The following is a 236,362-nucleotide window of genomic DNA, read 5'->3' as shown; positions in this document are numbered from 1 at the left end:
GAGGCACACAAGAGTACGCTTTAGCAAGGAGCGTCGGAGCGCTAGCAGGTATCTGCAAAGAGGAACCAGCGACTGCGGCTGCAAGCGGTGGCTTTAAATAGGATGAAGTGTGATGAGCTTCAGGTGTGCCCAGTCTTCCCGTCTCCAGCCCAGCATTCCTAGGTTGGCATCTACGTATATAAAATACATATAAACTCACTTTGGGAAAATTCCTGAATGGATTTCTTTGAATTCTGCTTTGACGTCACTTTTAATTTGTTCATTTTTTTTGGGGGGGGCTGTTACCATTTCGACATTAACCAAGTATTTTTTTTAGATCAGGTTCAAGAACATGACTGACATTCGAACAGGTGACCAAAGAGAAGGAAATGAATAAGCAGGAAAATATTTCAACCTCCCCCAATGGTAAACCCAAAGTTACATCATTGTGTTCATGACTCCACCATAAGAAAGACACCGGGCAAAAACAGCCTGCATGGCAGAGTTCCATGACCAAAACCACTGCTGAACAAAAAGAACATTAGCGTTTGTCTCCATTTTGCCGGAAAACATCCTGATGATCCACAAGACCTTTGGGAAAATTCTCTGTGGTCTGACCAGACAAAAGTTGAACTTTTTGGATGGTGTGTGTCCTATTACATCTGGCGTACCAACTTACCATCATAGCAACAGTAAAATATGGTGGTGGTAGTGTGATGGTCTGGGGCTGTTTTGCTGCTTCAGGGCCTGGACGACTCATCCAAGAGGTCACAAAAGACCCCACAACAACGTCTAAAGAAAAGACTGGACTGGTCTCCATTCTGCCAGAAACCATCTTGATGATCCAGAAGACCTTTGGGAACTTGGGAACTTTTTTGAAAGTGTGTGTCCCAGTGTGTGTCCCATTACATCTGGTGTAAAAAGCATTTCATAAAAAAAACGTCATAGCAACAGTAAAATATGGTGGTGGTAGTGTGATGGGCTTGGGCTGTTTCGCTGCTTCAGGACCTGGAAGACTTGCTGTGATAAACGGAAGCATGAATTCTGCTGAAGGAGAATATCCGGTCAACCAACTGGTCCACCCCATGTTTTTTAGGATATGAACCCCCCCACCCCCCGTACCGTACCATCACGGTGCAGTTTCGGGAGGCAGGTGTGTGTCCAATTACATCTGGCGGCAAGGTAATGCCGCAGTTCAGAAAAAGAACATCATAGCAACAGTAAAATACGGTGGTGGTAGTGTGATGGTCTGAGGGTGTTTTGCTGCTTCAGGACCTGGAAGACTTGGAACCATGAACTCTCCCAAAGGAGAATATCCTCCCATCTGTTGGTGACCTCAAGCTGAAAGCAACTTGGGTTGTGCAGCAGGACAATGATCCAAAACACACCAGCAAGTCCACCTCTGATTGGCTGAAGAAAAACCAAATGAAGACTTTGGAGTGGCCTAGTCCAAGTCCTGACCTGAATCCTATTGAGATGCTGTGGCATGACCTTAAAAAAAGCCTCCAGTGTGGCTGAATGACAACAATTGTGCAAAGATGAGTGGGCCAACATTCCTCCACAGCGCTGGAAGAGACTCATTGCAAGTTATAACAAACGCTTGATTGCAGTTGTTGCAGCTAATGAGTCAGCTGTCCAGCCAATGGCCAAATTACCAATCTGCTACATTACCAAAGATTTGACTTGACTTTGAAATTAACGCGCTGGATCCCCGCTCTTAAAGCAAGAAACTGAAAGTCCAGAAACTCAAAAGAGCTTACTCTGATATGCTGTCCTTGAGTCCCGCCCACGCAGGGTCCTTACTCTCTCCTCAGTGGATCAGCGTGTCAGACTGTGTTAGCAGTTAACTGGCTCAAGCTTGTGTCAATTAATGGTGTGTGTGTGTGTGCACGCACTAGTGTGCACGCAGAAGCAAATTTGATAAGGTTGCCAGGCAACCCGTCTGTGCAAAATTCAAGTAAGAGTGCAACCATTGTCCAAATCTTCAGTACTTTTGGGCATTTCAGTCATGTGAACTTTTTTAGGTGAAATTATACATACTGAAAGTGTAAATGAATCAACATTCACAAGCAATACGCATCTGTATTTTTAAAAGATAACTCACAAAAAAACAAAATAGAAAAAATTAAAAACAAACAAAAGCCGAAAGAAATATATTTTTAAAAACTACATAAAACACACAAATAAAAATTCTATAAAACACGCAAAATAATAAAGTACTTAACACATACACGCACACACAAACTACATGAAACACAAAAATAACACTACACAAAAAACAATACCCAAAAAAACTACATCTGCAAAACACACAAATAATGAAAATTGCAGAATTTAAGAATGATAGACGAAAAAACCTACATAAAACACACACAAAAATATTTGTAAAACCTAATTAAAACACAAAATTATTAAAACTACATATTACACACAAAAAGAAATAAAAAATAATACATAAAACACACAAAAAAATATTTTTTAAACCAAATCAAAACACAAAATTATTAAAACTACATATTACACACAAAAAGAAATAAAAATAATACATAAAACATACACAAAAACTGCTGCCCCCACGACCCAGATAAGCGGAGGAAAATGGATGGATGGATGGATGGATGGATTACACACAAAAAGAAATAAAAATAATACATAAAACACACACAAAAAATACTTAAAACACAAAAATATTTTAAAAACCTCATTAAAACACAAAATTATTAAAACTACATTACACACAAAAAGAAATAAAAATAATACATAAAACACACAAAAAAATACTTAAAACACAAATATATTTTAAAAACCTAATTAAAATACAAAATTATTAAAACTACATATTACACACAAAAAGAAATAAAAATAATACATAAAACACACACACAAAAAACTTAAACCAGAAAAAAGAATAAAAAGTACACGGTGGTGAGACACGTGTGCGCCCCTAGCGGTGACGTGCCCAGAAAACATGAAGGAATTTCCGCTGACGTCACTGCGTAAGTCCTAGCAGGCTGCAGCTGTCTGAGAGCAACAATAACAAGCCTCATCCAGCAGCTACTTCAACACGACCGAAGCGCGACATGACAGCGCCAAATACTACCACATTTAGCAAGATGTGGCGGTCTAAGTAAGCCTCGCCTTCGTCTCCTCTTCCTCTGAGTCGAATTCCGCGTTTTCGTCGCAGCAAGCGCCGCGAATCAAACAGCAGACTCGGCCGCTAGGGAACAAGACAGTTCGGGGCTGCATCTGGGTCAGTGGGCCTATCGGCAGCTGTACCGGTGCTTGATCATCCGTTCCGTGTCATCTTCTGCATCCAAACCGTGCTAGCATGCAGGCTAACGGGGACGCACAAGACAGAGACCCGGAATTGTCCTGTCGAAACGGCACCCAGAACTGCGAGTCGTCCGCCACCGGGGCAGCTCGCTCCAACGGACTTGTGTCAGTCAACAATGGAAACACGGTGAGTACAAACAACGGAGTGTCAGCACAGCCTGCGTCCAACAACAACAACAACAACCCAACCGACAGCAACTGTGGCAGCAAGAAGAAGAAGCGCTTGTCTCAGTCCGAGGAAGACGTCATCAGGCTCATCGGACAACATTTACACGATTTAGGTCTCAAGTAAGTGTCATCCTCCAACTCTGGCCGTCATTTACTCCCCATGACATGTTTACACAAACATACTGAAATGCAAACCTTAACACAAAAATGGAAGTACGGTCTTTTATGACGTCACTTACGATGAATGCTTATGTTATTTGGCTAATGACTTAATGACCACTTTTGCCAAAATAACCTCATTTGACCTCATACTATATTCAGTGTCGGGCACTACTACACCTTCATAAACGGACTTATTTACCAGAGAGTAATTATTGGGATCATTTTTTGTGAAAAAACATTAAAATATGTGGCGTGTGTCTCATGGAACCACCTGCTTGTGGTCTGTGTTTGACGTTGGGAGTTCCGATGTTGGTGAATGTACCTTGCGTGTGATTGGTGGAGAATGAAATGTGGGCGTGGAGAAGACACAGAGACGAGTGATGGGCATAGATAAATAGCACATTTCTTATTTCGATACAATACAGTTTAGTTATTAGCATTGAAAAAATAAACAAATGCGCGTAAGCCTTATTAGTTTGTGTTTGTTTTCTCCCCGAAGTGTACGCGTGTGTGGTTAGTGACGTGAGCGGACATTTACGTCATTAGTGTGGTTCATCGTAGAAATTACGCACACACCTGTGTGGCGGGGACAAACTTTTTGTTGGCAGGCAGATTATTGTACTTTACAAGGCACGTGAAGTGGTAAAACACCGGAAGAGATGCAATGCTTCGGTGCGTGACGCGTCATCAATGTTATCCTCATGTCTGAGGTGGGGTTTTTGATTAGTTTATTTGTCTCACCAATACCGATACTGGTTACAGTAAAGACGTTATTCTTGACGTTACTAAAAACATGAAGGTGGTGGTGGTTAATCTCGCTGCCAAATCGTGTCTGCGAGCGAACACACCTTCACTGAAGGTAAATATAACCTTAATTCATTCATTCCGTTCATTCATTCATCTGTATGGATTTAGAATAGTTTTTGCATGTAAACTATATTTGAGAAACCAGGAAAACTAGTTTTGTGTCAAAGTGATGATGACATCATAGACGCGCGACGTCACGTAGGGACTTCCGGTTCCAGTTGCCATTTTGTTTAGCCAGCAAATTGGATAATACATTATGAATACCAATTATGATACCAAGTAAATACAAGGCCAGTATCGCAGATGCCAATGAAAAATCTGAAAAAAATAAATTTTAATTCAGGAAATAATTATTTTATTATTTGTTTGTTTTTTTCAAGTGTTTTCCTGATATTAGTTATATTAATTATATTAATGAAGTAAATCTAAAACACAAACGTTTTTATTTGGAAACAACACAAAGCACAAAATCACGTTCTTCTTAAATAAACAAAGCTCACAAAATTGTCATTCCACAACAAATATTATAAAATTATAATAAAATTCAATAATGCAACTAATTCTGTTTTCAAGTTGCATTGATGTTTTATCTTTTTAGGAAATATAATACAGTGGGGAAAAAACATTTCAGCCCTTGATTGCACTTCTTTCCCTTCAAAGTCAACATTTTCACTCAAGAACAAATTTTCAAAGAGATTTAAAGCAAATTATTTGCGCAAGTACCAACAATTTTTTGAGCTGACGGTAATAAATATACATAAAAATGGAAATATTGTGGTATTGTAAGCAGAAAACTGAAATTGGTTGAAAATTAAACAAAAGTGCAGAAATGGAAAAAAAATACATATTACAGAACTAAAGCCAAAATATGAAGAGAAAAAAATAAAATATAATAATTTTAAAACAAATTTGTAAAGAAACTCATCGCCAACACGGAACAAACCATGGACACGGGAGGAGATGATTGGCTGTCGGATGTGGAGGGAATCTCGGGACATCAGAGCAGTTCAGGGGAGGAAAATCGGCCTGTGTTGATCAAGTAGCAGATCTTGCTAGTATTGAAGATAAACTTACATAAATGTCCGTATAAATGAATGTACCTACCCCATATGTTTACTCTGGCGCCAACGCATTCCCAAGCCGCTGCTGCTTTTCTAGATTCCTTTTTAGAAAATGTCACATAGCTCCGGAAAAGTATTACTTGCGAGAGTGTACTGATTAGAATCCTGTCCGTTTACTTTTTCACTATGTGGCCGAATCCAAAACAGCTCACCTGGTGGGCATCCAACTTTGTGGATGTCTCCAAATGAGGCTACACACCCATTGTGTGTGTGTGTGTGTATGATACGCATGCTGCATATCCATTTCGCGTCTTATTTTCAACTCTTTGTTTGTAGTCAGACGGTGGACCTCCTGATGCAAGAATCGGGCTGCAGGCTGGAGCATCCTTCTGCCACCAAGTTTCGTAATCATGTCATGGAAGGAGAATGGGACAAGGTTGAAACCCATTCTTTTCTGAATGACCGTATTCTCAGGATGCAAGAAATCCCATTGTTTTATTTGCCATGTGAAATTCATTAATCACTTTGGATGTACCTCCCTCATTTAGGCTGAAAGTGATCTAAATGAGCTGAAGGCACTGATGCATTCTCCTACTGCTATAGTGGTGAGTCACTCTCAACACAAAAACAACACATTTCTAACCCACTTAAGCACTACAGCTATTTCTATTATTTGAAGTAGCAGTGTTATTTCAAGTCTGCTGCCGTTCTAATGGTGGACGGGTTGAACTAATGAGACTTGGCAACGACATATGTACACTAGAGGTGTGAATCTCAGCACTGAGGACGATTCGATACGATACTTTAACGATACATAGAATTTTCTGGCGATACCATTCACCCTCTTTGCGATACGATGAATTCAGTATGGTCCTACATAAAGGATATGGCTTTATTCCTTATTGGCATCTGGCAGTAAATTCAACTAAAGTGCTGTTTGTCTTTTTTACTATGCACCACTTCTTCACCATTCTTTTTCCATCTTAAAACAGCAACCACTTTTCCTCACAATGTCACATCTTTATGCAATTACAATAGCAGTGGTTCAGTGGTGGAGTACAACAATTAAACAATAATTACTGCTGTAAAAAATACAGTATACAGTAACAGCAAAGTGAAAGTGACACTTTCAACAGTGCAATCAATGTTTGTTTATATTCCTGTCTGCTTAGCATACTGCTCCTGTCTGCTAAACATACTGCTAATATGAATGCACTAGGAGCTAGGCTAATACAGTAGTGAGGAGCAGAAAGTGTAAAACAACTTATAACCTTTTAAAATTGTTTCCAAATTGAGGAAATTGCTGTTCTAATGTCACCTGCTGTGCTGAATACTCCTTCAGTGGGGGGGGCAAATAGCTCCTGGACAATTTGGAAAGCAGTGGAAGATCCACTGACCTGATTTGCTTGTTTTTTCCCCGGTGTCCGATGAGGAACTAGACGGGGAGGTGGCGGTAGACTTGTCCGTGTTGTGGTGTTCACTTTTTAAGGGGGGGTCAGTTTGCATTGTTGCCGTTGTCTTAACACGACATTCTTTGCAAATGACGGACATTTTGTTGAGCTTTCCGCCTTTCTTTGAGAATCTGTAGTGTTTCCAAACATACCATTTAAACCAGGGGTCTCAAACTCAATTTACTTGGGGGCCACTGGAGCTCGGGTCTGGGTGAGACTGGGCCGCATCAGGTTTTCCAAAAAAACGCTTTTATTAAAAACAATTTTTTTTTAAAAACTTCGCTTTGGTTCAAATTTTCTACAAGAAAAGCTCTGATAAAACATTCCACTGTTCTCAAATATCTTACGTTTTATTTTTCGACACAAAATAAGATGAAAAATAAACAAATCAAGAATAAAGAAAATCAGTAATAAATAAATATAATAATAATAATAATAAAACAGCAAATAATAAAAACTTAAGAAACCACATATAGTTGGTGGGTAGACAAATGATTTTTTTCAGATTAAAATGAACAAAGCATGATTAGAGCCCTGTAGACATGACAAAACACGACTATAGTCACATTTATACTCTTTTTATTTACAACATATTGCGCAACTGCAGGGTCTTGAGACACATGCTAACTCGCAAACTAGAGAGCTAGCGACCTAAACGGTAGCCTTCAAGTTATTTCCTTTAAACTTAAATAGCCAAAAACTTACCACTTCCACACGGATAGGGAGGATAACTATTAGCAGTTATTTAACCTTTAACATGAACATGAATCAAACATAATAATTTTTTCCAGGTACATGATACCATACAGCATCCATATCAAACTTGCGCAAGCCGCACTAACATTAAACTTTCATATCAAGGCGGGGGCCTCAAACTAGTGTCCTGCGGGCCACATTTGGCCCGCGGGCCGCGTGTTTGAGACCCCTGATTTAAACATTGCGGGGGGTTAAATATAGAAACTTCCTCTCTGCTGCTTGCATGCGAACGTCCATGCTGTTGTACTAGTAGTTGTATGTGCCCCACTACTTCCGTCCGTATTCGATACAAAATGCGAAATAATGATGGGGAACAGCATATGGGGTGAAGTTGAACATTAATAAAACGGCGCTTGCATCGGATTTTACCGATACCCCCAAACGCATCATGATGAATCTAGATTTCACCCGTCAATTGCATCCATAACGAGTGAATGAGCTGATGCACTCGCGAATCGATGTATCGATAAATAACGATTATTTTCCACACCCTTAATGTACGCATGAGCAATTCACATTTTTTAACTTCCCATCCTGATACTTGAATTTGTGTATCTGCAGCTACTGATACAATTCAAATACCAGAATAGAAGTCACAGGACTTAGCACAAATGCTCAGTGAGGGATAAGTCTGACTTGTGCGCTAACGTCATGTCATCATTTGTTATGGTTGAGCCATGCAGAATACCAAACATGTCTGATGCCTTTTTCTTCTTTGTCATCTTGCCTTTCGGATGGTGCAGCGTATGAAGTTCCTGCTGCTGCAGCAAAAGTACCTGGAGTACTTGGAGGACAGTAAAGTGTTGGAAGCTCTGCAGGTTCTCAGGGCCGAACTCACTCCTCTCAAGTACAACACGGAGCGCATCCACATTCTGAGCGGGTCAGTTCCCCTACTGTTGCTATCAATAATCATCATGTTTTGCTTTTTTTTTTTTTATCAAACAACTCATTTACCTTAAGTGTGTCACTGTTCATAATGCAATATGTCTAAATAGGTGGATTTAAATGTATTTTATTTGTAGCGACCCGACTGCACATGAACAACAAACAGGCGAACATAAACTGGTATTTTTTTGCAAAATAGCGGCAAGGTATGCCAATCCCCTTTATGCTACGACGTGTATGTTATTTTTAAAATCAGCCCACTCTTACATGGGGCGCAGGAAGCTCCCTTTTAATCAGTCCTGATGCAAATGAGTGACGTGCATGAAAAGAATCACATAAAATTTGTTTATTGCATCAAGGCTTTTTGACTTTGTCAGGAAACTCTATTTCAACAAAATAAAACCCAAAAAATAGTTTTTACTACATTTTAAAATGGTCTGGTTGAAATTATGACCACCGTATTGTTAGGGTCGTTTTGGACCCGGTTATAATAATATGACTATAAAGCAATATTTTGAGCCAGAACTGAAATCATAAGTGTACAATTAGCCAACACAATAACAACCAGCTCCTCTTCCCATCATGTAAGCTTCAGGGGATTCTCATTTTGACCGCTTTTCCAGTATACCAGCAGAAAAACAAGGTCCAGACATGTGAGGTGAATTCACTCATTTGACTGATGTCAATCACATTTACAATTTGGATCATGGAAAGAATGGCAAGAAGTACAGTGAAGATCTGGACCTGTTCTGCTTTTTCATTTCACTTTATACTAAAGTTCTGTTGCTGAAAACAATCACTTTTTCTACATTTTCTTGACATGAATATATATGGGTCAAAATTCACCCCAACACCATAGATGTTTCTTTAGCGATTAATACTCAAATGAGAAAATAAATACAACTAATTGATTTAAGAGATATGTTCTATATCCCTCAGTAATAGCCAGGTAACAAAAGAACCTTCAATTTATGAATATGATTCTTTTGAGGTTCATTTGGCCATTTTTGGAAATAGAAATGGAGGGGTATAGTGACAAAAAAAGGCCTACATGCCCACACCAAAAGTATTAAAAGCAACATTTTCATGGATGAGGAAGCCTAAGAAGGTAACCAAGACATGAGAAGCAAATTTGATGGTAACTTATTGTTTTTAGTGTGTTTTATAGCTGATTTAACACACGGGTCAAAACCGAAAGAGATGATACCCGAAAGCTAACACAAGAGGAAGGTTAAGGACGTTCTAAGTAGTTTCAAAATGCAAAATGAAGAAATGGGAGTGAGATAAAAAAAAGAGTAAGCAGTTTATTGCAAACAGGCATTCAAGTGAAATAGGCTGTTCATCAGCTGATCAAAAGTTTAAGAGCACAGGCTTTAAAAGGGAAAATCTTGGCAGAAATGTGGATTCAATGTCGTTTTCTGGTATTGACACTCATGAACTCTTGGTGGGATTGTTGAGCTGCATCAGCAAGGCCTCTGGCAGCGCACCATTGCTGCTGAGGGTGGACGCAGTAAGACAGTCATTGCGAACTTCTTCCAAGATCCTGAGCCAGAGGATCCCATTGGCTGTCCGTCAAGACACAGGACCATGCTCGACCCAAATGAAAGTCGTTACTGGTGCTAAGTGCAGTCCAATAACCATCAGGTGCCCTTTGCCAGAGAAGGCTTCTGCCAGAGGACATCTCATCTCCTTCAAGGGCACAAAATTGTCCGTTTGTAATTTGCAGAACACCGAACATGGGACATTGAAAGTGGAAGTAAGTTTTATTCTCTGATAAAAATGTAACCCCACGGCAAAGTGGAGCGGGGAGCCATCATGATCCTTCAATGGAACAATGGAACTTCAGGTTGTGCAGGGCCGTCAAACGGCAGGCATCTACGTATGTGGAGATGTTGCAGGGGGCATCCTTCATGACGGAAGAACCCTCGTCTGTGTGGTAATGACAGTCTTTTTCAACAGGACAACGCTGCACTTCACAAAGGACTTCTTCCAGAGGAATAAGCTCACAATTTTGGACTGTTCCCCTCATCTAAATCCAATGGAGAACATTTGAGGATGGATGGCAAGGAAAGTTAACAGAAATGAACAGTAGATGCCCTCCGTGAAGCCATCTTCACCACCTGGAGCGACATTCCCACTAGCCACCTAGAGACTGGCATCAAGCATACTTTTTCTATATTTGGATTATATGGAATGGATTGAGTAAGGACCTCAAACAATGCACAACGATGAGCCAATTAAAGAAACAATACAAGCAGTTGATGTTTGCTAAATACAAGGATGAAGAGTCTTGAACCAGTCATGGTGTGCTATATATATCACTATATTGACACTTACTATGGTACACATTATGGCATTGGATGCTCATATCACCTCCTACTTTGGTACGAGGTGCATTATTTAAAAAAAAAACAACAACCTTAAACTGTATTATGGAAAGCAGGAAGTGAACAAATGAAACAGTTAGTGATTGTAAAAGTACCAGATGGAGGGGTAGGATTTAATAAGCTTTGCTTCTTCCTACTCCTTTTGGACATGTGGAACTGGGAACTGATTATAGGATGCACTCAATTGTAATCTGATGCATGTTCAAATGAAATAAAAACATTACCATTACCATATTTTAGGAGGGTTGCAGGGTTTTTATGAGTTATGGTCTTAAAACTTATGAACAGCAAATTTCACTTGTTTGCAATCGATTGCTCACTCAAATGCTCCTATTTCTGCATTTTGAATCTATACTTAATATACATCCTTAAAATCCAACAGTGCAAATTGTCAAACCTTGCAGTTGTAATATAATTAATGCGCTTGCATCAGCCACAACACAACAGAGTCACAGAGAGTTTGGTGCTCTTCTATAACTTCTACACTATTCCGCCCTGAACACATCAAGAGCAGTACCATTCCAAGGTCATATATTTATCTATGATTTTTTGATTTTTGTAATGTAATCATGAGCACTGGTTACTTCAACGTGTATGACTTCAAGTATTTTCAAGATTTACTTTCATTTTTTTGCAGCCTAGAACAATACAATGACATGTGTTTGTGCTAAGAAAGTTGATCGTGTGCTGTGAAGGTACCTGATGTGCAGTCATGCAGAGGACCTACGAGCCAAATCTGACTGGGAAGGCAAAGGCACTGCGTCCCGAACGAAGCTGCTGGACAAACTCCAGAGTGAGTGCGGTCTGACTCACACACAGCCAACTGTATATGGCGTACACGCTGTCTCTTACATCGTTTTACCATGTGGGATGTAATAGTACATTTATTCATAATCTGATTTGTTTGGGATGGTACACATTGAGTCAAGTACATGAAGTGTTGATTTCATTGTTGCTGTGTTTTTTTTTTCATTTTTCTTAAATTACATTTTTCTAATGTGCTGCAGCCCAATAAAAACAACAGCTGCACATTGGACACCCCTGATAGACCATTTTCAAGGGTTGGGGTTAGTGGGCTTCTATACAGTATGTGCTATATAATGTGTGTGTGTGTGTGCTCGTGTACAGCTTACCTGCCACCATCGGTGATGCTGCCTCCCCGCCGACTGCAGACTCTGTTAAAGCAGGCGGTGGAGCTACAGAGGGAGCGTTGCCTCTACCACAACACAAAGCTGGACAGTGGACTGGACTCTGTGTCTTTGCTGCTGGACCACGGCTGCAGCCGGTAAGAACCCATTATAACCCTACTACTGTACTTGGATTTTTTTCCAATATAAATTTGGAATATTGGTATTTGTCGTCGGTGACTGTAAACATGTTTCTGGTTTCCTTTTATGAATAATTATAGAAATAGAAAATGGATGGGTGGAAATTGAGCATTGCCTGGACTGCTATGGGGGGCAGCAGTGCCAGATTTGTAGTTTGTGATAACTTCTTTTTTTTTATTCAATAGTGTTTATCACCTTTTATTACTGGCAACATTGTTTGTTGCCAGTGGGTTATTTAGCATAAAAAAAACAGTGAGAGCAGCGCTTGCTTGAGACCTTTTTTATCGAAAACGGAATCATATGAAAAAAATGATTAGACCAGCCTTGTTTCTACAGTTTATTTCTTCACTTTAAAACTGGTACAACTAAAGGTATTGTAAATTCGTTTTTTATAAATATGCCGACAACAAAAATAGCCATTTCCGAAGTTTTATTGATAATAATCAAATCACTTCTATTATTCTTCCATCAATAACTGTGGCTTAGGAGACTTAGGGAAATACAGTTATAATTTTACTGCTCACTGCCAAATGTTCTCGACGTGAAACACATGAAAGAGCAGGAACAGTTGGTCCTCTCTCCAACACAGCAGTTTATTTATTTCTTCTACGCAACTACAACCATCGAGCCATCCAAGCATGCTCTGCTAATTGACAGAAAATAGCCATATTAAGTATATATATATATATATGTGTATATATATATATATATATATATGTATGTGTGTATATATATATATATATATATATATATGAATAATATACATTGAGGAAATGTATATGGAAAATATACATTGAAATATACATCGATTTTGTTCCTTCACTCATTCTTTTGTCTATCTACTTCACTTGCATCTAAAATAGGTGCTAAAGGCTTCGGTTCTCACCGCTAGGCCTGTTAGCATTAGCGAATATACACATGTATATACACAGACTTTCTTTTCTCACATAAACAACTAACATACATTACAGAGGCATCAAAAGTCACTCTACAAGACTATACTACATATCGTGGTGTACTTAAAAACACTTCTTTTTCACCAAACTGAAACACATGAAAGAGCGGGAACAGTTGGTCGTCTCTCCAACACAGCAGTTGATTTATTTTTTCTGCTACGCAACTACAATCATCTACAATCATCGACCCATTCAAGCTTCCTCTGCTAATTGACAGGAAATAGCCAAATTAAGATAATATATATAAGAAAAATATACATTGAAATATACATCCATTTTGTTCCTTCACTCATTCTTTTGTCTACTTCACTTGCACCTAAAATGTGTGCTAAAGGCGGCCAGGCTTCGGTTCTCACCGCTAGGCCTGTTAGCATTAGTGAATATACACATCTATACACACAGACCTTCTTTTCTCACATAAACAACTAACATACAGTACAGAGGCATCAAAAGTCACTCTACATGTCTATACTACCTATCGTGGTGTACTTAAAAAACACTTCTTTTTCACCAACCTGAAACACATGAAAGAGCGGGAACAGTTGGTCGTCTCTCCATCACAGCAGTTGATTTATTTCTTCTTCACCGCTGTCTGTGGCCTTCCCAACAACCAAGCCGCAACGCCCCCTGTGGCGCCACTGTGCAACAGCACCGAGCAGCCAAAGTGCCCTACTTTCAACCACAAATTATAGGAAGATTAAATGAAAACCCCTTTGTTTTTGTTGTGTGCGTTTTTTTTCACACCTTTAGACTTTTGGGCATTCCATGTTGTCATATTGATTGTATTCTCCAGGTAACATACTTGTAGTGGTACCAGACATTCAAATGAACAAACAAGACTGGTCTAATCATTTTTTCTACGACTATAGTGAACTTTGGTCTTTGCAACCCACCCCAAATATTTCAACTTTCTTCTTAAATAATCTTTCAAAATTTTCTTTTGTAATAATAAAATTTTATTCCCTGACTATTTTGACTATTCCCATATTATAACTTTCCCCCAACCTAATTTTTCAATATCTTATTTTTTTTAATATTTGTTTTGTATTTCAAAGCTGTGTTCCTAAAATGACATTATTTTTCCTATTATTATTTTTATATTACAAGATTATTCTCCTAATATTGTGACTTTTTTTCTCATATTCTATGACTTTATTCTTGCAAAATTCAAATTTTTTTTGGCTGTTGTCTTTTTGTTTGTTTGTTTTCCAACTATTTCAACTTAACTCGTACATTTTCTTCTGGTAATTATGACGGTATTCCCATATACATTATGCTTGTAACTTTTTCCATTACCTGATTTAAAAAAACTACATCTTTATTCATTGTTTTGTTTTGTTTCTCATAATATTACAACTTGAATGAACTTGAAAAATCATGTGTTCTCTAATATATATATATATATATATATATATAATATATATATATATATATATAACTAATATTATTTTTGTAATGTTACAATGATGCTACGTTTGACTTGTAACCGTTGTAATTCCTTGATTGCTGTAGGAAACAGTTCCCCTGCTACACTCAACAAATCCTTACTGAACACTGCAACGAAGTCTGGTTCTGCAAATTCTCCAACAATGGCACCAAATTGGCAACCGGCTCCAAAGACACCACAGTGATTATCTGGCACGTCGACACGGTAATCCATGGTCACTTGATGTCACTGTCCTCTGTTGGGGATGACTTTTCACATGCCAGCTGGAACACTGTTTGGTTTTCAAAATAGGAAACAAGACAGGTGAAGTTGATGAAGACTCTGGAGGGTCACGCGTACGGGGTCTCCTACTTGGCGTGGAGCCCCGACGATTCCTATCTCATCGCCTGTGGTCCCGATGACTGCTCTGAGTTGTGGCTGTGGAATGTACAGGTACGATGGATGGATGGATGGAAAATGATTCTTCATTGACTCATTCCTTCCAGCCACAGCCCCTTAATAAGCGGCCATTTTTTCCCACTCTTGCAGCCCTGCTCTTTCTGCTATATCAAAGCTTTATCCACTTCTATGTTGATGCTTTCTGATAGATGAAGGCACATTTTTGATCTCCAAATGCTACTAGTATGAGTGGTTTCCTCGATACACTTTGGGAACAGTATGAACAAAACAAAACGGTGCCATCTCCTGGATGTGGTGAACACATGCAACACCAAAGTCAAGATGTTGATGCTGGTAAATCAGGGGTGTCCAAAGTGCAGCCATTTTGAAATACTGTTTAGTAACGGATAATATCTCTTTGTTTATCTGTACTGTACGCACTGCCCTAAAGAAACGTGACTTGAATGCAAGCGTGTGCTCTGTGCTGTTTTGTGTAGACGGGGGAGTTACGAACAAAGATGAGTCAGTCTCATGAAGATAGCCTCACCAGCGTGGCGTGGAATCCAGATGGCAAACGCTTCATCACGGGTGGGCAGAGAGGCCAGTTCTACCAGTGTGTGAGTATCTTTCTCAGCACACACAATTATTATTAACTTAGTAACTGTTTTTTACACTTAAATGTTTCAGACCATCAAACATTTTTTGTCAATGACATAACAACTGACTACAAAATGCATTTTAAATGAAACTTTTTATTATTAATGGAGAAGAAACACCCAAACCTACATGGCTCTGTGTGGAAAAAGTCATTGCCCCCCATAACTTAACTGAACTCTATCAGTGTGGAAAAGGCCATTTCTTACATTTTGGGACTCCAGCCAACCACAGTGCGAAAACATGGAACTGTGGTGAACCTTCCCAGGAGTGGCCGAACAAGCAAAATGACCCCAAGAACGCAGTGATGACTCATCCAAGAGGTCACAAAAGACCCCACAACAACATCCAAAGAAGTGCAGGCCTCACTTGCCTCAGTTAATAATACAGTAAAGTCTCGTTATAATGAATTACTACTTATTACGATACTATTTTCATTTCCCGGCAAATTTCTAGTCTTTTATGATATAATTAGTTCCGTTATTATGATAATCCGGTTACTACGATGCCCTTTTCATCTCCCGACAGCCAATTTGGTCTGCTTATATCGATACAAAAGCAGCTTAAATCAATCTTTGCTTAAGGATTTCAATACCAAAAAAGAACACGGCGAACGACTGCTTCCAGTCAACTTTATTTTTCACACTTCCACCACCAGAGCGCAGCACACGCACCGATTCCCGCACTTCCTGGTTCACAGGTCATGCTCAACCCGCCCCACATAGCTGGCCAAACACATGCCTGCAACAAAAGAACCAACTGACATAGCATACACACCTATTCCAACGAAGACACAAGCGTACAAATACATGTATTTAATTGTGTTGTATTCAGATATCTTTTTCACTGTTTTTCATATGTACATGCTGGCGTTCGTTGGTTCTTCTGTTGCAGGCATGTGTTTGGCCAGCTATGTGGGGCGGGTTGAGCATGACCTGTGAACCAGGAAGTGCGGGAATTGGTGTGTGTGCTGCGCTCTGGTGGTGGAAGTGTGGAAAAATAAAGTTGACTGGAAGCAGCCGTTCGCCGTGTTCTTTTTTGGTATTGAAATCCTTAAGCAAAGATTGATTTAAGCTGCTCGACATTGTTCTATACTATAGAACAATGCATTATTGCCCACTTTTAATGCAGTTCGGCGCAGGATCGGATATATGGATAGTCCGGTTATATCAGTATTTTTTCAGACTTCCGAGAATATCGATATAACGAGACTTTACTGTAATAATAATACATTACAGTGCTGTAAGAGACTCATGGCAAGCTATCACAAATGCTTGATTGCAGTTGTTGCTGCTAAAGATGACCCAACCAGTTACTAGCTTTGGGGGGGAATCACTTGTTCACACAGGGCCATGGAGCTTTGGATTTTTTTTCTTCCTTATTCATAAAAAGTTTAAATGAAAAACAGCATTTTATGTTGAGTTGTTTTGTCATTGACTAATATTTAAATTTATTTGATTATTTGAAACGTTCAAGTGTAACAAAAAAAGCAGTCAGGAAGGGGTCAAACACCTTTTCACACAACTGTATTGCAGAACTAAGTGGATTATTTCCAACGTTTACATGATTCTAAAATGAAAATGTCTCCTCGCCAGGACCATACCAACTGTAGGAAAGGGTTAACAGGTGTATCCTTTTTGTCTCGCAGGACTTGGATGGAAACCTGCTGGACTCCTGGGAAGGCGTTCGTGTGCAGTGCTTGTGGTGTTTGGGCGATGGCCGCACTGTCCTCGCGTCCGACACTCACCAGCGCATCCGTGGATACAATTTTGAAGACCTGACCGACAGAAACATGTAAGTCAGTTGCATTTGCCTTTACTAATAATAAATTTACTGGTCGACTCTGATTTGGATCAACAGTTGCAATAAAAGTCATCTTCAATTGCCATTGTTCACCCGAGCCACATCCGTGTTTAATCCCTAATTATCTTAAACACATTTAAGATCAGATCAGATATGACAGATCAGTGACGCGGGACGTTCAGTTTCACATGTTTTGACAAGTTTCAGCTTGTTGTGGATCATGCCAGCCACAGTAGCCCGTATCAAGTCTGGTGCTTGTGTGTCTCACGGAACAATGACCTACAGTGCATCCGGAAAGTATTCACAGCGCTTCACTTTTTCTACATTTTGTCATGTTACAGCCTCATTCCAAACTGTATTAAATTAATCTCTTACCTCAAAATTCTACACAAAATACTTCATTATGACAATGTGAAAAAAGGTTTTTTTGACATGTTTTGAATTTATTAAAAATAGAAAACAAAAAAATCACATTTACATAAGTATTCACAGCCTTTGCTTAATACTTTGTTGATCCACCTTTGGCAGCAATTACAGCCTCAAGTCTTTTTGAATATGATCCCACAAGTTTAGCACACCTATCTTTAGGCAGTTTTGCCCATTCTTCTTTGCAATAAGTCTCAAGCTCCATCAGGTTGGATGGGAGACGTCTGTGCACAGCCATTTTCAGATCTCTCCAGAGATGTTCGATCGGATTCAAGTCTGGACTCTGGCTGGGCCACTCCAGGACATTCACGGAGTGGTTCTGAAGCCAATCTTTTGAGATCTTGGCTGTGTGCTTCAGGTCGTTGTCCTGCTGAAAAATGAACCTTCGCCCCAGCCTGAGGTCAAGAGCGCTCTGGAGCAGGTTTTCATCCTGGATATTTCCATTCCTTCTATCCTGACTAGTCTGCCAGTTCCTGCTGCTGAAAAACATCCCCACAGCATGATGCTGCCACCACCATGCTTCACTGTAGGGATGGTATTGGCCTGGTGATGAGCAGTGCCTGGTTTCCTCCAAACATGGCGCCTGGCATTCACACCAAAGAGTTCAATCTTTGTCTCATCAGACCAGAGAATTTTCTTTCTCATGGTCTGAGAGTCATTCAGGTGCTTTTTGGCAAATTCCAGACGGGCTGCCATGTTCCTTTTACTAAGGAGTGGCTTTCGTCTGGCCACTCTACCATACAGCCCTGATTGGTGGATTGTTGCAGAGATGGTTGTCTTTCTGGAAGGCTCTCCTCTCTCCACAGAGAGCTGGAGCTCTGACAGAGTGACCATCGGGGCCTTGGTCACCTCCCTGACTAAGGCCCTTCTTCCCCGATCGCTCAGTTTAGAAGGCCGGCCAGCTCTGGGAAGAGTCCTGGTGGTTCCAAACGTCTTCCATTTACGAATAATGGAGGCCACTGTGCTCATTGGGACCTTCAAAGCAACAGAAATTTTTCTGTATCCTTCCCCAGATTTGTGCCTCAAGACAATCCTGTCTCGCAGGTCTACAGACAGTTCTTTTGACTTCATGCTTGGTGTTTGTGCTCTGACATACACAGTCAACTGTGGGACCTTATATAGACAGGTGTGTGCCTTTCCAAATCATGTCCAATCAACTGAATTTACTGCAGGTGGACTCCAATTAAGCTGTAGAAAGATCTCAATTGATCAGTGGAAAAAAGATGCACCTGAGCTCAATTTTGAGCTTCATGGCTGTGAATACTTATCTAAATGTGATTTCTTAGTTTTCTATTTTTAATAAATTCAAAAAAAGTCAAAAAAAACTTTTTCACATTGTCATAATGGAGTATTTTGTGTAGAATTTTGAGGTAAGAGATTAAATTAATACAATTTGGAATGAGGCTGTAACATGACAAAATGTGAAGCGCTGTGAATACTTTACGGATGCACTGTATACACTAAGTGAGCAATGTGGAATCGTCTTCTATATATTTGTATTTTATTTTATTTAGCCATTTCTATGCTTAATTTGAGTTTTTTTTTAAAAGCGGTTCTTGTTGGGTGTTGGTAAAACACGGACTGCGTAATTCCGGTGGTAATTTGCAAACCAATCCTTGCAAATCTTGAAATGAACCAATCAGAATCGTTTATTTGGACCGCGGTCCGCAGTCCACAGTGACCGTTTTACCCACTTGGCAATCACCCAATCAGCGATGGTTTGACTAGGAAAACATCTATCATGGCGTCCCTGCCAACATGGTCTAATTCTTCAAAAACTTGTGAAGGAAAACAACAAAAAGTGATGAACCAGTGCCTCCTAAACAAGTATTTTATTAGCGGCAGCAAATCAAATGATGGCACAGGTGAGTGAATCACATGGCTGTGACAATTTGAAGTGGTCACAATGAAACACCTCCGATTAGATCCAATACCAAGTGTTGATTTTGCACAAGCTACAAAATCTAGCGCTTCCATTTCTCGGTGGATTTTTCTCACCTTTGCCTCACAAATTATTGTTTGACCATTGAGCATTTTTTTCTGGACTTTACTAGTACACAAATGTGTCTATTCAATAATGTTTCATAGTGGTGCACAACTTATAAATCCGGATTTCCATGCAACGTCATGATCTATGTAGGAAAACAACCACAAAACATGATCATCATTTCATCTTTATTTGAGATTCTCATGTGATGCCACAAAAATGAGATGATATCATTATGGCAGTCTTTTCATTTTACTTGGGGCAAGTAGTTCTCACCTTAAGGATTCCCCATAGGCAAGTCATTTTTGTTTTTAATGTAGAGCCCTGATATTCAACCAAGAACAAGGATGATATATTGGTATATTTTTGAAAAACCTTCACAGAGTGACGCTGCAATGTGGAGAGGGACGACTATCACAATGCTTGAGGCAAAAACATTACCAGCCAAGCATAAAAATGAACATGTATGCTATACATTTGACCTATTTCTAAAAGATTTCTGACTTATGGCCGAGGAGTGGGGAAAAATTTGTCTTTGGAGAAGGAAAAAACAAAATCTGCTAATTTGCATGGTTATAAATACGTGGGGATACTCGTCTGTTACTCAATGTTGTCGGTGGTTAATGTTTGCTTCCAGAGTCCAGGAGGACCATCCCATCATGTCCTTCACGGTCTCCAAGAATGGAAGACTAGCTCTGCTCAATGTTGCGACACAGGTGAGTGCCGTGTTAGCTCCTCCCACTAGATGTGAAATAACACCCCCATAATCACTGTTACACGCCTGTTATCCAATATCATAGACATTACGGATCAAAATGTATCTTTGTGATAGATGATTCGATTTGAATCTAGATACAAGTTACGATATGATTAAAAAAAAAACAACACAATTTTAAAAACAGAATGAGTCCATATGATTTGATGCAGTGTACAAATGATTCTCCAGTTAATGTTTGTGGATGTAGATATTAATCTTACATTATATATGACATGATCCATGCTGCTCAGATGAGAGTGATTCGATATTGGTGTGATGTACATTTTGTATCAAAATGGAAAAACTTGGAATGGACCATTAATGGAAGAGAAATTCAAAGTGCCATTGCGGGCGACAAGAGAGTGACCGTGCCGATGATGTGACCAGTTTTACACTAGAACTATGGTTCAGTCTAATACGGAAACTTAATACACATTTGCAAGTTCATATATTACATGCGGAGTTCCCCAGGGGCCAAAATTGTTCAACTCAATGATATCTCCAAAGTAACGAAAGACTTAAAGCTGGTATTATTTGCGGATGATACCACTGCTTTTTGTTCTGGAGAGAGTACAGACCAAATCATTAGAAAGGTCAGAGAAGAAATGGTCACACTAAAAAGATGGTTTGATGATAATAGATTGTCCTTGAACCTAAATAAAACTAAAATCATGCTGTTTGGTAGCAGCAGAAAGGACACGCACCAGCAAATACAAATAGAGGGTGTGGACATTGAAAGGGTGAATGAAAATACATTTCTGGGGATCACAATAGATGAAAATATGAGCTGGAAACCTTATATTACAAATATACAACATAAGGTGGCCAGAAATATTTCAGTATTGAACAAAGCAAAATTTGTGCTCAATCAGAAATCACTCCACACTCTTTATTGCTCTCTGGTTCTACCATATCTTACTTATTGTGTGGAAATATGGGCTAATAACTATAAAAGCAATCTTCACTGGTTAAATGTACTGCAAAAAAGGTCAGTAAGGATAATTCATAATGCCGCCTCCTTATTTCTAAAATCACAAATACTTCAACTTGCTGATATAGTTCATCTTCAAACAGCTGAAATAATGCATAAGGCTAAAAATAAGCAATGAGCTAAAAATGTCACCCAATACTTCTCTACAAGAGAGGAGAAATATGATCTCAGGGAAGAAGTACATTTGAAACACTTCTATGCTAGGACTACGTTATGCTAGCCATAGCATTTCAGTATGTGGAATCAAACTATGGAATGGATTGGTAAGGAAATCAAACAATGCACAACGATGAGCCAATTCAAGAAACAATACAAGCAGTTGGTGTTTGCTAAATACAGGGATTATTTGTTTTGTTTATTGTTTCAGGACCCGATTGTGAACTAGGATTCCTTATTGATAAATGGAATATTTTTTTATTAGTGCATTGAAAACCAGTTAATGATCTACTAAATATGTTTTTTAACATTGGAGCCCTCTCAACATGAAATAGCACCCCTACCTTTACACTCCTACTATGCAATATAGTGGCCATAATAAGAAAGAATAAGACATTGTATGAACTAACACATCTTGGCAATTGGGGGAGTCACATGATCATGATCATCACATGAGTACATCCTATGGCGGCTAGTCATCAATATAACATTCCTGACACCTAGTGACCAGTGTAGAATACTAGATAGTGTAGAATACTAGATAGTATTCTACTATCTAAAATAGTTCATTAATTCATTCATTTTCTTCCGCTTTTCCTAATGAGGGTGGCGGGGGTGCTGGAGCCTATCCCAGCTGTCTTTGGGCGAGAGGCGGGGTCCACCCTGGACTGGTGGCCAGTCAATCACAGGGCACATATAGACAAACAACCATTCACACTCACATTCATACCTATGGACATTTGGAGTGGCTAATTAACCTAGCATGTTTTTGGAATGTGGGAGGAAACCGGAGTACCCGGAGAAAACCCACGCATGCACGGGGAGAACATGCAAACTCCACACAGGGATGGCCGAGGGTGGAATTGAACCCTTGTCTCCGAGCTGTGAGGTCTGCACCCTAACCACTCGACCGCCGTGCCGCCCCAGAAATAGTTCATATAGTTGAAATAGTAATAGAACTAATACTAAATAGATCATAGCGTTATATTTGTAAATTAATTATTTTAATCTCCACTTGGGCATCTCTGTGTGGAGTTTGCATGTTCTCCCCGTGCATGCGTGGCTTTTCTCCGGGTACTCCGGTTTCCTCCCACATTCCAAAAACATGCTAGGTTAATTAACGACTCCAAATTGTCCATAGGTATGAATGTGAGTGTGAATGGTTGTTTGTCTATATGTGCCCTGTGATTGGCTGGCCACCAGTCCAGGGTATACCCCGCCTCAGCCTACCCCCGTGACCCTAGTGAGGATAAGCGGCATAGAAAATAGAACGGCAAAAACTCCTTATGTGTCATTCAAATATTTCAAGTTCAATCCTAAATATACTGAATAATATCAACAATGTAACAACACATTTGCATAAAAATCAGGCTAGTATTGATCCGATATTGATACTCACCTTGGTAAGGATATTTGGATTGAATGTGTTTTTAGGGCGTGCACCTGTGGGACCTGCAGGATCGAGTGCTGGTGAGGAAGTACCAAGGTGTGACGCAAGGCTTCTACACCATCCACTCCTGCTTCGGAGGCCACAACGAAGACTTCGTTGCTAGCGGCAGTGAAGGCAAGTGGCCATTTACCGCCACACGGAGGAGTGATGTCAGCTGACAAAGCTTCCATCTTTCTACAGACCACAAAGTTTACATCTGGCATCGGCGCAGCGAGTTGCCCATTGCGGAGCTGACCGGTCACACCCGCACAGTCAACTGCGTCAGCTGGAATCCCGTACTGCCCGGGCTGCTGGCGAGCGCCTCCGACGATGGCACGGTCCGAATCTGGGGACCCGCCCCTTTCCTCGATGTTCAGGAAGCAGAGGGACTCAACGGTAGGAAGTTGTTGGGGGGAGGGCTGATGTCTTAACTTCCATGGACGCGTCACATCAATAGTCACATTTACATGGAACCAAATATTCCAATTCCATTCGGGTTATTTGCTCAAACGGAAAGAATGTATACGCCTCATTCCGAAAGAAAAGTGCCAATCCGAATGAATATATAAACGGATTCCCAGGGGTGAAATATTCCTTTCCCCAATCCGATTGAGGTAGTATCTTGTAACCGCTCAATCGGAAAGTTCTTCGTGGTGTTTTTCTTCCTCTGTTGTTTATTGGCGGTTGGCAAGCAGCTTTGGTGTGCATTAGCGCCATCTGTGGAACAGAATCTTAACCCTTCTATACGCCATTCACAAGTCCACTTTTATTCAAAAAGAAAATACATATCTATATAAAACATGTGCCGAGCTTAATTATAAAATATTAGCAATTGAGTATATTTCTTAATATTATATAATATATTTATATATATATAATATATTATTATTCTAATATTATTTTCTGTAATATTTATTTTCTTTCTATTTTTGCAATATTATGACTTTATTCCCATCATTGCATAAGTGTTTTTTAAATAACATATTTTTATAACCGTATGACTTTATTTCTAGAATATTTTGACTTTATAACTTTTTCCCCAACCTAACAACCTGTTTTTTCTGTAATATTTCTTCTCTGTGCTACTGACATTATTTAGCCTCATAATATACTTTATTGTAGTAAATTAAAATAAACTGCTTTTTCCATTTTTGCAGGGTTTTTTAACATTTCCAAATATTTAAATATAATAATAAATCTAATATTAAATAATCTTAAAATATTAATTTTATTCACTAAAATGACCAAATTTTTCCCATATCATTTCCACTTTTTTATTATCCCCACTTTTTTCCTTGTTAGAATATAATTTTTGACTTTAATCTTTGGTTTCTATTTCAACTTCCTTCTTAGAAATGTTCATTTTGGAATATTTTAACCTTATTCCCATAATAATAATAATATTACCTTTTGCCCTATTTTGATTTGCTTGTTTCTCATATTTCAACTTTAAGCTGTTATTTTTGCCTTTGAAAATGATGATATTCTCGTAAAATTTGTAAAAAAAAAACTTTTTTCCCTGAATATTTATCATTTGTGCTTGTAAAAAATGTCAATTTTTCCTGCACGTAGAGCAGTAAGTACATAACAGCGACCGTGATCCCTGTCCTGTCGTGGTCCCGCCAGATTGTTGCAGCATGGACAGCTGATGTGGCGCGGCCGCTGCTTGCCGGGAAGCCGAGGAGTGCCAAGACTCTGTTGAAACTTGAACGGCTGAAGCTTTGCTGATTGGGCAGCTGCTTCCTGGAGGCGGGACCAGTGTGTCGGCAAGTCACGGAGATGCCAGACTCGATCGCACGTCCATTGTGTGGCACACCTCCTCCTGATTGGATGATCACCACCACGTAGGACCATCCTCCTCCTCTTATTTATTATCACAGACGTTTATTTACAGTGTTCCCTTATATAGCTGGTGGAGGGTGTGTGTGTGTGTGCGCGCGTGTGTGCGTGTGTGTGTGTGTTTGCTGTCTTCAGCCCTTCTTTCCCCGACCTTTGAAGGATTTGACCTGCAGGAGAACAATGGATGTAATCCCCACCCGAGAGGTCTTGTTAAAGAAATATCCTCCACTAATCAAATAAGTGCAGAAGAGATTTGACGCCTTCACACCTCCCCACACCTGCCACTCGCCTCTTTTAGTACGTTTCACTTTTATTTAGCGCCTTTTCATTTATAGCAGGGGGTGTCCAAAATGCGGCGCGTGGATGATTGGAAAAATATGCAGTGATTTTACAAGAATAAAGTCAAAATATTAAGAAGAAAAAAGTTGTAATTGAGAAAATGTTGTCATTTTTGATGCATAAAGTTGACATATTCAATAAAAAATACATTATTTTTCCAAGTTGTAATATTATGAAAAGCAAAACAGAAAAATGTCTTATTTTTCTTGTCTTTTTTTATATCCGGTTGTGGAAAAAGTTACGTTTAGACAAAATATTCTGGGAATAAAAACACAATTACCAGAAGGAAATTTGCAAGAAAAAAGTTAAAACAGCTGAGCGTAAATTATGTCATTTTGGTAGCATCAAGTTGACATATCCAATAAAAAATACATTATTTTTCCAAGTTGTAATATTATGAAAAGCAAAACAGAAAAATTTCTTATTTTTCTTGTCTTTCTTTTATATCAGGTTGTGGAAAAAGTTACGTTTAGACAAAATAAATATTCTGGGAATAAAGTCACATTTTGCAAGAAAAAACAGAGAGGAAAATGATGTCATTTTGGTAGCATAAAGTTTAAGTATTAATGAAAAATAAATTTTTCGCACCTATAATAGGATGAGGAAAAAAAACTGCGAAAAGTGTTTATTTTGGGGGATTGTGGAAAAAGCTGAAATAGTTGGGAAATATCAAAAATAACAATAAAAAAAGTAATAAACTTGTAATATTAAGAATATTATAAATGTAAAAAGACAAGTCATATTATCAGAAAACAGCAAAAAGTTTTCATTTTTTAAATTTAGGTTTGCGGAAAAAGTTAAGTTAGCAGGATAAAGTCATAATATTGGAATAAAGTTTGAATTATGATGAGAAAAATGTTGCAAAATGTCAAAGATTATTTGCAATTTGATGAGAACAAACTCATAATTGTCATTTTAGACGTTTAAAGTTCAAGAAGTCCAAGTCGTAATATTATGACAGAATATTATTTTCGAAAATTAGGAAAAAAATTTCCGGACTATAAGTCGCACTTTTTTTCATAGGTTGGCTGTTCCTGTGACTTTATATTATAATAATAATAATAATAAAATGTATAAATCATTTACCTGCAAAAAATGCGACTTGTACTCCAGTGTGACTTATGTATGTTTTTTTCTACCTAATTATGCATTTTTGGCCTTGTGTGAGCGACTTATAGTCCAGAAAATACGGTATTTGGAGAATGAAGTCAAAATATGATGGGAGTGTAGTCAGAATTACAAGGAAGAAAATTAGTATGAAAAAAGTTTTTAAAAATGGTGGAGATAATAGTGGTGGTCTAAATTTTATGAAAATGAAGGCAAAATTATGTCATTTTAGTTGTGAAATACTGAAAAAAAAGCATTTTAATAAATTGTAAATTGAGAAAGATTTTGGAGAATTAGGTGAGGGAATATTTTGGGGATGGAGTCATAAAATTATGAAAAGAACATGAAGATTATTTAAGAAGAAGGCTGAAATATTTGGGGCAAAAAGGCAGAAAAAATTGGAAAAAGTATCAAAAAAGAGTGGATACTAAAAATATGCTTTTCCACTTACAAGACAAAGTTTTACTTTTTCTGGGAATATATCAAAACTCTTAGCTTCTCTTTTCATCTGTCGGTATGTGGCGCTTAATATTTTCTGTAATATTTCTTTTTTTTCTATTTTTGTAATATGACTTTATTTCCATCATTGCACAAGTTTTTTTTAAATAACATATTTTTATATGTTATGTTTTTAATTCTTTTTTAAATAACATGTTTTTATATGTTATGTTTTTAAGTTTTTTTTAAATAACATTTTTATAACCGTATGACTTTATTCCTAGAATATTTTGACTTTATAACTTTTTTCCCCAACCTAACAACCTGTTTTTTCTGTAATATTTCTCAATATTAATATTATTCTAATATTTTCTGTAATATTTTTTTTCTTTCTATTTTTGTAATATTATGACTTTATTCCCATCATTGCACAAGTTTTTTTTTTAAATAACATATTTTTATAACAATAAAAAGGCAGCAAAAATTGGAAAAAGTATCAAAAAAAGTGGATACTAAAAAAATGCCTTTTCCGCTTATAAGACAAAGTTTTACTTTTTCTTGGAATATATCAAACCTCTTAGCGTCTCTTTTCATCTGTCGGTATGTGGCGCTTGCTGGAAAAAGTTTGGACACCCCTGATTCATAGCTTCCAGCCAATAGAACTTGAACTTTTCGCGTTATTCCGGACTTTGACTTCCTGACCTGGATTCATTTCTAATGCTAATGCTCATGGCGTTGCAGCTGTGCGTTTATTTTCACTTGGTGTGCGTGGGGGCCCGTCTAGAACCGGTGAACCGGCGTGCTCCAAATACACCGACACCGGTGGACGTGCTGGGCGTGAATGTAGAATCCCTCTTCCCTGGAAGAGCGCGTGACCACGGAGAAAAAGGAAATCATGTTGAACTTATTCACAAACGTGTAAAAAAAAAAGCCAAACGGTGAATTTGTACAAATCTGGTTTCTGTTGTCGTATGTGCTGTATATTTGTCTTATGGCATGTGTCGGACGGGACAACAAGAAATGCGTCACAGGGTTCCTAGATTTTTATTTTGGAGTTGTGTGACCGTTATGGGAATATTTACACAACACAAAAAATGGAAGTAAATTCACACGGGAGGAGTCGTTTCATGTCTATAAGGAATATCTCACATTAGAAATGGCTTTTATACATTTTTCAGAAAGACTGCACTTGCCTCACTTGTACTTGGAAGCCTGTTTATCTGTCCTCACATCATCACCGAACACACGCACACACACACACACACGAGTCAGTCCCAGCTGTGGTGTTCTAGTTTCTGCTTCTAATTTCTGTTCTTTGTGTACTTGGGGCTTCTCAAAGTAGGAACTTCCTTTGCTTGCAGGTGGTTTCTGCCAGACGCCATTTGACATTTTAATGTGTGATTTACACAAGTGATTGTACTGTTGTGTATTGTCCTGTAAACATATTTGAAATAAAGATTCAGGGTTTAAAAATCCCTTCATGTTCAGTTTTCTACAATTTCCCGCACATTCTTTGTGCCGAGACTAAGTCTGATGCCGTTTATTCATTCCAGAAGGTCAGATTTACCAAATCAAATTCCCACAAAAAACAATGTAATCCAACCCAAACGTTCTAGAAAGCCAATGATGCATTCTGCAGCCAACAATGATTGTCACACTTACACTCAGATCATCAAACTAATGGAAATATTAGTCAATGACAACACAACTGAACACATAATGCAGTTTTTAAATGATTAAATTAAATTTTTCAAAAAAAACAACTGCAATCAAGCGTTTGTGCTAACTTGCAATGAGTCTCTTACAGCGCTGTGGAGGAATGTTGGCCCGCCTATATTGTATGAATTGATATACAGTGGTGTGAAAAAGTGTTGGCCATCCTTAGCAGCAACAACTGCAATCAAACATTTGTGAGCAAATACAGTGCATCCGGAAAGTATTCACAGCGCTTCACTTTTTCCACATTTTGTCATGTTACAGCCTCATTCCAAATTGTATTAATTTAATCTCTTACCTCAAAATTCTACACAAAATACTCCATTATGACAATGTGAAAAAGGTTTTTTTTGACTTTTTTTGAATTTATTAAAAATAGAAAACTAATAAATTACATTTACATAAGTATTCACAGCCTTTGCCATGAAGCTCAAAATTGAGCTCAGGTGCATCTTTTTTCCACTGATCATCCTTGAGATCTTTCTACAGCTTAATTGGAGTCCACCTGCAGTAAATTCAGTTGATTGGACATGATTTGGAAAGGCACACACCTGTCTATATAAGGTCCCACAGTTGACTGTGCATGTCAGAGCACAAACACCAAGCATGAAGTCAAAAGAACTGTCTGTAGACCTGCGAGACAGGATTGTCTTGAGGCACAAATCTGGGGAAGGATACAGAAAAATTTCTGCTGCTTTGAAGGTCCCAATGAGCACAGTGGCCTCCATTATTCCTAAATGGAAGACGTTGGGAACCACCAGGACTCTTCCTAGAGCTGGCCGGCCTTCTAAACTGAGCGATCGGGGAAGAAGGGCCTTAGTCAGGGAGGTGACCAAGGCCCCGATGGTCACTCTGTCAGAGCTCCAGCGTTCCTCTGTGGAGAGAGGAGAGCCTTCCAGAAGGACAACCATCTCTGCAGCAATCCACCAATCAGGCCTGTATGGTAGAGTGGCCAGACGAAAGCCATCAGACCAGAGAATTTAGTTTCTCATGGTCTGAGAGTCATTCAGGTGCTTTTTGGCAAATTCCAGACGGGCTGCCATGTTCCTTTTACTAAGGAGTGGCTTTCGTCTGGCCACATTTACGAATAATGGAGGCCACTGTGCTCATTGGGACCTTCAAAGCAGCAGAAATTTTTCTGTATCCTTCCCCAGATTTGTGCCTCAAGACAATCCTGTCAGGTCTACAGACAGTTCTTTTGACTTCATGCTTGGTGTTTGTGCTCTGACATGCACAGTCAACTGTGGGACCTTATATAGACAGTTATTATATTTCCAAATCATGTCCAATCCACTGAATTTACTGCAGGTGGACTCCAATTAAGCTGTAGAAAGATCTCAAGGATGATCAGAGGAAAAAAGATGCACCTGAGCTCAATTTTTAGCTTCATGGCAAAGGCTGTGAATACTTATATAAATGTGATTTTTTTGTTTTCTATTTTTAATAAATTCAAAACATGTAAAAAAAAAAACTTTTTTCACATTGTCATAATGGAGTATTTTGTGTAGAATTTTGAGGTAAGAGATTAATTTAATTCAGTTTGGAATGAGGCTGTAACATGACAAAATGTAGAAAAAGTGAAGCGCTGTGAATACTTTCCGGATGCACTGTATATCATGAAGGGAGAAATCCAAGCTCCATGGCCCTGTATGAAAAAGTGATTCCCCCAAAACTCATAAGTGGTTGGGCCATCCTTAGCTGCAACAACTGCAATCAAGCGTTTCTGATAACTTGCAATGAGTCTCTTACAGCGCTATAGAGGAATGTTGGCCCGCTCAATTGTATGAATTGATATACAGTGGTGTGAAAAAGTGTTTGCCATCTTTAGCAGCAACAAATGCAATCAAACATTTGTGAGCAAATATATAATGAAGGGAGAAATCCAAAGCTCCATGGCCCTGTATGAAAAAGTGATTCCCCCCAAAACTCATAAGTGGTTGGGCCATCCTTAGCTGCAACAACTGCAATCAAGCGTTTGTGATAACTTTCAATGAATCTCTTACAGCACTGTGGAGGAATGTTGGCCCGCTCATATTGTATGAATTGATATAGAGTGGTGTGAAAAAGTGTTTGCCATCCTTAGGGGCCATCCATAATTTTCAACATTTTCACGAGCGTACAAACCGTACGAGGGGGGGAGGGGGTTAAGACATCAACGTACGCTTTTTTGAAAACCAGAAAATGTCGATGTCTGTATGTTCGAACCGCGGGACGCAGTCAAATTTTAGCACGAATAGACTGGTCCCCTGTCGTCGTATGCGAGCGCGACAGCGTACCAGTCCACGCGATACTCCACGTAGTCGACCCGTAGTCGATTTCGATTACCTATTTTCGTTCATCAAAAAGAGAATTGCTGCCATTCATCGCTCACCGAGCAATGCATACGAACAATACATCAATGTTTACTGCTTTGTGCGTTCGGAAAGAAAGCGGAAGGACGCTGTCACGGCTGGCCAGGCGGCTTGGAAAGGTTCCAAATCGAAGGAATCGAGCAGGGCGGATTTGTTCCGAAGTGCCGTTGCGAAAATGGAGAAGATCAAAACTAAACCGACCATCCTGAATCTATTCGCCAGCTCTGTGTTTATTTTCTATATTTGGGCATGGACCTGGCTGTGATTGCCATTTTCTGAATGACTCTGTGGTGGTGAATTTGCAGTAACAATCAATGTGATTTTCACTTCCTGTGATACACTGACTAGACTGTAGGTGTGATTGTTAAGCCTTTTCAAAACAGTTGTGGCATCTTTATTGCATACTTCGCATTGAGTTGAGTTCAAGGGTTGTGTCCATCATTTCAAAGAAGATTTTATCTCCTCAGGCTTTTGGAAACCATGGGGCAACTCTTCTGCTCCTTGAGTAATCATGTGTGTATACAAGAAGTATTCCCTTGATTAAAAAATCCTGTGGAAAACAGTTGTTGCATCAGGACTTTTCTACATGTATCATTTGATAGAAAGAACAATACAAAAAGACCAAATTTGTAATACATTTGTATTTTCTTGAAAGAAAAATACAGTAAACCTCGGATATATCGGATTCAATTGTTCCCACTGGTTTTGTCCGATATAAGCGAAATCCGTTATATGCGTATACCGGAAAATGTCCGCCACATTCATTACACGGACGCGCAATGCCATGGGGGAACTTTCTTTGATCCATGTTCACAGCCAAAGCTGAAGATTATAACATCTTTGTATGAATTACAGACATGTACATGAGCATGTACAACGAAATGAAAAAAAAAATCTCAAATCTGTAGAAATGCCTTCTTGTTGTTATTAGGGAGGTTTAGAAACCAAACGATAAACGTAAACGCAAACGATAATGACGTCACAGGCTATTGACAAGTCGGCAAGTTTCCATACATTTCAATAGCATGTGACGTCATTATCGTTTGCACTTACGTTTATCATTTGGTTTCTAAACCTCGCTAATAGCAACAAGAAGGCATTCCTACAGATTTGAGAATTTTTTTTATTTCGTTGTACATGCTCATGTACATGTAATTCATACAAAGATGTTATAATCTTCAGCTTTGGCTGTGAACATGGATCAAAGATGGCTCAAAGGCCACGATGCGGCCATACGATATACTATGCGAGGGAAATTGGAATGGGACTGGAGATTTTGTCCGAAATAGGCAAAATCCGTTATAAAAAATCTGATATATGCAATGAATTTTTATTGGAAATGCATTACAGAAAAATTGGTTCTTTTTTATCTGTCCGTTGTGAGCAAATTTCCGATATATCCGAGTCCGATATATCCGAGGTTTACTGTACAAAAAAGAGGCATTTGATATAATTTTTTATCTTGTTCATGTTCAATACAATGTTGATGGGCAGTGACTGATTGACCAGAGTCCCAAAATACAGCCAGAGAACACTATTGGATTGGATATGTTCAAATTTCCTGGCTGTATTGGGTCAGTTGGTCATGGACCTATCAACATTTTTCATTTGGGATTGTACTCTTTTTAGGGGGGAGGGTTGCTCAAAAGAGTATGGTTTGTACGCTCGTGAAAATGTTGAAAATTATGGATGGCCCCTTAGCAACAACTGCAATCAAACATTTGTGAGCAAATATATCATGAAGGGAGAAATCCAAAGCTCCACGGCCCTGCATGAAAAAGTGATTCCCCCCCAAAACTAATAAGTGGTTGGGCCATCCTTAGCTGCAACAACTGCAATCAAGCGTTTGTGCTCCAGACCATCACACTACCACCACCATATTTTACTGTTGGTATGATGTTCTTTTTCTGAACTGCGGCATGACCTTACTGCCAGATGTAATTGGACACACACCTACCTCCTGAAACCTTTTATAGGTGTTGGAAAGATGGAACCCCCGGGCGGGGGGTTCATGTCCTAAAAAAAACATGGGGTGGACCAGTTGGTTGACATTTTTTCTTTTATATTCAACTTGTCTCTCCAACTCAAACGGTTCCTTGTGTGTGGAAAGATTCTACTATTGTTCTGAGCCAAGTGAGGCCTACAGTTCTTTGGATGTTGTTGTGGGGTCTTTTGTGACCTATTGGACGAGTCGTGGCTGTGCGCCTCCGGGGGTTATTTAGGTTGGCCGGCAACTTGGGAAAGTTCGCCACTGTTCCATGTTTTCGCCATTTGTATGTAATGGCTCTCACTGTGGTTGGCTGGAGTCCCAAAGCTTTAGACATGGTTTTATAACCTCATGCGTTTTTTAACACACATGCATTTTGTGTTTAGTTGTGTTGTCTTTGACTAACTGACAATTTGATCTGAAAAATTTGTGTTGACAAACGTAAAAAAAAAACAAAACACACACACACACAACCTCACCTCTGAGCACATCCTGCATAGTGGGTCCAGCAGGAGGTTAGCTTAGCCTGGGGGGTAACAAATAGTGCCACAGGAAGTCACTCCATCAGGAAGTCCCTTGAAACATAGTTGACCTCCGCCAGGTTATCTCGCACGGGTGCGACAACCCAGGCATCCTTTCTTAGGAAGATCCATTTTTTCCCGCAAAAGCAAGCTAACAAATGTACCACTTCCACACTGACTTGGAGGAGACCTTTTTCGGTTTGTGTCATTACTGCCACCTTGTGACCAGAATACGACATATGACTTGTATTTCAGTATGTTTTGACTAATAGAGTCCTAACAGTGTCTACCACCAAACAGCCATCATATCTTAATTTCTGAAAAACTTAATAAAAGTGTGATATTGCGAGGGTATAATAAAACCTGAGCTGCGGTCCACATGTTGGCAATCCCTGAACTAAGACAATCCGCTCCATCTCATGAAGCAAGGCTACTGGCATCAAGTATTTGTCATTTGAAGGACACATGAAGCAAAGACAATATTTGGTTTTTCACTTTTATTTGTGAAACTCAAAATGTAAAAAAAAACAAAATTAACACTGGCGGTGTTCTATGAGCGTTAAGTCTTGTTTGGCTCCTCAAGACGGCCCCTATGCTCACAATGGAATGGGGGGAGTGTATGATGTCCAGACTCAATGAAGCCTACTGATGCCATGTTTATTATTTTTTTTATATTATTAGTTATTAATAGTTAGTTTTTATTATTAGTAGTAAAGCCATCAACTAGAGAAAATACTTGTGAGGATGCAAGTTTTGGCAAGTCTTGAGTACGATAAACATCCTGTGCTGCGCATTTTACCAGCAAACGTAAAAAGTAAACAAAAAATGCTAACTGCATTGTTAGCATTTTTCTATCACATAATGTCCTTGTGAGCAGTCTCTTGGCTTGCTAACACATGAAACTGGAAGCGGTTAGCTTTTTGCTAACTAACACCGTTATCACACTTTATAGTTTTACAAGCATAAAGCAATTCTACATGCATCTCAATGCTGAATGAAAGGGATAAATTAACATTTAAGTTGACTTAACCTTCACCGAAGGCATGATGGTTGCTAAAGACAAAGCAAGATCAACACGGACGACACCTTCCTGTTTTGCCATGAGTTATTTCTTAAATTTTCTTCACACTGCAAAACACTTGCAACTTTCTTTGGCTCCATTTTGGCTTATTTTTCAAAAAAGTACTTGAAGTGAGTGTCAAGTATATAAATCAAGAAATAAGTCATGGCAAAACAGGCAGGTGGTGTCCATGTCTTTGGCAACTATCACGTCTTCAATGATGGTAATTTCATTGACCATTTAGAATTGCCGTAAGCGTGTAGAACTACAATAGCAAAATAATAAATCCAATAATAAAACGATAAAAATGTGTTTTGTGCAGTCAGGAGAGGCAGAGTCTCAGCAGTCATGATGAAAAAAAATAAATAATAATAATAATGATCGTATAAAACAAACATGAAACATTTGCATTCTCAATTTATGAGTCCAATCATTTTGAACATTTTCTGAAGTAAAAATCGATGAATTTGAACATTTCCTGATCAGGTGAGGCTGCTGCCAGCATGTCTGCTATACAAGACGTGTCATCCTGAGTGCCGTCCTTACATAGAGAGGAAAAGCCAGCAGTTTTTTCCCCCACCCAAATCAAAATGCAAGATATTTTTTATGCTCGGGAGGCACTTTTTCTGCCCAAAGACACAAAACAGCACACTTCCTGCCTTCACAATAAAAGCGCAGGGTCTCAGGAAAATAGCTTCAAGTGGCAATGGACGCTGGTTATGCGAGGGGCAAGTAAGGCGTCTTCCTGGAATTGCTTGTGGTTTTTAATGCCTTTTGTTGAGACATGGCATTTTTTCTTCAGCTCGCATTGCATTGCGGTATTTGTCTTATTTTGTACCAACAGTGTTTATTTGTGACATCACAGTGAAAAAGTGAAGAGCTGCTGCTATATTGGTATCAATTGATATCGCTAATAGTTGAAACCTAATTCAGGACACCAAAATGATAACTGCGGCCATTTCACATATGCATCACTTTTAAAGGGGACCTATTTGTGCTTTTTCCACTTTTCTGACCTATAAATGTAGTTAGAATGTTGTATTCTCGTGTTAAAACATGGCAAAGTTTCAGATAATGAGGTTTGGAAGTGAGCCCTGAAAGAAGTTTGGGATGGTTCTGAACGCTTGGTCTTAGTTTGTTCTAACACGCGATCCAGACTTCCTTATATAGGCTGCAGATTGGCTGCACTCAGTAAACGTGGATCTATGTATCCGGAAGTCCTCGGGAGCACTTGGGAATGGGACCAATCACAGTGGAGTGGGCGTGTCTTGAGTGGTTCGAGGAAGTTCGAGGAAACACAGCAGAAAGAGGTGCAGAATCTGGAAGACCTAGAAAGCTTTCTGTGGGTTATTGTGTGTAGCTGCTCTATAGGAATCCACAATTCAATACAAAGGGCCGAAAATGAGCAGAAAAGGTCCCCTTTAAATAAGAAATAGTGAAGATATGGTTTTATGGAGTATTTGGAACACAGTAAAAGGAAATGGGAGAATAGTTGTAATGTTAGGGCTGAAAATGTATTCCACCAGACATCCACTGATTGTATATGATACCATGTATGTACAGTAGCACCTTGGTTAGCGTCGAAAATTTACACCACAATTTAGCCTCGGTTTGCATGCATTCTCCGGTGAGCGTACAATACAGCATGCAGTTTTGTCGTGTTGTTGATATACGTCATGAGTCCAACTGTCCAAGTCTTTATTATTATCATTTTATGCTAGTTACACAAAATGCCAACCGGTCCGGGAAGTTACATCGACCGCCAATGTTGTTGGAAAAGATTGACTCTAAAAAATGTTACCACAAAACGCAGTTTTATAGTTTTCCATGCATAAAAATGCATATAAATGATGAATGAAATGGAAAAAAAATCTACATTTAAGGTTACTTTGACCTTTGTTGAAGACGTAACTCTTCCCAAAGACACCATGTGACAGTGAGAGCGATCACCACCTTCCTGTTTTCACCCACATCTTCAAATGAAGGTAAAAGTAAGCTTACATGTTCATTTATTCCTTTCATTCATCATTCATATGCTCGTTTATCACTGTTAATTGGTTTTCAGACATTGAATATTTTGGTAGTTATGATATTGGATCTTCTAAATACAGGCTTTATCATTATTCGAGACCCCTCGACATGAAATAGCAACACTATAGTCATCTTTACACTCCTGTTCTTCAATAGACATCATCAGAGAAAATAATACACTAAATAAGACTAGCATGTTAGCAGTTCCTTGTTTTTGTCTGGACAGCGTACTTCCTACGAGGGGGGAGGGGGGGGGGCAGAACTCATCAGTGTATTGTGATGGCGTCCTTAAATGGCTCTACACTTGTATTACCTGATATAGTATCCAAAATACGAGTACATAAGCCAACTCCTGCTCGTGTGTGTCACAGTAAATGTGTTCCCAACAGTAACCTGTTATTATTATGACGTTATTATTATTGTGCCAGCTGGCATGCTGGGGCCTATCCCAGCTGTCTTCGGGCAAGAGGCGGGGTACACCCTGGACTGGTGGCCAGCCAATCACAGGGCACATATAGACAAACAACCATTCACACTCACATTCATACCTATGGACAATTTGGAGTGGCCAATTAACCCAGCATGTTTTTGGAATGTGGGAGGAAGTCGGAGTACCCGGAGAAAACACACGCAGGCACGGGGAGAACATGCAAACTCAATACAGAGATGGCTGAGGCTGGAATCGAACTCAGGTCTCCGAGCTGTGTGGCCTGCACGCTAACCACTCACCCATCGTTTAGCCCCCAATGTAGAATACTCCACTCACAATTCCAAAACTTCTTCTGCATTGCTGTATTTGTATTTTATGTAATTTAGGCCAAGAATAAGTACAATTAGCTAAAATATACACGTTTCCACTAATAATAAGCAATTTTTCTTTTTTAACATGAAAGAGTGAAGGTGTGATATTCGACTATATACAGTGAAGAAAATAAGTATTTGAACACCCTGCTATTTTGCTATTTCTCCCACTTAGAAATCATGGAGGGGTCTGAAATTTTCATCGTAGGTGCATGTCCACTGTGAGAGAGATAAACTAAAAAGAAAAATCCAGAAATCACAATGCATGATTTTTTAACAATTTATTTGTGTGATACAGCTGCAAATAAGTATTTGAACACCTGTGTATCATCTAGAATTCTGACCCTGAAAGACCTGTTAGTCTGCCCATTAGAAGTCCACCTGCACTCCATGTATCATCCTGAATCAGATGCACCTGTTTGAGGTCGTTAGCTGCATAAAGACACCTGTCCACCCCATACAATCAGTAAGACTTTAACTTGTAACATGGCGAAGACCAAAGAGCTGTCCAAAGACACCAGAGACAAAATTGTACACCTCCACAAGGCTGGAAAGGGCTACGGAGCAATTACCAAGCAGCTTGGTGAAAAAAGGTCCACTGTTGGAGCTATCATTAGAAAATGGAAGAAGCTAAACATGACGGTCAATCTCAATCGGAGTGGAGCCCCATGCAAGATATCACCTCGTGGGGTCTCAATGATTCTAAGAAAGGTGAGGAATCAGCCCAGAACTACACGACAGGACTTGGTCAATGACCTGAAAAGAGCTGGGACCACCGTTTCCAAGGTTACTGTAGGTAATACACTAAGACGTCATGATGTGAAATCATGCATGGCACGAAAGGTTCCCCTGCTTAAACCAGCACATGTCAAGGCCCGTCTTAAGTTTGCATATGACCATTTGGATGATACAGAGGAGTCATGGGAGAAAGTTTTATGGTCAGATGAGACCAAAATAGAACTTTTTGGTCATAATTCCAATAAGCGTGTTTGGAGGAAGAAGAATGAAGAGTACAATCCGAAGAACACCATCCCTACTGTGAAGCATGGGGGTGGTAGCATCATGCTTTGGGGGTGTTTTTCTGCACATGGGACAGGACGAGTGCACTGCATTAAAGAGAGGATGACTGGGGCCGTGTATTGTGAGATTTTGGGGAACAACCTCCTTCCCTCTGTCAGAGCATTGAAGATGGGTCGTGGCTGGGTCTTCCAACACGACAACGACCCGAAGCACACAGCCAGGAAAACCAAGGAGTGGCTCCGTAAGAAGCATATCAAGGTTCTAGCATGGCCCAGCCAGTCTCCAGACCTGAACCCAATCGAAAATCTTTGGAGGGAGCTCAAACTCCGTGTTTCTCAGCGACAGCCCAGAAACCTGACTGATCTAGAGAAGATCTGTGTGGAGGAGTGGGCCAAGATCCCTCCTGCAGTGTGTGCAAACCTGGTGAAAAACTACAGGAAACGTTTGACCTCTGTAATAGCAAACAAAGGCTACTGTACCAAATATTAACATTCATTTTCTCAGGTGTTCAAATACTTATTTGCAGCTGTATCACACAAATAAATTGTTAAAAAATCATGCATTGTGATTTCTGGATTTTTCTTTTTAGTTTATCTCTCTCACAGTGGACATGCACCTACGATGAAAATTTCAGACCCCTCCATGATTTCTAAGTGGGAGAAATAGCAAAATAGCAGGGTGTTCAAATACTTATTTTCTTCACTGTATGCCGAAGACAGCTGGAATAGGCTCCAGCACACCTACGACCCTTGTGAGGATAAGCAGCAGAAAATGAATGAATTTCGTTTTCTGGATGTAAAACTACAAAAACATGTTTTGTGTTCACAGTTTTACTTTCTGGAATTTGAACATTTCCTGATCAGGTGAGGCTGCTGCCAGCATGTCTGCTATACAAGACGTGTCATCCTGAGTGCCGTCCTTCCATAGAGAGGAAAAACCAGCAGTTTTTTTCCCCCACCCAAACCAAAACTCAAGATATGTTTATGCTCGAGAGGCACTTTTTCTGCCCAAAGACATAAAACCTTCACAATAAAAGCGCAGGGTCTCAGAAAAATAGCTTCAAGTGGCAATGGACGCTGGTTATGCGAGGGGCAAGTAAGGCGTCTTCCTGGAATTGCTTGTGTTTTTTAATGCCTTTTTTTGAAACATGGCATTGCGGTATTTGTCTTATTTTGTACCAACAGTGTTTATTTGTGGCACCACAGTGAAAAAGTGAAGAGCTGCTGCTATATTGGTATCAATTGATATCACTAATGAGGTGTTGGACTGTATTAGGATAGTTGAAACCTAATTCAGGACCTAATTTACATCATTTAGGCCAAGAATAAGTACAATTAGCTAAAATATGCACGTTTCCACTAATAATAAGCAATTTTTTTTAACATGAAAGAGTGAAGGTGTGATATTTGACTATACAGTGCATCCGGAAAGTATTCACAGCGCGTCACTTTTTCTACATTTTGTCATGTTACAGCCTCATTCCAAACTGAATTAAATTAATCTCATGTGTGGCTGTGTGCTAATGTCTACTGTCTATATGGTCAAGGTACATGACCAGTCTACTGAGGTCAAGAGCGCTCTGGAGCAGGTTTTCATCCAGGATATCTCTATATATTGCTGCATTCATTTTTCCTTCTATCCTGACTAGTCTGCCAGTTCCTGCTGCTGAAAAACATCCCCACAGCATGATGCTGCCACCACCATGCTTCACTGTAGGGATGGTATTGGCCTGGTGATGAGCAGTGCCTGGTTTCCTCCAAACATGGCGCCTGGCATTCACACCAAAGAGTTCAATCTTTGTCTCATCAGACCAGAGAATTTTCTTTCTCATGGTCTGAGAGTCATTCAGGTGCTTTTTGGCAAATTCCAGACGGGCTGCCATGTTCCCTTTACTAAGGAGTGGCTTTCGTCTGGCCACTCTACCATACAGGCCTGATTGGTGGATTGCTGCAGAGATGGTTGTCCTTCTGGAAGGCTCTCCTCTCTCCACAGAGGAACGCTGGAGCTCTGACAGAGTGACCATCGGGGCCTTGGTCACCTCCCTGACTAAGGCCCTTCTTCCCCGATCGCTCAGTTTAGAAGGCCGGCCAGCTCTAGGAAGAGTCCTGGTGGTTCCAAACGTCTTCCATTTACGAATAATGGAGGCCACTGTGCTCATTGGGACCTTCAAAGCAGCAGAATTTTTTCTGTATCCTTCCCCAGATTTGTGCCTCAAGACAATCCTGTCTCGCAGGTCTACAGACAGTTCTTTTGACTTCATGCTTGGTGTTTGTGCTCTGACATGCACAGTCAACTGTGGGACCTTATATAGACAGGTGTGTGCCTTTCCAAATCATGTCCAATCAACTGAATTTACTGCAGGTGGACTCCAATTAAGCTGTAGAAAGATCTCAAGGATGATCAGTGGAAAAAAGATGCACCTGAGCTCAATTTTGAGCTTCATGGCAAAGGCTGTGAATACTTATGTAAATGTGATTTTTTTGTTTTCTATTTTTAATAAATTCAAAACATGTCAAAAAAAACTTTTTTCACATTGTCATAATGGAGTATTTTGAGGTAAGAGATTAATTTAATACAGTTTGGAATGAGGCTGTAACATGACAAAATGTAGAAAAAGTGAAGCGCTGTGAATACTTTCTGGATGCACTGTATATGCCGAAGACAGCTGGGATAGGCTCTAGCACGCCTACGACACTTATAAGGATAAGCAGCAGAAAATGAATGAATTTCGTTTTCTGGATGTAAAACTACAAAAACAGTTTTGCTTTCTGGATGGGATGAATTGGATTTAATGTACAGGATTTCTTATGGGAAATGATTATGATTTGGTTAGCATCCGTTTCAGTTAGAGTCGGACCCTCTGGAATAAATCATTGCCGCTAACCAAGGTTCCACTGTACGTGTATGCGATACAGACGCACATAAGAAAAAATAAAAATAAAGATTCCGTTAATGTCAATGCAAATGACAACATGAAACTGTGGGAGTTACAATGTTTGGCCCATTTTGAGATTTCAAGTATTCTTAGAAACACACGCAATTTGATTGTGATGCAAATACGTGTGCATAAAGATCCATTAGATTGTTCGGGTTGAGTCGGTGAGATTCTACATGGGATGGACAGGCAATCCAGGAGTGTCTGACAGGTCGTTTCAGTCATTGATCAGAGCCAGTATCATGCTGCAAAAACAAACGCCGTGTTCATGGAAATGTGCCTTCAGTTGTGTGTGTGTGTGTGTGTGTGTGTGTGTGTGTGTGTTCTACCTGTATAAGTAAATGAAGAAGCAAAGCAGGTGGTAGCCCAGTTTAATCATGGCCTCCTTCATGTGAGACTTGAGCTGACCCCGGTTGTGGATCTCAGTGGGGTCAAACACGCCCATGTTTCCCATTGGGACCTTGACATACCTGCAAGGACAACAACCGGTTAACCTTTCCTGCCGCTGTACATATGACACAGTCCTATCTCGGGCATCTACAGTGTCGGTGAGACTATGATAAATTAATCATAAATCATAAATCAATCAAGAAGTGGGCTAATAAATTGACAATAAAAGCACAAATACTGCGGATTTCAGAAAACAACAAATGGAATGATACAGCACTCTACAAGAAGCAATGAAGTCTGTAAAATTAAATAATAATAAAAAAAAAATCCAAAAATTGTTACAACTATAACGATGAAAATGGTAATATTAATGATGCTTATAATGATGGTAATAATTATAAAGATTATAACAATAGTGATTATAATGATAATGATAATAATAATAATAATATTACAATGATAATAATAGATTTTCGTTAGAATTATATTTCTATAATTTAATTATAGCATTTAGAAAATTTTGCTTCAGCCTACTCCTTTTGGGCTTGTGATCAGATAGTTGAATACAAATGTAAATAATGGAAAGTTATATTTTGATTGATGTAAGAAATGCACTGTAATGTTTCATATATTTGCCCAAATAAAATAAAAAATAATAATAATCATCAATTGAATCTAGTTGAGCCAATCCCGTGTGTCGCCTCATCTCATGTCACCCCAAGCTGCTAGAAGCTTTACTTGAGCCTGAGCACAAAGTCTCTCCTTTTGTTGAGACCAAAGTAACCACTAATGTATCATGATATATGTCATAATAATAAATCATTTTCCCCCTTTTGCATGACCCTTTTGGTAGACTGGAAAACCAGTGTGAAAACAGTGCCATCTTGTGGTGTTAAGTATGAACCGCAATATTACAACACCATTCCATTTTTGGGGCAAAACATCTTTTGATGGCGTGTATGAGCTGCATATAATACACAACATTCAATTGATTGTAGCATCTAAATCCTAGGTTCCAAAAGTGGGGTACACAAAATGTCATAGGGGTACGTGCATTAATATGAAATAAAATTAGAGCCCAACAATCACAATTACGTGTCTGCCTGAAGGCCTCACAGCACACAGCAGAAAGGACAAACTGTATGAAGTTGTAGGTTGCAAAATGCATTTCTAAATATATAAATTGTGCAGTTTTGTGTTTGAATACGGTTTATAAGTAGTACAAAACATGCATATTTGAGCAGCTTTGATATATTTGTGGCCTAAAGTAAGCATTTTCAAGCATAAAAATTGCTAAATGAAGTAAAATACAAATATGAGGCATTCAGAAAAAAGATTGAAGTTGTGATATTTAGTATTCTACACTGGTCACTAGGTGTTTATAATGTTACATTCATAAGACAAAGCCACCACAAGAAGTTCTGTCCAGAAATCTGACATTTTGAGTCTATATTGTGTCATATTTTCTCTTATTATGTCTATTATGTTGGGTAATGGGCGTGAAAATGTGACTATAGGAGTGGTATTTCATGTCCAGAGTGCTCCAATAATGTTAAAAGGCGTATTTTGAAGGTCATACACATGTTTTCTATGCTTTAACTACAAAAATATTCCATATTCCAAATAAATAAATATTCCAAAAGCACTTAAATGGGTCGGGTCTGGAACCAATTAGCCGCCATAAATGACATGTTGTTGCATGTTGCCTTGCATTGTTTTCATAAAGCAAAATACGAACAAAATATTTTTCATTATTTGTTTGCGCCAGAAGGTTTGACAAAAAAATATGCAACTTCATCACATCAGTGCTAATGTAATCAATCCATTCTAGACACACAAAAATGAGGAAAAAATACATTTACATGAAAAAAACAATGTAAAGTATATATAAATAAATATATATAAAACTAAAAGCAAAACTAAAATCATGCTGTTTGGTAACAGCAGAAAGGACACGCACCAGCAAATACAAATAGACGGTGTGGACATTGAAAGGGTGAACGAAAATAAATTTCCGGGGATCACAATAGATGAAAATATGAGCTGGAAACCTCATATTACAAATATACAACATAAGGTGGCCAGAAATATTTCAGTATTGAACAAAGCAAAATTTGTTCTCAATCAGAAATCACTCCACACTCTTTATTGCTCTCTGGTTCTACCATATCTTACTTATTGTGTGGAAATATGGGCTAATAACTATAAAAGCAATCTTCACTGGCTAAATGTACTGCAAAAAAGGTCAGTAAGGATAATTCATAATGCCGCCTACAGAGAACATACTAACTCCTTATTTCTAAAATCACAAATACTTCAACTTGCTGATATATGTCGTTCACCTTCAAACAGCTAAAATAATGCATTAGGCTAAAAATAAGCAATTAGCTAAAAATGTCATCCAATACTTCTCTACAAGAGAGGAGAAATATGATCTCAGGGAAGAAGTACATTTGAAACACTTCTATGCTCGGACTACGTTATGCTAGCCATAGCATTTCAGTATGTGGAATCAAACTATGGAATGGATCGAGTAAGGACCTCAAACAATGCACAACGATGAGCCAATTCAAGAAACAATACAAGCAGTTGATGTTTGCTAAATACAAGGATGAAGAGTCTTGAACCAGTCATGATGTGCTATATATATCACTATATTGACACTTACTATGGTACACATTATGGCATTGGATGCTCATATCACCTCCTACTTCGGTATGAGGTACATTAAAAAAACAACAACCTTAAACTGTTTTATGGAAATCAGGAAGTGAACAAATGTAACAGTTAGTGATTGTAAAAGTACCAGATGGAGGGGTAGGATTTAATAAGCTTTGCTTCTTCCTACTCCTTTTGGACATGTGGAACTGGGAACTGATTATAGGATGCACCCAATTGTAATCTGATGCATGTTCAAATGAAATAAAACCATTACCATTACCATAAATGAGGAAGGGATGGAACTTATTGTTGATGAGGTCTTGCACGTGCATCCTTTTTTACACCCGTTTTTTTACACTCAGCTCCTTTATCACATTACAAATTAGCAGTCACACTCAATCAAAAATGGATAAACTGCTTTGTTTGGGTGTAGGGTCGACAAAAAACAAATTATACTAAGGTTTGACTGTAGTGCATCATGGATTACATGGACCAGTGAGATGGTGTTCATGGGGAAGAAGGAAAATGGCCACTTTACCTATAAATGTCCCAGGCTGCTACAGGGAGATTGAGGAGGAAGATGAACCAGTGCGTGGAAATAAACATCAGCAGCGTGGAGAGACACTGGCCAACCATCTCTGGAATAACCCACTGATAACAAGACACGGACAGTGAATAACAACGCTGGCAATATACGTATTTGCAATCAACGATATCAGCATTTGAAATATGTTATTTACGGCAAATGGGCTAACGGTCCAGACTTACTTTGTTGAGTTTGGAGCAGCAAGCCCTGGCATTGATGTAGTCACATTCTAAATCAGACAAGGTGATGATCTGAATTTTATGTCAAGGTGACATGAATCATTAACAACGAAATCACGTCAACACATTTGATAAACATTATCGACACATCCAGTGTCGCCTATCAAGTGGCCAATACTAGACGTCCAGATGAAATGTAGAATAACTTGAAATTGCGAATATATCTCATTATATCTCATTTCTGCCGTGCTTCAGAAAATAGTGTTTCCGCTTACAACTGACAGACACTTTTACGAGTGTAAAAATAACCAGTATTTCCCAAGTGAAACGCTAGCAAGGTGGCTAACCGATTAGCATTGAAGCAGGTTTTCCGCTCATTTTCTGATACGGAAAACGAAATTCACAATGCTACTGACGTCCACAAATAAGCTCCACGTACGCCTACGTGATAATGCAACACCAGAAAGGATACAAAATACACCGCAAGGAAAATCAGCGCACAACAGTCGATTAGTGACAAAATGAACACGGCCGCCTCCATCTTTCTTTGCTGATTTGACTGATCCGGCACAATGTTACTGCCACCTAGCGGATGGGGGAGGCAACAGCGCTCACTTTGACGATATTTATGATCATACTGTATATTGACACTATCAGGGGTTATATTATTTACAAATATTATATATAATTATTGTTGATTTACTTTGATGTGGTATTGTTAAATGAATTGCTCTTTGTCCATATCATCAACATATATACTGTATATAACGTGATGCACTCTACAAATAAAAATGAAAGAGAAAACAAAATATTAAGAAAAAAACATTGCAATCTCCAAGAAAAAGGCGTAATTTTATGAGGATAATGTAATATTCTGAGGAAAAAGCATATCGTTTTAGAAGAAGAAAGATTAAATAATAAAGAAAACTGATTTTTTTTTAAACATACAAATGAAATAAATGAATGATGTTGTAATTTTGGGAAAATTACAAGAGTTTTATAATGTTAGAAGAATAAAGTGAAAATATCTTACAATGGTAGTAAAATCATTCACTCATTCATTCATTCATTCATTCATTCATTTACTACCGCTTATCCTGCTGGAGCCTATCCCAGCTGTCTTCGGGCGAGAGGCGGGGTACACCCTGGACTGGTCGCCAGCCAATCACAGGACCCATATAGACAAACAACCGTAATAAAATCATAATTGATAAAATAATATTTACAAGGAAAACATTAAAATAGTTGCAAAAGCAAAAAAAGGCTAACCCTATGAAATGAAGAGGTTACATGTAAAAAAAGAAATGAAATTTTACCAGAATAAACTCATAATATCATGAAGAAAAAATAATGTCATTTTAGGCAGGGGAAAAAAGTGAATGAAGTCAAAATTTTATTTAAAAAAAATTGAAATGGCAATGGCAAATATATTTGCAATTTTTCAAAAATAAACTCATAATATTATGAAGAATTAAATTATATATTATGAAATATTAAAGACATGTTTTCATTGTTTTTTGTCGTAATATTACCAAATAAAGTTGCACATTTTTTATTAAATTAGGCAGGCGAAAAAAGTGAATGAAGTCAAAATTTACAAAAAATTGAAAGTTTAAATTGTTGGAAAAAAACAACAGCTCAAATGGAAACATAAACACAAGCTAAATATTATGCGAGAGAAGTTGCATGAAGTCAAAATATTCAAGGAAAAAGTCGTATTCCAATGGCAAATATATTTGCAATTTTTTGAGAATAAACTCATAATATTATGAGGAAAAATAAAATAAAATAAATCACTTTAGTAGCAAAGAGTTAAAATTCATTCATTCATTCATTCATTCATTCATTTTCTACCGCTTATCCTCACAACTGAAATATTAAAGAAATGTTTTCATTGTTTTTGTCGTAATATTATGAGACAAACACAACCAAATAAAGTTGCAAATTGTTTTTTTTTTAATTAGGCAGGGGAAAAAAGTGAATGAAGTCCAAATTTTATTTAAAAAAAATTGAAAGTTTAAATTGTTGGAAAAAAAACAACAGCTAAAATGGAAATATAAATACAAGCTAAATATTATGAGAAAGAAGTTGCATGAAGTCAAAATATTCAAGGAAAAAAGTTGTATTCCGATGGCAAATATATTTGCAATTTTTAGAGAATAAACTCATAATATTATGAGGAAAAATAAAATAAAATAAATCACTTTAGTAGCAAAGAGTTAAAATTAATTTATTCATTTTCTGCCTCAAAAATATTATGAGAAAGAAGTTGCATAAAGTCAAAATATTCAAGGAAAAAAGGCAAATATATTTGCAATTTTTTGAGAATAAACTCATAATATTATGAGGAAAAATAAAATAAAATAAATCACTTTAGTAGCAAAGAGTTGAAATATTCAAGAAAAAAAACGTTACAAGGAAAAGTAGGTTGCGGAAAAAGTTATAATATTGTGAGAATAATGTCAAAATATTCTGGAAATAAACTCGATGAAAATTTTTTTTTCTAATTTTTGCCATGTATGTGAAATTTAAATATATTTACTGTATATAATGTATCTTCTTAGCATATATGTGTAGTCTAATGTAGTCTATGGGAGTGTATATTTTTACTATTATTTATGACCAGAAAGTGTTCATTTTATTTCTAGAGCACTTCCTGCCACCGTGCCCTAATCCTTGTTCAATGAGTCAGCGCCTGACGAAAATATGTTTATGCACAACGAGTAATGCTGTATGTTGATGAAAGACAGCGTCATGCGTGGGCAGGGCACGGAGAGAGAGAGAGAAAATGAGAATAGAGGTCTGTGAATGAGGAAGCAAAGATGCTTCCAAATGTCTCACCTTGCCTGAGGTGAAGAGGTGCAGTGTAGCCAGAAAGAGAGAAAGAAAGAAAGGAAGGAGGGAGGGAAATTTCTTTTCAGAAAACACAGACAACCAGAGGCGACACTATGGCCTCTGTTTATTCCCTCATTTTTTTACACATAGTTATTGTCTGTATGATTTTGAGGAAAGGCGATGCCTTGGAGAATGATACTAAAGCATTCCGAGTAACAGCCATGGGGGATGTTGTTATTGGAGGAATATTCCCGGTTCATCGAGGCGTTGACAAAAACGATCAGACCTTTGCTCCCCACGTTCACACATGTTTTGGGTAAGTTTGTTTGTTTTGTAAACTTTCTTCCTTATTCATTTTCATTATTATTATGTATTTATTTGTTAATATGATATATATTATAATATACAGTATATTTTTATTATATTTATATATATATTTTATTTTTATATTATTTATTATATATTTACATATATTTATATATAGTATATTTTTAATTATATTTATTTTTGTTTATTTTAATTTTTTATGTATTTACATATATTTATGTATATTTTATTATTTTGTATTTTAATGTATTATTATAATTATAGTATTATATTATGTTGCGAATATATTTGTGGTGGTTAGCGTGTATAAATAAGGTTGAAAAAGAAATTGACCACCCACAAGGCCCAAATTCGATTCCACCCTCTGTGTGGAGTTTGCATGTTCTCCCCATGTGTGTGTGGGTTTTCTCCGGGAACTCCGGTTTCCTCCCACATTCCAAAAACTAGCTCAGCTAATTGGCCACTCCAAATTGTCCATAGGTATGACAAACAAAACTAAATAAACTTGTCATTTGGGGAAAAGTAGTTTGGTGAAATTTTATAATCGTATATAACATAAAAAATATGATGATAAGTTAGGGTTTGACAGTTGGAAACTTGGTGGTTAGGGTTACAGGGTTTGGAATTAGAGGTTCAGACTTAGGGTTAGAGGGATAGGGGTTAGAGTTGGGGGTTCTGGTTAAATGGTTAGGGGTTAGACGTTAGGGGTTAAGGTAAGAGGGTTAGCGTTAGATGGTTAGAGTTTTGGTTTTAGGGCTAGTGTTAGGTGTTAGTGTTAGGAGTTAGGGTTAGAGGGTGAGAGGGTTAGAGGGTGAGAGGGTGAGAGGGTCAGAGGGATAGGGGTTAGGGTTAGAGTTAGGGGTTCTGGATAGATGGTTTGGAGTTAGCGTAAGGGGTTGGCGTTAGGGGTTAAGGTTAGAGGGTTAGGGGTTAGAGGGTTAGAGGGTTAGGGTTAGTTTACAGGTTAGGGTTAGATGGTTAGAGTTTGGTTTTAGGGCTAGGGGTTGGGGTTTGGGTTAGCATTAGGGATAGGGTTAGAGGGTTAGAGGTTAGGGGTTACAGGGTTACAGGGTTACAGGGTTACAGGGTTACAGGGTTACAGGGTTACAGGGTTACAGGGTTACAGGGTTACAGGGTTACAGGGTTACAGGGTTACAGGGTTACAGGGTTACAGGGTTACAGGGTTACAGGGTTACAGGGTTACAGGGTTACAGGGTTACAGGGTTACAGGGTTAGAGTTAGGGGTTCTGGTTTGATCGTTAGGGTTAGGGGATAGGGTTAGGGGGTTAGCGTTAGGGGTTAAGGTTAGCGGGTTAGGGGTTAGAGGGTTAGGGTTAGATGGTTAGAGTTTTGGTTTTAGGGCTAGTGTTAGGAGTTAGGGTTAGAGGGGGGGAGGGTGAGAAGGTTATAGGGTTAGAGTTAGGGCTTCTGGTTAGATGGTTAGGGGTTAGACATTGGGGTTAGCGTTAGAGGTTAGTGTTAGGGATTAGCGTTAGGGGTTAAGGTTAGAGGGTTAGAGGGTTAGAGTTAGGGGTTCTGGTTAGATCATTAGAGTTAGGGGTTAGAGGGTTAGGGGTTAGGGTTAGCATTCGGGATAGGGTTAGAGGGTTAGAGGTTGGGGTTAGCGGGTTAGAGGGTTAGAGAGTTAGAGGGTTACAGGGTTAGAGTTAGGGGTTCTGGTTAGATTGTTAGGGTTAGGGGATAGGGTTAGAGGGTTAGCGTTAGGGGTAGAGTTAGGGGGTAGGGGGTTAGGGGTTAGGGGCTAGGGGCTTAGGGTTAGGGTTAGAGGGTTCTGATTAGAGTTCGGGGTTAGGGTTTAAGGGTTAGGGCTGGTAATTGAAATAGTTGGAAAAAAACAACAGCAGAAAGAAATAAAAACAGCCGTACATTTATGAGAATAAATTCAAAATATAATTGGAATAAACTCATAATTATTAAGATTATTTAAGATGAAAATTTAAATATTAAATTTAAACCAAAAAACAGCACCGATGTGGAAAAAAACAGCAAAGAGAAAATCTGATTATAATAAAATGCTTTTTCTCCCGTATTGTTGAATGACGTATAAATTCATGCAAAGTTGCACTTCCTTTCATTTTTCACCGTGTGGCCCTCACAGGATAGCCCCACTTCCTTACAGTGAAGAAAATAAGTATTTGAACACCCTGCTATTTTGCTATTTCTCCCACTTAGAAATCATGGAGGGGTCTGAAATTTTCATCGTAGGTGCATGTCCACTGTGAGAGAGATAAACTAAAAAGAAAAATCCAGAAATCACAATGCATGATTTTTTAACAATTTATTTGTGTGATACAGCTGCAAATAAGTATTTGAACACCTGTGTATCATCTAGAATTCTGACCCTGAAAGACCTGTTAGTCTGCCCATTAGAAGTCCACCTGCACTCCATGTATCATCCTGAATCAGATGCACCTGTTTGAGGTTGTTAGCTGCATAAAGACACCTGTCCACCCCATACAATCAGTAAGACTTTAACTTGTAACATGGCGAAGACCAAAGAGCTGTCCAAAGACACCAGAGACAAAATTGTACACCTCCACAAGGCTGGAAAGGGCTACGGAGCAATTACCAAGCAGCTTGGTGAAAAAAGGTCCACTGTTGGAGCTATCATTAGAAAATGGAAGAAGCTAAACATGACGGTCAATCTCAATCGGAGTGGAGCCCCATGCAAGATATCACCTCGTGGGGTCTCAATGATTCTAAGAAAGGTGAGGAATCAGCCCAGAACTACACGACAGGACTTGGTCAATGACCTGAAAAGAGCTGGGACCACCGTTTCCAAGGTTACTGTAGGTAATACACTAAGACGTCATGATGTGAAATCATGCATGGCACGAAAGGTTCCCCTGCTTAAACCAGCACATGTCAAGGCCCGTCTTAAGTTTGCATATGACCATTTGGATGATACAGAGGAGTCATGGGAGAAAGTTTTATGGTCAGATGAGACCAAAATAGAACTTTTTGGTCATAATTCCAATAAGCGTGTTTGGAGGAAGAAGAATGAAGAGTACAATCCGAAGAACACCATCCCTACTGTGAAGCATGGGGGTGGTAGCATCATGCTTTGGGGGTGTTTTTCTGCACATGGGACAGGACGAGTGCACTGCATTAAAGAGAGGATGACTGGGGCCGTGTATTGTGAGAATTTGGGGAACAACCTCCTTCCCTCTGTCAGAGCATTGAAGATGGGTCGTGGCTGGGTCTTCCAACACGACAACGACCCGAAGCACACAGCCAGGAAAACCAAGGAGTGGCTCCGTAAGAAGCATATCAAGGTTCTAGCATGGCCCAGCCAGTCTCCAGACCTGAACCCAATCGAAAATCTTTGGAGGGAGCTCAAACTCCGTGTTTCTCAGCGACAGCCCAGAAACCTGACTGATCTAGAGAAGATCTGTGTGGAGGAGTGGGCCAAGATCCCTCCTGCAGTGTGTGCAAACCTGGTGAAAAACTACAGGAAACGTTTGACCTCTGTAATAGCAAACAAAGGCTACTGTACCAAATATTAACATTCATTTTCTCAGGTGTTCAAATACTTATTTGCAGCTGTATCACACAAATAAATTGTTAAAAAATCATGCATTGTGATTTCTGGATTTTTCTTTTTAGTTTATCTCTCTCACAGTGGACATGCACCTACGATGAAAATTTCAGACCCCTCCATGATTTCTAAGTGGGAGAAATAGCAAAATAGCAGGGTGTTCAAATACTTATTTTCTTCACTGTATGTACTCTATTGCTGTGAGAGTCAGCTCGTAATCACAAAAATGATACTTGTGACTGCATGGGCCTTGTGTGACTACAAACATTTTGGAGCAAGTTAAACCAGATGGAAAATAAGGCAAGATCATTTTGCATGAAACAAAAGCTCCCGCTGGGCATGCTAGTCATATTCATTTGGGGTTTTTTGGGTGTTCGTGTTTGAAAACCCTAAAATCTGAATTTGTGGTATTAATAAATAATTGCACACACAGGCTCAAAACTGGAACGGTGGCGCTCACTCTGGCTATGATCAACGCCATCGAGAAGATGAATCAATCTCCTTTACTGATGGACGCTAACGTCACGCTGGGCTATCAAATCCAAGACTCCTGCACAGATGTCAGCACGGGTCTCAGGGCCACCACCGCCCTCATCCAGCAGGCACAGTGCGATCCTACATGCGAGCAGCCGGTTGTCGCCGTCATTGGCGCTGCCTTTTCCGAAATGTCTATTGCTGTTGCCAGGCAGCTGACCCTCGACATGATCCCTCAGGTTAGTGTTGAGTATAAGTATCAATCCACACACACATCCATAACTGTAGCCTAGCTGATGCTAATTAACCCTTAGATGTACGAGTGACTGGACCCTACACTCTTCCATAAGTGGCTCAAAAATCACCCATACTAGAATCAATGCCTTTTTATGCCAATTTTGCCATTTTGGTTTGGAATAATCACTTGTATGATATTTAGTATTATATTTAGGACCACACAAGAATGATTTCATGTTAGAAACATCTTCATTTTTCACTTTTTTACATCTTTGAAAAGGAAAATGACCCCGTACAACAATAGAAAATGTGAGGATCCATTGTGTGTTGCATAAAGGTAAGTTAAAAATGTGACTGGCATGATATGAAAAATACGTTTTTGAGGAATGCCTGGAATATGAAATGATAAAAATTTTTCATTACAAAGATATTTCAAGAAAACCTGACGGGGTCATTTTTGACCCACTTATGGAAGGTTGGGGTAGTAACACAAAAACTAAAATTTCTTAAAATGTATAAAAGATAAGTTAAAAATGTGAACGGCATGATATGAAATGATAACAATTTGTAATTACAAAGATATTTCAGGAAAACAACCTGAGCGGGTCATTTTTGACCCACTTATGCATTTAAGGGTTAAAGCGACACAAAAGATAACGATTGTTATTGGATCTCCAAAGTCTATATTGTTAGTCAATATTATGTTGTCAGTCATGTTGTATCTAAGTTTTCTTGATCTTAAGTTTTCTTGATCTTTTCTTGACTTACAACACGCTGTTCACAGTGCGTGACTATTTACATTTAATCAGACACTCCCCCCTTTCTCTTCTTCCATATCCCGCTACAATTTTACCCACAGCTCCTCCTGCAGGCCACAGCGTTCACTGCACCCTGCTACTGCTTGCTCTACTTTTCAGCCTGTTGTTTCACCTACAAACAAGACCCCATCCCACTGGTCATACCGCCCGACTGGACTCCGCTATTACAACAATAAACACGCAAATTTGACAAATCTTCGCCCACTCTCCCGCAGCCAAGATTCTTCTTTCCTATCAGATTTTACGGACCTCATCACCCAATTAAATGCGATCTCATCATCCATCCTTCTGCTCGGTGATTTCAACCTTCATATTGACAATTCCAACTCCTAACCTGCGACAGAATTCCTTGATCTTCTCAGCTGTTTCTCCATCACTCAACAAGTTAACTTCCCCACCCACACCAGAGGACACATCCTGGATCTTGTCTGCTCTACTGGTATCAATATTCACAACCTCACTAGCCATAACCTGCACATATCAGACCATCTGGCCATCACATTTGATTTACACACATCTCTTAGTGTCTCAAAAATCAAACGTGAAATAACCTTCAGGAATCCCAAATCCATCAACCCTCATACCCTTACCTCACTTCTAACCACAAAATTTGCTGTCTCCCCTCCCCCGCTGTCCGAGGACCCCTCTGAACTTGTCTCCTACTACAACAATAACCTTTCCTCCTGTCTTGATGAACTGGCCCCTAAAAAAAACAAATTGGTGTCCTTCTCCCACACTGCCCCCTGGTACACCCCTCAGCTCCATAATATGAAGACCCGTAAACGCCAGCTTGAGAGACTGTACAAGAAATCTGGCCTAACTGTTCATCTCCAAGCTTACACAGAGCTTTCTACAGCAATATAAAGATGCCTTAAACACTGCCCGCTCACAATACTACTCCAATCTGATTACATCAAGTTCCAACAATCCTAAATCCCTTTTTTCAACAATCAACACACTGCTAAAGCCAAATGACAACTCCTCCTCATCCTTCACCACCACCAAATGCAACAACTTCTTAACCTACTTCCAGTCCAAAATTACCAAAATATACAGCTCCCTAAACCCCCCCTCGGCTCACTCGCTTCCCCCTGACCCTCTGCTATCTGGCTCCACCCACTCTCCAAATTCACACCTATCTCACCCATGCAACTCACTGAAATACTAACCGGTATAAAGACTCCAACATGCTATAAAGACCCCCACACTCAAAAAGACTGGTCTCGATCCCAATAACCTCTCCAATCCCGATCTCCGTCCCATATCCAACCTCCCCTTTCTGTCCAAAATCCTTGAACGTGTCATAGCTGCTCAACTTCAATCTCACCTCAACTCCAACAGCCTGTTTGAATCCTTCCAGTCCGGTTTCCGTCCCAAACACAGTACTGAAACAGCTCTTCTTAAAATCACCAATGATCTTCTTCTCTCCTCCGATTCCGGCCATCTTACCATCCTCATCCTCCTAGACCTCACTGCAGCCTTTGACACCATTAGTCACTCTATCCTCCTGTTCCGCCTCAAAACCAGCCTCAATATCACTGATTCTGCTCTGTCCTGGCTCCAATCATACCTCACCAATCGTCAACAGTTTGTGCACATAAATAGCTGCTCCTCCTCCATAGCCCCTTTACCTCAAGGTGTTCCCCAAGGTTCGGTGTTTGGTCCTCTTCTCTTCATCCTCTACATCCTTCCACTTGGCAATATCATCCGTCGACATGGCCTCAATTTCCACAGCTACGCCGATGATATTCAACTATACAGTTTTACCACCTCCATCACCTCCAACATCTACTCCACCCTCACCAAACCGCTTAGCTGATATCAAAACTTGGATGGAACAAAATTTTCTCAAACTTAATCGTGACAAAACAGATATCATCATCGGTCCCAAAAACACCACAGCGCCCACCCATAATTTCCATCTTCAATTTGACAGCGCCACCCTCACTCCATCCCCGCTCATCCGCAACCTTGGTATCCTCCTGGACCCCACCCTTTCATTTGAACCCCACATCAAACAGTTAACCCGGACTGCATTTTTCCATTTTAAGACCATAGCCCGACTCCGTCCATCACTTACATTCTCTGCCACTGAATCCCTGATCCACGCATTCATCCCAACCAGAATGGACTACTGCAACAGTATTCTCTACGGTACACCTTCCAAAACCCTCAACAAACTACAATATATTCACAACTCCGCTGCCCGCCTCCTCACCTCCACCCGCCCCCGTCAACACATTACCCCTGTCCACTGGCTTCCCGTCCCCCAACGCATTCACTTCAAAGTTCTTCTCATCACCTACAAAGCCCTCCACGATCTGACCCCCCCATATCTCACAGACCTGCTCCATCCACATAATCCCCTGGGTCCCCTTCGCTCCTCAGACTCAAACCTCCCCTGTAAGACCAAGCTCCGAACCTGGGGAGACAGAGCCTTCTCCATCGCTGCCCCCACCCTCTGGAACTCTTTGCCCCATTCACTCCGTGCTTGCCCTGACCTTCCCAGTTTCAAAAAACAACTAAAAACCCACCTCTTTAAATCTGTTTTTAATGTCTAACTTTTTATACCTGACTGCTGTGCCCCGCCCCGCTTTTACTCATGTTTTAACTGTGTATTAACCAATGAATGTTGTATTTTGGTGTGTCTTCTATTCTGTTTACTTGCTTTATTCAACTTCATTCTTCTATAAAGTGTCTTTGAGTATCTTGAAAAGCGTAATACAAATAAAATGTATTATTATTATTATTATTACCAAAGTTATCTGGTATAATTCTCCAACTCTACCGTCCACCGGGTATTCCGGTTTCCTCCCACAATCCAAAAACATGCTAGGTTAATTGGCGACTCCAAATTGTCCATAGGTATGAATGTGAGTGTTAATGGTTGTTTGTCTATATGTGCCCTGTGATTGGCTGGCCACCAGTCCAGGGTGTACCCCGCTTCTTGCCCGAAGACAGCTGGAATAGGCTCCAGCACCTCCTTGACCCTCTTGAGGATAAGCAGTAGAAAATGAAGGAATGAATGAATGAATGAACACTTTTTCCACACCAAATAAACCTGTAATGATAATATACATGCTAACCAAGTGGTTAGCATATTAGCCACACAACCAGGAGATCTGGAAGATGTGGCTCCTAGTCTCTATTTCAGCTATATAAGCTATTTCAACTTTCTTCATGAAAATATTCTTCTCATATAATTAGGATTTTATTACCATAATATTTGGACTTTATTTCCATAAAGTCATAACTTCTTCTACAACCCGATTTATTTTCTCTTATGTCTTTAAAAAAAACAAAGTTTTTCCTTCCTTTAATATATCAATTTTTGGGGGTAATAACTATAAAAGCAATCTTCACTGGTTAAATGTACTGCAAAAAAGGTCAGTAAGGATAATTCATAATGCCGCCTACAGAGAACATACTAACTCCTTATTTCTAAAATCACAAATACTTCAACTTGCTGATATAGTTCATCTTCAAACAGCTAAAATAATGCATAAGGCTAAAAATAAGCAATTAGCTAAAAATGTCATCAATACTTCTCTACAAGAGAGGAGAAATATGATCTCAGGGAAGAAGTACATTTGAAACACTTCTAAGCTAGGACTACGTTATGCTAGCCATAGCATTTCAGTATGTGGAATCAAACTATGGAATGGATTGAGTAAGGACCTCAAACAATGCACAACGATGAGCCAATTCAAGAAACAATACAAGCAGTTGATGTTTGCTAAGGATGAAGAGTCTTGAACCAGTCATGATGTGCTATATATATCACTATATTGACACTTACTATGGTACACATTATGGCATTGGATGCTCATATCACCTCCTACTTTGGTACGAGGCACATTATTAAAAAAAACCCAAAAAAACCTTAAACTGTATTATGGAAAGCAGGAAGTAAACAAATGTAACAGTTAGTGATTGTAAAAGTACCAGATGGAGGGGTAGGATTTAATAAGATTTGCTTCTTCCTACTCCTTTTGGACATGTGGAACTGTGAACTGATTATGGGATGCACTCAATTGTAATCTGATGCATGTCCAAATGAAATAAAACCCTAACCATTACCAATTTTAGGGTTAACCCTAACCCTAACCCTAACCCTAACCCTAACCCCTAACCCCTAACCCCTAACCTTAACCCTAACCCTAACCCCCCTAACCCTAACCCCCTAACCCTAACCCTTAACCCTAACCCCCTAACCCCCTAACCCACTAAGCCTAACCCCAACCCTAACCTAACCCTAATGCTAACCCTAGGCACAACCCTAACCCTAGGCCCAGCCCTAACCCTAACCCTAACCCTAGGCCCAACCCTAACCCTAACCCTAGGCCAAGCCCTAACCCTAAACCCCCTAACCCTAACCCTGGGCTATGGCAGATATGTCAGATCCAGCCATGCACTTATGCGCATTCCCTAATCGAGAAATGATGTGTTTCTTTTCTGCAGATAAGTTACTCATCAACATCTGTGACTCTGAGCGACAAGCGGCGTTTCCCGACTTTCATGAGGACGGTTCCTAACGACGAACACCAGACGGCCGCCATGGTCAGGCTTCTCAACCTCAACGGTTGGAACTGGGTGGGAATAGTTGTCACGGATGGCGATTACGGACGCTCGGCGCTTGAACGTTTTGCATCTCAAGCGTCTGAGAACGGGATCTGTATCGCATTCAGATCTATCCTTCCCCATACTGGCTCAGATGGCACGGTGATCTCTGCTATCAAACAGACTGCATTAACAATCTCCCAAAACCCAAAAGCACAGGTCATTGTGTCTTTTGTAACGTCAAGTCAGATGAGAGACCTTTACCAGGAACTGAGGAACACGATGCTGAGAACGGGACAAAGCATGGGGGACATGAGAAGAGTGTGGGTGGCAAGCGATAGTTGGTCCTCCTCGGGCCATGTGCAGGGGGATTTAAGTCTTGAAGACATCGGACACGTTGTGGGATTCAACTTCAAGACAGGAAATCTGCTCTCTTTCTACGAGTACCTGAACCAGCTGGAGACAACTGGATACAAGAACATGTTGAACAACACTTTCCTGGAAGAAGTCTTCCACATGGTGAATGAAAGTAGCGTTTCTGGAGACGCTGACCTGGCATCTGAAGTGGTGAAGACCCTCAAAGAAAACATGAACAAGGCGTTAACGTTGAGTACTGAAATGGCCGTGAGTGCCGTCGCTCAAGCTGTGGCGTCCATCTGTAGGAGCAGAGACTGCAAGGCGCCAGGCAGCCTGCAACCTTGGGAGGTAAGGAAAGTTAATCAACCAAATTTGATTCATAATTACCTTATTAATTACCTTGCTGAAAGTCGAGGACAGGGGTGGCCAAACTGAGGGCCTCATAGTAGTAAGAAATGAAAGGTGCGTTTTAAAATATGAATGTGAGTGTGAATGGTTGTTTGTCTATATGTGCCCTGTGATTGGCTGGCCACCAGTCCAGAGTGTACCCCACCTCTTGTCCGAAGACAGCTGGGATAGGCTCCAGCACCCCCGTGACCCTTGTGAGGATAAGTGGTAGAAAATGAATGAATGAATGAATGAACATTTTTTCCACACCAAATAAACCATTAATTCATTCATTTTCCTCACAAGGGTCGCGGGGGTGCTGGAGCCTATCCCAGCTGTCTTCGGGCAACCCTGGACCCTGGACTGGTGGCACATATAGACAAACAACCATTCACACTCACATTCATACCTATGGACAATTTGGAGTGGCCAATTAACCTAGCATGTTTTTGGAATGTGGGAGGAAACCGGAGTACCCGGAGAAAACGCACGCATGCACGGGGAGAACATGCAAACTCCACACAGAGATGGCCGAGGGTGGAATTGAACCCCGGTCTCCTAGCTGTGAGGTCTCTCCGCTAACCACTCGACTGCCGTGCAGCCCCCCAAATAAACCAGTAATGACAATATACATGCTAACCAAGTGGTTAGCATATTAGCCACACAACCAGGACATCTGGAAGATGTGGTTCCTAATCTCTATTTCCGCTATTTAAGCTATTTCAACTTTTTTCATGAAAATATTCTTCTCATATAATTAGGATTTTATTACCATAATATATTAACTTTATTCCCATAAAGTCATAACTTCTTCTACAACCCAATTTATTTTGTTTTATGTCTTTAAAAAAAACTTCTTTTAATATATCAATTTTGCATTATATATCCGCATATCATAATATAATAATAATATTGACTCTATTCAATTACTGCTGATTTTCTATTTTTGCTGATGTTGAGTTTTATTTTAGGTTTACTTATTATAGTCTATTTTTAGAATGTGCCACAGGCCAATTAAAAAAAAGGAGCCACGGGCTGCAAATGGTATGACAAAGACGCCACACAAACACACGCACACACAAACACACACACACACAGAGCGGGAATCAAAACGACAGAAGATAAAAAATGTTGGCGGACGACAACTGCCAGGAACAACAATGAGGAAACATTTGATTCCTGGTAGTGCTGTCTTGAAATAAACACAAGGGAAATCACAAATCCATATAATAAATAGAAAGTAAACACTAAAGCAACCTGACAAATTACGTAATCTATAAGAGGCTTCTGTGTTTGCGCATTTTTGAATTAATGCTGCGAAAGAGCTGCAAAAATCCAAAGAAAACAAAAATTTCCAAGTTCTTCCGACTTACTACTAGAGGGCACATTGTATCTCAAAAACACTGGTTCCATTCCAAAACCTAACAAGCATTTGACATCAGGTTTTTCATAAATATATCAATGAATAACAGGGCTCTACATTAAAAACAAAAATGACTTGCCCATGGGGAATCCTTAAGGTGAGAACTACTTGCCCCAACTTGCCTCTTGTAAAATGAAAAGACTGCCATAATGATATCATCTCATTTTTGTGGCATCACATGAGAATCTCGAATAAAGATGAAATGATTATCATTTCTTGTGGTTGTTTTCCTACATAGATCATGACTTTGCATGGAAATCTGGATTGTCAAGAGACTTCTAGGCACTTTGCCTTTTAGAAGTTGTGCACCACAATGAAACATTATTGAATAGACACATTTGTGTACTAGTAAAGTGTTTTGAATCCAGAAAAAAATGCTCAATGGTCAAACAATAATTTGTGAAGCAAAGGTGATGAAAATACTCCGAGAAATGGAAGCGCTAGATTTTGTAGCTTGTGCAAAATCAGCACTTGGTATTGGATCTAATCGGTGGTGTTTCATTGTGACCACTTCAAATTGTCACAGCAATGTGATTCACTCACCTGTGCCATCATTTGATTTGCTGCTGCTAATAAAATACTTGTTTAGGAGGCACTGGTTCATCACTTTTTGCTCTTTTCCTTCACAAGTTGTTGAAGAATTAGACCAGGGGTCTCGAACTCAATTTACCTGGGGGCCACTGGAGCTAGGGTCTGGGTGAGACTGGGTTTCCAAAAAAACAAAACAAAAAACGCATTTATTAAAAACAGAAAAATTAATAAACTTTGCTTTGGTTTTGATTTTCTACAAGAAAAGCTCTGATAAAACATTCCACTGTTCTCAAATATCTTACTTTTTATTTTTCTACACAAAATAAGATGAAAAATAAATAAACAAATCAAGAATAAAGAAAATCAATCAATCAGTAATAAATAAATGAATCTAATAATAATAATAAAATGGCAAATAATAAAAACTTAAGAAACCACATATAGTTGGTGGGTAGACAAATTATTTTTTTCAGATTAAAATGAACAAAGCATTATTAGAGCCCTGTAGACATGACAAAACACGACTATAGTCACATTTATACTCTTTTTATTTACAACATATTGCGCAACTGCAGGGTCTTGAGATACATGCTAACTCGCAAACTAGAGAGCTAGTGACCTAAACGGTAGCCTTCAAGTTATTTCCTTTAAACTTAAATAGCCCAAAACTTACCACTTCCACACAGACAGGGAGGATAACTATTAACAGTTATTTAACCTTTAACGTGAACATGAATCAAATGTAATAATTTTTTCTGGGCACATGATACCATACAGCAGGGGTGCTCATTAAGTCGATCGCGATCTACCGGTCGATTGCGGAGGTGGTACTGGTCGATCGCTGGTCGATCGCGGCGTGACATTAAAAAAATATCATCCTAGCATCAATGCCGTCACTTGATTGATATACAGGGCAGCCATTCAGATGACAACTGAATGTTGCCCTTCGGGTGACCAATCAAATCAAACAACGTCTCTAAGTGCAGCAGAACTTACGATGTCAGCCTATCATCCATCCCCGTTACTTGATTGACATACAGGACAACCAGTCAGATGACAACTGAATTTTGACCTTTAGGTCACCGCTCATGCGTAAACAACGATGCAAAGTGCTAAGCTAGTCGGCGAATAGTGTCAGATTTTAAGCCCTGGCTAAAGTTTATGGTCACTAAAATGAGTGAAGTAGCTGGACCAAGTAAAAAGGCAAAAACATATCACTTCCATACGGAATGAGAGGTGGACTTTTTTTTTCACAATGTCTTTTTCGAAGTGCGTTTGCCTGGCTAACCTGGCTAACCTGGCTATCAGCAGCTACTGTCCGGACTATGCATCCCTGGCTGATTCAATTCAGTGCAAGTCATCAAAGTAAACTCAGGTAATTACAAAAAATGTTAATAGTTAATTATGTGTGTTTTGCAATATTGGCTCATTTGGTTATGTAAGGTACATCAACATACATTGTACGTACAAATAATCCTCAATACATGAAAATAAATAGATGTTTTGCATTTTTGTAGTGGGTAGATCATTTTGACTCTGTCATTTTAAAAGTAGCTCGCATGCTGAAAAAGTGTGAGTACCCCTGCCATACGGCATCCATATCAAACTTGCAACTAACATTAAACTTTCATATCAAGGCGGGGGCCTCAAACTAGTGTCCTGCGGGCCACATTTGGCCCGCGGGCCGCGTGTTTGAGACCCCTGCTCTAAAGCACACAGTTAGAATGGACCCCTGATAAGATAGTAGCAGAAACACTCCTCTATGTTGCTTGGACTTTCCAGCTCTGGTCGAGATAGACAGCCGCCCCACAGAGCTAGGCTTCTGTCCGAGGTTTCATCCCCAGAGGGAGTTTTTCCTCGCCTAATTCCTCGTGTGGTTTCAGTTGGTTCTGTTTTCACGCGATATCTGCTTTAGAAACAAATTGAATTAAACCCAATTGAATTCTCACCATGCTATGTTATGATCGTAAAATTACCACTTTTTTCTTGTCATATTTTGACTTTATTCTTGTAAAATTACTATAGATTTTTCCATTTTGGTTGTTAAATTCTATTTTTAGACTGTGCTTCAGGCCACGTCTGACAAGATCCTCCACAGTCATCATCTTCATTATCCACATATTCCCGTATCTTTATCGCTATTGAAAATTATTGCTTCCTCCGCAGGTACTAGAAGCACTTTGGAACCATGAATTTGAACATCAAGGGAGGATATATGCGTTTGACAACCAAGGAGACATCAACCAAGGTTATGATGTCACCATGTGGACATCCCTTGAAGGGAAAATTCAGGTCAATGACATCGTGGCCGAGTACCTCACACATGACAACAGCTTCACCGTAATGGACAGCGACACCGCCAAGCGTTTTCAGGATTTACAGGTGGGTCATTGTAATTACTTTTAATAAACACAAAGAAGTACAGTAGTCCCTTGTATGTAGTGGCTACTTGACTCCGGACCCGACCACGATAAATTAATTTCTGCAATATAGGATTCACTGTTAATGAATGGAAAATTTTCATAGTTACAGCATAGAAAACCTGTTTGGCTTTCTAAATACTGTACATTACTCTGGTTCTACCATATCTTACTTATTGTGTGGAAATATGGGCTAATAACTATAAAAGCAATCTTCACTGGCTAAATGTACTGCAAAAAAGGTCAGTATGGATAATTCATAATGCCGCCTACAGAGAACATACTAACTCCTTATTTCTAAAATCACAAATACTTCAACTTGCTGATATAGTTCATCTTCAAACAGCTAAAATAATGGATAAGGCTAAAAATAAGCAATTAGCTAAAAATGTCATCCAATACTTCTCTACAAGAGAGGAGAAATATGATCTCAGGGAAGAAGTACATTTGAAACACTTCTATGCTAGGACTACGTTATGCTAGCCATAGCATTTCAGTATGTGGAATCAAACTATGGAATGGATTGAGTAAGGACCTCAAACAATGCACAACGATGAGCCAATTAAAGAAACAATACAAGCAGTTGATGTTTGCTAAATACAAGGATGAAGAGTCTTGAACCAGTCATGATGTGCTATATATATCACTATATTGACACTTACTATGGTACCCATTATGGCATTGGATGCTCATATCACCTTGTACTTCGGTACGAGGTGCATTATTAAAAAACAAAAAAAACCTTAAACTGTATTATGGAAAGCAGGAAGTGAACAAATGTAACAGTTAGTAATTGTAAAAGTACCAGATGGAGGGGTAGGATTTAATAAGCTTTGCTTCTTCCTACTCCTTTTGGACATGTGGAACTGTGAACTGATTATGGGATGCACTCAATTGTAATCTGATGCATGTTCAAATGAAATAAAACCATTACCATTATTAGAGCCCCATAGATATGAAATAACACCCCTATATTCATATTACATTCCTGTTATTCATTCTTTACACTGCAGTGAACAACAATTACGCTGCCAGGAATCGAGACGAGCATGCGTGGGTACTTTGCTTTCCTCAAACATTCCAAAAACATACATGCTAGGTTAATTGGAGACTCTAAATTACCTTTATTGTAGGTATGAATGTGAGTGTGAATGGTTGTTTGTCTATATGGATTGAATACAATTTCCTCAAACTTAACAGTGACATAACAGGGTGTACCGTCTCGCCTGAAGACAGCTGGGATAGGCTCCAGCACCCTCATGAGGATAAGCGGTAGAAAATGAATGAATGAATGTTAGGCCCGAGTATCAATAGCATCAATAGCGTTGCTAAAACAACAAATCAAATGGTGTCCTAAAACCTTTTGCAGCGTGCTTGAAATAAAAATGCACACGTTTCTTCTTCCCACAGCAAATATTCTCAAAATGTTCCAATAGCTGCATCCCTGGGGAGTTCAAGAAAACTGCAGAGGGTCAACATACGTGTTGTTATGAATGTATTAACTGTACTGAGAACTACTTCTCCAACAATACAGGTAAGGAACTCACCTACACACACACACACACACACACACACACACACACACATGCAAATAATGGTAACCAATGTCATGACATCTCAAAAGGAATGAAGTGATGTTAGTTCAATTTGGGGCAGATTGAGAAATGTGTTTTTATCATTTGAGTCATCATAACTCAAACCAGTCATCTGCCAGACACATCTTACAGTAATGTTAGTAGTATTGTTAAACAAATACAGTAGATGGACAACATCTCAAATGTCATCACACTCCTGTAACTGGTTTGGCAGCTACTTAAACAACCGAGTCCAGCAAGTAAAGACGGAAAACACCAACTAAAGGGGTTCCGCATGGCTCCATTTTAGGCCCAACACTGTTTTCATTTCATTTCACTTCATTTTCTACCGCTTTTCCTCACGAGGGTGCTGGAGCCTATCCCAGCTGTCTTCGGGCGAGAGGTGGGGTACTCCATGGACTGGTGGCCAGCCAATAACAGGGCACATATACATATAGACAAACAACCATTCACACTCACATTCATACCTATGGACAATTTGGAGTCACTAATTAACCTAGCATGTTTTTGGAATGTGGGAGGAAACCGGAGTACCCGGAGAAAACCCACGCATGCACGGGGAGAACATGCAAACTCCACACAGAGATGGCCGAGGGTGGAATTGAACCCTGGTCTCCTAGCTGTGAGGTCTGCGCGCTAACCACTCGACTGCCGTGCAGCCCAGTATAACAACATAAACAATTTTAAAAAATGGTTGTTTTTAAATTCTTTCCATCCATTCATTTTCTATGCCGCTTATCCTCACTAGGGTCACAGAGGCATGCTGGAGCCTATCCCGGCTGTCTTCGGGCGAGAGGCGGGGTCCACCCTGGACCGGTGGTTAGGCAATCGCAGCCAAGGCAAAATTGTGGCATTAATCAAAAATACACTAACCAGGGCAGACGCTAACTGAGGTTCCACTGAATACCGTTCAATGAATTGCTTTCATTTTTCTTTGTTTAGTCTTGGATTTGCGCAAAAGTTGAATGGAGGAAACTGGGCCCTTTTTTTATTGAAAATGAAAAGTTCTACTACATATTAACTTCTCTTTCAATATTTTGTCATCATTTATGAATGAATTAATTTTTTAATTCTTTTTTGAATTTGAATTTTGAATTTTTTTTTAGCGATGGATGTCTTCCTCTGTCTAAAATCCTTTATTTCCTCCTTTCCCCTTCCAGATATGGACCAGTGTCTGAGCTGTGACATAAACGAAGAATGGTCTCCCAAGGGAAGTTCCACTTGCTTGCGTAAAAGGCGGATCTTCTTTTCGTGGCACGACCGCTTCGCCGTGGTCCTCCTGACCTTCTCCTCTCTAGGCATCGTGCTGGTTCTGATGGTGTCGGCTCTGTTTCTGCATCAGCGAAACACCCCTGTGGTGAAGGCCTCCGGAGGGCCCCTGAACCAGGTCATCCTCTTCTCTCTGGTCGTCAGTTTCATCAGCGCCGTGCTGTTTGTCGGCAAGCCCAACCATCTCCAGTGTAAAATGCGACAAGTGCTCTTTGGCATCAGCTTCACTCTGTGCGTGTCTTGCATCCTGGTCAAATCCCTGAAGATCCTCCTGGCATTCCAGTTGAACATCAACGTTCAGGGTGCTCTGCGGAAAGTCTACCAGTCCGTCTTAATTATCGTCGCGTGTGTGGGCGTACAGGCGGCTATTTGCATCAGCTGGTTGGTCCTCAAAAGTCCATACAGTCACAGTATTTTGCAACCAAAAACTATTTTAGAAGACTGTTATGAAGGGTCGTATTTGGTTTTTGGGGTGATGCTGGGTTATATAGCTCTGTTAGCTTTCGTTTGCTTCGTCTGCGCTTTCATCGGGCGTAAATTACCACAGCAGTACAACGAGGCTAAATTCATCACCTTCAGCATGCTGCTGTACCTCATCTCATGGCTGCTATTCATCCCTGTGTACATCACAACATCTGGAGTGTATCTTCCAGCTGTGGAGATGGTGATCATACTCATGTCCAACTACGGAATCCTAGGCTGTCACTTCTTCCCAAAGTGCTACATTATGCTTTTTAGGAAAGACCAAAACACTTGTAGCGCTTTCAGGGAAAAGCTTTACCAGTATACCGTCAAACGTACAGATTCCTTTTCTGTGTCTGGAAACTCCGTGGCAGACAAACCAGTCAGCGTTCAAACCATCAGCCCTTCTTCGTCCTTCTCCTTGCCTAAAGAAGATATCAAAGCTGCTGTGGAGGAAAGTGACATTCGCAAAGTTTCTTACAAAGGTCCAATAAATCGATTTCGTATCTACAAAAGAAGCATCAGCCTCTAGCTTCTAAATCGTCAAATCTGCCAGACACATCTTACAGTAATGTTAGTAGTATTGTTAAACAAATACAGTAGATGGACAACATCTCAAATGTCATCACACTCCTGTAACTGGTTTGGCAGCTACTTAAACAACCGAGTCCAGCAAGTAAAGACGGAAAACACCAACTAAAGGGGTGCCGCATGGCTCCATTTTAGGCCCAACACTGTTTTCATTTCATTTCACTTCATTTTCTACCGCTTTTCCTCACAAGGGTCGCGGGGGTGCTGGAGCCTATCCCAGCTGTCTTCGGGCGAGAGGCGGGGTACACCCTGGACTGGTCACCAGCCAATCACAGGGCACATATAGACAAACAACTATTCACACTCACATTCATACCTATGGACAATTTGGAGTCGCTAATTAACCTAGCATGTTTTTGGAATGTGGGCGGAAACCGGAGTACCCGGAGAAAACCCACGCATGCACTGGGAGAACATGTAAACTCCACACGGAGATGGCCGAGGGTAGAAGTGAACCCTGGTCTCCTAGCTGTGAGGTCTGCGCGCTAACCACTCGACCGCCGTGCAGCCAAGTATAACAAAATCAGCCCTTCCTTGTCCTTCTCCTTGCCTAAAGAAGATATCAAAGCTGCCATGGAGGAAAGTGACAGTCGCAAAGTTTCTTTCAAAGGTCCAATAAATCGATTTCGTATCTACAAAAGAAGCATCAGTCTATAGCTTCTAGATTGTCAAAAACTAAAAACTGTTCACACGTTCATCACTACATTTGGAAACCAGTCCCAGTAGTTTTGGAACACTTGCCTGGTGTGCATGTCATTGATATTTTCAGACGATTTTTTTGAAAGGTCCAAAAAAACGAAATTTAAGAAAAAACACCTTACTGTTTTAGGTCTTTCTGTCTTATGTTGACCTGGGCCTACATAGAAGGAAGAACTCACTCAAGACAAGAAGAACAGGGATATCAAATCGACATCAAAATCGATTGCATCTTTTAGAAAACGTTTCGCCTCTCATCAAAGACTAGCTAGGACAAACACCAGTCAGACTGGATAGGACAGATCTAGTCTGAGAACCTGGTGCAAGACCCAGTGTATTTATCCTCCAAAGAAGAAGGCAGTGGTGTCAAATGACAGTCGTTGGGATACAATGGAGCAAAATGACGGGCTCGAACCGGCGACCATGAAAGACCATGTTAGCCGGCAAGCTAAACTGAAACATTTCACTCTGCTGCGTGTTTCTTATGGCGTCATGGAGTGGGGTTTAACCAACGAGGTAAACAACACACTTTACACAAAAGACATTAGCGCAATTGAATTTCCCAGAAAGATTAATTCTTCAATATAATTCAACCCTTGGGGGGGTCCCCAAACCCCCAAAATAAACAACAACGTCCCTTATTTATATATGGTCATTTCTTAGCATCCGTTACACATTCACTTCCATTTGTGTTGTTTTAAGGCCCTTTGGGGGGGTCCCCAAACCCCCAAAACAAACAACAACGTCCCTTATTTATATCTGGGTGTTTCTTAGCATCCGTTACACATTCACTTCCATTTGTGTTGTTTTAAGGCCCTTTGGGGGGTCCCCAAACCCCCAAAACAAACAACAACGTCCCTTATTTATATCTGGTCGTTTCTTAGCATCCATTACACATTCACTTCCATTCGTGTTGTTTTAAGGCAATGTTTTGTGACACCCGACTATTTTTCTTGAGTGGCCGAGGGGGCAAAATGTATTTTTTGATAGTAACAGTCGCCAATCCTTGCACCCGACCCCTGTTTTGATTAGCGAGGCCCGGCAGGCTGAAATAAAACATGCAAAAGAGACTGCTCTTGTCTGTCTCAAAGCAAGTCAGGATTAAGAAGTGACAATCAAGATGTTGACTTTGAAAGGCATTCCGGAATGTGGACGAGCAAACCGTGTTCCGTTCTTGACATGCAAAGACATAATTATCATTGAATCTTATTGACAAGGGGACAGAAAAGATGACAGAAAAGCTTTTCTGGTCAGTGTGACAAGTGAAAGCCACAGCATCCGCATTGCATTGGGTGTGACTTGTTTACTGCAGCTGCTCAGGCATTTTTAATTAACTTAATTAAATGTGTCGATGATGGCAACAATGTCAGAGTCACGCCCTGCCTTTGTATTCCGGGCAAAGACATCACAATTTCATCACCCTTTCTTTCTTTTTTCACTTGTTGCTAGCTGTGTGAAACATCACTTTGACAACTCGCCAAACGAACAAACTAACTAGCCAAACTAAGTAGCATTCAGAAAGTGGTGCATGTTCACAGAAAGTGTAGTTTTCTGCATTGCAAAAGAAATGCTGCTCTTTAACACAGTTGAAAAGCCAGCATTTCCAGAAATGCTGCCAACATTTGACAGAGATTTCTGTGAGAAAATACACGTCACAAACGTTTTTTCCCCAATGCTACATCATCCGCAGCATTTTCTATCATGAAAATAATATTTTTTTTATATGTCAAATTCATGCTTCATAAACCGACAGTTTATAATAAAGTGGGAATATTATGAAAATTAGGTTGAGTTACGTCATAATAACAAGTCATAATATTAAAGGGGCCCTTTTTATTGAGTTGTGGTCTCCTATAGAGCAGCTACACACAATAACCAGCACAGAAAGCTTTCTAAAACTTCCAGTATCTGCACCTATTCATCTGGAATTCCATCCTGGGATTTTCCAAAACGGTCATTTTTTTCATCTCTTCCACCCACAGCCCGCCCACTTTGCTGTGATTGGTCACACTCCCAATTTTTTCTGAGGACTTCCGGACTACTGCCAAACCTTACTTTCTAGTCGGTATAGGAGTTGATAATGACTCAATATACTTCCACATTTAACGATTTATTAGAATTATTCCAACAAAAAAAGTTTTTCAAAATTTTCTTCAGGATTCCATACCTTCCAGCTCCAAAATTCCCATGGAAATTAATAGAATTTTGCCACATTTCTCAACCAGATCAAAGCATTCCAGTATCAAAACATTTTGTACATTCCAAAATTCCTACTTGACCAATAATTTTCCATTTTCCATACAGCATTTCAGTTCAGTTAAAGCTCTTCAGTAGGTAAATTGGTTCCAGCCTCGATCGTGATAAGTGAACTTCCGCCAAGTAGGATTCAATATTAATAAATAAAAAAATTTTGTACTGAAAGCATAGAAAATCTGTTTGACCTTCTACTTTTTACCATCATTAGAGACGTTCAGACATGGAATTGTTAACACCCTGTGGTCATCGTTACACTCCTATTACCCAACATAGTACATATATACCCAACATAGTACACTCATAGAAAACAATCCATCTTAGACATAAATCACATATTAGCATTGACAGCGTACTTCCTGGTGGCTATTGTCTCATGAATGTAACATCACTCTCAGCTAATAGTCAACTCTTGCTAGCTGACGTCACACACGCCACTTCTTAAACAAGTCATTTATTATTTTTATTTATTAGGTAATCACTTATTAATTCATTAATTTTTTTAGATCCGCAATGTGGTGATGGACAGACACAGAGAAGGCATTTATTTTTGCCCGTGGTACATTCTAAAAATGCAACTTAAAGTAGAGAAAGTAGAAAAACCAGCAGTCATTTTACAATAATAAAGTCCAAATACTAAGAGAAAAAAAGTTGTACTCTCGCAAGAAAACATTGCAATTTTACAAGAATGATGGTGTAATATTAAGTACAAAATTAGCATAATTTCAAGAGTATAACATTACATTTTAAAATCAAAATATTATGAGAAACAAACAAAACAACAAATAAAGTGGGATTCTTGCAACAGGACTGTTTGGCCTCTCGTCCAATCAGGCTTTATCAGTTCACACTATATCGGAGCGCTCTCGTCTAGTTCATGCTAAAACACTAGGTGGGACACACAGCAGTCAGACTAGATAGGACAGCTCTACCTGATGGATTGGATGCCCTGAGAAAACAAACACTTTATGAATGAGAATATTGACAGGCAAATGGTGCTAATATGGTAATTAAAAACAATGAAAAAGAGTTAAAATATAACATTTTTTAAGGCGTAATACTATGAGAAAACAAATATTGTGTGTTTTTTTTATTTGGGTGGGGGAAAAGTTGTAATATGGGAATAACGCAAATATATTATGAGAATAAAGTCCCCTTCAAGACAATGAATTATTTCATTGTTCCAGCCAAAGCGTCAGCAGCCTCAGGCTTTGTCATTAAGTTTCACGTGTATTGAAAATCCCAGACTGTCCGACTCGTCCTTCTGGTGGGGCGAGCAACACAAAGCAGATGGCAGGAGGGTGCGAGACAAGAGAAGAAGAAACTTTCATGTCAACATTCCAACAAAAAGACCCTCATAGCTCTTTCGGTTTTTCTTCTGGGGACACGACGTAACACAAAGAGAGGGGGTGGGCGATACTGCACATTTTGGTATCCATTTGATACCAAATAGAAGGCCGGTATTGGTGATACTGATATTTTTTGTTTGAAATGTTCGAAACGATCGTGGAATGATTTTCTGATGTTGACCTCAATTTGTTGCTCATGTAGAAATCCTCCCCCTGAGGACTCTAAGTGGGTTTCGAATAGAGGATAAGGGAATCTTAAAGAACCAAATTATAGAATGAGAACCAGATTATTTATTCCTGACAACAATACCTAATACAAATGTCCGGGCTTATCTGCAGTCCCTGTATGCCTACAAGTAAGCGGGCCTTATTACAGCGCAGCTGCAAAAAAGCACCCTTCCTTTCCCTGGCAGTCCTCGGACGTATCTGGTCTACAGCACACGCCCATATAAGGAAGCTCAGCTTTGTTGAACATGAGAATACAACATTCTAACAACATTCATAGGTCAGAAAAGTGGAAAATTGTCTGAAAAATGTTGCGATAATAATATCAAATATCGATGATACCACAATTATCCACCAGCGAAATTTGATATGGTGACAGGCCTACACACTCTACACCAGGGGTCTCAAACTCAATTTACCTGGGGGCCACTGGAGCTAGGGTCTGGGCGAGGCTGGGCCGCATCAGGTTTTCCAAAAAACCCCAACAAAAAACGCATTTATTAAAAACAGAAAAATGAATAAACTTTGCTTTGGTTCTGATTTTCTACAAGAAAAGCTCTGATAAAACATTCCACTGTTCTGAAATATCTTTATATCTATATATATTTTTCTACACAAAATAAGATGAAAAATAAAAAAACAAATCAAGAATAAAGAAAATCAATCAATCAGTAATAAATAAATAAATATAATAATAACAATAAAACGGCAAATAATAAAAACTTAAGAAACCACATATAGTTGGTGGGTAGACAAATTATTTTTTTCAGATTAAAATTAACAAAGCATTATTAGAGCCCTGTAGACATGACAAAACACGACTATAGTCACATTTATACTCTTTTTATTTACAACATAAATGCTAGAGAGCTAGCAACCTAAACTGTAGCCTTCAAGTTATTTCCTTTAAACATAAAAAGCCAAAAACTTACCACTTCCACACGGATAGGGAGGATAACTATTAACAGTTATTTAACCTTTAACATGAACATGAATCAAACGTAATATTTTTTTCTGGGTACATGATACCATACAGCACCCATATCAAACTTGCGCGGACCGCACTAACATTAAACTTTCATATCAAGGCTAGTGTCCTGGGCTAGTGGCCCACGGGCCGCGTGTTTGAGACCCCTACTCCACACTGTCCAACTCCGCTCAGCATTCTTCTTCTGTCTTGGTCTGGCTCGAACTAGCAGGCCATCACCCCAAAAGCCCAATTCCCGAATCACAGCTCAGCACCACACACAACACCATATCTACCAAAACGCTAGAACTGCATAAAAATAAGCGAGTACCACCATATTGATGTTGTCATGTACAACCCAACATGCTGCAATGCTTGTAGCTACAGTACTTATAACTCTTTTCTAAGTCATGTATTTTGATGGGTTGCTCATCTTTTGCGGTTTGCTGCTTTAGATGCTAATTGTGCAATATTCCAAAGGTGTTACAGGTATATACGATGTATATGCAATATCCAATGTCTTACCACTATGCAGCTATTTGTACTTACTAAAGTAGTGGTCTGAAAACATGTTATTATTTATGATAGCTTTATTGTCATATTTTACTCTTGATACTGTAACGAGTGAATTTCCCATGTTGAAATCGATTGTATCTCATGTTCACGGCACATGCAAAAGAATAAAGAATCATAATCGTCACGCATTGTTGCATTTAAATACAGCTGCTGTTGAGTGAAGTGATGTGTACTTTTCTGCAACATGGATTCATGACTTCTTCTGTATGGAAGAAATAATAATTATATCACATCAAATGAACCAACAAATGATGATGAAGATCTGATCTTCTCTAGCCACTTTGACCATCAAAGTTTGATTTTCATTTGGGCTCATTTGCTCAAAGTCCCCAATTTTTACCCAAAATGGCCTCTACGGATAAAAATGGCTGACTTCCTGTTTGTTTTGGAACATGGGTTGAGACGTTTTTGGTGTCCTTTCATGATAGACTTCATTCATTTTCTACCGCTTATCCTCATGAGGGTCACGGGGGTGCTGGAGCCTATCCCAGCTGACTTCCGGCGAGAGGCGGGGTACACCCTGGACTGGTGGCCAGCCAATCACAGGGCACATATAGACAAACAACCATTCACACTCACTTTCATACCTATGGACAATTTGGAGTCACTAATTAACCTAGCATGTTTTTGGAATGTGGGAGGAAACCGGAGTACCCGGGAAAAACCCATGCATGCACGGGGAGAACATGCAAACTCCACACAGAGATGGCTGAGGGCGGGATTGAACTCGGGCCTTCTACCTGTGAGGTCTGCGCGCTAACCACTCGACATCCGTGCAGCCCTTCTCTATAAATTTTGTGAAGATCTGTGGAACGAGTGGGTGGGACTAAAGGGGATACTACTGACTGACTTTTGGGGGTTCGTGTTTGAAAAACCCTAAAATCTGAACTTTTTCACCCTTGCCTGAAATACTCTAAAATATTGGTGAGTTTTCCATTCTTATGTCAAACATGAACACATATTTCTTCCCAGGTAATATGAGCTAGCTACAACGGACGTCATGAGAAACATCTATTTGACGCTAAAGCTCTCACAACAAAAAAAACATTTACATAACTGACTTGTATATTAACCAAGCTACAATAATGCAGGTGCGGGTAACAAGGAACAACTAAGGAAGCGACTACAAAATAAGAGCATGGAAACAGGAACTAAGGCACAGAAACGGTCACGCAGGCTAACTCCCACGTTATGACAGTGTACGTGTAAACATGATTACTTAATTAAACTTGTTCGGCATGGACTTCATTTTCATTCTTTGTGATTGACTCCTGTCTCGTTCCGCAGCCAACAGAAGTTACTCGGGCGGTACAACTAGTCCAGGAATCCACATCTGTACACTGCCACACGGTACCGTGCCAGGACCAGAGGTTTTGTTTGCCTCCCACACGTCCCTTCCACAGATGTGCTTTATCTCTCATCAACTCACTTCAAGAACTGTTTTGATAACTAACAAAGTAGTGCTAACATTTGAACATTTTTACCCTGGTACACCAGTGACATTCAAATATAACAAGAAAACTAAACAGCAAAAAAATCAAAATTTCCAAGAAAGACGTCAACCCTTAAAGAGGAAAAAATTGCAATCTAATGGGAAAAGATGTAATTTTGCAAGAATAATGTCATGAAATATTAATTCATTCAAAGACGGAGGAGAGAAGACGCGAGAGGGTTTAACACAGCCGAATGTAATCTTAATCAATCAGATGAGCGCCTCTAACCTGACTGTTACATTAAACACAGCAGCAGGCTAATCCAGGCATCTTGCTTGTTTTCCACCAGCATTCCTGCTCTAGTAACATTAAACACAGCAGCAGGCTAATCCAGGCAGCTTGCTTGTTTTCCACCAGCATTCCTGCTCTACGTTGCCAAATAGGAGAAACTTTTCATTCATTTTCTACCGCTTTTCTTCACGACAGTCACGGGGGGTGCTGGAACCTATCCCAGCTGTCTTCGAGTGAGAGGCGGGGTACATTGGCCAGCCAATCACAGGGCACAAACAACCATTCACACACACATTCATACCTATGGACAATCCATCCATCCATTTTCTATGCTGCTTATCCTCAGTAGGGTTGCGGGGGTATGCTGGAGCCTATCCCAGCTGACTTCAGGCGAAAGACGGGGTACACCCTGGACTGATTGCCAGCCAATCACAGGGCACATATAGCCAAACAACCATTCACACTCACATTCATACCTATGGACAATTTGGAGTCGCCAATGTTGTTGTCTATATGTGCCCTGTGATTGGCTGGTGACCGGTCCAGGGTGTACCCCGCCTCTCGCTTGAAGACAGCTGGGATAGGTTCCAGCACCCCCTGTGACTCTTGTGAGGAAAAGCGGTACAAAATGAATGAATAAATCAAAACAAAGATTAATATGAAGTTGGTTGTTAAAATCTGGCTGTAGGATATATTTTTTACTGTTCATTTTTTTCTCAAAGAGGATGAGGAGGCGATATAGCGCCAATATACCATCAAAGGTTCTCCTATTTGGCGACGTAGAGCAGGAATGCTGGTGGAAAATAAGCAAGATGCCTGGATTAGCCTGCTGCTATGTTTAATGTAACTAGAGCAGGAACGCTGGTGGAAAACAAGCGCGATGCCTGGATTAGCCTGCTGCTGTGTTTAATGTAACTACAGCAGGAATGCTGGTGGAAAACAAGCAAGATACCTGGATTAGCCTGCTGCTGTGTTTAATGTAAATAGAGCAAGAATGCTGGTGGAAAACAAGCAATGCCTGGCCTGCTGCTGTGTTTTTTTTTTTGTCCCGTCCAGCCATTGGGGCAGATAGTATTGTTGATCTAAATGCCCTTACATGCTAAACAGATTTGCTCTGTGTCAGGAAAGGTGTTGGCTACAACTTCCCTGTACCATGAAATTTTATTTGCCGTTATTTGATGTTTTTGTTATGCGCATTTGGAGCGACCGGATCGGAGCAAGAAGAAACACAGAAAAGAAGAAGAGAAAGGTGGGGTGGGGGTGGGGGTGGGGGGCAGTAGAGAGAGAGACAAAAACAGCAGCAACAAGAATTCCCATAACAACAACAGTAACAAACAGAACAGTTAAATGTCAATGATGGCTAAGGGTCACAATGGAGATGATATCAGTGAAATGAAACAGTCCAACTTACCAGTAGAAATAGTAACAATGAAGACATGAACCATGATAGTAAACACAATTACAGCCATACAGTTACAGTAATTAAAATCTCACTGCTTGACATCATTTTTACTGTAATAATAGCATACCAATAGCATATAGACATCAGGGATAAGACCATAGATTGTGTAGAGAAGCACCCATGTGCTGTGAGTGTCCATATGGAGGTGTGTACTTCTGTGTATATATTCATATATGTGTGCGTAAGCGTGCTTGTGTATGTGAATGCGAGTGTGTGAATGTGTAATTGTCACTGAGAATGACAAAAGGAGAGAGACTGCCTTCTACCACCCAGCAAACCCCACCCCGAGCAGCCAGGTCAAGCCCCCACCGCCAGAGATCCTCTGGCCCATGGGTGTGGGCAAAGCCAGGGCCGACTCCGAAGCAACTCCCCGAAGAGACCAGCAAGAGGCCATGGAGGAGCAATCCCAACCGGCAACAGGGCACCAGCAGGCCGGAGGAGAGCCGCCCCCCCAGTCCCACCCTCCGCCACAGCGCCGACCCGCCTCCACCACATCTCCCATCCACCCACGGACCCGCAGAGTAGGACACCCCGGAGGCGGGAAGACCGCCACCAGTCCGGAGACAGAAGGGGCCAACCAGACACCGGCAAATAGCAGGGGCCGCCCGTGAGCCACCGGCCAGCCCTACCCCCAACCCTTGGTCGAGGCCCCCTCACAACCCAGAGCCCACTACCCCGCCCCCCAAGCAAGCCCCCCGCAGAGCACCTCCCCAACCGCTACCCGTCCCGGTACCCACGCACTCACAGCCAGCCCCGGCAAGGCAAGGCAGGTGCACCATGCCTGGTCTATGAAATTAGAGCCCTAAGTCATAATATTACAAGAACCAAATTTACAACAAAGTTTAATTAGTTGGACGCAACAGCAGAAATTGGAAAAAAAAACAAGGGGAAAAAGTTATAATTCATTCATTCATTAATTTTCTACCGCTTATCCTCAGGAGGGTCACGGGGGTGCTGGAGCCTATCCCAGCTGTCTTCGGGCGAGAGGCGGGGTACACCCTGGACTGGTGGCTAGCCAATCACAGGGCACATATAGACAAACAACCATTCACACTCACATTCATACCTATGGACAATTTGGAGTCGCCAATTAACCTAGCATGTTTTTGGAATGTGGGAGGAAACCGTAGAAAACCCACGAGTGCACAGGGAGAACATGCAAACTCCACACAGAGATGGCCGAGGGTGGAATTGAACTTGAGTCTCCTAGCTGTGAAGCCTGCGTGCTAACCACTCGACCGCTGTGCAACAAAAGGAACAATTAAACCAAATAGTACAGGTCATTACAAAGACCAATATGGCTACCATGTCCTGTTATTCATGAAACCTGCGGCAACACAGTTGGCTCTAAAGAGAACCTTCAACAAAACTGGTTTGACAAAGTGACATGACAATGTCGTCATGTGTAGTGTGATAAAGAGAACGAGGGCAGCTTTACCGGCTTGGCAAAGTGATTAATCTGTCATAAAAATAAAAGTAAAAGTGCAGGAAATCACGACAGAAATGAATAAGCGGTAGCGCATGAAAGCAAAGACATCATGGACCGGTGGACCTTCATGAGGTTGGGAGATTCCATTAGTTTGGATTTATTGGTCTCAAAGGGTACCATCCCCCTGACAGAAAAGATCTTTGGGAAAATATTCTGTAACATTTTGGAAGGGTGGCTGCACGGCGGTGGAGTGGTTAGCGCTTTACAGCTTACCTTACAGCTATAAGACTCAAGTTCAAAACCACACTTGGTCATCTCTGTGAGGAGTTTTCATGTTCTCTCTGTGCATGCATGGGTTTTCTCCGGGTACTCCGGTTTCCTCCCACATTCCAAAAACATGCTAGGTTAATTAGCAACTCCAAATTGTCCATAGGTATGAATGTGAGTGTGAATGGTTGTTTGTCTATATGTGCCCTGTGATTGGCTGGTGACCAGTCCAGGGTGTGAAGACAGCTGGGATAGGCTCCAGCACCCCCGCGACTCTCGTGAGTATAAGCGGTAGAAAATGAATGAATGAATGAATGAATTAATGTGTGTGTTCCATTACATTTGGCATAAAAGTAACATCGCATTTCAGAAAAAGAACATCAACAGCAACAGTAAAATACGGTGGTGGTAGTGTGATGGTCTGAGGGTGTTTTGCTGCTTCAGGACCTGGAAGACTTGGAACCATGAACTCTCCCAAAGGAGAATATCCGGCCATCTTTTGGTGACCTCAAGCTGAAAGCAACTTGGGTTGTGCAGCAGGACAATGATCCAAAACACACCAGCAAGTCCACCTCTGATTGGTTGAAGAAAAAACATCAAATGAAGACTTTGGAGTGGCCTAGTCACAACCGAGAAAACACTTTCACAACACTCTAGCTGTATAAAACTTTACTGGGACATTAGAAATGAAACTCAGGACCTTTAAATCCTCAGAATCAGTGATTGCACTTTGTGGTGATGTCCAAATCCAGTCCTGTATAGAATATTTTGGTACACCCTGTTTGGCCCCAAAGAAAATCAAATGTTCAAATCTGGCTGTGAAGCGACAACACACTAGACAACACACACACACACACACGAGATCGAGCTGAATTGAAAAAAACAAGCATGCTGCCATCTAACGGACAGGTAGCACCCCTGTGGACTGTATTTTCCAGTATAGGTTATGCATAATGCCTTATATATCATGTTTATTTTGAACAAATGCATACACAGAGATTGCAGATGGGTCCAAAAGAACACAGCAAATTAATCCATGAAAACTGTACAAAAGACTCCGAGTTATACCTTCTTCTGTTCTGGTTTATTTCAGGCTGACATGTGTGCGTTCCTCGGAATTACTACGCTGGCCGGGTACATGAACGCGTCAAGTTAGCTGCTAGCTTCCGGAATTGATATCACAGTAACTGTTTAGCTCAGAGACTTCGTTGTTGATGCTATGCTATATGTATAGCTGTGTGCTCTATAAACAAACCACACACACACACACACACACGCACGCACTTACATTCACAAGCCACCATGCGCACCCACTTACCTGTGATGTGACACGTGATCCAAATAGATAAAGCCGCCATCAATCTGGACGTGGACGCCTTTCAAATGCCAGGAAGTAGAGATATTTTTTTAAATTGTCATTTATAAAGTGAAACCTTGATACACTGTACTATGTGTCCCAACTAACCAGTGTTTTAAAGAAAAGCGCCAGCTATCATACTAGTTACCCTCGGGCATAGCCAAGGACAGCTATTTGGGGGCTTGTGTCAACGTGAACGCGACTGAAGGCGCAAATGTAACTGGGAAATATTTTAAACACATCAGCAAAGCATACAGCGATCTAACTCATTTTATTGTATGAAACTATGTCAGGAACAATATAAAAATTAAAACACTACATTAATACAGACGCTTTTCAGTTCATAATGTGACAACAAAAGAAAGCAGTACATTCTGAAATATAAAATACGAGTTGTGGATACCAGCATTTTGCTAATGTTCTGCTAAACCAAGCATATTCGGTTTGAAATAAGCTATGAAAATAAGTGTTAGAAAAACAGCTCTTGGCCATTTTCATTTGCAAACGTTAGCCCTCACAAGAAAAGACGCTGCTCACCCTGCTTTATGCATGTGTCAACATTTGGGAGCAAATATGAGATGAAAGAAAAAAAAAACACAGCATAGTAGTCCATCAGCAGCCTGGGAGAAAATTGAGTTTAAGGACTGTCTAGCAAAGTGGGACAAGTCACCGCTTTCATTAAACTTGTAAAAACTGGGGGATTATCATTTGTACGTGGTATAGCATTGGTCTGTTTTTTTTTTTTTTTGAATGCCGTATTTTCCGGACTGAAGTCGCTCCGGAGTTTAACATTCCTCTTGTGTTAAGGTCGGCACCGACCCGTTTTACATTTTAATGCATAAAAAGAATCACATAACATTTGTTTATTGCATCAAGCCTTTTTGACTTTGTCAGGAAACTCTATTTCAACAAAATAAAACCAAAAAAATAAATTTTACTACATTTTTAAACGGTCTGGTTGAAATTATGACCACTGTATTGTTAGGGTCGGTTTGGACCCGGTTGTAATAATATGACTATAAAGCAATATTTTGCGCCAAAACTGAAATCATAAGTGTACAATTAGCCAACACAATGACAACCAGCTCCTCTTCTCATCATGAAAGCTTCAGGGGATTGTCATTTTGACCGCTTTTCCAGTATACCAGCAGAAAAACAAGGTCCAGACATGTGAGGTGAATTCACTCATTTGACTGATGGCTGATTTCACATTTACAATTTGGATCATGGAAAGAATGGCAAGAAGTACAGTGAACCAAGATCTGGACCAAAGTTTTGGTGACCATTGAGATGAGCAGCAGGACAACGTGGAAAAAGATCCGGCAGACAAAGCTAATGCGAGTCAGATGAAGAGGTTGCCGGTGGTGAAGCTGGTCTATATCCCTCAGTAATAGCCAGGTAACAAAATAACTTTCAATTTATGCATATGCTTCTTTTAAGGTTCATTTGACCATTTTTGGAAATTGAAATGGAGGGGTATAGTGACAAAAAAAGGCCTACATGCCCACACCACATGTATTAAAAGCAACATTTTCATGGATGAGGAAGCCTAAGAAGGTAACCAAGACATGAGAAGCAAATTTGATGTTAACTTATTGTTTTTAGTGTATTTTATAGCTGATTTAATACATGGGTCAAAACCGACCATCCGGTCAAAAATGCATAATTAGGTAGAAAAAAACATACATAAGTCACACTGGAGTATAAGTCGCATTTTTTGCTGGTAATTTATTTTACAAACTACTTGACCAAAACGGACATTACGTCCTCTTGCAAGTCAAGATCTAACAATAAAAGAATAGAGAACAGGCTGAATAGGTGTAAGATATGCTAACACAATGGTTATTCGGCTACACAAAAAATAAACAGAAAAGGTATCCAGTGTTTATGTAACATAAACAGTCTTTTCATGTATAAGTCGATCTGGAGTATAAGTCACAAGAACAGCCAACCTATGAAAAAAAGTGCAACTTATAGTCCGGAAAATACGGTATATAGCTTTTGAAGTGCATCTAGATGTGTACTGAATTGTTTACCCTACTTATTATAAGTGCTTCTGTGATTGCCATGATTAAATGCAAGTTACCTATAAATAAAATGCAATTAATCGCAATTCAATATTTTAATGATTGACAGCCCTAGTGTCTATACAATCTTACAAACCACAAATATTAGAAAACTATACACTGTAGAATGGCCTAGATGAAATAAATTCAGCATTACAAATATTTTCTATTTCTTGCAAATATAGAGCATTTCACGTTTTCCGTCAATTGACATGAATCAGTAATCACTTTACGCGCAGGAAATATTGATGTCAAATGACTAAAGTAGAAAAAGAACACTTCATCCACCAACTTCATATATAAAGACAATCCAATATGCATGCCGTGGCGGACACGAGAGGGCATGCCTCTCACCCATTGGGTTGTTGTTGGTTTGGAGGGCGTGGTCTGTGGACTGTGTTTGCGCAAGTATTAGATGGACCCGGGTGGTTGGCATGTTGGCCATACAGGGAAGACCCGGGTTCAATTCTCCGCTTGGGCATCTCTGTGTGGAGTCATTCCAAAAACATTGGCGACTCTAAATTGTCCATAGGTATGAATGTGAGTGTGAATGGTTGTTTGTCTATATGTGCCCTGTGATTGGCTGGCAGTCCAGGGTTTACCCCGCCTATAGCCCAAAGACAGCAGGGATCCTAATGAGGATAAGTAGCATAGTGGATGGATGGTGTTAGATGCATCCTGTCTTGTCCTTGTGTTGAATAAAGTCCTGCTTGAGACCAAACTACCACCCCGACGTGATCCTACGTGTCAATTAAAGGAGCAGGCGGTGTTGGTCTCAGGCAGGACTTTATTTTTCAGGATGAACGTCACGATAGGAAACTCAACAGCCCAATGGGTGAGAAGCATGCCCTCTGACGAAGGACACCTGATCATTATCAATGAATGGAGGTATTAAAGAGAAGCGGACTACTTCAACATGTGCGATAAACAAAGCCCTCCAATTCAATCCGGCTGCATCAATAAACATCAGTGATGTTGCAGAAAGGCATTAAATGTATTGATGAATGAACTGCAATACTAAAACACGACACATTAGCCAATTCTGTCACGTATGTTCATCTTGAACAGAAAGAGGCGCTACTCTCGGATGAGTAATAAAGGAAATAAAGGCAGCGCCCATCAACAGGAAGGCTTACAACTTGCACTGCATTTCCATCCGCTACCTGCTGCAACATTTTGCATTAGAATAAAAGAAGAAAAACACCACCTGCTCACTGATTTATCCTCCGTGTCTGTGTGTCTGAGGACTGTAGAGGTAGTTACACATTCAAATAGAGATATGTATACTAACTAGTATTCCAACTGTAACACAAGTAGCATTGACACAATTCAGAATCGTACAAATAATATCACAGGAAGCCAAAAAAGATACAATTGTAGCAGAATTATATCCAAACGGGGAGTTGTTCAGCGGCATGGGGACTAGTGCCCCTCCAGGCCCCCCACATGCCAGGGCAACATCAATTTGCCCACAGTATCTCAGTAATCACACCCCACGAGTTTCATTGTAAGACATTGAGGATGTGAACATGTGGCCAAGGTACGAATCCTTGAGGTCTGGGTTAGAGCTGGAAACCCTCCATGGGTCCCTCCTGCTGCTGAAAGATAAACTGGCCCTGGCCCTGGTCCACCTGTGGTGCCAGGCTGGCGTCCTCCTCATCCACGCCGAAGTAGTGTTCAATCAGGTCGAAGGCCTTCTGGTAGATCTCCTGGTTCTCGTGGCTCTGCAGGAATTCGATCTTGTCCAGGCCTGAAGCAGCAGAGATGTGCCAATCATGAAACCCCCCAGAATCAGACCTCATGGATGCTAGTGTGCCTGCTACTGCTAGCTAAATCAACTCTTGGTACTGGACGTTTTTTAGGATTTTAACTGATTTTTCAAGGCACATAGACATGGCTATATACCAAAAGATTAGACTCTCATCTTTCATCAGGAAAAAAAAACCATTTGGTTCTTTAGTAATCAGAAGTTGAACATATGTAATTTGCAATAAAATATCAACCAAAAAAAGAGAAGGAATAAAGGCTTTTTGTGCAACTTTTCACAAATGTATCATATATATATATTTAGTCAAAATGTCAAAACAACGATGCCACAACATGAGCAACTCCAAAATATTGTAGTTTTACGTGACAATAACCATTTTCTTACAAATATAAACCATAAAATTTTTTTTACATTTGCAACTGAAATGTGTGTTCACATGTTTGCGCATTTATGCGTTGCAATTTCAATGCGTAACATCCAGATGCCTTTTCACTCCCTGGTTGCCCCAAGAGAGTATTTCTATGGGAGAGATGCAGGCCGGGCTCTTATAAAATACACTTCTGCCACCTTGTGGTTGTTTTTTGCGGCTTAAAAATGCATACAACATGATCTCTTCTATTGTGGAGTTGCATCATCCCCTCTTTGTGCCTCTTGCGCAAAGAAACGTAGAACCAAAGGAGTTTATTACAACCAAACTCAAACAGTGTTACACGGGGAACTCGCATACCCACCATTGCGGATTAGTGTTGAGTGTTTTGAGTAATATAACATTTTCCAACATTCCACCGAACAAAATAAGTAAAATATTAGAGATACTCAGATAAATCAGCTACCAATCAATATTGTCTGATTTCCATAAAAAACATTCATTCCTTCATTTTCTACCGCTTATCCTCACAAGGGTCACGGGGGTGCTGGAGCCTATCCCAGCTGTCTTCGGGCGAGAGGCGGGGTACACCCTGGACTGGTCGCCAGGCAATCACAGGGCACATATAGACAAACAACCATTCACATTCACATTGGAGAATTTGAGTCGGCAGAGTCGGAGTCGGCAATTGACCGAGCATGTTTTTGGAATGTAGGAAGAAACCGGAGTACCCGGAGAAAACCCACGCATGCACAGGGAGAACATGCAAACTCCACACAGAGATGGCCGAGTGTGGAATTGAACCCTGGTCTCCTAGCTGTGAGGTCTGCGCACTAATCCCTCGTCCGCCGTGCAGCCCAGTATAACAACATAAACAATAAAAAAATGGTTGTTTTTAAATTCCTTCCATCCATCCATTTTCTATGCCGCTTATCCTCACTTGGGTCGCGGCTTTGCCAGAGCCTATCCCAGCTCTCTTTGGGCGAGTTAGTTTGCAATATATCACCCCCAAAAGTCTTGTTTCTTTGATTTTCATTTGGGTTCATCTGCTCAAAGTCCTTAAGACTAGTTTGTCAGTACCAGTGCTAGTTTATACCCAAAATGGCCACTACAGATAAAATGGCTGACTTCCTGTTTGTTTTGGAACATGAGTTCTTGAGACGTTTTTGGTGTTTCTACCGCTTATCCTCACAAGGGTTGCTGGGGTGCTGGAGCCTATCCCAGCTGTCTTCGCGCGAAAGGCGGGGTACATTGGCCAGCCAATCACAGGGCAGAAACAACCATTCACACTCACATTCATACCTATGGACAATTTGGAGTCACTAATTAACCTAGCATGTTTTTTTTGGAATGTGGGAGGAAACCGGAGTACCTGGAGAAAACCCACGCATGCACGGGGAGAACATGCAAACAAGGGTGGAATTGAACCCTGGTCTCCTCGCTGTGAGGTCTGCACGCTAACCACTCGACCAGTCGACTCGACGGCGGCACTGATAAATACCTTTCAAAGCCAATCACAAAAAAAAACAGTTGACATGTACTCTTAGCAAACACACTTTGCCACTTTGATTAATTAATTGGCAGCAGCTAGATAGACAGCTAGAGTCATTTGTTGAGCTTCTGGTCTTCAGACTACTAATGTGACTCTTGATCACGTTGACATTTTGTTTTAAAAAAAATCGAGCACTGCGTTTAGTTAGGAGCTCGATTTGGAAACCCAAAAGCTATCAGTTCAAAGGTTTCATTCACTGCCAAATGTGTCTATAGACATCTATTTTTTTCTGATGAAAGAACAAAAAAGAACTCTGGTTAGCGCCATTATTTAAACCATGCAAACGTGGTTTAACCCTGCCGTTTGAAAGCATTGGACTCAATAATCATTAGGAAATGGAATCAAAACTGTTATTTGCATTCATCTGCCAACCGTTGTACAAAGATAGTGAGTGTTTATGCGGCTGTGTTGAATGTGTCCCATCAGCGTCACACTGGAAGACTAGCAGACTAGGTCACATGGGCGCAACATGGGGTGTCACCCTCCCTCGGTATCTCCCGATATGACACTGCCTTGAAGATCGTCCAATACCGATATCAACACAAATCATAAATCCATCCATCCATTTTCCTCCGCTTATCCGGGTCAGGGTTGCGGGGGCAGCAGTCTTAGTAGGGAAGCCCAGACTTCCCGGTCCCCGGCCCCCTCCTCCAGCTCCACCGGGAGCACTCCAAGGCGTTCCCAGGCCAGCTGTGAGACATAATCCCTCCAGCTTGTCCTAGGTCTGCCCCGGGGCCTTTTCCTGGCTGGGCATGCCCGGAACACCTCACCAGGGAGGCGTCCGGGAGGCATCCGGACTAGATGCCCGACCCACCTCAACTGACTCCTCTCCATGTGAAGGAGAAGCGGCTTTACTCTGAACCCCTCCCGGATGACTGAGCTCCTCACCTTAACTCTTAGGGTGAGTCCATCTACCCTACGGAGGAAACTCATTTCAGCCGCCTGTATCCGCCATCTCATTCTTTGGGTCATGACCCAAAGCTCATGACCATAGGTGAGGGTGGGAACATAGATCCACCGATAAATTGAGAGCTTTGCCCTCCGGTTCAGCTCTCTTTTCACCACGACGGTCCGGTACAGCGACCGCATTACTGCTGAGGCTGCACCGATCCGTCTGTCGACCTCACGCTCCCACCTTCCCTCACTCGTGAACAAAACCCCGACATACTTAAACTCCTCCACCTGGGGCAGGACCTCATTCCCAACCCGGAGGGAGTGTGGAATGTTGAAGTACTAATCATACACAGTCTGGAATCGACTGCTTGTGTCAGGAGTGCCAATTCATCGGAGATTTAACATGCAGACCGATACAATCAAATTTTGTTTTGTTTTTTGCCGATATCTGATCAATCAACCCAGGAATTGTTTGCTATGACTACACAGGAAGCTCAATAGCTAGTGAACAAGAGTTGTAGTTGCTCACTCTCAGGAAAACACTACCCCCTAGGGCTTTTTGCAGAGAAATGCAAGTCATAGACCGCTATGTATACACCAGTGCTTCTCAATAAAAAAATAAAAAATAAAATAAAAAATAAAATAAAAAATACAAACGTAAGACAATAAATAATAAAATAATACACTAATACATTCTGTCATGTCAAGGGACAATTTTTGCCTGGGCCCCAAATTTGAAACACTAGAGAAACTGATATTTATTCATTTATCTGAACTTGAAAGTGAAAACGGGGAAATGCAACAAAATAGAGAGCATACAAGCATATTCAGGAGTCAAATAGCATCTTGAGTACTATACATGTGTACATGTTGGTAGGTCTGCATTAAAATGAACCCTCTCGCACCCCCCCTTTCAGGAGGTATCAGTTGAGAAGCACTGGTATACACCAAGCAATACAAAGCTAAATCCCTACATTCCGTGGTCATGGTTTGTATGAAGATTCTTTCGTCTAACAAGTGTTAAGGTGTGTTCAGGTGTAGAACTTTACCATAAGCCTCCTCAATAAGAGCACAGTAAGGGTTGATGCCCGTTCCGTTCTGTTTGGCCTCCTGCTCTCCCAGTCGGAGGATATTCTCCAGACCATTAAGTGACACCTGCACGATCTTGGAGTCCATCACCGTGAGAAGGTCACACATGGGCTTGATCGTGTTCAAAGAAACCAGGTACCTGACCACACAAAAAAGGGAAAAATAGTTCCGCAGGAGTTTTCATTCATGACTGAGGATTATGTGTGCATATGGTAAATGTTCGAATTCTGTTTTTTATGCACTTCGTGTACTTTTTGGACAAATTCCAACTTTTGGTGAAAAATCAAATGCAATCTCTGCGTGCATTGTGGTGTCTTACCCTAACTAACGTCTTGGGCGTCAACAAACAGGAGTATGGTGAGTTCGAGGCTCATGGTGCGATCATCAAACAGCAGCTAACGTAGCCGTATGTCTAACACTCGCCCGTCTGTGCATGACAGTCAGAAGGCTAAGCTCATAACCGAAAATAACTGAATTAATTGGACGACATGACCAGGAAAACAAAGGGTCTGGCGACTACTTGCTCCCTCACCTAATGTCCCGCTAAAGCTCCACCAATGTACTCTCCCATACAAAGGACTATTAAAGAAGGCCTGTCAGCCTCCGTAATTTGCCTCAAATGAAATTAAAACTTTATTTATCAGGGGTTAATTGCTTCCAGACCCGACTATGATAAGCACATTTCCAAAGATTCCTTCTTTAGCTTCTTTCTCTTTGGGTTTTTCCCTTCAGGGGTTGCTGGCCTCTCTGACTTTATCTCCAAGGCCTCTGACATGTAATGTCCCTCTGATGTACTCGTTCCTGATCCTATCCATCCTGGTCACTCCCAATGAGAATTATAAATTCAATATTTTCATAGGTACAGCATAGAAAAGTTTTTATGATCTTCTAATTTGTTTTAGTTTTTTACATTATTAGAGCCCTTTAGACATGAAATATAGTCACCTTTACATTCATATTACCCAATATTGTATTTAAAATCACAGAAAACAAGCCATTTAAGACAGTTTACCTTTAAGATTTAGGACAGATGTGGACAGGTGGACAAGTGGACAGGATGTGATGTCAGGGGTTGAGTGTTAACTTTTTGTGGGCTATTATTATTATTATGGTCATTATTATTATTCCTGCATGTTATTATTGTGCCCGTTTGTAAGATAATTGAAAGCAGCAATAAAAGACTATTGTTCGAGTGATAATATTGAAAGTTTTATGTTTTTTAAGGTTACATGGCTTCAGGTCAAATGTCTTAACCCTCCTCTTGTGTTCGGGTCAGCACCATTTTAATGCATAAAAAGAATCAAATAACATTTGTTTATTGCATCAAGGCTTTTGGACTTTGTCAGGAAACTCTATTTCAACAAAATAAAACCAAAAAAATAAATTTTACTACATTTTAAAATGGTCTGGTTGAAATTATGACCACTGTATTGTTAGGGTCGGTTTGGACCCGGTTATAATAATATGACTATAAAGCAACATTTTGAGCCAAAACTGAAATCATAAGTGTACAATTAGCCAACACAATGACAACCAGCTCCTCCTCTCATCATGGAAGCTTCAGGGGATTCTCATTTTGACCGCTTTCCAGTATACCAGCAGAAAAACAAGGTCCAGGCATGTGAGGTGAATTCACTCATTTGACTGATGGCTGATTTCACATTTACAATTTGGATCATGGAAAGAATGGCAAGAAGTACAGTGAACCAAGATCTGGACCTGTTCTGCTTTTTCATTTCACTTTATACTAAAGTTCTGTTGCTGAAAAAAACAACTTTTTCTACCTTTTCTTGACATGAATATAAATGGGTCAAAATTCACCCCAACACCATAGATGTTTCTTTAGCGATTAATACTAAAATGAGAAAATAAATAAAACTGATTTAAGAGATATGTTCTATATCCCTCAGTAATAGCCAGTAACAAAAGAACCTTCAATTTATGAATATGATTCTTTTGAGGTTCATTTGACTTTTCATTTGATTCATTTGATTTTTGGAAATTGAAATGGAGGGGTATAGTGACAAAAAAGGCCTACATGCCCACACCAAAAGTATTAAAAGCAACATTTTCATGGATGAGGAAGCCTAAGAAGGTAACCAAGACATGAGAAGCAAATTTGATGGTAACTTATTGTTTTTAGTGTATTTTATAGCTGATTTAATGCATGGGTCAAAACCGACCCGGTAACATAAGAGATGATACCAGAAAGCTAACATAAAAGGAAGGTTAAGGGGTACGCCACTGTAAAAAGTTAGGGAAGAACTGGTCTAAACAAACAGAAGGTCCCTCCATCTTGAAGCTGCACTCAATATGGTTGAATTGTAGGTTTTGGCCAGGTTACCATTGCTGCACGAAATAACAGGTTTGGCCCATGTTGAGATCTTACACAAACTGAATGGAATGCAGAAAAAGAAACACCAAATAACCCTAATACACTTCAAGCTACCCCAACATGGCAAACATTTGGTACCGTATTTGTGCAGGGGTGCCACCGGAGGTGGCGTTGGTGATTGCCCACGCTGCCTCTTTCCTTGTGCGGAACTCTGCCTTCTGAAGGATCTCAATCAGTACTGGGAAGATGTTGGCATCAATCACATTCTGGTAAGAGAAGGGACGTCAAGCTACAGTAACAGGATGCAGCAAACATCTTAAAAATGAGACATTGACTTGAATCTGAGCTCTGTTTCCGGCAGTGATGTTGGACACGGTCCAGCAGGCCTCCTTTTTGATTGACTCCTTGGGACTGCTAAGCAAGTGTAGTAAACAAGGCAGCGCTGCACAGTTCAAGATCACCTGGGGCGACCAATAGCAGACAGCAAACATTTAGTGTTCGTACATAGGATTCACCACGACGTTAGCCAAGTTATTAGATGGACCTGAGTCTGAATGTCATCTCCTGTAACGATGTTGCCCACCGCACGCAAAGCAGGAGACACCACCTTATAGTCGCCGTGCCTGTGAACAGACAGAATATACGCCATTAAAAGTCACCATTTAACACTCCTCTGTTTTGCACACAAGAATTACAAAGGGTATTTCCTTCTATGGCAGGGGTCTCAAACACGCGGCCCGCGGGCCAAATGTGGCCTGCAGGACACTAGTTTGAGGCCCCCGCCTTGATATGAAAGTTTAATGTTAGTGCGGCCCACGCAAGTTTGATATGGATGCTGTATGGCAGTGGTCCCCAAACTAAGGCCCAGGGGCCGGACACGGCCCACTTCCACATTTGACCCGGCCCCTTGAACAATAAAGCATGTACATTTTTCTGTCATAGAACTGGAAATGGTAACCTATTGTGAGCAACGTTACTACAAACACACTTTGCCTCAGTCATAGAACATAAACAAACAAACAAACAAACTACCCTGACCCTGCCTCCCCTTCAGAGGAGGGAAAAGTCATGTGGCCCTCACTGGAAAAAGTTTGGGGACCCCTGCTGTATGGTATCATGTACCCAGAAAAAATTATTACGTTTGATTAATGTTCATGGTAAAGGTTAAATAACTGTTAATAGTTATCCTCCCTATCCATGTGGAAGTGGTAAGTTTTTGGCTATTTTAAGTTTAAAGGAAATAACTTGAAGGCTACCGTTTAGGTCGCTAGCTCTCTAGTTTGCGAGTTAGCATGTGTCCCAAGACCCTGCAGTTGCGCAATATGTTGTAAATAAAAAGAGTATAAATGTGACTATAGTCGTGTTTTGTCATGTCTACAGGGCTCTAATAATACTTTGTTCATTTTAATCTGAAAAAAATCATTTGTCTACCCACCAACTTTATGTGGTTTCTTAAGTTTTTATTATTTGCCGTTTTATTATTATTATATTTATTTATTACTGATTGATTGATTTTCTTTATTCTTGATTTGATTATTTATTTTCCATCTCATTTTGTGTAGAAAAATAAAAATTAAGATATTTGAGAACAGTGGAATGTTTTATCAGAGCTTTTATTGTAGAAAATCGGAACCAAAGTACTGAAAAAGTTTGTATATTTTTCTGTTTTTAATAAATGCGTTTTTTTTTTGTGGAAAACCTGATGCGGCCCAGCCTTGCAAAGACCCTAGCTCCAGTGGCCCCCAGGTAAATTGAGTTTGAGACCCCTGTTCTATGGCCTCATAGTCTTGGATGAGAACCTCTAGGACTCAGCCAATCTCTGAAGATGTGTCTTGCAGCATGACAGTCGACATAAAAACATCCTTTTTTCATGTTTTTTCTTGTAATATTTTAAAAATAGACTTTATTCTGAGAATATTTGGACTTTAAGTCAAGTTTATTTATATAGCCCTTAATCACAAAACAGCCTCGAAGGGGCCTTTATATTCTTCCTTTTTCCACAACCTCATTTTCTGAAAAATTACAACATAATTTTCATTTTCTCATATTCCCTGTATGTTTCAGGATCGATTTTAAGGTTCTCTTAACAGTTTTTAAATGTCTTAGGGGTTGTGGGCCTTCTTATCTTTCTGAATTGCTTTTAAGTTACGAACCCTCGCGGACCCTCAGGTCTTCCGACACTGGTCTGTTATGTATTCCCGGAGGACCTGAGGGCCGTAGAGAACGTTGAGATTTTTAAAAATAGGCTCAAGACCCACCTATTTAATTTGGCTTTTAACTCATGTTCTTAGTATACTCTTTTTTTTACCCTTTGAACTTGACTTTTAACTTATGGTTATTTTATACCCTATACCTTTTGTTTTGGATCTTAACCAAATGTTTTTATATTTTTACACATGCTTATTTTAGTTTTTGTTAATGTTTTTATATATATTTTACTTATGTCATTATTTCTATATATACTTTCTATATTCTTATTTTTTGTTTTTATATTTTTTTCTGGGCGGCACGGTGGTCTAGGGGTTAGCACGCAGACCTCACAGCTAGGAGACCACCCTCGGGCATCTCTGTGTGGAGTTTGCATGTTCTCCCCGTGCATGCGTGGGTTTTCTCCGGTTTCCTCCCACATTCCAAAAACATGCTAGGTTAATTGGCGACTCCAAATTGTCCATAGGTATGAATGTGAGTGTGAATGGTTGTTTGTCTATATGTGCCCTGTGATTGGCTGGCGACCAGTCTAGGGTGTACCCCGCCTTACGCCCGAAGACAGCTGGGAAAGGCTCCAGCACCCCCCGCGACCCTCGTGAGGAAAAGCGGTAGAAAATGAATATTTTTTTCTTTTTATTATTATTTTTTTTATATTTTTTATCCCATATATCCAGTGTTTCCTCAGTGGGGGCTCTCTGCGCTGGGGGCTGGGGTGTCTCCTCTCGTGGGGCTTACCGACTGGGGTGGCTGGGAGCTCTGTGGCGGTGCCCCACTCCAGCGCTGTGGGTCGCCTGCCTACATTTCAGTGTGTTGGGCCCCTGAGTTGCGGCATCATGGCCTGGGCCGTGGGCGGCCCCCAGCGCAGATGGCAGTACTTCCTGAACTGGTTCCTCTGAACTCATGCAAACAAACTTCTTATGTGTGTGTCTATGTGTCTTGTTGTTGTCTTTCTTTTTGAACATGTAAAGCACTTTGTGCTACATTCTATGTATGAAAAGTGTTCAAATAAATCAAATAAAGTTTGATTGATTGATATGACTTTAGAAAAAGATCTATTGCTTCTTTGAATATTTAAACTCTAAGCTAAAACTCTAAACTAAAACGGCTATACTTTTCCTCATAATATTACGAGTTTATTCTCAGAAAAATGCAACTTCTTTCTCTTAATATTGTTTCTTTACCTTTCTGCAGCCCCCCCAAGTTATTCCAACTTCTTGTAAATATTCTTCTCAAAATGATGATTTTACTGCTGTAATATTTTGTCTTTACTCCCACAATATTCCAACTTTTTCCGCAGTCGAATTTTCTGAAAATTATCACTATTTGTTTTCTCATATTACTACTTATTACAAAAAATACTGTATTGTTCATTTAATATTCAACTCTATGCTAATAGAATGACATTTTCCTCATTAGGAGTCTATTCTTGTTAAACTGTGTATTTTGTTGTAATATTTTTACTTTATTTCTCATAAAATTATAGCAGTTTTTTTTATTTCCCAACTATTTAAACTTTCTTCTTGAACATTTTCTTTTTATTCACACAATATGTGTACTTTATTCTCATATAACCTTTCCCCTAACCTAAAGAGTGGTTAGCGCGCAGACCTCACAGCTAGGAGGCCGGAGTTCGATTCCACCCAGGGTGTACTTCTCGCCTGAAGACGCGACCCTTGTGAGGACCAGCGGTAGAAAATGAATGAATGAACAATGAGAAGTTGCTATATTTATTATTATTCCAAAGAATGTGTACTTTGTATGTGTGTAAGTGATCTATATGACTAATTATTTTTCAATTATCTGTGCAAAGTTGGTGATTCATGCAAACAGGGAGATAATCTTTCAGCATAATTTTAGTGTGACTTAGGTACAGAGATAATCGATTTTTATCAAACCATCTTTTTTGTACAATCATTTCATCTGTGATGCTTTTTATTTGCTTTTTTGACCAGAGATATTTGTTTTCTCGCTTCACATAATGCTTTCTGTCGGCCATGTCGCTCTTTAATCAGTTAGACTAAGATGAGATCCAATATTTACTTTCCTGGTGTACGTTTCATTTAGCACACAGTACTACTACAGTACACAGTCCAATATACTAAGAAGGTGAGCTAATATCTGCCGGGTTGTACTAATACAGCCTTTCTCATACTTGTGGTAAAGACGTAAAACAGGTCCTTGGTTGTCACATTTATGAAAGTTGAGCATGAATGTAGCAATTCATTCATTCATTCATTTTCTACCGCTTTTTCCTTACGAGGGTAAGGAAAAGGGAAAAGGGTGCTGGAGCCTATCCCAGCTGTCTTCAGATATAGACAAACAACCATTCACACTCACATTCATACCTATGGACAATTTGGAGTGGCCAATTAACCTAGCATGTTTTTGGAATGTGGGAGGAAACCGGAGTACCCGGAGAAAACCCATGCATGCACGGGGAGAACATGCAAACTCCACACAGAGATGGCAGAGGGTGGAATTGAACCCTGGTCTCCTAGCTGTGAGGTCTGCGCGCTAACCACTGGACCGCCGTGCCGCCCTGTAGCAAACAATAAACCATTCATTCATTCATTTTCTACCGCTTTTCCTCACGAGGGTCGCGGGGGTGCTGGAGCCTATCCCAGCTGTCTTCGGGCGAGAGGTGGGGTACACCCTGGACTGGTGGCCAGCCAATCACAGGGCACATATAGACAAACAACCATTCACACTCACATTCATACCTATAGACAATTTGGAGTGGCCAATTAACCTAGCATGTTTTTGGAATGTGGGAGGAAACCGGAGAACCCGGAGAAAACCCACACAGGGAGAACATGCAAACTCCACACAGAGATGGCAGAGGGTGAAATTGAACCCTGGTCTCCTAGCTGTGAGGTCTGCGCACTAACCACTCGACCGCCGTGCCGCCCTGTAGCAAGCAATAAACCAAATAAAACCAAATAAATCAAACGTGTAAGCTAGTTAGTAGTCGCATCTCATCTTACATGAGCAGCTCCACGAGCCTGCGACAGACTCCAGAGTCAATTACTGTCTGGATCTTCTCGTTGGGTCCATCGGACAGGTAGGACAGAGCCCAGCAAGCATCAGCTAGCACATCAGGATCACTGCTGAAAAGAAGCCTGGACAGCACACTAAGGCATGGCGACACCTAGTGCCCATTAAAGGAAGAAGGATAAATTCACATTCAAATGAAAGCTGCATTATACAAACTCAGAGACAACTGACCTTGGAAAAATCCGGTGGGGGGTTCTTCCCGCGGCACAAGTTGGACAGAGCCCAAACAGCATTTCGGGTCGTCGTGAGACGGTTGGATTTTGCAAGCAACCTAGAACAGGACAAAACATTACGGAGTGTGCAACACATGAACAGAAAACAGTGACCAAGGAGGAAGGACATACTGCTGGAGAAAGGGCAGGATGTCACAGTTGAGCACGTAGTCTCTGCACTCTGCATTATCTCCAGCAATATTCCCCAAAGCCCACACCGCCTGCAAAACACTATGATCAGCAGAACTCTTCCTGGACTACGAGTCTGATCACCACACATACATTACAAACCATCCATTCATCCATTTTCTATGCTGCTCATCCTCACTAGAGTCACGGATATGCTGGAGCCTATCCCAGCTGACTTCCGGCAAGAGGTGGGGTACACCCTAGACTGGTCGCCAGCCAATCGCATATAGACAACCATTCACACTCAAATTGATACGTATGGACAATTTAGAGTCGCCAATGAACCTAACATGCATGTTTTTTTTGGCGCCAATGCCGATTTTTTTCCATCACCCTCAGCCGATGGCCGATTTTCTTGTTCTGCTCAACTAGTGAGAGTGCTTTTATTCGTCTTTTGTGTTGGTATGTGATGTTTTTGGGCTTTCTTGTTGTCACACCGTGACTTAAACTGTTATGCCTAGCGATCACCCAGTGAATTGTGATGGGCTTAGTAAAGTGTTAAAAGCAAGCTACTCTATTACTTGTGAAAACACGCTCTTGATGTGATTCAACAGTGGGGGCGGGGTACTGCGACTACATGTGTTGCGGGGTTATCTGCAGCCGGGGCAACACTAAGCTGCCCTGGCGGATGCCTGACTCTGTATCATGCGGTGCAAAAATACATCGGCGAACCCACGGGCGTATCGGCCGATACGATACAAAGAAAAAATGCAAGCTTCCCAAGCTCCCAGAGCTTCCCAATTTCCTGACACTGTAGAATCGAATCGTTCGTTTTTTTTAAATATACATCACAGGGCTCGACAATAACGATGTACCGATGGCCCAGGGCAAGTTAAAAAAAATTCGGGCAAGTAAATCCAATCAGTGATATTCCCATCGGGCAAGTGCACTTTGGCATGCCATACTGCCAAGAGTTTTTTTTAAAGTGGTTCTTGTCGGGTGTTGGTAAAACACGGACTGCGTAATTCCGGTGGTAATTTGCAAACCAATCTTTGCAAATCTTGAAACGGACCAATCAGAATCGTTTATTTAGACCGCGGTCCGCAGTCCGCGTTTTACCCACACCCGTTCTTGTTGGCGATCAACCAATCAGCGATGGTTTGACTAGGAAAACATCTATCATGGCGTCCCTGCCAACATGGTCTAATTCTTCAACAACTTGTGAAGGAAAACAGCAAAAAGTGATGAAACAGTGCCTCCTAAACAAGTATTTTATTAGCGGCAGCAAATCAAATGATGGCACAGGTGAGTGAATCACATTGCTGTGACAATTTGAAGTGGTCACAATGAAACACCACCGATTAGATCCAATACCAAGTGCTGATTTTGCACAAGCTACAAAATCTAGCACTTCCATTTCTCGGTGTATTTTTCCTTTGCTTCACAAATTATTGTTTGACCATTGAGCATTTTTTTCTGGATTCAAAACACTTTGCTAGTACACAAATGTGTCTATTCAATAATGTTTCATTGTGGTGCACAACTTATAAATATCACTGCTTACTACGACTACCATGTGTAAGGTAGTATGGCATGCCATGTTAACATACGTTTCAGACATTCCTCCAAATACAATGCATCAGTACTATTATCTGATGAATTACCAGCATATTCGGGCAAGTAGTTCTCACCTTAACGATTCCCCATTGGCAAGTAATTTTTGTTTTTAATGTAGAGCCCTGATACCTATGGACAATTTAGAGTCGCCAATGAACCTAACATGCATGTTTTTTTGGTAACATGGGAGGAAACCGGAGTACCCGGAGAAAACCCACGCAGGGAAGCCCAAGTGAAGATTCGAATCCAGAGCTTCCCAATTTCCTGACACCGTAGAATCGAATCATTCGGTTATATAAAATATACATCATAAGGTGTGTTTCTCCAATGGAATGGAATAGTCCATCACAGAGATTTACATCCGTAGTCGTGTCTCAGCTGTATTTGCATGAAGGGCAAACAGCAATATGGGACATCACAGTGGTCAGGTGGCCCGGTGGGTGAAGGACAACGTTCTGGTTACTGGACGACGCCCTCCACCTAATGAGCCACTGCGACCCCGTGGCAGCAATGGACAAGCATATGGTTCATATGAATATAGACAGAATTTGGTGCAGAGGCGTTTTAGAGTTTAAATGTGCTTTATTTATTACGTTCTTATTGTTTTTTGTGCCATACCGACCCTTTAAGCAAGTCTGCAGCTATGACTATAAAATATATAAAAAGACTATAAAAAAAAAAAACAGCTATAAAATTGTAGCTTGCATATGCCATTGTTTACACTCCGGGAGCAGCTGTAAGCTTTGAGCAACCCTTTACTACGCACTATTACTACACTACTACTGCACAGACTAGTAAAATAAAAAGTAAAAATAAATACAAAAAATTAAGGCACAAATTGAATTTAAACTAAAATATCAAATAAGAAATCCATCCATCCATTTTCCTCCGCTTATCCGGGTCCAGGTCGCGGGGGCAGCAGTCTTAGAAGGGAAGCCCAGACTTCCTCCAGCTCCACCGGGAGGACACCAAGGCGTTCCCAGGCCAGCTGTGAGACATAGTCCCTCCAGCGTGTCCTAGGTCTGCCCCGGGGCCTTTTCCCGGCTGGGCATGCCCGGAACACCTCACCAGGGAGGCGTCCGGGAGGCATCCGGACTAGATGCCTGAGCCACCTCAACTGACTCCTCTCGATGTGAAGGAGAAGCGGCTCTACTCTGAGCCCCTCCCGGATGGCTGAGCTCCTCACCCTATCTCTTAGGGTGAGTCCAGCTACCCTACGGAGGAAACTCATTTCAGCCGCCTGTATCCGCGATCTCATTCTTTCGGTCATGACCCAAAGCTCATGACCATAGGTGAGGGTGGGAACATAGATCGACCGGTAAATTGTGAGACATTTGAATTGTGAAAATTCTTTTCACCACGACGGTCCGGTACAGCGACCGCATTACTGCCGAAGCTGCACCGATCCATCTGTCGACCTCACGCTCCCACTTTCCCTCACTCGTGAACAAGACCCTGAGATACTTAAACTCCTCCACCTGGGGTAGGACCTCATTCCCAACCCGGAGGGAGCACTCCACCCTTTTCCGACTGAGAACCATGGCCTCTGATTAGGAGGTACTGAGTCTCATCCCAGAAGCTTCACACTCAGATGCAAACCGTCCCAGTACACGCTGAAGGTCGCAGCCCGAAGAAGCCATAAGAACCACATCATCTGCAAATAGCAGAGATGAGATTCTAAGGCCCCCGAACTGGACTCCCTCAACACCTTGGCTGCGCCTAGAAATTCTGTCCATGAAAATTGTGAACAGAATCGGTGACAAAGGGCAGCCTTGGCGGAGGCCAACGTTTACTGGAAACAGGCTCGACTTACTACTGGCAATGCAAACCAGACTCCTGCCCCGTTTGTACAAGGACCGGATAGCACGTAGTAACGCGCCACCAATCCCGTACTCCCGGAGCACCCCCCAAAGGACGCCACGAGGGACACGGTCGAATGCCTTTTCCAGGTCCACAAAGCACATGTAGACTGGTTGGGCAAACTCCCATGCACCCTCAAGCACCCTCGTGAGGGTGTAGAGCTGGTCCAGTCTTCCACGACCAGGACGAAAACCGCATTGGACCTCCTGTATCAGAGGTTCGGCCAACGGTCGTACCCTTCTCTCCAGCACCCTGGAATAGACTTTCCCAGGGAGGCAGGGGAGTGTGATCCCCCTGTAGTTGGAACACACCCTCCGGTCACCCTTCTTGAAAAGGGGGACCACCACCCCGGTCTGCCAATCCAAAGGTATTGTTCCCGACTTCCATGCAATGGTGAAGAGACGTGTCAGCCAAGACAGTCCCTCAACATCCAGAGCCTTGAGGAATTCTGGGCGGAACTCGTCCACCCCCGGAGCTTTGCCACTGAGGAGCGTCTTAACGACCCCAGATACCTCAGTCACAGTGATGGCACTGTCCACGTATGTGTCCTCAGACTCTGCTTCCTCTATGGAAGGTATGTCAGTGGGATTGAGAAGGGCGACCGTCCGACTACATCCCCAGTCGAGGTCAGCAGGCCCCCGTCTCCACTGTAAACAGTGTGGACTGGGTACTGCTTCCCTTTTCTGAGGCGCCGGATGGTTTGCCAGAACCTCTTCGAGGCTGACCGAAAGTCGTGCTCCATGGCCTCACTGAATTCCTCCCACACCCGAGTTTTTGCCTCGACAACCGCCGAAGCCGCAAACCATTTGGCCTGACGGTACCTGTCAGCTGCTTCCGGAGTCCCACAAGCCATCAAGGCTCGATAGGACTCCTTCTTCAGCTTGACGGCAGCCCTGACCTCTGGTGTCCACCATCGGGTTCGGGGCCTGCTGCCGCGACTGGCACCGACCGCCTTGCGGCCGCAGCTCCGGTCAGCTGCCTCAGCAATGGAGGCACAACGAACGGGAGACTCTGCCAGACGTTCCCAGCACACCCTCACTACTCGTTTGGGTCTACCAGGTCTGTCCAGCATCCTCCCCCGCCATCTAATCCAACTCATCACCAGGTGGTGATCAGTTGACAGCTCAGCCCCTCTCTTCACTCGTGTGTCCAGAACATGCGGACGCAGGTCTGATGATACGACTACAAAGTCGATCATAGACCTGCGGCCTAGGGTGTCCTGGTGCCAAGTGCACTTATGGACATCCCTATGTTCAAACATGGTGTTAGTTATGGACAAACTGTGGTTCGCACAGAAGTCCAATAACATCACACCGCACGGGTTCAGATCAGGGAGGCCGTTCCTCCCAATCACGCCCCTCCAGGTCACACTGTCATTGCCCACATGGGTGTTGAAGTCTCCCAGTAGAATGACGGAGTCCAGCTGGGGTGCTCTCCAGCACCCCTCTGATGGACTCCAAGAAGGCCGGGTACTCCGAACTGCCATTTGGTGCGTACGCACAAATGACAGTCAGGACCCTTTCCCCAGCCCGAAGGCGTAGGGAAATGACCCTCTCGTTCACCGGGGCTGACTCCAACACAGAGGCACCAAGCCGGGGGGCTATTAATAAGCCCACACCAGCTCGCCGCCTCTCCCCTGCAGCAACTCCAGAGTAGAACAAGGTCCAGCCCCTCTCGAGGAGTTTGGTTTCGGAACCCAAACTGTGGGTCGAGGTGAGTCCGACTATGTGTAGTCGGAATGTCTCAACCTCTCGTTGAGAGTTCAGTTCAGGTTCCTTCCCCACCAGCAAAGTGACATTCCATGTCCCAAGAACCAGAGTTGGCCGCCCAAGACCAGGTCGCCTACGCCCCCGCCCTTGACCGCCACCCAACACACATTGCACCGGACCCTTATGCTTGCCCCCGTAGGTGGTGGGTCTACGAGGGGGAGATCCCGTGTGGCTTCTTCGGGCTGGGCCCGGCCGGGCTCCACGGGTGAAGGCCCGACCACCAGGCGCTCACCTGCGAGCCCCTCCCCCGGGCCTGGCTCCAGGGTGAGGCCCCGGTATCCCACATCCGGGCGAGGTACGTTTTCTCCTCTCGTTCTTGCTCATATGGGTCTTCTGAATCACTCTTGGTCTGTCCCGTCACCTCGGACCTGTTTGCCTTGGGAGACCCTACCAGGGGCATATAGCCCCAGACAACATAGCTCACTCGGGCACTCAAACCCCTCCCCCACGATAAGGTGGTGATTCACGGAGAGGTCAAATAAGAAATAAAATAGTAAAATAGATATTAAAATATTAAAAAGTTGGCACCACAAGTTGGAGCTGGCCCTCGGATCTCAGTGACCGCCCTCGAGAGTAAATTTGGATGAGGTCCGAGATATGTATTTGGGGGCCAGCCCATTCAACGCCTTAAAAACAAACAATAAAATCTTAAAATACCCCGCCTCTCGCCCAAAGACAGGAATAAAAACAGGGGATAGGCTCCAGCACCTCCGCGACCCCCGTGAGGAAAAAGCGGTAGAAAATGAATGAATTAATGAAAATCTGAAAAGCAATCCTAAAGCGAACAGGCAACCAATGCAGGGAAGCCAAAATTGGCAGGATGTGCTCCCCCTTTTTGGTTCCTGATATATATATATTCCTGGGATATATATTGTATATCAATATTCAACCTAAACATACCAGAATATGAAATTTGGTCCATATCGCCCAGCCCTGCTTCATTCCAACGCGTTCTTAGTCCACACTAAGAATGGAATGGCTTGCTATAGAGTATTTTAGAATCTAAAATAATGAATCTGTAATGTTAAGAATGCTGTTGCTACATTGAATCATTGTGTGTTTTCACCTGTTCCTGGACGTCCTCATACTCCGAATTGAGCAGCTCAATGAAAATGGGCACAGCGCCCGTCTCAATGACAACTTTGGTGTGCAGGAAGGTGCCCGAGGCAATGTTGGTTAATGCCCAGGCTGCCTCAAACTGAAAGAAATGACAATATGAGTCAATGGCGATTCAGCAACTCCGTCTCGTGATGAAGCCAGGCCTTTCCATTCATAAATACCTCAAACAGTATGTACTAAGTGGAAAATGATTCTGTTTGAGCGGTGACATGTATAACAGTGCAACAGTACAATTTGCCTGCGGCACATTCTAATAATATAATTTAAAAAAATGGACAGCAAACATGGAAAAATTTGCAGAGATTTCACAAAAATAAAGTACAAATATTAAGAGAAAAATGTTTCAATCAAAGAAAGTCCTAATTTTTATGAGAGTAACATTGTAAATGAGGAAAAATAAAATCATTTGAGTAACAAAGTCAAAATATTAAAGAAAGATATTTCTTCATTTCAGATACAGTTGTGATATCATGAAAAAAACAATGAATAAAGTTGTTTTGTAAAAGTTAAATGGTTGAAAAAAAAATTGAAATATTGAGAGAAAAAGATCATTGTTGCAGAAGAATTTTCGCAATTGTACAAAAATAAATAAATCATATTATGAGGAATAATAATAATAATAATAATAATAATAATGTCATTAGAAGCACGGCACAGACATGCGCACATTAGTTTGCGGGAAAAGTTTTTATACTATGGTCACAAGGTCAAAATATTATGGCTATTAAAAAAAATGAAAATTACAAGAAACTTTGTTTTTTGTGCCATACCGACCCCTTAAGCAAGTCTGCAGCTATGGCTGTTCATCTTGTTAAAATTGTAGCTTGCGTGCGCCAAAATTACAAGAAATGTTTGGAAAAAAAAACAATGAATAAAGTTGTTTTGTAAAAGTTAAATGGTTGAAAAAAAAAATCTAAATATTGAGGAAAAAAAGGTAATTGTTGCAGAAAAATTTTCGCAATTTTACGAAAATAAATAAATCATATTATGAAGAGTAATAATGTAATTGGAAGCACGGCACAGACATGCGCACATTAGTTTGCGGGAAAAGTTTTTATACTAGTCTTTTATACAGTCTGTTTTAATTTACCCACGGCCCGCCTCCGGGCACGCCCACTCCGCTGTGATTCGTCACACTCCTGTGATGTTGTGAAAACCTTAACATATTGCAAACACGTGGTTTGCTTTCAAAAAATGAATTGCATCAACTTCCACAGTGTTTTTAATTAGTCTATGTGATTTGTACTGAAACAATATGCACTGAGATGTGCCTCCATGTCTTAGTGGAATAGAATTTCATGTGTGGCCAAGCAAGCTCTTTACCTGCAATGTGCAGTTTTCACTCCTCTTCAGAAACTCTACAAAGCGATTCACAACACCGGGAGTGGCAATAACCTCATCTATGGGAGGGTTGGGCTCTGAAAACAAAAAAATCAACTGTAATGTATTCAATGTATTCAACTGTCAATGTATTCTTCTACATTCTGAAACCAGTTAAATCTTCACTTGTATATGACTATTTATAAACTTGCAGTAGTTTGCAATCAATCCAAACAAAAATGCTCACAATAAAGATGTACAAATGCTCACTATTTCTATTTTCTATCTACTGCAAGTTTTGAAAAGAAATGTAATATGCAATGGGGATTCCGTTTTTACAATTTTAGCAGTGTCATTGATCCACTGGAACATTTCCCCACAGGGAAATTAAGTGTCCAACAGTGTCCAAAGTGCAGCCCAGGGGCCATTTGCAGTCTGCAACTCTTTCTTTATTGGCCTGTGGCACATTATTAACATATTTTAAAAAAGAACAATTAAAAACACAGCAAAACCAGACAAATCAGAATTTTACAAGGCTAAAGTCAAACTATTAAGAGCAAAATCTAACAAGAAGTATGGTAGTCCTAGGGTTACAAATATAAGTTATTGTTCCATAAATTGATGTTTTTGAGACCAAATCAACCAGTTATAATATATAATAACAATCAGATATCATAGTAATTAAGTATTTCCTTAAATATGTCATCTTTCACTCTGTAAAAGTTGTGGAATTGGCATTTCTGGTGTATTTTCTCGCAGGCAATTCATACAGTCTGTGAAACATTTGCAGCATTTCCCGAAATGCTGGCTTCCCAAATGTTATAAAGCAGTATTTCTTTTGCCATGACATTCTGTTATGATTCATTGGTATTTAGTTGGCAATCCAACGACTCGGTCAGTGTTGACAGTCAGTAGGTTCATTTTGTTACCTTTTATGTGGCTACCACTTGAAAATAAATTCAGTATGTGTGGCATTATCCTCGTCTTTTTCCTTCCTGAGCTTCTACTACATTACCTTGCATTACTTCGCGTGAGGCTCCACTCTTTTTGGCTGTGCTAGCAACCCCGCCTCCCCCTGCCCCTACAGAGACAAACTCTGTTGACTGTTCTATGACGCGCAAACCAATGTAGAGAGTGTGCCCTCTTTGTGCCTGTTTAGAGGCGAGAGATGATGCAGTTTTTTTTTTTGCGTCACCCCCTTGTACAAACCTTTGGAGAGCAGTTTTCTGAATTTTTGTGTAGCAATTAACTGGTGGTCCGGGTCTTCGGAGAAGATCATCTGGATCATATCAGGTGTTATGAGTCCATCCTGTACAGTGGCCAACATCAGACAAGTGGACAAAGGGATTTGACGATGACGCTAAAGGGATTTGACGATGACGCTACCGGACTTACGCTGGCAACGGGTACGGTGGAGCTGATGTCAGGATCCTGGATGGGACATTCTGACATTGACTCATCCACTAAAGGCGCACATACATTTCTCCTCTTAAATAGCTGTGGAGAGAGATGATGCCGTATTAACCTTCGACACCCAGGAAATGCTAACATTGTCATGAGGTGCTGAGCTACCTGCTCTTCTCGTTTCTGTTTGCGGAGCTGAATTCCTTCTTCCTCTCTCCTTCGACGCATCTCTTGAGGATTCAAGGCCTTGTTCTTGTAGCTCTTCATCCTGTAGTTGTCTTTACCCGGGCTTGCCATTGTGTCTGAGGTCAAAACAGCATCAAAAACAATTTAGTCATCAAATACACTCTGCATCATTTTTCAAAATGTTTGAACAGGCGTGAGCAGAGTAGTTATTTCCGTTGATGCTAAAAGCTTCCCACGTCAACTTAGTGGAAAAACATGTAGTGAGCGTGTGTATGTCACACATTGCAGACTATAGTTTTAGCTTTATTCCCTTTGTGCTCTCACTTTAGTATAACTATTTTCAGTTTTGTGCAGTTTTGAGCTCTCCACTTTCAGCTGATCGTCATCCATAATTAGCAAGCTTGCTGCCACCATGTCTGTGCATCACAAGGTCAGTATTACATGAGGCGGAGCTTGGAGCGGGAAGAGGGCAGGTTATCACGCTTGCAGCACATTCGAAAGACAGCACCCTCTAGACAGCCGCATAAACGTGGCAGACAGTCCATTTAAACTTGAGTATGCTTTTGAGCGGGGCGCCCGAACTTTTTCCACCACAGGCCATAGTAAAATTAGGGGTCAACAATTTTTTTCTTGTGAGAGTGACTTTTACAAAATTAAAATTAGCAAGAGTTACTCCTTTTTGTAACAATTTACCTGATAGTATTCTGTCTGTCTGTCTATTTTCATAGCTTATTTCAAGCCAAACATGAACAAAATGCTGGGATCCACAACTCATCTTCTCACACTGAAAATCTGAAAGAAAAGCAGGTTTATGGTTTATCCACCTCTGCTGGGCCCCTCCAGCCACATCCAGAATCTCTCTTTTGTGCCCTGGGCATCCCAGAGAGGAGACAAAAATGCGGACACTCCTAAGTCAGCTTGGCACCATTGCTGAAATCAGTGTGCATAACGTGCATTTCAAATGCTTACTCATCACGGTCCACGCAAGCTGTGGGAGCTCTTTGGAACCGGAGAAGTGCCGTGGCCGACGTGCATGCTCACGGGCACACACCGAAAGTTCGTCCTGCACTAAAAGTGCTACATAGTGTCTGCATGCTCCAAAATTCGTACTAAGGCGGTACCCAATTTTTCCCCTACCTTGCAAGTACAACGGGGTTGGGACCAGGATGACATTGTCTGATACGGATTGGTGGCCGATCAATCTGAGCCACCTTACTTTTTACCCACCTAATTTAAAAAAAAATTAATTAATTTTGTTTGTTTTTCATATTGCAGCTTTAAGTTTTTTTTCCTATAGTTCTCTACACTAATGAGACATTTTTCATTCATTATCCATTATTTTCATATAAAAAATTAATTAAAAAAATGTAATTGCACCTTTTTTCATAAGAAGGCTTATTTCACCATATGGTCATAAATTATAGTTTTTTATTTTCCTACATTTTTTTTACTTTCTTCTTGTAACTATGACTTTTTTTCCCATAATACTTTGAATATAAAAATTACAGCTTTATACATTATTTTTAAAGTCTTTTTTCTTTAATAATTTCAACTTTATGTCACTAAAATCACAAGCGGTGCATGAACCAAAATGATAAATACTCCGATAAGATTAAAAATAGCTCAGAAGATTACAAAAAATGCTGCAATGAGGAGAGATTAATTGCACTATGCGCATGAGTAAATAAAGTGCTCATTTTTTTCTTTTTCTATCACGCAGACAAAAAACCTTGTGACACCTGGGGCTTATTGTGCTGCTGCACAAGGTTTGCCAGGGACCTCCGTAGCATCACACCAGCTGCTCGAAGCGTGTGCCCAAATGCAATGCACCTTGTTGGGCCACACCTGGTGGCTCCCTCTGTGATAAACTCTGGTTCTCCTAACCTCTGTGGTGTCACTCCGGCTGCTTGGAACATATGTCCGAATACAGTGCACCTTGCTGGGCCACAGCAGCCTATACTTTGGTTTTCCTGATAGTAGAGATGTCATGACATTTCATTCAGACATTGGTCAAATTGTTCTAGTCCATCTTACCTCTGCATGTGCACAAATTACACTCATTCATTAATTTTGTACCGCTTATACTTACAAGGGTTGCGGGCGTGCTGGAGCCTATCCCAGCTGTCTTCGGGCAGCCAGCCAATCACAGAGCACATATAGACAAACAACCATTCACACTCACATCGCCAATTAACCTAGCATGTTTTTGGAATGTGGGAGGAAACCGGAGTACCCGGAGAAAACCCACGCATGCGCGGGGAGAATATGCAAACTCCACACAGAGATGGCCAAGGGTGGAATCCAACTCAGGTCTCTTTGCTGTGGGGCCTGCATGCTAACCACTCCACTGCCATGCAGCCCGCACAAATGACAGTTAAATCTAAATTTATAAAGTACACATTAATAAGTTATCGCTTATCAGCATGATATAGTCTTGAGAAGCATGGATTGAAAAAAATGGATGGATGGATGGATATTTGTCAATAGTTAATATTCAACGCATTGTCCACACTGTCCTATATACACACACAAGGCAAATATTCCAATTCCCGTTTCTCCGGCAACAAACGCCTAAAAAAAACAACTTCCATCAAAATTTGAGGTTTTAGTAGCACCTAAGACCTGACAGAACCGCAAGAAGTGGGCAGCAACGGAGGTGTGGCAAATGGACAGGAGGCTGAGTGAGAGACAAACCCTATATTGAATAGCTTCGGTTGTCCATTGAAAAAACATCCCGACAGTGAACAAGGGACTCAATCATCTAAATGTATACTGGACCGCAGCCTTTGTCAGGCTCGGCAAGGTGAGTCCAAAGGGCTAACAACATGCTATAACGCTGCACAGCTTTTGATGTCGACACACATCTCCCGGAACTCGCTACGTGTTGCAACCAAATGAGCTTTGTGCTTACTTATATCTGACTATATTTATGATAATCCCTTTACATGTTTCGAATCAAACATCAGTGCTAGCTAGCTAGCTGAGCTCCTTGCTGAAGCAGCTCTTTTCATTGGACGTTGTGCACAAAACTGAACTTTAACAGCGATAACGACATTCTCAAGCAAACACGGGCACTGATTCTAAAGACAGTTTAACTCTGCTGTACCTTCAAAGCTCGCAGGTTCTCCAAAACTATTATCCTCCTCTGTCTGGAGTGGAAATGGCGTCCAGATGACACTTTCCCAGAAAACACCTCGCATCAACAAGACATACGTCATTTCCGCCAGCTGTCGCTTAGTTTCCGGTGTCTTGTAACTGACCTAAATTTAATACAAAGTGTAAGAGAATATGAAATATTACACAGGTGTATGATATTGATAAATATTCATGTAATGAGAATTTAGAGTCTATCTGCATTTTGTTTTATTATGACACTTTATAACGGAAGTTTCCAACTCTCGCGGTCATTGACTAAGATCACGTGCTTCTGTTTGGGTAAGTCAGCCGCCCCGCATTAATTCAAGTTGCCGAAGTGGTGTGACGGTGAAACGCAACAATGTACGTTCAAGCGAATGTCTTTGTGTCGAGCTCTGTATGACCTAGTGAATATAATCACGTAGTGGCTCTCAAAATCCTCATTTTAAAATCCCTATAGCGTTACACAGCATGCAGCCAGACCATCACTAGCTGAAAGATCGTTTGACAAATACTGTATTATACGTACCTCACGTTAGTCAAATTCCTCAACTTTTTCCTCCACATTTTATGGACAAATCTGACATTCCACAAGCATTTCCAACTGAATAAAGCTCCGCCATACAGTTGTTTGGTTGCAGGATAATGAAGCGATAGCACGCTGGTTTCAAGTGGGTGCTTCAACACTTCAAAATAATGTAGGTGTCCTATTCAACTCTTTCATATATATTTATTTATTTATTCCAAAATGATTTGTATCACTTTTCCCTTGATTAGAGCTAGTTTTTGACTGGCTTGCAGCATATTGTAAATCAGCACAATAGATTTAACTGCAGAGCATTTAGTGTGCTTTTGGGCTAGTTTACACCAAAATTTGGTGTACGTTCTCCAGGTCGCGTACCACATGATGCGCACCTTGTCGTGTTTTTAAAACACTGCATGAGTCAATCTGTGTTTTTATTGGATTTTTGTCAAAAAAATCCTTGCTAGCATCCTAGTAGCTTGCTGATACATGGAAATAGGAAGTGGAGGTCAGCTCTGTCCCCTTGTCTATGATGTCATCAATGGTTGACGCTGTAGTTCTATGCTAGCTAACATAATTATGCCGCCAGCTTTTAGGGATGCTCTGATCAGGATTTTATGCTGCTGATTCAGATACCGATTTATCCAATAGTGCCGAGTGGCCCTGGAAAATATGTAGTTATTAAAAAATATATACTATTTTTAAATTTAAAATACTTTTGGGCTAATCATTGTTTGTTGGGCTGTTAGAAAAAAGTTTGAATTCTCAAAGCTTGAGGAAAAAGCATGATCAGTGATGCATAAACATGTAAAAATGGTGGGCTTTTTAGGGCTAATACAAATATGTAGTCAGTTATTTATTAGCATAGGCTGCCTGCTTGTTGTATTTAAGAACATTCCGTCAATTTCATAGTTAGACACTATTAGTTGTTATAAATCTAATGTTAGCATTGCTAGCATGCACATTTTTTGGCATATTTGCATTTTTATCAATTTTCATAGCTGTACACTATGCTAGGTGTTAACCTGCTAATGTCGACGTTGTTAAAATGCTAACATTAGCATACTAGGATTTCTTTTGCAATTTTGTGAATATGACCTTAAGTACAGATACGAATACAGTAAATTTAGATGGGGTCACCAGATACAGATAGTGGTGTATTCACTCATCCCGAGTTAAAACTGAACCTGGACGAAGACTAAGACCTTTGGCTTGATATAGCATCCATCCCTCGACTCTATTCTTGTTTCTATTTTAACTCAAGCGGTCAACACAGATGAGAGCCTCGGTTCTGTCTAAGGGTTCTTCCCTCGAGGGAGTTTTTCCCCTTGCCTCTGTCGCCAAGTTCTTGCTCATGTGGGTTTCAGTTGGTTCTCTGTTTTTCATTTATGAATGTGACCTCCATGTGTAAAGTGCCGTGAGATAACTGTTGTTGTGATTTGCCGCTAGATAAACCAGGGCTCTACATTAAAAACAAAAATTACTTTCCCATGGGGAATCCCATATCAATATCTCAATATCTCTCCTTAAGGTGAGAACTACTTGCCCCAACTGGCCCCATGTAAAATGAAAAGACTGCCATAATGATATCATCTAATTTTTGTGGCATCATATGAGAATCTGAAATAAAGATGAAATGATTATCATTTCTTGTGGTCATTTTCCTACATAGATCATGACGTTGCACGGAAATCTGAATTGTCAAGAGACTTCTAGGCACTTTGCCGTTTATAAGTTGTGCACCACAATGAAACATTATTGAATAGACACATTTGTGTACTAGTAAAGTGTTTTGAATCCAGAAAAAAATGCTCAATGGTCAAACAATAATTTGTGAAGCAAAGGTGAGAAAAATACACAGAGAAATGGAAGCGCTAGATTTTGTAGCTTGTGCAAAATCAGCACTTGGTATTGGATCTAATCGGTGGTGTTTCATTGTGACCACTTCAAATTGTCACAGCAATGTGATTCACTCACCTGTGCCATCATTTGATTTGCTGCCGCTAATAAAATACTTGTTTAGGAGGCACTGTTTCATCACTTTTTGCTGTTTTCCTTCACAAGTTGTTGAAGAATTAGACCATGTTGGCAGGGACGCCATGATAGATGTTTTCCTAGTCAAACCATCGCTGATTGGTTGATCGCCAACAAGAATGGGTGTAGGTAAAACGCGATTCTGATTGGTCCATTTCAAGATTTGCAAGGATTGGTTTGCAAATTACCACCGGAATTACGCAGTCCGTGTTTTACCAACACCCAACAAGAACCGCTTTTAAAAAAAACTCTTGGCGGTGTGGCATGCCAAAGTACACTTGCCCGACGGGAATATCACTGATTGGATTTACTTGCCCCAATTTGGTTTTAACTTGCCCCGGGCCATCGGTACATCATTATTGTCGAGCCCTGTAAACTGAATTCAATTTCCAAAAGTCACAAAAATGAATTGTGAATGAATGAATTTTTTTTATCATCTTTTCCTCTTGATGTTTTGGCTTTTGCTGTTGTTTTTTTGTTTGGTTTTCTTGTTAAATTCTATTTTTAAAATATGCCACATGCCAATCCAAAAAAGCCACGGTCCGCAATTGACTCCCGCCCTGCACTTTGGGCACCCTGATGTAACCCTTGTTGATGCAGAGAAAAAGTTGATTTATTTTTTGTGGTTTTTTTCAAGCAAAATGGCCTGTGTGTGAAAAGTTGGAAGCTTGCTCGAGATGAAAGTTGTAATATGTTTGCCAACAGGCTGCGGTCATGCTGACGTGCGAGATATGCAGCGAGGAAATCTTGTTGGAGGAGGACATGAAGACGCATCTTCTCCTAAGTCACCTGGAAAATGATGTGCGCTGCCCAATGTGTTCTTTGTCTGGGGTGTCACACGATGAACTCGCCTTCCATATCGGCGCCGCCCACCCTGACGAACATCGTGACTCACCTCACTCCTCAACTGGCGGTCTGACTGCAACCAGCAGCAGCTTTCCTGCCGGCTCAGATTTAGAAGCTAATGGATCACGTGGTGCTGATGATGCTGATTCCTTTCCCCCCCGGCAGGGTAGTTATGCCGCGTTCACACCAAGTGGAGTGTCTGAGGTGGCTTCAGTCGTGGCATCAACCTCTGGAAGTCCAGCAACAAAGCAGGGTTTTGTCTCCAGCGTTCCTGTTCAGAAAGCGGCTGGATATTTATCCGAACAGAAGAGTCCGTCTTCTACAAATAATGGTAACTTCTCATTTTTATTTTGTATATATTTTATTTTTTATTTTGTCAGTTTTGGGATATTGATGACTAGTATATTTCTGTCCCCCCACCAGCACAAATATTTTAATAAGGTGCATATTGAGGGGGGATATTTGCCCAATTACAGTCATGAAACATGACATCCCCTTTCTGTGCATTATGTCAGCAGAAAATTATATGATGTTAATATGAGCTAGCTAACAATGTATGTCATTGGGACACACCTATTTTGACGACGAAGCCCCGAACAACGATGCATCATTTGGAAAAAAATGCTGTGATCATGTAGCCACGTATACGTGGACCCAAATATTCCAATTGTATTCGGTTTATTTGCTCAAACTGAATTTAAACCTTGTATACGAGCAATCAGCACTGGACTGCTGCGGAAAGTTTGTTTTTGATCCGAACTAAATTTCAAGACCGGACGGACTCGCAATACGGAGTTATTCTAACAAGCGAAAGAAAAACTTGGTGATGTTGATGTTTGCCCATTTACAGTCATGAAACATGACATCCCTTTTCTGTGTGACATCACAAAGGGGCAGTTTTACCACGCCTTTTCAAACTGTGTTTTGAGCCATCCCAAACTTTTTTCAGGGCTCACTTCCAAATACACAGTACTCATTATCTGAAACTTTGGCATCGTTTAACACGAGAATACAACATTTTAACTACATTTATAGGTCAGAAAAGCATATTATGTCCCCTTTAAGTTGCTGAGTATAAGTTTTTTGGTTGAAAAAAGGAAACGAAATAATACTTTGATGGAGGTTCTTTGAATCTTGTTGGTGAAAGTTCAGTTCAGGGGTTTGCAACCATTAAAAATACAATAAATGAAATGATGGTAACACAACAGAAACGTAAGGCAATGGGACCACTAGTCAGTCACACAATAATAAATGAACAAACAAGTACAAGTACAAGCCACATCTTCTTTGTTTTTTATATTTTGTTTTCCTTTTCTTTTGTTGCCTTGCTGCTTTTTGTAGCCTCTTTAATCTTTTTTTATAATTAAATAAAATTTAAATTTTTAAATAATTTTTATAATTAAATATAATAATCTTTACAGCCCTACTTTATTCCCATAATATTATCTTTATTTATTGACATTTTCTTCATCTTAGTTTTCCCCAAATTGCAACTTTATCCTTAGTTACTGATAATATTACAACTTTTATAATAAAAAAAAAATGAATTTATTTCAACTTTATGCTACTACTGTGACATTATTTCTGGTTTATTCTCGTAAATGTATGACTTTTTTTTCTTAAAATATTACTTTTTTGTAATATTTAGACTTTATGATAACTGTTTTTAACAAAATTTTTATCTTGTAATTATTCCCATAATATTTAAGCTTTTTCTCCAAAATAATTTTCATAATATTACGATTTTAATTTGTTTTGTTTGTTTCTCATAATATTACGACTTAAGAAAACAAATAGATTCTCGTAAAATGCTGACTTTTCTTTTCTCTCCATATCTTAAGAGTAAATAGTGAAAATAAAACAGCTGTTTTAAATTTTTTCCTGTTGTTAAATGGCCCCCAGGCGATAGTTTAGACACCCTTGCGTTCCAGCTTGGTAATGCTTATGTTAAAGTTCTTTCCAGGGCTGTTCTCTTGCCCCATATGTGCGCTCGTCTTCACCAGCAGCCTCATCCTGCATGAGCATGTGGAGTTACATCTGCAGGAACATCATGGTGTCCAAGGTATTGAACACACCATTGGCTGACAAGAGAGTTGGTTGTGCATGGTGCATGTGTATTCATTCAGTAGGGGTGTGTATGGCAGCACAACAGGTGGCCCTCGAAAGCCTATAAATAACACATATCAAGAATGTGTTGTTTACAATTACCATGTATACAGGAATAACCCTGTTTGCTCAGGCATGCAATGGTAATGGTTTAATTTTATTTGAACATCAATTCACAGTTCCACATATTCGAAAGGAGTAGGAAGAAGCAAAACTTATTGTATCCTACCCCTCCATCTGGTACTTTTACAATCACTAACTGTTACATTTGTTCACTTCCTGCTTTCCATAATACAGTTTAAGGGTTTTTTTGTTTTTTTTATTGTTTTTTTTTTAATATGATATGAGCATCCAATGACATAATGGGTACCATAGTAAGTCAATATAGTGATATATATAGCACATCATGACTGGTTCAAAACTCTTCATCCTTGTATTTAGCAAACATCAACTGCTTGTATTGTTTCTTGAATTGGCTTATCGTTGTGCATTGTTTGAGGTCCTTTCTCAATCCATGCCATAGTTTGATTCCACATACTGAAATGCTATGGCTTTTTAACGTAGTCCTAACATAGAAGTGTTTCAAATGTACTTCATCATATCATCATATCATATACCATAATAATATCATATTTCTCATCTCTTGTAGAGAAGTATTAGATGACATTTTTAGGAAATTGGTTATTGTTAGCTTTATACATTAGCAGCAGCATTCTGAATTATCCTTACTGACCTTTTTTGCAGTACATTTAGCGAGTGAAGATTGCTTTTATAGTTATTACCACAAATTTCCACACAATAAGTAAGATATGGTAGCCAGAGAGCAATAAAGAGTGTGGAGTGGGTTTTGACTGAGAACAAATTTTGCTTTATCCAATATTAAATGTTTCTTGCCACCTTATGTTGTATATTTGTTATATGAGGTTTCCGGCTCATTTTTTTATCGATTATGATCCCAAGAAATATATTTTCCCTCACCCTTTCAATGTCTATACATTTGTATTTGTACCTGTCCTTTCTACTGTTACCAAACAGCATTATTTTAATTTTACTTTTGTTCAAGGAAAATCTATTATCAAATCATCTTTTTAATATGACCATTTCATCTCTGACCTTTCTAATGATTTCTTCCGAGCTTCCTCTGGGACAAAAAGCAGTATATGTTCTGCAAATAATACCAACTTTAAGTCTTTCGTGACAATGAAAAATGTAATTGATGCAAAAGTTGAACAGTTTTGCTCCCAGTATTGACCACTGTGGCACTCCACACGTAATATTCAAACGTGTAGATGTGTGTTCTCCTAGCTTTACATATTGCTTCCTGTCAGCTAAGTAGCTTTTGACCCACTTCAGAACTAATCCTCTGATTCCATACCTTTCTAATTTAGTTAATTAGCTTAACCGTTTATTCCAAATATTTCAGAAAGCGGAATATTGACTGTGTGTAAATGTAGTGATTTATTTTATCATTTGACAGTTATAATAAAAGTCAAAGGACTTTCTGTGTTTTTTTTGTTTTTTTTTTTTTTAGGAGAGGACATACATACGTGCCCAATGTGCCCCGCTGTTTGCAACGACAGCGTCTCTCTACAGGAACACGTGGAAGTGCATTTAGACAGTGGAGCAGGTGTTATTCCGCTTCTCTTCAATGTATCTTATTAGAAAGAGTTTTGTCAACTGCACAATGCTACGACTCTGGTTTCTTCCACAGGCAGCTCCGATTCTGATGAAAAGCTGGCCTGGAGACTCCAACAGGAAATGGAGGAGAAAAGAAAGGAGGAAGAAAAAGAGGAGTTTAAGAAGTTGCAGGTCTGAAATCGACAGAGCAAACCACACTGCATTACGTTATAGCTCACGTATTTGAAATGTTTCAATTAGATTTCATGTCCATTCACTTGCTTCATTGGTGTTCTGCCAATGTACATCAACGTCAACTCTTTCCTGACTTGGTTTACACTACATTGCATTTACATTGCAAAGAGCATATTGTTGCATATTGCATATTGGTTGTGTTGTGATAGTCGTTGACAGTTGCTTTGTTTATTCTTTCGTTGTTATTAACAGTCGATCCCTCCTGCGGGGTCACATGACAGGACCACCAGCCAATAATAATAATAATAATAATACATTTTATTTGTATAGCGCTTTTCAAAATACTCAGACACTTTTCAGAAAATGGAGTTGAATAAAAACAAGTAAACAGAGTAAAAGATACATTAAAATACAACATTCATTGGTTAATACACAGTTAAAACAAGGCTAAAAGCGGGGCGGGGCACAGCAGTCAGGTATAAAAAGTTAGACATTAAAAACAGATTTAAAGAGGTGGGTTTTTAGTTGTTTTTTGAAACTGGGAAGGTCAGGGCAAGCACGGAGTGAATGGGGCAAAGAGTTCCAGAGGGTGGGGGCAGCGATGGAGAAGGCTCTGTCTCCCCAGGTTCGGAGCTTGGTCTTACAGGGGAGGTTTGAGTCTGAGGAGCGAAGGGGACGCGGGGGATTATGCGGATGGAGCAGGTCTGTGAATATGGGGGGGTCAGATTGTGGAGGGCTTTGTAGGTGATGAGAAGAACTTTGAAGTGAATGCGTTGGGGGACGGGAAGCCAGTGGACAGGGGTAATGTGTTGACGGGGGCGGGTGGAGGTGAGGAGGCGGGCAGCGGCGTTGTGAATATATTGTAGTTTGTTGAGGGTTTTGGAAGGTGTACCGTAGACAATACTTTTGCAGTAGTCCATTCTGGTTGGGATGAATGCGTGGATCAGGGATTCAGTGGCAGAGAATGTAACTGATGGACGGAGTCGGGCTATGGTCTTAAGATGGAAAAATGCAGTCCGGGTTAACTGTTTGATGTGGGGTTCAAATGAAAGGGTGGGGTCCAGGAGGATACCAAGGTTGCGGATGAGCGGGGATGGACTAAGGGTGGCGCTGTCAAATTGAAGATAGAAGTTATGGGTGGGCGCTGTGGTGTTTTTGGGACCGATGATGATAATATATAATAGTGCAAATCCACGAGTAATTCAGTCCATTTAGATGCACAAAAAGAAAAATATTGCATGAATTGGTGTAAAACTATCTCTGAAACACGCATGTAAACACCTTAAGAAAATAAGTGCACTTTTTGGAATTTGCACATGGTCCACAATCATTATGTAAGACATGAACACATGGCCCTCTCCTTTCTGTACGTTCTAAAGATATGAAAACGGCTAAAACAAGCCAATAAGGATGCACACATTCATTCATTCATTTTCTACCGCTTTTCCTCACGAGGGTCACGGGGGGTGCTGGAGCCTATCCCAGCTGTATTTGGGCGAGAGGCGGGGTACACCCTGCACTGGTCGCCAGCCAATCACAGGGCACATAAAGACAAACAACCATTCACACTCACATTCATACCTATGGACAATTTGGAGTGGCTAATTAACCTAGCATGTTTTTGGAATGTGGGAGGAAACCAGAGTACCTGGAGAAAACCCACGCAAGCACGGGGAGAACATGCAAACTCCACACAGAGATCTGCGCGCTAACCACTAGACCGCCGTGCCGCTTTAAAATAATAATTTCTGAAAAAAACTCTCAAAACTGCCAACAACACACCATTTACATAATGTGACCTGCATACCAACCATGCTGCAGTGACATTATTATTACTTTTATTATTATTAACATTGTTACACCCAAGAAGTACTTTAATTGCGTAGTGACACATGTTACTCCATGGTCACGGCATGTACTATGTAAAACCAGGAAACCTTGTTGGAGGCTTTTTAGGCGGAATTTGTTTGTCCCATTTTTATCTGTTTTGATATCTTTAGAATGCATAGAAAAGAGAAAGATGTGTTCTTGTCTCACATAAGGATTGTGAATGATGGACAACCATTGTTTTAAAAAACAATGCTTTTCTCTTTAACTATAATTGTGATTTTTAAGAGTACTTATTATGCTATTTTTTCAAAAGTTCTACTTTCAAAAATACAAAGAACTTGTCAAAGATACAAGTCGGGAGTCTTACGGTTGTGCTTATTCAATGTTCCTGCACATTACCCTGATCTGTGTGTGATGTGTTGGTTTTTGCAGAGGCAGTTTGGCCTGGATGGCAGGGGCGGCTATCGCACACAGATTGAAAGAACCATGGAGAGAGCCGTGGCCAGGGGTGTCATGGCCCCTGCAGAGTATCACTGTAAGAGGGTGGAGCTGATGGAGTCGCTTGCCTCTGGTGTTGATGATGGCAGGACCAGAACTCAGGGTATGTGTTCTGGAGTTGATGATGGCAGGACCAGAACTCAGGGTCTGTGTTCTGGAGTTGATGATGGCAGGACCAGAACTCAGGGTATGTGTATGTTAAAAGAAAATAACACTTCATGGTTCTATTGTGTGTGTTTCTGTTTTCCAGATTTGAACAAACTTAAGTTCCCATTATTGGGGAAAATCCTCATATCACAAGCTTCTGGTTGTACAACACAATTGTATAATATTGAATAATTTAAACATACAGTATAATGATAGGCCATGCTTGGACATGGATTTAACAAGTCACGAGTGCTGTCTATTTGCAGTTAGTTAGCTTGGGGAGAAACTCCACACAGAGATACCCAAGCAGAGATTGGGAAGCACGAAATCCAAAGAAATTTGGATTTGGAAGAACTAGAACGCTTTCTTTGCTGATTATTATATGTAGCTGTCAATACAAAGGGCCGTAAAATGATCTTAATAGGTCCCCCTTAAGACACTGGGCAAAAACGGCCTGCATGGCAGAGTTCCAAGACCAAAACCACTGCTGAACAAAAAGAACATTAAGGCTGGTCTCCATTTTGCCAGAAAACATCTCGATGATCCACAAGGCCTTTGGGAAAATACTCTCTGGTCTAACCAGATAGAAGTTGAACTTTATCTTAATCTGCCGTGAATGTAACACCATCCATCCATGCATCCATCCATTTTCTTTCGCTTATCCGGGTCCGGGTCGCGGGGGCAGCAGTCTTAGAAGGGTAGCCCAGACTTCCCGGTCCCCGGCCACCTCCTCCAGCCCCACCGGGAGGACACCAAGGCGTTCCCAGGCCAGCTGTGAGACATAGTCCCTCCAGCGTGTCCTAGGTCTGCCCCGGGGCCTTTCCCAGCTGGGCATGCCCGGAACACCTCACCAGGGAGGCGTCCGGGAGGCATCCGGACTAGATGCCCGAGCCACCTCAACTGACTCCTCTCGATGTGAAGGAGAAGCGGCTCTACTCTGAGCCCCTCCCGGATGGCTGAGCTCCTCACCCTATCTCTTAGGGTGAGTCCAGCTACCCTACGGAAGAAACTCATTTCAGCCGCCTGTATCCGCGATCTCATTCTTTCGGTCATGACCCAAAGCTCATGACCATAGGTGAGGGTGGGAACATATGTAGATCGACCGGTAAATTGAGAGCTTTGCTCTCCGGCTCAGCTCTCTTTTCACCACGACGGTCCGGTACAGCGACCGCATTTCTGCTGAGGCTGCACCGATCCGTCTGTCGACCTCACACTCCCACTTTCCCTCACTCGTGAACAAGTGAACAGAATCGGTGACAAAGGGCAGCCTTGGCGAAGGCCAACGTTTACCGGAAACAGGCTCGACTTACTACTGGCAATGCGAACCAGACTCCTGCCCCGTTTGTACAAGGACCGGATAGCACGTAGTAACGCGCCACCAATCCCGTACTCCCGGAGCACCCCCCAAAGGACGCCACGAGGGACACGGTCGAATGCCTTTTCCAGGTCCACAAAGCACATGTGGACTGGTTGGGCAAACTCCCATGCACCCTTAAGCACCCTCGTGAGGGTGTAGAGCTGGTCCAGCTTTCCCAGGGAGGCTGAGGAGTGTGATCCCCCTGTAGTTGGAACACACCCTCCGGTCACCCTTCTTGAAAAGGGGGACCACCACCCCGGTCTGCCAATCCAAAGGTACTGTTCCCGTACTGTTCCATGCAATGTTGAAGAGACGTGTCAGCCAAGACAGTCCCTCAACATCCAGAGCCTTGAGGAATTCTGGGCGGAACTCGTCCACCCCCGGAGCTTTGCCACTGAGGAGCGTCTTAACGACCCCAGATACCTCAGCCACAGTGATGGCACTGTCCACGTATGTGTCCTCAGACTCTGCTTCCTCTATGGAAGGTATGTCAGTGGGATTGAGAAGGGCCTCAAAGTATTCCTTCCACCGTCCGACTACATCCCCAGTCGAGGTCAGCAGGCCCCCGTCTCCACTGTAAACAGTGTGGACTGGGCACTGCTTCCCTTTTCTGAGGCGCCCGATGGTTTGCCAGAACCTCTTCGAGGCCGACCGAAAGTCGTGCTCCATGGCCTCACCGAATTCCTCCCACACCTGAGTTTTTGCCTCGACAACCGCCGAAGCCGCAAACCGTTTGGCCTGACGGTACCTGTCAGCTGCTTCCGGAGTCCCACAAGCCATCAAGGCTCGATAGGACTCCTTCTTCAGCTTGACGGCAGCCCTGACCTCTGGTGTCCACCATCGGGTTCGGGGCCTGCCGCCGCGACTGGCACCGACCGGCTTGCGGCCGCAGCTTCGGTCAGATGCCTCAGCAATAGAGGCACGGAATATGGCCCATTCGGACTAAATATCCCGGTCCACCCCCGGGATGCAGGTGAAGCTCTGCCGGAGGTGAGAGTTGAAGACTCGACGAACAGGAGACTCTGCCAGACGTTCCCAGCACACCCTCACTACTCGTTTGGGTCTACCAGGTCTGTCCAGCATCCAGCATCATCACAAGGTGGTGATCAGTTGACAGCTCAGCCCCTCTCTTCACCCGTGTGTCCAGAACATGCGTACGCAGGTCTGATGATACAACTACAAAGTCGATCATAGACCTGCGGCCTAGGGTGTCCTGGTGCCAAGTGCACTTATGGACATCCCTATGTTCGAACATGGTGTTAGTTATGGACAAACTGTGGTTTGCACAGAAGTCCAATAACATCACACCGCACGGGTTCAGATCAGGGAGGCCTTTCCTCCAATCATGCCCCTCCAGGTCACACTGTCATTGCCCACATGGGCGTTGAAGTCTCCCAGTAGAACGACGGAGTCACCAGCTGGGGTGCTCTCCAGCACCCCTCTGATGGACTCCAAGAAGGCCGGGTACTCCGAACTGCCATTTGGTGCGTACGCACAAATGACAGTCAGGACCCTTTCCCCAGCCCGAAGGCGTAGGGAAATGACCCTCTCGTTCACCGGGGCTGACTCCAACACAGAGGCACCAAGCCGGGGGGCTATTAATAAGCCCACACCAGCTAGCCGCCTCTCCCCTGCAGCAACTCCAGAGTAGAACAAGGTCCAGCCCCTCTCGAGGAGTTTGGTTCCGGAACCCAAACTGTGGGTCAAGGTGAGTCCGACTATGTCTAGTCGGAATGTCTCAACCTCTCGCACAAGTTCAGGTTCCTTCCCCACCAGCGAAGTGACATTCCATGTTCCAAAAACCAGATTTGGCCGCCGAAGACCAGGTCGCCTACGCCCCTGCCCTTGACCGCCGCCCAACACACATTGCACCGGACCCTTATGTTTGCCCATGTAGGTGGTGGGTCTCCGAGGGAATGTAACACCGCATTTCAGAAATCATAACAACAGTAAACATCATAGAAACAGTAAAATATGGTGGTAGTAGTGTGATGGTCTGGGGTTGTTTTGCTGCTTCTCTTGCTGTGATAAATGGAAGCATGAATTCTGCTGAAGGAGAATATCTGGCCGTCTTTTGGTGACCTCAAGCTGAAAGCAACTTGGGTTGTGCAGAAGGGCAATGATCTAAAACACACCAGCAAGTCCACCTCTGATTGGCTGAAGAAAAACCAAATGAAGACTTTGGAGTGGCCTAGTCCAAGTCCTGACCTGAATCCTATTGAGATGCTGTGGCATGACCTTAAAAAAAAAGCCTCCAATGTGGCTCCACAGCGCTCCACATCACAAATGCTTGATTGCAGTTGTTGCTCCTAAGGGTGACCAAACTTGTTATTAGCTTTAGGTGGCAATCACCTTTCAAAACTTTAACTTTAAAAACTACGTTAGTGCAGTTGTGTTGTCATATGTGCCACAGGGCACATATATACAAACAACCATTCCCACTCACATTCATACCTATGGACAATTTGGAGTGGCCAATTAAACTAGCATGTTTTTGGAATGTGGGAGGAAACCGGAATACCCGGAGAAAACCCACACATGCACGGGGAGAACATGCAAACTCCACACAGAGATGGTCGAGGGTGGAATTGAACCCTGGTCTCCTAGCTCCTAGCGTCCTGTGAGGTCAGCGCGCTAACCACTTAACCACCGTGCAGCCCAGTATAACAACATAAATAACTAGAAAATTCCCGCGGAAATTTTGATGGACTTGCCACCTGTGCTGTGAACCTCGGGCCCGGTGTGCCAACGGCTACCGTGCTAGCACCTAGCAAGAACTTCTCAAGTACCGAAAACGTTGACGCAGTCCCATAGTGTCCCTACATCATGTGTCTGTTTGCCTTTAGACATGAGTAAATTAGCTTAAATGCTAACATGCTAACGGCTGCCATGCTGGCACCTAGCAAGACAGCCTCAGGTCCCGAACAGTTTGGGGCAGTCCCATAGTGTCCCCACATCATGCCACGTGTGTATTTGCCTTTACACATGAGTAAATTAGCTAAAATGCTAACATGCTAACAGTCATCATGCTAGCACCTAGCAAGACAGCCTCAACTCCCAAAAGTGTCCAGGCAGTCCGATAGTGTCTCCACATCATACATGTGTGTATTTGCCTTTAGACATGAGTAAATTAGCTAAAATTTTAAAATGCTAACAGTCATCATGCTAGCACCTAGCAAGAGCGCCTCACATTTAGAAAGTGCCAAGGTTGTCGTATAACCTCCTTACAGCATGCCATGTGTGTATTTGCCTTTAGACATGAGTAAATTAGCTAAAATGCTAACATGCTAACAGTCATCATGCTAGCACCTAGCAAGAGGGCCTCAAGTTTAGAAAGAACCAAAGTTGTCCTATAACATCCCAACATCATGCCATGTGTGTATTTGCTTTTATACATGAGTAAATTAGCTTAAATGCTAACATGCTAACGGCTACCATGATAGTACCTAGCATGATAACTTCAAGTCCCAAAAGTCTTAAAGCAGTCCCACAGTGTCCCCACATCATGACATGTGTGTAGTTGCCTTAAGACATGAGTAAATTAGCTTCAATCTTAACATGCTAACAGTCATCATGCTAGCACCTACCAAGAAAGCCTCAAGTTTAGAAAGTGCCAAGGTTGTCCTATAACCTCCCTGCATCATGCCATGTGTATATTTGCCTTTAGTCATGAGTAAATTAGTTTTAATGCTAACATGCTAACGGCTACCATGCTAGCACCTAGCATCATAACTTCAAGTCTCAAAAATCTTAATTAAGTCCCACAGTGTCCCCACATCATGACATGCGTGTAGTTGCCTTTAGACATGAGCAAATTAGCTTAAATGCTAACATGCTAACAGTCATCATGCTATCACCTAGCAAGAAAGCCTAAGGTTTAGAAAGTGCCAAGGTTGTCCTATAACTTCCCTACATCATACCATGTCTGTATTTGCCTTTACACATGATTAAATTAGCTTAAATGCTAACGGCTACCATGCTAGCACCTAGCAAGAGGGCCTCAAGTTTAGAAACTGCCAAGGTTGTCCTATAACCTCCCTGCATCGTGCCATGTGTGTATTTGCCTTTAGACATGAGTAAATTAGCAAAACTGCTAACATGCTAGCAATTAGCATGCTAGTACCTAGCAAGACAGCCTCAAGTACCAAAAAGGTTGAGGCAGTCCCATAGTGTCCCCACATCATGCCATGTGTGCATTTGCCTTTAGTCATGAGTAAATTAGCTAAAATGCCAACATGCTAACTGTCAACATGCTAGCACCTAACAGGACAGCTTCAAGTCCCAAACGTCTTAAGGCAGTCCCACAGTGTCCCTACATCATGCCATGTAGTTGTCTTTACACATTAGTAAATTAGCGAAAATGCTAACATGCTAACGGCTAACATGCTAGTACCTAGCAAGGCAGCCTCGGGTGCCGAAAAGTTTGAGGCAGTCTCATAGTGTCCGCACATTATACCATGTGTGTATTTGCCTTTAGACATGAGTAAATTAGCTTAAATGCTAACATGCTAACAGGCATGCTAGCCCCTAGCAAGAGAGCCTCGAGGTTAGAAAGTGCCAAGGTTGTCCTATAACCTCCCTACACCATGCCATGTGTGTATTATTCTTTAGACATGAGTAAAGTAGCTTAAATGCTAACATGCTAACGGCTACCATGATAGCACCTAGCAAGAGGGCCTCAAGTTTAGAAACTGTCGAGGTTGTCTTATAACCTCCCTGCATCATGCCATGGGTGTATTTGCCTTTAAACATGAGTAAATTAGCTTAAATGCTAACATGCTAACAGTCATCATGCTAGCACCTAGCAAGAGGGCCTCAAGTTTAGAAAGTGCCAAGGTTGTCCTATAACCTCCTTACATCATGCCATGGGTGTATTTGCCTTTAGACATGAGTAAATTAGCTTATATGCTAACATGCTAACAGTCATGCTTGTATTTGCTTTTATACATGAGTAAATTAGCTTAAATGCTAACATGCTAACGGCTACCATGATAGTACCTAGCATGATAACTTCAAGTCCCAAAAGTCTTAAAGCAGTCCCACAGTGTCCCCACATCATGACATGTGTGTAGTTGCCTTAAGACATGAGTAAATTAGCTTCAATCTTAACATGCTAACAGTCATCATGCTAGCACCTACCAAGAAAGCCTCAAGTTTAGAAAGTGCCAAGGTTGTCCTATAACCTCCCTGCATCATGCCATGTGTATATTTGCCTTTAGTCATGAGTAAATTAGTTTTAATGCTAACATGCTAACGGCTACCATGCTAGCACCTAGCATCATAACTTCAAGTCTCAAAAATCTTAATTAAGTCCCACAGTGTCCCCACATCATGACATGCGTGTAGTTGCCTTTAGACATGAGCAAATTAGCTTAAATGCTAACATGCTAACAGTCATCATGCTATCACCTAGCAAGAAAGCCTAAGGTTTAGAAAGTGCCAAGGTTGTCCTATAACTTCCCTACATCATACCATGTCTGTATTTGCCTTTACACATGATTAAATTAGCTTAAATGCTAACGGCTACCATGCTAGCACCTAGCAAGAGGGCCTCAAGTTTAGAAACTGCCAAGGTTGTCCTATAACCTCCCTGCATCGTGCCATGTGTGTATTTGCCTTTAGACATGAGTAAATTAGCAAAACTGCTAACATGCTAGCAATTAGCATGCTAGTACCTAGCAAGACAGCCTCAAGTACCAAAAAGGTTGAGGCAGTCCCATAGTGTCCCCACATCATGCCATGTGTGCATTTGCCTTTAGTCATGAGTAAATTAGCTAAAATGCCAACATGCTAACTGTCAACATGCTAGCACCTAACAGGACAGCTTCAAGTCCCAAACGTCTTAAGGCAGTCCCACAGTGTCCCTACATCATGCCATGTAGTTGTCTTTACACATTAGTAAATTAGCGAAAATGCTAACATGCTAACGGCTAACATGCTAGTACCTAGCAAGGCAGCCTCGGGTGCCGAAAAGTTTGAGGCAGTCTCATAGTGTCCGCACATTATACCATGTGTGTATTTGCCTTTAGACATGAGTAAATTAGTTTAAATGCTAACATGCTAACAGGCATGCTAGCCCCTAGCAAGAGAGCCTCGAGGTTAGAAAGTGCCAAGGTTGTCCTATAACCTCCCTACACCATGCCATGTGTGTATTATTCTTTAGACATGAGTAAAGTAGCTTAAATGCTAACATGCTAACGGCTACCATGATAGCACCTAGCAAGAGGGCCTCAAGTTTAGAAACTGTCGAGGTTGTCTTATAACCTCCCTGCATCATGCCATGGGTGTATTTGCCTTTAAACATGAGTAAATTAGCTTAAATGCTAACATGCTAACAGTCATCATGCTAGCACCTAGCAAGAGGGCCTCAAGTTTAGAAAGTGCCAAGGTTGTCCTATAACCTCCTTACATCATGCCATGTGTGTATTTGCCTTTAGACATGAGTAAATTAGCTTATATGCTAACATGCTAACAGTCATGCTAGCCCCTAGCAAGAGAGCCTCGAGTTAAGAAAGTGCCAAGGTTGTCCTATAACCTCCCTACACCATGCCATGTATGTATTATCCTTTAGACATGAGTAAATTAGCTTAAATGCTAACATGCTAACAGCAACCATGATAGCACCTAGCAAGAGGGCCTCAAGTTTAGAAACGGCCAAGGTTGTCCTATAACCTCCCTGCATCATGCCATGTGTGTATTTGCCTTTAGACATGAGTGAATTAGCTTAAATGCTAACGTGCTAGCAATTAGCATTTAGCCACAGAGAGAGTTCAGAAGTTTATCGAAAAAATGAGCCATTAATCACGTTTCTACGCGGCCGTATGGCTGAGCTACAAGGCTGTGAAAAGTCTGTAAATTCTCATTCTTTTCTCTGGCATGAGCTGTTCTAAAAATAGCACAAAGTGTACCTAATCTAGTGGCCAATTTTTGAACGTTTTGGTTAATAGCGTCGCCATGGTTACACAAAACGAGCGCCACCTTTCCGGCGGTGTAACATGTGTGGGGGTCCTTCTTGCGGTTTTGGCCGCATTACGCGCGGGAAGATTAAGATATACGGAATAATAACTAAACAGCAATAACAATATGGGCTTGCTCAGCATGCAAGCCCCATAGACTGCTGCTTTGCAGCTGTCTATGGGGCTTGTATGCTGGGCAAGTCCATAATAAAAAAATGGTTGTTTTTAAATTCCTTCCAGCCATCCATTTTCTATGCCGCTTATCCTCACTTGGGTTGCGGCTTTGCTGGAGCCTGTCTCAGCTGTCTTTGGGTGAGTTAGTTTGCAATATATCACCCCCGAAAGTCTTGTTTCTTTGATTTTCATTTGGGCTCATTTGCTCAAAGTCCTTAAGACTAGTTTGTCAGTACCAGTGGTAGTTTATACCCAAAATGGCCACTACAGATAAAATGGCTGACTTCCTGTTTGTTTTGGAACATAGGTTATTGAGACGTTTTTGGTGTCCTTTCATTATAGACTTCATTCATTCATTCATTTTCTGCCGCTTATCTTCACAAGGGTTGCGGGGGTGCTGGAGCCTATCCCAGCTGTCTTCGGGCGAGAGGCGGGGTACATTGGCCAGCCAATCGTACCTATGGACAATTTGGAGTGGCCAATTAACCTAGTATGTTTTTGGAATGTGGGAGGAAACCGGAGTACCCGGAGAAAACCCATGCATGCACGGGGAGAACATGCAAACTCCACACAGATATGGCCGAGGGTGGAATTGAACCCTGGTCTCCTAGCTGTGAGGTCTGCGCGCTAACCACTCGACTGCAGTAGCGTGCAATAATAAAGAGAATATTATAGTTGGGGATACATTTTTAGCCATCTGCTTTCTAATGCACTCTGTGTATCTGTGTCTAGGTGTCATGACAGCATTGTACGAGTACTATCAGTCCGAATGCAAAGACTGCGTGCACGTGTGGCTAAGCTCAGACACGGATCACTACTGCTCCTCAACGGGTGACCAAGGCTGGGGCTGCGGCTACAGAAACTTCCAGATGTTGCTGTCCTCTCTGCACAGACTGGATGCATATGCATCTGTATCCTCTTTTCTAGGTGCGCCATCACTCAACCCACCTCAAGTTTATGCATACTACTACTATTCTACTGTAGAAAACACGATTGCAGAGCTCCAACTGGGGGACAAAATGTACATATTACGTACAGTGGACGTGCCAAAGTCAAATGCCCCCAGAAGTAGCACCATTTTTTATTTAAAAAATAATTAAAAAAATAAAGATTTTTTTAATTATTATTTTTAAAATAATTTTATTATTTTAATTATTTTAATAATGATTTATTATTTTTTTAAATAATGCAATTGTAATATAATATAATATTCATTCATTCATTTTCTTTCTTCACTTTTTCCTCACGAGGGTCACAGGGGTGCTGGAGCCTATCCCAGCTGTCTTCGGGCGAGAGGCGGGGTACACCCCGGACTGGTCACCAGCCAATCACAGGGCACATATAGACAACCATTCACACTCACATTCATACCTATGGACAATTTGAAGTCACCAATCAACCTAGCATGTTTTTGGAATATGGGAGGAAACTGGAGTACCCGGAGAAAACCCACGCATGCACGGGGAGAACGTGCAAACTCCACACAGAGATGGCCCAGGGTGGAATTGAACCCTGGTCTCCTAGCTGTGAGGTCTGCGCGCTAACAACTCGTCCGCCGTGCCACCCTAATATAATATTATTATATAATATAATAATACATAATTGAACGAGCATGTGGTTTTCCATTTACGACGTTTCTTGGTTATGAATGCAGTTCAGGGGCTCCAGAGTGTCCCACAGCACATTCTAAAAATATAATTTAATTTAAGAGAAAAAGTGGCATAAAGTCGTAATAGGAAAAACAAACAAAACAACATAGTTGTAATTTTTGGAAAATTGGGCTTCACAAAAGTTCCAGTGGTATGAAAATAAAGTCATTTTGAAAAGAAAATTTACAAGAAGAATGCTAAAATAGTTGAATAACTGCTATATTTTACGATAATGAAGTCAAAATATTTTGGGGAAAGTCGTAGTATAATGAAAAAAAAAAAGTCTCAATTTTAAAGTTGCAATATTCCATTCCATACCCTCCGCTTATCCGGGTCAGAATCTATGACTAAGGACAGCCTTGATGGAGCCAACGTTCACCCGGAAACAGGCTGAACTTACTGCTGGCAATGCGAACCAAGTTCCTGCCCCAGTTGTACAAGGACCGGATGGCACGTAGTAGTAGTAGTCGTAGTAAGCAGTGATATTTATAAGTTGTGCACCACAATGAAACATTATTGAATAGACACATTTGACTAAGGACAGCCTTGATGGAGCCAACGTTCACCCGGAAACAGGCTGAACTTACTGCTGGCAATGCGAACCAAGTTCCTGCCCCAGTTGTACAAGGACCGGATGGCACGTAGTAGTAGTAGTCGTAGTAAGCAGTGATATTTATAAGTTGTGCACCACAATGAAACATTATTGAAGAGACACATTTGCGTACTAGTAAAGTGTTTGTTAATCCAGAAAAAAATGCTCAATGGTCAAACAATAATTTGTGAAGCAAAGGTGAGGAAAAATACACAGAGAAATGGAAGCGCTAGATTTTGTAGCTTGTGCAAAATCAGCACTTGGTATTGGATCTAATCGGTGGTGTTTCATTGTGACCACTTCAAATTGTCACAGCAATGTGATTCACTCACCTGTGCCATCATTTGATTTGCTGCCGCTAATAAAATACTTGTTTAGGAGGCACTGTTTCATCACTTTTTGCTGTTTTCCTTCACAAGCTGTTGAAGAATTAGACCATGTTGACAGGGACGCCATGATAGATGTTTTCCTAGTCAAACCATCGCTGATTGGTTGATCGCCAACAAGAACGGGTGTGGGTAAAACGCTGACTGCGAACCGCGGTCTAAACAAACCATTCTGATTGCTCCATTTCAAGATTTGCAAGGATTGGTTTGCAAATTACCACCGGAATTACGCAGTCCGTGTTTTACCAACACCCAACAAGAACCGCTTTTAAAAAAACTCTTGGCAGTATGGCATGCCAAAGTGCACTTGCCCGACGGGAATATCACTGATTGGATTTACTTGCCCCAATTTGGTTTTAACTTGCCCTGGGCCATCGGTACATCGTTATTGTCGAGCCCTGCAGAGGTTCAAACAACGGTCGTACCCTTCTCTCCGTCAACACTTTTTCACTTCACACACACACACAAACACAATGAACAGACTGTGACACTGTGAACCTTTTGGATGTTCCACTGTAGCTGTAAACCTGTTGAAAATGCAGTTGAGCCTGTTTGACAACTTTCAGATAGGTGAGAAGGTGATATCTTGTTTATATCTGATGACTGCAATGGGGGTTACCCAATCCCCAGCCACCGGTCTTTCTTTTTGTTCTTCCCCACTAACATTTGGAAATGTCTCTTACACTCGATTGTGAACAGATGATGCATATTGAGAACTGCAACACTTCCTGCAATCACCCAGTAACAACTAATAAAATACTTTTTCAACATTCAATAAACTGAGTTTTGAGACAGAGTTTTCTTTACAAACACTGCACAGTAAATCCATGAGATGCACTCGCATACCCTGTATACTGCACATGATGTTCAGTCACTTTGTCAACTCAAGTTGGTTCTTTCTCTCCTTCTCCCACAGACAAAGTAGTGCCAAGTATTCCACGGATGCAGAGTATGATCGAGGAGGCGTGGAAAGAGGGTCTGGATCCTCAAGGTGCATCCCACTTTAACCATCGGCTACAAGGAACACGAGCTTGGATTGGAGCCACTGAGATCTACGTCCTACTTTCCTATCTAGGAATCAGGTAATATTGTCTGTCTGCTAATCTGTGGCTATTAGTATTTCCTATTACATTTGACAATATCTATATAATATATCCTATGTACCTTTTGAGTGTTAAGTTGCTGTGTGAATAATTTAAATTTGTAAGATCTAGGAATCAGGTAATATTGTCTTTCCGCAAACATTGTGAATTCCGGTGTATAAGCAGCTACTTATTTCAGAACCCTGCAGCTTTTGCAGTGGCATAGCTAATCTGTGGCTATTAGTATTTCCTATTATATTTGACAATATCTATGTAATATTTCCTATGTACCTTTTGAGTGTTAAGTTGCTGTGTGAATAATTTAAATTTGTTTGTTAGATCTAGAAATCAGGTAATATTGTCTTTCCGCAAACATTGTGAATTCCGGTGTATAAGCAGCTACTTTCCTCAGAACCCTGCAGCTTTTGCAGTAATACATTATGGGTAGATGTTAAAATAGCTGTTGTTCATTTTGAACTCATATTAGTATTTCCGATTATATTTGACAATATCTATATAATATTTCCTATGTACCTTTTGAGTGTTAAGTTGCTGTGTGAATAATTTAAATTTGTAAGATCTAGGAATCAGGTAATATTGTCTTTCCGCAAACATTGTGAATTCCGGTGTATAAGCAGCTACTTATTTCAGAACCCTGCAGCTTTTGCAGTGGCATAGCTAATCTGTGGCTATTAGTATTTCCTATTATATTTGACAATATCTATGTAATATTTCCTATGTACCTTTTGAGTGTTAAGTTGCTGTGTGAATAATTTAAATTTGTTTGTTAGATCTAGAAATCAGGTAATATTGTCTTTCCGCAAACATTGTGAATTCCGGTGTATAAGCAGCTACTTTCCTCAGAACCCTGCAGCTTTTGCAGTAATACATTATGGGTAGATGTTAAAATAGCTGTTGTTCATTTTGAACTCATATTAGTATTTCCTATTATATTTGACAATATCTATATAATATTTCCTATGTACCTTTTGAGTGTTAAGTTGCTGTGTGAATAATTTAAATTTGTAAGATCTAGGAATCAGGTAATATTGTCTTTCTGCAAACATTGTGAATTCCGGTGTATAAGCAGCTACTTTCCTCAGAACCCTGCAGCTTTTGCAGCGGCATGGCTAATCTGTGGCTAAATATTCTAATCTTGTGACAACTCTTTTACTTCAGAACTACTAATTGTTTAAATACTGGACCACTCACGAGTCAGTGAGGAAACAGGCTCTTTCTTTGGCAGGAACCAAATCACGAGCTATTAGTGCACTCACAACGACCCTGACACCACTGTTCACAGTATTACGGTATAACAGTCTAACTTCTGTCATTTTACTAAGAACACTTTACGAACACCAAATTCCTCACATGGCAACTTAACACTCAAAACGTGTACAATACAAATATACAAACATGTACCAGTATGATTTTGAAATAGGGAAAAAAACATTAACCATCTGAGCGGTGCATTCATTGGGGTGCTGCAATGATGTCAGCCTCCCTCTGGGCTCCTTTTGGTGGACAGATACAGCATTGCAGCGGCACTCACCATTTTCTATGTTGCTTGTCCTCCAATTAACTGCTCTTTGGGTAGATGTTAAAATAGCTGTTGTTTGTTATTTTGAACTCGTATTAGTATTTTCTATTACATTTGGCAATATCTATATTGTCTATATATAATTATATTTCCTATGTACCTTTTCAGTGTTAAGTTGCTGTGTGAATAATTTAAATTTGTAAGATGACACCGTGAGTCAGATTGCTATATTGAGTAATGACCACCTGCAATTTCCAATGGGTTGGCAAGCTTGGTGTGAGTTTTTTTTATAGCTCATGATTGGCTCCTGTCAAATTAGGAGATGCCTGGTCCTCACAGACTCCTGTGATATGACGGTATTCACATCTGTAATATAAATAAGCTCATACTGTAGTTTCCTTACAAATGAGTGTAAGCCTATGTAACGGAGGGGGGCGGAGTAGCAAGCTTATACTATGATAACGTTTGGCAGGAAAGCGATATTTTAACTCCTACCGTTGGGAGTTGAGAGCATTTTTTTGTCGCAAACATTGCTCGCTATCTTAGACTCACTTGCCTCAGCGAGCACCATCTGAGCTTGCAAAGCGAGCAGAGTGAAGTTAAAGGAAGTCAACATGAATGTGACATACGTAGCTTTGGGTTTTCACAATAAAATGATTGAGTGCTGGGACTCGATCATTCATATAAAGGGATATCTACACAAATGCTTCCATAGTTTTAGCCTTTGAAAACCCATTACAGAGTGGGAAAATCTGAAAACGGCAGCTTGTTGTTTCCGTGTAGACAGGCAAAAACGCTGACATCACCGACCCATTGCGAGACCAGAAGTGAGCTTTGCCGATCCTTATAATTTTGACAATATTTTGACAAACAGGACTCACACCAGTCATCATTCTCCTGATACTTTCTTGTCTTATTCTCCAGAATGGCTTGCAGGAGTAATTCTACTTCATCATAAGTCTAAATAAGCCTTGGAAGGCGGAAGATGGCGGACTTATATACATGCGTTCTTTTTATAGTTTCATGTGGTTCCGTCCTCGTGTTTGTTTACAGTTTGTTTACCGTTCCTGTGTGGACACAATTTTTCTTTTCAAACTGCCAAAAAAAAAATTCCAAGAAGGCTTTTGTGTGGACAGGGTCTTAATCCGGGGTCTGGATGGAAAACATGGTAATAAAGATAATGTCACGTAATTCATCTATTCCAGTTTGCTATTCAACATTAATTAGAAAAAAATGAACCAAAACCATTATCCAAATGACAACATCGCCAAAGTCAAGGCAACACACGCAAACTTTATACCATAACAAGATTTTGTCAATTCATCATAAAATAATAGCAACAATAACAAGTGTAGAAAACCACATTTCCATGATGGCATTCAGGAGAAAAAATTGTGTTTTTTCCTCAGTGGCCGCATCATTGACTTCCACCAGCCCACAGGCCCAGGAGGCACCCATCCCCAGCTCCTTGAGTGGGTCAGACAGTACTTCAGTCAGTCCAGCAGCAGTAGCAGATTGCCTCCTAGACTGATCCAGACATCCCTGCTCCCGCTGTACCTGCAGCATCAAGGTGCACACAAAGACCACCTTCCGCGACTTGGATATCTGCTACATTCTCTCCTTGCGCTGCAGCCTGTGTCCGCTAGCTCTAGCAGGGCTTGACAGGCACCGCCAGGCCCAACATTGATAGACAAGGAACATTCGGGGTGTCCAAACGTTTTTCCAAAATGAAAGGATGCCACTTTACCAGTTTGGTAGTTTGATTCTGACATTATTTTCCTCTTATTTTATTCCTGTAAAATTTCCCATTAGATTGCAACTTTTTTCTGTGAAAGATTATGCTTAATGCATTATGCATAATTATGCTTTTTCCACTTTTTATCCACTGACCTATAAATGTAGTTAGAATGTTGTATTCTCGTGTTAAACGATGCCAGAGTATCAGATAATGAGGTTTGCATATTTGGAAGTGAGCCCTGAAAGAACTTTGGGATGGTTGAAAACATTCGGTTTCAAAAGGTGTGGTAAAACTGTTCCTTTGTGATGTCACAGAGGAGCGGACTTCCTTATATGGTTCATAGTTAGGAAGCACTTTCCATTTTCTTTGATTTGTGCTTCCGTGGATGGAATAAATTAAAACAGACCTGTATGGCAGGAAGCACAAATCAAAGAAAATGCAGCTGGAATAGGTGCAAACTGTGCCGTATGCAAGTCGGTGAGGAAACGGTAGCTCTTTCTTTGTTCCTCTGTCCACCAGAGAAAGACAGAGGAACGGAGCCCAGAGGGACGCTGACATCATTGCAGCAAGTACTAAGCTGAGACAAAATGCATTATAGGAAAAGGTTAAAATTGCTGTTTTTCTCTTTACAAATACATATTGTACAATCCTTAGGTATACCTTTTCAGTGTTAAGTAGCTGTGTGATGATGTTAGCATTACTTGTAAGATGTCAGACTGTGACCTCCTACTGCGATTTCCAATGGGTTGTTAAATTTGTTGAGAGTTTTTTCATTTTGGCTAGAGCTACCTGGTCCTCATGGACTTGTGCATGCCACAATATGTCATTTTATTACCTGGACATGTGCGGCTTGTAGAACAGTGCGTCTTCTATATGCACAGATCTGTAGTGGGTGCAGTTCAAACACTGGTGCATCTTAATACGCCGTAAATTACGATTCTTAAATTTCTACTTTTTGGATAAATACTATGAATTTATTCCCATGATATTATAATTTTTCCCCAAAACTTTTTTATTTTGGTGGTTTGTTTTAATTTACGTAATATTTAGAATATATAATATTTCATAATATTACTTACATAACTTCAACTCTAAAAGATTTAAAAAATGATTTTTACTCCTAATATTCCAAAGTTATTCTCACAAATTGTGACTTTTTCTCATTAGATTATTTTTCCTTAATTGTTATAAAATTACTTCAGATTTTTTAAGTAGTTAATTTATATTTTAATCTAAAATAAATAATATACTGTATTTGGTTCGGGCTGCACTTTGGACACCCCTGCCGTAAGTGGTCTGTCGGTGTGAGTGGTTAGGTGTCGTGGTGTCAGCTGGGGTAGGCTCCAGCGAGTCACTAAGACTTAAGGTCTGGCAAGGTTAAACTATTTAGCAGTGTGTACTCTGACAAGAAAGAGGCAGTACACATGAAGTGGTCCACAAAGGTTTTATTCCACTGTGGTGTTAAAAATGTTGGGAAAAGTATCAGTTTAGGAGTAAAGCAGCAACACCGGCGCCAAGTTACGTGCTTTTCGAGTTATTTGTGTCCTACTTTGAGTGGAAACGCAACCACCAGCATTGTTCTTAACCTCTCCGCTGCTTCCTGTTTCTCCTGGCCCCTAGGCCACAGTCGCTGCATCGTGGGTTTGGAGCAGCGGAAGAACGGGAACTTGTGCCTCCTGCTTTTGGATCCTGGTATTTCCTCAACCGAAACCAGGAAGTTACTAAGCAAAGACACCATTTCCGCAGCTCTCCGCCATGTCCGAAAACTCCCTGGCAGCCTGAAACAAACACAGTACCAAGTGGTGGCAGTAGAGGGCATGTTGTCCGCTGAAGAAAAACGGGTGAGTGTGTCTTATTTTCTGCTCACATCGAACAGAGCCAAAGCTCACTTTTCTTCCTATATATGGTTTATTCCAAGAAAGCCTATCCAGCTATGCCTATTTGTGTGTTGTACGTCATGGGAAAGCTTAGCTTTATCCAGCACACTGCTGCTTTTCACTGGGGTTGCTCTCTGTCAATAGCGTAATTGAAACATCTATTGTTGACAAACCCCACCATGATAAGTTAATTTCCGGTAAGTATGATTCCTTATTTATAAAAGGAATATTTTCATTGTTAGAGCAAAGTAAACCTGGTTAATGACCTTCTAAATATGCTTTTTAACGTTATTAGTGCCCTCGAGATGAAAAGTCACCCTTATGGTCATGTTCATACTCTACTTTATCAAATCAACTTTATTTGTAGAGCACTTTTCCTGCAAAGACATGCAACACAAAGTGCTTTACAGAATTAAAATCAATTACCACAATTAAAAGGAAAAACAATTACTAAGAAAGCCCCTCCCTCCCTCCCTCCCACCCTCCATACTAGACACACACACACACACACACAATCACACACACTAGTGAGACATGGCATGGCACTGAGGATCAAGGAATGCCACCTTTGGGGCCGTCCACACTGGGAGGAGCCGCAGGCCGTGCCATTGGGGGACCAGCACCCGGGCCCCCCGACTCCGACAGACGGGCGGACCCCCACATTAACGGGAGGAACCCCCAGCCGGCCAGAGTCGAAGGGACCCAAGGATGGCACCCCCTCAGCAGACCCGACACAGCCCCCAGTGTGGAGGACCCCCCCCGAGGAAACACTGGAGTTAAAAGCTAAAGACTAAGAACATAAAATAGGACTAAAAAGATCAAAAAAGTTTAAAATATGAGTTAAAAGCCTGATTAAAAAGGTGTGTCTTTAATCTTCTTTTAAAAATATCAACAGTCTCTGCAGTCCTGAGGCTCTCCGGCAGGCTGTTCCACAGGTGGGGGCCATAGTGGCTAAATGCTGCCTCACCATGGGTTTTTGTTCTGTGTTTTGGTATTGTTAAAAGGCCAGTGCCGGAGGACCGCAGGGTCAACCCCCGCGGGGGTTGATATGGTAAAAGCAGATCAGATAAATAAGAAGGTGCAAGGCCGTTAAGACATTTAAAAACCAGTAAGAGAATCTTAAAATCCATCCTGAAGCGGACGGGGAGCCAATGTAGCCACTTTAAAACTGGTGTAATGTAAGTTCTGTAATAATTGGAGATTTAAAATACTCTTTTTGGGAAGACCAGAGAGCAGGGCATTACAGTAATAAAAACATATATTAGCACCTCCGTACTGGCCTGAGAGAGAAACGGGCGGACTCTGGCTATGTTCTTAAGGTAATAAAAACCTATTTTTGATATGTGGGATAAAATTTAGCTCAGAGTAAAAAAATTACGCCCAAATCTTTAACTGATTCGGCTGGTTTAAGATCCTGTAGTTTTGGTAAAAGTTTCTCTCTCTGGCCTTCAGGACCTATAACTAAAACCTCAGTTTTGTCCTGGTTGAGCTGTAGGAAATTCTCTGCCATCCATGACTGAATGGAGGCGGCAGGAAGAGACGTAGGGGGTTCAATGTTGCATTTCAGCTTGGTGTGCGTCACGGTCACAACAGTAGCCCGCTTTTTACGAGGGATTATTGTGCCTGTTGTGAGGTAATTCAAACGGAGGAGGTCACAGTCTGACATCTTACAAATAATGCTAACATCATCACACAGCTACTTAACACTCAAAGGGTATACCTAAGGATTGTACAATATGTATTTATAAAGAGAAACAGCAATTTTAACATTTTCCTATAATGCATTTTGTCTCAGCTAAGTACGGTAAAGTCTCGTTATATCGATATTCTCGGGAGTCGGAAATACCGATATAACCGGACTATCCATATATCCGATCCTGCACCGAACTGCATTAAAAGTGGGCAATAATGCACTCGACATTGTTCTATAGTATAGAACAATGTCGAGCAGCTTAAATCAATCTTTGCTTAAGGATTTCAATACCAAAAAAGAAGTGGAAGTGTGAAAAATAAAGTTGACTGGAAGCAGCCGTTCGCCGTGTTCTTTTTTGGTATTGAAATCCTTAAGCAAAGATTGATTTAAGCTGCTTTTGTATCGATATAAGCAGACCAAATTGGCTGGCAGGAGATGAAAAGGGCATCGTAGTAACCGGATTATCATAATAACCGGGTATCGTACTAACGGAACTAATTATATCATAAAAGACTAGAAATTTGCCGGGAAATGAAAATAGTGTCGTAATAAGTAGTAATTCGTTATAACCGATATCGATATAACGAGACTTTACTGTACTTCATTGGTTATTGCTGCCGGGGATGTCAGCCTCCCTCTGGGCTCTGTTCCTCTCTCTCTCTGGTGGACAGAGGAACGAAGAAAGAGCTACCGTTTCCTCACTGACTTGCATACGGCACACAGTTTAAACGATTAGTAGTAGTTCTGAAGTAGCGGAGATGTCACAAGATTTGAATACAGACAGAAATTAGAAAACCACAGGGTTCAAAGTTGAAGAAAAATGTTGTGGCGATCAAGTTTGGTGCTTGTGTGTCTCACCCAACATTACAGTGTTGTTATACCTTTTGTAGTTAAAGTATAGAAAACATGTTTTATGACCTTCCTAATCTGTTTTTTAATGATTATTGAAGCCCTCTAGACATGAAATAACACGCCTACAGTCACCTTTACACTCCTCACACCCAATATAGCGAATATGATAAGAGAAAATAAGATATTAATAGGACTTGTGACTTCTATTTTGCAAGTTTTATTTTGGATGAGTTGAGTTTTAGCTGTATTACAGCCGCAACAGGAGACTGTGTTGTTATTATTATGATAATTATTATTGTGTTAGGGGCTGCAGTGGATAGCGTGCAGGCCTCACAGCGAGGAGACCTGAGTTCCCTTGGCCATCTCTGTGTGGAGTTTGCATGTTCTCCCCGTGCATGCATAGGTTTTCTCCGGGTACTCCGGTTTGCTCCCACATTCCAAAAACATGCTAGGTTAATTGGCCACTCCAAATTGTCCATAGGTATGAATGTGAGTGTGAATGCTTTTTGTCTATATGTGCCCTGTGATTGGCTGGCCACCAGTCCAGGGTGTGCCCCGCCTCTCGCCCGAAGACAGCTGGGATAGGCTCCAGCACCCCCATGACCCTCGTGAGAATAAACGGTAGAACATGAATAATTATGTTATTATTAGGCCTGTTGTGAGATCATTTAAAACTGCAATAAAATCCTGTTGTTTAGGCGATCAGGTCTGGTGCTTGTGTTACGCATGACGCCTAGTGACCAGTGCAGAATGCTACATTTCGTCTTTTAATACCTTCCAGCAGTGGTCACGTGTACCTTAAGACATTTGACCTGAAGCCATGTACGCCCTACTCATGCACACTTAAAAAAACATAAATGTTATGTTAATTAACTTGAAATATTGAAGATAATTCATCGGTTCATTCATGTTATAGTAATTCCATGTGAAAAATGTGTATTTTGCATGGTGACATTAGGACATGATTTGATGTGAGCACTGATTTAAATAGACTTCATTTGAGCTTCATTTTTTTTGTCCACTCAGGATGACTATGTTTTATGATTGGGCAATATGGACATTAGCATATATCATGATATTTTTCAGATGTATCATGATATGACGTGTGAGACCAGCCATGTTGTTTGGTCTAGAGACAATGAGGAAAAGACAGGAAGCAGAACTGGAGGTAGCAGAGATTAGGATGCTGAGGTTCTCATTGGGAGTGACCAGGATGGATAGGATCAGGAAGGAGTACATGAGAGGGACATTACATGTTAGAGGCCTTGGAGATAAGGTCAGTTATTGGCCAGACTGAGATGGTTGGGAGTGACCAGGATGGATAGGATCAGGAACAAGTACATCAGAGGGACATTACATGTTAGAGACCTTGACCTAGAAAGATGCTGCCAGGTAAGACGCGTAGAGGAAGACCAAAGAGGAGGTTTATGGACAAACTGCCATTCATTCATTTTCTACCGCTTAGGGTCGCGGTCTTCGGGCAAGAGGCGGGGTACACCCTGGACTGGTCGCCAGCCAATCACAAGGCACATATAGACAAACAACCATTCACACTCACATTCATACCTATGGACAATTTGGAGTCGCCAATTAACCTAGCATGTTTTTGAAATGTGGGAGGAAACCAGAGGACCCGGAGAAAAACCACGCATGCACGGGGAGAACATGCAAACTCCACACAGAGATGGCCGAGGGTGGACTTGAACCCTGGTCTCCTAAGCTGGGAGGCTTGCGCGCTAACCATTGTATACATACAGAATAAATGAAGTATTTCTCCTCTACAAGAGAGGAGAAATATGATCTCAGGATAGAACTAAATTTGAAACACTTATATGCTAGGACTACATTAAAAAGCCATAGCATTTCAGTATGTGGAATCAAACTATGGAATGGATTGAGTAAGTACCTCAAACAATGCACAATGATGAGCCAATTCAAGAAACAATACAAGCTATAACTAGCTATAACTATAAAAGCAATCTTCACTAGCTAAATGTACTGCAAAAAAGGTGAGTAAGGATAATTCATCATGCCGCCGACAGAGAACATACTAACTCCTTATTTCTAAAATCACAAATACTTCAACTTGCTGATATAGTTCATCTTCAAACAGCTAAAATAATGCATGAGGCTAAAAATAACCAATTAGCTAAAATGTCATCCAATACTTCTCTACAAGAGAGGAGAAATGTGATCTCAGGGAAGAAGTACATTTGAAACACTTCTATGCTAGGACTACATTATGCTAGCCATAGCATTTCAGTATGTGGAATCAAACTATGGAATGGATTGAGTAAGGACCTCAAACAATGCACAACGATGAGCCAATTCAAGAAACAATACAAGCAGTTGATGTTTGCTAAATAAAATAAATAAAAGGATGAAGAGTCTTGAACCAGTCATGATGTGCTATATATATCACTATATTGACACTTACTTTGGTACCCATTATGGCGATGCTCATATCACCTCCTACTTCGGTACGGTATTATTTAAAAAAAAAAAAACAAACAAAAAAAAACCTTAAACTGTATTATGGAAAGCAGGATGTGAACAAATGCAACAGTTAGTGATTGTAAAAGTACCAGATGGAGGGGTAGGATTTAATAAGCTTTGCTTCTTCCTACTCCTTTTGGACATGTGGAACTGGGAACTGATTATGGGATGCACTCAATTGTAATCTGATGAATGTTCAAATGAAATAAAAACCATTACCATTACCATCTATCTATTATCTAATCAAAAAGGAAGCCAACAAAGACTGTCAGCAATTTGCAAACTAATAGGCCGACATGTTGCACCCCACCACCTGTTGTAACTCTACCAAAGCATGATTGTACTGTACTGTATCCTTTTGTACTGTTTTACTTTCTGTCACCAAACTCACGTGCGTCACAAACACAGCTGCGAAAATCATCCATCTCCCCACGCCCAGCCTAACAGAACTAAGCAACAGGTCCATCTTTCGCATCGACAATAACATAGCACAGGATGTCGCCCACCCACTGAATCACTACCTCATCCACTACCTTCGGGGTGAAGATACAAAACTATTAAGTTCAGGAAGGACCGTCTTGGGAAAAGCCTGTTCCCAAACAAGCACAGCCACCCTGATCTGTCTGCCTGGCCTGTTGCTGTTACTTGTCATGTTGATTGTCTGTTTACACTGTTGTGGTGTGCGATGTGCTCTGTGGTCTTTGTAATACTGTCCCTGTAATGTGTAGTCAATGAAGACAAAGAAGACATTAATGGTAATGGTAATGGTTTTATTTCATTTGAACATGCATCAGATTACAATTGAGTGCATCCCATAATCAGTTCCCAGTTCCACATGTCCAAAAGGAGTAGGAAGAAGCAAAGCTTATTCAATCCTACCCCTCCATCTGGTACTTTTACAATCACTGTTACATTTGTTCACTTCCTGCTTTTCATAATACAGTTTAAAGTTTTTGGGGGGATTTTTTGGGGGGAGTGCTGGAGCCTATCCCAGCTGTCTTCAGTCAAAAGGCGGGGTACACCCTGGACTGGTTGATTTTGGAACATTAATTCATTTTCTACCGCTTTTCCTCACGATGGTCACAGGTGGTGCTGGAGCCTATCCCTGCTGTCTTTGGGCGAGAGGCGGGGTACACCCAGGACTGGTGGCCAGCCAATCACAGGGCACATATAGACAAACAACCATTCACACTCACATTCATACCTATGGACAATTTGGATTGGCCAATTAACCTAGAATGTTTTTGGAATGTGGGAGGAATCCGGAGTACTCGGAGAAAACCCACGCATGCACGGGGAGAACATGCAAACTCCACACAGAGATGGCCGAGAGCGGGATTGAACTCGGGTCTCCGAGCTGTGAGGCCTATGCACTAACCACTCGTCCACTGTGCAGCTCCAAATATGAAAATATTCCATCAATTAATGGAATGCAGCTTTTTCACTCATGTGGTCGGGTATGGAACCGATTAAGAATAATAAACAAGGGATTTGTTTTACCTCAATTAGATATTTTTATACTTGAAAGTGCTTCATGTAGGCAAAATAATATGTAAATGATACCATAAAAAAAAATTTTGCGCAAAATTCGACGGACGACTACAAACTCCTCCCAGCCAGTGTGCAGTGATGAATAGGCTTTGTTGGTTAGATGACAGCGCTAGTATCATTTTCTATGTTTCATTGCTGCTGTTTTAACAGGTCAGCATCCTGAACTCTCGGACACTGAGTGCTGAAAGGATCCCGTGAACTGAAACACTTTTCCCACCAATCTTGCGGCCTTTTTCTTTTAATATGAGTATAAATATATCACTTGAAGATGTACAGTATTCTGCTCTATACAGTATTTGCTAATAAAGTTTTTTTTTTTAAATGAATCTGTTTTTGTCATTTTAGCAGGTAATATTAATTAGTGATTCGGACTGATAAGACATCAGGGGTGGGAGATGCTTCCTCAAATGCAGCACTGACAAGACAGCAAAGCGGAGACCAAAAGAAGCACATCAATGTAATGGTAATGGTAATGGTTTTATTTCATTTGAACATGCATCACATTACAATTGAATGCATCCCATAATCAGTTCCCAGTTCCACATGTCCAAAAGGAGTAGGAAGAAGCAAAGCTTATTAAATCCTACCCCTCCATCTGGTACTTTTACAACCACTAACTGTTACATTTGTTCACTTCCTGCTTTCATAATACAGTTTAAGGTTTTTTTTTTAAATAATGTACCTCGTACCGAAGTAACTAATGTAAGCATGATTATTGACTTTCATCATGGGGTTGGTAGCAATTTTTTTTATAATTTTTATTTTAATTATTTTTTCCATGTATAGTTCAGGAGAACCAACGACAGCCACCCATCAAACTCCCCATCAGCCTGGAGAGCAAATGTGAAATTTGGAGGAGAACCACTGCTTTGAGCCTTTAACAGGTCAGCAGCCTCCTCAACCCTTAGATGCACAAGTGGGTCAAAAATGACCCGGTCAGGTTGTTTTCTTGAAATATCTTTGTAATGAAAAATTAATATTATATATTAATTAATATTCCAGGTATTCCTCAAAAATTCTATTTTTGATATCATGCCATTCACATTTTTAACATATCTTTTATTGATTTTAAGAAATTTTAGTGTTTGTTTTTCTTCAAAAACAACCTGAAATTTTTTCATCATTTCATATTCCAGGTATTCCTCAAAAAATATATTTTTGATATCATGCCATTCACATTTTTAACTTACCTTTATGCAACACACAATGGATCCTCACATTTTCTATTGTTGTACAGGGTCATTTTCTTTTTCAAATATGTAAAAAAGTGAAAAATGAAGATGTTTCTAACATGAAATCATTCTTGTGTGGTCCTAAATATAATACTAAATATCATACAAGTGATTATTCCTAACCAAAATGGCAAAATTGGCATAAAAAGGCATTGATTCTAGTATGGGTGATTTTAACCCACTTATGGAAGAGTGTAGGGTCCAGTCACTCGTGCATAAGGGGTAAATAAGAGGGAATTGCAGGCGCGAGAATTGTGACTATCATGCAGGTGTATGCACCCACATCAGAATACACAGATGAGGAGATAGAGACCAGTTAGAACACCTTGTTGCCAAAACAAAAACAAAAGACAAATTAACCATTTAGGGAGCCTGCAATGATGAACATCAAGACTGGAGAGAAACAACCAGAAAATATGGAGTAGGGACAATTAATGAAAGACGCTATGGACTTTTTGAATTTACAGCCCTGTTGTTGGCAACACTGCATGCACATAAACCACATGGCATATACACATGGAGGTTTATATCATAAACAGACTCCATTTGGATGTCTAAGTGCTTCTGTAGCAGTATTAACACCCACAAGACACACACCTCCACAGGGGCTGATGTTGGCAGTGACCATCCATCTCCGGCTTAAAAAACAAGCAAAAAATTGGAACCCAAGAATTAGATAAAATCTTATCGAACAGGAAGTTCCACTTTTCAGAGGGGAATTCCAAGCCAAAATTGGAGGGTAGTTTGCTTCACTTCTACAGCTTGAAAATGTTTAAATTGTGCTTTTCTGGACTGTTTTTGTGAACATGAATGTGAAATATCCAAAAGCAATGCGCTCTCAGCGGCAAAGATACATTGTTGGACACGCTGTGTGCGTCCACAGAGGTAGAGCGAACCACAGTTTGGTAGTCCCCGCAAATAAAGTGTAATGATGACATTTTCACTAGCGATGTTGTGCTAAGATTGTCTGCAGTTAGTTGACACGGCGCCCTCGCATTCGGCTTCTGCGCATGGCACCAGCGGCACCTCTGACCGACAAGTGTGTCCGACAATGAGTGCTCCTCCTCAGGCAGGCGAGGTTGCAGGAGCACCACAGCACCAGCGGTGCCTTCGTTACCATTCTCATACACGGTAAGTCAGGGGTCTCTAGTAGCTCCTAAAGACTTTTCAATTAGCTCTCCAAAGATTTTATTCATTTGTCATCAACTCCTATACCCACTTTATTAGAAAGTCGGGTTTGTTCGTAGTTAGAAATACAAGGATGCTAAATACAAGGATGAAGAGTCTTGAACCAGTCATGATGTGCTATATATGTCACCATATTGACACTTACTATGGTACCCATTATGTCATTGGATGCTCACCTCACCTCCTACTTTGGTACGAGGTGCATTATTAAAAAAAAATAAACAAACAAAAAAAAACTTAAACTGTATTATGGAATGCCGGAAGTAAACAAATGTAACAGTTAGTGATTGTAAAAGTACCAGATAAAGGGGTAGGATTTAATAAGCTTTGCTTCTTCCTACTCCTTTTGGACATGTGGAACTGTGAACTGATTATGGGATGCATTCAATTGGAATCTGATGCATGTTCAAATGAAATTAAACCATTACCATAGAAGCACTTTAGGCATGTGACCAACCATGGTGCCGTAGCAGTGCCCGGATGTAGACCAAATCCATGGAAATGCAGCTGGAAAAAGGCGCAGATTCTGGAAGATCTAGAAAGCTCTTTTATTGTGTCGAGCTGCTCTATGGAGTCCACAACTCAATACAAAGGATCAAGTATAATAGGTCCCCTTTAACAGATTTTAAACAAATACCACAACAAACCAAGAGCTTGGTGAACCATCGAAAACAAGGCAACAAGTGAGTCAGAAAAGAAGTTCTCGCTTTACAATAAAGTACACAAAATGCAGTATTTACTGAGGAACTTATGACAAGTGCTTAAGGTTAGACCTTTGTGGTCATCAAGAACCTGACTAAAACTCAGCAAGCAAGACGTGCCTCAGCAATCAAAGACAAAAATGTTGATAGCTGGAAAGAATGTTGCGGAAAACTCGACAACTATGAGATAAGAACAGACCCGCCCGTCATCATCAGATTAGATCACCAACAAGCTGAAGAAGAGCAGAAACCAATTTTTGAGAGATTGGTTGAGGGTGCAATCTGAGCCAAAATTGGAGGAAAATTTACTAGTCAAATTTACTAGTCAGTAGACTGATCCATTGTTTAGTAGTGGTGGGCTGTGGTCGAGGGGGTTTGGGGGTGCTATCCCTTGGCGGTCCTACCTCCCTGGGCTCGGGGCCTGGTTGTGGGTCTGGGACCCCTGGGTCCCCCACCCTGTGACGCCCCACCCGGGGACGTCCACGGTGTGTGCTTGCGTGTGTGCATATTGAGTGGATGGGGTGTGCGCGTGTGTCTGAGCTGATTTTATGTATTTATTGTTTTAAATATTTAAATAAATAATTATTAGTTTTATTATAATTATATATATATATATATATATTTGTGTGTGTGTGTGTGTGTGCGTGTGTGTATGGCTATATATGTAGATATACGGGGCGGGGGGCTCTGCTGGGGTCTGGGGCAGGGCGTTCCATCTCTGCCGCCCGGTCCTCCATGGGGCAGTGTGCCCGGGACTCTTCTGTCCTGGCCGGGGCGGTCCTATGTCGGTAGTCAGGCCTGGGGTTACCTGGGGTGGGCCGGGTTCCGCTTCCTGGGGGTGTGTTTCTCTTCTTCCTTTCTGTGTTTCTTCTTGCTCCGGTCCGGTCGTTCCAAATGCGCATAACAAAAACATCAAATAACGGCAAATAAAATTTCATGGTACAGGGAAGTTGTAGCCAACACCTTTCCTGACACAGAGCAAATCTGTTTAGCATGTAAGGGCATTTAGATCAACAATAGATCAACAATTAGATCAACAATATGGCTGCCCCAATGGCTGGACGGGAACAATGAAAAATATCAATACATAGGCTTCAGTTGGTTTCCTGCTGATCTGAAGTAGTTTCATTCAAGATGCAACCTGGCTGTGTGAAAATCCATACTTCTTGAACCGAGAATTTGTTTGAAATATTTTCTAACATTTGTTGCGGCGTGATCATTGTGTAGGCTTTGTTTATTTAAAGAGGAACTGGACCTAAAATGTACTCCTCTTCTGCTTGAAAATGTTCAAGATCTCACAGACACATTTTAAAGGGGACCTATTATGCTTTTTCCACTTTTGTAAATATAGTTCGAAATGTTGTATTCTGGTGTTAAACCATGCCAAAGTTTCAGATAATGAGGTTTACGCATTTGGAAGTGAGCCCTGAAAAAAGTTTGGGATGGCTCAAAATTCTGGGTTTCAGTGGGCGTGGTAAAACTGTTCTTTTGTGATGTCACAGAAGAGCGGGCTTCCTGATACGTATGGGTGTGGCTGTACACTCTCAGCCAAGCACGGTACTTCTTCATAGCCTTCTGAATGGCCTCAGCTCTCAAGCCAGATCCCATGCTGGAAGAAGCACCACTGAAGAAATCATCAATAATAAAAATCCTGTTGACAAACAAGCAATTAAAAAAAAAAGTTCTCCGACAAGCAGAAACTTTGCTGCTTTGGGAACGGTTCGTCATGCGGGTGTTGCGATGCGACCCCAGGATGCAGAGATGAAGCGAATGGTGCAGGAAAAAGCTTAGCCTTTTTTCTTGAAATTCGGCGATTGCAGCACTGGCATACGACACGTTGTAAATAACAAACAATGCACCAACAAAAAACAGACGCACCCGGCTGAACTAAATACAACAATCAAATTAGAAACAGGTGCGCGTAGCAGAGGGTGTACACGTGACGGAACACAGGACAGACCAACACAGGAAAAACTACAAAATAAGAGCATGAAAACCGGAACTAAGGCAAACAACGTGAAACACAAAAACTGTCACACAGGAGGCGATGCAGATTGTGACAAATATTTTCATATTTGGGGCTGCACGGTGTTCGAGTGGTTAGCGCGTAGACCTCACAGCTCGGAGACCCAAGTTCAATCCCGCCCTCGGCCATCTCTGTGTGGAGTTTACATGTTCTCCCACATTCCAAAAACATGCTAGGTTAATTGGCCACTCCAAATTGTCCATAGGTATGAATGTGAGTGTGAATGGTTGTTTGTCTATATGTGCCCTGTGATTGGCTGGCCACCAGTCCAGGGTGTACCCCGCCTTTCGACTGAAGACAGCTGGGATAGGCTCCAGCACCTCCTACGACCATCGCGAGGATAAGCGGTAGAAAATGAAAAAAAAACCACAATTGTGACATAAAAAGTCAGAACTATGGGCTAAAAAAGTGAAAATGATGAGATAGGAAAATCTGAATTATGAGAAGTCAAAATGATGACATAAAAACAAATAATTATTAGATAGGAAAGTCATAATTATGGAAAATTTTAAATTGCAAGCTAAGTAATGAGATGAAATTATTAGGTAAGTCATAATTATTTTTTAATTATTTATAAAAAACTTCACCTTCGAGGCGGCACGGCAGTCGAGTGGTTAGCTCGCAAACCTCACAGCTAGGAGACCAGGGTTCAATTCCACCCTCGGCCATCTTTGTGTGGAGTTTGCATGTTCTCCCCGTGCATGCATGGGTTTTCTCCGGGTACTCCGGTTTCCTCCCGCATTCCAAAAACATGCTAGGTTAATTGGTGACTCAAAATTGTCCATTAGTATGAATGTGAGTGTGAATGGTTGTTTGTCTATATGTGCCCTGTGATTGGCTGGCGACCAGTCCAGGGTGTACCCCGCCTCTCGCCCGAAGACAGCTGGGATAGGCTCCAGCACCCCCTGCGACCCTCGTGAGGAAAAGCGGTAGAAAATGAATGAATGAACTTCACCTTCACTGCGTCCTTTGTCACATGACACTCGGCACATGCGCACTTAGTATCTCATAATTATCTTGGGAGTTTTTTTTTCAGTGGCGGAAAACGGACATCTAATAAAAATCGTGTCAATGTCATGTATAAATGTAATATCTGTACAGCAACACGGGCAGCAACAAAGCCATAAAAGCAGTAAAATGATTTTCGTAAAAGGCAGAAATTGATTTCTTCCTTCTATAAGGACACATGAAAAAGGTTTCTGAATATCTGAGACACCATTGACATGAAACGAAATCTCCCAAAGACAGCACAAAATAAGTGATATATGCTTGACAAGTCACGTATAAGCACAATTTTGGTGTGGTTGTCACGTGACCATCCCGGATATGGCTTCACTGTATCAGGTGAACGAGCTCATTTCCATTTCACAATTGTAATGCACTAAAACATTACAATTACACTATAGTAATGTGTGACGGTGACACCAGAGGTGTTGTGCACTCTTCCGGCCTTCACAATAAACACATAATAGCGCTCGCTTTACTTCCTGTCCGCGCTGAATAAACAGCTCAGAAATGTACTCAACAGTAAGCTAGTAAAATATCACTACATTGGGTTTTAGCCGTCAAAATGACGTGTTTTCCAATCCTGATATGGGTTAAAAGTGTCACGGTTGATGTGCAAGCATCAGCGAGGAAGGAGGCGGGACCTGGCAGCGTATTTAAAGCGATGAAGACGATCCATCAGAGTTCTTCCACTGGACGTCAAACGAGGTCGCTTTCTGTGTCGGATTCGAGAGCAGCAAGCAGAGTAAGTACACGCAAACACGCCCAACTTTCTTGGTAGTTTACCAGCCGCTCTTTAGGCAGGTACTGTACTAAGTGGACGGAAGTAGTGAGACGTCTTTAGCCCCGGAGACTCCGTCACGGAGATTGACAGACAACAACATATTCAACGACACGCTCGCAGTTTCTTCCATTTGTACACGGAAATGTAGGGCAAGCTTACAGGAACAATTACTGGCATCAACTTACAATGTGACTGGATGCTTCTCACTAAAAGCTTGTCATATTCTATATATAGTAATATTATATATTCAATTAGGACCAACTTCACTCTTTGCTATTTTTGTCCACCTTTTTTCTGCCGATGCTTTTTCTTGCATTTTCCAAAAATATTTCAAGTTTCTTGTAGTAAATCTATCCATTACATCTAACATTTATTCCCATAATATTTTGACGTTATTCTCAAAGTATATGACTTTTTCCCCCAACCTAATGTTAGCATTTTGTTACAATGTTACAAATTAATATTTTCTTGACTATTTGAACTGTGCTACTAAAATGATTTAGTACTTTTAATAGTATTACTTACAATGTCTACTTACTATTTTTTTTAAGTTTATTCTTGTAAGAATATTGTTTTTTCTTGTCATATTTTTCATATTTTGACTTAATTCCTCTAAAATTATCTATTTTTTTCCAAATATTTCAACTTTCAACTGTTAAATTCTATTATTAGAATGTGTCACCGGCCAGTAAAAAAACAGTTTGGATTCAGGTATGAAAATGGCAAAATGGAGTGTCTAGAGGGCTCCAATAATGTTAAAAACATATTAAGAAGGTCGTAAACAGTTTTTTATGTCTTATTAGCTCTTGTTATGTCTACTATATTCAGTAATAGGAGTTTAAAGGTGACTATAGGGTTGTTAATTCATGTCTAGAGCGCTCTAATGTTGAAAACTGTATTTAGAAGGTTGCAAACAGGTTTTCTATGTCTTTTTATCTCTTGTTATATCTACTATATTGGGTAACAGGAGTGTAGAACTGACTATAGGGGTGTTATTTTATGTCTAAAGGGCTCTAATAATGTTTAAAAAACATATTTACAAGGTCGTAAACAGGTTTTTTTATGTCTTATACTGTATATCCTATTATCTCGTTATGTCTACTATATTAAGTAATAGGAGTGAAAATGTGACTATAGGGGTGTTAATTCATGTCTAGAGGGCTCTAATGTTGAAAACCATATTTAGAAGGTTGTAAACAGGTTTTCCATGTCTTAGTATCTGTTGGTATGTTCTACTATATTGTGTGAAAGGAGTTAAGAACTGACTATAGGGGTGTTATTTTATGTCTAGAGGGCTCTAATGTTGAAAAGTGAATTTAGAAGGTCATAAATAGGTTTTCTGTGTCTTAGTATCTCTTGGTATGTCTACTATATTGTGTGAAAGGAGTTTAGAACTGACTATAGGGGTGTTATTTTATGTCTGGGGGCTCGAATAATGTTAAAAACATTTAGAAGGTCGTAAACAGGTTTTTATGTCTTATACTGTATGTCTTATTATCTCTTTACGTCTACTATAGTCAGTAATCGGAGTGTGACTATAGGGGTGTTAATTCATGTCTCGAGGGCTCTAATGTTGAAACCCATATTTATAAGGTCGTAAGCAGGTTTTCTATGTCTTATTATCTCTTATTATATTTACTATATTGGGTAATAGGAGTGTAGAACTGACTATAGGATTGTTATTTTATGTCTAGAGGGCTCTAATAATGGTAAAACCCACATTTGAAAAGGTGCTAAACAGTTTTATATGTCTTACTTTCTCTTATGTCTACTGTATTGAGTAATAGGAGTGTAGGACCAACTATAGGGGTGTTAATTAATGTCTAGAGGGCTCTAATAATGTTAAAAAGCGTTATTTAGAAGGTCATAAACAGGTTTTCTATGTTTTATACTGTATGTCTTATTATCTCTTACTATGTCTACTATATTTGGTAATAGGAGTGTAAAGGTGACTATAGGGGTGTTAATTCATGTCTAGGGGGCTCTAATGTTGAAAACCGTATTTAGAAGGTCGTAAACAGGTTTTCTATGTTTTATTATCTCTTGTTATATCTACTATATTGGATAATAGGAGTGTAGAACTGACTACAGGGGTGTTATTTTATGTCTACGGGGCTCTAATAATGTGAAAAACCACATTTAGAAGGTCGTAAACAGGTTTTTTATGTCTTATACTGTATATCTTATTATCTCTTACTATGTCTACTATATTTGGTAATAGGAGTGTAAAGGTGACTATACGGGTGTTAATTCATGTCTAGGGGGCTCTAATGTTGAAAACCATATTTAGAAGGTCATAAACAGGTTTTCTATGTCTTATTATCTCTTGTTATATCTACTATATTGGGTAATGGGAGTGTAGAACTGACTATAGGGGTGTTATTTTATGTCTAGAGGGCTCTAATAATGTGAAAAAACATATTTAGAAGGTCGCAAACAGGCTTTTTATGTCTCATGCTGTATATCTTATTATCTCTTACTATGTCTACTATATTTGGTAATAGGAGTGTAAAGGTGACTATAGGGGTGTTAATTCATGTCTAGAGGGCTCTAATGTTGAAAACCGTATATAGAAGGTCATAAACAGGTTTTCTATGTCTTATTATGTCTTGTTATATCTACTATATTGGGTAATAGGAGTGTAGAACTGACTATAGGGTTGTTATTTTATGTGTAGAGGGCTCTAATAATGGTAAAACCCCCATTTCAAAGGTGCTAAACTGGTTTTCTATGTCTTATTATCTCTTGTTATATCTACTATATTGTGTAATAGGAGTGTAGGGCTGACTATATGGGTGTTAATTCATGTCTAGAGGGCTCTAATAATGTTAAAACCATATTTAGAAGGTCGTAAACAGGTTTTGTATGTCTTATACTGTATGTCTTATTATCTCTTACGATGTCTACTATATTTGGTAAAAGGAGTGTAAAGGTGACTATAGGGGTGTTAATTCATGTCTAGAGGGCTCTAATGTTGAAAACCGTATTTAGAAAGTCATAAACAGGTTTTCTATGTCTTATTATCTCTTGTTATATCTACTATATTGGGTAATAGGAGTGTAGAACTGACTATAGGGGTGTTGTTTTATGTCTAGAGGGCTCTAATAATGTTAAAAAACATATTTAGAAGGTCGTAAACATTTTTATGTCTTATACTGTATATCTTATTATCTCGTTACGTCTACTATATTCAGTAATAGGAGTGAAAATGTGACCATAGGGGTGTTATTTTATGTCTAGAGGGCTCTAATGTTGAAAAGCGCATTTAGAAGGTCATAAATAGGTTTTATATGTCTTAGTATCTTTTGGTTTGTGTACCATATTGTGTGAAAGGAGTTTAGAACTGACTATAGGGGTGTTATTTTATGTCTAGAGGGCTCTAATGTTGAAAAGCGCATTTAGAAGGTCGTTATCAGGTTTTGTATATTTTATGTCTACTATGTTGAATAATAGGAGTGTAAAGATGACTATAGAGGTGTTGTAAACAGGTTTTGTATGTCTTAATATGTATCTCTTAAAGGTGCTATAGGGGTGTTATTTCATGTCTAGATGGCTCTAATAATGTTTAAAAGCCTGTCTCGAAGGTGTTAAACAGGTTTTCTATGTATGTCTTCTTGCATGTCTTAGTATGTCTACTGTGTTGGGTACTAGGAGTGTGAAGGTGACTATAGGGGTGTTAGTTCATGTCTGTAGGGCTCTAATAATGTTGATTATAAGATGGTAAACAGGTTTTCTATGGTGTAACTATGAAAATATTCACGTATGAGGGTGGGGTCCTGGAAGCAGATATCAGCCAAAAAGGAGGGATTACTGTGTACAGTGGTACATGACCAACTTTATAGCAATGTGCAGGAAGGACGGTGCGTTTAGTGTAATGATACTTGTCACATACTTGCCAACTGTGCTGGTTTAAAGACGGATGTCTTGTGTTCCCTGTGAGGTGGAATGGACCATAAATATGAACTGGTGGCACACAGAGGCTTCAATTTCATTCGTGGAATTCACGATCCTGACGATGTGGACGGTATTAGCAAACTGGAGATGAGAGACTCTGACATCTTTGTCGTCACCTATCCCAAATCAGGTACTTGATGGAGGAGTGGAGTAGAGAAGAAGGTGATGCATTTCAGCAGGAAATGGACGTCCTTTATGCGTGTGTATTGTGTCACAGGCACGGTATGGATGCAGCAGATCTTGCTGCTTCTGGAGGCCAAGGGCGATATGACGGTTTACAGCGTCGCAAAGATGCCCTGCAACGGTGATCTCGTTCCCTGGATTGAGGTCATTGGCAGCAGAGAGGCGTTCCTGACTGCACCGTCACCCAGGCTGAGGGTCACCCACCTTCCTTACCACCTCATGCCCGCGGCCCTCGGGCAGAAGAAGGGTAAGGTATGTTTTCTAGCTCCAACTGCATCCACGCAAACTCAAAACAAAGGACAAAGAAACCTCTTTGGAACCATTTTAGGTGATCTATGTGGCGAGAAACCCCAAAGATGTCCTGGTTTCTTACTACCACTTCCATCATCTTGCAAAGATGCTGGACACACCCACAAGCTTTGAAGACTTCTTTGAGAAGTTCCTCCGAGGAGATGGTGAGATCTTTGTCCGGACCGTGAGATGGTCTTGACGGAGGCGTATGACGTTGGGATGTTTCTGCTTTCAGTGTTTGGCTCCGGCTGGTTCCAGCATGTGAAGACTTGGTATTCTCACAGAGACGACATCGACATGTTCTTCATCACCTATGAGGAAATGATCCACGTAGGAGCTCATGTGGCATCTTAGACCAAGGGGTGTCCAAACGTTTGCCAGCGATGAATAGTGCATGCATTACTAGTATTCTTCATATTTTGACTATTTCCGTAAATATTTCAGCTGTTTTTTGTGTTTTTTTTGCTTTTTTTTTACTTTAAATTTTGCAACATTTTCAACTTTCTTCAATTGACATTTTTAATGCTTGTAAAATTACATTATTTTTACGCATGATATTAGGACAAAAATTAAGGCTATCTTTTTAGATTACAACTGTTCTCTCATAATATTCATTCATTCATTTATTTTCTACCGCTTTAACCTTAATAATGTAATGCCATTTTAGTAGCGTGGAGTTGAAAAATTAAGGAAAAAAATCTTACTTTTAAGAAAAAAGTTATAAATGATGATTCAGCTGCAAAAACTTTGTGCACCCCTGCTCTTAAACAACCTCTCTACGAGGACCGTATGAAAGAATCCCGAATGACCGGTGGCTGTGCTCATGTGCAGAACCTGAACGTGTCAGTGAAGAAGCTCTGCACGTTCCTCGGGAAGGAGCTGACGGAGGAGCAGCTGGCCGACGTGGTGAAGTACAGCACCTTCAGCAACATGAAGAAGATTCCTCAGGCCAACTACGAGCACGTGTCAGATGACCTGTTCAATCACCACATGGGCAGATTCATGAGGAAAGGTAAGCTCAAAATATTGAGAGAGGTAAAAGTTGCAATTTAACAAGAAAAAAAGTATTTTTTTGGCCGTAATATAATGAAGAAAAATAATGTCAGTATCAAGTTGAAATATTCAACAATAAAAGTCATTTTATCTATCTATCTATCTATCTATCTATCTATCTATCTATCTATCTATCTATCTATCTATCTATCTATCTATCTATCTATCTATCTATCTATCTATCTATCTATCTATCTATCTATCTATCTATCTATCTATCTATCTATCTATCTATCTATCTATCTATCTATCTATCTATCTATCTATTTATTTATATTTTATAATATTATATATAATATAATATTACTTAAAAATAATAATAAAAATAATAATATATTATTTAATTATTATAAATAAATTTAATACATTATTTATTATTTATCATTTTATTTATGAAAGTCAAGTTAAAATTATTACAGATAAAGTTGTAATTTTTGGAAAATTATGTTGGGGTAAAATGCTAATGTGACAAGAAAGTCAAAATGTTTTGGGATTAAAGTCATAATTTCAGAAAGAAAATTTACAAGAAGAAAGTTGAAATTGTTGGTAAATTAAAAAGAAAAAAAACAGCAATAAATAGTCCAAATATTGAGAGAAAAAGGTAGTCCAACAAGAAAAATTAATGTTTTTGTCATAATATTATGAGAAATAATAATGGCATTTAGTAGCGTCAAGTTGAAAGAAAAAGAGAAGAAAAAAGAAAAAAAGCATTCATTTTTAAAGTTAAACTTAATACACATAAAGTTGTCATTTCTGGAAAATGTTGTTGTTGGAAAATTCCGAATATTACAAGTCCAAATGTTATGGGATTAAAGTCATAATTACAGGAATGAACATTTCCAACAAGGAAGTTGACATTGTTGGAAAATTAGAAAGAAAACATTATAGTAAAAATGTGGTAAAGAACAGTAAATAAAGTCAAGAGTTGTAGTCTGAATTTTTTGTCATAATTTGAGAAAAAAGAAAAGTAAATATTAAATATTAATATTAAGTTTAAGTCATAATATTACGAGGAACAAACAAAACAAGTTAAGTTGTCATTATAAAAAATTGATTGGGTAATAAGTCCTAATATTACGAGAATAAAGTCCAAATAAAATGAAAATGAAGTAAATTTGTGATAAAAAACTTAAGAAAAAATTAAAAAAATGTGTTTTTCACATCTACGCCAAAGCTAATATGATGTCACTTCTTAGCATATCTTTACTAAATATGAAAGTCATGGTCCTGCTGGACCAGCCCTGAGTTAGACGTCCAGTCCGATCAAGTCTGGATCCCATGTTAGTAAACCAGAGATAATGACAGCGTTGTTCTCCTGTGTGCAAATTCAAGGAACCATCGGTGACTGGAAGAACCACTTCACCGTGGCCCAGAATGAGATCTTTGACCAGGTCTTCCAGAGGGAGATGGAGGATTTCCCAGTGTCGTTCACGTGGGACATGACAGACATGGCGTGATCAGTACATGCAAAGCGCTTTCACCTTTTCCGTTACCTTTGTCCTCTGCTCCTGCCGTTGTAGCCGTGAAAGGTGTCTGCAGGCATTCTTCTTCTTGAACCTTTGGTTCCTCGTATATCTGTAAAAAAACAATATTCACACGGATGTGCATTTCTATTCAGCCTGTCTGTGTGTAGTTTCACAGGCAAACCTTCTAAATGTGTTTTTCACATCATTAGAGCCCTCCCGACATTACAGTTTCCTCCCACATTCCAAAAACATGCTAGGTTAATTAGCCACTCCAAATTGTCCATAGGTATGAATGTGAGTGTGAATGGTTGTTTGTCTACGTATATCAAATCAACTTTATTTGTAGAGCACTTTTCCTGCAAAGACATGCAACACAAAGTGCTTTACAGAATTAAAAACAATTATCACAATTAAAAAGAAAAACAATTATAAAGAAAGTCTATATCTCTATGTCTATATGTGCCCTGTGATTGGCTCTCTCAATATTTGGACTATTTATTGCTGGGTTTTTTTCCTTGTTAATTTTCCAACAATTTCAACTTTCTTCTTGTAAATTTTCTTTCTTAATTATGACTTTTTTATGATAATTTTTTCTTTTAAATTATGACTTTAATCCATAACATTTTGACTTTCTTGTCACATTAGCATTTTACCCACAACATAATTTTCCAAAAATTACAACTTTATCTGCAGTAATTTTAACTTGACTTTTATAAATAAAATGATGAATAAATAATATAAAATATTATTATTTTATATTATTTTAAAAATATTATAATATATATAATATAAATAAATGAAATGACTTATTGTTGAATATTTCAACTTATTTTTTTATTTTTCTTCATCATATTACGGCCAAAAAATACTTTTTTTCTTGTCATTTTACCTCTCTCAATATTTTGACTTATTGATGAAATATGACTTTTTTTTTTTCTTGATTAAGTTTAAGTTTAAAAACTATTGTTATTTTTCTTTGACTATTTCAACTTGACATTACTAAATGGCATTATTATTCCTCATAATATTATGACAAAAACATTTATTTTTCTTGTTAGATTACAACCTTTTCTCTCAATATTTGGACTATTTATTGCTGTTTTTTTCTTTTTAATTTTCCAACAATGTCAACTTTCTTCTTGTAAATTTTCTTTCTGAAATTATGACTTTAATTTAATCCACACTAAAGTGGTTCCATAGAGTTGAATATTAAATAAAAATACAAAGAAAACAGTAATGTTGTACTTGTTTTTAGGCAACTTCGATGCATTTTTGGGGGTGGAATTAGCACATCTACATTAAGGGTGTGGAAAATAATCATATTAATCTATACATCGATGCGCATGCGCGCGATGCGAGCGCATCGGCTCATTCACCGGGTATGGATGCAATCGACAGGTGAAATCTAGATTCATCGCGATGCGTTTGTGGGTGTTGGTAAAATCCGATTCAAGCGCCGTTTTATATTATATTATATAATGTATTATATATATATATATTAATGTAATAATTATATAATAATTAATTCAACTTCACCCCATATGCTGTTCCCCAGGCGCAATGAATGCACCATCATTATTTCGCATTTTGTATTGAATACGGACGGAAGTCGAGAGGCACATAAGACTACTAGTAAAACAGCATGGACGTTGGCAGGCAAGCAACAGCGAAAACGTTTTTATATTTAACCCCCCCGGAACGTTTGAATGGTATGTTTGGAAACACTACGGATTCTCAAAGAACGGAAAGCTCGACAAACATGCAGACCCCCTTAAAAAGGAGACACCACAACACGGACAAGTCTACCGCCGCCTCCCCGTCTAGTTCCTCATCGGACACCGGGGAAAAACCCAGCAAATCAGGTCAGTGGATCTTCAGCTGCTTTCCAAATTGTCCAGGAGCTATTACAGGTGAGATTATAACAGCAGAGCAGTTGGCTTCTTCCTGAATTTTGAAACTATTTTAAAAGGGCATACATTGTTTTACTTTCTGCCCTCACTACTGTATTAGCCTAGTTCCTAGCGATTCATATTAGCAGTATGTTTAGCAGACAGGAAAGTGTTGAAAGTGTCACTTTAACTTTGTTGTTGCTGGTACTGTATTTTTTACAGCAGTAATTATTTTAATTTAATTGCTTTACTCCACCACTGAACCACTGCTATTGTAATTACATAGTCGATGTGAAAGTGGGAGTAAAGTTGTTTTTGAAAAGTGGCTGCTGTTTTAAGATGGCAAAAAGAATGATGAAGTGGTGCATAGTAAAAAAAAAAAAAAAAGACAAAGAGCACTTTAGTTGAATTTGCTGCCAAATGCCAATAAGGAATAAAACCGAATCCTTTTTGTAGGACCATACTGAATTCCATTTTTTCCCTTTGCTTATTTGCATCATGTTGAATTGCATCATATCGCAAGAAATTGCACCATACCATATGGGATTGCACTGATTTGAACTAAATGATTATCGCATCGTGAAGAGGGTGAATCGTATCGTATCGTATCGCCAGAAAATTCCATGTATCGTTAAAGTATCGTATCGCTGGCAGTGCATCTGTGCCACTCATAAAGTGGATTGATGCCCTGCGTGTAGAAACTGCACCAGAACCAAGGCAAGCATTTGAAGCAAATTTAATATGTAGCATTCATGAAAAACACCTTATATTCCAACAGCTGCTAGCATCTTTAAAAAAAAAAAAGCCGTGTCGGATCTTCTCATCATATTCCACATCAGTTCTCTCGGCTTTAGTCCTCATCACTGCCCATCTCTAAAGGGTCAAAATCAGGGTCATCATCCTCCAAATCCAAGTCGTCGATGTCCTGGAACAAGGATTCATCCACCTCCACGTTGTTTCCAGCTGAAATGGGAAGAGACAGTCCAGAATCTCAAAAATATTATTGAAATGATATCACTATATACAGCAACAGGTAGGCTTGTAACCATATTAAGTTTTGCTGAACGATAATTGTGAACTGGACTGGACCCTGGATTGGTCGCCAGCCAATCACAGGGCACTTATACTTATACGATGCTCTTAGTCTTCAGCTTTTAACTCCAGTGTTTCCTCAGGGGGGGTCCTCCACACTGGGGGCTGTGTCGGGTCTGCTGAGGGGGTGCCATACTTGGGTCCCTTCGACCTGGCCGGCTGGGGGTTCCTCCCTTTGATGTGGGGGTCCCACATTGGAGTCGGGGGGCCCGGGTGCTGGTCCCCCGATGGCACGGCCTGTGGGTCCTCCCAGTGTGGACGGCCCCAAAGGTGGCGTTTCCTTGATCCTCAGTGCCATGCCATGTCTCCCTACTGTGTGTGATTGTGTGTAATTGTGTGTGGGTGTGTGTCTAGTATGGGGGGGGCTTTCTTTGTAATTGTTTTTCCTTTTAATTGTGATAATTGTTTTTAATTCTGTAAAGCACTTTGTGTTGCATGCCTTTGCAGGAAAAGTGCTCTACAAATAAAGTTGATTTGATATAGACAAACAACCATTCACACTCGCATTCATACCTATGGACAATTTGGAGTCGCCAATTAACCTAGCATGTTTTTGGAATGTGGGAGGAAACCGGAGTGCCCGGAGAAAACACACACACACACGGGAAGAATGTGCAAACAGAGATGACAGAGTGGGGAATCGAACGCGTGTCTCCTCGCTATGTGGCCTGCGTGCTCAGCTCCGGGAGCTCACGAAGCTGGCTAACTGGTAGTAGCTAGTAGCCCCACCTCCACAAAGAGGTTAAATTAGATGAATGCCCACTCTGTCCGATCACAGGCAGATACAGAGTGAAACCTCGTTTCATCCAGCCTGTGTGTCACAGAGAGAAGAGCAGTCGCGCGAACACGCATACAGGTAAATACATATGTATCATATCGAGGACATCATAATTGTTGTTTTTTTTTTAACCATTTAACCATTATTGTGGCAGGCCTACTAACAGGTAATATAATGAATGACTAGTTCAGCCGCCATTGTTAACTCCTACTGCAGGAAACACTGCCCTCTAGTGTACGTAAATGTAATTCTTCATATAAAGACATTTATGAAGGAAGTCATTCCAAAACGAGTTGAACATTTTGACGTTGGAATGCTTTGAATGGCGAAAGTACAAAAGTAGGTTAATAAGGAGTGTTAATAAAGTGTTAATAAAGAATATAATTAGAACATACAGTATGACTTCCATCATGTCATCAACTACTTTATATTGAAACTGCATTGTTGTCTTCCTTAAGAGCTTACTTACCGTCTTCCAGGAATTGGATGTCTGATGTGTCCAGGTTGTGGTCTCTCTCAAACAGCTGTTTACCTGCATCGGATATCTGCTGGTTAGCTGAAGACAAGCTGCTAATGTGTGTACATTTCGCACCACAAGTGTCCACATTGATACATACACACACACACACACACACATGTACATTAAGGGTGTGGAACATAATCGATATTTATCGATACATCGATGCGCGCCATGCGTGTGCATCGGCTCATTCACTGGTTATGGTTGCAATTGACGGGTGAAATCTAGATTAATCGCGATGCGTTCGTTGGTATCGGTAAAATCCGATGCAAGCTCTGATTTATTAATGTTCAACTTCACCACATATGCTGTTCCCCAGGTGCATTGAATGCAACATAATTATTTCGCATTTTGTATTGAATACGGACGGAAGCCGTGAGGCACGTACAAGTACAAGTAAAACAGCATGGACGTTCGCACGTAAGCAGCAGAGAGGAAGTTTCTATATTTAACCCACCCGCAACGTTTAAATGGTATGTTTCGAAACACTACGGATTCTCAAAGAACAACGGAAAGCTCGACAAAATGTCCGTCATTTGCAAAGAATGCTGTGTTAAGAAGCCGTAAAATGGCAGCAATGCAAACTTAAAAAGGGGACACCACAACACGGACAAGTCTACCGCCGCCTCCCCGTCTAGTTCCTCGTCGGACACCGGCGAAAAACCAAGCAAATCAGGTCAGAACAAGTGGAATTTCAGCTGCTTTCCAAATTGTCCAGGAGCTATTTGTCCATCCCTGCAACAAGTGTCCCCCATCTATCCATCCATCCATCCACCCACACCACACCACACCACTGTTGAAAGTGTCACTTTTACTTTGTTGTTGCTGGTACTGTAATTTTTACAGCAGTAATTATTGTTTAATTGTTTTACTCCACCACTGAACCACTGCTATTGTAATTACATAGTCGATGTGAAAGTCGGAGTAAAGTTGTTTTTGAAAAGTTGTTGCTGTTTTAAGATGGCAAAAAGAATGATGAAGAAGTGGTGCATAGTATAAAAAAAAAAGACAAACAGCACTTTAATTGAATTTACTGCCAAATGCCAATAAGGAATAAAGCCAAATCCTTTTTGTAGGACCATACTGAATTCCATTTTTTTCCCTTTGCTTATTTGCATTTATCGCAAGAAATTGCACCATATCATATCGGATTGCATTGATTTGAACTAAATGAGCATCGCATCGTATCGCATCATATCATGAAGAGGGTGAATGGTATCGCATCGTATCACCAGAAAATTCCATGTATCATATCACTGGCAGTGCATCGAGATGTGTATTGAATCGTCCTCAGTGCTGAGATTCACACCCCTAACGTACATAGTACATACATGCAGTACTCCAGAATGTGTCCAGAAAGTTTTTTTTTTTACCGCTTTACTAAATTCAAACTATCATGTAAATAAAGTCATTATTAGGAGAAGAAAATATACTGGAATAAAGTAGTTGGAAAATGCAAAGTTAAATGATACTAAAAGTATGAAAATCCTTTCATTTTTCACAATGGAAATTTTTTTACTTTGGACACCCCTGCTGCACATGCTTCAAACAACGAGTACACAAATTCTAATCAATGAATGAATTCCAAGACTTGAATATAGTTTGCTTGGAAAGTGAAGCTTTTAACCTTCCTCTTGTGTTAGCTTTCTGGTATCATCTCTTATGTTAACGGGTCGGTTTTGACCCATGTATTAAATCAGCTATAAAATACACTAAAAACAATAAGTTACCATCAAATTTGCTTCTCGTGTCTTGGTTACCTTCTTAGGCTTCCTCATCCATGAAAATGTTGGTTTTAATACTTTTGGTGTGGGCATGTAGGCCTTTTTTTGTCACTATACCCCTCCATTTCAATTTCTAAAAATGGCCAAATGAACCTCTAAAGAATCATATTAATAAATGTAAGGATATTTTGTTACCTGGCTATTACTGAGAGCTATAGAACATGTCTCTTAAATCAATTAGTTTTATTAATTTTCCCATTTTAGTATTAATCGCTGAAGAAATATGGTGTTGGGGTGAATTTTTACCCATATATATTAATGTCAAGAAAAGGTAGAAAAAGTTATTGTTTTCAGCAACAGAACTTTAGTATAAAGTGAAATGAAAAAGCAGAACAGGTCCAGATCTTGGTTCACTGTACTTCTTGCCATTCTTTCCATGATCCAAATTGTAAATGTGAAATCAGCCAAATGAGTGAATTCACCTCACATGTTGTTTTTCACCTTGTTTTTCTGCTGGTATACTGGAAAAGCGGTCAAAATGAGAATCCCCTGAAGCTTACATGATGAGAAGAGGAGCTGGTTGTCATTGTGTTGGCTAATTGTACACTTATGATTTCAGTTTTGGCTCAAAATATTGCTTTATAGTCATATTATTATATTCGGGTCCAAACCGACCCTAACAATACAGTGGTCATAATTTCAACCAGAGCATTTTAAAATACAGTAAAAATGATTTTTTTGGTTTTATTTTGTTGAAATAGAGTTTCCTGAGTGAAAAAAAAGCCTTGATGCAATAAACAAATGTTATGTGATTCTTTTTATGCATTAAAATGTAAAACGGGTCGCTGCCGACCCTAACACAAGAGGAAGGTTAACGTGTGGAAAGGACACCCCACCACCAAAAATTCAATCAAAGTGTACCGGTGAGTTTTGCTTTCCCCAATTGCTCCTCTTCTTTCTGCTTTTTCCTCTGTAACTCGGCCATGTCCAAGTCGAAGGCGGCTTTCCATGCCAGGAAGTTCTCGATGGTTACCACCGTGCCCTGGAACGCCACCTAGTCAGAGACAGACCGGTAGACGTTAACCCCGTGTTTGGCGTCTCAGGCACAGCTTCTACACAGTGTTGTTAGCATATATACTGGAGCCTTGGTTAACATCCGCTCTGGTTAGCATGTTTTCAGTTAACATTAAACAAATTATGAATGAATTCCATGTGACATGTTTGTTTACGTAGCCATTTTGTATGACGTGCCAAAGATGAAATATTATGATACTAGTATAATGTGAACCGGGAGCCGTCACATGACTTCAGTCAGCTGATAGGGAATACCTCAGCGGCATACACATTTACAAGCCGCAAATTTGTGTGAAAAACAGTGCCGGTTGCACCCTGATCTCCATTTAAAAAATGTGCATTTCCCTGTTTACTTGTTTCTTCATTTATTATATCATGACTAATCCAAATGTGTTGTCATTGGCTTAGGTTTTTGATGTGTTTCCTTTATTTCGGCTTCATTATTTTCCTGATAATTGTCTCCATTTATTGTATATTTGGAATGGTTGCCAGACGCGGGGCTTCACCGTGGCCACACATGTATATGTTTTTTTCTTCACACTGACAGCCATGAGAATTTGCTCTACGCTTGCGTGCCAGCATCTTCTATTCCTATCATTCATATCAAATGTACACAACAACTGAGAAAGACAAAACACAAATGCCCCAAAAGGAAATTCATATTCTGTGGATTACGAGCCGCAAGTAAACTAGTTATGTGACGTTGTTTAAGTTATAGTTATGTGAATAACTGTTCATATGTTACGTTAACATACCACCTATTCACGTTCCATTTTATTACTACTATAACTTGACTTTCCACTTGGTATCGGATTTTATAAAACAATGCCACTTAGAGTCCAGTGCAACTTATGTTTTTTTTTTTTTCTTCATTGTTCATTTTTGGCTGGTGCGACTTATACTCTGGAGAAAATATAGTATTGTGCATAAAATGTGTTTTGTGTTAAAATGAGAACAAATAAATTGATTTGTCATGATTTTCTATGGGAAAACCTGCCTTAGTTAGAGTCTGTTTTGGTTTGAATTGGTCCTTCTGGAACAAATTGACGACGCTGAGGGGCAGACTTACTATTATTAGGCAACAGGGCTTAAAAACAAAAATGACTTGCCCATGGGGAATCCTTAAGGTGAGAACTACTTGCCCGAACTTGCCCCATGTAAAATGAAAAGACTGCCTTAATGATATTATCAAATTTTTGTGGCATCACATGAGAATCTCAAATAAAGATGAAATGATGATCATTTCTTGTGGTTGTTTTCCTACATAGATCATGACTTTGCATGGAAATCTGGATTTATAAGTTGTGCACCACAATGAAACATTATTGAATAGACACATTTGTGTACCAGTAAAGTGTTTTGAATCCAGAAAAAAATGCTCAATGGTCAAACAATAATTTGTGAAGCAAAGGTGAGAAAAATACACAGAGAAATGGAAGCGCTAGATTTTGTAGCTTGTGCAAAATCAGCACTTGGTATTGGATCTAATCGGTGGTATTGCATTGTGACCACTTCAAATTGTCACAGCAATGTGATTCACTCACCTGTGCCAACATTTGATTTGCTGCCGCTAATAAAATACTTGTTTAGGAGGCACTATTTCATCACTTTTTGTTGTTTTCCTTCACACGTTGTTGAAGAATTAGACCATGTTGGCAGGGACGCCATGATAGATGTTTTCCTAGTCAAACCATCGCTGATTGGTTGATCGCCAACAAGAACGGGTGTGGGTAAAACGCCGACTGCGCACTGCGGATCGCAGTCTAAATAAACGATTCTGATTGGTCCATTTCAAGATTTGGAAGGATTGGTTTGCAAATTAGCACCGGAATTACGCAGTCCGTGTTTTACCAACACTCAACAAGAACCGCTTTTAAAAAAACTCTTGGCAGCATGGCATGCCAAAGTGCACTTGCCCGACGGGAATATCACTGATTGGATTTACTTGCCCAAATTTTGTTTTAACTTGCCCCGGGCCATCGGTACATCATTATTGACGAGCCATGGGCAAACACAGGAAAGGGCCCCTCAAACTTATCATAAAAACTATTTAAAGTATACATCACTGTTTTAGCCTTAATCTATGTGCTGATAACTACATCAAAATGTATCATGATGGTTTCGACCACATCAACCTCCCGTTTCATGCGATGGACTATTCCATCTTACTGCACATGCGCAAAATGATTCAGCACCCTTACAGCTAGTAAGGGTTTGGAAAATAATATTAATTGATACATCGATGTATCATGAGTGCATCGCCTCATTCACCGGGTATGGATGCAATTGACGGGTGAAATCTAGATTAATCATGATGCGTTTGTGGGTATCGGTAAAATCCGATGCAAGCGCCGTTTTATTATGAGATAGAAAGTCAAAATTAGCAGAAGAAAAGCCTATTGTATGACATAAAAAGCTGAAACTATGAGATAAAAAGTCTAATTTATGAGAAGAAAAGTCTTTTTTATGAGATAAAAAGCTTGAAATTTTGAGATAAGTCCTAATTATGAAATAAAGTCAAAATTATGACATAAAGTCACAATTATGCGATAGAAAGTCAAAATTAGCAGAAGAAAAGCCTTTTTTATGACATAAAAAGCTGAAACTATAAGATGAAAAGTCAAAATTATGAGAAGAAAAGTTTGCCTCGGGCCTCCAAATGACTAAATCCGCCCCTGATGTCACGAAGCAAGGTGCCACTGTACACATACAGTGAAGAAAATAAGTATTTGAACACCCTGCTATTTTGCTATTTCTCCCACTTAGAAATCATGGAGGGGTCTGAAATTTTCATCGTAGGTGCATGTCCACTGTGAGAGAAATAAACTAAAAAGAAAAATCCAGAAATCACAATGCATGATTTTTTAACAATTTATTTGTGTGATACAGCTGCTAATAAGTATTTGAACACCTGAGAAAATGAATGTTAATATTTGGTACAGTAGCCTTTGTTTGCTATTACAGAGGTCAAACGTTTCCTGTAGTATTTTCACCAGGTTTGCACACACTGCAGGAGGGATCTTGGCCCACTCCTCCACACAGATCTTCTCTAGATCAGTCAGGTTTCTGGGCTGTCGCTGAGAAACACGGAGTTTGAGCTCCCTCCAAAGATTTTCGATTGGGTTCAGGTCTGGAGACTGGCTGGGCCATGCTAGAACCTTGATATGCTTCTTACGGAGCCACTCCTTGGTTTTCCTGGCTGTGTGCTTCGGGTCGTTGTCGTGTTGGAAGACCCAGCCACGACCCATCTTCAATGCTCTGACAGAGGGAAGGAGGTTGTTCCCCAAAATCTCACAATACACGGCCCCAGTCATCCTCTCTTTAATGCAGTGCACTCGTCCTGTCCCATGTGCAGAAAAACACCCCCAAAGCATGATGCTACCACCCCCATGCTTCACAGTAGGGATGGTGTTCTTCGGATTGTACTCTTCATTCTTCTTCCTCCAAACACGCTTATTGGAATTATGACCAAAAAGTTCTATTTTGGTCTCATCTGACCATAAAACTTTCTCCCATGACTCCTCTGTATCATCCAAATGGTCATATGCAAACTTAAGACGGGCCTTGACATGTGCTGGTTTAAGCAGGGGAACCTTTCGTGCCATGCATGATTTCACATCATGACGTCTTAGTGTATTACCTACAGTAACCTTGGAAACGGTGGTCCCAGCTCTTTTCAGGTCATTGACCAAGTCCTGTCGTGTAGTTCTGGGCTGATTCCTCACCTTTCTTAGAATCATTGAGACCCCACGAGGTGATATCTTGCATGGGGCTCCACTCCGATTGAGATTGACCGTCATGTTTAGCTTCTTCCATTTTCTAATGATAGCTCCAACAGTGGACCTTTTTTCACCAAGCTGCTTGGTAATTGCTCCGTAGCCCTTTCCAGCCTTGTGGAGGTGTACAATTTTGTCTCTGGTGTCTTTGGACAGCTCTTTGGTCTTCGCCATGTTACAAGTTAAAGTCTTACTGATTGTATGGGGTGGACAGGTGTCTTTATGCAGCTAACGACCTCAAACAGGTGCATCTGATTCAGGATGATACATGGAGTGCAGGTGGACTTCTAATGGGCAGACTAACAGGTCTTTCAGGGTCAGAATTCTAGATGATACACAGGTGTTCAAATACTTATTTGCAGCTGTATCACACAAATAAATTGTTAAAAAATCATGCATTGTGATTTCTGGATTTTTCTTTTTAGTTTATCTCTCTCACAGTGGACATGCACCTACGATGAAAATTTCAGACCCCTCCATGATTTCTAAGTGGGAGAAATAGCAAAATAGCAGGGTGTTCAAATACTTATTTTCTTCACTGTATATACGATGAAAATAAAACACTACCGTCCTACCTTCTCTGCTTCCTCTGCCTCTCGCTCTTTACGCATTTTCTCCTCTTCTCTTCTGTTCTTTATCAGGTCCACAATTTCATTGAGTTTCTCCTGCACAGCCGTCACCAGGGTGAAAATCATCACCATTCCTAGATTTTCTTCCGCCTGCAGACAAAAGACATATGCGATAATGATACCACAGTCGTCAGATGAAGGCAACACTAAGATAACACGAGTAAAACGACAGATGGACTGCATAATCAGTCAAGACATTTTGATTAGTAAAGTAAGCCCTCCTTTATGGTGCTTAAGAAAACCCAAACAGCATGACTTATTAATTAAGATATTATAGATATATATTTATAAAAACTGCATAGCTGAGATATTCAAAGCACGTTGTGGCGAGGGATTAATGTACAATCGTCCTTTGCCACATCGCGGTTCGCCGTTTTTCACAAATTCATTAATAAATGATCGCTGTTTCGTCATTGAATATGGCCTGTTTTTAAATTTATTTTAAGCAAATTGTACCAAATTAAGTATGTTTAAGCATAAACATTGCTAAATTAACTAAATGTGTTAAAATGCAAATACAAGGCAGACGCAGCATTTTAATTGTGAATGTAGTATCCTAACTGGCCACTAGGTGTCAGTAATTGTTGTCAGACAGGCATTTACTGCCGGTTATAATTATCTCACAACATGCACAATAATAACATCATAATCATTATGATAACAAGGACTACTTTTGGGTCTATAACGCACAAGAAGCTAAAACTCAACTCTGAACCTCCGTCACTTCCTGCCCTCCACAAGCAGAGTTGTATTTACATCTGAAAAGGCTTATTCTCTTATTATGTCCACTGTGACACTCACATACAGACCTGTTGCTGTAGCAACGTGAGGATACCCTCCACATCACTGTTCTCCAGGTTCTCTTGGGAGTGGACCTCCCACAGCGGGGGCTCATCGGGGTATTTCTCCACGTAGGTGAACTTCAAAGTGGCTTCCACAGCTGGGAGGTAAAACAGTCAGCTGAGAATCACGCCATCAACCTCCTATCATATCATAACTTGTACAGGAGGTCCCGTTCCTAGACTGTGGAACAAGTTTTGGTGTATGTGGGAACCTAGTAAATGATACACACTGTACTATAAAAATGAAATGGAGTACTAGAAAGAACTTTTTCCTTTCGTCCTTGTGTTTTATTGTCCCACTTTAGTTTTCCTCACTGATCTCCTTGTCACAGCCCACCAAATCCATGACCCCTCTAACGTTGACGATAAAGTCGATATACTTTTTTGATGTTCATTTCCAATTAGGGCTGCACGGCGGACAAGTGGTTAGCACGCAGACCTCACAGCTAGGAGACCAGGATTCGATTCCACCCTCGGCCATCTCTGTGTGGAGCTTGCATGTTCTCCCCGTGCATGTGTGGGTTTTCTCCGGGTACTCCGGTTTCCTCCCACATTCCAAAAACATGCTGGGTTAATTGGCGACTCCAAATTGTCCATAGGTATGAATGTGAGTGTGAATGCTTGTTTGTCTATATGTGCCCTGTGATTGGCTGGTGACCAGCCCGAAGACAGCTGGGATAGGCTCCAGCACCCCCACGACCCTCGTGAGGAAAAAGCGGTAGAAAATGAAGGAATGAAGGGTTATTGTTAGAGCCGAGTGGTTAGCGTGCAGGCCTCACAACAAGGAGACCTGAGTTCGATTCCACCCTTGGGAATCTCTGTGTGGAGTTTGCATGTTCTCGCCGTTTTTTCTCCGGGGACTCCGGTTTCATTCCAAAACCATGCTAGGTTAATTGGCGACTCCAAATTGTCCATAGGTATGAATATGAGTGTGAATGGTTGTTTGTCTATATGTGCCCTGTGATTGGCTGGACACCAGTCCAGGGTGTACCCCGCCTCTCGCTGAAGACAGCTGGGATAGGCTCCAGCAACCCCCGCGACCCTTGTGAGGAAAAGCGGTAGAAAATGAATGAATTTCCAATTATGTGGCGATGGCTTTCCTTTTCTTTAGCGCTCAGCTACGCAATTAAGTGTAAAAAGTGAATAAGCAATGTTATCCTTCCTCCACCAGGAGACCATTCCAGGGTGTACCCCGCCTCTTGCCTGAAGTCAGCTGGGATAGGCTCCAGCATACCCCCACAAACCTAGTAAGGATAAACGGCATAGAAAATTGATATATGGATGGATCCTTCCTGCACTGTTTTCGTCCGCATTGTTTTCAACCCATCCATTAATAAAAGTAGAAGTGCTGTACTGTAAGGGATCTGCTGTGCTTCGATCGAAGCAACACAGACAACATACTCACTTTCCCCGTTTTCCCCAGCATCAGACATGACAGTGATCGTGAAGCTGATGGGATCCTCTGAAAACACTGCAATCACATAGTAATACATGCATATGATGAAAAGAATTAATAAAAAAATATAGCTGTATTTAAGAAAAAGCTAATGTGAGCTGTTGTAAACATTTCAGCTATTCTGTCAAATACTGCTACAAGCTGAGTGCGGTGACAACAACACTGGTTCTTGCCATGGCAAGCGTTATAAGGGGATTTTCAAGTTACATTTCTGCTGACAAAATGAACAGGAAGCATCAAGACGAATCACGTTTGTTTTGCTACAGCTAGCCAAGTGTTAGCATGTGTTCACTCGTCATTTCTATTCATTATTTCACACCTGTAAAAGAGTCCGGGTAAATTGACTCGATGGCTTCTAATTCATTTCTTTGCTCTTCGGCGTAGTCTGTCATGTTTGTGTAGTTGGGAATTATTTGGGATCCGGAAAAGGCATCACGGACTTCCAGCTACCAAGCGTGCGTGTCTCGATCGATGATATCTGTAATCTTGCCTTTTTGTCTGACACTTGTCATAGTACGATCTAATTACAATGTGAATACGCATCATTAAAACTGTAGGTATGATTTTATTTAACAATATTCGGTTTTTATTCGTAATTATAATTCTGTCGTTGGTGTCACGGTAACATAATCAGTCGAGCTGTAATAGTAGATCTGTGATCTACTGTTTAGGTCTGCAGACAAGCGTTTTTTTCTCTCACTAAAACCGAACCATGGTGAATGTTGCGTCATCATAAAGCGACAAAAGTTTGTATTAATTTTTTTAAACCAAAATAAACAAATATGACAACATGATGAAATATAATTCTTCTTGAAACAGTGCAGTACATGAAAGGCTAAATGAGGAAATGTAAGTATACATAATTTAAAAATCGATATAAAACAAAATTAAATGTTAAATTAATTAATTAATTAATTTTCTACCGCTTATCCTCATGAGGGTTGCAGGCGTGCTGGAGCCTATCCCAGCTGTCTTCGGGCGAGAGGCAGGGTACACCCTGGTGTGGTCGCCAGCCACACTCACATTCATACCTATGGACAATTTGGAGTGGCCAATTAACCTAGCATGTTTTTGGAATGTGGGAGGAAACCGGAATACCCGGAGAAAACCCACGCATGCACGGTGAGAACATGCAAACTCCGCACAGAAATGGCTGAGAGTGGAATTGAATTGAAAGGGGACAGAGGGGACTTTTTTTCCTGGGGACCCCTTTTCGGAACTATAAATGTAGTTAGAATGTTGTATTCTTGTGTTAAATGATGTCAAAGTTTCAGATAATGAAGTTTGCACATTTGGAAGTGAGCCCTGAAAGAAGTTTGGGATGGCTCAAAACACTCGGTTTCAGAAGACGTGGTAAAACTGTCCCTTAGTGATGTCACAGATGTATGGACTTCCTTAGGGGCGCCAAAGGCAAATAAGCTCTCTGCCCTTGCCAAAGGGCTGCTTCTCTGTTTATGAAACAAGTTCAGGCAGAGGTGATTGTATTTGGTTATTCCCAGCAAGAAAAAAATATTTTCATCGTCAACAGAATTTCACAAGAAACTGTTTTTGTGAACATGAACGTGAAATATCCGCCTGAAGCCAGAAGCAGAGCGCTCTGGCCGGAAAATGGGCATTAATTTCGGACAGCCTGTATGTCCATGCGGCACCCTCACGTCCGGCTTCTGAGGTCCACAGCTCCAGCGGTGCTACGTTACCACTCTGAGTTCATACTATGTTGTAGGTCAGGGGTCTCCAAACAGTACATCATGAGCTGCCAGTAGCTCCTAAACACTTTTGAATTAGCTCTCCAGACTTAGCTACTTAGCTACTTGCTACTTATTCATTTATTATCAACTCCTATACACACTATATTAAAAAAGGGATTCCTTCATAGTTAGGAAGCAATTTGGGCATGTGACCAATCACAGTGGAGTGGGTGTGCCCGGAGGCAGGTCATTGGTGGATAAATTAAAACAAACTGTTTTAGCGAGAGGCACAAATCCATGGAAATACAGATGGAATAAGTGCAGATTCTGGAGAATCTCAAAGTTTTCTGTGCGGGTTATTGTGTGTAGCTGCTCTATAGGGGTCGAAAAATAAAATCATGCTGTTTGGTAACAGCAGAAAGGACACGCACCAGCAAATACAAATAGACCGTGTGGACATTGAAAGGGTGAACGAAAATAAATTTCTGGGGGTCACAATAGATGAAAATATGAGCTGGAAACCTTATATTACAAATATACAACATAAGGTGGCCAGAAATATTTCAATATTGAACAAAGCAAAATTTGTTCTCAATCAGAAATCACTCCACACTCTTTATTGCTCTCTGGTTCTACCATATCTTACTTATTGTGTGGAAATATGGGCTAATAACTATAAAAGCAATCTTCACTCGCTAAATGTACTGCAAAAAAGGTCAGTAAGGATAATTCATAATGCCGCCTACAGAGAACATACTAACTCCTATTTCTAAAATCAACGTCATGTCATTGTATGGTCATATCACCTTGTACTTCGGTACGAGGTACATTATTTTAAAAAAAACAAAAAAAAAAACATTAAACTGTATTATGGAAAGCAGCAAGTGAACAAATGTAACAGTTAGTGGTTGTAAAAGTACCAGATGGAGGGGTAGGATTTAATAAGCTTTGCTTCTTCCTACTCCTTTTGGACATGTGGAACTGTGAACCGATTATGGGATGCACTCAATTGTTATCTGATGCATGTTCAAATGAAATAAAACCATTACCATTAAAATGAGTGTTGGAAGAATTGTACATAAAGTTATCCTATTTTTACTATATTCTTATGACCTATTTTTACTATATTCTTATGACCTATTTTTCTTATGACCTACAAACATTTCGTATCACTCAAATAACAAAGTAAGATTAACGCTGTACATGTGCTTCATATCACTCACATAACAATGTAAGATTAATGCTGTGACGCCTGCACTTGTGGTGTACATCATGATTAAGGGAAAACAGAACATGACAGAACATTCCTCAGCAGATAGTTTTAACACCCTCAGGGGACATAGGCACGGGTCAGAAGGAGATATGACCTCAAGGTGTATGTGTGTGTGTGTCCCCAGAGAATCACATGCCAAGGATGAGATGTCCACACATTATGGATAACATGTTGTGCGAAGAAACTGGTTTCAACTGGAATAATTAAACCCCCCTTCCCTCAGCCATTGAAACCTGATTGTAACCAGGGCCTTCCTTCAATAAAAAGGCAAGAGGGCAGGAGCTGCTTCAGAGTGAGGTGGCGAATTGTTACTGAACGGTTCCTGATCACTCTCCTTGCAAGTAAAAAGAAACTCATCTCTCTGTGTCTTCTTTTGTACAGGCAGTGTTTTTTACAAGTGTCGGGGTTTTAAACCTGACAATGAGCCTAATAGGTCCCCTTTAAGAACATGACACGAGTGTTTTTTAATTGTTTAATGGCTCAAACAGGTTAACAACACAACAGTATTTCATCCTTACAGCCTCATCATCACGTCTGCTGTTCTGAAACAATATTCTTAAGTATCTTGCCTGGTGCTTGTACATGTTTAGTGCAAAAATAAATACCATCATTAGGAGGAATCTTTCAATACATGTAACATAACACAGGTGAGTTTTGCTACAAATTAGCAGTTCAATTCATTGATGTTTTGCAGTGTCTCAGTTTGCATGCTTGCAAACTGCAGTATTTTGGGAGCGCATGAGTGCTTACGAGTGCTTCTTCTTGCATACAGTAAATGTATATTACAATTAAATACTACCAACAAACCTTTCTAATGTAACCTCCCATGTGCAAATTACATTCATTTCCTTTGGGGGGGGGGGGGGGCATTGCATGGAAATGTGTTTATTTAAGCAGGGGTGTCCAAACGCTTACCATCGAGGGCCACTTTGATATTATTTAAAAAAAAAAAGCGCATCTCAGCTTTGGGAAAAATCCTATTATTAGTACCAACTCCTACCCCGCCTTTTGCCCGAAGACAGCTGGGATAGGCTCCAGCACCTCCAGCGACCCTCTTGAGGATAAGCGGTAGAAAATGAATGAATGTCATAACTTCTTTTGGAAAAAATACAAATATTTGTCATCTATTGCAACTTTCAGAAAATAACATCTGTCTTTAAATATTTATACTTTATGCTACTAAAATTATTATCTTTACTCGTAATATTAGGACTTTATTGTGGTTAGATTTTTTTTCTTGTTAGATTACAACTTTGTACTTTGACTGTCGTCTTGATTTGGCTGTTTTTTAATATCCAAAATGTTATCTTTTTTTGACATTATGGTTATGTTGTTCATATTTGGTGTCTATTCTATCTATTTATTCTCCACATTATTATTATTATTATTATTATTTATTATTACTTATCTTTTGTGTCTGTTATTATATGGGAGCCAGGCAACGACATTTCGTTGGCAATTTCACTACTGTGTTTTTGTGCAATGACAATAAAGGGAGTCTATCTATCTATCTATCTATCTACATAATCTGTGTAAATGGTCTACATGTAAATGATGACTTTGTTCCCTTACTTTTATAACTTTTTTCCCCCAAAACGAAGACTTTAAAAGTAAGATTTTTTCCCTTAATTTTTCAACTCCACGCTACTAAAATGACATAAATGAATAAAGAATAAATAAATGACAGAAAAAGGACTTTATTCTCTTAAAACTGAAACTTTTTTCTAATTAGCATACAACTTTTTTCTCGTCATATTTTGACTTAATTCTTGTCAAATAGAATTTTTCTTTTCTTTATTTTCATAACATTATCCATCCATCCATCTTCTATGCCGCTTATCCTCACTTGGGTCGTGGAGTATGCTGGAGCCTATCCCCGCTGACTTTGACCAACAACCTGACATTTCAACCTTTCTTAAATCTTAAAATTTTTACTATATTCTTGGAAAATTGCTGATTTTTCCATTTCTACTGTTATATTTTTAGAACCTGCTGCTGGATGATTTAAAAAAAACAACAGCGAAAGGCCGCAAATGGTTAATTACGGATATATCCTGTAATCTGTAGTCGTGCCCTTCTTGAGTCTTTATTCTTCATTCCTGGAAGAGTTTCATCAGTCTGCTGTTTTGCTCTGCTCTAGCTCATCTCCATTCCACGCTCCAAGTCCATGACGGGTCTCTTCTCTGGCGTAAAGTCCCGATCTACCCTCTCCACGTACCTCTGCAGGGTGCTGTAATACTGCTCGCTCCTGGAGAAGGTGTAAAGCGCCGAGATCTCCTCCCAAGCCTTGTGGTTAGGGAAAGGGAATGGCTCGGGATCCTTGTTGTCAAAGAAACTCTTCAAGTTTCTTTCCGCCAGTTTGGAGGCGTACTCAAGCGTATAGGTGTCAAAGTGCTCTTTCTCCTTCTCCATGTAGCGCTTCCAGAAGGTGAGCTGCAAGAAGCTGACTTTGGAGCGGCAGTTTGTGTAGCAGGTGCCAAGAAGCCCGGCAGTGGCGGCGATAATGATGATGCACCAGCCCAGAATCTGGAGAGGAAGAATAAACAGGACATGACGTTTCACTACACAGGAAATGGTAATGGTAATGGAAATGGTAATGGAAATGGTAATGGAAATGGTAATGGTAATGGTAATGGTAATGGATATGGAAATGGAAATGGAAATGGAAATGGTAATGGTAATGGTAATGGTAATGGTAATGGTAATGGTAATGGTAATGGTAATGGTAATGGTAATGGTAATGGTAATGGTAATGGTAATGGTTTTGTGCATCCCATAATCAGTTCCCAGTTCCACATGTCCAAAAGGAGTAGGAAGAAGCAAAGCTTATTAAATCCTACCGCTCCATCTGGTACTTTTACAATCACTAACTGTTACATTTGTTCACTTCCTGCTTTCCATAATACAAATTAAGGTTTTGGGATTTTTTTAGGATTCCTTATTTATAGATGGAATATTTTTTATAATTAGTGCATTGAAAACCTGTTAATGATCTACTAAATACGTTTAACATCGGAGCCCTCTAGACATCAAATAGCACCCCTATAATCACCTTTACACTCCTATTACGCAATATATTGGCCATAATAAGAAAAAATAAGACATTGTATGGCAATTGTGAGAGTCACATGATCATGAGTACTTCCTGTGGCGTCTAGTCATCAATGTAACATTCCTGACACCTAGTGACCAGTGTAGAGTACGAGATAGTATTCTACTATCTAAAATAGTTTATTCATTCATTCCTTTTCTACCGCTTTTCCTCACGAGGGTCGCGGGGGTGCTGGAGCCTATCCCAGCTTTCGTCCTATGGACAATTTGGAGTTCGCAATTAACCTAGCATGTTTTTGGAATGTGGGAGGAAACCGGAGTAACCGGAGAAAACCCACGCATGCACAGGGAGAACATGCAAACTCCACACAGAGATGGCCGAGGGTGGAATCGAAATCAGGTATCAGGGAATAAAGTCAAAATATCACACGTAAAAGATTTACCATGATTATTTAAGAAAGTTGACATATTTGGAATGTTTAAATAGAACAGCAAAAATGGGAAAAAGAGCAAAGGGTAATGGTAATGTTTTTTTCATTTGAACATGCATCAGATTACAATTGAATGCATCACATAATCAGTTCCCAGTTCCACATGTCTAAAAGGAGTAGGAAGAAGCAAAGCTTATTAAATCCTACCCCTCCATCTGGTACTTTTACAATCACTAACTGTTACATTTGTTCACTTCCTGCTTTCCATAATACAGTTTAAGGTTTTTTTAATTTTTAATTTTTTTATAATGCACCTAGTACCAAAGTACGAGGTGATATGACCATCCAATGACATAATGTGTACCATAGTAAGTGTCAATATAGTGATATATATAGCACATCATGACTGGTTCAAGACTCTTCATCCTTGTATTTAGCAAACATCAACTGCTTGTATTGTTTCTTGAATTGGCTCATCGTTGTGCATTGTTTGATTTCCTTACTCAATCCATTCCATAGTTTGATTCCACATACTGAAATGCTATGGCTAGCATAACGTAGTCCTAGCATAAAAGTGTTTCAAATGTACTTCTTCCCTGAGATCATATTTCTCCTCTTTTGTAGAGAAGTATTGGATGACATTTGGCTAATTGGTTGTTTTTAGCCTTATGCATTATTTTAGCTGTTTGAAGATGAACTATATCAGCAAGTTGAAGTATTTGTGATTTTAGAAATAAGGAGTTAGTATGTTCTCTGTAGGCGGCATTATAAATTATCTTTACTGACCTTTTTTGCAGTGGAAAAAAAAGCGAGTGAAGATTGCTTTTATAGTTATTAGCCCATATTTCCACACAATAAGTAAGATATGGTAGAACCAGAGAGCAATAAAGAGTGTGGAGTGATCTCTGATTGAGAACAAATTTTGCTTTGTTCAATACTGAAATATTTCTGGCCACCTTATGTTGTATATTTGTAATATGAGGTTTCCAGCTCAGAGTGGAGTTGATACTAATAATAGTAATCTAATAATAATATCAAACTAGAAAATTCCCGCGGAAATTTTGATGGACTGGCCACCTATGCTGTGAACCTCAGGCCCGCCGTAGCACCTAGCAAGAAAGCCTCAAGTACGGAAAAGGTTGATGCAGTCCCATAGTGTCCCCACATCATGCCAGGTGTGTATTTGCCTTTAAACTTGAGTAAATTAGCTAAAATGCTAAAATGCTAACATGATAACGGCTACCGTGCTAACACGTAGCAAAACAGCCTCAGGTCCTGAAAAGTTTGGGGCAGTCCTACAGTGTCCCCACACCATGCCATGTGTGTATTTTCCTTTAGACATGAGTAAATTAGGTAAAATGCTAACAGTCATCATGCTAGCACCTAGCAAGAGGGCCTTAAGTTTAGAAAGTACCAAGGTTGTCCTATAACCTCCCCACAACATGCATTATCCTTTAGACATGAGTAAATTAGCTTAAATGCTAACATGCTAACGGGTACATGCTAGCACCTAGCAAGAGTGCCTCAACTTTAGAAAGTGCCAAGGTTGTCCTATAACCTCCCCGCAACATGCCATGTGTGTATTATCCTTTAGACATGAGTAAATTAGCTTAAATGCTAACATGCTAACGGGTTCCATGCTAGCACCTAGCAAGAGAGCCTCAACTTTAGAAAGTGCCAAGGTTGTCCTATAACCTCCCTGCATCATGCCATGGGTGTATTTGCCTTTAAACGTGAGTAAATTAGCTTAAATGCTAACATGCTAACAGTCGTCATGCTAGCACCTAGCAAGAGAGCCTCAAGTTTGGAAAGTGCCAAGGATGTCCTATAACCTCCCTACATCATGCCATGTGTGTATTTGCCTTTAGACATAAGTAAATTAGCTTAAATGCTAACATGCTAACGGCTACCATGCTAGCACCTAGCAAGAGGGCCTCAAGTTTAGAAAGTGCCAAGGATGTCCTATAACCTCCCTACATCATGCCATGTGTGTATTTGCCTTGAAATCTGAGTAAATTAGCTTAAATGCTAACATGCTAACAGTCGTCATGCTAGCACCTAGCAAGAGAGCCTCAAGTTTAGAAAGTGCCAAGGTTGTCCTATAACCTCCCTACATCATGCCATGTGTGTATTTGCCTTTAGACATGAGTAAATTAGCTTAAATGCTAACATGCTAACGGCTACCATGCTAGCACCTAGCAAGAGGGCCGAGCAACATAGCATCAAGTCTTGAAAGTTGCCAGGCACTGCTGTGGTGTCTGTACATGTCATGTGATGTTTTCCAATTGAAAGCAGCACTTGCATTGCCATGGAGGACTAAAGAGCAGAGAGTGCCTGACATGCGGGTCAATACTGAACTATCGATTCCTGACATGATGATAACACAGCTCATTGCTGTATCATGGATTCTATAAAAATGTTGATATTTTCATACTTTGGTCTTTGAGGTGCCTGGAGTCACTGTGCTTAATTAGAAAAATCTAACTTTTAAAATCTACATAATAAATGAGCTGTATGGTATCAGCTGGGAAGGGAATCATTGTAATCCACATGTCAAGAGAAGGGGGTTTTTGAAGGGAGGGGCTGTGAGGAGGAGGAGGAGGTGGTGGCCATGGCAGTGAATGAGCACAGAGGGCTGAATCGCTCATGTCGAACAGAAGCTTCTTACGGCCAAACGATTCGAGATATGGACACCACGAGACGACCGTGAGCGGCCCGAGGGTCGGGGCTTTGCATAGATCTGCTCGTTTTGCATATCGGTTGAGAAATGACCGCAGGATGACGAGTTGAAAACACAGAAAATTAAAGATTTGGAGAAAGAAAAGACGGCGTCTTTAACATGGGAGTGAATGGGAGACATGCCGGCGCTCTTCTCGCTTCTGAGGGCCCAGAAGGCAATCCGTACATCTCTCAGACATAAGAGTGACATTTTTGGAAAGGGGACAAGATTTCCTACGTTTTCACCAAATTAAATCGAGCTGGCTAAAACGGTGTGGCCAGGAAGAGGAGTTGTTTGCAAAGCCAAAAAGTTTTCTTTTCGTCTCCCCTGCCACAGTGGAGTCAGAGTGGGAGACGCTGGCGAAGCGCACACCTCCTTCTGACAAAGATAGAGCGAAAACTAAACATCCTACGATAAAACTAATTAGCCACAGAGAGAGTAGAGAAGTTTATCCCAAAAATGAGCCGTTAATCACGTTTCTACGTGGCCGTATGGCTGAGCTACAAGGCTGTGAAAAATGTGTAGATTCTCGTTTTTTTCTCTGCCTTGTGCTGTTCTAAAAATAGAAAGGGTATATCTAATCTAGTGGCCCATTTTTGAACGTTTTGGTTAATAGCGTCGCCATGGTTACACAAAACGTTCCAAAAACTAAATACCGCTGTAGTCCCGAGCGCCACGTTTCCGGCGGTGTAACATGTTTGGGGGTCCTTCTTGCGGTTTTGGCCGCATTACGCGCACAAAAAGTGGAAGATTAAGATATACGGAATAATAATAACTAAACAGCAATAACAATATGGGCTGGCTCAGTAGCCAGCCCATAGACTGCTACTGCAAGTAGCAGTCTATGGGCTGGCTACTGGGCCAGTCCATAATAAAATAAAACCATTACCATTACCAAAACAACCTCATGTTATTTTTCAGTTGTATAGAACTGAGTTCACAAGCAGAGTTGTCTCCTTCCACGTCGCAAGTCAGGGCTTGTTGTGTCTCGTCACTAAAGCGAGGGTGTGTCCTGGTCCAGGTCTACTGTAAGCACGGCTGTACATGACTAGACTGAGATCAACTTTCCTTACCTGAGATTGAGCTCTGAACATCAGCAGTAGATCCATGCGCTCATCAGCAGATAACTTGGACCTGCCACACGGCACGTGGGCCAGCTCCTCCCGACACGTCATAGTTTTGTTTTTACAAAACAGATCCACCACCACGTTTTCATCCAGGCCGCTGACGGCGCACTCGTAAAAGGTCCCATTGAGCAGAGCCACGGAGAGCCACATCAACGGCGCCACGCACGCCCCGGTGAAGATGCTCGTCAGCACTCGGAAGCAGCCAAAGCAGTTCCCGCGGGGGCATAGCTTCATGGGATTGAGGCAGCATCCCGTGTAAAGCCTCCACAACCTGTTGTTGAAGAACAGACCCAAGACCAGCAGCACAGCAGCGGGGCCCAACAGGAACGTAAGCCCATAGGCAAAGTTCTGGTCATGGTTGCAGGGACACTGAAAAGACACCATGGAGAAGACTCGCTCCCCGCCTATTGTAAGGAGAGCCATAAAACTGTAGCCAATGGTGGCCTTCTGGTTCATGAGGAAGCGCAGGACAGTCTGGAATTTATCCATCGTGCCAGCGGGGGTGAAGGAATAAACCGGAAAAGAAGAGACAGCAGAATGAAAAAGTGGATTGTCTCACAGGAGTCAGCTGTGGACTGTCTTCCAGCTCAAGACAAAAACAGCCGTGCCGCTCCCTTGGACTGGTGCACTCCCCTCAGACTCCTCCCTCGGTTCCTCTGCTGCCCATCCCACTCATTACTCCTAAGAGAATAATCCAGTTTTATGTTACACATGCACGCTCTTTCCCCTCTTCCTGTGCTGTCCCACTTGACTTGCACGCAGCGACAAGAATCCTGCGAATCCTGTTTTTCTGATCACCACCCTGTCAACATGGACGCGTAGCCTGCGTCTTACAACAAAGCCTGCATGCATGCAAACATAAACACATGGAAGCCTATCAACCCAGCAATCATTTAAACTTGCAGGGGTCCCCAAACTCCTCATGTTTGGTCTCAAATGCTGATACTTGGGAAGGCGTATACTATGTACTAATCAAACTCCAGTGTGGTTAGCGCACAGACCTCACAGCTAGGAGACCAGGGTTCAATTCCACATGTGGAACTGTGAACTGATTAAGGGATGCACTCAATTGTAATCTGATGCATGTTCAAATGAAATAAAACCATTACCATTACTCTTAGCTCTTTTTTCCCATTTTTGCTGCTCTATTTAATCATTCCAAATATGTCAACTTTCTTAAATAATCGTGGTAAATCTTCAACTTGTGATATTTTGACTTAATTCCCATAGTTCTGTTTTTCATAATATCGCAACACCTTAATATTACCACTCTATGCCAGAAAAGACATTATTTTATTTAGCTTATTCTTATACAATTGCAACTATTTTCTTAATATTTTCACTTCATTCTCATAAAATTACAGCACTTTATTCATTTCATCAGTTATTTTTCCAACTATTTTAAGTTTCTTCCTGTAAATTTTCTTTTTGTAACTATGACTTTATTTCCATATTATTTCCACTTTATTGTCATTACGGCCGAGTGGTTAGTGCGCAGGCCACACAGCGAAGAGACCTGATTTCGATTCCATCCTCGGCCATCTCTGTGTGGAGTTTGCATGTTCTCCCCGTGCATGCGTGGGTTTTCTCCGGGTACTCTGGTTTCCTCCCACATTCCAAATACATGCTAGGTTAATTGGCGACTCCAAATTGTCCATAGGTATGAATGTGTGTGAATGGTTGTTTGTCTATATGTGCCCTGTGATTGGCTGGCCACCAGTCCAGGGTGTACCCCGCCTCTTGCCCGAAGACAGCTAGGATAGGCTCCAGCGACCCTCATGAGGAGAAAGCGGTAGAAAATGAATGAATGAAGGCCGTTAAGGCATTTAAAAACCAGTAAGAGAATCTTAAAATCGATCCTGAGCCAATGTAGCGACTTTAAAACCGGTGTAATGTGCTCCCGCCCTCTGGTCCTCGTCAGCACGCATGCGGCTGAGTTCTGTAATAATTGGAGATTTAAAATATTATTTTTGGGAAGATGAGAGAGCAGGGCATTAAGTAATCTAAGCGACAGGAAATAAAAGCATGCATTAGCACCTCTGTAGTGGAGGTGTTACTGTCTCGGTTTTACATAATAGATCATAACTAAAACACATTAGATTGTTTTAGAGCTGCTTGCCAAGTTCAGCTCTCATAAAACCAGGAACGTCATGAACACAGCAGTTTAAATTTCCCCACGGATACTGACTGCATTCCACAACTTAAGCATGTGAGCTCAGGGTCCTGAGTTTCTGTGTTCTGCTTGTTCTGCTGTTTTGAATCAGTGTTCTTCCTTGGAATCTGTGTCGTCTGTCTAGTAAACTAAGTATCATTTGAATATCGAATACGGTCACCCTCACGTCTATCAAATTACAACCCACGATGAAATCACATTCAGGGACAAAGGACAACACGCACGCCACAAAACATGCAGAACAACACCTTATTCAGTCTTAAAGTTTCCAAAAAGAACGTACCATTTTTCCGAGAGGGAGCAAGACCATCAGCGTAACAGCAGTATGTCGGACGTCCTCACATCCTCACAAGAGCACTCAGGATGAGTGCCTTGCAAAAGATGTTCATATGAAATACCAACAGCACACCGGATATACATTAGCATCCATTTGTGCTGTGGGGAAATTAGCATTACAGAATAACCACCACTGATGCTTTCACTGGTCAGGAAAGAATTGGAAATGAGTCATTTAGGTTGACATGGGAAGTATGCACGGGGCCTTCAGGGTTTGCAATAATCATTTTTCATCATTGTACTCACACCAGGCCGGTGGTGACAGGGCCGTTTGCAGCATTTTTATTGGCCCACAGCACATTTAAAATATAGAATTGTCAGGTTTAAAACCCCAACGCTTGTAAAACAGTGCCTGTACAAAGGAAGACACAGAGAGTTGAGTTTCTTTTTACTTGCAAGGAGAGTGATGGAGACTGCACCGTTACAATCCTCCCAACCAACTCTGAGACAGTTTCCTTTCTCCTCGCATTTTATTCAGTTAGGAATGCCCTAGGTACACGAGGTTTCAACTGTTAAGGGGAAGGGGGGTTTAACTATTCCAGTTGAAACCGGTTCTTTTGTACAACATGTTATTCACGTGTGTAGGTATCTCATCCTTGGCATGTGATCCTCTGGACACACACACACACACACACACACACACACACCGAGGTCACATCTACTTCTGACGCGTGCAGCTATTCCCTCTCAAGGATGTGATTAAACTATCTGGTGAGAGAACGTCCTGTTTTCTCTAATCATAATGTACACTACATGTGCAAGTGACACAGCATTAATCTTACTTTGCTATGTGAGTGTTATGAAATGTATGTAGGTTATAAGAATATAGTAAAATAGAATAACTTTATGTACAATTCTTCCAACATTTCCCTCCTGTTTATTCATTTTGCACTATATTCTCCCATCCTCCATTGACCTCTTCTTTTTAGATTTTCAGTCATGGATTCATCCTATAGCACAAAAGGTACACTCAGAGGTCAACTGCATATTCTCCTGGATCGGAAAACAAGTCCGTAAAATGCCATGATGTTTCATCATTTATCTCTTCAGTTTCGTTGTCTTCATTGTCGCTGTCTTCTTGGGGCTCCCCTTTTGGAGTAAGGAGCGCATACATTTCTGACACCTCTTGCCTAACTGGTTGGATAGCAGTGATGATTAGCCTGGTGCACAAAACTCTAATGCAGAGAATGCAACAACATCCACATAAGGTGAGAATAGCTGCAAATACATCGATTAACATTAAAACTGACATTATCAGTTGTTTATATTTGCCAAATACGTCTCCAAAACCATCCCACATTGACGTGTCAACTCCAGAATGGTCTTTCATCTTGCTGTTAAGGGACCTTAGACCTTCTAAGGCCTTGGTGAGACTCTCGTCCGCTGCCGTGTTGTTCGGAATGAACGTGCAGCACTGATCACCAAAAATGGCGCATACTCCGCCCTTCTCTGCCAGGAGCATGTCAACAGCAATTCTGTTTTGGAAAGCCATGAGGGAGGTAGCTGACAGTTGTTCATGGATGGCGGAGAACCCTTCTTCTGTTTTATTACCTAATTTCTGCACGTTATAGTGGAAGTAGTTGATTCTATCTACATTTTTGTTAATTGTGCACCACCAGCAAATCGATGATTCAAAACCTGCTGCTATCTGTTTGACTAATTTGGATTCATCAGGGACTCCTTTCGGAACTCCAATACTGTCTATGTAGGTGGGATCATTTTTATCCCACCCTGACACTGATCTCTTTGTACTCCATCCTGTTGTTGATCTTTTTGTTCTGATTTTCCAGGTGTGGGGAAGAACACTGTTTACTGCGGTTAATAGATCGGTGATGGAGGTTGGAAAAATTGATACTGGTAAAATCAGTGACCCTGAGACGCAAAGTCCTGTGGTATTATATGGTAATCTATCAAACAATTTATCATCCCCACACCACCATCAGATGTCACTGCGAGATTTTGGTCTGAAAGTTATGTCTACTGTTTGTACTAGGTGACATTGGGTGTTATTTAATTTGCCCAATCTACTGCCCTTACTGGTTCTGTTTATGCAAGAGAAATTTCCTGCAGCTACCTTTTTAGAAAACACTGGTTTTTGTTTTTCAGTGGAAGTAAGAGGATAGACCTTATCCCATTGTGAACAATTTTTATTTATTTATTTATTTCATTTTTTGGTTGGTTGGATGGTTTTATTCATTACTGCGATCAAACAATCTATTCCCATAGTTGAAGGCACTACTTGTAACAGTGGTCTGGCTCCTATACAGTGCATCCGGAAAGTATTCACAGCGCTTCACTTTTTCTACATTTTGTCATGTTACAGCCTCATTCCAAACTGAATTAAATTAATCTCTTGCCTCAAAATTCTACACAAAATACTCCATTATGACAATGTGAAAAAAGGTTTTTTTGACATGTTTTGAATTTATTAAAAATAGAAAACAAAAAAATCACATTTACATAAGTATTCACAGCCTTTGCCATGAAGCTCAAAATTGAGCTCAGGTGCATCTTTTTTCCACTGATCATCCTTGAGATCTTTCTACAGCTTAATTGGAGTCCACCTGCAGTAAATTCAGTTGATTGGACATGATTTGGAAATATAATAACTGTCTATATAAGGTCCCACAGTTGACTGTGCATGTCAGAGCACAAACACCAAGCATGAAGTCAAAAGAACTGTCTGTAGACCTGCGAGACAGGATTGTCTTGAGGCACAAATCTGGGGAAGGATACAGAAAAATCTCTCCATTATTTGTAAATGGAAGACGTTTGGAACCACCAGGACTCTTCCTAGAGCTTGCCGGCCTTCTAAACTGAGCGATCGGGGAAGAAGGGCCTTAGTCAGGGAGGTGACCAAGGCCCCGATGGTCACTCTGTCAGAGCTCCAGCGTTCCTCTGTGGAGAGAGGAGAGCCTTCTAGAAGGACAACCATCTCTGCAGCAATCCACCAATCAGGCCTGTATGGTAGAGTGGCCAGACGAAAGCCACTCCTTAGTAAAAGGAACATGGCAGCCCATCTGGAATTTGCCAAAAAGCACCTGAATGATTCTCAGACCATGAGAAACAAAATTCTCTGGTCAAAGATTGAACTCTTTGGTGTGAATGCCAGGCGCCATGTTTGGAGGAAACCAGGCACTGCTCATCACCAGGCCAATACCATCTCTACAGTGAAGCATGGTGGTGGCAGCATCATGCTGTGGGGATGTTTTTCAGCAGCAGGAACTGGCAGACTAGTCAGGATAGAAGGAACAATGAATGCAGCAATATATAGAGATATCCTGGATGAAAACCTGCTCCAGAGCGCTCTTGACCTCAGTAGACTGGTCATGTACCTTGACCATATAGACAGTAGACATTAGCACACAGCCATGATCTCAAAAGATTGGCTTCAGAACCACTCTGTGAATGTCCTGGAGTGGCCCAGCCAGAGTCCAGACTTGAATCCGATCAAACATCTCTGGAGAGATCTGAAAATGGCTGTGCACAGACGTCTCCCATCCAACCTGATGGAGCTTGAGACTGAAGAATGGGCAAAACTGCCTAAAGATAGGTGTGCTAAACTTGTGGGATCATATTCAAAAAGACTTGAGGCTGTAATTGCTGCCAAAGTTGGATCAACAAAGTATTAAGCAAAGGCTGTGAATACTTATGTAAATGTGATTTTTTTGTCTTCTATTTTTAATAAATTCAAAACATGTCAAAAAAATCTTTTTCACATTGTCATAATGGAGTATTTTGTGTAGAATTTTGAGGTAAGAGATTAATTTCATACAGTTTGGAATGAGGCTGTAACATGACAAAATGTAGAAAAAGTGAAGCGCTGTGAATACTTTCCGGATGCACTGTACATACTACACAATCTCCTTGATTTGACATATTTGCTGCCTGTTCCACTAGCAGCAGCCAGTTATTGCTTTGTTGTGAAATGCCCATAGTGGCATGAAACCAATCATCTGCATTTCGAATTACGGCTATTTTAACTTCAGCGTGACGTGTGTAGTTATTTGTGATTGGCTGTTCAACAGGGGTCATGGTTTGATTTTCGCAAATAATTATAGGAAAGTAGGGATCTACCCCAGAAGAGTAGGCCCATAAAAGGAAACCCCAACATGGGGTATTTAAAATAGTGCCCAATGGTTGGTCATGTGGGTTGAGCTTAGCTGAGCTAAAAGCAAACGTCATACTTAATATGGCCCCATGTTTCTTTAACATAATTTTATTATGGAAATGCCTGGCTTCTAATGTGGTACCAGGTGCCCAGTAATCACCTTCCTGTGTGGTAATCAATGTGTCCCAACTTAAATCTAACACATGTCCAGTAACATACCACCAATAACTAGCATATGTCTCCCCTGACACCTGACGTCTGTTTAAAAATCCTTTCAACGATGATATGGGTATTTGGAGCTCGGTAGCCGAATTTGGGGCTATGGTCATACATATGGAGTTGTTGTATGCCCACTTAATAATCCAGGGTGTTAGGTCGACCTGTGTTTGTGATCGGTTAGGGTCCCCCACCCTTCTTTTCTGCATGTTAAGATTCTTTTCCCATAGTAGCAGTGATATCACTATTATTGCTCCGATCAGTCCTCCTACTGCTGCTAATTAATTTTTTAATAATAACGCAACAGAGTTGTGGACAATCTTCACCGGTTTGAGATGACTGCAAACTAGAATTACAGCCCCCTTTGTAGCCGGACTTCCTCTGAAGGTCGTTGAGGAGCTACAAATCTACAGCAGATACCACAATGTTATTATCATGACGCAAATAGGTACAGTTAGGGTAAATACTAAGATGGAGATGCATAATTTAGTCATAGTTTCTTCCATGCACTTTCTCAATCTGTTTTTTTTTTCTTTTTTTTCTTTTTACTGTCCCATTCATCCTTTCTACCAACCCTGCACTCTGTGGGTGGTAGGCACAATGATTTTTTAGGTCTATATGGAATGCTTGACCTATTCTTGTTACTATATGATTTACGAAATGTGTCTCCGTTATCACTGTAAATTTTTTTATGGAATACCTTAGCGTGGAATTATGTCTTTGCATAGAGCTTTAGCTACTTTTAGTGCATCTGGATGTTTTGTAGGAAACAGTTCTATCCATTTTGAAAATGAGTCTATTATCACTAAACAGAATTTTTCCCCTTCACTGTTGTTGAGTTCAATGAAGTCCATGTTATTTCTTGAAATAAGTATTGTGGTTCTTTGAAATTGGCCACGCCGAGGTCGCAAGCTGCCCTGGGCATTGTGTTTTGCACACGTTAAACACGCTCTACAAAAATTTTTTGAATAAGAATTCAATCCCTACATAGTAAAGTGGGTGTTAATAGCACACTATTGTGCCACAGCACATCCCTCCTGTTGAGACATGTGTAAAACCATGGCTCAAAATAGCGTCCCACTTATTCAAAAAAATTTTTTTTCAAGATTGTTTTATTATCTGTCGACATATTATCATTTTTCTCCAGGATTGTTTTATTCCTTAGCCAGTGGTCAATTTCTTGCTTTGGACTCTATTGTTACATGTTACCATTTTATCAGCGAACATATTTCCTAAAGATATTGGATCCGAATTATTAGTATGTGCCGTGCATTTACATACAGCAATTTGTTTTGGCAATTGCACTGCTTCTACTAAAGTTGTTAATAATCCTGCATGAGTTACTGGTTTTCTCGTTGATGTTATCATACCTCTGTTTTGCCAATATTGTGCAAAGACATGTACTGTTGAATATAATATTGGCTATCAGTATAAATTGTCACCTTTTGACCTTTCATTAATGTGCATGCTTCTGTAAGCGCTATGACTGCATAGCCTGTTATTGTTTTTCCCAAATAATTTTTTCTTTGAGGAAGCATCTACAAAATCACCCATTTTTGTTAGTGTCTGATCTAATAAGTCTGGTCTACACTTTGCAGTTTGTGTTGTTAGCTCATCATAATCATGTGGTTGGCCTTCCTCAGGGAATGGTAGAAGGGTAGCTGGGTTGAGCGTGGTGCATCGCTCAAGTGTTAAATGTGGTTTAGCTTCATTTAAGATTGCTTGTTTTCTGTCTGTTAGAATGGTTCGCCCTTGTCCTGTCAACTGATGGCCTAAATACTTAACTGATTGCTTACAAAATTGTAGTTTGTCTTTACTCACTTTATGGCCTTCTTTCGCTAAATGGTGCAATAAGGCTATTGTCTTCTTCACATGACTTCCTATCTTGTGACGCTAGTAGGATGTCATCTACATGTAATAATTTCTGGCTTCCATTTGGGGGGTTCAAACGTGGACATACTGGCCATAATTGCTTGTGAATAAATTGTCGGGCTTTCACAATATTCTTGTGGTAAGCGTGCGTACGTATATATATATATATATATATTTTATTTTTTTTTTCTTTCTGCAAAGGTAAATGCGAACCTGAACTTTCTTTCTCTATTTGAATGGAGAAGAATGCCTGATGTCTACTACGGTGAACCATGTGACATCTGTTGGTAAAGAATTTAACAATGTGTGTGGGTCAGGCACACAAGGTGCTCTCGCCACCACAGCTTGATTTACAACTTGTCCTGTATCATTCTCCATCCCACTTTTTCTCACTGGGAAAATAGGGATGTTACATGGTGGGTTATCGCATTCTACTAAGACTTAAGCTTTTAACAAATCTTCTATTGCTGGTTTTATTCCTTCATATACATTTAGTTTTATTAGGTGTACTTGTAATTATACTACTGGTTCATCATTTGGTTCTGGTTGTATTTGTTAAGACAAGCCTAGTCGTGCTGAATATCGCTTTTGGTTCCTTTTGTACTGGCCTTTGACACAATCACGGGAGAAGTGACCTTCTTCACCGCAATTCCAACATCCAGCATTGTTGGGATAGTTTTGTATATTCTGTCTACCTGTTAATATCGCTTTTCTTATCCTGACTTACCAAGCCAGTCATAACCTGACCTTCCACAAGACCAAACACCTCACTTTCTTTTTCATTCTCTTCTCGTTTTGCTTACATTTCTTTTTTATGTTTTGTTGTAACTCCCTAATACATGCTGTGAATAATTTTCCGTTGAATTTGTGCTATTTTATCCAATAATATAGGGGGTCTACTGCTAGACTATCCTCTTTTTCAACTACCTTCCAGTCCTTGCAGGAGAGTTCTTCAAGGACTTTTTGTTTTTCTTTACTTTGTCCCTTCCCCATTTTGAACTAAATTTGGACCCAGTGGTTCTTAACACCTGTCGTGTTCTAACACTGGGGTTATTTTCAACAAGATGGTGATCAACAACATTTTGTGGTAAAATTCTCTTCAACCTTTTCAGGGTGGAATTTTCTTGCCTACAAGCATCCACAAAGGCTCACCATTTGTTTCTTGTTGGTTTGGTATAAAACACAGTTACCTAGTGGTAATTGTATTTTCATTCATACATTCACATTCACACTTTGCGCGTCTTTATTTTTCCAGCCCAGAGGACTCCACACATCCTACGTAGCGTTTAACTAGTCTGTTTCAACTAGAGGCGTCTACTCCGCCTACGGAATTTAACTGTCTGACCTGATAGAGCCTAGAATTGTCAGGGTTTGTTACACTTCTATTTTACTTTTTTTTCAGCACAGAGGACTCCGCTCATCCTATGTAGAGTTTAACTAGTCCTTTTAAACTAGGAGAGTCTACTCCTCCACGGAATTTAACTGTCTGACCTGCAGGGTTTGTCTCTTCTTCTTCTATTTTACTCTTTCTCTTCTATTTTACTTTTTCATTTCTTTTAAACAAAATTTGTACTCACAGTCTCTGCGTCTCTGGATTTCCTTCAACCTTCGGATCCCAGCCCGCAAGAGAGGGACCAGTCCCGGAAAGGGTCTTAATGCTGTGGCCACAGTCTTGCCTGTTTCTCGCTTGCCCGCTTGGATCATCAGGTGTCTTAGTATCCGGCTCGAAGGACCATTAAAATGTCAGGTTTAAAACCCAGATGCTTGTAAAACACTGCCTGTACAAAGGAAGACACAGAGAGTTGAGTTTCTTTTTACTTGCAAGGAGAGTGATGGAGACTGCACCGTTACAATCCTCCCAACCAACTCTGAGACAGTCTCCTTTCTCCTCGCATTTTATTCAGTTAGGAATGCCCTAGGTACACGAGGTTTCAACTGTTAAGGGGAAGGGGGGTTTAACTATTCCAGTTGAAACCGGTTCTTTTGTACAACATGTTATTCACGTGTGTAGGTATCTCATCCTTTGCATGTGATCCTCTGGGGACACTCACACACACACACACACACACACACACACACCGAGGTCACATCTACTTCTGACGCGTGCAGCTATTACCTCTCAAGGATGTGATTAAACTATCTGGTGAGAGAACGTCCTGTTTTCTCTAATCATAATGTACACTACATGTGCAAGTGACAGAGCATTAATCTTACTTTGCTATGTGAGTGTTATGAAATGTATGTAGGTTATAAGAATATAGTAAAATAGAATAACTTTATGTACAATTCTTCCAACAAGAATGTAACAATAAAACTTAAAAAAGAAATATTTCAAAGGGGAATTGCATTAAAAAATTGGTCCCATCATTGAGAAAATACATTATTTCTACATGCTTGTGGATAGTGTTTGTTGATAGTTTGGAGGGTTTGGTTACTACGATTACATTAGTTTGGAGTTCAGAGAAAGAAGATATGGAGCCAGCTGAAATGGCCCTTCACCCATCCATGGTAAGGTTAATAGTTAAATTAAAATTAAACTTATGTTAATTGTGCAAATGAAAGAGAACACGTTTTTATCAGCCACAAGAAAACAAGAGACGATGAGGCCCTTGTTGACATGGATGTCAAAGATAAAGCATAGTGGACATGTATCAAAAAAGAGGAATCGCCAAAAATTTATATAATAATAATAATAATAATAATAATAATAATAATAATAATAATAATAATAATAATAATAATAATAATAATAATAATAATAATAATAATAATAATAATAATAATAATAATAACTATATATATATATATATATATTATTAGTGAATGCAAAAATAAAAGCATTCAAGGAGAAACTAAACTAGAAAGCGAACAACAAAGGAAGTAGTAACAAAATAAGGGCATGGGCACACATGGTAAAAAAAATTCCGTAGTTTTTATGAAAAAAAAAACTAGCAGCTGTGGTTGCCAGAATAATTCTGTAAAAATTACAGTAGAAATGTAAACATTCTTACAGGCTAGACTGTAAATTTTACAGTTTAAAACTGTTACAATTTACAGAAAGCATACACTTGAATCATGTAAAACTTGCTAAATTTTTTGTTAAATCAACATGGGTATTTTTGTTTTTTTTCACATAATATTTGCACATAATATTTGCAGAAAATTGTTGTTAATTTTACATAAAACACTAGTAAACACTATGGAAAAACACTGAGTAAACAACATTGTATTGCTGTCATAAAAACTAAAAATACTGATAGAACAGAGGCAAAGAAGGAAACTAAAAGAGCTGTCATGAGGGCGTAACGGCCACATCGTGACAAAGACCTCACAAAAAAACACCAACAATGTTCATTTTATAACAGACTTGTATATTAACCAGGCTGCAGCAATATTATTATTGTATCTGGCGGACTAACATGACACATCCCTAATCACTCATCTCAGCGTTATTCATAGACAGAAGAATTTTGCTACAAAGACGAAACAAGATCCTGGTTTTCTGTCAGCATTTTTACCTAAGGACTGGAGCATGTCACGTGCTGGAAGACGCAGCCATCCCAAGGAGAGCGGACATTGCTCCCATGAACATGTCTCATTATTAACCCTTCAGTTTTGATATTACTATTTCAACAGGTTGTAGTTTAAAAATGGTAATAGATAAATGCGTACTGTAAATGAGAAAAATCATCAGTATGACCCACAGGAAATTCACTCATGTAATTTTCACAACATGACGTCACCAGGCTCATAAATGGTCAGATCTGTGTCTTGATACCCAACAAGCTCATCAAAATGGGGCTGAAAATAATTTCATCTCCAAAATGCGGGCGCTGCATTAAACCATTGAACAATTCCAATGATTTAATAGGGTGTCAAATATTCAGTGTTGAGCATTTTACTTTAAAAAAGTAACTATTGCATTATTCGCCCCTGCTACGTTACTTTATTTAAATGCCGTTATTTGTCCATCTCAATAGCAGAAATTGTAATAAATGTCACTATTTAAATTATTTAGATTTATATTCTGGTTACTCAGCATAAACAAGAGTCATGTAGGGAATACATTTACCATGAACATCTAATGTGACCTATATTTAACAAATGTTATTAATTTCTAGCATTATAGAAAAAAAACCCAACAAATGCGTTCTTCCATTTTTTCCCTGTAAGAGCTCTTATCAGATAACGTGCGTGATTACTGAGTGTAATTTGTAGTTAAGGTCATTCCTTTTCACACTTTTTAGAATGCGTTTGTGGTTTGAATTCGGAATAATTGGACAAAAAATAAATTGTATTATATGCATCTGTTCCACTCCAATACAGAGAGGGCGCTGCAGTTCCCTGCAACTCGTCGACAACCACAAGGAAGAAGACGCATGGGAAAGTGACAGATTTTTTTTGTGTGTTTGTGTGAGCTACATTCTGTGTGAAACACTGCAGTGTGCAAACATATAATTCATATTTACGCAGCTGAAATAGGCCAGCGATTTAATCGGTACCAGAACTGAAAACCGAATCTCTTACCGCCCCAAGTCACGTCTCAGCATGGCAGAAAACACAGGTAAGGTGATTAGTTCATGCTAGCTGGTTTAGCTTTAGCTTAGGAGTCGGTTGAATTGGCGTTTGAACGTAGACGTGATTCTTGCTTAAACACGGTGGTTGCTAACACGTGGTGTTAGTTTGTGTCGAGCTTCACTGATGCGCCTGCAGCGCTGCCATACGTTTGTACGTGGTGGGATGGTGTGTGCGTTCTGTGCTTTGTGATGAGCATCAATGATACCGATGCGCCGGGAGTTGATTTGGGATGGACGAGTGGTCTCGTGATGGAGTGTGCTAACGTCAGCTCACGAATATGCCGAAATGGCTCAAAACAACGACGCAAAGGACGAGAGGTGGGAGGCTCGATCCAAATATCGAAATCATCGCGGTGGCACCGCGATACTATCGGTGTGGAATCGATTCAAGTGTTGTTAGATCGATATTTTTAAGTTTTCTTTGATGTTTATTTTCACAAATCTCTGTTGATGTGTTGTTCAATTATAGTGTACATATGCATTTGCAGGGTTAGACACAGTTTACATATCAATTAATACAAAAATATGTTTTATAATATATATAAATAATATTAATATATTTAATATTAAATATATATTTTTTAACGGTGCAGACTCGTATGCAGTGACCGATCCAGTGCTTGAAAAATGTCCAACAGGGATGTCCAAAGTGGGGCTCTTTGCTGTTTTTTTTATCGGTCTCTTGCATATTCTGAAAAAGAACAACACAAAAGAAAACAGCAGTAAATGTATAAGAATAAAGTCCAAATATTAAGAAAAAAATATATACTTTTTAAAATAATAATTTATGGGAATAGCATCATAATATGAGCAATAATGTAATTTTAGTAGCATTACGTTGAAATATTAAAGGTAAAAGACATGACAAACAAAACAAGTAGTTTTTGTCAAATTAAGTTGCAGAAATGTTAGGAGAACAAAGTCCAAATATTAAGGAAAAGCGGTTGAAAATTTTTGTACATTTTTCTTCAAAAAGTTTTTAATAATGAATATTTTTAGAATATGCCATAGGTCATTAAAAAGAAATGGACCTCAGGCCGCACTTTGGACACCCCTACTATAAATGGTAGTGATGAATTATAATAAGGAGGTCTAAAGGAGCTCTATGGTCCTATAATGGTCAGAATTGTGGACCACTACCGTTTGTTGAGGATTTTGTAGCAATGTGTGTAGAGGCTGGCATCCCATTGAAAAAGTTGGATGAGCGACATCCCCTGAAATACTGAAAAATCACCCAATGGAAATGTAAGGATTTTTACTTTTCATTTATGGACATTTTATGCACTGACATAAAATATTAAAAAAATAAAATGGACTTTATAAACGTTAGTTTTGTGAAATATTGTGAAATTGTTGTCAAATAAGGAGCACATTACACCAGTTTTAAAGTGGCTACATTGGCTCCCCGTCCGCTTCAGGATGGATTTTAAGATTCTCTTACTGGTTTTTAAATGTCTTAACGGCCTTGCACCTTCTTATTTATCTGATCTTCTTTTACCATATCAACCCCCGCGGGGGTTGACCCTGCGGTCCTCCGGCACTGGCCTTTTAACAATACCAAAACCCAGAACAAAAACCCACGGTGAGGCAGCATTTAGCCACTATAGCCCCCACCTGTGGAACAGCCTGCCGGAGAGCGTCAGGACTGCAGAGACTGTTGATATTTCTAAAAGAAGATTAAAGACACACCTTTTTAATCAGGCTTTTAACTCATATTTTAAACTTTTTAAAATCTTTTTAGTCCTATTTTATGCTCTTGGTCTTTTTTTTAGTCTTGTTTCCTCAGGGGGGGTCCTCCACACTAGGGGCTGTGTCGGGTCTGCTGAGGGGGTGCCATCCTTGGGTCCCTTCGACCAGGCCGGCTGGGGGTTCCTCCCTTTGATGTGGGGGTCCGCCCATCTGTCCGAGTTGGGGGGCCCGGGTGCTGGTCCCCCGATGGCACGGCCTGCGGCTCCTCCCAGTGTGGACGGCCCCAAAGGTGGCGTTTCCTTGATCCTCAGTGCCATGCCATGTCTCCCTACTGTGTGTGATTGTGTGTGTGTGTGTGTCTAGTATGGAGGGTGGGAGGGAGGGGCTTTCTTAGTAATTGTTTTTCTTTTTAATTGTGGTAATTGTTTTTAATTCTGTAAAGCACTTTGTGTTGCATGTCTTTGCAGGAAAAGTGCTCTACAAATAAAGTTGATTTGAAGCGTGTTACACATATTTTTATTTGGCACCAAATCACCAAATCATTCAATGCCCTTGAAAGACAAGTATTTATATATATTTATATATATATATATATATATATATATATATATGTAAATATACAGTGCATCCGGAAAGTATTCACAGCGCTTCACTTTTTCTACATTTTACAATTAATACAATTAATCTCTTTCCTCAAAATTCTACACAAAATACTCAAAATAATTATGACAATGTGAAAAAATGTTTTTTGACATGTTTTGAATTTATTAAAAATAGAAAACAAAAAAATCACATTTACATAAGTATTCACAGCCTTTGCCATGAAGCTCAAAATTGAGCTCAGGTGCATCTTTTTTCCACTGATCATCCTTGAGATCTTTCTACAGCTTAATTGGAGTCCACCTGCAGTAAATTCAGTTGATTGGACATGATTTGGAAATATAATAACTGTCTATATAAGGTCCCACAGTTGACTGTGCATGTCAGAGCACAAACACCAAGCATGAAGTCAAAAGAACTGTCTGTAGACCTGCGAGACAGGATTGTCTTGAGGCACAAATCTGGGGAAGGATACAGAAAAATTTCTGCTGCTTTGAAGGTCCCAATGAGCACAGTGGCCTCCATTATTCCTAAATGGAAGACGTTGGGAACCACCAGGACTCTTCCTAGAGCTGGCCGGCCTTCTAAACTGAGCGATCGGGGAAGAAGGGCCTTAGTCAGGGAGGTGACCAAGGCCCCGATGGTCACTCTGTCAGAGCTCCAGCGTTCCTCTGTGGAGAGAGGAGAGCCTTCCAGAAGGACAACCATCTCTGCAGCAATCCACCAATCAGGCCTGTATGGTAGAGTGGCCAGACGAAAGCCACTCCTTAGTAAAAGGAACATGGCAGCCCGTCTGGAATTTGGCAAAAAGCACCTGAATGACTCTCAGACCATGAGAAACAAAATTCTCTGGTCTGATGAGACAAAGATTGAACACTTTGGTGTGAATGCCAGGCGCCATGTTTGGAGGAAACCAGGCACTGCTCATCACCAGGCCAATACCATCCCTACAGTGAAGCATGGTGGTGGCAGCATCATGCTCTGGGGATGTTTTTCAGCAGCAGGAACTGGCAGACTAGTCAGGATAGAAGGAAAAATGAATGCAGCAATATATAGAGATATCCTGGATGAAAACCTGCTCCAGAGCGCTCTTGACCTCAGTAGACTGGTCATGTACCTTGACCATATAGACAGTAGACATTAGCACACAGCCAAGATCTCAAAAGATTGGCTTCAGAACCACTCTGTGAATGTCCTGGAGTGACCCAGCCAGAGTCCAGACTTGAATCCGATCGAACATCTCTGGAGAGATCTGAAAATGGCTGTGCACAGACGTCTCCCATCCAACCTGATGGAGCTTGAGACTTATTGCAAAGAAGAATGGGCAAAACTGCCTAAAGATAGGTGTGCTAAACTTGTGGGATCATATTCAAAAAGACTTAAGGCTGTAATTGCTGCCAAAGGTGGATCAACAAAGTATTAAGCAAAGGCTGTGAATACTTATGTAAATGTGATTTTTTTGTTTTCTATTTTTAATAAATTCAAAACATGTCAAAAAAATCTTCTTTCACATTGTCATAATGGAGTATTTTGTGTAGAATTTTGAGGTAAGAGATTAATTTAATTCAGTTTGGAATGAGGCTGTAACATGACAAAATGTAGAAAAAGTGAAGCGCTGTGAATACTTTCCGGATGCACTGTGTGTGTGTATATATATGTGTGTATATATATATATATATATATATATATATATATACAGTGAAGAAAATAAGTATTTGAACACCCTGCTATTTTGCTATTTCTCCCACTTAGAAATCATGGAGGGGTCTGAAATTTTCATCGTAGGTGCATGTCCACTGTGAGAGAGATAAACTAAAAAGAAAAATCCAGAAATCACAATGCATGATTTTTTAACAATTTATTTGTGTGATACAGCTGCAAATAAGTATTTGAACACCTGTGTATCATCTAGAATTCTGACCCTGAAAGACCTGTTAGTCTGCCCATTAGAAGTCCACCTGCACTCCATGTATCATCCTGAATCAGATGCACCTGTTTGAGCTGCATAAAGACACCTGTCCACCCCATACAATCAGTAAGACTTTAACTTGTAACATGGCGAAGACCAAAGAGCTGTCCAAAGACACCAGAGACAAAATTGTACACCTCCACAAGGCTGGAAAGGGCTACGGAGCAATTACCAAGCAGCTTGGTGAAAAAAGGTCCACTGTTGGAGCTATCATTAGAAAATGGAAGAAGCTAAACATGACGGTCAATTTCAATCGGAGTGGAGCCCCATGCAAGATATCACCTCGTGGGGTCTCAATGATTCTAAGAAAGGTGAGGAATCAGCCCAGAACTACACGACAGGACTTGGTCAATGACCTGAAAAGAGCTGGGACCACCGTTTCCAAGGTTACTGTAGGTAATACACTAAGACGTCATGATGTGAAATCATGCATGGCACGAAAGGTTCCCCTGCTTAAACCAGCACATGTCAAGGCCCGTCTTAAGTTTGCATATGACCATTTGGATGATACAGAGGAGTCATGGGAGAAAGTTTTATGGTCAGATGAGACCAAAATAGAACTTTTTGGTCATAATTCCAATAAGCGTGTTTGGAGGAAGAAGAATGAAGAGTACAATCCGAAGAACACCATCCCTACTGTGAAGCATGGGGGTGGTAGCATCATGCTTTGGGGGTGTTTTTCTGCACATGGGACAGGACGAGTGCACTGCATTAAAGAGAGGATGACTGGGGCCGTGTATTGTGAGATTTTGGGGAACAACCTCCTTCCCTCTGTCAGAGCATTGAAGATGGGTCGTGGCTGGGTCTTCCAACACGACAACGACCCGAAGCACACAGCCAGGAAAACCAAGGAGTGGCTCCGTAAGAAGCATATCAAGGTTCTAGCATGGCCCAGCCAGTCTCCAGACCTGAACCCAATCGAAAATCTTTGGAGGGAGCTCAAACTCCGTGTTTCTCAGCGACAGCCCAGAAACCTGACTGATCTAGAGAAGATCTGTGTGGAGGAGTGGGCCAAGATCCCTCCTGCAGTGTGTGCAAACCTGGTGAAAAACTACAGGAAACGTTTGACCTCTGTAATAGCAAACAAAGGCTACTGTACCAAATATTAACATTCATTTTCTCAGGTGTTCAAATACTTATTTGCAGCTGTATCACACAAATAAATTGTTAAAAAATCATGCATTGTGATTTCTGGATTTTTCTTTTTAGTTTATCTCTCTCACAGTGGACATGCACCTACGATGAAAATTTCAGACCCCTCCATGATTTCTAAGTGGGAGAAATAGCAAAATAGCAGGGTGTTCAAATACTTATTTTCTTCACTGTATATATGTATATATATGTGTATATATATATGTATATATATGTGTGTATATATATATGTATGTATATATATGTGTGTATATATATATGTGTGTATATATATATGTATGTATGTATATATATATATGTATATATATATGTGTGTATATATATATATATATACACAGTCCCTGACAAAAGTCTTGTCGCTTATCCAAGTTGTAGGAACAACAAATAATAACTTGACTTGTAGTTGCTCAATTGGAATCAGAAATGACTTATATGAAAGGCAAAGCCCTCTAGATTATGCTTTTTATATCAAAATAAAGTTTTGTACCATTCATTGAGTTTTATCATTTAATTAGGACATAAAGGTCAGATTTTGCTTGGACAAAAGTCTTGTCGCATACAAAAAAATGTAGAAATAATACATATACTTAATTTTGAATACACAAATATGCTACAATCTTGGGTCCATGCGAGTTATACTGCAGAAGACCTGTTGGAACCCGCATGGACCCAAGGTTCACCCAGAAAACAGTCAAGTTTGGTGGAGGAAAAGTCATGGTTTGGGGATACATCCAGTATGGGGGTGTGCGACAGATCTGCAGAGTGGATGGCAACATCAACAGCCTGAAATATCAAGAAATTCTCGCTGCCCATTACATTCCAAACCACAAGAAAGGGCAAATTCTGCCGCAGGATGGCGCTCCTTCTCATACTTCAGCCTCCACATCCAAGTTCCTGAAAGCCAAGAAGGTCAAGGTGCTCCAGGATTGGCCAGCCCAGTCGCCAGACATGAACATTATTGAGCATGGCTGGGGTAAGATGAAGGAGGAGGCTTGGAAGATGAAGCCGAAAAATCCTGATGAACTCTGGGAGTCCTGCAAGACTGCTTTCTTGGCCATTCCAGATGACTTCATCAATAAGTTATTTGAGTCATTGCCAAGGCGTATGGATGCAGTCCTCCAAGCTCATGGAAGCCATACACAATATTAATTCTTTTTTCCAAGGTACAATGACTTTATGTTCTGATGTTATTGTAGCATATTTGTGTATTCAAAATTAAGTATATGTATTATTTCTACATTTTTTTGTATGCGACAAGACTTTTGTCCAAGCAAAAGCTGACCTTTATGTCCTAATTAAATGATAAAACTCAATGAATGGTACAAAACTTTATTTTGATATAAAAAGCATAATCTAGAGGGCTTTGCCTTTCATATAAGTCATTTCTGATTCCAATTGAGCAACTACAAGTCAAGTTATTTTTTGTTCCTACAACTTGGATAAGCGACAAGACTTTTGTCAGGGACTGTATATATATATATATATATATATATATATATATATATATATATATATACATATGTGTGTGGATACGAACGTCTGTAGGAGATTCAACTCAACTTGTTTTTCTGTCCCATCAGAGCAAAACGACACAAAGCACGACAACGCGTCTTCACCCGGAATGACAGACCAAGAGAAAGAAATGGCCGCCTGCGCGTATGAATCCTTCTTGGTAAATTCTTTCTTTTTTTCTTGGAATTGGCTTCCCTTTTCAATACATGCACCATTTGCTTGGAAAGACACTCCAAATGATCAACTACAAGTATTGATCATATCCAGCATGGGGCGTCCATCCACTCTCTGCATATTCTAAAAATAAAATCAATTCATTCAAGCTAAGATATGTTACTAGAAGTTATACTAATAAGGGTTTGTTTTTGTCACCTATAAGACAAGATGAGAATGTTTTGTTCAGATAGCCTCCAGACACGAAATAACACCTCTATAGTCTAGTTTGAATCAAAAACAAACTTTGCTTAGTCCAGGGGTGTCAAACTCCCTTTGGTCTGCGGGCCGAATACAGCTTAATTTGAGATCAAGCGGGCCGGACCAGTAAACTCATTGCAAAATGACATAGAACTAACAATAAGCCCACTTTTTTCCTTTGTATTAGTCACTAATACTAATAATTAGTGCAAAGAATGAGTAAATTATCAAAATGTTTATTAACAGAATTTTCCTTTTACATTATGAACAATATATTATGAACAAGAGAATAACATAAGAACATAAATAAAGTATGTGCAATTTTAACAACACTTTTACACAGTTAAACATATATTTAAGTGTGTTGTACATAAAACTGATCACAGAAATAGTAACAATGTTCCAAAAACATTTATACCAGCCTTGTGGAACTTAAAAACACTGTTTTTCAACATCTGGAAAGCAATTTGAACAAATGAATAACTTTCACAGCAATTATTCATCTTGCTTGGAATTTGCCCTTGAAACTTGACATCGTTTATCCTGCACAAGTGCATCAATATGAGGCATCATGTCCTGAGAAGCAGCCAATTTCAGAATCTCATTCAAATGCTTATGTGTGAGCTTTGAGCGCAGCTTTGTTTTATTAATGTTCATTAGTGAGAAAACTTGCTCACAAAGGTAGGTTGTCCCAAACATGGACAATGCTTTAGCAGCTAGTGCTGTCAATGTGGGATAGCCTGGTAGGAGGTACTTGTAAAATGTGTCCAAGCTTACAGAGGCAAATCTGTCCTTCAGTTCTACATCACACTGCACATCAATGATTTCAAGTTGCATGGCAACGGGCAAATCAGAAGCTGTGACTGTGAATGGTGAGCGAAAAACTGCAAAATCTGTTTTGAGTTCACTAAAAACCTGAAATCTTTTCTCAAACTCCATCAACAGCCCTGAAATCTTCTCTTTGTACCGTTTCACGTCAGAATTAACGCTTGCTGCGCACATATCTTTTAAACAGGGAAAATGAGCAGGGTCACCGCTTGCCACCTGCGTCTCCCATAACCCGAGCTTTAACTTGAATGCACGTATGCTGTCATAATACTGTGTTACGATTTTTTTTGCGTCCCTGCAACATTTTGTTAAGAATATTCAAGTGCTCAGTGATGTCAACCATAAACGCAAGGTCCTGCAGCCACAGATGGCACTGTAATTCCTTAACAGGTTTACCTTTTTTCTCCATGAATTGTCCGATTTCATCACGTAAATCAAAGAAGCGCTTTAGCACAGCACCTCTGCTTAACCATCGTACGTTCGTGTGATAAGGCACACCATGGATAATGTTACAGTCACTGAGAAAGCTGTCAAATTGACGATGATTGAGACCTCTGGCTCGGATGAAATTAACAGTTCGGACAACCACCTCCATGACGTGATCCATTCTTAGCGATTTGCTGCATAATGCCTCCTGATGCAAAATGCAATGAAATGTCTAAAAATTACCTCCCCCATTTGCGGCTTGTACTTTATCTCTGAACTTTGTCACAACACCTGCCTTTTTACCGATCATTGACGGCGCACCATCAGTAGCCAGGCTTACGGCGCGTGACCAGTCCGCTCCGACTCTGTCCAGCGCTCCAATGACGGAGCTGAAAATGTCCTCAGCTGTTGTGGTGTCGATCATCGGCACCAGCTCGAGAAACTCCTCTGACATTCAAAGTCTTGTCAACTCTGCGAATGAATATGGCCAGTTGAGCGACGTCCGTGATATCAGTACTCTCATCAATCGCAACAGAAAATGCCACAAATGACCCCACTTTGCGTTTTAGTTGGTGGTCCAAATCTGCAGAGAGTTCCAAAATCCTGTCTGCCACGGTATTTCTTGTCAAGCTTATATTGGCGAAAGCATGTCGCTTCTCAGGACACACAATTTCAGCAGCCGTCAGCAAGCAGTTTTTGATGAACTCTCCATCACTGTACGGCTTTGATGCCATTGCTATTTGGCTCGCAATTAGGTAGCTGGCTTTCACCGCAGCATCACTGGCTTCTCGGTTCCGGGTGAAAACAGATTGCTGTTTCTTCAGACGCGCCATCATTTCATTTACCTTCTGTTTTCTCAATTCTCCATGCAAACTGTTGTATTTTTCACCATGCTGAGTTTCGTAATGGCGCCGAATATTGTATTCTTTAAGCACCGAAACTTGCTGCTGGCACACCAGGCACACGGGTTTCCCATTCACCTACGTGAACATATAAGAACATGTCCATTTTTCTTGAAAAGTCCGACACTCTGTGTCTACTTTTCTCCTTTTTGACAAAGACATTTTGCTGATGAGGGTGTGAGGCAAACGGAAAAGTAGATAATGCAATTGTCGCCAATAGACGCTGTACAGACGTTCAATTTTACCAGGTCAAGGTGGTCCTAGTTCCGCCGCAGTGTTGCTTTCATGTTGTCTGCACGTACTAAAACACTGCGCCCCCTAGCGGATAATACAAGAACTACAAATTTGAAAGAAAATTCATATTTTTTTTTATACAATGCAGCTTTCTTCCCCGGGCCGTACCAAACCACCAGACGGGCCGGATCCGGCCCGTGGGCCGTATGTTTGACACCCCTGGCTTAGTCCAGTGCCGATTGCTGGCCTCCATTTTTAAAACTGAAGAACATCTGGATCTGCGTGTTACGTCATATCTGAGCATGCGCTGAAAGAACGCACCCGGGATCAATTTAAACAGGAAAAGATCAAATTCAATCTTGCTAATATTTTATAATTAAACTCAGGACATGTTTTATATAGATATATATTTTCTTTTTTAATAAAACTGCACTTGTGAATAAAGTATAGAAGGGTTTAGATCAGGGGTCGCAAACTCAATTTACCTGGGGGCCACTGGAGCCAGGGTCTGGGCGAGGCTGGGCCACATCAGGTTTCCCCCCCAAAAAAAACGCATTTATTAAAAACAGAAAAATGAATAAACTTTGCTTTGGTTCCGATTTTCTACAAGAAAAGCTCTGATAAAACATTCCACTGTCCTCAAATATCTTCATTTTTATTTTTCTAAACAAAATAAGATCAAGAATAAAGAAAATCAATCAATCAGTAACAAATAAATATAATAATAATAAAACGGCAACTTAAGAAACCACATATAGTTGGTGGGTAAATTATTTTTTTCAGATTAAAATTTACAAAGAATTATTAGAGCTCTGTAGACATGACAAAACACGACTATAGTCACATTTGTACTTTTTTTATTTACAGCATATTGCGCAACTGCAGGGTCTTGAGACACATGCTAACTCGCAAACTAGAGAGCTAGCAACCTAAACGGTAGCCTCCAAGTTATTTCCTTTAAACATAAAAACCCAAAAACTTACCACTTCCACATGGATAGGGAGGATAACTATTAATAGTTATTTAACCTTTAACATGAACATTAATCAAACATAATAATTTTTTCTGGGTACATGATACCATCCAGCATCCATATCAAACTTGCGCGGGCCGCACTAACATTAAACTTTCTTATCAAAGCGGGGGCCTCAAACTGGTGTCCTGCGGGCCACATTTGGCCCGTGGGCCGCGTGTTTGAGACCCCTGGGTTAAAGGAATATTCTATCCCTGTTCAATTCTTTCCGTTTGAGCAAATAAACCAAATGCAATTGGAATATTTGGGTCCATGTATACTATTGACATAATGGCTATTGACATAATATTTGCAAATGATGATTAATGTTAATTACGGCACACCTGACGGTTTTTCGAGGTACACTAGTGTGCCGCGGCACAGTGGTTGAAAATCACTGATCTAGACATTAAATTACAGCTTTACACTCCTATTGCCCAATATAAAATAAATAGCCTATTGTTCGGGCGATCGGATCTGATGATTGTGCGTCTCAGCCAACACTTACAGTAACACTACTGACCCCTAGTGACCACTGTAGAATACTTCATATCATCACAGCATCTTTGAATGCTTTATCTCAGTGCCTTACATTGTACATCATTTCAACATTTTTATGCTTGAAAATTCATTTAGGAAAGAAATACGTATGGTTTGCTTCAATATGCTAATTTTCTGACTAATAATTCGCTTATAAAACAGCATGATTTGACAGAAGTTTTCCCTCACGTTTGAGAACAATGAGAATAAATACGCCAGTCCTGTCTTGGCAGGCCGGTAAGTACAAAGAGTCTCTCAGGCACCTGGAAGCCCTGCAGGAGCTGAACAAGGAGGACTACAAGATCGCTCTGAATAAAGCTGTTGTGGAGTTTTACAACAGCGGTCAGACCACCACCGGAACTCTGAAGCAAAGCCTCATGGCCATGAAGAACCAGGTAAGCGCTTGTAACCAGATCGCCTGGTGGATCGAGAGACAAGACGTTGTCTTCCGTCCAGGTTCACACAGCAACCGAGGACGTGGATGGGCTGGATGACGTTGAAAACAGCTTGTTGTACTACAATCAAGCCATCATCCACTATCATATGCGGCAATACTCTGAAGCCATTTCCATCGGAGAGAGACTTTATCAGTTCCTGGAACCATTTGGTATGAATGCTGAAGGATATGTCTTCATTGGGAAATTTCTGGATTGCTTTAAAACAGGGGTGCCCAAACTCTGAAAATGATAATGGTTTAATTTCATTTGAACATGCATCATGTTACAATTGAATGCATCCCATAATCAGTTCACAGTTCCACATGTCCAAAAGGAGTAGGAAGAAGCAAAGCTTATTAAATTCTACCCCTGCATTTGGTACTTTTACAATCACTAACTGTTACATTTGTTCACTTCCTGCCTTTCTGATATAATTTTTTTAAATTATAATTAATATTATTATTATTATCATTATTTTCTAAAATATAATGAGAAAACTACCAAAAAAACAACAAAGCCACATGCATCAAAATAGAAAAATCAGCATTCATATTTTTGGAATAAAGTCAGAATATATCTTGTGATATTGTTAGGATATACGTATAAATATATATATACATACATACATACATAAAATATATAAAAATAATAAAAAAATGTGTATATTAAGATATGCCTTTAAGATATGCCTTTATTCGTCCCTCAGTGGGGAAATTTGTAATATATACACATACATACATAAAATATATAAAAATATGTATATATATATATATAATATATTTCCTCACAATATCACAAGACATTTTCCTCTAAATATTTTTACTTCATTATTATTATGATGTTTTTCAAGAAAATATAAAATATAACAAGAAAACTACAAAAAAACCAACCAAGCCACATGCATCAAAATAGAAAAATCAGCATTCATATTATTGGAATAAAGTCAAAATATTAAGAGGAAAAGGTCTTGTGATATTGTGAGGAAATATATATGTGTTTTTGTTTTTTTCTAATACACAACAAGAAAATAATAATAAAATATAACAAGAAAACTACAAAAACAAAACAACCAAGCCACATGCGTCAAAATAGAAAAATCAGCATTCATATTATTGGAAATTATTTATATTAAGTATAAAAATTTATATTTATATTTATATTTTTTCCCCTGGCCGGAAGAAGGTTTGGACACCCCTGCTTTAAAAGGAAACCCATCCAGTGTGGCATGGAGTCATTGTCGTATTTGTCCTAGAAGAAAAGTTCTCCCAGGCTGTGTGTTTTCTGCTGGTGGATTTGTACCTGCTCACCTTCCAGCCTGAGAAGGCCCTCCACCTGTTGGCGGTGCTGGACAAGCTGTCTGTGCAAGGAAGCAACAAGAACGGAAAAGGAGAGGTACAGATGACCCGCTGCTCACATTGTCGTTCATTCGCTGCAAAGTTGAACCTCAGTTGAACCTCAGCATCTGTCAACGTGGCAAGCACTTCACCCTGTCTTTTCTTTTCAGAACAACAAAAACGGGGGCAGCCAGAAGGCCGAGTTCTCAGCAATGATCGAGGCAGCTAAATCCAAGATGCATCAGGTATATGTTGTACTTCCTCCGCTGTTTGGATTCTACTTGCTATTCACAGCTATTACTCCTCCTCTGCAGTATAAAGTCAGAGCCTACATTCAGATGAAATCCTCCAAGGCGTGTAAAAGGGAGATCAAGTCCGTGATGAACACGGCAGGAAACGTGAGTCCCCATGTCTTACATGAAATCATAGTTTTGATATTTTGTAAAGCAACACAGTTAGATGTATTTAAAAAAAAAAAAAAAACGACATCTCAGCTTAGGTGTGTATGAACTTAACTTTGTGCTTTGTTTTCCCCCTTTTTTAAATAAAATATTCCTCGTAAATAATGTAAAAATTTTCTTTTTTGTAATATTATGACTTCATTTCCATAATTTTATAACTTTTCCCCACCCTAATTTTCCCAAAATGACAACTTTTGTTTTGTTTGTGTATCATATTACAACAAAAAATATATATTTTCTTTAATATTTCAACTCTGTGCCACTAAAAGGACATTGTTCTTCCTCATAATATTACATCATAGTTTTCTCTTACATTTTCTTCTTGTAATTATGACTTTATTCATGTAATTTTTATTTTTACTTAATAGGGTCACTAAAAACAAAAAACGACATCTCAGCTTAGGTGTGTATGAACTTAACTTTGTGCTTTGTTTTCCCCCTTTTTTAAATAAAATATTCCTCGTAAATAATGTAAACATTTTCTTCGTGTAATATTATGACTTAATTTCCATAATTTTATAACTTTTCCCTACCCTAATTTTCCCAAAATTACAACTTTTGTTTTGTGTATCATATTACAACAAAAAATATATTTTTTCTTTAATATTTCAACTCTACGCCACTAAAAGGACATTGTTCTTCCTCGTAATATTACATCATAGTTTTCTCGTACATTTTCTTCTTGTAATTATGACTTTATTCATGTAATTTTCATTTTTTTTACCTAATAGGGGTCACTATTAAAAAAAAAACAACATATCAGCTTAGGTGTGTATGAACTTTGTGCTTTGTTTTCCCCCTTTTTTAAATAAAATATTCCTTGTAAATACAGTAAACCTCGGATATATCGGATTCGGATATATCGGAAATTCGCTCACGACGGACAGATAAAAAAGAACCGATTTTTCTGTAATGCATTTACAATAAAAATTCATTGCATATATCGGATTTTTTATAACGGATTTCGCCTATTTCGGACAAAATCTCCAGTCCCGTTCCAATTTCCCTCGCATATATCGGATGGCCGCATCGTGGCGCTCCGATTCGCCGAATCGTGACAGGCCGCTATAAACCTCCCTAATAGCAACAAGAACGCATTTCTACAGATTTGAGAATTTTTTTTTTTATTTTGTTGTACATGCTCATGTACATGTCTGTAATTCATACAAAGATGTTATAATCTTCAGCTTTGGCTGTGAACATGGATCAAAGAAAGTTCCCCCATGACATTGCGCGTCCGTGTAATGAATGTGGCAGGAAGGGTAGGCCCTAGGTCTACATGAGGCCAAATCCCAAAACAGTAGTGAGGTTAAGATCACGTAGGCCTACGTTATGCTCATCTTGTTGATGTCACTGGCTATTGTCTTTCTCCTGGCTCCAGATTTAGGACAAATATAAAAGTGAGTGACATCAATAATACTAGCACAGCAGTGAATGAGATCTTAACCTCGCTATTGGAAATAACGTAGGCCTGACGGGCGTAACAGGGCCTAGCTTAATTCATAATTTGTTATGCTCAGAGTCCAATAAAGTTAAATTCTCATTACCTTACGTCTCTTTTCATTGCCCAGTCCAGGTACATTGGAAACATAGTCAAGGAAGTGCCTTTTTATAACGGATAAAATCTGATTTACGCATATACTGGATATAAATCCGATATATGCGTAAAACGGACATTTTCCGGTATACGCATATAACGGATTTCGCTTATATCGGACAAAACCAGTGGGAACAATTGAATCCGATATATCCGAGGTTCACTGTAATGTAAAAATTTTCTTCATGTAATATAACTTCATTTCCATAATTTTATAACTTTTCCCTACCCTAATTTTCCCAAAATGACAACTTTTGTTTTGTTTGTGTTTCATATTGCAACAAAAAATATAGTTTTTCTTTAATATTTCAACTCTATGCCACTAAAAAGACATTGTTCTTCCTCATAATATTACATAATAGTTTCCTCGTACATTTTCTTTTTGTAATTATGACTTTATTCATGTCATTTTTATTTTTGTTTTACTTAATACGGGTCACTATTTAAAAAAAAAAAGACATCTCAGCTTAGGTGTGTATGAACTTAACTTTGTGCTTTGTTTTCCCCCTTTTTAAAAAAATATTCCTCGTAAATAATGTTTTATTAAAATTTCTTCGTGTAATATTATGACTTCATTTCCATAATTTTATAACTTTTCCCAAAATGACAACTTTTGTTTTGTGTATCATATTCCAACAAAAAAATATTTTTTCTTTAATATTTCAACTCTATGCCACTAAAAGGACATTGTTCTTCCTCATAATATTACATCATAGTTTTCTCGTACATTTTCTTCATGTAATTATTACTTTATTCATGTAATTTTATTTTTTTTTAACTTTTAAGTTTTTTGTTTCCTCATAGTATTTAAAGGGGAACTGCATTTTTTGGGGAATGTTGCCCATCATTCACAATCCTTATGTGAAACATGAATACATATTTTTTTCCCTTTTCTGTGCATTATGACAGTTTGCTTTTTTTAAAGTTTTTTTTGTGAGGGCTTTAGCATCAAAATAGGTATTTCCCATGATGTCCGTTGTTCACTAGCTCATATTAACTCGTTTTCTCACGTTATAATGCTCAGAAAGGGGAAAGAAATGTGTTCATGTTTTGCATAAGGATTGAGCTTAAGCAAAATTCCAAAAAAATTGCAGTTCCCCCTTTAAATATTATTGGTTTTGCGTTCATATTTTAACACAATGCTACTACAATGACATTATTTTTCCTCATAATATTACCAGATTATTCACATGAAATAGCAACTTTTTCTTGTAAAAATATTTACATTTTATTCTCTTAAAATTATTTTTTGGGTTCTTTTTTTGGTTTTTTTGACTTTATTCCTATAATAGTATGGATCTTTCCTCCAACCTCAACATCCAAAAACTTTGTGTATTTTTTTCCTGATAACTTTAACAACAACAATGTATGTATATTCTTTAACATTTCAACTCTATGTTACTAAAAGGACATAATTCTTCTTTATAATGTCAGTTTATGTTCATAAAATTGAGACTTATTTTGTCGTTACAATGTCTTTTTTTCATTTCTGTCCTTTTTCCCCCACATTATGTTTCTCATAATATAATTTTTTTTTAACTTTAACTCAATGCTACGAAGATGACATTATTTTGTCCTTATTCTCGTAAACAATGTTTTTTTTTCATTTCTGCTTTTTTTAACGTTATTTGAACTTTTTTTGTACATTTTCCTCTTGTAATGATGACTTAATCGCAATTATGTTTTGACATAATTCCCATAATGTTGTCCTTTTTCCCCCCACATTACGTTTCTCATATTAAAACATTTAAATTTTTAAAAAAAAAGTTAATTTTTTTTTAATTTAACTCAATGCTATGAAGATGACATTATTTTGTCCTTATTCTCGTAAACAGCGTTTTTATCTTTCCTGAGGATTTATTTAAATTTTCCAACAATTGCAACTTTTCCTTGAATTTTTTTAAAATCACAATTATGACTTTGTTCCCATAATATTTACAGTTATGCTAACTGTATGACACGTTCTGCAACCTAATTAGCATTAGCATGGCTAAATATGTTAAATTGTTAAACTTCATTGAATTGACGAAGGTGAATTTCTCTTCCATGTCAGTCTGCGCCTTCGCTATTCCTCAAGAGTAACTTTGAATATCTGCGAGGAAACTACCGGAAAGCAGTGAAGCTGCTCAACAGCTCCAACATAGCAGAACACCCTGGACCCATCAAGACAGGTGACGCATATTGTTCCTCTCCAAATGTCTGGAGAAGCTCAGTTGAAAATTGATGAAAATTGATGAAAATGTCAATGTGCATGAATGCAACATTCAACAGCTTTGTCGTCTTTGTGGCATTTGTGTCTGGTCTGCGTTCAGGCGAGTGTATGCGGTGTATGTTCTGGAACAATCTCGGCTGCATCCACTTTGCAATGGGGAAACATAACTTCGGCATTTTCTACTTCAAGAAGGCTTTACAAGAGAACGACCACACTTGCGCACAGCTAGGAGACGGCGGTAACGGGCAAGGTGGGTCAGTTGTTCTTTAACATTCAAGGGACACGGAATATTGTCTTCTCGGGCTATATAGACATGGTATATGCCGAAAGAAAGATTAGACTTTAGTCATTCATCAGGAAAAAAAAAATTGCGAAACTATGGTAAATATTATAACAATGTATATTATATACTTGAAATATCTTTGTAATGACAAATTGTTATTTCATATTCCAGGTATTCCTCAAAAAACATGTTTTTGATATCATGCTGTTCACATTTTTAATTTATCTTTTATAGATTTTAAGAAATTTTAGTTTTTGTGTTACTACCCCAACCTTCCATAAGTGGGTAAAAAATGACCCGGTCAGGTTGTTGTCTTGAAATATCTTCGTAATGAAATTTTTTTTATCATTTCATATTCCAGGTATTCCTCAAAAAACATGTTTTTGATATCATGTTGTTCATATTTTTAACTTATCTTTTATACATTTTAAGAAATGTTTGTGTTACTACCCCAACCTTCCATAAGTGGGTCAAAAATGACCCGGTCAGGTTGTTGTCTTGAAATATCTTCGTAATGAAAAAATTTTATCATTTCATATTCCAGGTATTCCTCAAAAAACACGTTTTTGATATAATGCTGTTCACATTTTTAACTTATCTTTTATACATTTTAAGAAATTTTTGCGTTTGTGTTACTACCCCAACCTTCCATAAGTGGGTTAAAAATGACCCGGTCAGGTTGTTTTCTTGAAATATCTTTGTAATTAAAATTTTTTATCATTTCATACTCATGCCATTCACATTTTTAACTTACCTTTATGCAACACACAATGGATCCTCACATTTTCTATTGTTGTACGGGGTCATTTTCTTTTCAAAGATGTAAAAAAGTGAAAAATGAAGATGTATCTAACATGAAATAATTCTTGTGTGGTCCTAAATATAATACTAAATATCATACAAGTGATTATTCCCTAACCAAAATGGCAAAATTGGCATAAAAACGCATTGATTCTAGTATGGGTCATTTTTGACCCACTTATGGAAGAGTGTAGGACTGTATAACATTCCTTCCCATGATGCTCAGACCTCTACAGTGTCATTTTGCTGTTTTTTTTTTAACTTGCTCCCTTTTTTTCCCCTTGCTCACTCTGCCTTCAGCCAAGAAATTCACAGGTATCCCCATGTGTGCTCTCCTGGCCAACAAACGCTATGAGCTTCTCTACAACTGTGGCATCCAGCTGCTGCACATTGGCAGGCCTTTGGCCGCCTTCGAGTGTCTGATTGAGGCTGTGCAGGTTTACCATTCCAACCCTCGGCTGTGGCTGCGGCTTGCGGAGTGTTGCATCTCTGCCAATAAAGGGGTAAGAGTCATTCAGCTTTTTGCTTTCATTTCATGTTGGAGTTGTCTTGGTTTTAGACTTTCTAGTTGTCCGGTGAGTCGATAAGGATAGTGTGTGTTTTGCGGAACACTTAATGTACAGTAGATCCTTGCACATTCCCAGCATTCACTATCCTGTAAGTTTGTGGGTTTTTGTTTCCCCTCCCGAAAATAAGCCGCTTTCATGGTTGAGTATTGTCTTTTGGGAAAAATATGCATTTTTAAGCACATTTTGCAATTTTTTTTAAATAAAAGACATTTGGAAAACCTGATATGTAGTATTCTACACTGGTCAGTAGGTGTGAGTAATGTTAGGCGAGACACACAAGCACCAGACTCCATCGCAACAAGCACAACGGTTGAATGTGGTCGGTTGGGAAAAAATTAGCATATTTAAGCACATTTTGCAATTTTTAAAAAATAAAACACATTCGGAAAACCTGATGATATGTAGTATTCTACACTGCTCAGTAGACGTGAGTCATGTTAGGCAAGACACACAAGCACCAGACTCCATCGCAACAAGCGCAACGGTAGAATATGGTCGGTTGGGAAAAAATATGCACATTTAAGCATATTTTGCAATTTTTTTAAAATAAAAGACATTCGGAAAACCTGATGATATTTAGTATTCTACACTGGTCAGTGGACGTGAGTCATGTTAGGCGAGACACACAAGCACCAGACTCCATCGCAACAAGCGCAACGGTTGAATATGGTCGGTTGGGAAAAAATTTGCATATTTAAGCACATTTTGCAATTTTTTAAAATAAAAGACATTCGGACAACCTGATGATATGTAGTATTCTTCACTGGTCAGTAGACGTGAGTCATGTTAGGCAAGACACACAAGCACCAGACTCCATCGCAACAAGCGCAACGGTAGAATATGGTCGGTTGGGAAAAAATATGCACATTTAAGCACATTTTGCAAATGTTTTTAAATAAAAGACATTCGGAAAACCTGATGATATTTAGTATTCTACACTGGTTAGAGGTGTGAGTAATGTTAAGCGAGACACACAAGCACCAGACTCCATCGCAACAAGCGCAACGGTTGAATATGGTCGGTTGGGAAAAATATGCATATTTAAGCATATTTTGCAATTTTTTTTTTTAAATAAAAGCTATTCGGAAAACCTGATGATGTGTAGTATTCTACACTGGTCAGTAGGTGTGAGTAATGTTAGGCGAGACACACAAGCACCAGACTCCATCACAACAAGCGCAACATTTAAATATGGTCGGTTGGGAAAAAATATGCATATTTAAGCACATTTTGCAATTTTTTTAAATAAAAGACATTCGGAAAACCTGATGATATGTAGTATTCTACACTGGTCAATAGACGTGAGTCATGTTAGGCAAGACACACAAGCACCAGACTCCATCGCAACAAGCGCAACGGTAGAATACAGTCCCTGACAAAAGTCTTGTCGCTTATCCAAGTTGTAGGAACAACAAATAATAACTTGACTTGTAGTTGCTCAATTGGAATCAGAAATGACTTATATGAAAGGCAAAGCCCTCTAGATTATGCTTTTTATATCAAAATAAAGTTTTGTACCATTCATTGAGTTTTATCATTTAATTAGGACATAAAGGTCAGATTTTGCTTGGACAAAAGTCTTGTCGCATACAAAAAAATTTAGAAATAATACATATACTTAATTTTGAATACACAAATATGCTACAATAACATCAGAACATAAAGTCATTGTACCTTGGAAAAAAGAATTAATATTGTGTATGGCTTCCATGAGCTTGGAGGACTGCATCCATACGTCTTGGCAATGACTCAAATAACTTATTGATGAAGTCATCTGGAATGGCCAAGAAAGCAGTCTTGCAGGACTCCCAGAGTTCATCAGGATTTTTCGGCTTCATCTTCCAAGCCTCCTCCTCCATCTTACCCCAGACATGCTCAATAATGTTCATGTCTGGCGACTGGGCTGGCCAATTCTGGAGCACCTTGACCTTCTTGGCTTTCAGGAACTTGGATGTGGAGGCTGAAGTATGAGAAGGAGCGCCATCCTGCTGCAGAATTTGCCCTTTCTTGTGGTTTGGAATGTAATGGGCAGCGAGAATTTCTTGATATTTCAGGCTGTTGATGTTGCCATCCACTCTGCAGATCTGTCGCACACCCCCATACTGGATGTATCCCCAAACCATGATTTTTCCTCCACCAAACTTGACTGTTTTCTGGGTGAATCTTGGGTCCATGCGGGTTCCAACAGGTCTTCTGCAGTATAACCCGCATGGACCCAAGATTCACCCAGAAAACAGTCAAGTTTGGTGGAGGAAAAATCATGGTTTGGGGATACATCCAGGGGTAAGATGAAGGAGGAGGCTTGGAAGATAAAGCCGAAAAATCCTGATGAACTCTGGGAGTCCTGCAAGACTGCTTTCTTGGCCATTCCAGATGACTTCATCAATAAGTTATTTGAGTCATTGCCAAGACGTATGGATGCAGTCCTCCAAGCTCATGGAAGCCATACACAATATTAATTCTTTTTTCCAAGGTACAATGACGTTATGTTCTGATGTTATTGTAGCATATTTGTGTATTCAAAATTAAGTATATGTATTATTTCTAAATTTTTTTGTATGCGACAAGACTTTTGTCCAAGCAAAATCTGACCTTTATGTCCTAATTAAATGATAAAACTCAATGAATGGTACAAAACTTTATTTTGATATAAAAAGCATAATCTAGAGGGCTTTGCCTTTCATATAAGTCATTTCTGATTCCAATTGAGCAACTACAAGTCAAGTTATTATTTGTTGTTCCTACAACTTGGATAAGCGACAAGACTTTTGTCAGGGACTGTATGGTCGGTTGGGAAAAAATATGCACATTTAAGCACATTTTGCTTAAATGTTTTTAAATAAAAGACATTCGGAAAACCTGATGATATGTAGTATTCTACATTGGTCAGTAGACGTGAGTCATGTTAGGCAAGACACACAAGCACCAGACTCCATCGCAACAAGCGCAACTGTAGAATATGGTCGGTTGGGAAAAAATATGCACATTTAAGCACATTTTGCAAATTTTTTTAAATAAAAGACATTCGGAAAACCTGATGATATCTAGTATCACTGGTCAGTAGGCGTGAGTAATGTTAGGCGAGACACACAAGCACCAGACTCCATCGCAACATGCACAACAATCCCTAACATTAGCTGCTGTTGCAGCCGTAACGCACGCCAAGCTAAAACTCAACTCTGGACCGAGTCTTCTACCGCTTATCCTCACGAGGGGCGCGGGTGTGCTGGAGCTTATCCCAGCTGTCTTTGGGCAAGAGGCGGTGTACACCCTGGACTGGTCACCAGCCAATCACAGGGCACATATAGACAAACAACCATTCACACTCACATTCATACCTATGGATAATTTGCAGTCCCTAATTAACCTAGCATGTTTTGGAATGTGGGAGGAAACCGGAGTACACGGAGAAAACCCACGCATGCACGGGGAGAACATGCAAACTCCGAGGGTGGAATTGAACCCTGGTCTCCTAGCTGTGAGGTATGCACGCTAACCACTCGACCGCCGTGCCGCCCCCCCAAAATATTAAATTTATAAATAAATACTCCTCCTTTCAATGTTTTGAGTCGGTGTGTGTGATAGGAGTGAACAATTGATGAAATAGTTCTTGCTCTGTTCTTGCTCTGTAATCCAATAATGCCAACATCACTTTTATTGCGAATGTTGATCTGAAATTGGAGGAGAAGGTCAGCATCTAGTGTTAAAAATCAACATTTTCATAAAGTAAAGGCCCGTGACAACACTATCCTTACAAAACCCAAAGATATTAATAACAGGTTTCTTGACTTTTATACTGATTTGTACACTTCTAAATCCGCGTCAGAATTTGAAATCATGAATAAATTTTTAGACGAATGTTAGCTGCCGAGGCTGACAGCTGAAGATTGTGAATCTTTGAACGCAGAACTTACAATCAAAGAGGTCCAAATTGCTATTGCCTCATTAAAAAGTAATAAAACACCAGGTCCTGATGGCCTCCCTGGAGAATTATATAAAACATATAAGGAAAAGCTGTCCCCCTACTTATTAAAAGTATTCCAACATGCTCAGGAAAGCGGAGATTTGCCTCCAACACAAACTGAAGCTGTAATCACCGTAATTCATAAAAAGGGAAAAGACCCTCATGAGGTTGGTGCTTATCGCCCTATTTCACTTTTAAATGTGGACGGGAAGTTATTTGCCAAAATACTAGCAAACAGACTAGGCCCCCTGTTGGGGAGGTTAATCCACCCAGACCAAACGGGTTTCATACCAAACAGGCACTCCACTTTCAATTTGAGACGCCTGTTTAATATTCTTTATACAGAGAGACTACCACACACTGACCTAGTCGTCATTTCGCTAGATGCCGAAAAGGCTTTTGACCAGATTGAATGGCAATATTTATTTGAAGTTCTCAAGAGATTTAATCTCGGAGAAAGATTCTTATCACTGATTAATCTGATTTATAAAAGTCCTACAGCTCAAATCCTAACTAATAAAACGTTATCCTCCCCATTTAAGTTGCATAGGGGGACGAGACAGGGTTGCCCCCTCTCCCCCCTAATCTTCGCCCTTGCTATTGAACCACTAGCGCAAAGTATTAGGCTTGATGCTCGGATACATGGATACACAGTTAAAGAAACAACTAGTAAAATATCACTATATGCGGACGATATCCTTCTTTACTTAACTCATCCTCAGGAATCTATTCCAATACTCCTAGATAAAATTAATCTGTTTGGTACTTTTGCAGGATATCGGATCAACTGGACAAAAAGTGTTTTAATGCCGGCTCGTACAGATGTTCTGACGTCCCTGTCTAATCTCCCATTCAAAATCTCCCTAGATAAATTCACCTACTTGGGGATAGAGGTGACAAGAGAACACACCTCTCTCTTCCAAGAGAACTTTCCGCCCTTAATTGAGAGTCTGCGCTCTAGATTGCTCTTTTGGGATGCACTTCCAATTTCAATGATCGGAAGAATAAATGCAATCAAGATGGTCTTTCTCCCACAAATACTATACCTGTTCCAAAACATTCCAATATTCCTTAAAAAGTCTTTTTTTAAACAATTAGACTCCATAATTACACCCTTTTTGTGGGGACATAAATCCCCTAGAATCGGTAGGAAATATCTCTACAGACTGAAATCTGAAGGAGGATTGGCTCGCCCAAATTTTCTGTTTTATTACTGGGCCTCAGCACTCAAGAATTTTATTGTTTGTCTAAACACCACAGAGTTCCCACCCAATTGGCTAATGATGGAACAGGGAGACTGCCATCCACATTCACTAGCCGCAATTCTATTAGCACCAACCCCGATCAGTGGATCATTATACAACAATAACCCTCTTATCCACAGCATGATTCGCATTTGGAAACAAATTAAAGCCAGTTATAACCTCAATTCTATATCCCCTGCCCTACCCATAGATAGAAATCCCACTTTTGCCCCATCTGGTCTGGGAGGAAGTTTTGCCAAATGGAGTCAGAAAGGTATAAAATGTGTTGGAGATCTATATATACAGGGTATCTTTGCCTCGTTCTCTCAACTACAGCATAAATTTGGATTGGAAAATAATTCTTTCTTTCAATATCTGCAAATTAGGGATTATATACGTAAACATATGGAGGACTTTCGGAATGAGTCAAAAACATTAATAAATGATTGCCTGAAATTGACAATAGACGAACCAAAACTGATAACACGCATCTACAAAGCCCTCCTGTCAATGACTCCCTCTCCAGCTCATATACATAAGCATAAATGGGAGAAAGAACTTGGCGAATCGATTACAGATGATCTCTGGGATAGTGCACTTGAAAAAATTAATACATGCTCGCATAGTGCCAGACATTGCCTTATTCAATTTAAAATTATATACATGCTCCATTTCTCAAAGGTAAAACTACATAATATATACCCAGATGTCTCGCCTATCTGTGACAGGTGCAGATCTTCGAAGGCAACTCATCTTCATAGTTATGCACTCTGCCCCAGAATATACTCTTTTTGGTCTGGTGTTTTTGGTATAATGTCCAAGGTTTGGGGGATTGTGTTAAAGCCAGAGCCTCTGCTCATCATCCTTGGGGTTTCTGAATCCTTCCAAATGCTAAATGAGGCACAACAATGTTTCATTTCATATGGTCTCATTATAGCGAAAAAACTGATTTTAATGCTGTGGAAAAGTGTAAGTGTAGCATCAACTAAGATGTGGCTAGAGGAGTTGACGAACACACTCCATCTGGAAAGAATAAGATATATCTTGAAAGACAGACTTCAACATTTTGAAACATCGTGGCAACCTTTTGTTCAATATCTGGTAAATACAAATCAAGCTCAATGATGAATGTAACATGCACTTCAAGATTCAAGTGAGGTTTTATATGGGTCCTCAATGGGGATAGGGGGTGGGTGGGCTGGCAACCTGCTTTGTTGTATTGATGTTATGTTTGTATATTATGTTTTGTGTTCTGAATTTGTATTTTGTATATTTGTGTTATAAAAAAGAGAAAAACCCAATAAACATACATGGGGAAAAAATCAACATTTTCACCAGCATATTGATTACTCTCAGAATTAGGGATCGACCGATATGGGTTTTTTTCCGGCCGATACCGATTCTTTTCCATCACCCTTAGCCGATGGCCGATTTTGCTTGGGCCGATACTGCTTTTGTTTCCTCAATTGCTATGAAAAAATGACATTGATAACAAATATTACAGGTCTCAAGTTTAAACAAATATTTATTGAAATGTAAACACCGAACACATAAGGATTCAGCTTTCTTAAACACACATTTAAACGGCATTGTCAACTTTAAAAGGAGTAAATATTAAGGATCGGCCGCCCGATATATCGGGCCGATATTTGCGTTTTTTCCTTGTATCGGTATCGGCCGATACGCTGCGAAGGAGCAGTCATCACATCAATGCTAGATAAATTTAAACTATGACAGAAATGTTTTGCACATGGTTGAATATTTATTCTTTTTAAAGTTGATAATGCCGTTTAAATGTGTGTTTAAGAAAGCTGAATCCTACTGTGTTCAGTGTTTACATTTCAATAAATATTTGTTTAAACATGAGACCTGTAATATTTGTTATCATGGTCATTTTTTTCATGTAAATTGAGGGATCAAAAGCAGTATCGGCCACAAATATCGGCACAAGCAAAATTGGCCATTGGCTAAGGGTGATGGGAAAAAATCGGTATCGGCATCGGCCCCAAAAAACCATATCGGTCGATCCCTAGTGTTTACATTTCAATAAATATTTGTTTAAACATGAGACCTGTAATATTTGTTATCGTGGTCATTTTTTCATGTAAATTGACGGATCAAAAGCAGTATCTGCCACAGATATTGGCCCAAGCAAAATCGACCATCGGCTAAGGGTGATGGAAAAAAATCGGTATCGGCATCGGCCCCAAAAAAACCATATCAGTCGATCCCTAGTAAATATTCAACCATGTGCAAAACTTTTCTGTCGTAGTTTTATCTAGCATCGATGTGATGCCTGTCTGTAAATCATGTGGCGGAAAAATATATTGGCAAACCCTTGCGTGTATCGGCTGATACCGATTCAAGCAAAGAACGCAAATATTGGCCCGATATATCGATCGGCCGATGTATCGGTCGATCCTTACTCAGAATGTAACTCCCACAAACAGCAGGGGCCTACTGTGTTTGCACTTCATTGTATAAACATCAAGTGCAATTTTATTCGTAATGTTGCTTTTTTTTTTTTAATGCTTGCTCTCTAAGAGGACTTTTGTCATTGTTTGCTTTCAGGGTTCCGAACAGGAAAACAAAGGTTTGCCTTGTAAAAAAGGAATCGTTCAGTCAATTGTGGGACAGGGCTACCATCGCAAGATTGTTTTGGCTTCCCAGTCCATGCAGAACACAATTTACAGGTTAGTGCATACACTCACTACCTTGTCTTTCATCATGGACGTCAAATCCAATCTCCTCGTTGTTTTTTTTTGTGCAGTGAGGGCCAATCAGCAGCCATCCCAGTAGCCAGTATGGAGTTTGCAGCCATCTGCTTAAGGAACGCTCTCCTGCTGTTGCCTGAACACCAACAGCAGGATGCAAAGACGGAGAACAGCTCCAAGAGCTCCAGTCAGTCAGGAAGCACAGAGAGCGGCAGCGAGAACAGCGATGCTTGCAGGTAAGGCAAACGCACACACGCGCAGCATGTACACAATCTCTCCCGGTCTTAGGAAACATACAGTGCATCCGGAAAGTATTCACAGCGCTTCATTTTTTTCTACATTTTGTCATGTTACAGCCTCATTCCAAACTGAATTAAATTAATCTCTTACCTCAAAATTCTACACAAAATACTTCATTATGACAATGTGAAAAAAGGTTTTTTGACATGTTTTGAATTTATTAAAAATAGAAAACAAAAAAAATCACATTTACATAACTAGTCACAGCCTTTGCTTAATACTTTGTTGATCCACCTTTGGCAGCAATTACAGCCTCAAGTCTTTTTGAATATGATCCCACAAGTTTAGCACACCTATCTTTAGGCAATTTTGCCCATTCTTCTTTGCAATAAGTCTCAAGCTCCATCAGGTTGGATGGTAGACGTCTGTGCACAGCCATTTTCAGATCTCTCCAGAGATGTTCGATCGGATTCAAGTCTGGACTCTGGCTGGGCCACTCCAGGACATTCACGGAGTGGTTCTGAAGCCAATCTTTTGAGATCTTGGCTGTGTGCTTCGGGTCGTTGTCCTGCTGAAAAATGAACCTTCGCCCCAGCCTGAGGTCAAGAGCGCTCTGGAGCAGGTTTTCATCCAGGATATCTCTATATATTGCTGCATTCATTTTTCCTTTTATCCTGACTAGTCTGCCAGTTCCTGCTGCTGAAAAACATCCCCACAGCATGATGCTGCCACCACCATGCTTCACTGTAGGGATGGTATTGGCCTGGTGATGAGCAGTGCATGGTTTCCTCCAAACATGGCGCCTGGCATTCACACCAAAGAGTTCAATCTTTGTCTCATCAGACCAGAGAATTTTGTTTCTCATGGTCTGAGAGTCATTCAGGTGCTTTTTGGCAAATTCCAGACGGGCTGCCATGTTCCTTTTACTAAGGAGTGGCTTTCGTCTGGCCACTCTACCATACAGGCCTGATTGGTGGATTGCTGCAGAGATGGTTGTCCTTCTGGAAGGCTCTCTTCTCTCCACAGAGGAACGCTGGAGCTCTGACAGAGTGACCATCGGGGCCTTGGTCACCTCCCTGACTAAGGCCCTTCTTCCCCAATCGCTCAGTTTAGAAGGCCGGCCAGCTCTAGGAAGAGTCCTGGTGGTTCCAAACGTCTTCCATTTACGAATAATGGAGGCCACTGTGCTCATTGGGACCTTCAAAGCAGCAGAAATTTTTCTGTATCCTCCCCCAGATTTGTGCCTCAAGACAATCCTGTCTCGCAGGTCTACAGACAGTTCTTTTGACTTCATGCTTGATGTTTGTGCTCTGACATGCACAGTCAACTGTGGGACCTTATATAGACAGGTGTGTGCCTTTCCAAATCATGTCCAATCAACTGAATTTACTGCAGGTGGACTCCAATTAAGCTGTAGAAAGATCTCAAGGATGATCAGTGGAAAAAAGATGCACCTGAGCTCAATTTTGAGCTTCATGGCAAAGGCTGTGAATACTGATGTAAATGTGATTTTTTTGTTTTCTATTTTTAATAAATTCAAAACATGTCAAAAAAATCTTTTTTCACATTGTCATAATGGACTATTTTGTGTAGAATTTTGAGGTAAGAGATTAATTTAATTCAGTTTGGAATGAGGCTGTAACATGACAAAATGTAGAAAAAGTGAAGCGCTGTGAATACTTTCCAGATGCACTGTATCTTTATCTGATCCGCTGTCGGGGGTAAATGTCGTCATTGATGTGAACTGTAAATAGTGTTCTTGTTTGCTTAAATACAAGGATGAACCAGTCATGATGTGCTATATATATATCACTATATTGACACTTACTATGGTACCCATTATGTCATTGTATGGTCATATCACCTCCTACTTCAGTACGAAGTGCATTATTAAAAAAAAAAAAACCTTAAACTGTATTATGGAAAACAGGAAGTGAACAAATGTAACAGTTACTGATTGCAAAAGTACCAGATGGAGGGGTAGGATTTAATAAGCTTTGCTTCTTCCTACTCCTTTTGGACATATGGAACTGGGAACTGATTATGGGATGCACTCAATTGTAATCTGATGCATGTTCAAGTCCAATCCAATCCACTTTATTTATATAGCACATTTTATAAACAGAGTTTCCAAAATGCTGTACAGACTAGTAAAAATAAAAAGTGAAAATAAAATACAATAAATAAACAGTACAAATTGGATTTAATGCAAAACTAAAAGATCATTTAAGAAATAAAATAGTAAAATAGATATTAAAACAGGGCTCTACATTAAAAACAAAAATTACTTGCCCATGGGGAATCCTTAAGGTGAGAACTACTTGCCCGAATATGCTGATAATTCATCAGATAATAATACTGATGCATTGTATTTGGAGGTATATCTGAAACGTATGTTAACATGGCATGCCATACTACCTTACACATGGTAGTCGTAGTAAGCAGTGATATTTATAAGTTGTGCACCACAATGAAACATTATTGAATAGACACATTTGTGTACTAGTAAAGTGTTTTGAATCCAGAAAAAAATGCTCAATGGTCAAAAAATAATTTGTGAAGCAAAGGTGAGAAAAATACACAGAGAAATGGAAGCGCTAGATTTTGTAGCTTGTGCAAAATCAGCACTTGGTGTTGGATCTAAATGGTGGTGTTTCATTGTGACCACTTCAAATTGTCACAGCAATGTGATTCACTCACCTGTGCCATCATTTGATTTGCTGCCGCTAATAAAATACTTGTTTAGGAGGCACTGTTTCATCACTTTTTGCTGTTTTCCTTCACAAGTTGTTGAAGAATTAGACCATGTTGGCAGGGACGCCATGATAGATGTTTTCCTAGTCAAACCATCGCTGATTGGTTGATCGCCAACAAGAACGGGTGTGGGTAAAACGCCGACTGTGGACTGCAGACCGTGGTCTAAATAAACAATTCTGATTGGTCCATTTCAAGATTTGCAAGGATTGGTTTGCAAATTACCACCGGAATTTTACCAACACCCAACAAGAACCGCTTTAAAAAAAACTCTTGGCAGTATGGCAGGGGTCTCAAACTCAATTTACTTGGGGGCCACTGGAGCTAGGGTCTGGGCGAGGCTGGGCCGCATCAGGTTTTAAAAAAAAACAAACAAAAAAAAACGCATTTATTAAAAATAAACTTTGAATAAACTTTGCTTTGGTTCCGATTTTCTACAAGAAAAGCTCTGATAAAACATTCCACTCTTCTCAAATATCTCCATTTTTATTTCTCTACATAAAATAAAATCAAGAATAAAGAAAATCAATCAATCAGTAATAAATAAATATAATAATAATAAAACGGCAAATAATTCAAAATTAAGAAAACACATATAGTTGGTGGGTAGACAAATTATTTTTTTCAGATTAAAATTAGCAAAGCATTATTAGAGCCCTGTAGACGTGACAAAACACGACTATAGTCACATTTATACTCTTTTTATTTACAACATATTGCACAACTGCAGGGTCTTGAGACACATGCTAACTCGCAAACTAGAGAGCTAGCAACCTAAACGGTAGCCTTCAAGTTATTTCCTTTAAACTTAAATAGCCAAAAACTTACCACTTCCACACGGATAGGGAGGATAACTATTAACAGTTATTTAACTTTTAACATTAACATTAATCAAACGTAATAATTTTTTCTGGGTACATGATACCATACAGCATCCATATTAAACTTGCGCGGGCCGCACTAACATTCAAATTTCATATCAAGGCGGGGGCCTCAAACTAGTGTCCTGCGGGCCACAAGTGGCCCGCGGGCTGCGTGTTTGAGACCACTGCAGTATGGCATGCCAAAGTGCACTTGCCCGACGGGAATATCACTGATTGGATTTACTTGCCCCAATTTTGTTTTAACTTGCCCCGGGCCATCGGTACATCGTTATTGTCAAGCCCTGAAAAACAAGAAGCAAAGCAATAAAAGTATAAAAAATAAAACCAATTAAAATAAAAAGAAAGAACTAAAAGACATAGGACCATACGACTCACTCCGAGTTAAAAGCCAGAGAATAAAAGTGGGTTTTAAGACGAGACTTAAAGCTTTCGATGTTGGGGGCCTTTTTTACTTGGGAGGGGAGAGAGTTCCATAGCTTGGACCCGACCACAGAAAAGGCTCGGTCCCCTCTGGTCTTAAGTCTTGTCAAATGTTCAAATGAAATCAAACCATTACCAAGTATGTCACACTCTTCTGTTACACATCATGTGTTGGACAGCGGTAAAGGTCAGGAAGCCGACAAGCTACTCTCTGCAGCGCCATCATCTCCCCTCAGAAAACAGGAAGTGGAAAACCTCAGGTAATCATGCCAGGTGTGCACATCCAGAGGGGCGGTTGTTAATGCTACATGACGTGTCACGTGCAGGTGCTCCATCTTGGCGTGCAGTGCCTACGTTGCATTAGCACTGGGCGATAACCTGATGGCTCTGAACCACGCTGAGAAACTGCTCCATCAATCAAAGTTGTCGGGATCCCTCAAGTACGTTTTTGGCCTGGAGTTTGACTTTGACATGAACGATTCTCGACCTTTGATTCGGTGCTTGGAATGACACAGCCGTTGGGTTTGCTGCGTTCAGGTTCCTCGGTCACCTCTACGCTGCCGAGGCGCTGATGTCACTTGACAGGATCTCCGACGCGATCGCTCACCTCAACCCAGAGAACGTCAACGACGTGTCGATGGGCACGCAGAGCAGCGAGCAAGACCCAGGTGCTTTTACGATTCTTTTGACACGAACACCAGAACACATCCGTGCATGAGTCATATTTATGTCAACGGATTTTATATGCTCAGTCTATGAAAATATTCCATTTATAAGTAAGGAATCCTACTTTGAGGCAATTGGCATATCACGGTCAGTTCTGGTACCAATTAACTACCATAAATGAGGATATTACTGTGTAGGTAATTCTCATACTTGGTTACATTTACTTTTTGTAGTACCACATAATACAAATTTTAATTTGAGAATTTGAATGAATGCTTTACCACAGTTTCCCCATACAGAAATATGAGAGGAGAAATATGATCTCAGGGAAGAAGTACATTTGAAACATTTCTATGCTAGGACTACGTTAAAAAGCCATAGCATTTCAGTATGTGGAATCAAAGTATGGAATGGATTGAGTAAGGACCTCAAACAATGCACAACGATGAGCCAATTCAAGAAACAATACAAGCAGTTGATGTTTGCTACAAATAGACGGTGTGGACATTGAAAGGGTGAACGAAAATAAATTTCTGGGGATCACAATACAGTCCCTGACAAAAGTCTTGTCGCTTATCCAAGTTGTAGGAACAACAAATAACTTGACTTGTAGTTGCTCAATTGGAATCAGAAATGACTTATATGAAAGGCAAAGCCCTCTAGATTATGCTTTTTATATCAAAATAAAGTTTTGTACCATTCATTGAGTTTTATCATTTAATTAGGACATAAAGGTCAGATTTTGCTTTGACAAAAGTCTTTGTACATAATAATACATATACTTAATTTTGAATACACAAATATGCTACAATAACATCAGAACATAAAGTCATTGTACCTTGGAAAAAAGAATTAATATTGTGTATGGCTTCCATGAGCTTGGAGGACTGCATCCATACGTCTTGGCAATGACTCAAATAACTTATTGATGAAGTCATCCGGAATGGCCAAGAAAGCAGTCTTGCAGGACTCCCAGAGTTCATCAGGATTTTTCGGCTTCATCTTCCAAGCCTCCTCCTTCATCTTACCCCAGACATGCTCAATAATGTTCATGTCTGGCGACTGGGCTGGCCAATCCTGGAGCACCTTGACCTTCTTGGCTTTCAGGAACTTGGATGTGGAGGCTGAAGTATGAGAAGGAGCGCCATCCTGCTGCAGAATTTGCCCTTTCTTGTGGTTTGGAATGTAATGGGCAGCGAGAATTTCTTGATATTTCAGGCTGTTGATGTTGCCATCCACTCTGCAGATCTGTCGCACACCCCCATACTGGGGCCATTCCAGATGACTTCATCAATAAGTTATTTGAGTCATTGCCAAGACATCAGATAATGACAAAGAGTCATTGTTCTCAATCAGAAATCACTCCACTCTTTATTGCTCTCTGGTTCTACCATATCTTACTTATTGTGTGGAAATATGGGCTAATAACTATAAAAGCAATCTTCACTGGCTAAATGTACTGCAAAAAAGGTCAGTAAGGATAATTCATAATGCCGTCTACAGAGAACATACTAACTCCTTATTTCTAAAATCACAAATACTTCAACTTGCTGATATAGTTCATCTTCAAACAGCTAAAATAATGCATAAGGCTAAAAATAAGCAATTAGCCAAATGTCATCCAATACTTGTCTACAAGAGAGGAGAAATATGATCTCAGGGAAGAAGTACATTTGAAACACTTCTATGCTAGGACTACTTTAAAAAGCCATAGCATTTCAGTATGTGGAATCGAACTATGGAATAGATTGAGTAAGGACCTCAAACAATGCACGACGATGAGCCAATTCAAGAAACAATACAAGCAGTTGATGTTTGCTAAATACAAGGATGAAGAGTCTTGAACCAGTCATTATGTGCTATATACAGTAAAGTCTCGTTATATCGATATCGGTTATATCGAAGTACTGCTTATTACGATACTATTTTCATTTCCCGGCAAATTTCTAGTCTTTTATGATATAATTAGTTCCGTTAGTACGATTATTATGATAATGCAGTTACTACGATGCCCTTTTCATCTCTCGCCAGCCAATTTGGTCTGCTTATATCGATACAAAAGCAGCTTAAATCAATCTTTGCTTAAGGATTTCAATACCAAAAAAGAACACGGCGAACGGCTGCTTCCAGTCAACTTTATTTTTCACACTTCCACCACCAGAGCACAGCACACACACCCGATTCCCGCACTTCCTGGTTCACAGGTCATGCTCAACCCGCCCCACATAGCTGGCCAAACACATGCCTGCAACAGAAGAACCAACTGACATAGCATACACACCTATTCCAACGAAGACACAAGCGTACAAATACATGTATTTAATTGTGTTGTATTCAGATATCTTTTTATCGCTTGCAATAATCACTGTTTTTCATATGTACATGCTGGCGTTCGTGGTTTCTCTCGTGTGTATACAGTGCATCCGCAAAGTATTCACAGCGCTTCACTTTTTCTACATTTTGTCATGTTACAGCCTCATTCCAAACTGAATTAAATTAATCTCTTACCTCAAAATTCTACACAAAATACTCCATTATGACAATGTGAAAAAGGTTTTTTTGACATGTTTTGAATTTATTAAAAATAGAAAACAAAAAAATCACATTTACATAAGTATTCACAGCCTTTGCCATGAAGCTCAAAATTGAGCTCAGGTGCATCTTTTTTTACTGATTATCCTTGAGATCTTTCTACAGCTTAATTGGAGTCCACCTGCAGTAAATTCAGTTGATTGGACTTGATTTGGAAATAGAATAACTGTCTGTATAAGGTCCCACAGTTGACTGTGCATGTCAGAGCACAAACACCAAGCATGAAGTCAAAAGAACTGTCTGTAGACCTGCGAGACAGGATTGTCTTGAGGCACAAATCTGGGGAAGGATACAGAAACATTTCTGCTGCTTTGAAGGTCCCAATGAGCACAGTGGCCTCCATTATTCGTAAATGGAAGACGTTTGGAACCACCAGGACTTTTCCTAGAGCTGGCCGGCCTTCTAAACTGAGCGATCGGGGAAGAATGGCCTTAGTCAGGGAGGTGACCAAGGCCCCGATGGTCACTGTCAGAGCTCCAGCGTTCCTCTGTGGAGAGAGGAGAGCCTTCCAGAAGGACAACCATCTCTGCAGCAATCCACCAATCAGGCCTGTATGGTAGAGTGGCCAGACGAAAGCCACTCCTTAGTAAAAGGAACATGGCAGCCCGCCTGGAATTTGCCAAAAAGCACCTGAATGACTCTCAGACCATGAGAAACAAAATTATCTGGTCTGATGAGACAAAGATTGAACACTTTGGTGTGAATGCCAGGCGCCATGTTTGGAGGAAACCAGGCACTGCTCATCACCAGGCCAATACCATCCCTACAGTGAAGCATGATGGTGGCAGCATTATGCTGTGGGGATGTTTTTCAGCAGCAGGAACTGGCAGACTAGTCAGGACAGAAGGAAAATGAATGCAGAAATATATAGAGATATCCTGGATGAAAACCTGCTCCAGAGCGCTCTTGACCTCAGTAGACTGGTCATGTACCTTGACCATATAGACAGTAGACATTAGCACACAGCCAAGATCTCAAAAGATTGGCTTCAGAACCACTCCGTGAATGTCCTGGAGTGGCCCAGCCAGAGTCCAGACTTGAATCTGATCGAACATCTCTGGAGAGATCTGAAAATGGCTGTGCAGAGACGTCTCCCATCCAACCTGATGGAGCTTGAGACTTATTGCAAAGAAGAATGGGCAAAACTGCCTAAAGATAGGTGTGCTAAACCTGTGGGATCATATTGAAAAAGACGTGAGGCTGTAATTGCTGCCAAAGGTGGATCAACAAAGTATTAAGCAAAGGCTGTGAATACTTATGTAAATGTGATTTTTTTGTTTTCTATTTTTAATAAATTCAAAACATGTCAAAAAAATCTTTTTTCACATTGTCATAATGGAGTATTTTGTGTAGAATTTTGAGGTAAGAGATTATTTTAATTCAGTTCAGAGGCTGTAACATGACAAAATGTAGAAAAAGTGAAGCGCTGTGAATACTTTCCGGATGCACTGTAGATTCTATACACACGAGAGAACCCACGAACACAGTTGGTTCTTCTGTTGCAGGCATGTGTTTGGCCAGCTATGTGGGGTGGGTTGAGCATGACCTGTGAACCAGGAAGTGCGGGAATCGGTGTGTGTGCTGTGCTCTGGTGGTGGAAGTGTGAAAAATAAAGTTGACTGGAAGCAGCCGTTCGCCGTGTTCTTTTTTGGTATTGAAATCCTTAAGCAAAGATTGATTTAAGCTGCTATACTATACTATAGAACTTCTATACCAGGGGTCGGCAACCTTTACTATGAAAAGAGCCATTTTACCCCCTTGCCCACTAAAGAAAAATAGCCTGGAGCCGCAAAACATAGTATGTTTAAAACAACATTGGAGGGAATTTGGAGGTATCAAAGTAGTTCAGATAAGAAGACAAGTTGTAGTACTCTTGCTAGTATTGACGATAAACTTACATAAATGTACGTGTAAACTTACTTGATTTGTTTACATCGCAAACAAGTTCCCATGCAGCAGTTTTTTTAAGTTATCTCAAATGTATTTTTTAGAATTGTCAAATAGCTCTGGGAAAGTATTACTTATTTTCCTTCATGTTTACCTGTGTGAGAGAGAACTGAATAGCATCCTGTCTGCTCATCCAATCACCAGTCAGAACTCAGTCAGGATGCATTCATGGTCTCACACAAAGTTGGATTACAAAGACATGCATTTTCCCCACTCGGGTGTTTAAAAATTTTCAAGCATTGCAAAGGGAGCGGCTGCACGGCAGGCGAGTGTTTAGTGCGCAGACCTCACAGCTAGGAGACCTGAATTCAATCCCACCCTCGGCCATCTCTGTGTGGAGTTTGCATGTTCTCCCCGTGCATGCGTGGGTTTTCTCCGGGTATTCCGGTTTCCTCCCACATTCCAAAAACATGCTAGCTTAATTGGCAACTCCAAATTGTCCATAGGTATGAATGTGAGTGTGAATGGTTGTTTGTCTATATCTGCCCTGTGATTGGCTGGTGACCAGTCCAGGGTGTACCCCGCCTCTCGCCCGAAGACAGCTGGGATAGGCTCCAGCACCCCTTGTGAGGATATGCGGTAGAAAATTAATGAATGAATGAATGCAAAAGGAGCCACAACAAAGAGGCTGAAGAGCCACATGCGGCTCTGGAGCCGCGGGTTGCTGACCCCTGTTCTATACTATAGAACAATGTCGAGTGCATTATTGCCCACTTTTAATGCAGTTCGGCGCAGGATCGGATATATCGACAGTCCGGTTATATCGATATATTTTTTTTTTTATAAAAAAAACTTAAACTGTATTATGGAAAGCAGGAAGTGAACAAATGTAACAGTTAGTGATTGTAAAATTACCAGATGGAGGGGTAGGATTTAATAAGCTTTGCTTCTTCCTACTCCTTTTGGACATGTGGAACTGTGAACTGATTATGGGATGCACTCAATTGTAATCTGATGCATGTTCAATTGAAATAATACCATTACCATTACCATTACATTTCAATAGATTTCAATAGATTTGGCGCCACCTGTCAGTCTTTGCTCATAAACACAGGTCAAGACCAGAAACATCTTTTTAACTCCAACGCAGAAAGTGGGTCATTTCTAACAAATTTTGGTTGGAATTTATGGTCATTTCACATAATCACCACAATATGCGTAATCTCCTTTTTTTTTTTCCCCCGAGCAGGATCTGATAAAGGAGATGAGCCAGCTGAATCCTGTAAGTGCATACCCAAATACTGACTACTCTTTCTTTCCCATCATTCACTATCGCTACATCAATCATGAACACATATTTATTTCCCATTTCTGTGCATGTCAAAGTGAGAAAAACGCTTGGCATGAGGAAACTAGCAATGAATGTTATGGGACACACCTATTTGGATGATAAAACCCTCTTTAAAAAAAAAAAACAATTTTATGGTTTTCATTCATTCATTTTCTACCGCTTGTCCTCACGAGGGTCGCGGGGGTGCTGTCTTCGGGCGAGAGGCAGGGTACACCCTGGACTGGTCTCCAGCCAATCACAGGGCACATATAGACAAACAACCATTCACACTCACATTCATACCTATGGACAATTTGGAGTCGCTAATTAACCCAGCATGTTTTTGGAATGTGGGAGGAAAAAACGGAGTACCCGGAGAAAAAACCCCGCATGCACGGGGAGAACATGCAAACTCCACATCGAGATGGCCGAGGGTGGAATTGAACCCTCGTCTCCTAGCTGTGAGGTCTGCGTGCTAACTACTCAACGGAATCTCAGATTTGAGCAACTTTTCTGCTTGTTGCCCCAATCTTCTACGATAAACATGTAAGACATGATTTTTAAACACAGCAGCATTTCCAGTAGGGAGTCTTACCTTAGCGGCCTGAGCCAATGCCAATGACGGTGACACTAGAAAGGCATTGTGTTATAACTTCATACAATAATCCAAATGGGTTTGTCCTGTTCCGTGCACCGTTAGCTCCGACATGCTAAGTCTCTTTTTCGAAGGCACAGTAAAGAGAGAGACGTGTGTTCATGTTTCACCGAAGGATTGTTGTGGATGATGGGGGGGAAAGTTTTACTTGAAACGCAAGTGATAGATGTTTTCATTGTGTGTTTGCAGCCGGGAAGCAGACGCCTCTGTGTTATCCCAGCAGCGTGGCGTCAGCTCGGGCCATGATGCTCTTCAACCTGGGCAGCGCGTACTGCTTGCGCAGCGAATATGACAAAGCTCGCAAGTGTCTTCATCAGGTAACCAGGGTTCCCACACAAGTATGGAATTTGGTTTTGTAAAGATTTGATTGTCAACTTCTTTCAGTCGTTCTCCACTGGAAAAAAAAATAGCTTAATGACCTGATGTCCCTGAATGCGCCTCATTTGCTTGCTGTGCCACCACAAAGTGCGGGCTATGGTTATGGAAGGCTTGGCCGAGCTTGAGATCAAATTGGACTGTTGGAGAAAATGTAAAAGGAAGAAATGAGAGTACATCCATCCATTTTCTATACCGCTTGCATGCTGGAGCCTATCCCAGCTGTCTTCGGGCGAGAGGCGAGGTAGACTCTGGACTGGTCGCCAGCCAAGTACATGGAGAAAACTGACACACGGGGAGAACATGCAAACTCCACACAGATTCCCAAGCGGGAAATCGAACCTGGGTCTCCTAGCTAGCTCCTAGCTAGCTCCTAGCTGCGCGCTAACCATTCGGTCACCATGCAGCCAGAAATGAGTGCGACATAAAATGTTCTGTGTAAGCGTCCATCCACCTGTTTTCTACGCCACTTATCCTCACTAGAGTCACAGGTATGCTGGAGCCTATCCCAGCTGACTTTAGATGAGAGGCGAGGTACACTCTGGACTGGTCGCCAGCCAAGTACATGGAGAAAACTGACTCACGGGCAGAACATGCAAACTCCACAGAGATTCCCAAGCGGGAAATCAAACCCGGGTCTCCTAGCTAGCTCCTAGCTGTGCGCTAACAACTCGGTCACCATGCAGCCAGAAATGAGTGCGACAAAAAAATGTTCTGTGTAAGCATCCATCCACCCGTTTTCTGTGCCACTTATCCTCACTAGGGTCAGAGGTACGCTGGAGCCTATCCCAGCTGACTTTAGATGAGAGGCGAGGTACACTCTGGACTGGTCGAAAACTGACTCACGGGCAGAACATGCAAACTCCACACAGAAATTCCCAAGCGGGAAATCGAATCCGGGTCTCCTGGCTAGCTCCTAGCTGCGCGCTAACCACTCGGTCACCATGCAGCCAGAAATGATTGTGACAAAAAATGTTCTGTGTAAGCGTCCAATCCACCCGTTTTCTATGCCAGTTATCTTCACTAGGGTCACAGGTATGCTGGAGCCTATCCCAGCTGACTTGGCGAGGTACACTCTGGACTGGTCTCAGTTTATTGCAAACCAACATTAAAGTGAAATAGGCTGTTCATCAGCTCATCAAATGCTTAAAGGGGACCTTTGTATTGACTTGTGGACTTGTATAGAGCAGCTACACACAATAACCAGCACAGAAAGCTTTCTCCATCTTCCAGAATCTGCACCTATTCCAGCTATATTTCCTTGGCTTTCCAAAACGCTGTTTTTTTTTTTTTTTAATTCCACCCACGACCCGACTCAGAGCATGCCTACTCATCTTGTACAGCTAACAGCCAGTACCCGGGCACGCCCATATAATGAAGTCTGGCTCATTGTAGTGTCACAGTGCGCAAACTTAGGCATCTTCACCACCTGGATCAACATTCCCACTAGTCTCCCGGAAACACTGGCATCAAGCATGCCTAAGGTCATTTGTCAGCTGATTAATAGTAACGGTGCAGATACTCATTCCTCACTCCCATTTTCAGCATTCATTCATTTTCTATCGCTTTTTTCCTCACGAGGGTCGCGGGGGTGCTGGAGCCTATCCCAGCTGTCTTCGGGCGAGAGGCGGGGTACACCCTGGACTGGTCGATGTTGGAACATTCATTCATTTTCTACCGCTTTTTCCTCACAAGGGTCGCGGGGGTGCTGGAGCCTATCCCAGCTGTCTTCGGGCAAGAGGTGGGGTACACCCTGGACTGGTGGCCAGCCAATCACAGGGCACATATAGACAAACAACCATTCACACTCACATTCATACCTATGGACAATTTGGAGTGGCCAATTAACCTAGCATGTTTTTGGAATGTGGGAGGAAACCGGAGTACCCGGAGAAAACCCACGCATGCACGGGGAGAACATGCAAACTCCACACAGAGATTGCCGAGGGTGGAATTGAACCCTGGTCTCCTAGCTGTGAGGTCTGCGCGCTAACCACTCAACCGCTGTTTCAGTTTTTTTGAAGCTACAATTTTGGCTTAATTTTTTTTTGTGCATTGCAGCTGATGTGGATTTGTGTCATCTTTGTCAGGCTGCATCTATGGTGAACACCAAGGAGATCCCACCTGAAGCCATCCTGTTGGGAGTCTACCTGGAGTTGCAGAACGGTCAGCTGTCACTTATTATCATCATTTACTTTACATGGAAACATGTCTTTGTTGCCATCAGTTCATACAGCTTAAGTATTTCTCCTCTGACCCCTCACCAGTCACCACAGGTGTGCCCCAGGGCTCTGTCCTGGGGCCCCTTCTTTTCATAACCTACCTTCTCCCCCTCGGCCATATCTTCCGCAAATTTAACATTTTCATGTGCACTGCTTCACGGATGACACCCAGCTCTACCTTTCTTCCAAAGCTAACTCCACACTCCCACCTCCCTCCTTCACCTCCCGTCTCTCTGAAATAAAATCATGGTTCACCTCTAACTTTCTGAAAATCAATAGCAATAAAACTGAATTCTTACTCATTGGCACCAAATCCACCTTATCTAAAGTTGACTCCTTCTCTCTCCATCGACAGCTCCTTAGTCTCTTACTAACATTAGCATGTTAGCATATTCTTCCATGGTTCATGGTCAAGGAAATATGTAGATAAAATAAATGTAGGACTTCATGCTACTTGTTAGCATACTAGCATTTTTTGCATTTTTGCATATATAAGCACTTGGCTTGCTGACATGTTAGCATTGCTAGCATGCTAATATTGGCACAGTAACATTTTAGCCCTTTTCATGTGTAGACACTCGTAAACACCTGTTTCATGTTGGGTGTTAGCATGTTACTGTAAGGGTGCTAGAATTAATTTTTTAGCATGCTAATTAGCATAGTCATTTTAATGGGCATACATACTGTATATAACCCACCACCTGGTTCAGAACTCTGCTGCCCGGATCATCACCAGAACCCCCCTCATCCCACCACATCACCCCCATCCTGCAGGAGCTCCACTGGCTCCCAGTGACTCAAAGAATCACCTACAAAGTCCTCCAATACACCTACAAGTCCATCCATAACCTCCCCCCCCCCCTTACTTTTCTGACCTCTGACCTATTATTATTAACATTTGGCAATCCCTGACACAAGGCATTTAGATGCATGGAAGGGGTGTCCACACTTGTTCCACACAGCCTTGCCACTTGGATGTTTTGTAAAGCAACACATGCAAAAAAGTTATATACAGTGGCGAGAAAGTTTTTGCCCCATTCCCATTCCTTATATTTTTGCATGTTTGTCACACTTAAATGTTTCGGATCATCAATCAAATTTCAATATTAGTCAACGACAACACAACTGAAAACAAAGTGCAGTTTTTAAATGAAACTGCACTTTGGGAGAAAAAAAACCCTACATGGTCCTATGTGCCCCCCCCAAAAAAGCCATTTTGTTTTGCTGATTCAGGACCTGGAAGACTTGTTGTGATAAATGGAAACATAAATAATAAATAATAAACAAACCAGCAAGTCCACCTCTGAATGGCTGAAGAAAAACACAAATGAAGACTTTGGAGTGGCCTAGTCGAAGTCCTGACCCGAATCCTATTGAGATGCTGTGGCATGACCTTAAAAAAAGCCTCCAATGTGGCCGAATGACAACAATTCTGCAAAGATGACTCATTGCAAGTTATCACAAACGCTTGATTGCAGTTGTTGCTCCTAAGGATGACCCAATAACTTTTTCCCTGAACAAATTTACCAAATAATGACAACTTAGTTTTTTGTTTTTGTGATTTAAATAAAGTTTTTTTTCTTGAAAATTTCAATTATTTTTCAACCTAATATAGACATAGACTTTCTTTATTGTCATTGCACAATAACACAGCAGTGAAATTGCCAACGAAATGTCGTTGCCTGGCTCCCGTGAAATAATAAATAATAAATAGATTACATCAAATATGAACAACAATGTACAGCGTAAACAGTAATTTGTACAAATAATTTAAATATCACAGGTTTATTCTGGTAAAAAAATTCTCTTAACATTTGGGTTTTATTCTGGTGTGATGTTTGTAGGGAACACGCAGTTGGCTTTGCAGATCATCAAACGGAACCAACTGCTGCCCACGACCACCCAGAGGTTGTCCCCAGACTCCCGCAAAGCCATCCAGCTGCCCTCGTCCTTCTCACAAGTTCAGCGTAAATGAGCCTCCGTCCGTTAAACCACCCAGACACTCTGAGGAGCCTTGATATTTATTATGCTTCTTCTCTCAGCATCCGGGTGTGTGTTAAATGCAAATCTGGCGGCCGACTGATGTGACACGCGATCATGGACTGAGGCTTCTCGACCTTTTAAATTCATTTTGACCGCAGGATCTGTGTGTCTGAATTGCAAAAATAAATTTTTATTTACTTTGACGTGTGACTGTCTTGAATACTTTTATAGTCTGAACCATGATATGCCGAGATATATCAAGTTCTCATCTGAGAAGACACAGCTTTCAACAGTCAAGTGAATTGCTGACTACAAATGTGACCAGATAAGAAAATCAATTTGGAAACTACAGTCATTTATTTTTCAATTTATTATGCAGGCTGCACAGTGATTGAGTGGTTAGCACGCAGGCCTCACAGCTAGGAGACCCGGATTCAATTCCACCCTCGGGCATCTCTGTGTGGAGTTTGCATGTTCTCCCTGTGCATGCGTGGGTTTTCTCCGGGTACTCCGGTTTCCTCCCACATTCCAAAAACATGCTAGGTTAATTAGCATTAGCAAATTGTCCATAGGTATGAATGTGAGTGTGAATGGTTGTTTGTCTATATGTGCCCTGTGATTGGCTGGCCACCAATCACCAATCTTCGCCTCTCGCCCAAAGACAGCTGGGATAGGCTCCTGCACGCCGCGACTCTTGTGAGGATGCAAACACAGTATGCCTCCTTTGACCCATGGAAGGTTGGGGTAGTAACACAAAAACCAAAATTTCTTAAAATCTATAAAAGATAAGTTAAAAATGTGAATGGCATGATATCAAAAACATGTTTTCTGAGGAATACCTGGAATATGAAATGAAATGATAAAACAACCTGACCGGGTCATTTTTGACCCACCAAGAGAACGTGCCATTTAAATAGACCGCTTGATTAGTGTGGCTGCGCACAGTGGCTGCCCATGATACCTTTGGGGGAGTGCTGACTGTCGGACT

The 236,362-nt window shown here is 40.3% G+C and overlaps 9 protein-coding genes across 13 annotated transcripts; 5 read left to right on the top strand and 4 right to left on the bottom strand.

Moving 5' to 3' along the window:
• Nucleotides 1–2,963: 2,963 nt before the first annotated feature.
• Nucleotides 2,964–28,527, top strand: wdr26a (WD repeat domain 26a). Of its 3 annotated transcripts, XM_058053884.2 has the most exons (15): nucleotides 3,313–3,439; nucleotides 3,508–3,600; nucleotides 5,847–5,946; nucleotides 6,059–6,115; nucleotides 8,461–8,597; nucleotides 11,685–11,782; nucleotides 12,118–12,274; nucleotides 14,786–14,924; nucleotides 15,012–15,152; nucleotides 15,596–15,715; nucleotides 17,401–17,546; nucleotides 20,606–20,684; nucleotides 23,307–23,436; nucleotides 23,503–23,697; nucleotides 24,928–28,527. In XM_058053884.2, the coding sequence occupies exons 1-15, from the start codon at nucleotides 3,429–3,431 to the stop codon at nucleotides 24,948–24,950; spliced, it is 1,626 nt and encodes a 541-aa protein (XP_057909867.2). In that variant the 5' UTR covers nucleotides 3,313–3,428; the 3' UTR covers nucleotides 24,951–28,527. The 3 variants fall into 3 exon arrangements, with proteins under 3 accessions (XP_057909866.2, XP_057909867.2, XP_057909868.2); XM_058053883.2 differs by having other exon boundaries at nucleotides 2,964–3,600; nucleotides 24,928–28,526; XM_058053885.2 differs by lacking the exons at nucleotides 3,313–3,439; nucleotides 3,508–3,600 and adding an exon at nucleotides 4,109–4,314.
• Nucleotides 28,528–37,734: 9,207 nt separating this feature from the next.
• Nucleotides 37,735–45,840, bottom strand: cnih4 (cornichon family member 4). The gene is made up of 5 exons (XM_058053898.2): nucleotides 45,735–45,840; nucleotides 45,266–45,334; nucleotides 45,036–45,148; nucleotides 41,776–41,916; nucleotides 37,735–41,691 (listed from the first exon to the last, which is right to left on the bottom strand). Exons 1-5 carry the CDS (start codon nucleotides 45,801–45,803, stop codon nucleotides 41,664–41,666), a joined length of 420 nt encoding a protein of 139 aa, XP_057909881.1. The 5' UTR covers nucleotides 45,804–45,840; the 3' UTR covers nucleotides 37,735–41,663.
• A 2,259-nt stretch (nucleotides 45,841–48,099) lies between these two features.
• gprc6a (G protein-coupled receptor, class C, group 6, member A) lies at nucleotides 48,100–67,248 on the top strand. The gene is made up of 6 exons (XM_058053882.2): nucleotides 48,100–48,413; nucleotides 52,417–52,696; nucleotides 57,974–58,777; nucleotides 62,937–63,152; nucleotides 64,601–64,724; nucleotides 65,946–67,248. Exons 1-6 carry the CDS (start codon nucleotides 48,211–48,213, stop codon nucleotides 67,046–67,048), a joined length of 2,730 nt encoding a protein of 909 aa, XP_057909865.2. The 5' UTR covers nucleotides 48,100–48,210; the 3' UTR covers nucleotides 67,049–67,248.
• Nucleotides 67,249–81,519: 14,271 nt separating this feature from the next.
• Nucleotides 81,520–107,605, bottom strand: kpna5 (karyopherin alpha 5 (importin alpha 6)). Its single transcript, XM_058053893.2, has 14 exons — nucleotides 107,468–107,605; nucleotides 104,344–104,477; nucleotides 104,167–104,268; nucleotides 103,981–104,080; nucleotides 102,775–102,869; nucleotides 101,399–101,530; nucleotides 95,090–95,178; nucleotides 94,917–95,016; nucleotides 94,676–94,839; nucleotides 90,028–90,106; nucleotides 89,819–89,944; nucleotides 89,622–89,749; nucleotides 87,109–87,287; nucleotides 81,520–83,228 (listed from the first exon to the last, which is right to left on the bottom strand). The coding sequence occupies exons 1-14, from the start codon at nucleotides 107,577–107,579 to the stop codon at nucleotides 83,041–83,043; spliced, it is 1,728 nt and encodes a 575-aa protein (XP_057909876.2). The 5' UTR covers nucleotides 107,580–107,605; the 3' UTR covers nucleotides 81,520–83,040.
• Nucleotides 107,606–107,618: 13 nt separating this feature from the next.
• On the top strand, nucleotides 107,619–141,548 carry zufsp (zinc finger containing ubiquitin peptidase 1). Of its 2 annotated transcripts, XM_058053890.2 has the most exons (11): nucleotides 107,619–107,796; nucleotides 110,759–111,230; nucleotides 112,863–112,961; nucleotides 114,537–114,632; nucleotides 114,717–114,814; nucleotides 117,080–117,248; nucleotides 126,512–126,706; nucleotides 129,323–129,488; nucleotides 132,438–132,598; nucleotides 134,387–134,607; nucleotides 141,386–141,548. In XM_058053890.2, the coding sequence occupies exons 2-11, from the start codon at nucleotides 110,768–110,770 to the stop codon at nucleotides 141,431–141,433; spliced, it is 1,716 nt and encodes a 571-aa protein (XP_057909873.2). In that variant the 5' UTR covers nucleotides 107,619–107,796; nucleotides 110,759–110,767; the 3' UTR covers nucleotides 141,434–141,548. The 2 variants fall into 2 exon arrangements, with proteins under 2 accessions (XP_057909873.2, XP_057909875.2); XM_058053892.2 differs by lacking the exons at nucleotides 107,619–107,796; nucleotides 132,438–132,598.
• A 6,447-nt stretch (nucleotides 141,549–147,995) lies between these two features.
• On the top strand, nucleotides 147,996–156,313 carry LOC131105597 (amine sulfotransferase-like). The gene is made up of 7 exons (XM_058053894.2): nucleotides 147,996–148,132; nucleotides 152,112–152,255; nucleotides 152,343–152,560; nucleotides 152,637–152,763; nucleotides 152,835–152,929; nucleotides 153,431–153,611; nucleotides 154,985–156,313. The coding sequence occupies exons 2-7, from the start codon at nucleotides 152,117–152,119 to the stop codon at nucleotides 155,107–155,109; spliced, it is 885 nt and encodes a 294-aa protein (XP_057909877.2). The 5' UTR covers nucleotides 147,996–148,132; nucleotides 152,112–152,116; the 3' UTR covers nucleotides 155,110–156,313.
• A 1,414-nt stretch (nucleotides 156,314–157,727) lies between these two features.
• On the bottom strand, nucleotides 157,728–169,389 carry rwdd1 (RWD domain containing 1). The gene is made up of 7 exons (XM_058053895.2): nucleotides 169,218–169,389; nucleotides 168,848–168,913; nucleotides 167,410–167,540; nucleotides 166,547–166,690; nucleotides 162,043–162,175; nucleotides 159,347–159,409; nucleotides 157,728–157,970 (listed from the first exon to the last, which is right to left on the bottom strand). The coding sequence occupies exons 1-7, from the start codon at nucleotides 169,288–169,290 to the stop codon at nucleotides 157,858–157,860; spliced, it is 723 nt and encodes a 240-aa protein (XP_057909878.2). The 5' UTR covers nucleotides 169,291–169,389; the 3' UTR covers nucleotides 157,728–157,857.
• A 2,935-nt stretch (nucleotides 169,390–172,324) lies between these two features.
• Nucleotides 172,325–179,972, bottom strand: LOC131105337 (calcium homeostasis modulator protein 5-like). The gene is made up of 2 exons (XM_058053348.2): nucleotides 179,134–179,972; nucleotides 172,325–174,385 (listed from the first exon to the last, which is right to left on the bottom strand). The coding sequence occupies exons 1-2, from the start codon at nucleotides 179,674–179,676 to the stop codon at nucleotides 173,996–173,998; spliced, it is 933 nt and encodes a 310-aa protein (XP_057909331.1). The 5' UTR covers nucleotides 179,677–179,972; the 3' UTR covers nucleotides 172,325–173,995.
• A 12,258-nt stretch (nucleotides 179,973–192,230) lies between these two features.
• On the top strand, nucleotides 192,231–235,558 carry cnot10 (CCR4-NOT transcription complex, subunit 10). Of its 2 annotated transcripts, none has more exons than XM_078790635.1 (20): nucleotides 192,231–192,459; nucleotides 199,463–199,554; nucleotides 203,984–204,145; nucleotides 204,207–204,357; nucleotides 205,443–205,579; nucleotides 205,692–205,766; nucleotides 205,836–205,919; nucleotides 209,633–209,750; nucleotides 209,892–210,041; nucleotides 211,176–211,378; nucleotides 219,224–219,345; nucleotides 219,423–219,602; nucleotides 223,844–223,924; nucleotides 223,991–224,104; nucleotides 224,202–224,332; nucleotides 230,059–230,091; nucleotides 230,984–231,111; nucleotides 233,260–233,335; nucleotides 235,236–235,358; nucleotides 235,434–235,558. In XM_078790635.1, exons 1-20 carry the CDS (start codon nucleotides 192,444–192,446, stop codon nucleotides 235,472–235,474), a joined length of 2,217 nt encoding a protein of 738 aa, XP_078646761.1. In that variant the 5' UTR covers nucleotides 192,231–192,443; the 3' UTR covers nucleotides 235,475–235,558. The 2 variants fall into 2 exon arrangements, with proteins under 2 accessions (XP_078646761.1, XP_078646760.1); XM_078790634.1 differs by having other exon boundaries at nucleotides 205,440–205,579.
• The last annotated feature ends 804 nt before the right edge of the window (nucleotides 235,559–236,362 follow it).

Source organism: Doryrhamphus excisus, linkage group LG5, assembly GCF_037039965.1.
Source record: "Doryrhamphus excisus strain RoL-2023G ecotype Guam linkage group LG5, RoL_Dexc_Guam_v1.1, whole genome shotgun sequence".
Lineage (NCBI taxonomy): Eukaryota > Metazoa > Chordata > Actinopteri > Syngnathiformes > Syngnathidae > Doryrhamphus > Doryrhamphus excisus.
Note: the sequence above shows the minus strand (reverse complement) of the source record. Positions and strands in the feature narration are given on the sequence as shown.

Bases quoted from the DNA above. Each gene is read 5' to 3' on its own strand.
- cnih4 (XM_058053898.2), bottom strand. From the start codon at position 45,803: ATGGAGGCGGCCGTGTTCATTTTGTCACTAATCGACTGTTGTGCGCTG. The intron at 45,335-45,734 runs GTATCCTTTCTG...CATAAAATTCAG, and splicing joins TTTTCCTTGCGGTGTATTTT to ATCATCACCTTGTCTGATTT. The intron at 45,149-45,265 runs GTAAGTCTGGAC...TCTTGTTATCAG, and splicing joins GCTGCTCCAAACTCAACAAA to TGGGTTATTCCAGAGATGGT.
- rwdd1 (XM_058053895.2), bottom strand. From the start codon at position 169,290: ATGACAGACTACGCCGAAGAGCAAAGAAATGAATTAGAAGCCATCGAG. The intron at 167,541-168,847 runs GTGAGTATGTTG...TTTACCTCCCAG, and splicing joins TGCTGGGGAAAACGGGGAAA to CTGTGGAAGCCACTTTGAAG. The intron at 157,971-159,346 runs GTAAGTAAGCTC...TTCCCATTTCAG, and splicing joins CATCCAATTCCTGGAAGACG to CTGGAAACAACGTGGAGGTG.
- cnot10 (XM_078790634.1), top strand. The intron at 209,751-209,891 runs GTGACGCATATT...GTCTGCGTTCAG, and splicing joins CCCTGGACCCATCAAGACAG to GCGAGTGTATGCGGTGTATG. The intron at 235,359-235,433 runs GTAAATGAGCCT...TTCTTCTCTCAG, and splicing joins GTCCTTCTCACAAGTTCAGC to CATCCGGGTGTGTGTTAAAT.
- kpna5 (XM_058053893.2), bottom strand. From the start codon at position 107,579: ATGACGTATGTCTTGTTGATGCGAGGTGTTTTCTGGGAAAGTGTCATC. The intron at 95,179-101,398 runs GTGAAAACACAC...AGTGTTTTGCAG, and splicing joins ATGAGGACGTCCAGGAACAG to GCGGTGTGGGCTTTGGGGAA. The intron at 83,229-87,108 runs GTAAAGTTCTAC...CTGCTGCTTCAG, and splicing joins TCTTATTGAGGAGGCTTATG to GCCTGGACAAGATCGAATTC.
- LOC131105597 (XM_058053894.2), top strand. From the start codon at position 152,117: ATGGACCATAAATATGAACTGGTGGCACACAGAGGCTTCAATTTCATT. The intron at 152,256-152,342 runs GTACTTGATGGA...ATTGTGTCACAG, and splicing joins CGTCACCTATCCCAAATCAG to GCACGGTATGGATGCAGCAG. The intron at 153,612-154,984 runs GTAAGCTCAAAA...TGCAAATTCAAG, and splicing joins GGGCAGATTCATGAGGAAAG to GAACCATCGGTGACTGGAAG.
- zufsp (XM_058053890.2), top strand. From the start codon at position 110,768: ATGCTGACGTGCGAGATATGCAGCGAGGAAATCTTGTTGGAGGAGGAC. The intron at 114,633-114,716 runs GTGTTATTCCGC...TTTCTTCCACAG, and splicing joins GCATTTAGACAGTGGAGCAG to GCAGCTCCGATTCTGATGAA. The intron at 114,815-117,079 runs GTCTGAAATCGA...TGGTTTTTGCAG, and splicing joins AGGAGTTTAAGAAGTTGCAG to AGGCAGTTTGGCCTGGATGG.
- LOC131105337 (XM_058053348.2), bottom strand. From the start codon at position 179,676: ATGGATAAATTCCAGACTGTCCTGCGCTTCCTCATGAACCAGAAGGCC. The intron at 174,386-179,133 runs GTAAGGAAAGTT...CTTCCTCTCCAG, and splicing joins TGTTCAGAGCTCAATCTCAG to ATTCTGGGCTGGTGCATCAT.
- wdr26a (XM_058053883.2), top strand. From the start codon at position 3,308: ATGCAGGCTAACGGGGACGCACAAGACAGAGACCCGGAATTGTCCTGT. The intron at 3,601-5,846 runs GTAAGTGTCATC...CTTTGTTTGTAG, and splicing joins TTACACGATTTAGGTCTCAA to TCAGACGGTGGACCTCCTGA. The intron at 12,275-14,785 runs GTAAGAACCCAT...TGATTGCTGTAG, and splicing joins CTGGACCACGGCTGCAGCCG to GAAACAGTTCCCCTGCTACA.
- gprc6a (XM_058053882.2), top strand. From the start codon at position 48,211: ATGGCCTCTGTTTATTCCCTCATTTTTTTACACATAGTTATTGTCTGT. The intron at 63,153-64,600 runs GTGGGTCATTGT...TTCTTCCCACAG, and splicing joins AGCGTTTTCAGGATTTACAG to CAAATATTCTCAAAATGTTC. The intron at 64,725-65,945 runs GTAAGGAACTCA...TTCCCCTTCCAG, and splicing joins CTACTTCTCCAACAATACAG to ATATGGACCAGTGTCTGAGC.